The sequence below is a fragment of the Puma concolor genome, chromosome D2 (assembly GCF_028749965.1).
Source record: "Puma concolor isolate L17-30 chromosome D2, mPumCon1.1.hap2, whole genome shotgun sequence".
NCBI lineage: Eukaryota > Metazoa > Chordata > Mammalia > Carnivora > Felidae > Puma > Puma concolor.
The window spans coordinates 68417582-68690924 of NC_141677.1; the positions used below are offsets into that span (position 1 = coordinate 68417582).

General features: G+C 40.3%; 2 protein-coding genes and 1 pseudogene across 12 annotated transcripts; 2 read left to right on the forward strand and 1 right to left on the reverse strand.

The window, feature by feature from the left end:
• Positions 1 to 7786: 7786 nt before the first annotated feature.
• On the forward strand, positions 7787 to 130571 carry ADD3 (adducin 3). Of its 8 annotated transcripts, none has more exons than XM_086680826.1 (15): positions 7787 to 7988; positions 100416 to 100639; positions 111937 to 112075; positions 115785 to 115936; positions 116914 to 116994; positions 118063 to 118212; positions 118646 to 118789; positions 118904 to 119002; positions 120138 to 120320; positions 121175 to 121432; positions 122718 to 122837; positions 123528 to 123614; positions 125896 to 126019; positions 127608 to 127703; positions 128337 to 130571. In XM_086680826.1, exons 2-15 carry the CDS (start codon positions 100445 to 100447, stop codon positions 128627 to 128629), a joined length of 2121 nt encoding a protein of 706 aa, XP_086536952.1. In that variant the 5' UTR covers positions 7787 to 7988; positions 100416 to 100444; the 3' UTR covers positions 128630 to 130571. The 8 variants fall into 8 exon arrangements, with proteins under 8 accessions (XP_086536952.1, XP_086536958.1, XP_086536955.1 ...); XM_086680829.1 differs by lacking the exon at positions 7787 to 7988 and adding an exon at positions 9330 to 9562; XM_086680827.1 differs by lacking the exon at positions 7787 to 7988 and adding an exon at positions 9886 to 10192.
• On the reverse strand, positions 30241 to 30497 carry LOC147576155 (ATP synthase F(0) complex subunit f, mitochondrial pseudogene; annotated as a pseudogene).
• A 55342-nt stretch (positions 130572 to 185913) lies between the features above and the next one.
• On the forward strand, positions 185914 to 268209 carry MXI1 (MAX interactor 1, dimerization protein). Of its 4 annotated transcripts, none has more exons than XM_025918343.2 (6): positions 185914 to 186367; positions 204578 to 204710; positions 229300 to 229329; positions 260066 to 260180; positions 260796 to 260967; positions 265633 to 268209. In XM_025918343.2, the coding sequence occupies exons 1-6, from the start codon at positions 186106 to 186108 to the stop codon at positions 265794 to 265796; spliced, it is 876 nt and encodes a 291-aa protein (XP_025774128.1). In that variant the 5' UTR covers positions 185914 to 186105; the 3' UTR covers positions 265797 to 268209. The 4 variants fall into 4 exon arrangements, with proteins under 4 accessions (XP_025774128.1, XP_086536962.1, XP_086536961.1 ...); XM_086680836.1 differs by lacking the exon at positions 185914 to 186367 and adding an exon at positions 188434 to 188572; XM_086680835.1 differs by lacking the exon at positions 185914 to 186367 and adding an exon at positions 202919 to 203209.
• Positions 268210 to 273343: the final 5134 nt, after the last annotated feature.

The following is a 273343-nucleotide window of genomic DNA, read 5'->3' on the forward strand; positions in this document are numbered from 1 at the left end:
ACATCCTCAAAGAGGCCTTCTTCAGCCATCCTAACAGCACCCCACCTCCACCCTAGTCATTTTCTATTTTTGTTTGTTTGTTTATTTTTTTATTTATTTTTGAGAGAGACAGAGACAGTGCAAGTGGGGAAGGGGAAGAGAGAGAAGGAGAGAGAGAATCCTAGGCAGGCTCCGCATTGTCAGTGCAGAGCTCAATGCGCTGCTTGAACCCACGAACCATGAAATCATGACCTGAGCCGAAATCTAGAGCTAGACACTCAACCAACTGAGCCCCCCAAGCCCCCCACCCTAGTCATTTTCAATAGTCTATTTTATTTCCTTCATAGCCCTCACCATCTGAAAATAACCTTATTTATCAATTAGCATCTGTGTTTTCCCGGTGCAATAAAAGTTCGTGAGTGCAAGGATTTTTGTCTGTTTTATTCACTACACTATCGCTAGCACCCATCATGGCTAGCACATAGTAGGAGTTCAGTAAACACTATTGTCTCGATGAATGAAAATAAGTGGGCGAATTAATGGAAAGTAACTCAAGTGGGACTACTTAAACAGGCCGCCAGTAAACGAGTGCTGAGTTTTCAGGGTTATGGGTTTGGGGACTACATAGATTCTAACTTTGCCCTCCTCAAACTTCATTCCAGACAAACAGGTTTACTTGCTGTTCTATCAACACACCTCATACTTTCCTGTCCCTGTTTAGTGAAGAGACCTCGGTCACGCATTTACCGTGAGCAGAGCCCTGACTCAGAAAACTCACATACACACTTCTGCCCCTGCCACCTCTGTCACCAAAGGCTCTGCTCTTCCCCCCACGACAGTCCTGCTTTTCTTCCTACTCTGAGATGCCTTGCCTCCTCTCGCTGCAAAAAATGACCTCTCTCTTCCCTGATTCCTCTGGGACTCTTTGTATATACTATTTATCCTGAATCAAGGCCAAATGTGTGCCTTGGGCAAGTTATTTGACCTCTCTTGAGCCTTAGTTTCTTCATTTGAAAAATAAGATTAATAATACTGATTTAGCAATACTGATAAAATGGTCAAATATAACATCCATAAAATGCCTAGCACAATGCTTGGCATGTAATCACTCATTAAATGATAGCTCCAACAATTTTTATTTCTTCTAATTGACAATAAAACTGTAATTATGTCTTAATAATTATTAAAATGAAAGTAATATTATTGACAATAAGGCAGATATTTATTATTTACCGTGTGCTAGGAGTTTCACATTTATTACCTCATACCTCATATCTTCACATTTATTATCTCATATATCTTATATCCCAGATGATTTTGCAATCTAGTTGCTTCATACGTTTGCATTTTATTTCCCAACTACATGTTTAGGGCATAGGCTATGTCTTAAGGTTTTTGGTTTTTTTAAAAAATCTTCCCAGTGCCAGACTAGTGCACGGTTCATAGCATGTGCTCAAGAATTATTTGTTGTAAATGATATGATGATCTGTAGCTCTGAAGTTTAGTGACTTGCATTATGTCAGAACATAAGCTGATCTGGAAAATCAGACCAATTTAGCTTGCAATGTAAAACTTGGGTTTGGGGCGCCTGGGGTGGCTCAGTTTGTTGAGCGTCTGACTTCGGCTCAGGTCATGATCTCGCAGTTCATGACTTCTGGGCTCTGTGCTGACAGCTTTGGGCCAGGGGTCTGCTTCAGGTCTTCCTCTCTCTCTGCCCCTCCCCCGCTCATGCTCTGTCTCTGTCTCTCTCTCTCTCAAAAATAAAAAAACATACTTTTGTTTTTTAATTTAAAACTTGGGTTTAGATATGTCAGCTGCTTCAACAGTGTGCTGGTGAAAACTCTGCCTTCCATTCATTCAATAAATACTTTGAACACTTACCACGTGCCATAATCAGTTATAGGCAAAGACTTCTAAAATAAGGAAATGATGACATTTATCTGTGTTTCTGGCATGTTTATGAAGTCCGTTTTTTCAGTTGCTCATTCCTTCCAAGAGACTGGCTCATAAGCTTTATCGAAGCACTTAGAGAAGGTACAAAACATACAGCATAATGAATAGTTAGGCTTTGGAGTCAGAAAGCCTCGGTTTGCATGGCAGCACCACTGATGCTTTGCTTTGAGATCCGGGAAAGTTACTTATCCTTTTTAAGCCTTAGTTCTTTCATCTGTAAAATAAAAATAATAATAGTACCTACCCTTAGGGATTATTGTAGGTATGAAATAAAATAATGCACATGAAGCATTCAGGACGGGCATACTATAAGAACACAACATATTAGCTATTATTAAATAACTAATTAATTCATCTGCCTCTACCAAGCACACTAAGGACTGGACAAGAAGAACATACCTTTAAACTCATCTTTGAACAAGGAGACAGGGAATGAACATACACTTAAGTTCCGTTATGTCAGGTTTTAGAGTAGAAGCTCTCCATATGTTGTTTAATCCTCACAATAACACAGTCAAACACGTAATATCTTACAAATGAGGACGCTGGGACTCAGAAAGCTTAGTATCTTGCCCAAGTGATGCCATAGAAGGAGTGGATCCAGGGTCAGTGCTCCTCTGAATGCCTCTCACATAATGAAAAAGGACCCATCTGCATTTTACTCATTGTGACTCTGAGAGTCTACATACATTGCATTGTTCCTAAAGGATAGCAGTGCCCAAATTTTGGTACATGAGAATCCCTTGAACTGCTTTTTTTTTTTTTTTTTTAATTTTTTTTTCAACGTTTTTTTATTTATTTTTGGGACAGAGAGAGACAGAGCATGAACGGGGGAGGGGCAGAGAAAGAGGGAGACACAGAATCGGAAACAGGCTCCAGGCTCCGAGCCATCAGCCCAGAGCCTGACGCGGGGCTCGAACTCACGGACCGCGAGATCGTGACCTGGCTGAAGTCGGACGCTTAACTGACTGCGCCACCCAGGCGCCCCAGAATCCCTTGAACTGCTTTAAAAAACTCTCGACCCAGGGCTCACCCTAAAATATTCCAATTCACGGATAGAGCCCAAGAATCAGTATTGCAGGAAATAGCCCCAAGTATTTCTGTTGCTGATGGTTACTGATCACATTATAGAAATAGTGCCATAAGGATTAAAACACCTGTCCTTATTTGTTTTATTTTTTTTAAAGTTTATTTATTTTGAGAGCAAAAGAGAGAGAGAGTGCAGGAAGGGCAGAGAGAGGGGGAGAGAGAGAGAATCCCAAGCATGTTCTACACTGTCAATGTAGAGCCCGATGTGGGCCTTGACCATGACCTGAGCTGAAACCAAGAATTGATGCTTAACCGACTGAGCCACCCAGGTGCCCCTGAAACACCTGTTTTTGAAATCAGGAATTCGGACATATATCTTAAAGAGTAGCAGCTGAAATCTTAAGGCCTATGTCCTTAAGGCCTATGAAATGTAAAGATAAACTGATGTATTTTAGGTTCACACAGCACTTGCACATTTGTATTCATTTTACAGTTTCTCTACATAGATACTGATAACTTAAATTGATTTTGTATAAGTTTTTTTTTATTATTTTGTATGAGTTTTTATGTCCCACCTGCGAGGGCACTTCTCGCAGAGTATCTTATTCAGAGTATCTTATTCAGAGTATCTTATTTATAGTGGTTGTTTGGTTATTAGTTGCTTTTTTACTGGCAGCTATTTATTTAGCTATGATGATTTTAAAAGTCTCACCAGGGGCGCCTGGGTGGCTCGGTCGGTTAAGCGTCTGACTTCGGCTCAGGTCATGATCTCATGGTCCGTGAGTTCAAGCCCCGCATCGGGCTCTGTGCTGACAGCTCAGAGCCTGGAGCCTGTTTCAGATTCTGTGTCTCCCTCTCTCTCTGCCCCTCCCCTGTTCATGCTCAGTCTCTCTGTCTCAAAAATAAATAAACGTTAAAAAAGATTTTTTTTAAATGTCTCACCAAATAGTAAATGAATAAATGAGTATAAATACCTTTTTTAAAAAGAGGAGGAGACCACTAAGGATGATATTTCATTAATGTTACAGAAATTTATCAGCCCTGATTACTGAAACAGTTGTATAAGGACCTGTCAGGTATTTAGCTGAGATAATTCCTCTAAAATAAACCATATAGGTCACATAGTACTAATAAGATATGTTGATGAATCTTTGAGTATTGTCCAGATTACGTCTCCTTAGGTAATGAAGAACTCATTAGCATGAATTTCATGTCAGTTCTTCCTACTCTGTTCCCCAAGTACTTTCCAGATGGGCCTGGCATAAAAGGGTGTTCAAAATGTATATAGGATGACCAAGTTTCAAATAAATGGGTCACCTAACCCCTCCGATTAGGTACATGACAATACATAGTATGAAAAGCCTGTTGTGCTTCACTGAGTTTACTGTTTCTGAGAGTTTTTTTAAAAAGGTAAATTTGGGAGAAGGAATGGGGGAGCGGTCTCTATAATCAAGTCTTAGCGCTTCATATTCAACTGCAGATGCATATTCCCCGGGTAGGGGAAGAGCCTCAGAGCCTCAAAGCTGTTAAATTGGAAGCAGCAGGGTGAGTGCACACATGCACACACAGGGAGAGATAAACCTGTTTGCTTTCTGAAACAATAAGTAGTAAAACAGGTTGTTTAGGCTAAAGTCCCTTGAACTAGGTAATTGATTTTAAATACATCTGCCTATAATAATACCTTACAGTTACATAGTCCTTTGAAAACTTCAAAGCATTTTTACATTTATTATTTCATTTGAACTTCACAACAACCCTGGGAAGTAGGTATACCAGGTATAATCCACTGTCACCACCACCTAAAAGATGGCTAGACTGAGGCATAAGCATGTCAAGAAACTTCTCTGAGGTCACATAACCAGTTGGTGTCACAACTAGAACTGGAGCACTGGAATTTTGAAACTTAAGCCTGTGTTTTCTTGGCAGAAAGCGTCTTGGCTACGGCTCGATCTACCCAGAGTTCATGTGGAGATTTGCAGCTACAATTTAATTGGAGAATACAAATCAGGCATGCCTAAAGAGCTCTACAGAAAGGAGATTGTTTCTCTTAGATCATGACTGTGTTAGAAAAGGGAGGTAGAGAATAGAGTCAGTTGTTTCAGACAATGCAAATTACAAACAAACAGAAACACTTTGTAATCAGTTTCTGGATATTTTGGGGGCTATTCATTCATTAATTCGCGTATTCATTTTTTAAAGTATCTATTAAGTGCCTTTATATAAGAGACTGTACTCAGCACTTTGGGGATGATACAAAGAAATGTATTTAATGGGGGGGGGATGAATTATGAAGATAATTGCCATTTTATTCACTGCCTATTACCACCTGGTAGACGAAATGCCTTCCTTGCAGAAGAGCAAGATAAACCAAAACAGATGAAGAAATTGGGCAACTAATTTCTTTTAATTCTCTCCCTGTAGGAAGCATTATTTTTTTAAGTCAAGGTGATAAATTGTCCTGCCAGATACACATAACACCAAGTTTCCCATGTCATCTAATATAACACAGACTAATTATAATGACCCCTTGAAACTAGGGAGAGTAGGCTTAGGTTGGTGTCAGGTTCTTTACCAGGAACACCAGATCAGGATTTAAGGGAAAATGTTAGTATCTAGCACAAAAAATGACTTCCAAAAAGCATCTCTGAAGGCCAGAATTAAGTCTACAATACTTTCCCCTGCCTGGCTCCTTAACAAACTTTTCCTCTTGGCAGACATGCTTAAGGATGTAGACAAAAGGGAACAGAGGCACCAGTGGGCACGAGGAAAACAACCAACAGAATCGAAGGCCCTGTCATTTGAGTGGAAGATAAGCTAAGAGTTTGCTAATAAGTGTTTCCTTGGAAGTCACTTTATTTCTTTATTTATATGTTTATCTATTGTTGAGAGAGAGACAGAGACAGAGAGAGATCAGGGGAGGGGCAGAGAGAGACAAATCCCAAGCAGGCTCCAGGTTCTGAGCTGTCAGCACAGAGTCCGATGTGGGGCTTGAACTCACGAACCCTGAGATCATGACCTGAGCCAAAGTGGGAGGCCCAACTGTCTAACTGATTAGGCCATGCGGGTGCCCCGGAAGTCACTTTTTGAAAAAAGCATTTTCCTGGACAAATTCCTTCACTTTCTAGTGTAAATCCAAAGGCAAATTTTGTGCTAATATTACACACATTGTAAGTACTTGTTTGGTATTCCTTAGTTTATACTAAATGTACGTAAATAGTGTCACTGAATGAAACTACTGATTTTTGTTGTGCCGGGTCCAGCTCAGCCCTCTTTGTGGGTATGTGAAAGTGTGTGTATGTCCATATGTGCTGTTTATTTGCCTTGTGTGTATGTGAAGAGTGGAGACTCAGAGTAACTCCCAGCTCTGTCCCCATTTAGCTTCTCTGGGTTTCCATTTTTTCCATTTATACAATTTCAGGATTCGAGTCAGTGAGCTCTAAACTCTGTTCCAACTCTACCATCCAGTGATGCTTAGTTTTTAGATGTTTTCGTTATTATTAAACAAAAATTATGTACTCCATTCAATATACTTAGCAATACAGTAGGGTCCTGCTTCAGGAAAATTCGTCATAGTTAGATACAAAATCTTAAGTCAGATAAAATTAAGTTTATTCATTTTACAATAATGATTATTTGATTTGCAAAATAATTCCCCAAATGGCAATAAATAACAAACTCTGGTTATACGTTTAAAATAAAGATTTATTTTTAATCCAAGTTTTCATGAAGAGTAATTTAGAATGAGACACACTTGCATTAAATTAACAAAAAATATAAGCATATAAATGTCATAAAATCATTGTATTTTGGAATGCTAAGGGAAAATTTCAACCCAACTTCCTCATTTTACAAAATAGGGAATAAAGGATCAAATAAGATTACTTATTACCTCAAGATCACATATGCACCCAGCAAAGGCCCTGAAAAGAAAATCAATTGCAAAACATTTTCCATATTTTTCTCTATTCACATTATGAACCACACCTCTACATTTACTTATGAAGAAAATAATCACAGCTGTTCCATGCTTAAATCAAGGCATATTAATTACTGAATAAAATTTAAAGTCATAATGTAGACTATCAAGTTCATCCTGTATGGGCGCATCATATTTTAATAGTCTAAATAGTAGATTCACATGCATTTAAAGTAAGTTAATCTACCTATGAGTTTCTTAATTTTGCTGACTTTTGAATTGCCACTGTAATAACAGTGCTTTGCTATTATGGTCCAGAATTATTTTAGATATATTTTTCAGTATTTTTATAAATGATACTGTGATTTTTTTATAACATGAATACACACTGAAATCTGTCAATAATATGTTTTCTAATAAAACATTCACTGAAATTCCAGGTATCCTTATAAGTGTTAGAAGGCTTGACTCCATTGCTCCCAGTCACATAAACGAGTTTCATTTTATTATTCTTTTCGGCATACTTGTGTTAAATGCTAGTAACTTCCTTTTATTCAGTCATCATTTTAGCGCAATGATTGTAAATTAAATATTAGCACAAAATACTAACCAGTTTTCAGGCACACCACTTTATTTTTGCCATGGACCCCGATGTTTGAAGTTACTAGGGCTCTTTAAAACTAATGTATGCTTCCAGCAATTCATTGATTCATACTAAATCAGTCCAGTTAATTGTAACCTTGACCTCCCACAGCTGCACTGCTTTACTCAGTCCCAAAAAGTCCCTGCTTCTGCTTGTTATGAAGCAATAGTAGAGAGGAGAAACAAAACCCATTCCTTTAAGAAAGATTCCGCCTCCTCTTTTATAAGTAAGCGCCTAATGGTATCTGGGGAGTCTCTGCTAAGTCACACACTTTACTACTCAGCATTGGGAGAAGCTGCTGCTGCTGCTGCTGCTGCTGCTGCTGCCGCCGCCGCCGCCACTGCCGCTGCCGCTGCCGGTCTGTGGCTGCAGTGGGTTTCTGTGCAGCACTGCAGAATCCACACCTACAGAACAGAAGACACACACGTCTACTACCCTGGACGCAAGAAAGCCTTGCATCTTCAGCAGGTGAGCCGATCTTTCATCCGTTCTGTCCAGAAACTGTGGGAAAGGGAATGATCCTGGAAAAGATTGCTCATCAGACATGCTTGAAATGGATTATGTTAATTTGTCTTCCTTTGCGGGGGGAGGGGGGGTGTCTAGATTTGTGACTGGCAAATGCTGTATATACTGGAGACTATTGTCTGATAAGTGCTGTTAACATAGTTTTTTTTTTTTTTGCTGTTTATTAAAAGGCTAACCTTGATGCATGCAAAAGCTTTTCATTTTTTGCTTTATAAATGCGAGAAAACATCCAGCCACTCCCAATCTCTCTCTCAAATACTGCAGATATTTTTAAATGCCAAATAAAATGACAGGCTGAGCGTTTTCTAAATATTTTCTCCCCAAAGTTAGGAAGCCTTCCCCATGATCCTTTAGGGGTATTTAAAAATCATAAGGCATGGTTAGATTTTGAGCAGATGGGAGATGGTGGTAGACTGAAATTTCTATAGCCTTAGTCCAGTGGAGAGAGAAAATGAGGATAAATGAATCACAGTTTGTGCCAACACAAGCTTCATTTTCCACACTTCATATGTGGGAAGAGGAAACTACATTTTAATTAGCACATTTTTAGGGAAGAGGGAGGGGATGAAGATGAGGGGGATGGCATGAAGTATTTGAGGGGGAAGAGACGAGTCTGCAGAGGAGAAAGGAAATGAAATGGACTGTCGCCAGTGTCTTGGAAACCAAGGGAGATAAGGGTGGGGAATGAAGTTTGTTCTGCTTGGTAGGGTGGGGTTGACTCAAGGGACCATGAATAACCAGAATGGCGCTTGGAGGGGTGTGCTTGTGAGTGGATTCGTGCCCGTGGAGGACACGTGTGAGGGAGGGATGTGCCAGTCGTAGGTGGCAGAAAAAGATACACATTCCTGGGAGGTCTGTCTCGAGAATAGCTTAGGGTGAGAAACCTGTCTGGGCGATGGGGTTGGGGGGCTCAGTGTCACCTGTGGATGGATCCACATCCCTGCTACTGCACGTTGCAAAAGTTTACCCAGCCCCGAATTCATTTTCAAGGCTGGCGCTGCCTCCCTCGCGTTTCCCCTCCATGATGTCAGCTCTTATAAGGTCACAAGGCCAGGGGCCAGAGTAGGGGTGAAGACCCTCCACTGGTCCAAGTGGAGCGGGATTGAGAGAATCCCTGCCCTGCCCCTCTGTGGACGTGGGGGGGGGGTGGGGGTGGGCAGGAAGCGCCCAATAGGCAAGCATGCTGAGAAAATCTAGGCCCCTCCTATGGGGGGCGTGCGGAGGTCGAACCTCAGCAGTGGCCTCCCTCTCAACACCCAGCAGCCAGAGTAGGCGGCAGAGGTTGACAGAAAGCGGCGGTTCAGCCTTGGGACGGGGAGGGCTCGCTCAGGTTGGGGCGGGCAACATTTCTGAGGTGGCTCTCCTCCTCCTGGTACTCGGGTTTCCGTATCGGGGTCGTTTCCCCCTCCGACCCTCAGGGGACGCCACGGATCGGAACTGCATAAACCAAAGGAGGACGTTGAAGAGGTGCCAAGCAGCCGCCTAGCGCCAGGCCCTCCGAGAGGCCCAGCCGCCCGGTAGGTCCTGGCGGCGGCGGCTGCACAGATGTGGTGCTAGAGGGCGGGGAGGGGGCCGCAGCGGGCGGAGCCAAGGTTCGAGAGGGGCCGTAGGGGCCGCGAGGGGCGGGGCCCTAAGGAGGCGGGCCCCAGAACCTCCTGTGATTCCGAGGGGCGGGGCTAGGACGCTCGGGGGCCCAAGGGGCGGGACCAGGGGCTTTTGGGGGCTGCGGGGCGAGCCTTTGGGGGGCGGAGCCAAGGGCGCTTGGGGGCCTAAGGGCGGGGCTTAGGGGGCGTGGTCAGAGGACGTACCGGGGGCGCTTGGCCAGTCCCGCCAGAGCGCGAGCGGCCCGCCGGTAACGGTCGCCAGGGCGAGTGGCGGGAGGGGAAGGAAGGGGGTTTAAATTATTTTTTTGAAAACTGTGAGCGAGAGCCAAAGGCATCGCGACCCAGGTGTCGCCGCTTCCTGCTGCAGAGGGCTTGGCGCCCAGGTCCCTCCCTTCTCACGCCCCCTCCCCTTCTGCCCTCCCCTCTGGAGCCTCGCGGCGCTTAAGAGGCGGCGGCGGCGGATCGAGCGGCCGCTGCAGTCCCGGCGGCCGCGGAGAAGGAGGAAGGAAAGCACAAAGCCCGCTGCGCGAAGCGAGCTGCGAGGTAATCCTGAGAGAAGAGAAGGCGCCGTCGTTGAGCCCCTCCTCCAGGCGGGGACGGCGGGCGCCCGCGCGGGCTGGGCTGCGGGACCCTTCCAGGGGGTCTCGCGGGGGCTGGAGCGGCGCGGTTTGCCGGGCCGATGGGACTTCCTATTGGATGTTCCTGCGGCCTCAGGTGAATCTCTCTCTGCCCCCGCCCCGGGGCCGAAATGGGAGCCTTGGGCTGGTGCGAGGGGAATAGATTTGCGGGGGAGGGCCTTGGGGCGTCGCGGGGTGGGCCCGATTCTAGGGCGCCCTCTGGTTTCCCTGGAGAGGGTGAGGCGTTCTGAAAATTGTGAGCTAGTTGAAGCTTCAGTGATTTGAGAACCTTAGCCCTGAAGGTGCGCTCCCGGAGGGTGGGAGGTTGCTGCACTTGGAAAAGGTGGAGGGAGGTAAGGGAAGGAATGTTGGTTTGTTTTCCTCATTGAAAAAACTTCTGTTAAAGTTGAAAGTATTCAACTACCTTTCTCCTGTGATCCGCGCGTCCCCATCCTCCGGCGCGCACACACAGCCCTACAAACGCTCACACGTTAGGTTGTGCTTCCTGCCTGGGGTGACAAGCAGAGTTGGCAGTGGGTCCGCTTTGCTGGTGTTTGGGGCACGTCCAGCCTCTTTGGAAGTATCCTATAGCTGAGGCAAGACCACAGAGACAGGTAGAAGAAACTAGGCCTCCATGAAATTGGCAAGAATGGCCTCAGGTGAACTTTTTTGTTGCAGAGATTTAATTGCAAGTAGGTGCCCGCTTAAAATGGGAGCGTAGTAAAACCACTCATTTCTTTGGCACATGTGCTGTTGCAATCGACCACTGTAGTGGTAAGGAGAAAAATGGAATTTCACTTAGCCAGGAGGTTTTGAGTTGGGATTATATGAGCGAGTGGAGTTTGGTGAGCGAGTTGATAAGATTCTGGGGTTGGAACCAGCTACATAAACGTGTGTCCGTGTTTATGTTAAATTATACAACATGTTAGATTTAGCAGTGTGAAGTGGTTGCTTTTCTGGAATGAAGTGCCTCTGCATCATGCCTGGTGTATCCTAATTTGGACTTCAGAAGACTTCTAAAGAGGGTATTGTTAAAGAGACTAAGAGTGCAGTGTAATCTGTCGTTAAAATAAGATGTTTGTTAAAAATCTGTGTGATTAAGGTATGGTCCCCACACATTTATACGGTTAAGTTTAAACTTCGGGAGCATATGTGTAAAGTTTTTTTGTCTCTAAATCTTGATTGCATTGTAATTGCCTTCTAACTCCTTTTGCTTAAGTTGAGTAGATTAATTTTGGACAGGGAGGGCCAAAAAAAAAAAAAAGCCACTACATTTAATGCTTCAACTTTTCAAAGAGTTCACTGTTTTTTTTTTTTTTTTTTTAAGGTGTTTATTTTTGAGAGAGCTTGAGAGAGAGAGAGACAAAGAGACAGAGTGTGATCAGGGGAGGGGCAGAGAGAGAGGGAGATATGGAATCTGAAGCAGGCTCCAGGCTCTGAGCTGTCTGCACAGACCCGGACGTGAGGCTTGAAGTCAAGAACCATGAGATCATGACTTGAGCCAAAGTCAGATGCTTAGCCCACTGGGCTACCCAGGTTCCCCTGAAGAGTTCACTCTTAAAATCAACCTCAAATACTGGCATGTTGGTAATAGTTTTTAAAGAAAAAGTGGTGTATCAATTTTGAATGTTAAATGTAATTTTTTTAATGTTTATTTAGTTTTGAAACTTTTAAAAAATGTTTATTTTTGAGAGAGAGAGTGTGGTGGAAGGGCAGAGAGAGAGGGAGACCACAGAATCCAAAGCAGGCTCTAGGCTCTGAACTGTCAGCACAAAGCCCGACATGGGGCTTGAACCCACAGACGAGGAGATCATGAGCCAAAGTCAGACATTGAACCAACTGAGCTACCCAGACACCCCATAATGTTTGTTTATTTTTGAGAGAGAGAGCGCACATGCGTGGGAGCACACAAGCAGGGGAGGGGCAGACAGAGAGAGGGAGTTGGAGGACCAGAAGTAGGCTCTGTGCTGACAACAGAGAGCTTGATGTGGGGCCCAAACCCACAAACTGGGATTACGACCTCAGCCGAAGTCAGATGCTTAACCTACTGAGCTACCCAGGTGCCCTGAATGTTAAAGATTATTTAAGAATTCTTGAGATTGTTGTTTTTTGGGACATTCAATATGTTATAGCTTTTTACATGTATGATAACAGGAAATGTTGGTAAACATCTGACATGACAGGTGATCATAAAACACCTGGGAAATATTTATTTTCATGCTAGAAGGATTGTATTTTCTTTTTTTTTTTAATTTTTTTTTCTTTTTTTAACGTTTATTTATTTTGAGACAGAGAGAGACAGAGCATGAACGGGGGAGGGGTAGAGAGAGAGGGAGACACAGAATCAGAAACAGGCTCCAGGCTCTGAGCCATCAGCCCAGAGCCTGACGCGGGGCTCGAACTCACGGACCGCAAGATCGTGACCTGGCTGAAGTTGGATGCTTAACCGACTGCGCCACCCAGGCGCCCCAGGATTGTATTTTCAAGATAGGTTTTACATTCTAAAAATGAGTAAATTATATTGTAACTTTGCTATTTCTGGCCCCTTTTTTTCAATAATGCTGTACTGGGAATAACATGAGCTCCACTCAGTGATGTTTAAAGTGTGGATTTGGTCTTTGTAAAACCAGAATGTCTTTGAGACTAAGAGCACATAGCTTCAGCTCCCACACGCAATCCTAAAGTTTAGACTCAAGGTAAGACCCCACTTGTGCAGTTGTGAGGTTTCCTAAAGTAGGTGTATCACGTCTGTTTTGGTTACACCTGAGCCTATATAGGTTGTTAGCTGTTTAATCTGTTCTGTTGCAAAGCAGGTGGTTAGCAGTACTGGGCAGCACTTATGCGTGTCATCAGGGTGTAAGAACCATTTGTATTGAGGGAAGAAATCCTATAAAAAGCATAGAAACCCATCTGTGAACAAATTCAGTTTGCAGAGTGTTAAGGAATGATAATCAGAACCTTAACCGAGTGGTGTTATGTAAAGTGTTTAGAATATAGTATGGTTCTCAGTGCTTTATGTGTTTACCATCGTTAGTATAGAAAATGACTCTTTCCTGGTGGTTCTATTACGCTACCTAGCAAGTGAAGACTCAGCAAATACTTGTAGCTACTAATATTTATTTCCTCTACCTCTGCACCAGTTTTATATGTTTTACTTATTCCTCATGACAACCCAGTGACTAAAGAGACATAGAAAGTTTAAGTATTTTGTCCAAGGAGTATAGTTACTAGGCACTACAGGCTGGTTCTGAACCCAGAGTGTGACTCTGGAGTGAGCCTTGCTATTATACTTGCAATGGTAGTTACAAATCATTGAAAGGTCTTCGCGGTATTCCCAAGACTACAGCTGCGCCTGTGCTTGTTTAGCTACAACTTGCTGTGTTAATACCACCAGGTTTTTAAATATGAAGAGTGGTGATTAATCTGCATTGAGTAGAATCACCTCTTGACTTTGAAAGAGGATTCTTTTGATTCATACAGTGTATGTTTAGCTAGGATGCTGGGATTTGAGCTAGAGTATGTTATCTTTTTAATTACTAAAGATATTAAAGTGTCTCTCTGTCCTCTTTTTTTTTTTTTTTAAACTTACTAGGTGTTGTTGGGCCCCACCAGGCCCAAGAGGCACTAGTTCCCCTTGGAGAGATTCTGGTTCTAATCAGTATCTAAATCAGTAGGCCTGATCTTCTGACTATCAACAACATACCAACCTAAGATGGATTTTAACTTAAATTTGTTCTAAATATCCCCTCAGATGCCTTCTAAAATTAGCTGTAAGATATAACTTGTGGCTTATACTTTGTCACATTCCTCAAGGAATTGTGTGTTGCTGCTTCACCAGTGTAGTTGAGAGGTCAGGCACATAAACCGTAACCCAAATTAGGAGCTGTTTTAAGTAATGTTTAGAAGTATTAGTGTAGGGGCACCTGCGTGGCTCAGTCAGTTGAGTTTTGGACTCTTGATTTCAGGGTTGTGAGTTCAAGTACCACATTGGGCCCCATGCTGGGCTTGGAACCTACTTTAAAAAAAAAAGAATTACTGTAGAGAACTGAAAAGTCCTTTTTTTGATAGTTTAGTGAAACATAAAGTTAGGGAAAAAAATTTTTTTTAATGTTTATTTATTTTTGAGAGACGGAGACAGAGCATGAACAGGGAAGGGGCAGAGAGAGGGAAACACAGAATCTGAAGCAGGCCCCAGGCTCTGAGCTGTCAGCACAGAGCCCGATGGGGGGCTCACACTCACAAACTGTGAGATCATGACCTGAGCCAAAGTTGGACCCTCAACCAACTGAGCCATCCAGGTGCCCCAGGAAAAATTGTTTTAAAACAAGCATATGTTGAATTAAGGAAGCTCAGGCTGTATTGAAGATACAGGTTACTGTTTCTCATCTAAATAAGCACTACATTTTTTGGCTAGAATTAATGTTCAGGGTTGTTTCCAAATCCTTTGGAAATACTAAATATGTAGAGTTTGAATAGGAAAAAAGTCTTAAATGTCTAATTAGAGCCCTATTCTTTTAAACAGACACCTTATTTAAAATTGAGGAGTTGTAGACTGTCATATCGAGGCTCAAAATGAGTGCCCTAATACTTTCTTTCATGTCTTCTGTGTTAATGGTTTATCATTTGATCTTGGGGTCCATTCCAGTCCACTTATTTTTTAAGTGTATTTAGAACAGTGAGAGTGAGCTCACGCATGCATGGGGGAGGGGCAGAGAGAGAGTGCGAGAGAATCTCCAGCAACCTCCACACTGTCAGCTCTGAGCCCTTATGCAGGGCTCAAACCCATGAACTGTGAGATCATGACCTGAACCGAAATCGAGAGTTGGACGTTTCACCAACTGAGCTACCCAGGTGCCCCTCCAGCATATTTATAGATGAGATTATTATGAGGTCTTTCAGGTTCTGCAAGTGACTAAGCTCTCTTGGCCAAAAGCCAAGACAATCTGAAATTTTTACTGTAATGGGTTGTATGTATTGAGAATCCTCCATATCATACAGGTTAGAAGTCTTTCATTGACTTGAAAGAAAACATGTCGGTTATCCCTTGTATATAATAACTAGATGAGTTTATTTTTTTCGTCTGGCTGTCACTGGCTATTGACACACATGTGTGTAACCATCCTACTTGGGGGATATTCTTCCTTTCATGTAAAGGTAAAAAAATTATTCACCTGGAATTCATGCAATACATAATCTAAGTGTCAACAGTATGCATTGGACAATTTTAACTGAAAATTAATTTTGTGTTAATTAAAATTAAGTGTTGGAGGAAAAAAAGGTTTGTGAGCTCTTTGTGACCTCTTTATGTCACGTGTATTTTAATAATCTTTTATATCTGGACAAGTTTCAAAATGCAGTTCAAAATTGCACAGTTGAAAACCTATTTGGATGTTGAGGTGGTACTGTTTAACTTACTCTGAAGCCTTAGATGATAGTACAGATAACGAGAATCAGTCTCTTGTTTCCTTAAACTAATTTTTGTTGGATACCTTTGAAAAGCTGCATTAATAATCTCAGGTTTCTAGGACATTACTTACTACACTGAAAGAGCAATTTAATGAGTATCCTAGAAACCTTAAAGAATGAATGTGGCTTTCAGTGTTATCTAGCATAACCCAAAAAGTGGTACCATGATCACCATTTTATAAAATGAATGAAACCCATCTTCGACATTAAAAAGTTTACTGTAGATTTCCTTCTTAGGAAGATAGTATAGTCTGTTTTCTAACTATGCCAAAGCTGAACTGTTGTTGTAAAAGATGTCTAGGCTTTGACATATAGTTACATCTGCTAATGAGTTTAGATGTAAATTGAGCTTTTATCTGATGTAAAACCGAACCCCGTTGCCACCATATTCTTTATACTTACTTGTTTTTAAAAGTTGGCATTAGTTAAAGCTTAATTGTAACTCCCAGGTATAAGATGAACTTTGGAACCATTTGTTTCAAATTGTCCGAAACTGTGCCTGAGGATACTGGTGTATAGGCGGTACATTAGCTAGCATTTAAGATTGCTACCTCCTCAGACAAGGCTACAATTTGAACCTGGGATGATGAAACTCCCTTTTAATGCAGTACGCACACATGGTTTCCACAGGATAAAAATTTCTTACAACTAGCCAGCCAAGGGTAAAAACACTTTTTGGAAGCTTAAGGACAAATGACATAATGTTCTTAAAACCAATGTCTCAAGAAGTGCACTGTTCATATTAATAAAACTTCTGGTGGGGGCGCCTGGGTGGCTCAGTCGGTGAAGTGTCCGACTTTGGCCCAGGTCATGATCTCACAGTTCGTGAGTTCAAGCCCTGCGCCAGGCTCTGTGCTGACAGCTTGGAGCCTGGAGCCTGCTTGCGATTCTGTGTCTCCCTCTCTCTCTCTCTGCCCCTCCCCAGCTCATGCTCACACTCTGTCTCTGTCAAAAGTAAATAAACTTAAAAAAAAAATTAAAAAAAAAACTTCTGGTGCTCACAAGGTGCATTAAGGCAAGTAGACATTAAGGCAAGTGATTCATTAAACAAGATGGAACTCTAACTCCAGTTAACATACATGAAATTGTTACTTTGTTCTTTGTGCTATTTTTCATACTCCTTTAAATTTATTCTAATATATATATATATATATATATATATTTTTTTTTTTTTTTTTTTTTTTTTTTACTCCCTTATCCCCTTACCTCTTTGGAAAAGGAAACGTATGAATTCAGGAGTCTGTTTAATTAAGCTCCTGGCTGTTGTTGGTTGCCTCCTAGGGGAGCTGGAATTCCAACAATGTAGAAAAAGCAATCAGGTTGGAGAAGTGCTGAGTTTTTCAGTATCTTGGGAGTTGGTGTGTGCCTTTAATTTGTCACCATCAGCAATGTTTCTGTGACGTTCTTCCACAATGGCTCAGCTATCTTGTACAAGGATAGCATTTCCTTCTTCCTTTTACCATACAATATTCTCATGCTGTCATCTTTTGATCTGCTGGAATGACTAAATGCCATAGCAAAAAAAAAAGGGGGGGGGATTTACTCCGTATCCTCATGGAGAAGATAATTAGGCTTACTTGGAGTGTCTGAAGAAATGTATTTTGGGATCAAGTCCTTTCCAGGGACTCTTTAAGAACACTCTATTTTTAATCCTTCAGAAAGTAGAGCCAGCAACTGTCAGCTGCATTGTCACTTCTAATCTCATTTGTCTTATTAGTACATGAAAAGATTCTATCAGGGCAGTGTTTCTTACTATCTAAGGAAGTGGTTGGGGAAGGGTGATGGTCACAGCTCAAGTGGAGTTGTGAATGACCTTAAGTGCATAGGATGAGCAGCACAGATAAGAGTGGAAAGGGGAAAAGATTGGCAATGGAGTTGGTGTACTGGTCTTGTTGTTTGTCCCACTCCCGCAACTTTTTTTTTCTCACTTTAACTTTTAAACTGTGTTGTTGTTGTTGCTGTGTTGCTGTTTTGTTTTGTTTTACCTTGCCTTCCTCTGCCTTTTATTGCTGGGACTGAGTTTTACCTCTCCTAGAGAAAGGTGGAATTTTCAAGGTGATTCGTATCTGATCCCTTAAAAGCTTGGCTTACAGCTAGAGTGCGCTAACAGGAATTTCCTTCCATTGCTCTCCCCAACTGTCAGTTTTTTAAGTTTCAAAAAAAGATCTCAAACAGAAGTGTGAGAAACCTTGTCAGGTAATAGTTGGAAACCATTATGCATTAAAGTAAGATACATATTATTAATGAATCATAAACCCATACTGTTGAAACACCTTTTTGCAAAACTAAATCTACAGTAATTTTGTATTCGGCTATTTCTTTTTAAGTTGGTATCGAAAGTTATTTTTAACCAAAACGTTGAAAGTAATATGAAAGAAATACATCTTTTATTGGTCTTAGTGAATGTTGATAATGATAAAAATCATAGTTTTCTAAAATATTATTAAATACTCTAATAAAATCCTAGAGGGACAATGATTTGGTCACTAGCCACTGAAAGTCACCTCTAGAGTAGAAAGTAATCAGAAAGGAACATTTTATACCTGAATAAGAACGGTATATCTGCTTGATGTAGTGAAGGCTCTGAGAAGCTGATTACTTGGTAATCACTTGAGTTAGTTGATTTTATATTGTGTTTGATGTTATATAATCTGAATTTCTCTGGGCTCTTTAAAAGTGTCTAGTTGGACCACCAGCTTTTGATGAATGCATTTCTGGCGGGATTGTGACTATCATTAAGTGCTTTGAAGAGAGAAACCCTGTTTTGTATCACACCTGACTGTCACAAGACATGCTTCTTGGAGCTTGTTTAATTTGGGCTCAAAGGGAAGAGTGCCATCTACTGAATGGCCAGCATCACGTTAAGCAGCCCCAAGTTTTTCTTACAGAACTCTCCAGGCTACTGAAGAAACCAGACTGAGCTTCATTGAAGAATTCGACAGGATCTTAGTACTAAGTGGAATTGCTGCTTCCCTAATTTTTTTTTTTAAATTAAAAAAAAAATTTTTTTTTTTCAACGTTTATTTATTTTTGGGACAGAGAGAGACAGAGCATGAACGGGGGAGGGGCAGAGAGAGAGGGAGACACAGAATCGGAAACAGGCTCCAGGCTCTGAGCCATCAGCCCAGAGCCCGACGCGGGGCTCGAACTCACGGACCGCGAGATCGTGACCTGGCTGAAGTCGGGACGCTTAACCGACTGCGCCACCCAGGCGCCCCAACTGCTTCCCTAATTTTAATTATACTTTCCAGCAGGAGGCCTAAACCCATGATGAAGAACTAATTCACCATTTGTTGGATTGCGTGGGAACGGAGAAAGTTCAAAAAGTTGTTGAGACTTTATATTAAAAAATAGTCTAGCAATGATGAAATCATTATTAAATCAAAAGTGGTAAAGAATTATTTTAATGAGGCATATTTCATTAGTAGTTCTGCTTATTGATGGCTTCTGCAGACAACAATGATATTGTTTAAAATTTGGGCCTAAAATCAGAGAAATCACTTGTTTATCTGGAGGTAAGGGTTCTAAGAGTATTTGAATATTTCAATTATTTTTTTCTCTTGCCCTTTTGTCTTCGTTTCTTTTTAGTTTGTCTCCATTTCTAAGGCACTATTCCTGCTTAAGTGATTTCACTGTTTCAGAGTGGATTTTGTTTTCCTGTACTCAAGGAGCCTCCTGGATTGTTCTGTCCAGTTTGTCCTAACTTCCAGAGACTGTCAGTGATAGTAGTCATGGGTAGAGCTAGAGGTCACAAAACCAGTTATAGGATTATGATACCTGGAATAGGCCTGTCAAAGCCAGACAAGAAGGAACTTTGACAATATGAATTGAAAGGAAGCTTTGAAATTAAAATATCTTTGCTGTTATATATCCTATGTAATTAATCAGTAACCATTTTTCTCAGCCCTTAAAACCTGCCAAGGATTATATTAAGCACTTTACATAAATTATCTGGAATTTAGTTAAGTAACTTGCCCAAGTTCATACCGTTGATAAGTGGCAGAGTCCAGGGCTGACTGCTTTAAACAGGATGCTATACTGCTCATTTATTTAAGTTTGTTCTTGTTGGTGACTACACAAAGACTTGAACCAAGATCAGAATAGTATTTATGCCTCTGCTGGAAAATATTGGTAGTTTTTTGTTTGTTTTTTAAAAGGGTGATGAAATGGGTAAATAGGATTGAAATTTCAGAAAGATCAGGAAGTATGTAAGATAGACCTTCAAATATTTGCTATTTGGTTTATCTAAAATATTCATTTCTTTATTCCTTTCTCTATATTATTAACTTAAAACCACAAGAAAAATTTGAAACAGTGAATTGTTTCATGTTGCTTAAAATATGCTACTTCATGGGAGGAGGGGTTGGGCTACAGAAGGGTTTTATGCTGGGATTTTGGCGGGGGGGGGGCGTTGCTGTAGGGGAGGGGAGGGATGTGTTAATTGTCTTTCTGTATTTTGCTTCTAAATATTTTTAGGTAGTAATACTGTAGTAATACCCCATGTCCACAGCACAATAAAACTCAACCATGTGCCAATCAAGATCTTGGGGGAACAATTTGTTGTGCACACCAAGTGTGCTCTGAGTACCGTACCTCTAATATATGTACTAATAGTTTTGAATGCATTATTTTCTCAATTAAGAGAAATACCTACTCTTTGAATGTGGTTTTGGCTTTTAAAACCTATTTTGACCTTAAAATATCTTGATTACTTTAACGGGTTGGGAATCATTGTTTTAGTATAACCAAAAGCTTCTAAAATTGTAGTTCAGTGATGGTTGTGCTGTGTATTCTAAACCCAGTCACTCCTTTAAGACGACCTTCCCTTTCGTATGTAAGAGAATTATGCTTTGCCTTTCAGAAAACCCCATGGGAACATCAATTCCATAACTCCTTGGATTCTGACTCTGCATTCCAGTCAAATGTAGGAAAGGTCAGCAACAACTAAGATGACAGCACAAAAGATGTTACTTGCCTGTGTGTGATAAATACTGTATGACAGGTACAGATAACAAAGGCTATAGGTCATCTGGTCAAGAAAGGAGCCCCATAAATGGAGTGGTCAGAAAAAATCTCCAGCAAAGAGGACAAGGGTGGGTCATGAAAGACAGGATAGGACTTCATTAGGTGCAGGGTATGGAAAGCATTTTTGGCAAAAAATTACTGTCCATGAAAATATTTTTTTTTTCTCTAGTATGATGGGAGATCGTTTATAATAGTGGTTCGCAATGTCTTCCCACTGCAAGGCACATAAAGGCTACAGTATACTCTTATCAGAAATAGTGCCAAGGACACACATCCCTAGGAGGTATATTAGAGTATTGCAGGGATGAGAGGGAGAGAGTGGTGGTGAAAGTTAACCTGACGTGAAACCTGGTTCTTGTGAACCTGATGTGAAAATGACTGGTTCATAGAAACCTCCTAACACTGCTATTTTGAAGTAATGCTTAGGGAAATTGGTACTTGGAAGAAGACTTCTCATCATTTCAGGGTGCCTGGGTGGCTCAGTCGGTTAAGTGTCCGACTTCGGCTCAGGTGATGATCTTATGGTTTGTGAGTTTGAGCCCCTCATCAGGCTCTATACTGTCAGCACAGAGAAGGGGCCCAGAGGCTGCTTCAGATCCTCTGTCCCCCTCTCTCTGCCTTTCCCTGCACACATGCACGCTCTTTCTCTCTCTCAAAAATAAATAAACAATAAAATTTTTTTTTTAAATTCTCATCATTTAAAAATTTTTTTTTCTTTTTTAATGTTTGTTTATTTTCAAGAGAGAGTGAGACAGAGAGCAAGCAGGGGAGGGACAGAGAGAGGGACACACAGAATCTGAGCTATCAGGAGCTATCAGCACAGAGCCCGATGTGGGGCTCAAACCCATGAACCCTGAGACCATGACCTGAGCTGAAGTCGGATGCTTAAGTGACTGAGCCACCCAGGTGCCCCAAATTCTCATTTCTAACACTGAATAAGAAAAGCCTCTTTTGGGGAAGAGATGTGCCTTTTTAAAAAAAATCCGAATTTGTCCATTATGTACTTTGCCAAATACTAGAGTGTAATTCTGTTGATGGCTCTGTTGTATCTTTTAAATCTAATCTATGGATAGAGTTGTTCATATTATGAAATATAATTTCTACTTAGTTTTTGTTAAGAAAGTCTGGTTTTGAATTTTAGAGGATTTGTTCCAAGTGTTTGAATTCTCTTAAATTTTGTAATGCTTGTCACTTATTTTTTGAAAATTACTTAGTGTAAGTATTCAGGATATTTTGAGCAAGTCACTTTATTTCTTTTTCACTTTAGTTTTCTTAATTATAAAATATGTGAGGGGTTGGGATAGATCATCTTAAGATCCATTCCAGTTTGAAGATTCTGTGAGTTTATTTCCAAGGAAGGTAAAGTCACCAATTAGTGGTTTTACTTGGAAGGTGGCCAAGAAACCTATGATGGAACTGTGTGAAAGTCCTGGGCATAGGTCTAATGGAAGGCCAAAACCATGAAAGTCCTTGGCTCTGTGTATATGTGGCAGTTGAGAAAAGGACATTATCATTCCAGGTCCCCCAAAGTTTATTTTAGTTCCACAGAAACTAAAGGCCTTTGGCAATGGACAACGGATAGAACCTTGTCAAAAACAATGAAGTGAACAAGGATAGCATTTTTTTCCTAAAGCAAACTGCCGAAACATAATGGCATATTTTTCTAAAAATGGTGTTTTTCTATTCCCATTCCATCTTTACTATGTTTGGTATGTTGGTTCCTTATAAATATTTCCGACTTCTGTTCTTAGTTCTTCTTTTCTGAGCAGTTTTATGTTTCCTTTTATTCATTTATTCATCTAGCACATATTTATTGAGCACTTAATACATGCCAGGCCTTGCTCTAAGTTCTTGGGAATTCAGTAAGTAGAACAGAAGAACTCTCCTGTCCTAATGGAGTTTATATTCCTGAAGGTAAATAGAAACAAGTAACTTGTGTGCTGTGTTGGTTTAAATGTTATGGAGAGATACAGAACTGGGAATGAAAATAAAGGGATTGTTTGGGTGTATGGCAAATTTAAATAATGGCTAGGTGAAGCACTCATTGAGAAGGTGACATGTGAGCAAAGACTTGAAAAAGGTAAGGAGCATGTTTGTGATATAAAGGGGACGATTGTGTCAGGCAGAGGGAAAATGCCCTGAGGCCCAAGAGCATCTAGCATAGATGAAACCGAATGAGGGATGGGTTTGAGAAGCTGTTGGATGACTTCGAAGAGGTGGGACATGATCTGACACAGATTTTCCAAGGATTATTTTGGCTGTGTTTTGTTTGACACCAGACCATAGTGGTGCAATAATCTTGGTGAGAAATGATGTACCTGGTAAAGGTGGTGAGATGTGATTGGATTTTGGATATTTCTGGCTGATATAGCCAACGGGATTTGCCCACTGGGATGTGGGGTATATGTGAGTCAAACTTGAGACCAAGGTTTGGTGCCTAGGCAAAAGTTTGCAGGAGGAACAAATTTGGGAGGCAAAGGGAATAGGAGTCCAGTTTGAGACATAAGTTTGAAATGTCTATTCAACATCCACTTAGAGATACTGAGTAGGAAGTTGCTATGAGTGAAAATATAGTTATTGGCTTATTATATAAACTTGATGGTTGTCATTATTTTCCTCTTTCACTTTTAAATATTTCCATATTTAATCTCTTTGATGACTAGAATAAACTTTGTTGCAGTAAGGGTTTGATGTCTTGCTTTACATCTTTATGTTTTAAAGGGATTTAATATGTTGTGTAAAACCTTGAATTTATTTTAACTTCTAAAGACACTTGGTCCCAAAGGAAATCTTTTTCTCTAGGGATAGAACAGTTTGTGCTTTTTAAAAATTTATTTATTTCTTTTGAGATAGAGAGTGTGACTGGGGGAGGGGCAGAATGAGGAAGAGAGAGAGAATCCCAAGCAGGCTCCTCATTGTCAGCACAGAGCCAGATGTGGGGCTTGAACTCATGAACCATGAGATGACCTGAGTTGAAATCAAGAATGCTGACTACGGGTGCTTAACCAACTGAGCCATCCTGGTGCCCCTAGAACAATTGGTTTCAATCAGAATGTGAAACTGTTGTTACTATCCTTTGAAATGTGTGTGTGAATGTAAAATAGAACAGTTTGGCTATTCCTCAAAAAGTTAATACATTTTAATGGTTAAAAATAGTAACATATAGTTACCATTATGACACAGCAGTCCTACTCCTAGGTATATACTCAAGGGAAGTGAAAACATGTGTTCACACAAAAAACCTGTAGACTATTGTTCATAGCAGCAGCATTTGTAATAACCTAAAAGTGGAAACAGCTAAATGTCTATCAGCTGATTAATGGATAAATGTATATCCATGCAATGGAATTTTATTCAGTCATAGAAAGGAATGAAGTACTGATATATCCTACAACTTGGATGAACCCTGAAAGCATTATGCGAAATGAAAGCAGCCAGACATGAAAGGCTAAACATATCGTCTGGTTCCGTTCATGTGAAATGCACAGAGTAGGCATATCCAGCAAGCAGATTAGTGGTTGCCAGGGGCTGGGGGTGGGGGAAATAGGGAGTGACCTGCTTAATGGGTACTGGGTTTCCCTGTGGGATGATGAAAAAGTTCTAGAAGTAGACAGAGTTGATGGTTGCACGGCATTGTGAATGTACTAAAAGCCACAGAATTGTACAGTTAAAAGACTGAATTTTATGGTATGTGAATTACATCTCAATTTTTTAAAAAGATACAAGGAAAAAAAAGTGTGTGCACATGTGTACACAAAAACAACTAAAACAACGTATGTGGACCTTATTTCTAAAATGGAACTGCTTTCCCAGTCCAAAGATGATGAAGCGTGACTACCACACTAAACCTGGTTTAGCTTGCTTCGCCTAGAGAGTCAGAGTTAAGGTATTTAGATCTTTCAGGTAGACATCAGGAGGGAGTCTGAGATCCTATCCTTGGCAAGTCATAGATGAGTCTAATTTTTTTTTTTTCTTAAATAACCAATTTCATGGAGATGGCCTACATATGCAAAAGAAAGCTCTAAGGTTATCATTTCTGTGAGTTTCAGAAAATAGAAACCAGTATATAAATAAGTTTATTAGGTCTTAATTAAGATGGCTTCTTTCTCTGTACCTATAATTTAAAAATATCGAGAACTCAAGTCCCAATAATTTTCTTTTAGCCAAACCAAGATGATATTTACTTACTTTTTTTCTTTTTTTTTTTTTTTTTTGTTTTAGTGTTTATTTATTTATTGAGAGCACAAGTTGGGGAGAGGCATAGAGAGAGAAAGAGACAGAGAGGGAGACTGAGAATCTTGAAGCGAGCTCCAGGCTCTGAGCTGTCAGCCCAGAGCCCGATGTGGGGCTCAAACTCAGATACTGTGGGATCATAACCTGAGCTGAAGTCAGGTGCTTAACTGACTAAGCCACCAGGTGCCCCGATGATATTTACCTTCTTTTTTTTTTTTTTTTTAATTTTTTTTTTCAACGTTTTATTTATTTTTGGGACAGAGAGAGACAGAGCGTGAACGGGGGAGGGGCAGAGAGAGAGGGAGACACAGAATCTGAAACAGGCTCCAGGCTCTGAGCCATCAGCCCAGAGCCCGACGCGGGGCTCGAACTCACGGACCGCGAGATCGTGACCTGGCTGAAGTCGGACGCCCAACCGACTGCGCCACCCAGGCGCCCCAATATTTACCTTCTTAAAAACATTATTACCATCAAAGAATTGCCTGCTAAGGAAATACATGAAAGGATTATCTTTAACTTTCATATACCACTTACTACCCTAATGTTATTTTTTTTATTAAGATACAATTCACATACCATAAAATTTGCCCCCTAATTTTATTATGAAATATATATATATACACATTCTAATGTAGGAATTCTAATAAAGGAATACATAAATATATATACATATATATTTATAATATATGTATATATACTAATATATATATACATATGTATATATATTTATGTATTCCTTTATTAGAATACATATATACATATATATTTATAATATATGTATATATACTAATATATATATACATATGTATATATATATTTATGTATTCCTTTATTAGAATGAAAGCTTCTAGACAAAAGAGGTCCCTATTACTTGAATGGTTTGAGATGTTTTCAGCATTTTTTTTTTTTTAACGTTTATTTATTTTGAGAGAGAAAAAAAGCACATGAGTGGAGGAGGGACAGAGAGAGAGGGAGAGAGAAAATCCCAAGCAGGCTGCACTGTCAGCACAGAGCCCGATGCGGGGCTCAAACTCACAAACCATGAGATCGTGACCTGAGCTGAAGTCAAGAGCCAGATGCTTAACTGGTTGGAGCTACCCAGGCACCCCAGTTTTCAGCATTTTAAGGGCAACACATGAACTGGACAAGAAGTGTGGTGGGGAAGATGGGCACCTATGTAACTAACTCCAACACTAGCCTGAGAGCTGTGTTAAGGCAGCAATGTAAAGGAAGTCCAGGTGGGCAAAGGGAAGGGAAATGTTTATCCCACTGAAACAATTCATGAAGGAGGTTGACATTTTTTTTTTTTTTTTTAATATTCATCTTTGAGAGACAGAGCATGAGTGGGGAAGGGGCAGAGAGAGGAGACACAGAATCTGAAGCAGGTTCCAGGCTCTCTGAGCTGTCAGCACAGAGCCCAATGTGGGGCTCGAACTCACTGACTGTGAGATCATGACCTGAGCTGAAGTCGGATGCTTAACCGACTAAGCCACCCAGGTACCCCGAAGGAGGTTGACATTTGAGTTGAATTTTATAGGATCTTCCAAATGTTGGAGGAGGGTGAATTACAGAAGTTGATGGAAAGCATGTAGGTCTGTAGGATAAATGTGATGGGCGAGGAAACAGGAGAGGTAAGGTTGAGAGCATTAGATCATGAAGGCCTTGGGTACTATTTTAAGAAATTTAGATTTTATTCCAGGGCACTTATTTTAGCTGATGAGAGGCATAATCAGATGTGTCCGAGATTGGTGTGTGAAGAATGTTGTCATGGAGAAAGTGTTGGCAGAGAGACAAGTTAGGCATTTTGAGATGAGCAAATGAAGTAAGGCAGTGGCTTTGAGATTAGAAAGGGAGGAATGGGACATTTTGGAGGCAAAAAATCTGTACAACTTGCTAAATAATGTAGAGGTGGAAGGAACATTCCATCACCACGGGTAGAAATTTAAATGTTGCATTTTACTCCATTTCCAATTCTGATTTATGACAGAGGGAGATGGACTTGTACTACTAGAAATGAGGAAGATTTGTAAATGTATCTTTTTCTTACCATACATAAAAGACTTTAGAAACGTGACTACTTTTTAAAAAAAAATTTTTTTAACGTTTAGTTATTATTGAGAGACAGACAGAGCCTGAGCAGGGGAGGGACAGGGAGAGGGGGAGACACAGAATCCAAAGCAGGCTCCAGACTCTGAGCTGTCAGCACAGAGCCCTACGCGGGGCTCGAACTCCCGAACCCTGAGATCATGACCTGAGCCGAAGTCTGATGCTTAACCAGCTGAGCCACCCAGGCGCCCCAAAACCTGACTACTTTTTAATTTTCCTTAATTTTTACTGCTTGTCAGTTATTACCCAATTGTTCAGTCTTTGGATTTGTTTTCATTTGTGCCTTTGGAAATGGTTAAGTAATCCTCATTTTGATTTAATACTCTTTTTCTTTCCAAATGAAACTTCCTCCCTATGCTGTGCTTTGTATTTTAAACTTTTGTATAGTGGAATAATAAAAAAAGAATTGAAGGTATTGGGCATTTTAATATCGAGTATTGCATGCTGTCATTACAGGAAGTCATTATGCCATCTTGAGGTTTCCCCCTTGCTACCATTTAGTGGTTTGTCTTAGAACTTCAGAAGTAAACATGTGGTGGGGCACCTGGGTGGCTCAGTTGGTTAAGTGTCCAACTCCTATTGGCTTGGGTCATGATCTCACAATTGGTGAGTTCAAGCCTCACATTGGGCTCTACACTGTCAGCATGGAGCCTGCTTTGGATTCTCTCTCTCTCCACCCCCCCCTCAAAATAAATAAAACTTAAAAAAGCTTTCAAAAGTAAACATATATATGGTAAGTTCTTATAGGAAACAATTAGAAAATGTCAAAAGAAGCACATTCAAAATAAATTTTTTTTGGTGTAAATTTAGTAGAGAATCCAATCCAGTGAGAGTTTTTACATATTTCTATAATGAAACAAGTAATATAAGATATGTCTCCTCCTAATGTTTCCTGCTTATTAAAAGGCATGGCCAGGGGCGCCTGGGTGGCGCAGTCGGTTAAGCGTCCGACTTCAGCCAGGTCACGATCTCGCGGTCCGTGAGTTCGAGCCCCGCGTCAGGCTCTGGGCTGATGGCTCGGAGCCTGGAGCCTGTTTCCGATTCTGTGTCTCCCTCTCTCTCTGCCCCTCCCCCGTTCATGCTCTGTCTCTCTCTGTCCCCAAAAATAAATAAACGTTGAAAAAAAAAAAAAATTAAAAGGCATGGCTGGTAATTTTTGTTGGTTTATAGCTCCCTCTAATAAGACATGTAACAAAGAGGGTGATCTACTAGGATGTAGTTATTTTATAAATAGATGGAGGAAAATACCAGATTTAACAGAACTGACTTCTAACATATTACAGGATAAAACTTGCTTTTGTGCTTTAAAATTTTAAGTATTGGGGCGCCTGGGTGGCTCAGTCATTTAAGCATCCGACTTCAGCTCAGGTCACGATCTCGCGGTCCGTGAGTTCGAGCCCCGCATGGGGCTCTGGGCTGATGGCTCAGAGCCTGGAGCCTGCTTCCGATTCTGTGTCTCCCTCTCTCTCTGCCCTTCCCCCATTCATGCTCTGTCTCTCTCTGCCTCAAAAATAAATAAACGTTAAACAAAAAAATTTTTTTAAAAAAAATTTTAAGTATTAAAATAGCTTATTCAAAAGCAATTCTTAAAATTAAAAATACTTCATATAAATTTCTCTGAAAATTTGGGGCACCTGGGTGGCTCAGTTGGTTAAGGATCCGACTTTGGCTCAGGTTGTGATCTCATTGTTCATGAGTGTGAGCCCCACATCGGGCTCTGCACAGACAATGCAGAGCCTGCTTGGGATTCTCATTCTCTCTCTCTCTCTCTCTCTCCCTCCCTCTCTCTCCCTCCCCCCCTCTCCCCCTCCCCCACTTGCGCATGCTCTGTCTCTCTGTCTCAAAATAAACTTTTAAAAAATACTGTGAAAAGTTTGACAATCAAAAGCATAAAAAGCACTCACTGATTATTTAAAAGCAAGAATTTGTTAACTTCATTTCTAAGGTAAACTTAACTGCGAGTCATATTTTTATAAAATCATTTTCATTTTTAAATATTTGAAATTAACTTTGGAGTAAGAAACTTCAGCACATGGAACAAAATCCAAAAGTCACAAGAGTATACAATGAGAAGAAAGTTGTCACCCCACCCCAAACCATTCAGGTCTCTTTCTTTCTTGTATATTCTTCCAGAGATATTTTTCATTGTTTATTTTTAAATTCCTGAATCAAGACTTTGCCTGCCTACAACTGGATTAATTGCTGTGTAAGAAATAGAGCCTTCGGCTTAGAACAACCTGGAGAAAAGCTAGTGCTGTTCTCCTGGGTATAGTTTCCAGATCCATTCTCTTTTTTTATTTTATTTTATTTTATTTTTAACGTTTATTCATTTTTGAGACAGAGAGCATGAACGGGGGAGGGTCAGAGAGAGGAGACACAGAATCTGAAACAGGCTCCAGGCTCTGAGCTGTCAGCACAGAGCCGGACGCAGGGCTCGAACTCACAGACCGCGAGATCATGACCTGAGCTGAAGTCGGCCACTTAACTGACTGAGCCACCCAGGTGCCCCTCCATTCTCTTTTTTAAGAGTGCCCTTTCCTAGCTTTCTCTCCACTTACAGCAGAGGTATGGAAAGTGGGAGTTGGAAATTGTAATCATCTGTCACTCCTGTTTCACCTAAGCAATTACCAATAACTTTATGAAATGATACATGCTAACAGCACATTCTGTTTGAGAAGTGCTCCCATAGAAAAACATCCTTACTAGGGAGGGCAAAGAAGGGGTCAGGAATGGTCAGCCCTTACCATCTTTGCACATCTACCCCATGATGCCAGCTGTAACTGTATCTCTTCTAAAACTTTTAATTTTTACTAGTTGGCATTATTTTGTTGACTGCCTTTGGCCATCCATTAAGTCATAAGATTTTCTCCCAAGCCTTGCGATTGCCTGACTCTAAACTTACAGTTACTAGACTTGGTTTCTTTTTTTGTTTTGAATGCTGTTTAATAGAATGTCATTCCTATGCAGATACTATAACTTATAGTCTTATATTGGGGGGGTGGGGCAGTTCTTTTTAAAATTTCCAATATATTTAAATTTGTACCAGCCATCTTTTATTGGATATTCTCAATTGGGCTGTGAAAGGATTCAGCAATGATGGAATTCCTCCAGGTGTGCCAGGCCACCCTCCACACTGGGCCCTCTTCAGTGGTACTCACTTAGCCACTCTTGTTAGAGTTCCTTGTAAGAAAGGCAACAGTTGAACAGCACATAAGCTGCCAGCACCATAGAAAGCCCAGCAATTCTTTCTTCACATTGACTTACTTGTAATATTGGTAGTGAGCTCTTTGAAACCCTCCGGCAGTGCCTTTAGGGATGAAATTCTGCATCAGTATCCAGCTTGCCAGCTTTCCTATTTTAACATCCACGAGTTTCTTCTTCACTAGTACAGCTGATGCCATCTGGAGTCCTGGGTGTCTGGTGTCTTCCAGTATTTTTTAATGTGGTAAATACAACATAAAATTTACCATCTTAGCCACTTTTAAATGTGTAGTTTAACGGTAATCTTATATAACTGTCACCACTATCTCTAGAACGCTTCATCTTGTAACTTTGAAACTCTGTACCCATTAAACAATAATTCTCCATCCCTCCTCCATATTCTTAGATCAAAAAAATTGTTTGGGGGCACCTGGATGTCTCGGTTAGTTGGTTAAGCATCCAAGTCTTGCTTTCGGCTCAGGTCATGATTCACTGTAACATCCAGCCCTGTGTCAGGCTCTGCTTGGGATTCTATCTCTCCTTCTCTCTCTGCCCCCACACATGCACACTCTCTTGCTCTCAAAATAAATAAACATTTAAAATAAGCTATTTCAAGATCAATGTTTCAGGTGATACAAAATCTATTATTTTTATACCCAGTCGAAATTGTAATTTGAAACTCTATACAGATCTGTATTATGCAGCAAAGGTCATGATTGGCATTCAAGCCCCTGGAGTTGAGACAAGGGGCACATAACCTGTAGCCTTTGATTCATATTTTTAAAATGAAGAACCATAGCCTCATTATACCCCTCAGCTGTGCAAATTCTTTTTTTTATTTATTTTTAAATTTCATTTATTTATTTTGAGAGAGAGCAGCAGAGGGACAGGGAGAGAGAGGGAGATAGAAAATCCCAAGCAGGCTCTGCACTGACAGCAGGGCCAAACTCATGAACCATGAGATCATGACCTGAGTCCAAATCAAGAGTCAGACGCTCAACTGACTGAGCCACCCAGGTACCCCTGGGTGCAAGTTCTATGTTAGTGGGTTGGAGATAGTGTTTGATAATTATGGAATAGATGGAAATCTGCAGAGTGGTACTAGCTGACTTCTGCCTTCATGACCCAATAAAGAGAAAGTTTCCCCACTAATAGAAGTAGGAGTTCCCCAGGTTTGCAAGTCTCTTTGGATGCTAAAATTCTGCCTTTGTGTGAATCATTTAGACTTTCTATCATTTTAATGATTGGAAGTGGGAATTCTCTGTAAACTTTAAAGTTGGGGGGAGGAATTTGGGGTAAAGAGGGGGATGAAATCTAGACTCAAAATTGTGGAAACCCCTACCTTATTTTATGGGTGAAGGACCTGGTCTGGTTGAATGGAGTGACATGTTCAAGATAATGTTACTCGTGGCTGATCTAGACTTACAACTGTGTTTCTGACTCTCGGTCCAGTGTCTTTTCTACTTTATGACTTTACTAGCAATCTTAACCCATTCATGCAATTCTGGGGTAAGGGAGTTACCAGAATTTCACTTGATTTTCCCTAGAGCAGGGTTTGGACAGGATAAGAGACCTCACAGTCTCTTAGTGATTTGAAGCTGCTTTTTAAGAAATACTTGCTGCCTGTCTTTGTTTTTTAAATCTTTCATTGAATTAGGAAAATTTTTTTGGAGTTAAAAACTCTGGAATGTGTCATGCACTTTCTTGTTATTTTGAAAAAAAAACTATGCTGATCTTCTGTATATTGTTCCAGTTTTAGTTTGCTCACCCCTGAAGCCAGTCATGTGCATGGTAAATGGTTCTGACATGTTTAGGAACATTATATTGGAAATTCAAACTAGATGTATTCAGCGGCCTTGACATTTTTTTTTTTCTTTTGGAAAAGAACACATTTAAATGAGAAACCGTTCCATACTACAAAGAAAAGGGAAAGTTTTAGGTCATTTGTTTAAGTAAAATAGATTAGAGGATTTATGCCCCCAATTTTCCATTATTTTCAACTAAGTGGGCCATTACATGAGGCACAGAGTTTTGTTTGAGGCACATTATGCTCAGAGACTAACATGGTCTTTGCCAATAGTTTAACACAGGTTCCCTGCAGGAATTATAATTTATAATATTTTACAACCAATAACATACAGGACAGTGTCTCTTGATTAGCCAGTAAAGAAATAACATACTCCAAACCAATGATCGATCAATTACACTATTTCAGACCAAGGAGACACAAAAGATAGTCCAAATTTAGTTGAGGTGTACCTTTCTGTGTCCATTACATCATAGCCATTCTTCCATATGTTCTTATCCATAAGTCCCCAGCGGCACCCTCAATGGTTGAACTTATGGAGTGCTTATCAACAGCAACAGATATTGATGACAACATCCTGATGCAGATTCTTCAGTATAAACAAATTCACCCTTAGATCAAAACAGCTTCACTTAAGTCCTAAACAAAAGTGGATTTGAAATCCTAACCAATACATAACACAGTGAAGGAAGAAATCTGTCCTATTGGAAATGTTAGTGTTTTAGTCTAATTTTGTGATTAAACTCATTTATCAAAGTTTTTACTCTGTAAGAATGCATTTATCTATGTTACATCATACCAAGGACTTTGAATGGAATTTATCAGATTTGTTTTGATTTTCTTTTCCATGTTTTGCTCTGACATTTGGTTTCATGACAACAGTTTTAGAAGGTAATTTCCAAGATAGATTGGTCTATTCAAAATAAGGCCTTCAATAATACATCCTTCTGAGGAACTAAAAAGATTCATTATTATGGTTGGGGGTCTAAATAAAATATAATTGCTTTTGATTTTACCGTGGGTATAAAAGCTGTCCTTCAATCTATTTTTAAATCAATTTTAATAGGAATAGGTACAAAGTCAAGGAAGTTACTGGAGAATCTGGAATTCATTGTTTTAATAAGTTGATTTAAACTGCTTAGGTACTAGCTGTGTTTCATGGTGACAAAATTTGTGGGTTTTTGTTTGTTTTAAGATTCCACTTCCAAGTAGAATCATGATGGTTATTGAATTTCTCAGTCTGACTTATTTCACTTAGCATAATATCCCTTGGGTCCATCCATGTTGTCGCAAATAGTCAATGGTGCCAATATTTGTATTTAAAATCAGTTTTTATAAAAACCATGCAATATTTAAGTTAATGATAAATTTTTAAAAGCTTTCTATAGGTACTTCTCCTTGAGATTTTGGTCTGTAGAGAATAAAACATTGATTAATAGAAACTTCAATTACCTGAAATTCCTTGGGTCCTCTAATGAGAGAAGACCAAATGATTAAGAATACAAAAGGGTTGGGGTGCCTGGGTGGCTCAGTTGGCTAAATGTTCCACTTTTGCTCAGGTCATGATCTCACAGTTTGTGAGTTCAAGCCCCACATCAGGCTCTGTGCTGACAGCTCAGCCTGGAGCCTGCTTCAGATTGTGTGCCTTCCTCTCTCTCTGCCCCTCTCCCTCCCCCACTCACTCTCTGTCTCTCTCCAACTCTCTCAAAAAATAAACATCAAAAAAAATTTTTAAAGAATACAAATGTGTTATCTTTTGATAGCACACTATCTTGTAAGAGTTTTAATTGTAAGGGTTTGGGGTTTCTGTTCAGGGATGGAGTTTGTACAGGTGGGTGCCTTATGTACTACCTACCTGCATAGTCTGATTTGAAGTCTCATAGGAAGGCCCTAGAATACTGCTGTCCTCTCCCCCAAATACATATGTAATTTCAAATTTTCAGGTATCTATGTTATTTAAAAAAATGAATATATATGAAAATTTAAAAATTTATTTTTTTATTAAAATAGATTTTTATTAGGCCCAGTATATTTAAAGTATTATTTTTCAACATGTAATCCATATAAAAAGTTAATGAAATATTTTGCCCTTTTTTATACACCAGGTCTTTGAAATCTTTCTTAAAGTAAATTTATTTTGAGAGAGAAAGTGTGAGCAGGGGAGGAGAAGAGAGAGAGAGAGAGAGAGAGAGAGACTGAGAAAGAGAGAATCCCACGCAGGCTCCACACTGCCAGGACAGAGCCTGATATGGGCCTTGAACCCACAAACTAAGAGTATGACCTGAGCCAGAATCAAGAGTAGGATGCTTAACCGACCAAGCCACCCAAGTGCCCCAAAAGCCTTTGAAATCTTATATGTATTTTACACTATAGCACATTTCAATTCACATTAGCCACATTGCAAATACTCAGTAATTACATGTAATTGTGGCTACCAAATTGGACGGCACAGCACTAGAACATCTTTCTCTCTTGTCCCACGTTACTGTTGAGGATTTTTCCAGTAGAAGTTTATTTGGGGCAACTGAAGCTGTTGCTGTGTATACTCTTCTATAATTTAATGGAAAGTGGAACACTTCTGAGATATAAAATAAACCATTCTTGGTCCTTAGTGTTAGCCATTTTTCCCCTTCATAATGTGATAACCAAAAACTAGTACTGCTAAAGAAATGCAGATGTTATTGAATGAGAACTTTAGAGGGCAGGTGCAGTTGATTGAGCTTGAGTGAGGCAAGCTGGAACAGAAAGAGAGGAGTTGGCGTTGGGTAGTATAAGTAAAGACAAATCTGACTTAAAATCCTGCTGGCCTTGAGCAAGATACTTCTCTGAACCTTTTTACTTTATTCGTATATGGACTTGGGATAAAAATACCCATCTCTTGGGTTGCTTTGAGGATCAAATAAGATGACATGTAAAATAGGTCGTATGTATTCTGGTACATAGGCGCTCAGTAACTTTGTTTTGAATAAATGATTGTTGCTTACTGACATCCACCCCTCCCAAATCTCTATTTGTGAGAAAAGGAAGAGGAAGGAGGTGTGCCTAAAATGAATGTTGTAATAGGTTAAAACGTAGCCAGTTTACCAAATGGACCAAGATTCATTCAGTGTTTGTCCAGAAAAAACTAGTTTCTAAGCTGTTGTGGTTAATTGAGATTTTAATTCAAGACCATTACCTGAAAGTTTCAGGAAGTAATGTTGTGAAATAGTTCATCCTCTACATTTAAATACTAAGATGAATTTTGCCATTTATTTTGTTTCCATCTATTTACCCTACTAATCAGTAAACATAGCATCTATAAATGTTTCTAAGTTTCAGTCATTTAAGAGAAAAACCTCAATTATTAAAGATACTTCTTTTTATCTTTTCCTAGATATGATACAAATGCTGTCACACGGGTTATTGAAATTTTGGAATTTAAATGTGTTTTGCATCTGCTTTGGCAAGCTAGTCTACAGAGTCCTAGGTTAGAGAGGATTGTAAACTTTTTAGTAATTGGAACTAAGGAAAACTTTTCTAAATGGAAGAAAACTGCCATTTGGTGACTAAGATTTATATTACATTGTTCCTATTCAGGCACTAACATCAATTCGTATTTTTAGATAGAATGGGGACTTTTTATGACATTAGCTGTATGCTGTGTTCTGAGTGTTCAAGAGGAGGCAGCTTTTAAATCGTATATTTCTCATTTGCTCTGCATTTTGAGAAATTTACTTTATTTGAAGATCTGAAACATCACTGAAATGTGGGAAAGCATGGAGAGTTCTGAATAGATGATTCGATTAGATGTGAACTCTTCAAAGCTTTATACTCAGCCAGTGTGTAGGCCACATCTGTGGTGATGTTCTTGGAAATTGGTCACATTTGAATATCCAGTTCTTTGCCAACAGCATCTGGTTGCACTTTACATACTTTGAAAGTACTTTTTGAATTGCAGAAAGCAAACCATATGACACAGACTTTTCTTACCTGATTGAAAGTTGTTTACAGTTATAGTTGAACTTTAAACAAACTGAAGGCATAATTATCCAAATGCATGAATTATCCTGATACTTCAACAAGAAAGGATTCTTATAGTTAATCAGCATTTAAAAATTGTTCAGACTTTTACATTATTCTAGTGACCCCTTACAGAGGTCTTATTTACTAAAAGTTCTTTCAGGTTTCAGGAATTTTAAAGATGCTGACCTGATTAGAATACACTCCACTAATGGGCAATCAAGAAATGGTGTTGATTGATGTGCTTGGCATTCCTCTACCAATGTCTTATAGCTCCCACCAGCTGTTACTAGTTATAGACCTCGTATATGTTTGTCATAGCTGACTGTGAGCTTTTGATATCCAGGTATCTTATTATAGTAATCTAGGGTTTGACAACCTAGAGAGGATTTGTGAAATGATTTTAAGTGGCCTGGATTTAAGCTAACTTGTGAACTAAACAAAACATGTCTTTGGTTTCCTTAAGATTCCCTTCATGGCACCACCCCCCCCCCCCTTTTAGTTTTCCTTCTTCTTGACTTCCCAGGTGGCTAACTTGTGTCACATAATCCCTCTTGAAATGACCCCTGATTACTTCACTGTTTTCCCAGAGATGTTTACATCTCAAAAGTGAGATCTTCTAACAAGACTTTTAGGGTCTTTAGTAGGATAGTAGACCAACAAGTATTAGAGCAGATTCTTTGGACTGGGCCCAGACTTGATGTAAGGATTGTAGAGCCCCACTGTTAGTATGGTACCCACTAGCTGCATGTAGATGTTGACCGCTTGAAATTTAGCTCGATTTAATTGAGGTGTTAAGTGTACAATACATACTTAATTTCTCAGACTTAATACGAGGAAAAAAATGTAGGGGTGGCTGGGTGGCTCAGACACTTAAGCACCCGAATCTTAATTTCAGCTCAGGTCATGATCTCAGGGTTCATGGGATACAGCCCGCATCGGGCCCAGTACCGAGGGCATGGAGCCTGCTTGGAAATATCTCTCCCTCGTTCTCTGCCCCTCCCCCTGCATGCGTGCATGTTTGTGGGCTCTCACTCTCTCAAAATAAATAAGTAAACTTAAAAAAAAAAAAAAAAAAAACAAGGGAAAGAATGTAAAATAAGTCAATTTTTAAGGTTTATGTTGAAATGATGTTTTGATATATTGTGTTGAATGAAATATATTAAAATTTCACCTATTTACTGTTCAATATGGCTACTGTAAAATTTAAAAACAGCTATGGCTTACATTATATTTATACTGGAAAATACTGTTACAAAGATAAGAGAATTTATGGTGTATACTTGAGAGCTTGTAGAGGGTCAGGGAAGTGCTTCCTCAGAATGCCTTAGCTACAGCCATTCTGTCAGACTTGGCTGAGCCACTTTGTATTACAGTGCTGTTTTGAGAGCTATCGCCTACAAGAAGCCACTAATTCTCCTTTAACTCCCAATTTATAAGGTCTGTTCTTTTAAATGTTTATGTATTCTGAGAGAGAGCGTAAGCAAGAATGAGGGGCAGGGAGGGAGAGGGAGAGAGAGAGTGCTAGAATCCCAAGCAGGCTCCACGCTGTCAGTGCAGAGCCTGATGTGCGCTGAATCCCATGAACTCTGTGATCATGACCTGAGCTGAAATCAACAATCAGATGCTTAACAGACTGAGCCACCCAGGTGCCCCGAGATCTTTTTTTTTTTTTTTGAAGTTACTCTGCCTTCTACCCCTCGTGGTTGCTAACTCCTGACCAGCTGCTTCTTGAAGACAGGTGATTTAAAAATAATTTTTTTATAGCTACTGTTAATTGGGTACCTGCCATATACCAGATACTGTGCCAGGTACTTCACATAAAATCCTGAATCCTCACATCAGTTCTGCAAGATTGATAGTGTAAACTAAAGAAAGAGATTCAGATACATTGTGACTTTGCCCTGGGTCAGCTAGTAAGTGGCAGAATCAAGATTTCAACCTGTTCTGTCTGCTTCTAGATCCATTGTTATCTCTGCTATATTATGCTCTCATGTGTTTTCCATTAACTGTGTCCTTTAGCATGAAGCAGAGTGCTGTATATAAAGGAGTCTCTTGCCAAATGGTATTAGCTGATCCTTTTTCTCTTGGTGAACAATTTCAGTGCCCCCGTTCTGGCCAGGCCACCCTTTTTTTCCTGCTAATACCTAGTGAGTGGCCCAAACATTAATGAAGAGACTTAAGCTTATTGACGGCCTGTTGACCAGGATACATAATCTAAAAGCCTCATGTGAAAGAACATCTCCCACCTTGAAAATCAGTCAGCAAAGAATGTTTGAGATGCCTTCAAGAAGCGATACTGAAGAGTCTCCTCTAAATGCCAGGAATATCAAATCTTAGATTTAAATGACTGGCCATATAAGGAAAGGGCTTTTTATAGCCGGAGAAGGTTGAAGTAAAATAATGGGATAGAATAAGCGTATTGAGCTGGATAAGTCTTGAATAATCCTAGGTCATCTCTTAATGGCTATGTCCTTGACATTGTTGCATTAGGAATGAGAGCATGGGGAAATAGTCCACGTGTTGGCATGTTAGTGTGTAAATCAGAGTAGATGTAATCACAGTTCACTAGTGCTCTGGAGGGCTGGATGCTGCCTTTACTCACTGCTGCTTTCATTCAGGCTCAAGCAAGTGGTGGTGACTTTGGGAAGATACGGAGAGTGAAGGAACAACAAAAAGGTTCAAGGAGTAAAACTAGACTGGAGGTGCCCTGCAGGGAAGTTTGGACAAGTTCAGATTCAAAGCCTTTTTATACATATATATGCATATTATATATTTATAATATTAAAAGCTATGTAAGCTGTAAAATACTAGTATTTCAGGAAAGAAACTGAAATACTAGGAGGAAAATAAAATTTCTAACTACATAACATGGATTAAATTTTCCCAGCTCTACCATTACCATAACTGGATAACCTTAGGAAATTATAGGATGTGAGGTAGTCATTGTTCTACCTCTCTGGCTCTCCTTCATGATGTATTTACGATCATGATGAATTTGAAAACCTTTACTGTTTGCTCATATGCTCTATACATGTTGTTACTGTTTTCTGCTGTTATATATGTCATCTGAAGCATTGCTCACCTGTAACTTCGAGAGGAAAAAGTCTGTACCCAAGAACGCCCGCGTGATTAAGGGAAGTTAGAGTTAAATGGCCAATTTAAATAGGGCTAATTTGGCTCTCATCCCTAGGCTTTATCAAAGGGACAGTGGTAGCCTTGTGCGTGAATGGAACGTGGACCTAATTGCTTATTTAATTTAATCATTCATCCCTATAACCTCTTTTAAAACTTGACTTTTGTAGGTCGATTATATAATGTGTGAGTGTGCAAGCACACACAGAGTTTCTCTAAAGTGAAAAGCCCTATTGAATGACTATTTTTTTTTTTAATTTTTTTTTCAACGTTTATTTATTTTTGGGACAGAGAGAGACAGAGCATGAACGGGGGAGGGGCAGAGAGAGAGGGAGACACAGAATCGGAAACAGGCTCCAGGCTCTGAGCCATCAGCCCAGAGCCCGACGCGGGGCTCGAACTCACGGACCGCGAGATCGTGACCTGGCTGAAGTCGGACGCTTAACCAACTGCGCCACCCAGGCGCCCCTTGAATGACTATTAAAAAAAAAAAAAAAAGATTTTGATATATTCATAGTAATAAACCTGGTTTGCATTTCTTTGAGGCTCACGGTCTTCAACTTCCGATCAAGTTAGAAAAGGTTGCTATAACTACCACATAGCAGTCTTTCCTAATCCAGTGTTAGATGCCAACGACTAACACAGAATAAATGTAAGCAGAATTGAAGCACAGAATTTGAAGTATTATTTAAACTGCTCAGCTGGCAAATTTAGCATAAAGAGGGTAAGTTGAATATATTCATGTCACTATACAATTGTTTGGTTCTCAGGGAAATTCTAGAATGCGTTTTTAATTTACGTTCTATGTAAAATCCTGGGTACAGGGATGTTTTGCCAAATGCCAGCTTGAAATTTACTTGGGATCCATCCAGCTGGCAGATCAGTGGTACTAACCAGATGAGCCCATTTTTGGGGAATGGGATTTCATAGTAACACCAGTGTTCTTGAAGTATAGTTAAAAATAGGTTAATTTTTAAATTTAAAATTTGCATATGCTACATTAAAATGCATACGGTATAAACACTGTAACATATAATACAAAGGCTTCATACATTTTTATAAATAATAAAAAACAAGGACACTAACTTCATTGTATGGTACTAATTTGTTTTTTATTTCTGTTTTGAGTTCCTGGGATCATAACTTCCTCCTTCCTCTCTGTGAACAAGAAAGATCCTGAAGCACCAATGAGTAAAGCCTAATATCTTTAGGCAACTTTTCTGTATAGAATGAGCTCAAAACTAATACTCTGTTTAAGGTGAGCAGGTAGATAGGCTCAAAGACCACTTGGCACAGATGACAAGGTATTCAAACATCATAGGAGATTAGATCTGAAAAACTACTGTGGATTCTTTTTAACCTCAGAATTAACCCCATGTAAGTGTAATACATTTTCATATTAGAAATCTCATGCCCCAAAGTAACATTTCCCACACTATGTTCTGTCATTCTAAGAGATTACCCAGGAAAAATAGTTTCAAATATGTTTGGAAAACTACTTTCTTAACCCTCTCTCTTAAAGGTTCATCATACTGCACATTAACATAGCAAAGACTGAGAAATATTGCCGGGTACTGGTTTACCTTTAAAAAACAAAACAAAACAAAACCTCAGTATATCTCAAATTAAATGTCACACAGACCAGAGAAATTAATCACTCTATGTGGTAAAATGTGTTAATATCCTATGGAACTCTTGTTTCTTAAAACATAGCTGGGGAAGAGGTGCCTGGGTGGCTCAGTTGGTTAAGCATCTGACTTTGGTTCAGGTCACAATTTCGCGGTTCATGAGTTCTTGGAGCCCTGCTTCAGATTCTGTGTCTCCCTCTCTCTTCCCCTCCCCCTTCCCTCCCCCACCTCAAAAATAAATAAACATTAAAAAAAAAAACATAGGGACAACAAAATCCTTAAGTAATGCGCTGGCAGATTTCATAATTTATTTTTGTGATTACTATTTTTTTTTAACAAAAAATCACAGTTAAGTTTTATTTGGCAGTTAAAAATGTCTTGGGCTTGGGGATATAATGCTTGTGTTTATAAGTTGTTTTTTTTTTAATTCTTTTTTAAAATGTTTTTATTTATTTTTGAGACAGAGCATGAGCAGGGGACGAGCAGAGAGAGGGGGGAGACACAGAATCTGAAGCAGGCACTAGGCTCTGAGCTGTCAGCACAGACACGGGGCTCGAACTCCTGGACTGTGAGATCATGACCCAAGCCGAAGTCGGATGCTCAACCGACTGAGCCACCCAGGCCCCCCTATAAGTTTTGTTTTCATATCAATATTGTAAAGCAGTTTTACAGAGAAATGTTCATTTCCTTAGAATATGTCTTTAAATTCATATTGCCATTATCTTTTTGGGGCATTTTGATGCTTTAGTAAATGTAACTTTCCTTGTATTTAAAAATTTACATTTACTTTTGATTGGCCAGATAATTTCTCTGCAAGCTATTTTCTTTCTTTTTTTTTTTTTTTTTTTAAGTTTATTTATTTGAGAGAAACAGAGATGGTGCAAGTAGGGGAGGGGCAGAGAGAAAGAGGAAGAGAGAGAATCCCAAACAAGCTCTGCGCTGCCGGTGCAGAGCCCGACTCAGGGCTTGAACTCACGAAACCGTGAGATCATGACCTAAGCTGAAGCCAAGAGTTTGAATGCTTAACCTACTGAGCCATACAGACACTCCATCTGCAAGCTATTTTCTAATTTAAATTATATATATTTTTAAGAGTAAAATAAAATGTAGTTGTTTTAAGTTCAACTATCAGGTAAAGAGATGTTTTAGTAGCAATTAAGCTAGTCTGTTTTCATTTGAACTGGAAGGAAAACTAAAGATTTCAATAACCTAAGATACTGCCATGTAATTAACTCTGTGAAATGAGATTTTGAGACTGTCAACTAAGACACTGGCACTCTAAGGATAAACAAATTACCTATCTATACCAAAGTCTACTGGTTATGTTCTCTAACTTGAATATACATCAAGGATTTTCTTTGCTTTCCATGAATTCCTTAAAAATGATATCTAAATGTGTTTTTTAAAAAAAAATGTTACAGCTAAATGTGGATCTTGAATCATCCCTAGGTTGGAAAATTAGAAAGTTGTGTCATATTGTGAGTAATAGAGAATACTAAATATATTCACCCTTCTAATCGTAAGCCAGTGCATAAATTCAGTTAAACCAAAAAAAGCTTAGCCAGCCATATTTCAGGTTTTGGGGCATGTAATGTATAAATGTAGTCTCTTACCAGAAAAAGTTCTTTTACCATTAACTGCCAAACCAAACCATGAGATAATATTTTATTTTCAGTTGTATTTGGAAGACCGTGTATCTGTTAGCTTTGGCTTGCCATTTGCTGAATAACTAAAAATGGCATGTTTAATGCTAAGTAGTATTTACAACTAGACCATCAAACCCCAAATGGATTTTGAGGGAGGGATTCTTTCATACTGAAATGTAAAACATTTTTTTCTTTGTGTGTTATGTTAGTATAAGATCCTTACACTTACTCTCTTGGTAATTATCTCACCCAAAGGGTTTTCTTTCTTCAGTGAGACCATCCCCTCAGTGCCCCTTTGATGCTAATAACTCTTCTTGGTTGATACTCTCTTTCCACCTCCATCCCCAACCCCATCCTATCAGCATCCCTTGTTTTTTTTTTTTTTTTTTTTTCAACGTTTATTTATTTTTGAGACAGAGAGAGACAGAGCATGAACAGGGGAGGGGCAGAGAGAGAGGGAGACACAGAATCGGAAACAGGCTCCAGGCTCTGAGCCATCAGCCCAGAGCCTGACGCGGGGCTCGAACTCACAGACCGTGAGATCGTGACCTGGCTGAAGTCGGACGCTTAACCGACTGCGCCACCCAGGCGCCCCAGCATCCCTTGTTTTAAAGGAGTTACAGGTAGTAGGGAGTAGATTCATCTGAACAGTCTTTATTCTGAAGGATATTTGCTTGGTGGGGATGCCTGAAGATTAGAGTGGTAACTCTCCACAAAAAAAGGAGCTTCAGCAATGAAAGTGGGATCAAAAGCTTTCAAGCCAAGTGAGACCAGCTGAATAAACAGAAACTGTACTGGTGGAGCTGTCTACGCTCCCTGCAGTGGGACTGGTGCTCCTGTTACCAGTTGTAGCCTGAATCCCTTTAGACTAAGGGTTCTCAGACTTCAGCATGCTTCAGGAAGTACCTGGAGGGCTTGTTAAACCACTGATCATTGGGCCACACCCTATACTCTCTGAAGCAGTAGGTCTTGAGTAAGGCCCAATAATTGTAATTTCTAGCAAGTTTCCAAGGTGCTGCTGTAGCTGTAGGTTGCAGACCAATATTGATTACCAATATTCTTTTTTTTTAGACTATGAAATTTTTTTTGAATCTTCTCTTTTTCCTTCTGTCCCCATCAAAGCCTGCCATCTTCTGTTATGGACTGTCCCAAAAACCCTCTTTCCTTTTTTTTTTTTTACTTAAAAATTTTTTTCGGGGCGCCTGGGTGGCGCAGTCGGTTAAGCGTCCCGACTTCAGCCAGGTCACGATCTCGCGGTCCGTGAGTTCGAGCCCCGCGTCGGGCTCTGGGCTGATGGCTCAGAGCCTGGAGCCTGTTTCCGATTCTGTGTCTCCCTCTCTCTCTGCCCCTCCCCCGTTCATGCTCTGTCTCTCTCTGTCCCAAAAATAAATAAAAAACGTTGAAAAAAAAATTTTTTTTAAAAAAAATTTTTTTTCTATAAACATTTTTTTAATGTTTATTTTTGAGAGTGAGAGTGTGAGCAGGGGAGGGGCAGAGAGGGAGACGGAATCTGAAGCAGGCTCCAATCTCTGAGCTGTCAGCACAAAGCCCTGTGCAGGGCTGGAACTCACAAACTGCAAGGTCATGATCTGAGTCAAAGTCGGACACTTAACCAACTGACCCACCCAAAGGCCCCCAGAAGTCTTTTCTTATTAGCTCTTCCTACATGATGTAAAACTTTGCCAAGATTGAGAGGTGATTAATGGGCCAGTTTACCTGAAACATGACTGAACAAATTGCACTGGCAGGATTACACAGCACATATCCAATTAATATACGTACCAATTAAAATATATGTATACTTGTACAGTAGTTTGTAAATGGTTATCCATAATTAGTAGTTAACTGCAAATTTAAGTACTCATTCCATTGTGGTATAAAGCAGATATTGGCTTTATAGCAAAGATTATATCATGGAGACATTTACATACCATGTTAAAGAATTTAGACTTTATTCTTTGGTAATGGGGAACCACTGACGGATTTATAGAGGTGGAGTGATGTGGTCAGATTTGTTTTAAAACTCATTCTGGCAGCAGTATTGAAAGTAGATGGAGAGGAGTTGAAGGCAAAAGGATCATTCTAGTATTCCATGAGAGAGAGAACAAGTGCCTAAAGTAAATCAGTCTCTTAGGGATGGAGAGGAAGAGACTTCAACTTGTGGTTGGAGAGGAAGGTCATAGTGAAGAAACTCCGAGGTTTTTGGCATTGAGAAAGAAAACTGGGACGAAGATTTCTTCCTTCTCCCTCCCCCTCGAGTGTGTGGGCAAAAGAAGTTTGATTTTTTTCAACAGGTAAACGTGGAGAGGCTTGCATAGCCGTAAAGCAGTAAGAAATATAAAGTGAGAAGTTGGACATACAGATCTGGAGCACAACCAAGAAGTTTGGGCTAGAAATGCAGATTTATGAATTATGAGCTGAGAAATGATAGTTGAACTTGTGGGAGGTAGATGAGGTTGTGCAAGGTGAATGTACAGAGTGAGAGAGGTATTCCAAGGATGGAACTTTATCAAATACCATTCTAATCCCAGCACTGCTTGAGGTTACATTGATTAAAGTTCTAGGACTCCTGTGTGACTCAACAAATCACTTAATCTCTGAACCTAAGTTTTCTTCATCTGTAAATGAGGGGGTGGTTCAAATCAGCAATTCTCAAATTTTTTTTTCTGTTTCATGTAACCTAGGGAGTTCACATACACAATACATTTCCATGGATGTGCTCTGAATTATGAGCAGTTCCATTGCTCTGTCTCTGTCATGCGAGAAATGCAAGTAAATGGGAGTTATGTTAATATAAAGGTAACTTTGGGTCTATTCCATTATATATTTCAAAAAGCAAGCATTTCACAAACATGGGTACTTAATCTACCAAATTACTTGTTATAGATCCCTCACAGCTAATAGGCATGTACCTATGAAACCAGACTTAAAGCCTCCAATCTGGTTAGATCACTTCCTAAACTTTTTGGAATCACAGGCCACTTTGAGAATCTGATGAAAGCTATGGACTTTCCCCCAAAAAGTGCACATTTAAGTTTTTGTTTTTGTTTTTTTTTAATTTTTTTTTCAACGTTTCATTTATTTTTGGGACAGAGAGAGACAGAGCATGAACGGGGGAGGGGCAGAGAGAGAGGGAGACACAGAATCGGAAACAGGCTCCAGGCTCTGAGCCATCAGCCCAGAGCCTGACGCGGGGCTCGAACTCACGGACCGCGAGATCGTGACCTGGCTGAAGTCGGATGCTTAACCGACTGCGCCACCCAGGCGCCCCTTAAGTTTTTGTTTTTATTTGAGAGAGCCTAAATTAACTTTTCTGAAGTTTATCCTTGTAATTTCTTGGGATTCACAGACCCTGTGTTGAATTCCTGATCTAAAAAAAAAAATCTCCTTGAAGATTTTATGACTTTATGTGTTTACAGAAAGAGGCCTCATTCTTTGGAAATCTATTTTGTGAGTAGATAATTGTAGGTGAGGAATTCTATAGTGGTTTATAAGTGGTGTTGTTTTGTTAAGGCCTTACTATTTATTTATATCAGAGCTTGCCATAATTAGGAAACAGTTTCCCATTCTGTGGGCAGACACACTAACAAGAAAAATAAGTTGACTTAAAACACAGCTATATTAAATAATAGTCATTTTATTTATTTATTTTTTAACATTTATTTATTTTTGAGACAGAGAGAGACAGAGCATGAACAGGGTAGGGTCAGAGAGAGAGGGAGACACAGAGTCTGAAACAAGCTCCAGGCTCTGAGCTGTCAGCACGGAGCCCGACGCGGGGCTCGAACTCATGGACCGCGATATCATGACCTGAGCTGAAGTCGGACGCCAAACCGACTGAGCCACCCAGGCACCCCAATAATAGTCATTTTAAACTAACATTCTATATTCTTGGGAAGGAGGCAGAGAGGGCAGTGGTGGTAAGGCAAGCCAGAAGGTGACAAAGAGCACAGACATTCAGGAGGTATGACGAGTGCAAAAGTGTTTTTGTTTGTTCATCGCAGTGTGTTTGTGAAAGTCTGTCTTGCCCAAGTGACTTGGAAGTGTTGAGTGAAGTTAGGTGAGCTGAGAAATAATCCTATAAACCTTTTTACAAAAAAACTTCATGCTTTAGAAAGAGAAAAAATAGAGGTGCCTGGGTGGCTCAGTCAGTTGAGCATCCGACTTCGGCTCAGGTCATGATCTCACGGTTCATGAAGTTTGAGCCCCACGTTAGGCTCTGTGCTGACAGCTCAGAGCCTGGAGCCCGCTTCAGATTCTGTGTCTCTCTCTCTCTCTCTGCTCCTCCCCAGCTTGCACTCTCTCTCTCTCTGTCTTTCTCAAAAAATAAATAAATTTTTAAAAAAAGAGAAAAAATAATTCCTTTCAATTAAAATAATTGTATTTTTAAAATCAGGAAATACTCTAGAATAACATGAAATGTGGATTGTAATTTAGAATTAGGACACTAATATATTAATAATAATCTGATAACTGAATTTGTTCTGGTATTTTTTTCCATCAATTTTTTTCACTTCTTAGACGCAAAGCCAAATCTAATTCTCCTGATAATTACCAATAAGTACTACTACAACACTTTCCCTCATCCAATTATTTCATAAGAAAGCTTCCACTAATGATGAAATAATTTGATTTTGTTCTTTGCCTAAAATTAAATGCACGCTAGAAATTTTAAATTAATGTTCTGAACTAGTTAAAATTTGGAGAAAAAAGTAGAACGCATATTATACTTCAGGGATTCAATTGGTCGCCTTTTTATTTTATTTTTCATGAATTGTCATGTATTTCAGCTTTTTCGCAAATTGCACCCTTTGGGCCAGTAATGATTAATCTTGGTTCAGTGGTCAAGAATGTTGATTTACAAACTTGTTTCCAGGCTGTGGAATAGCCTGGGGGAAGACTTAGTAATTTTGTTTGCCTTTGAATTGTGTGCTGGAGACTTTAGTCTGTATGGTTGTTGGGCCAGCCCACTTTTCTTTGCTTGGACTGCTTGCTCTCTACAGGTAGATTTCTCTTCCTGCTCTTCTCCCTTTTCTGTCTTGTAGTACTTGTAACTTTACTTGGGGTAGTCTTAGCCTTTAAATCCAGATGAGCTGTTTCTGAAATAATTTTAAGCATTGAAAAATAGGATAAATATATCCTCAAACTTTTTTGTTACTTTAAAATCATGTAATAGGAACTTTCAAATTTGCACATGTATATTTTTGAGAAAATGAGTATTTATTTTTAGCTATATGTAAGTTAGTTTTTAGAGAAAGTTGTAACATTATTATGTAGAGAAATTGATCCCTCCCAGTTTTTTGTAACAACCCTATTTATTTTTTGAGTATAGCTAGTCTTTTCGTGTGACTTTACTGTGTTGTTGCGTTTGAATGTTTCTGGATATTTCACTCGCCCATTTGCTGTTATTCCACTTTATGGTTAAATTGCCCACTCTTTTTTATTTTTATATTGCATCTGAGGCTGAATAGCTCAGGGAGAATGATATGGTAAAAAGAACATCTCTTTCTTTGAGGGGGCCATAGTTTTTCACCAAATAAGTTCTCCCAAGAGTTGATTGGGAAGTTTAAAAAGCTACATTAATCCTTTGAATCTAAGATGCTATTTTCAAATTATTATATAGGAATTCTAAATTCTTCGTTCAATAAATATTTTAATTCTTGCTGGTACTAAACAGGATAGAATATACAAAGATAAATCAGAAATAGATCCTTTCCTCAAGGAATGTTGAGTCACTCGGGGGAAGATACGCTGTGTACTTAAATAACTGCAGTATAAAGTACTAAGTGGTAAGAAGGCACAGTTCAGGGGCTGTGGTAGCTTAAAGGAAGGACTGATTATTTTTGGTTTGGGGAGAATGAGAGAATTAGGGAATTTATTCTTATAAGTCTTTTATGATAACATCTGCTAAACACTTAGAAGGAAAAGGAACCTTTTTTTTTTTTTTTTTTTTAATTTCTTTATTTTTGAGAGAGAATCCCAAGCAGGTTCTGCCCTGTCAGCGCAGAGTCCAGTGCAGGATTCAAACTCACTAACCACGAGATCATGACCTGAGCCGAAACCAAGAATCAGATGCTTAACTGACTGAGCCACCCAGGCGCCCCAGAAAAGGAAACTTATGGCTATATAAATTAATTTTATAGTTTGTGTATATCCTATGGTAAACCTTATGTGAGACTTTATGGTTTTGTGTTCTTATATCTTCTGGCCTATTAGCCCATTGGCTCCTTGACAGTAAGAGTCGTATATTTTGTCTATGTTTTTACAAAACTTCATACTTGATTGATGTTTATTACATGATATTTGAGAGAAAGAGCCAGTAAGGAACACAGAAATTTCCACACTGAATCAGACAAGTATTTCATACAGTTTTGTGCTCTAGTCCAACAAAGATGCTGCCCTCTGTAACATGAGCTTCAAAACATTAAATATATTCATAGAGCATCCCTAACTGATAAGTAACACCAGTGAAATTTTTATTTCAGAGATAGTGATACCATGGAGAGGGGAACAAATACACTCCTTCACAATAAAATTGTAAACTACAGAAGTAATAATACAAAAGAACAGTTAAGCAGTGAAGTCTTCAGATTTTTTCCATGAAATTAAAAAATAATGCCCTCTTAATTAAAACTGGAAAACTATTGTGATTTATACTTTGGAACTGGATAACCTTACTTATCAAATGCTATTTCTAAAAACGCTTTACTTATAGTATTCAGTGTGTGTGTGTGTGTGTGTGTGTGTGTGTGTGTGTGTAGTAGATATGCATAGTCATGCCTCAAAATAGATTGCTATGTGCATTTGGCAAGGATTGGATGTTGACTGCAGCCTTACTAGTGGAAGCTTACTATAAAGCACTCTCTGGCCTTATGAAGAGCACAGGGAGATAGCTGATTGCTTTCCTTGAGTACTTTTTCCCACACACAGAGTTTGAAATACTGTGCTGATGCTGATACTTCCACCAGGACTTTGTTCCTGGTGAAAGTATAGATTGTTACAGTGTCCTTTATTGCTACTTAGCATTTTTGAGTTATTGCTTATATCAATAATTTGTAAAAGTTTTATCTATATAATTCTACGGGGGGATCAAAAGCTTTGAAGAACATGAACTCCCATCTAAAGTGAAGATTTTATGTATAGGTTAATTGGAAAGCAGTGGTCATGAGTATGGGATTCATATTCAGCTATTTACTGTTGTGACTTTGGGGAAGTTGCTAAACCTTTCTAGGCTTTGTTTCCCTCATCTACAAGATGGAGATAAGTTACCCCTTTAAGTTTGTGGTGAACATTAAATAAAATATATATGTAAATCATTTAGCATGGTGCCTTGAACATAATAAGAGCTTCAAAAATATTAAGCATTATAAAATATTGGTTTGAAAATATTTGGTTTGAAATTGAAAAAGAGTAAAACCTGAAATACTGTCATAATCCACGATAATTTGTCTCTTTTTTGGTTTCTTTTATGGAGTTTATATTTAAGCAGTGCTGAGATCTAGTGTGATTCTGAAGTAATGTGATTCTGAAGTAATGTCTAATATAAACCATGAGATTTGACTGTAGGTCACAGATATTAACTGTTGAGATGAAGAATTTGTTATCCTAAAGACACTGGAATGGAATTTTCACCAGATTACTTGGTGATATATGTTTTAAGGTCATGCTTTCCTAGTGTGACAGAATAATAAGGATAGCTAGTTCAAATTAGCTAAATATGTTATTCATTATTCTTTAATATTAACTTTTAGGGCAGTTTTAAGAGTCTTCCTATGGATAGATTGTTTATATGTTTAAAACTCACATGGATAATTTACAATCTACTTACAAAGTAGATTTGCCAAATTAACACTTAGCAGCCTTGTGCGTAATATTGGGCTTAGACAGTTTTGTGTAATATAGTTGAAGGACTTGGATTCTATTACATGACCTTGGGCAACTCACTTGGCTAACATAGCCTCAAGTTTGTCATCTATAAATGCACACTGTAACACAGAATTACTACTTACAGTTGTCGTGTCCAGTGATTTCTAGTGGTTCTTAAGCAGAGAGATAGGTTAGAATTGGAGTACATTTTACAAGTTTGTGTATCTGGGTCTTATTCCAGGTCTTCTAAATCAGAATCTCTCTAGGTTGAGCCTAGACAATTTTTATGTGGGCCAATGGTTAAGAACCATTTTATAAATGAAAATTTTTACAAACCCTATCTTATAATATTTATTCTTCTTTGAATCTTAAATTGGTATCTTGGGGTCAATGGAGAGAAACCCTTGTTACACGACTTATTGTTGATCTTTGGGGGAAAATAAGAAAATACAACCATAGGAAAAAGACTCAGTTGCAGAGCAAAAAGTGAGTGAGATAGTTTCTTAGAAACCGGGGTGAAAAAACAATCTAAATTCTGGTGACTTATCATCACCGAAAAAATAGTTTTGTGTGCATCCTCAAAGAACATTTTGTGAGTATCTTGGGTGGTAAAGTAAAATTGAGTATGTTGTAAAATTATATATAAGGGGTGCCTGGGTGGATCAGTCAGTTGAGTGTATATATGTATACGGCTCAGGTCATGATCACGCAGTTCATGGATTCCAGCCTCGTGTTGGGCTCTGGGCTGGCAGCTCAGAGCCTGGAGCCTGCCTTGGATTCTGTGTCTCTCCGTCTCTCTGCCCCTCCCCTGCTCATGTTCTGTCTCTCTCAAAAATAAACATTGAAAAAAATTTTTTAAAGGGGCACCTGGGTGGCTCAGTCACTTAAGCATTTAACTTTGGCTCAGGTCATGATCTCATGGTTTGTGGGTTTGAGCCCTGCTTTGGGCTCTGTGCTGACAGCTCAGAGCCTGGAGTCTGCTTCAGATTCTGTGTCTCCGTCTCTCTGCCCCTCCCCTGCTGTGCACACGTGCTCGCTCTCGCTCTCTCTCTCTCTCTCTCTCTCTGTCTCAAATAAATATTGAAAAAAATTTTTTTTAATTTTTAAATAAAGTTATAGTTAATAAACGAGAACCACCACCCATTTGAAACTAACATTTTACAAAAAGATTTACCTAAGTATGATATTTTTTTTTAATTTTTTTTTTTAAACGTTTATTTATTTTTGAGACAGAGAGAGAGCATGAATGGGGGAGGGGCAGAGAGAGAGGGAGACACAGAATGTGAAACAGGCTCCAGGCTCTGAGCAGTCAGCCCAGAGCCCGACGCAGGGCTCGAACTCACGGACCGCGAGATCGTGACCTGAGCCGAAGTCGGATGCTCAACCGACTGAGCCACCCAGGCGCCCCTAAGTATGATATTTATAAACTTATTAAAATACGTACTTAAGAATGATACGAAATATATGCTCTCAAGCTGTATTTTATTGCTTGCAAAAATATCTCTGGATGGCATGGAAAATGAGCCCTTTCCTAGATCAACAGGAGTGTAAGTTGGTATATCCACTTTGGATAGCAATTTGGCACTATCAAAATGAATATTGCCACAGAGGTTAACCCTTGCACATATGGTCTGCTTTTGACAGGGGTGCCGATACCATTTTATGAGGAAAGGACAGTCTTTTTCAACAAATGGTACTAGGAAAACTGGATATCCGCAAGCAGAAGAGTGAAGTAAACCCTTATACCATACAGTACCCCAACCCCCACCCCTTATTTGCAGTTTTGCTTTCTGCAGTTTTAGTGACCTGCAGTCAACCATAGTCCAGAAGCAAATGGTTCTCCCAGCGTGTGGTCAGAAGGTCAGCGGTAGTGCAACACTGTGTCTCATTGCCTACGTCGTTCACTTCATTTCCTCATATCACGTAGGCATTTTATCATCTCACATCATCATGAGAAGAGTAAGTATAGTACAAGAACATACTTTTGAAAGAGAGACCACATTCACGTAACGTTTATTGCAGTATATTATAATTGTTCCCTTTTATAGTAAATTGTTACTCTTGCTGTGCCTAATTTAAAATTAAACTTTATCATATGTATACGAAAAAGCGTAGTATATATAAGGTTCAGCACTATCTGAAGTTTCAGGCATCCACTGGAATATTTCCCCCCCACAGATAAGGGGGACTACTGTATACAAAAATAACTCAAAATGAACCAAAGACCTAAACTGAGAGCTAAAACTGTAACACTCCTCAAAGAAGACATAGGAGGAAATCTTCATGATAGTGGATTTGGCATTGATTTCTTGGAGATGACACCAAAATCACAGGCAACAGGAGACAAAATAGATACATTGGACTTTATAAGAATTAAGAATTTTTGTACATCACGGAACACTTTATCAAGAGTGAAACATTTGCAGAATGGGAGAAAATATTTGCAAGTTGTATATCTGATAAGTAATTATTATCCGGAACATATGAAGAACAACTCAACAAGACAACCCAATTCAAAAACGGATAAAAAAGGAACTTGAGTAGACATCCGCAGATGGCCAATAAACACATGAAAAAATCCTCAACATCACTAATTATTAGGGAAATGCACCTCAAAACCATGAGATACCACTTCATGCCCATGAAGATGGCTGTTATCAAAAATGATAAAGAACAGTTGTTGGCGAGGATGTGGAAAAATTGGAAATTGCTGGTGAGAGTGTAAAATGGCAGTATTGTCAAAAACAGTTTGTCAGTTCCTCAGAAACTTAAACTAGAATTAGCATATGTGGAGAACAAACAGAGGGTTGCTGGAGGGGTTGTGGGAGGGGGGTGGGCTAAACGGGTAAGGGGCATTAAGGAATCCACTCCTGAAATCATTGGTGCACTTACATGCTAACTAATTTGGATGTAAATTTTAAAAAAAATTAAGAAAAGAATTACCATATGATCCAGCAATTCTACTTCTAGGTATATACCCTAAAGAATTGAAAGCAGGGATGCAAACATATACTTGTACACCAGTATCCATAGCAGCATTATTTCTAGTGGCCAAAGGATGGAAGCAACTCGATGTGTGTTGACAGGTAAATGGGTAAACAAAACGGGATGTATACATACAATGGAATATAACCCATCCTTTAAAAGGAATGAAATTCCTGGGTGCCTGGGGGGCTCAATTGGTTGAGCGTACAAATCTTAATTTCAGCTCAGGTCATGATCTCATGGTTCATGGGATCAAGCCCCACATTGAGCTCTGTGCTGAAAGCACAGAGCCTGCTTGGGATTCTTTTTCTCCTTCTCTCTTTGCCCCTCCCCTGCTTGTGCGTGCACGCATGTGCACTCTCTCTTAAAATGCTTAAAAGGAATGGAATTTTAATACATGCTACAACATGGATAAACCTTGAAAACAATAATGCTTAGAGAAGCCAGATACAAAAGGGAAAATATTATATGATTCTACTATATAAAGTATCTAGAATAGGCAAGTTCATAATGGCAGAGTATAATAGAAATTTCCAGGGTCTGGGGGAAGCAGGGAAGGGAGTTATTAATGGGCATAGTTTCTGTTTAGGATGATGAAAAGTTTCTGGAAATGGGTAGTAATGGTTGCACGTGGTTGTGCATTCAGCATTGTGAATATGTAATGCCACTGAGTTAAACAGTGAATTGGTTAAAAGGGTAAATTTTATGCATATTTTATCACACTAAAAAACTATTTTGTGTAATCTTTCACCTAGCAATCCCACTTCTGGAGATTTATCTTAGAGCCAGAGTAACAAATATGTACAAAGAAGTATTTTTAAGGATAATCAATGCAGCATTAGGAAAGAAAAAAGTAGGTAAAATAGGAAAACCTATTATGCTGGAATTTTAAAATGCTATCCATAAAATGGAATACTGTGCAACCATTTAAAAATAGGTAGATCTCTACATTCTGAAACAGAATGGACTCTACAATATGCCATAAAGTGGAACAAAGCAAGATGTAGAGAGCATGCGTTCTATAATTGTTATAAAAACGGGTAAGAGGAGATCAATGGAAAGAATCACAGGAAAGTGACAAAAGTAGTTTCTTCTAGAAAGGGGCTCAAGGTTGGAAGGATAACTAACTGCAGTGTGTAGACTCCATTATACAATTTGACTTTTTTGGTACCTTAAAATATTTCTCCACATGCAGGTATTACTTATGAGTAAATTGAAAAAAAAAAGTTTGAAATACACTAACAGTGAGTTTTTATACAGATATTTTACATGACCTCTCTATCAGCCTGGAGAAGGAGTAAGAGCTAAGGCCATCTCCCTCTTAAGAAAAACATGAAAGAATCACTGCTCATAGAATATCTGCTTCATTCGAATCGTCCGTGGTACCAAATGTGTAGAGTAAAACATTAGTTCCCTTGCGCAGGTTAAAGTGCAGGCTCCTTCTCTACATAAGTATACCACAGCTATTTTGACAATAGCTTATATTAAAAATCAATGAATAGTTTTCTTTTTTAGCTTAAAAACATTTCAGAGGTTATATGTGTATTTGATAATAAAGAACGTGACAATGATTCAAATGAAAGGAACCATATTAGGGTCCTCCAGAGAAAGAACCAAAAGGATTATTTATCTACCAAAAGAGACTTTGGCTCATGTGTGATTATGGAGGCTGGGAAGTCCCAGGATCTTTCGTCAGCAAGCCAGAGACTCAGGAAAGCTGGTGGTATAATTCAGTCCAAGTCTGAAGTCACCGAGAACCAGGGGAGCCAATGATGTAAAACCCAGACCAAGGGCAGGTGATGATGAAATGTTCCAGCTCAAAGAGGCAGAAAAAAATGAATTCCTTCTTCCTCTACCTTTTGTTCTGTGCAGGCCTTCAGAAGATTGGATGATGCTCATCCACACTGGAGAGGGCAGTCTACTAAACCCACCAGCTCAAGTGCTGATCTCCTTCGGAGACATCTTCACAGACACACCCAGAAGTAACGTTTAATCTGGGCATTCTGTGGCCAGTCAAGTTGATACATAAAATTAGTAGAGGCCCTATAGGGCCCTTTAAAGAGCTACGGTTGCTGGAGAAGTGGGAGTAGGAAAGAGGAATTTCCTTAGAGCTTCAAGAAATCATTGTTCAAATACAACACAGCGACAGCTGTATTGTAAGAAAGTATAGCATATTCTTTTCAGTTAACAAATAATAATGAGAGCAATTTTCTGAGGTGGGCAAAATACTTGTTTTAGAAAATGAAAAAAGCACGTAGGGAATAACTGCAAGCATAATAGGAAAGATAGAGCTTTTGACTTTTGCTAGTGAGCAGCTATAACATCCCAGCAGTACAGTGAATACAACCCATATGGCTGAGAGAATAAGATGATAACAGAAGGGGGAAGAATCAACTCAACAATTTACCATACCATGGTGATCGTTCTACATTTTCACGTTTAGTTCAGTGATAATAAAAAGGATGCTCTTAGATTTACTTTTAAGTAGGTGAATTTAAATAATGCCATTTTCTGCTTGAGTTTAATACAACTTCTTTTTAGTGGAAAATGATAATGGGATATGATACAACTTTTCACTTTTTAATAAGTATTTCCTAATCATCAGTTGTCCATGTGGATTCTTCTTTTTTTAAGTTTACTTATTTTGAGAGAGCGGGGTGGGGGGGGTGGGGTAGAGAGAGAGAATATCCCAAGCAGGCTTCATGCTGTCAGCACAGAGCCCAACACAGGGCTTGAACTCATGAACCATGATATCGTGACCTGAGCTGAAATCAAGAGTTGGACGTCTAATCAAGCCACCCTGATGCCTATTCCTTGTGGATTCTTTAAGGTCACTCAAACAAACAAAAAAAACCACTCAGTAATTAAATTAGTCTAATCTTGCTATGAAGTTAATAGAACCCCTGATTCCTTTTCCTTGAGCTTTAATGTTTTCACTGAGTATAGAAATAAGAGTGGATGAGATTCCCCTGGAATAGAAATTGTAAATGAAGCATTAATTCTCATTTATACACTGGTAAGGAGACTGTTAAGTTTAAATTTCATTGAAGGCAACTTGTCAATATAAGAGACTAAATGTGCTTACCCCTGACCCATCAATTACATTTCTAGGAATTTACCTTACATTTTACTTCCAAAGAGTAATGTGCATATGTATGTGCATATGTATATGGATAAGTCATATGAATAAGGATATCCATTATTGAAGAATGGGTTATGATTTTAAAAACTGAAAATGGGGGATGACTGTGGCATAATCATACACTGCAACCATTGAAGAATGACATCATTCTGTGTATTACAGACTTAGAATAAAATGTCCACCATATAATTAGTTTAAAAACTAAGGTGTAGGACAGAAAATGTAATACAAGGAGTTATTTTTAACTGTGAACAAGAATGTTTGTTTATAGATGCCAAGAAAATGTATGAAAGAATGCCCGATAAGCTGATTTAATATTTACTTCTGGAGAGTGATGTGTAAATATGAATGTTTATTACCTCTATAATTTTCAGAAATTAAGAATGTAGCATAAAGATTAAAAGCTGTAACTCTCAGCCACAAAATATTTTAGTACTGTATTGTCAGATAATGCTAATATTTGTGTGTAGTGGAAGCAGCACTGGGTTTAGAGTTAGAAGTAATAGATGCGTATTCCAGAACTACCACCCAACTAACTCAAGACCTTGGAAGAAACCTAATCTTTGAGGGCCCAGTTTCCTTGTTCTTAAATCCACATAAAGTATTTAGCATCTAGTGAGTACCCAATAATATTAACTGTTGTTACAGTGCTGCTGAAATCTTCCTTGACTGACATAAACTGGAAAAAAAAATGCTGCAAGGACAAAAACCAGGAATAGGCTATGGTGATAAAACAGCCAAGGAGATGTAATAACAATATTTGACTAAACTGCTGAACTTCTTGCCCATGTGTTCAGAATTGTTTTGGCATGACGTGGATATAGAAAAGAGTGGTAAATCCATTCTTTTCATAGACCACTCTGCTGCTTATCACTATTATCCTTAATTGTAGAAATACTACATGTGTTACTTCTTGAACATTAATTTAAAATATGCATATTTGGGGCTAAGTGCTGAGTACAGTGTTCTGTATTTGGCAGAGACATCAGAAATCTGGGTTGCCACTAAGAGTCCATTGACAGATGAATGGAGAGGCAAACTGTGGTGTATACATAGAATGGAATATTCATCAGCCTTAAAAAGGAAGGAAATTCTGACATCTACTACAACAAAAATGAAACTTGGGAACATGCTTGGTGAAATAAACCAGTCACAAAAAGACAAATACTATATGATTTCACATAATACGATATACTCCAAGTAGTCAGAATTGTAGAGACAGAAAGTAGAATGGTGGTTGCCAGAGGCTGGGGCAGGGAAAATGAGAAGTTGACAGTTTAACAGGTGTCGAGTTTCAGTTTTACAAGATGAAAAGAGCTGTGGAGATGGGTGGTGGTGATGGTTGCACAGCATTATGGATGTGTTTAATACCAGTGAACTGTACATGTAAAATTGGTTAAGATGGTAAATTTTATGTTGCACGCACTTAGAATAAAAACTGAAAAAAGGGGTTGCCAAATTTCACAATATAAGTTACTGGACAGATAGTATTATCTAAGGTCCCAAGTCTTTATAAATATTTACAATATTAAGAATTTACTGTTTTTTCCATGACTTTTCAATTGTAAGCCTAAGGAAAGCCACAATTAAGAAAACCAAGAAGCTTGGGGTGCCTGGGTGGTTCAGCTGGTTAAGTGTCTGACTTCAATCCCGGCTCAGGTCATGATCTTGCAGTTTGTGAGTTCGAGCCCCGCATCAGGCTCTGCACTGATGACACAGAGCCTGCTTGGGATTCTGTCTCTCCTCTTTGCCCCTCCCTCACTTGTGCTCGCTCTCTCAAAATAAACTTGAAAAGAAAAACCAAGAAGCTAAAAGTTTAAGTATGGCAACTCACCTGCCTAAGAATAAAGAGGCAGATGTCAGAAGACTTGGATTCCAGTGAGATTAACTTTGTAGAGTGCTTAATTTGCTTTGCTCAAGAGTTAACAAAGGGAAATGGAAATGTTTGAATCAGATTTTTTTGTCTCGTCAACACTGAATAGACTCACAGAAATACCAAATGTGAAACCACTGCCATAAATGTAATCCAAGGTCTTTATCCCCCACCTCTACCAAGTGAAACTTGATGAAGTTACTTTTTATAATGTGAGGGCCTTCCTCAGAAATGCCCTCACCATGCATCTAGAGCAAATGGAGCACCTTTCTTTTGATTGGTGGTCTTCAGCCTCCAAAGGGACTATTTGGACAGTGACTAACCTAGTGGGAAGATGGAATATAATCAGATTATTTTTGGTTCTTTCCAGACCCATGTCTTTATTAGAAAGTTGTTTGGATTCCTGTAGTCAGTGTTACAAGGAAACACTAGGTTATTAACAGTTTCCAATGATTTCCTCAAGAGTTCCTTTGGTTGTAAAGTCTTTTGATGCCTTTTGTTGATAAGAGAGGTGGGTGCGGTTAGTGACAGTGACACAGATTCTTAAGAAATTTGTGATACTTTTCTTCCCTCACACCCCCAATTCTCCCCTTCCCGACCCCATTCCACCTCACCCTTCTTAAATTGGATATTATGTGACAACTGACTTTTCTCCATGTTGAATATATTATACTGTTGCTGTGTATCAAAAATAATTGCCAGTAATTTCCCCAGATAATTGTTCTGGAAAATTCCCCTTCCTTTGAAAAGATGCAGGAAAGCATTTTTACTTAACCAAGAGGTATTTTTGTTTTTCACCACTAAATCTTTTATCATGGTATTCATAGATTAGAGACATGTCTTAAACTTGGAAGGTATTTTTTGTAACGTGTTGAACTATATATGTCGACATTACATGTTAAAAGACATTAAATATATTGTTTGCTAACAAGCAGCACACTATAATGAATGGTTCTACCTTCTTAGAAATGGGGATTTTGTGTTTTCTGTTTGTGTATATTGTTAGCTTTTACATTATGCTATTTTCTAACATACTTTTACCATGCATATTCTTGGGATGTACTGATGGGCCATGCTTAAAGCCTTTAGAATATTCACATAGAAAAGAGGTATGCTAAAAACTGAGTATCATGGATAATACAATACATACTGTAAATATTGAGAAATGCTGTGATTCATCTGTGAGATGAAAACAACCGGGAAGGGAGGGATCAGTGACATACCTGTGCTGGTCCAGAATGGGAACTCTGTAGAGTTTTGAACATTAACTCTTAATCTTTAATGATGTATTTAAGTGCAGGGAATGACCTTTTGTGGGGAAAAATTTAATTCCATTTGTTTTTTGCTAGTTGATTTAAGTTGCTTTTTAAATAAACTTATGTAGCAATATGGAATTTAAAAGGACTGTATTTTGCCCTCTGCAGGATTATGTTTTGACTAGGGCAAGGGATGGGGGAGGTGCTAGTGTAGATAGCAAGTACACCCCTCCCACTGAGTAAATTTCCTGTATCCCCAGTGAACCTACTGACTTTTTGTTGGTATGATTGGGAGAAGATAGAGGAACCCATTTCTAGGGATTCTTTATTTTTATTCTCCATTCCTTTAAAGACCCAAAGTTGAGAACCAATGCTCTAGTTCGTTAGTACTCCAGTAAACCATTTTTTGGAGTCATCTAGGAAGATTTAAAAAAAATACTGCTATCTGAATCTCACCCTAAGAATCTAGAATGCAGCCTGGGTATTGGGATTTTTTTTTTTTTTAAGCTCCTCATGTGATTTTGATTTGCTATAAAAGCTGTATAAAGTTCAAAATCCACTGCTGTAGCCAGTAAAGCAAAAGTAGGCAAACGGACTTTTAAAATCTATCCTTCACAAGTGTGAATAACATAAGCTCCCTTGAGGACAGGAAACATATTCTTCACTGAGTCTCTATCGTGTAAACTGGTGTCTAGCACTTAGTGGGCACTCCAAGAACACTTTTTGTGGAATGAAGGAATATGGTTGTTAAGAATCAATATATTTTAAGGGCGCCTGGGTGGCTTAGTCGGTTAAGTGTCTGACTTCAGCTCAGGTCATCTCACTGTTCGTGAGTTTGAGCCCTGCATTGGGCTCCCTGCTGTCAGTGCAGAGCCTGCTTCAGGTCCTCTGTCCCCTTCTCACTGTCCCCCCACCCCCACTTTTTTTTTTAAATTTTTTTTTTAACATTTATTTATTTATCTTAGAGAGACAAAGCACAAGTGGGGCAGGGGCAGAGAGAGAATGAGACCCCGAATCCAAAGCAGGCTCCCGGCTACGAGCCATCGGCACAGAGCCCGACGTGGGGCTCGAACTCACAAATCGTGAGATCATGACCAGAGCCAAAGTCGTTCGCCCAACCAACTGAGCCACCCAGGCGCCCCTGCCCCACCCCCCCACTCTTGCATGCTCTTTCTCAAAACTAAACATTTTAAAAATCAATATATTTTATTTAAAGAATAAACCATTCAAACATTAATTCTTTGAAACTATGAATTATATGAACTAGAGATAAGTTAGTGATGAAACCTATTCTTTTTGTGTGTATGTGGAAGAAAAGCTGAAACTAGGTATTTATTTTTAAAATGGAGATAAGAATCCCTGCATGAATAAGTGCAAATACGTTTTTATCATTCCCCTTAAGTGTATTTGCACTTGAGATAACCCACTGGGACAAAGTGATTATATCCCACCGAGGCTAACTCCTACCATGAACATTTCCTTGATGTAGTTTTTATCCTTTATCTCTTGAAAAAGATTTTTTCTACTTGCTGTATGCATGTGTTTTGTTTTTCGTGTGTGTGTGTGTGTGTGTGTGTGTGTGTGTGTGTGTGTGTGAAATAAAGGCAATACTCTGTCTCCTTCCTTCAGGAAACACCTTTTTTTCTCTGTGCAATACACAGTTTTTGTCATTTCCACTTTAATGTGAACTAAGAAGTCCTCCTTTTCCTGTGCAAAGGAAATTTCCCAGCTGCTCATAAATTGTGGAGCCTGCTGTGAGAGAAGGCAAGATCTCAGAGTTCCTTCTGTCTGTCCATGTGTTCTCTTACTGCTTTTTCCATCCAGCTTCTCTTTTCATTTCTAATATGTACCATCTACTTGACAAGATGGTGACTTTCTGGTAACTTCCCAAGGTGCTTTGAGAGTTAGCCCTGTTTTTGTGTGTCACGCGTGGTGCTGGTACTTTGTGAGAACTTGGCGACACTGCTTTGCTCTCCTCCGATTGATTGAAAAGGTAAGCTGGGAAAATTGAAAGGTTGAAAGGGTATTATTTTGAAAGAGATTTTCTAGTGTTTTCTTGGTTAAAATGCTCACCACTTCTTCTCTTCTGTAAATATACCCATTTGAGCATATCTCAAGTTTCCTGTGTTTTGAGCCTCTCATATATGTATGTAGAACTACCATTTGGAATATGATCTCCTGTTGATTCACCAGAGGGCCTCTAATAAACCTCTAAGTGTCCAGCTAACTGACTCTTCAAGGTCACAAACTCATTCTAAAGTGGAGCTGTGGGAAGGATTTGCCATATGGTTAAATGATCATCAGGCCCAAATATACTGTTGTTTTTGCTCATGCTGCTCCTAGTGTCTAGAACATTCTCTTGCTGCTTCTTTGGCTTTTATCTTTTTAAATTATAATTTACAAATCACATGTATATAATTTATAAAAAGTTAGATCCATTATGAAATTCTCCCTTTCCACCTCTGTCGTCTTGAGCCTGGGTTAGGTGCCCGATGTTTGGGAGTTTACAGTGTATCCTGCAAAGGATATAAAAGGAAATTCTGGGTTTTTCTAGTTCTATTTTGGTGCCATGGAAACCACTTTCAGGAATGGGAAACTAAGGATCATACATAGAAGTATGAACTTAAGAGCCAGGGCAGGTATTGTCATTTTTGTTACAATCTGTTTCTTCACAAGGTTTTTTATTTGGGGACATCATGATTAAAGGTTATTCTGTGGATTCTCAAAATACTTGTCATCCATTGATTCACTGACACGTCATCAAGGCTGTTTGGATGGGTGTACTGCACAGGTCTGGTCGAAGGGTGAGTACATGCTGGAAATGAGAAGTGAAGGGAATAGAATTGGGGCTTGGGAACATTTATATGTTTTTAGATGATTGCTACTTCCTGTTCAGCTAAGCAGAATCCTGTAACTTTGCTCTTAGTTAAGGAGATAGTCCTGTAAGCTTGACAGATCACAGCTGTATCCTGTACTTTGTGTGAAAATGCATTTGCTTTCTCTCCTATTTATTTGATTTTTCTAATTTCCTAATATGTTAAAGATTATTCCAGTGTTTCATGGAGGGAGAGGTTGGATATGTGCCCAGATGAGAATGTGAACAATGGTTAAATACTAGGTTATAGGCAGAGAGTGAATTAAACATGGGGTATGTGTGCTGCAAAAACTGAATGACAAGGAGAAACCTCCTCTGAATAAATTTCTAAAAGAGGGTCCCAAGAGCATTTGAATGTTTTAGACTAAGCCACACAGTTCCTTTATAGCGAATTAAGTACTTGCTCTGTATTTTTTTATTTTATTTTATTTATTTATTTGGGGGTTGGCAGAGAGAGGGAGAGCGAGCAAGCACAGGAAAGGGGCAGCGGGGGAGAGAGAGGATCCCAAGCAGACTCCGTCCCATCAGCACAGGGCCTCACATGGGGCTTGAACCCACAGACCATGACATCATGACCTGAGCTGAAATCAGAAGTCAGACGCTCAACCAACTGAGCCACCCAGGCATCCTATACTTGCTCTATATTCTAACTATTCCACCATTTTATTTTCAAAGTTTTAGAACAACCTCAGGATGTTATTTCTTTTATCTAACCATCCTAAACGTCTTTGATTGCCACTGGAATACTATTAATTAACCCAGAGCTCCTTCCTTCCTTGGAATTTTATACTCTGATGTTTAAGGTTAAGTTTAATACACTGGTAGGTTGTGCACATTAGCACAAATTCATTTTGACATTGTTCAGATATGTTTGAGATGTTTTTTGATATCTCAGTTGACATGGAGTGTTTCATTGATGATACAGAGGAATGACAACATGTCCATAGGAGAGAGAATTCCAATTTGAGCGTTCTTTCCTAAGCAGCAACTGTAACTTTGGTGAGGTGAAACAGTACTGGTCTGAAGTCTGGAGATAAGTACTTTGAATGACCTTAGGTGACGACCTTAGGTACCTGTGAATTCTCACAAGTTACAAAGGGAGGGGAGGGTCTGGGGGGGAGAGGGAGAATCCCAAGCAGACTCTGCACCATCAGCACAGAGCCTGACATGGGACTCGAACCCACAGACTATGACATCATGACCTTTAAGGTCTTTCTGGCTATTTGCTGTTCGTGAAGCCTGAGCTCTGCTAGCACAAAATGCAGTTGTGTCTTTCATTCTATTAGTGTCTATTACTCTCAAAGACTCACTATATAATATGAAAGATAAAAAAGAAGATGAAAACCCACAGTGTTCAGATGGTGGGGCTCATCAAGCCAAACCAAATACTATAGCCCAGGTAGATGCAGGTGACACCGACAGCTTCCTGACAGTATAGGGTAATGGACAGGGGCTTATGGGTGAACTTATTCAGTGACACCAACTTTTGTTGGTGTAGTACAGTCTAGAAAAGGATTGTATTTTTTTTTTCTCTTACTGCTGATTGGTCTTGGAGAAGTCTAAGTGAGAGGATTGACTAAAGTCAAGCCTTTCTTTGGTAACTTAAAATGAAAGCATCTTCAAGAAGAACTTTTGTAAGGAAGGAAGCAAATTGGTACTATAAGTTCTTTCGGTAATGCACATAAAAACTGAAATACACAGATGGTGTACAAGTGCTTGTAGGGGAAAATGAAATATCCACTTACATGAAGACCTTCCATAACAAATGGGCTGGCTAATGAAGGATTAACTATTCGTTTTTTCTTTTGTATTACCGTGTTTATCTAGGTAGTATAGTCATCCATGTAAATTTCTAGTCTGAGATCCATTCCTTCAGTAAATTCATCATGAAATGTTTCATTGTATGAAATCTTTAAGACAATCTAATTCAGTCCTTTCATTTGTAGTTGAGGAAACTGAGGCCCAGAAAGAATGAGTAACTTGGCCAAAATCATGCAGTTAAATAGAATCAGAACTGGAACTAGAACCTAGTTCTGCTTACTCGTAAATGTTTATTATTGAGAATATATACCTATTCTTTATATATTTTAAAATGTGAAGTATACCCACAAAAATTTGCAAAAGAGCATGCAGTTTTAGTAAGCTACTGAATGAGACTAAATCTTCACCTTTTTTTTTTTCTATGAATCCTCACCATGAGGCTTTGCTCTTCAATAACATCTGAAAGTAGTGTTCTGCCAACAGATACATTTTCATGTCACATTCTCTTAGGTTCTTGGACCATGAGGTAAGATAGCGTTAAGCAAAAGTAAGATAACATAAATATAAAATTTTCCACAGTAAGAATCCAGAAAATTCTCTCATGACAGGGCAAGAATGGATAACACTGAAATGTGTTGGTTTTCAATAGGGATTTCAGATTCCTAACCCAGCAGAGAGAATGTGATAAAAGAGAAAAAAAGAATCCCAATTATTTGCTATGCATTAGTGATTATGCAGTTTTTTGCTTTTATTTTGCATAATTGCTTAGTTTTGAACATCCTCATTATTTAATGACTATGAGGCCTATTTTATATTTAAATGTTTTGTGAATATATTGGGAATATTTCTACTCACTGAAAAAATGGTAGCAGGTTCTGAAGATGGGAGAAGCTGTTGAATAGCTCAGATAATGGAATGTGTTAATACTTAATGTTGCTATTGGTCAGTGTTTGAACATTGTGATCATTTCAGCTGTACTGTACATTTCAGTCCGTTCACTGTATTGTTAATGTGAAGAAGCAGAGTATTTAGCATACTGATTGGAGACCCAAATTCTGTTTGAGAATCTCTCAGTTTTTTCCTCCGTCCTGAAGACTCACAAGTGATTACTTAATTTGTTCTTGTTTTTATGGGAAATATACGGTTTAACAGGTGAGAGAGTTTGGATTACTTCTTAAAAGAGTTTAGATTAGGAAAATGCTTTGGTTTTGTAAAAGAGGATCTAACAGTGTTTCTGGAGAGCAGAACTAGCCAGCAGGAAACATGGCATCGAGTTATATGCTTTTCCTACAGGAAAAAAGGGAGGCTTTTGTCTCTTATAGCTTATCTTAATTTTTTTTAGGTAAACCATTAAATGTAAGTTTAATACAGCTACAGAAAAGCGCACAAGTCAAAAGATACAGCTTGACAAATATGTTCAAAGTGAACACACTGTATAGTATCACCCAGATCAAGAAATGGAACAGCAGAAACCATTACCTCCTCCTTGCAAGGTAGCCATAATCCCGGCACGTCGTAGGTTAGCGTTGCCTGCTTCTGAGTTTTATATAAATGGAATCATTCAGTATCTGCTCTTTTGTGTCTGGCTTCTTTTCAACATTTTTTACTGTGAAATTCATCCATGTTGTTGCATGTAACAATAGTTTTTCTGATTATTGTGTGTATTCCTTTTTATGGATGTACAATAATCCTTTTTGTGAATGGGCATTCAGATTGTTTCTAGTTTGGGGCTATTAAAAATAATTCTGCCATGAATATTTTTGTGTATGTTTTTAGTGTTCATATATATATGCATTTGTTAGGTGTACTCCAGGGAGAGGCATAGCTAGATGACAGAGCATGTGTGATTCCAGCCTCTGTAGATAATGCCAAAAGATTTTCCAAAATACTTGTACTAATTGACATAAGGATTTGTACTGTTTCAGAGTTCCAGATGCTCCACATCCTGGCCAATACTTTGTAGTAACAGCTTTTTTGTTTTTATTTTAACTATACTGATAGGTACATAGCATATCTCAGTGTGGTTTTAATTTGTATTTCCCTGATGATTAATGTGATGGGCATTTCATGCATTTATTGGTCATTTAGATGTTCTCTTTGGGGAAGTACCTGTTTAAACCTTTTACTAATAAGCAGATTAGATCCTTTTTTTTTTTTTAAGGGATTTTTAAAATATATTCTGGATAATCTTTTATCACATTAAAGTTTTATCACTCTACAGTCAACAGCTCACTCTTCCCTTCCGAACAATACAAGGATCTTAAAAACACTTAAACTCTCATTCTGCATTTCCATCTTATGTGATATAATTGATCAGGATTTCAATTCCACCTTGTTTTTAAACTTCTACATTTGTTATTGCTTATTATTTTTTTGTATAGTATTTTAAAAATTATTTGTTTACAGGGCGCCTGGGTGGGTCAGTTGGTTCAGCGGCTGACTTCGGCTCGGGTCATGATCTCATGGCTCCTGAATTCGAGCCCTGCGTCGGGCTCTGTGCTGACAGCTTGGAGCCTGGAGCCTGCTTCAGATTCTGTGTCTCCCTCTCTTTCTGCCCCTAACCCACTTACATTCTCTGTCTCTCTCAAAAATAAATATAAACATTAAAAAAAACTTGTTTACCATTTTCTTTCCTCTTTCTTCCATCTCTGTTCTTCCTTCTAGTTTTAATTTTTCTTAAATTCATCTTTTAAAGTTACTTTAATGAGTTTATAGAACTCTTTAGGAGACAGTGTTTTATTTTAATAGTTTTGTTTGATGTACAATTCTAGGCTGACTGTTCTTTCACCACTATTATTTCTGTCTTATGACATTTTTTTCTTTTGAAGTCTACTGCAAATCTAATTATCAGTCCTTTATGGGTGATTTGTCTCTGAAAAATTTTAGCCACAACCTTCTCAAATATGACCTCTCCCCCATTCTATTTCTACTCTAAAAACTCCAGTATGTTAGATCTCTTTTCTCTCAATGTCTCTTAGTCTCTTGTTACACATTCCATTTCTTTGTCTCTCTGTGCTTCATTCTGCCTGGTTTTTTCAGATTTGGATTCCAGTTTATTCTTTCAAGTTGGGTCTAGTCTACTGTTTATTCACTATGTTTTTTTTTTCTTTCCAAGATTTTCAGTTCAAGTTAATTAACATCATGGTGTAGTGTTGGTTTCAGGAATAGATTTTAGTGTTGTATCACTTACATATAACACCCACTGCTCATCACAGGTGCCCCTCCTTAATGCCCATCACCCACTCCCACTGCCTCTCCAGCACCTCTCAGTTTGTTCTCTATCATTAAGTCTCTTATGGTTTGCCTCCCTTTCCGTTTTTATCTTATTTTTCCTCTCCTTCCCCTATGTTCGTCTGTTTTCTTTCTTAAATTCCACATGTGGGTGAAATCATGGTATTTGTCTTTCTCTGACTTATTTTGCATAGCATTGTACTCTCTAATTCCATCCATGGTCGCCAAGTTTTTTAAATTATTCAGTAGTTTTTCAGTTCTACTGGTCTTACTTTATAACATCTTGTTTCTCATGCTTCCAATTCTGTCTTGAAGGATTTTGTAATACAATTTTATATTCTGTGTCTCGTTATTCCACTGTCTGCAGTTCTTGGGGAGAGGTATTAAATTCTACTCTGTTGTTTCTGCTGACTTTTATTTAATGTGGTTTGTTTACTCATGTGGTTTGTAATTCTGAATTTTTAATTTGGCAGGATTTTATCTGTGGGGATCCTTAGGCAGCCTATTTTGAGAGCACCTTTCTCCAGATGGAACTTATATTTCCTTTTTGTAGGGTGTCAACCCTAAGACCAACCTAAGACCACTCACTGTTCTCTTGGCTTAAGATATTTTTGGACCCTGCTGGTGGGTGTGTGTGTGTGTGTGTGTGTGCGTGCGTGCGCGCGCTGCGCGCACGCATGCATGTGTGTGTCTGCGAGCACGGGCGTGCAAGTACCAAATTCTCGTAAGAGTGGGCCTATTGTTACAGATTCTCAGGGGAGACTTTTTCTTCTTCCAGTCAGCACTCTGGAAAAGACAGATTTAAGTTTTTTTGGTGTGTGTGCACACTCACATTTTTAATTCTGTTAGTGGACACATTTTTTTGTCTCCCTTTTAACCAAAGGTATTACCTTTTAGGATTCTGGATTTATGTGTCTATGTGTCGTGGGGGTAGAAAGAACTCTACCCCCATAACTTCTGATGTGAAGAAAACCTGGTTTCTAATTTAGCAATTTTTTCTTCACAGCATTGAACTCACAGCATTTTCAGAGGACCAAGCAACTTTTATTTTTCACTTCTGATCTTACTCATCCAAATAAATCGACCATGGCTATGATTAGGAACTCTTTCATAAGTTTTAAGCACTTATAATTTGTTTATATTGTTTTGTGATACAATTCAATTGTCTAGTTATTTTGGAAATTACTGAAATAAGAGTATTTCTGCGACTATTTCCCAATAATGGTATGATCTATATAACAGCTTTATATTGAAAACGATTTGAATGATTAGATTCCTCTTTTGAGCCCTAACTACAAATTTTTGTTTTTAAACCAGTGAGCCAAAACACTAAAGCTATGGCTGGTTGCTCTGTTCTGATTGTACTAAAAACATTGGCGCACTGCTTGCTTACTGGTTTATCAGGTACATCTTGACCTTTGTGTCAGAGCAAAGGCAAACACTTGTTGAGAATGCCCATTGTCCTTTTTTCCAATTCCTGTAGGAAGATATTAATTAATGCTAATAAGAATGAATAGATTTGATGGACGTAGTAAATCATCTGCACAAAGCTTGAAATAACGTCTTTTTTTTTTTTCCAGCTTTCATTTCTGGGGGTGTAGCAAAGGTAATAACTGTTTAAACTTGAAATCAAAGAAAGTAATTTGCTTTTGGCAGAAGTCCTTTCCAAAACCCTTATTGTAGCTTCCAGGCACATGATTGAAAAATATAGTAATAAATATATATTATCTTATTGCTTCCAGTTTTTTTTTTTTTTTTAAACTGAAAAGCAACTCCAAAGGTACTAGTGTGGGCCTTCTTTCTTTCCTCTCCCTCCCCCCGCCTTTTTTTTTAAAAAAAAACACCGTATCATTTATTATATTGGGCCAGCAGGAATCCGTTTAAAGGGGTTGAGAGCTGTTTTAGATTAATGACTTGGCAACTTGGAAATAGCCCACAGGAGTCACAGTCCTGCTTATCTTGGAGTAAGTTTTAAAAACTCAGCCATTAAGAATTGTTTCCATAAGCTGCCTAATTGAAAGTTGGAGTGAAGAAAAACCTTCCACTGATTCACATATTCTAGCATTCTTGTCAGTGTGCTCTATGGGGATCTTGTTGTTTGAAGGATGGCATAGTTCACAGGATAAAAATCTTTGTGGTGACAATCGATTAACATTGCAGCTCTGGGTTTACAGAGACTTTACATTGCTTTTCCTCAAAGTTCTAAATTTTTCAGTTTCATATTTTATAAGGTATTCTCTTTGGTGTAAGTGATAGCCATTTATTACATCCTAACTTTCTATATTGGAAAAACACTCCCTTTTTCCCATTTGTAGGATTGCACAACCTTTCAGTTAAGCAAAATCAAAATTGTTCACTTGTTGAGTGAGTGTTCCACTCCCTTGAAATAAGCCACAAAGCTCCCTGTGGGTGTGGCTGGCCTCATGCCACTGTCTCAGTTACTCCTTATCTCTTGTCACTCTTGGCCCCTTTAAGATGTCTCTTCACCTGCTTTCTTACTCTTCCTTTGCTCTCTTCCCCCCAGTTTGTGTCCTGCTCTAGTTACCGCCCTTCTAAAAGGCTCAGGAGCGGTTCTCATGAGGTTTTTTTCCCCTTTTTTTCTGAATATTCTGAGGAAGTTACTTATACACTGTCCGCAGTTATGTGTTTCACTGAGAAATTCCTACTCCAGGGTCAAACCTCTCCGTTTGAACATTTTGCGAGAGGTTTTTCTTTTTCTTTGTCAGAGCTTCGGTATTCTAGGTGTGAATTCACAAACGTAAAGTACAGATGGCTTTTGCATCCCAGTATCCTCGGTTAAACACAGGAATTACTTTCAAAAGAACCTGACAAAGAATCTTTAAAGAATTCATATAATAAAAACTCACTGTGTTACATTATCATAAAAATAAAGAAAGAAAGAAAGAAAGAATTCACATAATATAAACAATCCTACCTTAATTTCCCTGTTTTAGGTGTTTGTCACTTAGGTTGTCACAGAGTGTATGCTGTAAGTAACCTTCATACTGTCCTTCATAAAAATGGGAGGTGTTATTTATGTGAATGTACTTTCATGTGGAACCCTATCTTAAACGTTAACCTTATGCCGTTTTTACATCAAGAGTAACCTGATCAAAATGGATGAGCTGTTCTCAGCAATTTAATGTGGCATCCCTTTTACTTTTGTCAGATTAGCCCAGTCTTGCAGCCTACAAGAGTAACCTTTTCTCATGTGGCAACATCTTTCTGAGCCTTGAATTTGAAAATTTAGGCAATTTACAAGCGCAATGCTTGTGATTATTTGTGTTTTTCTTTTTTCTTCCCAGCTCTTCCCACTAAATCTACCATCCTCATACTTGAAACCTTTAAGGATTTGAGTCCAGGGCACCTGGGTGGGTCAGTCGTTTAAGCATTGACTCTTGATTTCAACTCGGGTCTTGATCTCCCTACCTTGAGATAGAGCCCTGCTTCTGGCTCCACGCTGAATGGAGCGCTCGCTGGCTCCCAAAATAAATAAATAAACGTTAAAAAAAAAAAAAAAAGGATTTGAGCCCACAGGGTATGGGGTACCTGTGCCAGGTTAACCATGTCTTTGTTTACTGACCTTGGTATTAACCTAGAACATTCTTGTTCCTCCTTCCACGATGATGTGGTACCAGATCACAGTTTGACTGGCTTCAAGATAATTGGTCTTAATTATTTCTAAGTCATTGGTTAGTGCAGTGTAGGAACAAACATTGTTCCAAGAAAGGATATAAATGGCTTTTGAACTTCTTTTCCTAGCGTGCAAGTCAGAAGACTAGGGTGAAAGAAAAAGCTCATGACACAAAACTGTATGGTTGGCTAGTAGATTGTAGGGTTCCTATAGCTTAAATTGTACAAACCACTGTGAGTTGTTAACTCGTGACAATTTTTATTTCCCTTTGGTATTGGGTGCATTTTGTGATACTTTTATGTAAAGTAAAGCCATGCGTTAAAGTACAAGGTTATTAAGTATGTTGTCTTTTCATATCTTTTCTGCCAGAGTTGTACAGCACCTCCCCCGGCCCCCCTCCCCAGTCTTTTAAGACCAAGCTCAAGTAACTTCTCGGGAACCTTTCAAGCTGGCTCTTTTCTCTGAATCTGTAATTTGTCGATTATAACCCAATAATGCCGTGGGCTAATATAATTGTTAAACAAGTTGTCTCTCCCTTCTTCCTCCCCCAGCCCACTAAGTTGCTAGTGTTTTAGGATCATGGATAATGGCTCATTGATTTCTTGCATTCTCCACCACATTGCCCCTTCAGTTGTAGCACATTATAGGTGTTGAAGGAATTGTTGTTAAAAGAATAAATGAATTTAACCAGAAAGTAGAGAGATTTATAAATAGGTTGACTTATCAACTTAGAATTTAAAAATAAGTTTTTAAAGTCTAAAACCAGAGTAAATTAAAATCAGTGCAGCTATAGATTTGGCACGAAACAAGTTGATATTCTCCACCTTCAGTAATATTTGGGGGCAGAAAGCATAATGCGCTGAACTGAAGTGCCTCTATAATGCTAAGAAGAGATGTGTTTACAGGCTAGTTTTGTTTTTGTGTTTGTTTGTTTGTTTTTTTATTTTGAGAGAGAGAGAGCATGCACACGAGCAAGGGAAGGGCAGAGAAAGAGGGAGAGAGAGAATCCCAAGCAGGCTCCGAGCTGTCAGCAAGAGTCAGACACTTAACCAGCTAAGCCACCCAGGCACCACTGTTCATTTTTGTTTCAGTTAAACCTCTTCTCATACTACTAGTTTGCCTAAGGAAATAGAAAGCTGGCCACCTAGTATCCAGATACTTTCACTGAGACCAGTGGAACTGGAGTGAGGAATGGGCATGAAAAAGGAGAGAACATTTCTAAACCTGTTTCTTGCATTGTCTTACGATAGTATTTGGGGATTTGGAACTTTTCATTCTAGACTACAGGATGTGGTTCTTGCAGTGAACAGGTAGCAAGTGTTCTAGAACTTGATGGGGGAGAAGTAAGATGGTTGGTGCTTTAAGTCATGTGAATTGTCAGCTTGGTCACCTACCTATCTTATTAGCAGTGTTTAAGCAAAGTACTTGAATTTTTTTAGATGAGAATACTTAAGTTTCCCAAGATTAAAAAAAAATAGTTTTTATTGGATAAATTATTTGAAATGTGAGACATACTCTTCCAACTAGATTTTGTCTCATATTTAGAAAAACAATTAAAAAATGCCTACGTTAGTCCCATACTCTTGGATGGAGCAGATCAAAGCAACAGTAATATTTTTAACAAGAAATTGCATGTGTCATGAATGTTTCCTGTGTCATGTGGCCATATTACATTTGTTTGCTGTTCTGTATTTTGAACTTTTCCCCCAAAGCAGAAATTACTTGTGAATGCAGGTTTTTTAATAGCACATATATATTTACTCTTCACTTTTGAATTTTTTTTTATGTAGTCTTTGTCTTCCTCTAAGAGATTGTTAATAAAATGCATTATTTTTGGAAGTATTATGCCATTGGAGAGTCAAAGCCACATATTGTTTTTCTTACTTCCAAGTTTGACAACCTTCAGATATAATACAGGCTGACTAGTTTGGGCATGATCCCCATTTAAAACAAAAATTAACCATTTTCAAACGTAATGATTTTCTGAATTTCTGCTTCAACTTCAGTAAGCTTAACTCGCCAATCATTGTAGGTTATGTTGTTGACATTTTTTTAGCCAGCAAAAAAAAAACCCAGTTTTGAACATTAACCCATATTTCACTTATTCCCAACCTTGCCTTTTCTGTAACTGCGTCATCCTTAAATCCTGGATTACCCCTTTTAACCATCTATTAGATATTAAATAGATTTTAACCATCTATTAGATATTAAACAGGCAAAGGGTATTATTCATTTACCGTCCATAATATTTGAACTTGCCCTATGCTAGGTGCTGAGGGGCCCAGCCTGCCAGTTGCTTGCAGCACGTGTGAGAGCTATACCAGAAAACAGACAATTGTGAGGGCTTATATAGTGCTTACTGTAAAATTCTTTCAAATTTGCTATAAATTTGAAATTTTGAATAAAATCAGTATTATTTTTAAGATATTATTACAATAAATTGTTGGGGTGAGGAAATTGCTTTTAAAATGAGTTGACAATTTCATATTAACAGACCCTTCACTTGAAGAGTCTTTTTTAACACCACCTCCGGCTCTAGTTGGAGTGTCATGAATTTGACCTGATTTAAACAGCTTAGAGAAACCTTTTCTTTCCTTAGCCAGTCTTGTAGATGGGAAGGTTCCTTCTCTTAGACATTTCAAGTTAGTCTGAACGTTCCACAGAACTGAAGCTTGCCAAGCAAAGCTCATATCTGTGGCTCTTTGAGTCACTAATGGTTCTACCATATTTCTAGAATTAACGTCCCCATCAGCCAGAGATTAAACTTTTGTCTCTTCTCCCTCCCACCCCAGATACATCCTTGTTAAGGGAAAAGCACTTTTGTTTTGATTTTATGGTTTGTTTTCAGTCTACCACAAGTTTGAGATGCCTTATGTTTCTTTAAAAAAAATGACACTTCATGCTTTCCCAGCACTTGAGTTGGAGACAACTTCTCATTGTGCTGGTTTGAGTTCTGGCACTTGAGAGTATCTTCATTCTGAAGCCTGTGGAATGTCCCCCTCATATTTGAAACAGAGAGCTTATCTTCTGTTCATTGGTTAAGCCCTAGCCCTTGATGGTGCCCCGAATTAGTGTCTCATCCAAGTTGTGTTTGAGAATGTATGAGCATTATTAGGAGGGCGTGAACTCTTTTACAGCAAAAGCAGAGGGGGGGAGTCCTTAGAACAATGAGTTCAGTCATGGGCATACCTAATTCCATATAAAAATCAATGAGATAGCTAAAATATGTTTTGACTTACTTTCTTCTAAAAATGTCATCTCTTTTCCTAACTTTCATAACAGTTGGTTACAAGTCATTTTACATATTAAAAATACACATTATTTTCCAATACTGTGTGTTTGAAAATATGTAACAAAATGGCATTTTTACAAGATTTACATGAAACAAATATTTGAAATAAAATTGGAGTTGGAGGGCAGTGGGAGGGGTTTTAGGATATTTTGAGTCTCACAGGAGTTCATACTATAGTTGTTAAGCCTTTGGCACTCTGTAGAGAGTGTTTTTATTTAAAATCCACAAAACTGGTAGGGAGAGGGAAGGAGAAATTTGATTGCTTGAGAGTTACCCTAGAAGATTGGATCTGTAAATTTACATGAATCTCTGAACCAGGCAAGTGTATATGAGTGCCAAATAATGTCTGAACTAACCAAGAAAAACTTTTCTGTATGACTGTAGTGAAAGCGTTGGTTCCCAACAACTTTCACGTTTATAAGGATTTTTTTTAAGGGACTAACTACACATTGGGCAAGCAACTGTGTCGTCCAAAAAGTATTGGCTGAATTTAACGTACTGGGGGCATGTGGATTCCTAAGAATGTCACACCTTGTCTATGCCAATAAATCAGAGTGTCTATTCTTGATACTAAATCTGATGTCATTGGCAAATTTTCCTCCTTATTGGAAGGATAATATTCAGAAGGGAGAATATTTTTTCATGTATTTTGCTCTGTGATTGGGGTGTTTTTAGGAATTTTTTTTAAATTTTTTTAACTATGAAATAATACTGGTAAGTCCCATGATAACTAGATCTGGATTTCATTTTGTCTTTTCAACTCTGTGTGATCTTGTGCGCATTCCTGACATGTTACAAACAGCTTGTGTCTCTGAATGTGCAGTATTAATTTTCAGTGGTGAAAGCCCCAAAAGGAAACAGACTGATTCTTCCATGCACAAACAGCTGGGCAGTTGTGGATGGAATTAATTGCTGATATACATTGGCTGTGTTTTTCTTCTCTTGTCATTTCCTTTGCAGCTGTGAAAGTGAAGTTTGACTTGAAAACAGACATTTCCAGCAGTGCAAATCCAAAAAATATCAAAATGGGATTCTTTAAATATAATATCTGCTACCTGGGAGTTCAGTTTGAGGGTGAGATGGAAAAGAGCAAAGGATGGCAGGCCGTTCATAAATAGATACATGGTTGAAAAATAGCTCAATCACATGGACTATGAGAAGTATTTTTGAATGGATTTATTTATTTTATGGCAAGAGCAACCTCATAATCCAACAAAAAGCTAGATCAGTCAGCAAGCACCCCCTTCCTAGGATCCTGAAAGAGAGTGTTCTAGGCCATCTCTGAAAACATCGGGGGGAAAAAAAGAAAATATCCAAATGTTCAGTACTCCAGACTGGTTTATTGTTCCACTGTGAAAAAGTAGCAATTGGCAAGGGTAATGTGACAACATGTGTCATTAAAAATAATATTTTCCTGGTCTTATCCAAAAGCCTTTTCATTGTTTTAAATTCAGTGTAAATGATTATATAGCTTATTTTTTTGCATATATGAAAATTTTACTGAAAAAGAAAAAAAATTTTTTTTATTCCATGAGTTACAGGAGTTCAATTAAAAGTTACTGTTGGTTGTATGTCTGAAAGTACACATATAGGAGTAGTATTGATTAAAATCACTTTGAACTATAAGGAGATGTTTGGTAACAGTTTCAAGAACTGATAAATTATTTTCAACACTAAGTTTCTAGGCAGTATGTGTACATCTTACAGGATATCTTATTTGGCAATCAGAAAAAATCAAAACTCTTATGAAATTATTTGCAGAAGTAGGTGATGACAAAATATATATGTTTGGTATGCAAATTCGTGATTTTCACCAAAATAATTCTTCCTTTTATGTATTTTAATATTCTACCAAAGCAAGTTTATAAATCGAATCCCTTATTTTTTAAGGCAACTCTTGCTAGTTAGTGGATAAGAAAATGCTTTTATTGTTTCTGCATTGCCAGGAGAACTAGACCCTTGACAGAGAAGGGTGGGTCATGCTTTTATGTTCACGATGGGGCCCCCTGTTTGGGCCAACTAGGCCAAAAGTAAAGTTCTAGAGTGAGCTGTGTTGCCAACACCTTGAGATATGCAGAAGCTTCTATTGCTAAACTTAGAAGCTGGCATAGTTGGACTTCCTCTGTAGTAGTCAGTTCCCTTCCTCCTCGCATTCTGCTGGCTGAGCTGTGCGATCTACCTTGCATTTTATCTTCACTTTCTTCCCCAAGAAGAAATGAGCCCCTATTTTATTTCATGGCAGGAAGGCTGATCTACAACATGAACTTTTCCCCCATTTCTTGGAGGATCATCAGCCAATTAGTTTTGATTCTGAGGCCCTGAAAAATGGGGTAGCAGTAGGAATGTGCAACGTGCTGTCACTGAAGTCTGCTTGGGTGTGTTGTTTCCCCCAGAGTGGGCTCCACCCTTGCCCTAACCGCACCTGAGTGTGGATATCTCACTGTTTAAAAAACAAGGTTCATTTTTAGGGCAGCATTGCTTCAGAATTGCCACACAAAAACCAGCTTAAGAAATGTACAGCAACTTCAAATTGTTTTGTAAGTAATGGGTTGTCTATTTGTAAAACTGATAGTGCATAGCTTAGGGGGAAGCACCGATAAGATAGATGGTTAGTTTTGTGTTAGCTGCTGGTAATATGCCATGCTCTCCTTGGGAAGGAGCCTGCGGCTTTATCACTCAACTAAATTTTTTTCCTATTAGTTCACTTGTTTGCTTTTTTTTTTTTTTTCTTTTTTTTCTAAACAATTTACTGAACTGTTGTTGTTTTTGCTTAGGGGATCACAGTGATTGTTTAAATTAAGGAAAATACTGGTAGTTTCCCAAATGTGCTAATTATTTAACATAAAAATGCTTGAAGGTAGTGTTTTGCACTGAATTTATTGGACCCACTAACAGCATAATCTAGTGGTACTGTATTTCGAGACATCGTGACATGAACTTTGTGTGTAAGAGTGGGTTCATTGAATTAAAAAAAGGCAGCATCTAAAGAGCCTTTATTTCTGTCATAATGATGCTTTGTCCTGCTGCTGTTGGGTATTTGTCAGAAGAGTTGGGGAAGGCTGCAGCCCAAAGTTCTGTTCCCTGCCTTGTCTGTGCCTCTGTTCTTTCTAGACTTTGTGACGTGAACAGTAAGTTGAACTATAGGAGAGAATTGCTGTTATTCAATGAGGTCCACATTTCAGCAATTTTTTCTTTGCAAATGGATCTGATCCCCCCCCTTAGATATTGGGGTTCCATCTGTAGCTAGGTTTTCATGCCTGTGGAGTGTTTAATTATGCACTGACCAAAGTAGGCACATTGAGAGAGAGACTGCTTCGTGATCTCTTCTGCACTGACTGTTGTCTTCCTCTCATGCGTGTTCATCGCGTACCCTTGTGGGATAGACACACCCATTCAGTACAAGCAAGACGAACAACTTGCTTCAGTTGAAATCAAAGCTGAATGTTGAAAATGTCAGATTTTCGTAAAGCTTGCTGGGTGACATTGTGTCATCCTTTTTGGATTTACACTTGTGAAGTGTACACTTTCCTTGCTTTAGCTTCCTCTTTGAAAATTAGTAGTAATTGTGTTTAGCTATTTTCTAACATCACAAAGATGTAAGAAGCTTGGTATCAGAAAAAAAACACTAGCCTGGTAATCAAAAGGCTATTTCTTTTGGACACTGGTTTCTTCACTTTTTTAAAAAAAATTTTTGGATGTTTATTCATTTTTTGAGAGAGTGCACGTGCGAATGGGGGAGGGGCAGAGGAAAACGGAGACACAGAATCTGAAGCAGGCTCCAGGCTCCAAGCTGTCAGCCCAGAGCCCAAAGCAGGGCTCAAACCCACAAACCATGAGATCATGACCTGAGCCAAAGTCGGAAGCTTAACTGACTGAGCCACCCAGGCGCCCCACTAGTTTCTTCAGGGAAACTTGGGAATTTGGGTTAGCTCTCTAAGATCTTTTCCAGCTGAGAATACCTACCCCACTTCTCTTTGTAAAGACACATGCCTTTTCCAGCAATACTAAAGGGGATGTATTAGATTAGAATTGAGAGAAAAAAATGTTTAGATGTTAACCCAGAATCATTCTTATAAATGACATGAAAACTAAAGCTTTACTTTAAATAAACTGTGTATATTAGAAATTTTGGAAGTTTATATTTTGATTCTATTTCTGAGCAGAATTGGCTAATAAGTCATCACCTCAACAAGAAAAAATATTTCAAATTGTGTTTTGCATCCTGAACCAATACACAAATCACATACACACCACTTAATTTCTGAAATAAGTTTCCCTATGGCACGGAAAACACTGCTATTTTTTTATGTTTCATTTTTAAAATGTTGGTTTCAGTTCACTGAACTAGATGATCTCTACTGTCCCCTTGAACTCTAGGAGAATACATTTACTCTTAGAATTTTTTATAGTTGCTCCAGAGCAAAGTTTGCCAACCAGTTGTTGTTAAATATCGAAATAGGGAGATTTTCTAAGTAGATTTTATTTGGAACTTATAAAATTTGGAATTTAGGAGTTAATATCTCCAGTAATACTTCATCTTATTTTTTTTCTTGTAATAATTATGTAATTATTTTTATAATTATAAAAATTATCTATTTTCACATTCTCTCATGATTATTCCAGTATTCTATACAAATCTTATTCATACATACTATATTAGTGAAAACTAATACACATACCATAACATGAAACGGGTTGGGAAGTCTTTTCTAGAGAATTGGATATAATGTGTCATGTGGAATAGATGTAGAGTATCGGGTTACTATTGATAGACCCTCATCTCTATCTCTCTCACCAGAGGTTTCCCAGGACTCTACAGAAGTTCCCTTCTCTGCTTTAACATACTTTTAAAAAGTGTTAATTTTATAACTTAAAAAATACATACAGTAAAAAGATGAAACCATATAAGAGGCATATGACAAAATGTCTCTTTGCAACCCTAATCCCTCAGCCCTACTCCTTAGGGGGGAAACTTCTTTCTTTTTCCAGATGATTTCTATGGATGAGTGCCCTTTAAAAAAAAAAAAAAACACAAAATTATACAACACATACCATTATGTGTCTCATTCTTTTTAATGGCTGTATAGTACTTCAGTGTATGGATGGATGTACTATAATTCAGTCGTCCTTTGATAGATATCTGGATTGTTTCCAAGTTGTTCCCTTTCTCCCCTGTCAGATACACTTATGGTATCAGTCCTCTCTCCTATCTCCATTTCAGGGCAGAACCCAGGTGCTATAGGAAAGGGGTGATAGTGCTGTGCAAAAATAGAGAATCCCCTCATCAAATTCTCCTCTGGCTAGAGCACCAAGGGTACGCCCCTCTGTCCCCGCCATTTATGAGTGGGTAAGAACTGTCCTGGGAGTAATTTTTCCGCAGATTAATGAAATAACATTGGGCTCAAAGTCTGGTAACTTGAGTGTAAGATTGTGGGCAGGTTACTTAATCTCCTTGAACCCTCAGTTTTGCCATCTATAAAATGAGAGATTGGAATAGATGAGTTTTAATGCCCTTTCCAACTATAGTATTTATGTACATTTTTGTTAGGGTATTGATTTAAGCTATATAACCCAATTTATATTAAGTTTCTGGTCTTTAAATCGAAAACATCTTTTGTGTATATTGTGTGATGTGTAATTTATTTGACCTACCATATGGACTAAGCTATTTTAAAGTTTAAGAATGTGAAAAAGAAGTTGAATATTATATTTTATATAAACTCTCTTTTTCTAAAAAGCCCATTTCAAAAGTATAAAACCCATTCCAGGAAAAAGCAGATCTTTTTATCAAACTTGAATACTTGAGGAGAAGATTCTGAGTGAGGTGATGTTTGTTTTTAAAATGGATCCTTGTAATTTTCAGTGAATCTAACCATTCAAGGCTAATCCTCAGGGCTTTGAAACTTGGCATTAGCCCCCTTGCTTAAATTGTTTTCATATTCTAGTCCTCTAATCCATGTCTTGTTTCAGTGAATGCTAAAACTAGTAGTGCTCAACACAGCTAAAGTTTTCTGATTTGGTGCTGAGGAAGCAGCCTAGAGGTGACCTGCACGCTATCATCCTGCCAGCAAAGTTACCAAGTTACACAGCAAAGTTAAAAAGTAACAGAAGCAGGAATTTTTGCTGCATCACACATAAGATGTTTAGGATTGCCTGTTGCACCATTTTATTCTTGTAATTCTGTCAAGTGACAGCTGTCCTGAAAGCAGAATGGCAAAGAACTTCATTGTTTGATTTGTTTAATAACAACAAGAAGATAAAAGGCATTTTCTCAGCCCAGAGGTCGGGGGAGTCTGTGTGTGTTTGTATGCTGGTTTAGCCTAGGTATAGCCTTCCTATACCTTGAATAAGTATCCTTCTCTAAAACCAGAGATGTTATTTATTATGTAAGCAGTGCTACATAAATCCTATTGGTATTCTGTGGTCATTTTCATAGCAGTTGTTTGACATATGGTTCAGTTCAGCAAAATGTATCGAGGGCCGCCTACAAATACGCACTGTAGTAAGTGGTGAAAGTACCGAAATGACAGAGACAGCCTCGCTGGAATCTATTAAAATGACAACCTTCTTATTTTTTCCATTGTTAGAATTTTCTAGTATCCACTGGTTAAGTATAACTGGGACAGAGGAAGTTCTTCAAAGTTTGACTGTGAAAATAGATGAAAACAAGGGGGGCTTTAATGTCTTGTTTGGACAGTGTCATCTACCGTGGAGGGCACACTCTTCTGTGTGTGGATCTGCTAGTGACGTCGGTTTCTCACTAATCAGACTCTAAACAAAAGACAGCAACGGTGGTTGGACTAATTTAGCCTCAGTGTTTGCCTAGCCAAATGTATCCGATCTACAAAAACCTGTTGTAATTATTGTACCTCATATATTATGATTTCATCTAGTGCTTGTATGACACTAACCTTGAAAATGGTCACACCGTCTTGATGACACATCCTGATACCTTCTTTGTCAAGTTACCCCATCCATTGTGGCATTTACGACTAAGGAAATTCTCTATAGTTGGAAATATACAGGATACTGCTGTCTACAGGATGTTGAACAGCTTTGTCTAAAACATTCACAATCATTTTAGAAAAACAATCCTATGATAGCACAGTCAGTCAAATAGATAATAGTTTGAGCTGAAGCAGAAAACCATTTTAAGTGTGTGTGTGTGTGTGTAAAAGAGAGAGGAGAAAAAAATCTAATCATTACTCTGGTCATTATGCAATCCAAGAAGGGACTGCTGTTTCTTCTTCGGAGCCCAGCTTTTGGCTGGGGTCCTGTGACACACAGTGGGAATTCACTTCCTATCAGGAAACGCTGTTTTTCAATGTATTATCTTGTTGAGACAACCACAGTGAACAATAGGCTATTAATGTATTAGAACAACAAGTGTCATAACTAAGCCAATATTTGCTTTGTTTTGCATGTCACCCTAAAAAAAAAAAAAAACAAAAAACTTTTGGCCGGGCTTCAGAATGCATTTGACCATCAGTAACCGCCGGGCGTAAAAGCCATGACAGTTAAAAAGAACAAAGAAGAGAAAAATGTGTTAATAACGGTGACGAGCTTCCTGCAGGTTTACTCAGTTCCTGCCCCAAAAAAACGAGAATAAATTAAATAGTTTCATATACATCTTTCAGGTATGAAAAATGTCCACTTAAAGGCCCATTTTGAGTTTTGGAAGCCACACCAAGAAGCTGGTATAAAGAAAAAGCCTCAAACTCATTTCTCTCATGAAATGTCAAGCCCTCTTACGAGATATATCTCATTCAATTTTGGATACTTGTATCCAAATTATACAATTTGGATAATTGTAAAAATACAATTTTAAATTGTATTTAAAATAATTTTATAACCACCTCACTTTATACGTGAAGAAAATCAGACCTTACCTTTCATTTCAATCTTCCTTTACTGTCTTAACCCAAAATTCTGTTTAACAGCAATTCTTAACAACTCTTGGATATTTTATATTTTTCTTTTGACAGTTGTCATAAACTGGTTTCTACTCTCCGTTATCTTACCATGTAGTCATGTTTTAGTTCTTTCTATGATTAAGCTGAAAAGTCCTTAAAGGCAGGACCTAGACCTGTGCCTCATATTTCCTTGTAGACTTTACCTAACAGCTGAGTTAGTGTTTGCTGATGGATTGGATCAGTAGTTTTTTTTATTTTAAGATGACATTTTTGTACCATCACTTGTACCTAGTCTCAAAATCCAGGAGAAAATGCAGATTTGTTTAAATTGTTCTTTTTATATCGTCATTCTTTTTTTATTACTTTTCAGTCAGCTTAAGACATTTCATATTCAGGTCACAGTATTCATTACCTCAACCATCTTGGATAGCTGGCCATTCTGAACAAACCATGATTAGCCCAGTTTTCTAGGGTTGCTCTAAATTCTCTGCCCTAGTTTATTCTAAAAGAAGTAGAGAATGGGATATTATGATTCAATAGTCCTACTCCCCTCACTCAGTTTAATAAACCTTTATTGTATAACTGTAAGCAGACAGTAAAGAAAGGAAAAAGATGTTGGCCCAGTTACTGGGCTAGACAGACCTACTCAAATAAAGGCAACACAGACTCTGAAAAATTGTTTTGGGAGCAGTACTGGGGTGGGAGCTGAGGAAGGCTAATTCTTAATTCTGATGGAAGAGATTGGGAAAGCCATCATGGAAGGCGTTGACTTTTGAGTAAGACCTCAAAGTATGGATTAAGAGTTGAATGGATGGTGGCACTTGGTGCCTCAGTCGGTTAAGTGTCCAATTTCAGCTCAGGTGTGATCTTGCGGTTTGTGAGTTTGAACCCCGCATCGGGTTATCTTCTCTCAACATAGAACCCACTTTGGATCCTGTGTCCCCCTCTCTTTCTGCTTTTCTCTGTCTTTCTCTCTCTCTTTCTCAAAGATAAACATTTAAAAAAAAAAAGTTGGATGGATGGAGACTAGAGGGGAAAACAGTCCTAGCATATAAGAAATAATGTGAGCAAGGCATCAGTCAGGGAAAAGGCTTCTGTTTGGGTAAGTCCTCATTTTCCTCTAAGTCTGTGAGGGATAAACTTGGAAATCTTTTCCATCCTCTTTTCAGAGCCTGAATTTTAGAATTCCCCCCACCCCCCAGGCTGATTCCTAAGTATTTTTTAAAGATAGGAATCCAAGGTGGATTTTTTTTTTTCCCTTGAAGGAGGGACTAAGAAACTTGCAGAGTTTTTTAAGTTAATTTTTTAATGTTTATTTATTTTTAAGAGAGAGAGAGCTAGCTAGCAGGGGAGTGGCTGAGAGGGAGACACAGAATCCGAAGCAGGCTCCAGGCTCCGAGCTATTAGCACAAAGCTGGACACAAGGCTCAAACCCACATACCATGAGATCATGACCTGAACCGAAGTCAGATGCTTAACTGACTGAGCCACCCAGGCACCCCCGAAAATTGTGTTTTTGGAAAATTACAGTAGGTAGCTTTGTGTTTCTCAGTTGTAACCATGAACCCTAAGGGTTATAGTGTCCATACTACCTTTTAGATGTTTAAAATAGACTCTTAAAAACTGAGAACAAACTGAGGGTTGATGGGGGGTGGGAGGGTGGGGTGGGTGGGTCATGGGCATTGAGGAGGGCACCTGTTGGGATGAGCACTGGGTGTTGTATGGAAACCAATTTGACAATAAATTTCATATTAAAAAAAAACAAAACAAACACTTTCTGGCACTTTACAACTCTACAGAACCCTTCCTTGACAATAGAGATCAAAAGTAGAAACAAAATATTTAACAAACTCTGGAGAGCTACTTAAGTTACTAAGCTCCATGAAGATTGCTTTTTATTTGACAATAAAGTACTTGATTGATGTCGGCTTTAAGTCCAGCTAAATAGGCACTATAGAACTAAGCTGAGTCTAGTCTTTGTGAGCCTCAGGAAAACAAGAATCCTACTCCAAGCCTGAATTTAAAATATAACAAGCAACTTAAGTGGACCCTTCAGGCATGTGTGAATACGCACAAAAAACTGAGTCATAAAGTTTATTCTCTCTAGTGAATTACGAGGAAAACTTGAAAAAGCAGCATTCTCATTATTTTAAAAAATGGTATAAATGGTTCTAAATTCTTATGAAAGTAACACCAAAAATCTGTTTTGTGTGTTGTTAACCCTGAATGCTTACCTACAAACTACTTAAAATCAAGAAATGGGAGCTTTGAGGCATCAGGTGACTTTTCTTTTTCATAAAAGTTAACATTTAATGCATAGTAGCTTCTTTTTTAATGTTTGTTTATTATGACAGAACATGCACATGTGAGCAGGGGAGGGGCAGAGAGAGAGAGGGAGAGAGAGAATCCCAAGCAGGCTCCACACAGCGCAGAGCTGGACACGGGGCTCAATCTCAAGAGCCACGAGATCTTGACCTGAGCCGAAATCAATAGGACGCTTAACCGACTGAGCCACCCAGGTGCTCCAATGCATAGTAGCTTCTGAAATTAGTTTATTGCCAAACCTTTAAAGGGATGTTTTAATGCAGTTTGTATTTTAAATCTTGTCTTAGGTCATATGATCTTTATATGTATACGTTTTATGTATCTGAGAACAGATAAGGTGGGTCTAGGTAATGTGAACAAAGTCTCAGGTGAAATAAATTGAGGGACACATTGAGAAGTCACATTCTTTTGGGGACCTCTTTCATCATATGGAGAATTGAGGGGGTGGAATTAGATGTAATAATATTTTATGTCCTATTAAGCTCTAACACCTTTAAGTTTTAAAGATGCTATTTATTTTGGTTCTAATTAGGTAATATTAAGGAAGGGCAATATTTATTTCTGGGACAGTTGTTACTCAGGTTTATAAATGTTTTGTTTCTCTGCTATCCTTACAAAGGTATTTTGCATCCTTTAAAAATCTGCATGTCTGTTCTCTGTGTCAAATTTTCCTCCATAAATTAAATGATGGATTCATTTAATGCTTTCTCTTTTTTCCTGAATTTGACATTAGACTTTTTAAGTCTTCTTTCAAATGTTCTTAGTTTTTATTAAGATGGAAGGTTTCAGCTGTGGGTTAGAGACTTAATCATTTTTCTCTTCCCATTGTCTCAATGTCAGAAAAGAATCTCCATCTCTTTTCTCATATATGAATTAGTTGTCATAAAATATCAAAAGGTATACATATATTTTCAAGGTTCTTATTCCTATTAACTAAGCCTACCTTTCTAAAGTTTTATTTAAGTAGTCTCTACACCCGACATGGGGCTTGAGCTCATGACCCTGAGATCAAGAGCCACACACTCCTTCATCTGTGCCAGCTGGGTGCCCTTGACTTTTCAAGGCTAAATCTTACATTATACTTGGTCAGAACCTAGACCTCTTTAAATGATAATAAATGTCCAAACAGTTCTAGATGAAATAATGGGGCATATATAATCTAGGTATTGGGATCCAGAGGACTCACCCACAACTACCTTTTCTTCCTAAAGCTCACAATTATAGTTGTGGTTGGTGAAAGATTAAACTTGGTGAATGACCAGGAATTTTGCTTATTTATTATTGACTTAATAATCTAATTCCTCGGTGTCAGGTCCTGTACCACCTGCTTTCATGTGCAGGTAAACTTTGTGGTAGGAAAAATTTATGAAAATATATATTTTGCCAAAGAATTCATACTAGAGGTAGGGACCTAGATATGGTGTTCATATAGGTGGTTTGCTTAGAGGTGGGGCCTGGGGTAAGAGAGGAGTTGGAAACATTTACCAAAGGATCTTAATGGGTATAAATTTGAAATGACTAAAAATTGTAAAACATCATTGGGGATTAAGGGGAGGGATGGAATCGTGAAAGGTCGAGACACAATACAGCACAGTAAGGGGTGCCTGGGTGGCTCAGTCGGTTAAGCATCCGACTTCAACTCAGGTTATGATCTCACAGTTTGTGGGTTCGAGTCCCACGTCCAGCTCTGTGCTGACAGCTCAGAGCCTGAAGCCTGCTCTTGATTTTGTGTCTCCCTCCCTCTCTCTGTCCCTCCCCTGCTAGCACTCTGTCTCTTTCTCAAAAATGCATAAAAACGTTAAAAACTTTTAAAAAAACAAATAGCACAGTGGTTAAGAACAGGTTCTGGAGCCAGTCTCCTTGAATTCATATCTCCGTATCTCCACTGACACATACTCTTGTGTGACCTTGGATAAGTAACTTCTCTCTGCTCTTAGTCTGTGAAATGAATATGGGAATAGCACCTACCTTTCTAGGGTTATTATGGGGATTAAAAGAGTTAAAACATGCTACATTCTTTTTTTTTCTTTAATTTCTTTTAGTGTTTGTTTATTTTTGAGAGAGAGGGCGAGTGAGGGAGGGGCAGAGAGAGGGGGAGACACAGAATCCGAAGCAGGCTCCAGGCTCCGAGTTGTCAACACAGAGCCCGCTGTGGGGCTTGAACCTGTGAACAGTGAGATCATGACCGAAGCAATGTTGGACACTTAACCGACTGAGCCACCCAGACGCCCCAAAAGAAGCTACGTTCTTAAAGCAAATTAGACATTAGATGGTCAAGAAATGTTGACTACTAGCCCTTACCCCTCTCTTTGCGTAAAAACGTTTTCATCAAAAATGGCGTTTTTGAAAATTCTGATGTAATTTGCTTAATGAAAATACACACAAGCTAAGTTACTAAAAAGGATAGTGTGAGGGATGGAGTTGGAGTGGCCGAACATGCCTGACAAGGATTTGGAATCTAGGCGGATCCTTGAGAACAGGGCAGAACCCTAGCAACAGACAGTGGGAAAGAACCCAAGTGTGTGGACTGTCGATTCAACAGTAGATGCCAAACCCTGGCACGTAGGCAGAGCATAGGGGCAGGGTGTTTTGATAATTGAGAGAAGGCTAGCCGGGGAATCAATCAGTGACCTCTGCATGGCATCAGAAATCCCCTATGAGCCAAGATGCGAGCTACCAGGTGACCTCAGGGAACAAGAGAAAACAGAGGGTCTAAGACGGAGACCTGGGGTAGCAACTTTAGGTCCAATTTTGAAAATATTTGGAGTTACCTGACAGAAACGAGAAAGAGTTATAGGCTGCCTTTTATAGTGAGTAGAGGGCTGAGAGAGTTTGAAAAGTATTGCTCAAGTGAAAGTCAAACAACAGAGCGGAAGCAGCAGCAGTAAGATTATACTTGATGAGCTGCTTAAGTAGTTTCTTACGGATTTTCGTAATCCTAGGGATCCAGAGCCTATGGCACGATGCCGAATCTGCAGGTTAGGGGTCAGTGGTCCCTCATGTGGGGAGATGGGCAGAAGTACAGCATGTATGTAGGCATGGCAAGAAACCTGCTAATCTGAACAAGTGGCTTTTTAAGTCCATCTTTGGTTAAATGAAAAAAAAAATTCCATCAAACTGTAATCTTTTATAGTTTGATAACTGTGTTAATACTGTTTCGTATTACGCATTCATTGTGAATCTTCTTTTTTTTTTTTTTTTTTACAAAGAAATTTCTGTTCAGCTTCTGAGGTGACAAAAACATTCATACGTTCTTGGCTTCAGGTTTTCTTGGAAACATTGTTTCTCAGTCTGAAATTGCAGTTTGCAGAAGTCATGCCGCTGTGAAGATAACTGTGTTGCCTCGCCCTTAACTTATATCGAATGTCATTCGTGTTGCTGTTTTGATTTCTGTTATTTCTAAGGAGATAACTTTGATTCTGCAAACGTGTCTGGCTATCTGTCCGCATTGTTGCGATGGTCAATTGTCTCCTTAAAATCGGTATTATCATCAAGATGGAAATTCCATTGGAACAGCATGTGTATTTGTTTTCTAGAACTACCATAACAAAGTACCACAAAGTGAGTGGCTGAAAACAACAAAAATGTATTCTCTTACAGTTCTTGAGTCCAGAAGTCCAAACTCAGTGTGTCAGCAAGGTTGGTTTCTTCTGGGGGCTCTGAGGGAAAACCTGTCATGTGCTTCTCCTATCTTTTGGTGCTGGCAGGTGTCTCAAGCTTGTACAGCATACTTTAACCTCTGCCTCCACCATCTAGCTTTTTTCCCTGTGTCTTCTCTGTCTCCTCTATGTCTGTGTCCACATCTCTCTCACTTTTGTAAAGACGTTAGTCCTTGGGTTTAGGGCCTCCCCTAATCCAGTATGACTTCATCTTAATTTGATTACAAATTAAGGCCCTATTTTCAAGTCAAGTCACATTCTGAAGTAATGATGTGAATTTGGGGGGCACCTTCAACCCAGTACAGTATGTAAAGTTGATCTTTAGATCTAAAGGATGGTTCATTTGAAAAAAGTTAGTTTCGAGACACCTGGGTGACTTGGTTGGTTGAGTGTCCAACTTCAGCTCATGTCATGATCTTGTGGTTCGTGAGTCTGGGCCCCACATTGGGCTCACTGCTGTCAGTGCAGATCCCACTTGGAATCCTCTGTCCCCCTCTCTCTGCCTATCCCCTGCTTGTGTGCGCACACGCTCTCTCTCAGAGGGGGGAAAAATCTTTAAAAAGAAGAAAAGAAAAATCTAGTTTCACAAAATAGATTTTTTTCTTTTTTTACAAAAGCAGTTTCTGACACTGATGAACATCTCTTTTCATGGACTGTCATAACAATTATCCGATTTCTAAAATGGCAGGTTATGACCAAATATTTTTGAAAGTGATTTTCAAGTACTATTACCTATGCTTAATAAATTTCATTTTCGTGGCTCACTATTAGACTTTCCGTAGAAGGAAAACAGATGGAGTTGTGATGATCTTGAAATCCTCCTTACTAGCCAAAATCTGAAGGTGGGAACTCCTTCAAATCAGACTTCCTTGCAGTGACAATGTATTGAGTTACCTACAGCTTTTGGATTGACTTTTGCAGCTGTATTTTATATGTTATAATCATAAAAGCCAAAATTCTTTAGTTGGGATGCCTGAAATAGTAGATCAGGATGAACTCTTGGGACTTATGCATACCCTGTATTCTTTAACTTTTTATATATATTTTTTGCCTTCAGTTTTTAAAATAAAGAACTTTGCCTTTTGTGTGTGTGCCTTCCAGGCCCCCTCCTATTTCTCACTGGTCACTGTGGCTCCATTAGGAATGGACCATTAGAAGTATTGTCCACAGTAAAAATCAGTTTTCTAGACTAGACTTTTGGGTGATTGTTTTGCAAACTCAACTCATTTTTTTCTTAATTTTTAAAAAATGTTTATTTACTTTTGAGAGAAAGAGACAGAGGCATGAGAAGGGAGACACAGAATCTGAAGCAGGCTTCAGGCTCTGAGCTGTCAGCACAGAAGCCGACGCAGGGCTCAAACCCACGTACCGTGAGATCATGACCTGAGCCAAAGTCGGACACTTAACCGACTGAGCCACCCAGGCACCCCAAACTCAACTCATTTTTAATAATGAGTTTTGTAGGATTGTTTGCATTTCTTCAGAATGAAGAACTAGAATTTCTTGAGTTCAGAATCCTTGAGAAATAAGTAGATGTAAGATTGGAATTTGAGGGAGTTAAGTTTTCCATATTACTTGTATTCTGATATTCACTTTGGAAAGTTTCCTGAGGTTTCTAGATAGATGTACAGTATTAGGTAAGAGTAAATTTGACTTCAGACATTGTCTCAAGAAAATGTCAAAAGCAAGGGCTTTAAATTTTTCGAGCTCAGTGCTGCACAAATAAATACACTTCAGTTTATAAAGTATGTGAGAGTTGATGTTTCTTTAAAAAAAAAAAAAAAAGAAAGAAAGAAAAGAAACTTGCCCAGAAGGACTACCATATAGTAAGAGCCAAACATTTAAGGTATCTCCAGAAATTGAGAGCAATGAATCTTTTTTTAAAAAAAAATCACAATCTTCAGTGATTCCACTTTTTAAAACCTCTCATTTATCATGAGCTGTCAAGTTCTGGATGGTTTCCTAGATCTCAGTTTTAAGAATTTCACTGATACCAGGGGACTCAATAACAGAAACTTAAATGTCTGAGAGGTACATTCGAGTAATCAATCCACTAGTCTCTGTCAACTTTCTCTTAGGAGAAGAAAAAAATCTTTTTGTTTTTTTCCCCCAATCATTTCCAAAAGCTCCATGTTAAAGACAAACGATGACTGAGGGAATATATACAGAACATTCATCAAGTTTTGTAGAAAAGAGAGTAAAGGCACTAAGGCCATGTGTTTTTGGATTTTGCAAAATATTTGAGGGATCACCTCTCTGTGATTGATTGTTTTACTTACCATTTTATAAGGCTATATATTTATTTATTTAAAAATCAGTTTCGGGTGCCTGGGTGGCTCAGTCAGTTCAGCGACTGACTCTTCATTTCAGCTCAGGTCATGATCTCACGGTTGTGAGATCAAGCCCCACATCGGGGCTCCATGCTAGGCATGGAGCCTGCTTAAGATGCTCTCGCTCTCCCCCCGCCTCCCTCCCTCCCTCCCTCCCTCCCTCCCTCTCTCTCTCTCTCTTTCTCTCAAAAATTTGTTTCAATAAAAATTTTAAAAAGTCAGTTTCATATTTGCTTTTCCAAATAATTGATGTTGGGTACAATCTGAACTAAATCTAGATAATGGTTGAGTTTAGACTTCAAGACAATACACTTCGTCTGAACTTTTCATATATATTTTCACATCTGTAACCCTGCCTCTTACATGGCCGTTATATTTGGCAAATTTGATCTATTTATAATGAAAGATTTTTTTTTTTCTCACCCTGCCAATGTCTAAGCAAGTAACTGCCCCTCTTTTCCCCAATCCCAGCCTTTCAATATGGGAGCCTGGTTCACTGTTCCTTGCAACAGGTAATATTGATCAATAAAATATTCTTCATCAAGTATTGGTACTTTAGTGAGAAAAAGGTTAGATTCATCCTTTGCTTTGTCCAGTGGTTGAATACTTTTAGTCTTTGGCTCACCCTGCTGAATTTTGACCTAGCAACCTGCTTAGAATTTTCACATTTACTGCTCTTCACCTAGATGTTGTCAAAGTGTACATTTAAAACGTTAACTACTGTGTTCCAGTTGTACCAGCGCAGGATGTATTTTTCATGTTTGCTAAAATAATTTATCTTAATTAGTATATTATTTTTCTTTATAAAACAAAGTTTGAAACCATAACATTCTCAAAACTGTGCCCTCCAATTGATAGTTTTCTTTTATCTGTGTGTGTGGGGGGGGGGGGGTTGTTTTTTTGTCAAACACTGAGCCAGCTATCAAATTCCATTAAGGACACTTAGCAACATGAGGGGTTGTTGTTGACCATTACCAGTTTATTTTGTTGTTTGTTGTTTTCATTGACTTTTTAAGTTTTGATTTTAACTAAGGCTTAGATTAATAGTATTTTTTACTAATCAGTTGTCGATTCATTGTTTTCTGACTTATATTAAAGTTTAGAATTTATGGTTGTATTTTAAAGTATACTCAACAGAAGTCATTTGAAAAGATTCTGGCAATAGGCCAGAGAGAGTTAAGTTTCTACATTTATACCAATTTGATAGTCATACGAGACTTTACTACTTTCAGAGCATTTATCATTTCTGTTTTGGTGGTAAATATTGTGATCCTATAATGTATTTTCAGGCACCACAGTAAGGAAAGGCTGTAATCAAGGTTGTAATAGCTGTATATACTTCTAGGAAATGACAGTATTTTGAGTCATTCCATCTTTTTTTTTTTTTTTTGTCAACTCTTTCATACCTACTAAGATCTGTAACCATAGATAATTACATACTTGGTAAAGAACAATTGGTAATCTGAGGCAAATTATTAAACCTCAGAGTTCTTATCTGTAAAGTGGGTATATTGCCAGCATAATCTGTTTTTGAAAGTTAATTTATTTCATTATAAATAGTCAAAGGCCCTCAACTCTTTCAAAATTGATGCTGAATTAATTAACTGTAGGGGTAAAAGTGTAAACTTGAACAACATTTATTGTTAGTTACCCAGGGCACAATCAGTGTCATTTTGATAACCTCCAAGTAAGACATAGTATTCATCTGTTAGGTTAACAGTTAGAAGTTCCAAAATATTGATCAATGCCCATGTGGCAGTGTGTCTTCATATGAATTTGAGCCAGTTTAAGGGCCTTTCCTCTGCATTTTGTTCCTTTTAGTTTGGAACTCAAAATTGTGTTGAATGTTCCATGATATTTTATGGTACCATTCATCTTTGCCTATCTCATGAAGATACTTGATCAGCATAGCTTCTGATACTCCTTGTCTTTATGCATCTTATGTATCTGGCTTCCAAAATACTGATAGAGAGGACCAAGATACAGGGTGACAAATTATGAGGAAGCAATATTGTATCGTGGAAAGAGCTCTGGACTAGGAGAACGTAGATCACCCTGGTGATGCTTAGTGTATGCTCTTGGGCACATCTCTTTATGAAGACTTCTTTCATTAGTTATCTAATCTCGAAAACAAGAGATTTGGACCAGATATCCTTTTAATTTTGGCTTCAAAACCTTCAAAGAATTACGTGAAAGGCACTTCTTTGACTTATTGGTGTAATATATTGGTGGATACATCTTAATCTTTAAAAGTCTAGTTACTTATAAAAAATGTGTTCCTCGTGTATTTAGGTTAAGCAGATTACCACTAAACAACTGGACAGTTTGTACATCTGCTTTTCTGCGCATGCTAGATGGACATCATACAATTCAGTCTGTTCACAAGCACTAAAATTTTTAGCCCTTACTTATAGCCTGTTCCTCACAGTCAATGGTATTTATAAAATGCCTGCATAAAATGTATGGGATAGGCCTGTTTTTCTCCATACATTTCACTGAAAGAGTAGATTTTGACCATGAACAATCTGTGAATGGCTTGGTAGTGCTAATATATATCATTATTATGATTTTATAGTAATATCTAATACTTGAGCATTGTAGCTTTAGAAAAATCACTCAACACTTCTGACTATAGTTTCCTCGCATCTGTAAAATGTGATCCTTGAATCTCATCTGAAATATTCCAAGAGAACTCTCATAGAGTCAATAGCCATTATAGCAATAAGACCCTAGTGCTTTGTGGGATAATTAAATCTTCCATTGGGGCACTTAGAAAATGTCATCTGTATTACTTGGTGCTATTCAGTGCCCATTGTTGTTTTTTTTTTTTTTTTTTTTTTTCTTTTTTTCTTGACTTTTATCTATGTGTAGTTTGGTTTTTCCAAGTCTGTTGATTTTCATGTCAGTTGTATGTAAAATCTTGGCTAGCAGTTGAAAGTAAGTAGTTCATGCCTTTTAGAATTTAAAATGAAGAAAACTTCACTGGTCAATCTGAGGATGTGGCTTGTTATAGTTTGTGCAGGGTCCAAGTTGTTTTCTAAAACTGTAAACACCTTCACAATTTTACAGTAAATTTCATTAAGAAAAACTCTAACTCCATAAACCAGTGTGTGTTATTGTTGCTGCTGTTGTTTTAACCAAATATGCTGCCTTGAAATCTTGGCATATCTTTGATTTTTGTTTTAAATATGGAACAATAGGCCTGGTACTTGAAAGTACAGCCATCTTTTTTGCTTATGTTCTAGAGAAAGCTGTTAAAACTGCCAAGAATTAAGTTTGGAAAGACTTTTTATAATAATTTTTCATAAGATTGTTTTGACCATTCCCAGCCTAGAACTAATACAAACCAGATTGCTTTGGGAGGAGTTGTGATACAGTAAAATAATTCAAGTCAGCCACCACTTATGGAGTCCCCTGCCATTGTGAGGACTACAAACGTAAGCAAAGAGATCTGGAAAATTGAACTACAAGTAGCTAAGAGTCAAGAAAAAGTGAAAAACAAATGGACATTGAGTAATATAGATGGCATTTTCTAAGTGCCCAAATGGAGGACAATTTAATTATCACCCAAATCACTAGGATCTTACTGCCATTTTTTTTAATATCAAAGAATCATTTCCGACTCCCTCCTATCTCTAGCGTATATTCATTTCCTCCCTCCCCGTCTCAAGTACATACATGCACTTCTTTTCCTTGTGTTTCCCATTTGACCATAACTTTTAGAGTTTCTGGAGTAGTGTTTTTCAAATGGTGGGTCATAACCCATTAGTAGAACAAGAATCTATTTGACCAATTTTTTTAATGAAAAAGATTAAAATAGACAATACCAGAATGTACTACATAGAGAAAGTATCACAAATTTATTTCAGCTAAATATCTCATGTATTTGTATGTGATTACAATATAAAATGTATTTTTTATTGTGGATTGCCATTTTTAGAGTTTGAAATCCATCATTCTAGAGTATTTCATCTATTTGTGCCTTAAACCTAAATTTCTTTAAATATACATGTTGGGTGGTTACTGCATAAATATTTAGATAAGATTTTTTTTAACTGGAATTTTTGTTTATGCCTGATATCTTGTTTCTAATCTGCACAGCCAGAGGAAAACCCATAGTGTTGACAATGTTTTATGATGTTACTTTTTAAAAAAATCTGTTTTTCTGCATCATTTTGAATTAAAAGAATCCTCTTAGAAGACCAATATTTTTCCCCTAATAGAGTTCGTACTGGTTTATATTGCTCCCAAGTACTAGAAAGCATGCCTGTGTATGTGCAACATTAAAAATAGGATTGATTTAGGGATGCCTAGGTGGGTCAGTTGGTTGAATGTCCAACTTTGGCTCAGGTCATGACCTCACGATTCATGGGTTTGGGCCCCACGTTGGGCTTGCTGTTGTCAGCATAGAGCCTGCTTCGGATCCTCTGTCCCTCCCCTCTCTCTCTCTGCCCCTCCTGCGTGGTCTCTCTCTCTCTCTCTCTCTCTCTCAAAAATAAATAAATATAAGTAAATAAAGGATTGGTTGATTAAAACCACAGTTAGATGTCACTTTACACCTGTCAGAATGACTAAAGTCAAACAAACCCACAAAAAATAACAAGTGTTAGTGAGGAAGGGGGGAAAATTGTGCATTGTTGTCTCATGCATTGTGTCTCGTGCATTGTTGGTAGAATGCAAACTGATGCAGCCAGTGTGGAAAACAGTATGGAAGTTCCTCAAAAAATTAAAAATAGAATATAGGGAGAGATTCTAATTTTTCTTAATCCTGAACAACTAAACTAAGCATAAATATTTCTACTTCTAGGGGATATGGGAAACAATTCAGTTCCAGGGCTCTTTCTCTTTAAAATTAACCAACCCTATTTTTTTTTTTTTAAGTCAAGTGTAGTTAACATACAATGTTATATTAGTTTCAAGTGTACAATATGATTCAACAGTTCTATACATTTGTTCGTCAAGATAACTGTACTCTTTGGGGTGCCTGGGTGGCTCAGTCTGTTAAGCGTCTGACTCTTGATTTCGGCTCAGGTGATAATCTCATGGTTTGTGAGTTCAGGCCCCGCGTTGGGCTCTGCTCTGACAGCGTGGAGCCTGTTGGGATTCTCTCTCTCCCTCTCTCTGCCTCTCCCTTGTTGGTACTCTCTCTCCCTCTCTAAATAAATAAACATTAAAAAAAATTTGTTTAAAGAGAAGTAAATAATGTATGTAAAGTTCAGTGGCTAGCACATAGTAAGAGCTCAGTAACTGATAGTGGTGGGTTTTTTTTTAATTTCTTGAGTGTAGTTGACACAATGTTACATTAGTTTCAGGTGTACCGTATAATAATTGAACTCTATATATGGCTTAGTATTCCTAACAGCTAGAGATTTTCTAACAATTACAAGGTGTTTCTTTAGTAATGGGTCATCATAGGATTTAAAAGAAGCTATCAGCTTCTCTCTAATGATTAACAATAGCTATTCTAAGGTCATACAACAGTTGATGGAAATGCAAAGACTTGAAACCTGGTCTCTATCCTCAGTCCAGTACTCTGCACCATTCTGCTTTTTGCTTGAAAGAATTACATAGAAATTTTTAGAATGTAATTAAAAGTTTTTTAGTCTAATAACCAGCTAAAGTTCTAGAATATTTTAACCATATTCAGGTGAAAATACTTCATAGAGAGCAATCATATTTAAACCGATCTGACCACAACACAATTTTTTTAAAGTTCCATAACAAAGCCAACAGTTGAAATATTTCATTTGTTGTGTCTTCTGGCTTACAAAGACTAGTGCTGCTGAAATCTGAACACTATCCATTAACTACTTTTTTACAGTATTTTGTCTGTCGGGGCTTCATTTTCTAACTGTTCTTTTTACTTGAGTAAACTGTTACGTAACTAGATTTTAAGTACTCCTTAAAATTCCTTTGTGTTAGCAATAAACTGTTTTAAGGAGCTCAGATGGACCTATTATAAATAGCTTCTAAGAGTACGAGGTTCCAGAGATTGGTTACACTTCTGGACTACTGATAAAAAACCCATTGGATATGAAAAAAGAAGTTTCTTAGAGTTGGTGCTCTGTTGCACCACATTTTTGGGTAATAGCAAGGTGATGAAAAATACTATGTTTGTAAGCCAAGCTAATAACAGTACCGCAAAACCTAATTTCTGAAGAATATCACATGACCAGAGTCATTCTATTAATAGTGGATGTTGTAACAAAACAAAAAAAACCTAGCCCCTTTATCCTGTGAAGGGTCCATTTATTTGATCATCACGTATTCATTGTTCATTGCATGTTTTCTCTCAATTTTTAAATTATTTAGGATCTGGAAGACTCGCTTATATAAAAGCTCATTTTTACATTTTCTTTCCTGATTAGTTGCTTTCTAGTCACAAAATCAGATTTTCACTAAAGTGATATGACATAAAGTGACTTAATCCTATTTCATGAATTTTTTGTGTAGTACACGAAAGTAATTCAAACTTCTAGAATGTTGTAGAGTGATGTTGTCAAATAGAAGCTAACAAAGTTTTAACATGTTTTACAAAAATTATTTTTAACAAATTAGTTTACATTTTTTTAACTTTGTAATTTAACTTTATTTTTTTATTTTTTAAAATTTACATCCAGATTAGTATATAGTAGTTTACATTTCTAAGACCAGAATTAATACAAGATTTTTTCACTTTATTTATTTATTAAATTTTAATTCCGGTAGAGTTAACATATAGTCAACAGTTCTATATTAGTACTCATCAAGATAAGTGTACTCTCATCCTTTTCACCTATTTCACCCATCCCCCAACCAACCTCCCTTCTGGTAACCATCTGTTCTCTATATTTAAGAGTCTCTTTTTTGGTTTGTCTCTCTCTCTCTCTCTTTTTTTTTTTTCCTTTGTTCATTTGTTTTCTTCAATTCCACATATGAGTGAAATCATATGGTATTTGTCTTTCTCTCACCGGCTTATTTCATTTAGCATTATACTCTCTAGTTGCATTCATGTTGTTGCAGGTGTGTGTGTGTGTGTGTGTGTGTGTGTGTGACATCTTTACCCATTCATCTTTTGATGAACAACACTTAAGCTGCTTCTATAATTTGGCTATCGTAAATAATGCTGCAATAAACATAGGGGTACACATATTCCTTCAAATTGATGTTTTCACATTCTTAGAGTAAATACCCAGTAGTAGTGTAATTACTGGATCAATGGGTAGTTCTGTTTTCAATTTTTTGAGGAACCTCCATACTGTCTTCCACAGTGGCTGCACCAGTTTGCATTCCCACCAACACTGCACAAGGGTTCCTTTTTCTCCACATCCTCGCCAACGCTTGTCTTTTGAGTTTTTTATTTTAGCCATTCTGACAGGTGTGATGTGATATCTCATTGTAGTTTCTATTTGCATTTCCCTGATGATGAGTGATGTTGAGCATCTTTTCATGTGTCTGTTGGCCATCTGGATGTTTTCTTTGAAGAAATGTCTGTTCAGCATGTCTTCTGCCTATTTTTACTTGGGTTATTGGGGTTTGGGGATGTTGAGATCTGTAAGTTATTCATTTATTTTGGATACTAACACTTTATCAAATATGTCATTTGCAAATATCTTCTCCCATTCAGTAGGTTGTCTTTTATTTTTTGTAGGTTTTTTGCTGTGCAGAAACTCTTTATTTTGATGTAATTCCAATAGTTTATTTTTGCTTTTGTTTCTCTTGCCTCAGGAGACATATTTAGAAAGATGTTGTTACAGCTGATGTCAGAAAAATTACTGCCTGTGCCCTCTTCTGGATTTTTATGGTTTTAGGTCTGACATTTAGGTCCTCTATGCATTTGAGTTTATTTTTGTGTATGGTGTAAGAAAATGGTCCAGTTTCATTCTTGTGCATGTCGCTACACAGTTTTCCCAATACCATTTGTTGAAGAAACTCTTTCTAGTTGCATATTATTGCCTCCTTTGTTAAAGATTAATTGACCTGACCATTAAATTGCAAGTTTATTTCTGGGCTTTCTGCTCTTTTCCATTGATCTATGTGTTTATTTTTGTGTCAGTACCATACTGTTTTTATTACTACAGCTTTATGTTATCACTTGAAGTCTGGGAATTGTGATGCCTTGTTTTGTTTAACTTGTCAGAATTGCTTTGACTATTTGGAGTCTTTTGTGGTTCCATACAAATTTTAAGATTGTTTGTTCTAGTTCTGTGGAGAATGCAGTTGGTGTTTTGATAGAGATTGCACTAAACCTATAGATTACCCTAGATCATATGGTTATTTTAACAATATGTGTTCTTCCAATCTATGAGCATGGGATGTCTTTCCATTGCTTTGTGTCGTTTTCAATTTCTTTCATTAGTATTTTATAGTTTTCAGAGGTTTCTCACCTTTTTGGTTAAGTTTATTCCGAGGCATCTTATTATTTTTCGTACAGTTGTGAAGGTAGTTGTTTTCTTAATGTTCTGCTGCTTCATTATTAGTGTATAGAAATGCAACAGATTTCTGTACATTGACTTTGTATCCTGTGACCTTACTCAATTCTTTTTATCAGTTCTAGTAGTTTTTTTGGTGGAGTCTTTAGGGTTTTCTTTATATAGTGTCATGTCATCTGGTGCAAGAATTTTTAATGTCTTATAATTAGTTTGCTTGGTCTAAGTTGCACCAAGGTAACTTTAGAGATGAATTCTATCAGAGAAGACAATTATTAGAGACAAATATAGTAATCTCTCTGGTTGTTACTGTGTTTTAAAGGTGAGACCAGGTATCTCTGGTCTTTATCAGAGATATAGATCCCTAAGAGGAAAGTGGCCTTTACTTTCTCCCTCCTGGATCTATCTAGAAAAGTGTGATTATCCTAATAATTAAGTGAATCAGTTATTCTTACGGTTTCTGAATAACTTTTTGCTGTTTCTTACTTGGATTTGTAGCACTATGTGCTGAAGTTATTTAGTCTGGCAACCTGAATAATTCTTACATTTCCTCTAGGAAGTTGAATCATTTGAAAAACTTACAGCGGGGGCGCCTGGGTGGCGCAGTCGGTTAAGCGTCCGACTTCAGCCAGGTCACGATCTCGCGGTCCTTGAGTTCGAGCCCCGCGTCAGGCTCTGGGCTGATGGCTCAGAGCCTGGAGCCTGTTTCCGATTCTGTGTCTCCCTCTCTCTCTGCCCCTCCCCCGTTCATGCTCTGTCTCTCTCTGTCCCAAAAATAAATAAACGTTGAAAAAAAAATTAAAAAAAAAATGAAAAACTTACAGCTGTGTTTCTCTCATGTTAATAAATTACATTCACTATAAAATGTAGTGGTCATTAAGTATGGCCAAAGTTTGGTCTAAAATAAAAAAAAAAATGTGTGAATAAGACAAAAGAGAAGCTCTAGTGACAGTACTCACTAATTGTGGAAATTTTGCCATTATAGATGTGATTTTTTTTTTTTAATTTTTTTTTTCAACGTTTATTTATTTTTGGGACAGAGAGAGACAGAGCATGAACGGGGGAGGGGCAGAGAGAGAGGGAGACACAGAATCGGAAACACGCTCCAGGCTCTGAGCCATCAGCCCAGAGCCTGACGCGGGGCTCGAACTCACGGACCGCGAGATCGTGACCTGGCTGAAGTCGGACGCTTAACCGACTGCGCCACCCAGGCGCCCCGAGAAGCTACTTTTTAAAGAAAGCTGCCACTGTTAGCCTCTGGGGGAAAAAAAAAAAGTTCTGTTTGACCTCCATAAAATCTGAATTTAATAATGAACTTATCATGAATGTCTTCCTTTGTGTTTATTAATGCAGGTAACAAAGGGAGTCCTTCGACTTGAAGCATGAGTTCAGATGCCAGCCAAGGTGTGGTCACTACTCCTCCTCCCCCCAGCATGCCTCACAAAGAGAGATATTTTGACCGCATCAATGAGAATGACCCAGAATACATTCGGGAGAGGAACATGTCTCCTGATCTACGGCAAGACTTCAACATGATGGAGCAGAGGAAACGAGTTACTCAGATCTTGCAAAGTCCTGTGAGTTGAAATAATCAGAAGGCTATACTTTTTCTTCTCTCTGGAGACCTTGATACAGGGAGGTAGGAGGTACCTTAAAGTACGCTCACAATAGAAGGGTGAAGGCAGAATGACTCCTAGTTGCCCCCAGGCTTTCAGAGGTAAAATGAACACCTCATTTACAGATTTAATTTGCAAAGCTTTAATAACAAACTAGTGTTGTCTTGGTGGTGTAAGTTTTCTTTGTGTGATTTCTGAGTGTAACGCTTCATTAAAGGAGGACAAAAGATGGGGCCGAGCTAGGATCCCCAATTCAGAGTGAGTATCTGTGTAAAAAAGAAAGGCATGACTGAATTGTCAAGAGCCAAGAAACATATTTTCTTTCTTTGTGCACCCTGACACTCAGAGCAGCGGAGGAAGACTTCAAGCTTCTGCGGTGATGTGTGATCCGGCAGCCTAATGTGACATACACCTAATGCAGGCACATAGATGCACACGTACCAAACTAACTACACTAAAAGTGGATTATAAACTGAAGCTGAAAATTTTGTCTGCACAGTAATATTCAGACTTTGTAAATCACATTAAAATGATTTGTTAGTTTTCTTACAAGCCCTTAGTGGAATTGCAACGGTCACATATCAGTGATGGAAAATGAGAGAGAATACCTTGATTTAACATGCAAAATGAATTAGTAACTTTATGCATAATGAAGATCACAGACCCCTTAAGGTAGAGTTCAACAAACATAGACACATGAGGCCCGTGTTAGGGTTAATTAGGCTTCCAACTTAGGTACTAAGATAAGCACTAAGGCATAGAACTGCCTAAGGTGGCCCTGGTAAATCATTTTTGTTGTGCCCTTGTGAATTTAATCACAGAGGTTGAGCCCGAAGCCAAAGGGGAATTCTACTCTAAGTAACTCTGCTACACCAGTGGCCTAGATAAAAGCAAGTACAAGTTATAAAAGCAATGCAAACTTTGAGGAATTTAAGTATAGCTTAACTTTAAACCTATCCTTTAAATAAATCCATAAAGAAATCTTTTCCCAATGGAAAGGAGATTAACCAGAGGATTCATCATGAGGGAGTAAATGTTCAGTGCCTTCTTTAATGCAAATCTAAACTCTGTGTTTATAAATACTTGAAGGGCACATTAATTATTTGGATCAAAATAGATATATTTCCTCTTCTAAAGAAACTCACTCCACTTTTGAGGGCTAACTTATTAACCAAATGATTATAGTAACAGATAGTATAAAGTAACAGAGAATGAGATGAAGTTCAGGTTTTGTTCAGAGTTGTTAAATATTGAGATTTCTCTGGGAAGTGCTCCAAAGAGGACCAGTTTTAACTGTAAAGTTTAAAAGTAAAAAGTACTGAGCTGCATTTCTATGCCAGGGTTTTCGTTTTAATTTCCCCATTAAATAAAGACAGCATAACTTCGAGTAGATCTAATTTTTTTTATACCTAAAAAAATTTCCATTTGTAAATTGGCTGGAATTACCAATTGTATTTATGCCTTAGGGAACTTAATGAAATAATGGGAAAAGCAAGACATATAGATTGTCATTTCTGTATTCACATAGCAAGAATGGTAATTTTCAGCCCAGAGAGGAACAAAGAAGATTTAAAAGAATTGTGGTTTGACCATTTTTTTCCCTAGATCTTTGCTAGTGAATTTAAAATCTCATTTGTGAAAGACTTAGAAAAGACATAAATTTTGTCTTCCTGCCATGTTTTGGGGCAGTGGTTTTCAAATTTCTTTTAATACAACAAACCTTTTAACAAAGAAATGATCCCTGGCGACCTGCATTAGTATCTATTGCAAAATAACAAACTACCCCAAAATTTAGCAACTTAAAACAGCAAGCTTTTATTACCTCATTGTTTCTATGGGTGAGGAATTCAGGAGCAGCTTAGTTAAGTGTTTCTGGCTCAAGGTCTCTCACAAAGTTGCAGTCAAGACATCATCCATGGCTACTGTCACCTGAAGACCTGACTGGCCTGGAGATTTCTGCCCTTGAGATGGGTCACCATCTTTTCCCAATGGAAAAGCCACATGGCTGTTGGCCAAGGACCACAGTTCCTTGCCATGTGGACCTTTACCTGAGACTGTTTGAATGTTCTCCTCCAGAGCAAGTATCTGGGAGAGAACCAAGAGGAGTCTGCAGTGCATTTTATGACCTAATCTCAGGCCTTAAACACCCATCACTTCCACCATATCTATAGTTAGAAGTGAGTCACTAAGTTCAGCTCATACAGGAGCTAAAGAAGGAGAGAGGAATTAAGATCCACCTTTTGAAGGGAGACTTGTCCCCTCTTTGACCACAGTTTAGTTGAAAAGCATTGAAGTCTACCACAATTTATTTACCTTGCTCCCACATGCAAAATGCACTCACTGTCTCCTAACTCTCCTGCAAAAGCTTCAGCTCATTATAATATTTGCTTGAATCCAGAATCTCATCATCTAACTCTGGTCCAGCTACAGATGGTGCCCCTCAGGTGTGATTCCTTAAGTACAGGTCCTCTCAATCTGTACACCTGAGAACTAAAGAACTAAATCTGCCCCCCCCCCCCACACACACACAGCCAATGGTGGGGCAAGCAAAGATAACTGCTACTGAACATTCCTGTTCTAAAAGGGGGGAGTTAGGGGTACAGAGGAATAACTGGTTCATAGCAGGTGTGAAATCCATCTGGGCAAATGTTTAGAAGTTCCCTTAATGAAGACGTAGTCCTACTTTCCAGGGGTGACTCTCGCTAGTGGCTCTGCCTTCTGGGCTTTTGGTTCCACCCTCTGAGTCTTCTTTCCTTTTCCTTGAAATTTAGCCTGTGTTTGTTCTTTTCTCAGCCTTCTTCCTTCTTGTAGAGGTTTTGAGGTTCAAAGACCTCTTCTTTTGGAACTACCTTTGTTCCTTCAGGCCCAAGCTTGCAGTGTTTCTGCAAATATAATTCTCTTAAAACCTGTGTGGGTCTCCTGTGAATATTGGAGTTCACTCTTTTCAACAAAACCCATAACTACTAATGATCAAATCAAAGATATGACTAATTTCTTGTTTGTAAGAAACAAGTTTGTAAGCCTTCTATTTAAAATGCTGAGTTTATTTGGGAAGAAAGGAAAATAGGGAAACTAATAAAAGCAAAGTATAATACTGGTTTTTATTAAGCCCCTTATTAGCACCTATTATGGGCACTATTATGTATCAAATCCTATTTAATCCTCAGAACAACTCAAACAGAAAAGTATTAATATCCCTAGTTTACAGATGAATAAACTGAAAGTTAGAGGTGTTAAATAACTTGCTAAAGTTTTTACAAGTTTAGTTAAATTGTGGGCTCTGAATGTAAACTCCAAAACTCAGACTTAACCAGTAGGTTGTACCACTTAAAGCATTCAATAACAATGAAAAAATTCCACCCATATATTGTTTTATTCATCTTCGAATTCTGTTGTTCAGGTTCATTTAACCCAACATAGGAAGAGTTTCCAATCACAAGACATTTTGGTGTCTGTAAATTTGTTTGACAAACACAGTACCTTATTGCCTTGAGCTGAGATAATAAGAAAAAAGAATGTTTCATCTTGACTCCCAAGTATTGCTTCTAGGAATTTCATGATCTTTCGTAATGTGTGTGTGTGTGTGTGTGTGTGTGTGTGTGTGTGTATACTACTATATATATCTATATGTAGATATATATATAGACATATACACACACATACACATATATATATATTTTTTTTTAGTATATTGTAATGTGTATGTATATTTAAACCTAATAAAGTGTTTGTCTTAGAAATCAAGTGCTGGTTGCTGGTGAGTAAACAAGGTTTAGCTAGAGATCTTGTTAATGCAGCAGGGAGAATCTACAAGTTTTCTTTAACCAGTACACCACTCATATATATGCCTATGGAAACCCTAGATTATCATTAACCCCCTTATCTCAGAATGAGGTGTCTAAGGCAAACTGTTGGAATTAAGTGATGTTTCATCAAAGTTAAAGATGCATATAAGTTGAAAAATTAACAGTACATTGTGCATAGTAGATATTTAGTAAAATTCTATATACATCAATGGACGGATACATGAATAGCTGGGTGGGCTTTGAGTCATTAAACTCTTGAAGGTTGTCCATCAAGCTCCTGTTGAACTTAACAGCTTAATGTGGAAAACAGTTGGTGGGTTTCAGAAAAAGAATGAATGTTCTCAAACCTCACCACTATGGAAAGCTGTTTAATCTGGTTGACAGAAATGTGCAATGCTACTCTGAAAGATAGAACAACAGGAACTTATAGGTAGTGATAGCTCAGGCATGTGACACACTAACATTTCTTAATTACAGGGCAATATGTAATGCTACAAGCTACTTCAAATATAGGAGAAACTTCAAAGCCATATATATTTCAGAATATCACTATAAGGCCTAAAATGTTAACAGCGCACCTAGTTGGTCAGAATCACCGTCATTTATCTGGTCACGTTAGAAGCTTAAGATAAAGGTATTCTTTATTAACTTTGTTTGCATTTTTATTACATACTAGCTTCAAGAAAAGAGAGTATTCTAACCTTTAGCTTCATATTAATTAAGACTTAGGTAGAGGATAAAGACCATCCAGAAGAAAATTTGGTTTATTTCTTTTTTCTCCTTTCAACAGGACCAGTGGTAATCTATTTCCAAATGAATACATTTCTTAATGAAGAAATTCTAAGTAAGTTTGTTATGCTCCTAATCCCACTTTGGGAGAGATCTAATAACATAATTGTAGAGTGCCTTGGGAGCAGTAAGTCTGTAATCTTTTTTTTTTTTCTTTTTTCTCCAATTTTTCTCTCTAGTAATTATTATGAGGTAGAACATCCAGCTGTGAATATTTAAAATCAATCTCTGGTATTTATCAGTATTCCATTACATAATGTCCATAAGTTAAACATTACTTATAAATCAACCTATGTAATTTTCTTTTTCTTTTTGTTTTTGTTTTTTTTTTTTCCCCTAGCCTTAACTGAAATAATTCAATCAGGTTATTTTCTTTTATCAAATTGGCCCTCTTTTCTGTGATTTACAATACCTTCCATCCAATATCACTTTCTCCTGAAAGCTCTGATTTTAGATACAGAAACTAGGATCTAATACTTCAAGGTAATTCTGCCTTTGGTTTTTAGTATACATGAATATGTGTGTACTTAAAGTATAATCTTACCTACATGAATCTCAGGTCTCCAATTCTTTCTTGTTTTTATAATCACGTTTATTTTTATCCATACTTTATGAATTCAGAATTTATAGAATTGCTGTGTCAGTATTGACAGACAATGCATAAAATAAAAGGGTATGAGATTCAGATAAGGCTTTTAAGGCATGCTTTTTCTAATTCAAACATTTTGATTTTCATCTAGTGATTTTTTACTTTTTTTTTTTTTTTTTATCATACTCTTTTGGATGTGTGTTAATGAGAGAGCTGTCCAAAATATAATACTCTGGGGACCAAACAAGTTTTCAAGTAGGATTTTGTTGGAGTTGAAGAATTAAATGACTTTCCAAAACTTTATAACGTTCAGTGAAGATTCATTTCTTATTTTTAAAAAATAGATGAATTTCTCCCATTCTATGATGGACAGACCTAATTACACAAGAGGAATTTCTCATTTAAATAATGGACTTTTTTTTTTTAAATGTTTACTGACTTTGAGGAAGGGGGGAGGGGCAGAGAGAGAGGTAGAGAGAGAATCCCAAGCAGGCTCTGGGGCTGTCAGCACAGAGCCCGATGCAGGGCTCTGTCCCACGAACTTTGAGATCATGATCTGAGCTGAAATCAAGAGTCAGATGCTTAACCAATTGAGTTACCTAGGCGCCCCTCAAGTAACAAACTTTCAACACTTTTTTAGATCTTCAGATTCTAATGCTAAAAACCTGTGAAATGGATTTTACTATCATTAACTCAATTAAGATTAAGATCAGATTCTTTACTTTCTTATATTCTAGGAAAGGAAAACACTCTCACTATTTTATTAATTGAGCACTGAACTAGACACTCGGGGAGACTCCAGGAATGTGAAAGACAACAGCTTCAACCATCAGATATCATAGTGTGGTAGAGGGAAAAGTAAACCACAGTCCTATGATAGGTATCCTAAGAGTAGTAAAGGTAAATGTTGAAAGAATTAGAGTTGGGTGGGAAGAGAAGAAAGTGGAGATCCCACCTAATTGGGGTGATTAAAGGAGAGACTTCAGGAAGATCACATTTAAGACAAGTGTTAGATAAAGGGTAAGCACTGATTAGGTAGAGGAACAGCAGAAGCCAGCATTTCCCTTTGATGAAATAGAGTGCACAGGGATAGAAAAGTACGGTGTGATCATAGAGTGATGCGCAAACCTCATAGGCTAAATCAGAGCACAAGGTAGTAACAGTAGGTACATCCAAAAAGTTGCATGATGAATTATAGAGATCCTGGAGTACCAGACTGCTTGACCTATAAGGAGTCAGCCTATTTTCTCATCATTTCCAGTTCTAATCTGTTTATAACAAATGTTTTGATATGTACATATATATGCACACAGTGCTTGCTTTGGATCTGGGTTCACCACCGCCTATTAGCTGCGTGGCCTAGGAAACTCACTTAACTTGAGCTTCAGTTTCCTTGTTGGTAAAATGGACCTCATGGAGTTGTTGTGACAATTAAATGAAATAACATAAAAGCAAGTTGTGCGGAGCCTAGCCCATAGTAGGCAAGTATTTTTGTGAAAATTGTATACATGACTTATATACAGTATTGCTGATTTAAAGCACTTTATGGCAACACTTTGAAGATTATATAATTATAATTCCTTAGACCGTATTTTGGGTTTTAAAGGCCTCAGAGAATCTGTCCTCCTGATGGCAGTCAGGTTTATTATGTTCATGGACTCATGCGTTCAAGGTGCAACAACTCCCGCTACTTCCTCTTCTCTGCTCTTCTGTCTCTAAGATGGAAGACATGGTTTATGCTGTGGTTTGTGTATGTGTTGTTTGTCTTTTACCCTGACTCTTCTCCAGTGGACGCTCTAGGGAATTGTTGGTTTAATCTGACTTCAGAAGCCAAGCATGTGACCTTGCTGCCCTGTGTATAAGTTAGTTTTTCATTCTGCTTTGATGGAAAAATTTCCAGCTGTAAGAGGGCAAGTATTTTGGTACTTGAGGACCATCATAATCTGCTGCTATGTAATTTTTTTGCTATTTCAGTACAACCTAATGCCCTAATCTAGCCTAAGAGGTTTACTCTGTATTTCTGATCACAACATGCCTGCTGCCTTATTAGTTGTATTTGGTTTCAGTGATACAACCCATCTCCCATAAAATTACAGAAAGATCCTGTGCCCAGCTGAGGGTTACAGATTTCAACCTTTACTCCATTTACTTGTTAGCTGTGCAGCCTTGAGCAAATCACTGCCTATCTCAGGACTTTGTTGTGAGATTCAAATGAATAACTATAAAGGGTTATTTTATTAACATTGGATTTCAGAATATGGTTAACTGTCATCATAAAGATAAATAAAATTTTTATTCTTTGAATACAGTATTTTAAAGCTTAACATGTTTATAGATAAATTTTTAAAAGCAGCTGAAATTTTATCATTAATTTTTATACTGTCTTACGACTGAGGTAATTATCTGAATAATACTCCAATATATATGAAACATTAAAAATGAGTTATAAATGTTCATGACCAAAAACATTAAATCTTTTGTAATAGAAGATTTCTTATCCGCTGAAGCACTTTCAACTATATAAAAACGTTAGGGCAATTTCACTTACTTTGAAAATTATTTTCCTGCACTTTGTGGAAACTAAATTCATATTTTTCTCTGAATTGATTTTAGAAGGGCTTACACATCCCCTTATGATACCATGGATCATCCCAAAGCTTTAGGATTGTGCCCACTGTATTGTGGGATGTATGGAAGTGGTAAAAGCATTTTCACTAGTGAAAATAGCATTTGACCTGAGTTCTTGCCTTTAACATTTACTGCCTTGGACAAATTTTTCAACCTTTCTTATTTAGCTTTTTCATCCCACTCAGCAGAAACGTCTCATCAGCTCATAAATGGTTGTGATTCTCTTGAGCAACTGGTTGGTTTTTAATCTTAAAGCCATTATAAATCATACTGAGCAGATTATCTTAATTAATTCATGTTGGCTTATGCCAACTGTAGCAAATGCCTACAGTTTTATAACATGCACTTTGTATCTTAATCTCATTGCTGGCTCTAACTAACCTCCTTATACTAATTTCTTCTCTTTAGCTTAATTTATCTAACCTGTATTTATTTTTTTAATAATTTTGATCTCTAGAATCTGCCTTAAATTCTTGCTGGAGCCACATGAGGAGGGGCATTCAATAAAGTATTCCCATTTCTCAGTAAGTTATTGCAATGTAAATAATGAGTGATACACATAGTAGGTATCATCGGGTTTTTTGTTTGTTTTTTGGCTTTTTTACTGAATGAATATTGGTTATAGCTGCTTTCAGCTGAAGAAAGTTTAAATAGAATTTGGTTTTGAAGGAGAGATAAAGTTTCAAAAGAGCAGATTGGCCCTTTGCCAGGTGTCCAGAAGTTTTCTATAGTTTATAAAAGATAAATGAGTGTATCTGAAAGATTCTTTCTCATCCAGCCTTAAATATGGTAAAATACTCATGTTACTCATCTGTATGAAAGTGTCCATCCATCTTATATATAGCTCACAACCATTTTATGTTCACTAAGTCGTAGAAATGTATTAATGGAGTTTTCTGATCAATGTAATGTGTCTTTGTAGAGGATATTTTACAGGATAGTGTCTCTGGTTTAAGTCATATTTTTAAATTTTTTTTTTTCAACGTTTATTTATTTTGGGGACAGAGAGAGACAGAGCATGAACGGGGGAGGGGCAGAGAGAAAGGGAGACACAGAATCGGAAACAGGCTCCAGGCTCTGAGCCATCAGCCCAGAGCCTGACGCGGGGCTCGAACTCACGGACCGCGAGATCGTGACCTGGCTGAAGTCGGACGCTTAACCGACTGCGCCACCCAGGCGCCCCTAAGTCATATTTTTAAATGAGCGAGGTACAGTCATTGGATTTAGATGTTTAGAATTTTTTTAATGTTTGTTTATTTTTTGAGAGTGCACAAGCAGGGGAAGGGCAGAGAGAGGGGGACAGATGATCTGAAGTGAGCTCTGCACTGACAGCGGCAAGTCCAACGTGGGACTCGAACTCAACCCTGAGATCATGACCTGGGCCGAAGTTGGGCACTCAAACCAACTGAGCCTCCCAGGCACCCCAGATGTTTAGAATTTTTATAATTGTGCTAACGATTTACATTTAACAGCCCTCAAATTTGTAAAAGAAAAGCCATGTTTAACTGGTATAAACTGCTCCATGAACGCAGAATTCAAATATGGTCACTACTCGTTTTTAAATTAGTCTCTTAAACATTCACCTGCTGTATTAGCAGAAAGTACAGTATCTTCCTCTTGGAATTTCTGTTCTCCTCTAAGTTGTCCCAAGAACCTCAGTGGCTTACACAGTGCAAAAGGGTTCACCAGTGACTTCTATATCCAAGATGTGGCGTGTACGTATGTCTTCATGTGCACATGTGAGTCATGCTAAAGTCTCTTCAGTCCACCTCGGCCACTGTGCCTTCCTGCCCACATGGTAGTGGTGTTGAAAACGAGTCTTACCCTGTCCAACAGGAGATGCAGGTTCACTGTTGACACAGATGTCTGCACAGGCCACTCTGGGGCATCAGGGAAAGGTGACCTCCCTCCCCCTCTTCCTGTGCTAAGCTCACTTAGGGTGTTCCATGGTGCCCCATGATTGAACTCCCAAGATTATAGTTTTTCGCACTCAGCTCTTTCAATTCAGATCATGGATGCCTCTCAACTGTTTCTCTAAAAGCAACACAAGCATTGAGTCGGGACTGGTCCTAATATTTACTACCTCATAGCCTCAAACCACATTTCTCCTTCCATCATGGGCTCCTATGCCTTTTTTTTTTTTTTTTTTTAAGAAGTCCTTTCTGAAAATCTGAATCATTCGGTCATCCACGATGCAAGTCTACATCTAAGCAGGGACTCCAGGAGATCTTATTCTCAGCCTTATAAGGAAGGCTACTGTTGGTGACTGAAAGGAAATTCACCCTTCTGAAAAAGATTTCTCCAGTGATCTCCAAGGTGTTTGTATGGACTCCTCTTGGAGGTTGTGATTCCGGAGCAGTTTTCTGCCTTCTCCCTCTTAGGTGAAGTGGTTAAAAATTGAACTTAATTTCTGGCAGGGATTCTGTTTCATGTGTAACCAAAAGCAAGGTTTAGAGGACTTACATTGCAAGAGCTTTTGTATTTAAAATGAATGGGAAAAGGTTTGAGCAAGAAAACAAATGAATTTAATAAAATAAGTATTGGTTAGGTGTTATGGAAATAAAAAATGAGCTATTTCAAGTAATGTAAAGGATTGAGAGAGGTTTCAAATGATGAATCATATTAGCAACTTAAGGGTTATTCGAATAGAAAATTTCTCTTAACGTTCAGAATTTTTACTGATATGAACACTGTTTCTGACACATACACATATGCCCCCAAGAAATATAGCGGAATTCCAGAACAGGAACATATAGTACCCAAAGTTGGGGGAAAATGTCCTTTCTTTAGCACAGTGTTGCAGAAGGGGAGTGAACAGTTCTCAGCTCTTATCAGTTTGCTTTCAGTCTTCATAGAGTTAAGGGAATTGCCACGGAATTCTTAAAATGGAAGCCGTGATGTATGTAGTATGTCTTAGTGAAGATTTCTGTGAGTCAGTCTGTAGTCAGAGTCTTGCCCCATCCAAATAGGGACTCTAGCCCAACCTAGGTAATGAGGCCACTGGGCGAGGAATGGCTCTCTTTTTGCATCAGTCTGTACTTGGTACTCTAGTTCCATATTGTTAACAGAGTTGCTTTATATCTTGTTTATATATTTATATATTGTTATATATATTGTTTATATATTTGTTGATATTGATATATATATATTGATATATATATATCTTGTTTATATATTTATATATTGTTAACAGAGTTGTAGATGATAGCTCGTTTTTTTGAGAGTAAGACTTTCTAATGATTTTTTTCCTCCCCTGAAGGCAAGCTTCTTGCCTCCTTCTTCCACTGTTTTATTATTTTATGTTTTATATTTGTTTCAAAATTGTGTAGATGAAACCGTATTCAAAAGAGGGATGGGAAAAAGATTGATTATAGAGAAAGTTATGTTTGGTTTGTTCTGCTCCAAATGAGATGTATGAGCTCAGTGGTCATTTTTGTGTGTTACAGGCCTTTCGGGAAGATCTGGAATGCCTTATCCAAGAACAGATGAAGAAAGGCCACAACCCAACTGGATTGCTGGCATTACAGCAGATCGCAGATTACATCACGACCAATTCTTTCTCGGGCTTTACTTCACCTCCTCTCAGTACGTCAGTTTTGAAAAGTTTAAAAAATTATAATTTTATCTCTACTTTGAACACGGCACATCTCTAGCAGCATATTCTACTCTGGTTCAGTCCTTAAGTTTATAACATCTAATACTTAGAGTAATATAGTGTTAAACTCTCTTACCTTTTGTTATCAACCGGGCATTTACTAGACTTTGTGAGATTGTAAAATAGTTACAAGACATGGGCCCTGTCCTACATAAATGCGTAATTTTGGTTGAGGAGACCTACCATGAATGCAAAAAAAAAATTAAAACTGAAAGATAACTGTAAAACATTACAAAGCAGTTCGTAAGAAATTGTCTAATGGCCTTTTATAAGTCATCATACTATGAACTGAGAGTTGAGATTGATTATTGGTTGAAGTGGACTGAGAAAACTCTGAAAAAAGAGAGGCCTGAGCTAACCAGGCTTTACAAGATGGAGTGGTTAGAATTTGGTGTAAAAGAGGGGTTAAGGTATTTTTACATTTAACAACTCTTTAGTAAGAGCACCAGTTTGGTGAGCTGAACACTAAGCACTTTATACACATCAGCAAGATATGTCCGGAACTCCCCGCAATACCAGGACAGGTGCAGAGTGCCAGAAGGTAATGTCAGGGACTGCTTCGGGTCCGAGTCAAGGGATGAGACGTCATATCAGCATCAAGGGATTTTCTTTTCCTCTTTTTTCTTTTGTTTTCCTTCTCTTCCTTCATTTCTGCCTTTCTTTGGTTTTGGTTTTGGTCTGGTTTGGTTTGGTTATAGATTTATAAGCAAGAGTCAGTAAATGCAAGTACTTTCCAAATAGAGGAATGGCATAACAATTGAGACCTGATGTTGAAAACATGCTGGGTTAAGGTATGTTTGTAGAACTCAAAGTGGACCAGTGTGTCGGCACACATATATACCGGTTAAAGAATCTTTGAAAGGGTCCCAATGTGAGGTATACATGCTTGAACTAAAATAGTAGTGTGAGTACAAAAAGGAAGAGATATGAGAAAGGCATAACTAAGGAAGAATAGAGATGACTTAGTAACAGTTTGATGTGAGGAGATGGTGTAGATAGTGGGGGAGAAGAACTATGAGTTACAAAATCACTCCTCTATCTTGGAAGAAACATTCTATTAGAAGAAACCTAAAAATTCAAAGGTTGAGCTTGTTTGTTTGTTTGTTTTGCTTTTTCTATAATATTGAGTATCTATTATGTTCTAAGCACCCTGTTAGAGATAGGAGATACACTGATAAACCAGAGACAAGATTCCTGTCCTTGTGGAGACGGAAAATGGTCAGTTAATAAGTGCTATGCAGATAATTAATAGATGGTGATTTGATAGGAGGAGCTAGGTGACTAGATTAGGTGATCAGAGAGAATCTCTCTGAGGAGGGGACATTGAAACTGAAATCTGAATGACAAGGAGGAGCAAACCATACCAAGATTGAGAGAAAACAGTCCAAGTAGAAGGGACAAGTACAAGTGTCAGATGGAAATAAGAGGACAATGAATTTGGTGGTCTCTTCAAGGAACAAAAATTAAAGGTTATGGTCTGGAACATGGTTTTGGGGGAAACCAGTAGAACAAAGTGAGATCAGAAACAGGCAGAGAGGCTGAATTATGTAGGGCTTTGCAGCCAGGGTTGGAAGTTTGGATTCTATTCTAATTTTGAAAAGCCATTTAAGCAGAAGGGTGATGTAGAAAGACATGTATAGTTTCTGTGTGAAGAATTAACTGAGAATTTCATAGTATTATTAGTAGACAGAAATAGGAATGTCCAGAGTTGGGGATCTCTTTGGCTTGGGAAATGGAAGAAGTTCAACTTCAGGCATGCCAGGGTTGCCCAGAGTTGCCAAGACCTTGTAGCAGTTGGAAAAACACTCCTAGAGCCTAAGAGAGTGACTTGGCAGATGGACATGGGGAAGTATTCATCAGGGCCGTGTGTGTAGATTAAATCATACAAGAGGGTATAGGCAGAGAAGAAAAGGTTCTAAAGAGAAAATTTCGAAAGTTAGAAGAGGAAGACTGGTCCAGGAAGACCAAAATAATAAGAGGAGCTATCCTGTGTGTGTCCTAGATACCCCAGCAGGAAGGGGGAGCCGCTGAGGTTGCTGGCTGCAATGTACAAAGGCATGGCAGCGGGAAAGCTCAGAGGTCAGGGAGTACAAATCAGCCAGTTTGGCTGGAAAATTTATGTTGTCGAAAGTGGAAGTTAAAGTTGGCGGGGAAAGCGGGAGATCGATTAAATGGCTGACTCTGAAATTTTGTTAGAAATTATGTTGTTTCATAATGGCTTACATATTGAAACTATTTCTTTGAATTAGTTCACAACATTTCACAAGTAGAAGATCTCACATTACAGTATTGACTTGGGGCCCAAGTTTAAAGTTGAAACTTTCTGATAGCCCTGAACTCAGATTCTCACACGGTAGCAGCTGATTGTGGAGTTATAGCTGCCCCTTTATCCCAGGCCTGTGTTATCTCTAGCGGCCTACGGGCTGCACCAGGCCTGGTTTATGCACTTACATGAATATCTTGTAGGCCTTCAGGTCTGGGGCTTCTGCAAAACTTTGAGCAGGGGAGTAGTGAGGCTAACCGTGTTCCTTTACAAACTCAATCTGATGACTTTATGTGGAATGGATTTATAAAGAGAGGGGCCAAAGGCGAGGACAGGAATGAGAAGGCTTACATGTGAGATGAGGCCTGAACTCAAGGATGGAGAATGAGGGAACTCATAAAGAAGAAAGTGGTGGAACGTGGTGATGAAATACGTTTGGTCGCCCAGGACAGGTTACATTGATCCTGTGGGAATTGTAGTACCATCAGTATCAGAAGACTGAGGAGAAGTGAGAAGGTAGGAAAAAGCAGGGAGATAAAAATCACTTTTCTACTCTTTTAACTTGTCTGTTACTGTGTCAAGCAGTTAGAAGCAGCAGGCTGAAGGGTGGGCAGGAGGGCCTGCTCACAGGTAAAGACCAGGGTGTCTGAGTCTGTAGCGTTTTCATGGGGAAAAGGAACATGAGAGAGGAGTGTAGGGGACGGTTGAGCTTCAGGAAGGAGCCACAGACGGGAGAAAGGGAAGAGAACTTGTCGAAGGAGAAAGAAGCAGCAGGTGAAAGGGGAACAAGAGATCCAGATGATACCACACAGGCCTGTAGAAGAATTCTAGGGAAGACGTGGTAAATGGTGTCAAGGAGAACAAAGACTAAGAAAAAGTGGAACTTGATCACATCTGAAGTTAGCAATTGGGTCATTAAAACCCAAGCAAAACTAGGTTTTGTTGCTTAGTCATGGCAGAAGGCACAGTGTGGTTTGAATGCATTCTTTTCCATTTTAAATAATTTTTGTTTGACTAAAAGTCAAAAGGGCTATTAGAAAAGTAGCTTTCCGTTGGGATCTTTTCATCATAAAGTTAGCAGTAACCTCAGGATTAAGAACACTTTCACCTTTGGAATCACGTGACCATTTTCCTCCAGTGGTGTGAACCTGACTCCCTACCAAGTCCCTCCCCCACAAGTACAGTACTAGACGAAACAGCAGAGAAGATTGCTGATGCGCCTTTCTCCAAAGGAAGATAAGCTAATGAAACATTGTGCGGGCTGATAAGTTTCACATCCGAATTTACAAGGCTGGGACACTCCCAGACTCCGGCTGCTTCCAGGTGCAGCAGTACTTGACTTGACCGCAGTCTCTATCCACACCTCCTCCTTTTAGGTCTCGGCATGGTCACACCTATCAATGACCTCCCTGGGGCAGATACATCCTCCTACGTGAAGGGAGAGAAACTTACTCGCTGTAAGCTTGCCAGCCTGTATAGACTCGTGGACTTGTTTGGATGGGCACACCTGGCAAATACCTATATCTCCGTGAGTTCTTTGGCTTTCAATTCCTTTTTGAAAAAATCCCAACTAGAAGGCAACTGTATTCTTCTCCCCTTGACTCCTAAGTCTGATCAGTCTTCATTTTCTGAACCTAGCATGCTGGGTTACAACCTAATCCTGATTTAAACCTCTCCAAAAGAGAGGCTGTGGTTAATCTCACTTTCTCTTTCATTTACCGTCTGTGTTGTCCTTTTCGTTCAAACCAGTTGCAAAAACCATCTGAAAAGAAATCCTTCTGGCACAGTTTTCTCTGTGTTAATTCTGTCTGAGCATGAGGGTCACTGAAAAGCACTTGGGGCAGGCAAAGTAGAGGAGGCCTGGGACGTTTCCTCTCTGGTCTTTATTCTCTTTAAGTGTATTTTTTCCGTTCATTATCATCTGTGTTTTCATGTTGTCACACTTGGAAACCAGACAACATTTGGAAGAAAAAAGTATGAAAAGACTGTAATGGAAGTGGTGCCAGTGCTAGGTGCTGTCTTCCCAGAGTTCTTCCCCACCCCACTCCCCACCCCCTGCAGCCTCTCCTGTGTTTCCCCTTCCGTCTCCACTTCCTTCCTGCCCTCCAGGAAGACTTCTCTTTCCTTTGCCCCTTTCCCCTTCATTTCCATGTTGTAAATCAAGATTATAGTCATTACCACATTCACTTAATATTTTCTCATGAATGTAGCTGACCCTAAGCAACCTTAGAGCTCCCGGGATAAAGCTTTAGGGAAGTCCAGTAAATGAGAAACTAATGGCAGAAATTTTTAGCAAGTGCTTGAGTATTGAGGGAAGAAAACTTTTCAAGGAAAGTTTCCCATTGCATACCTTTAATTTCTACTTTGTTGCTTTCCCCACCCTCCCAGATAGATCTCTTACAGTTATTCACTACAAATATATTTCTAGTCGTGTTTACACTGCAAAATATGAACGACCTCATAGTAATTGCCTATTGTTTGTTTGTTTGTTTTTCTTTCTCCCAGGTAAGAATAAGTAAGGAGCAAGACCACATAATAATAATTCCTAGAGGCCTGTCTTTTTCTGAAGCCACAGCCTCCAATTTGGTATGATTTTCATTCTTATGTTACTTTTTCTGTGCTTCTTTGTGCTTTTCTAACAGTTTTCAGCTTTTAGTACAGGACAGAACAAGAAAAGGTATGGATGGAAAAAACATTTGCTTAGTGAACAGGAAAAAGTTTGGAAAGTTATGTTGATTTTTAAAAAAAATAATTTTTTTAGCCTTTATTTGTTTTTGAAAGAGAGACAGAGCCCGAGCGGGGGAGCAGCAGAGAGGAAGGGAGACACAGAATCCGAAGCAGGCTCCAGGCTCTGAGCTGTCAGCACAGAGCCCAAAGTGGGGCTCGAATTTATGAACCGTGAGATCATGACTTGAGCTGAAGTCGGACGCTTAACTGAGCCAGCCACCCAGGCACCCCAACTTATGTTGATTTTTAAGAAAAGCTTTCAGGGTCAAGAAAAACAAGGTGGTTGAAGAGACTCATAAATAAGTTGGTCTTATCAGTGAACTATCCATGTTTTGGAGGGAATCCTTGGACTTTTTTTCCACCCTGTACACTCTGGAACTTTTAAAAAACACAAAGTCTATGTGTATTTTATAAATAGATTTCAATAAAGTTCAGTTGGTGTGAGCAGAGGGGCTGGCTGACTGTGTGGCATTTTATTTTTCCATGATAGTACTCATAGGCACAGTCATTGGCCTCTGGGATGACAGGAACTCCATTGGTTCTGGGTGCTACAGTGTCAGCAAATGGAAATTTTCCAGCCAATTCAGTAAACACTGGACTTGTTCAGACCTTTAGTGAAGAGTTTAAGTTACTTGGTTTTTTGGAAACTGCTTCTTACTAAATTCGAAATTTTGTTTCAGACTGCCTGTTTTTATAAATAAAGTTTTATGGGAACAAAGCCACACCCATTCTTCTACAGTTCTGAGTGGTTCTACATAAAGTGGCAGAGTTGAGTAGTTGCATCAGAGGCCCACAAAGTCTAAAATTTTGACTATTTGGCCTTTGACAAAAAAAAAGTTGGCCCCCTCCCCTGGTTTGGTTTGTGGATCACAGGCAAACTTTGATACATGTGTACCAATTAAATATGTCTCTCTGATTTTTTTCCAGGTGAAAGTCAATATCATAGGAGAAGTGGTTGATCAGGGAAGTACTAACTTGAAAATTGACCACACAGGCTTCAGTCCCCATGCTGCGATCTATTCAACACGTCCTGATGTTAAGTGTGTGATACACATCCATACCCTGGCAACAGCAGCTGTAAGTTGCTGAAGGCTAAAACCAGCAATGACTCTGGGAAGTGTAGTATACTGAAAATATTAATCCTCTGCATACCCAGAAAGCAAAATTTCCTTTGGACCAAATGCTGACATTGTAGGAAACAACTAGAGAGATAGCATTTGCATTTTTCACTAATCAGCTAATAATTGGGTGCTGAGCTCTTTGGAGTAAAGTTTCTTTCATAATATTTGGCACAACGTTTAAATTGAGTTCTATCCCCTAAGTCCTTTTTTTTTTTTTTTTTCTTCTTTTTTCTTTCTGGAAGAAGTGAAGAGCTAAAGTGAGAGAGGGGTTGGAATGGTGGACTCAGTGAATTAGGCCAGTGCTTCCTGAGCTGACTAAAGAATCCGGTTCTTAGGAGAGTGTAACTAGTAACTAAATATGTTCTTTTAACATGGGCCCAATCAAATAGGTATCCTCCATGAAGTGTGGGATCCTTCCAATTTCTCAAGAGTCCCTCTTCCTGGGAGATGTCGCCTATTATGACTACCAAGGGTCACTTGATGAACAGGAGGAGAGAATTCAACTACAGAAAGTTCTGGGGCCAAGTTGTAAGGTACGCAGTAGGGTTCCTATCGAAGGAGCTATTTTTGTTGCCGTTGCTGTTGATGAAAAACAGTGTGAGCTATGCCAGTTATTTTAAAGTGATTGCTTTGTGATTCTATTTTAGGTGCTGGTACTCAGAAATCATGGTGTGGTAGCCCTTGGAGAAACGATTGAGGAGGCTTTTCATTATATATTTAATGTGCAGAGAGCCTGTGAGATTCAGGTAGGAAAAATTATCCCCCCACACACTTGTTTTTTATTTTTTGCAATTTGCTTGTTGTATTGGGTTTTGTATTACTTATTTTCAAAGTCCTATTGGTTGGTGGCTTTTTGTTTTGTCTTTTAAGAGATCTGCTTTACTTGAATAAAAAGGGTCAACTCAGTTATCTCTTGAATTGAAAAGAGGAAAAAATTAAAATTCACATACAGACGCACACACACAAATCTGAGAGCCTCATAAACATCGTTTTCCCCATAATCCTGCTTAATTGTAATTGTCTCTGTTTTTACCCTGTAGTGGTTGTGGTCACACTAATTAGAAACAGAGGCAACTGTCCGTCATCAAAGATCAGATGTAGCCACTTTTATAAAAAGCGCAAGGAGCAGGGCCAGAAGTTTTATGAGCTCCTGCAGTTTCCAACAATTTCACAGCCTCAACCTTATTATAATAGGTATTATAATAGGTTGGCTATTTATTAACTACTTTTTTCCTCAGAGAAGCTGAATGTATTTTTAACAGACCTAATTTCCCTCTTCAAGAAGATTCTCTTGAAGCAAATGGTAATAATCTTAATTTATTAGAGGGCCACAATAAAGGGGAAAAATCTTTTCTGTCAGTTTTAATGTCTAACAACCAACTTTTTTGTTGTTGTTGCTCTAGCAGTCCCTTCTTAAACGAAGCTGTGAAAAGCTTGATGAAATTAAGATAATGAGCTGCTTCTGCCTAAATATCCTTAACTTCACAGTGTAGTGTCTATATTTCTTTAAAATTATAACTTTCAGCAAAAAAAAAAAAAAAAAAAAAAAAAAAAAAAAAAAAAAGGATAGCCAAGGGAAAACTGCAAGATAACTTTAAAATTTGGCAAGAGAATTCAGTTTCTTGAAATATGTTAAAAGGAATGGCTCTAAATGTGTTTTCCATCAGGGAGGATCAGAATCCTGGAAGGTATCTTTTTCAGATCAATGGAAAAGATACTTCAGCTGCCCATTTTTACAAGTGTATTGCCTTATTCCTGTTGTTAGGAGCCTGGACAAGTTAAATAGGTATTTGCTGAAGTGAAATCCTGCCTTTTTAAAGGTAAAATATTCATTATAATCTTTTACAGTCTTGTGCCTCTATATTTTGCCATCGATTACAGGTGCAGGCATTAGCAGGGGCAGGTGGAGTAGACAATCTGCTTGTGCTGGATCTTCAGAAGTATAAATCTTTCACTCATGCTATAGCAACAGATGGAGGAGGAGGAGTGAATATGGGCTCCCATCAAAAATGGAAGGTTGGCGAGATTGAGTTTGAAGGGCTGATGAGGACTCTGGATAATTTGGTAGGTGAAAAATTGAACGTAAACTTGGATTTCATGTCTGCAGATTCAAGAGCAAACGCTTCCATCTCCCTTTGGTCTGGGAACATGCTTATACCTCTGGGAGCTGAGTTTGACTCTAGGGAGGCATTCCAGTGTAATTTTACCACATTTTTAAGAATCAAACAGTGAAACATGCAAGTGTCATCTTTATTTATTTTATTTTTTACATTTATTTATTTTTGATAGAGCAAGACAGGGCACAAGTGGGGGAGGGGCAGAGGGAGAGGGAGACACAGAATCCGAAGCAGGCTCCGGGCTCCGAGCTGTCAGCACAGAGCCTGATGCAGGGCTCGAACTCACGAGCTGTGAGATCATGACCTGAGCTGAAGTCGGACGCTTAACCGACTGAGCCTCCCAGGCGCCCCTTTTTTTTTCTTTCTTTCTTTTTTGGTTTACATTTATTTATTTAAGTGTCATCTTACTTTAGATTTTACCCTCTTCCACTAAGGGTCAGAAGAAGATTGCCTTGAGACTGAGGAACAAAGGTTTAAATGAGCACTGAGATTTGGCTTCCAGAAAGCTGGAAAATAGCTAGGAAAATTTTCTGGTCAGCAGTTTTGAAATTACCTTTGTCAGGAACAGTTGTGTGAGTGGAAATCACATTGTCAGCTGGAATCTGTTTTCACCAGATCTTGAAATTTGCTTAATTCAACCCTAGTGTTATAAATGGAGGTTACATGAGGTTTGACAGATATTTTCGTCTTTGTTTTTCAACAAAGGAGTCTTTCTGATCACTTGTTTAAAGAATTAAGAGTCCAAATGCTGTGTTTGGTGCATGTTTGATCATTTCAAATGTGGTTTTTTTGCTCCCTTAGGGGTATAGAACAGGCTATGCTTATAGGCATCCTCTCATTCGAGAGAAGCCTAGGCACAAGAGTGACGTGGAAATCCCAGCAACTGTGACCGCTTTTTCCTTTGAGGATGACACAGTGCCACTCTCTCCTCTCAAATACATGGCACAGAGACAGCAGCGTGAAAAAACAAGATGGCTGAACTCACCAAATACTTACATGAAAGTGAATGTGCCTGAGGAGTCTCGGAATGGGGAAACCAGTCCCAGGACCAAAATCACAGTATGTTGCTATTTTATGTGGTTTGCCTCTACTAAATATTTTGCCTAGTTACTTATATGAATTGAATGTTCTATGTTAAAAATGTTGGGAAAGCTGAATATAATACTACTAACCTGTCATTTATCAGGTATAAACTTTGTACAAGATACTTTGTTTTCTGTGACTTAAATGAATTATCTCATTTAATACTCTTAACATGGAGAGGATGTGGTTTTTCTCCCGTTTCATAGATGTGAAAACTGAGGCACAGAGGGATTAACTAATCATTTATGAATAGTAAAGGCAAGATTTGAATGCATACAGTGACTCTGGAGCCCAGTTCTTAATCCACTACTTGGTACTGCTTTGCAGTTTATATTGTACCAGTGAATCAGAACCATAAAGGTTATCGACACATGATGGTTCCAGAGTTTCATGAATTACTGCACAGTTATGCTTAGGCAAAATCTTGAAGAGTGAGAAATGGATTGTCTTATATTTTTCAACATTTTGCTTCAGATTTGGTTTAGTTTTAGAGTGCTGATCACCAAATATTCTGTAGATACTCAAAATCGGTTCATCCTCTCATATAAATCAGTAACATTCACTGTGGAAGTGCCTAGACATCAAAGTGTTTTTCCCTGCTTATAAGATTTCTTATCTCCTAGTAAAAGAACAGAATTAATCTCCTAAGTTTCCCAGAATTGATTTTATTGGTGGAGACTGATGGCCAGCCATTGTTTATCTTGATGAATATTCGTCTTCTTTAAAGGATATAATAAAGGATAAAGGAGAAAAATTATATAAGGCTTTTCCATCCCTGTAGTTCTATTATGGATTACTACCAGATTACCCTCTGTGTAAAATGCTGGTCAGGGGATTGGCCTTTCCTGGCAGCCAAAAATAGAAAAATGAAGTCTGGAAAACTAAATCTGAAGAGATTCCTTGAGTCCTTTTTGGTGACTTAGCCATCATCAGCTGATAAAACTTCAGTGCAGGCCACAGCTCTAAACGTGAGTTAATAAGAGATCAGACTCTGATTAAGAGATTAAGAAAACTTAAATAGCCATCTAGGCGAGTATTCATGCAAATAGTAATCACATCTTTTGAGTGCTGATCATGAGCCTTTTTCTAACTAGTATGAGACATACAGTAATTGACCACTAAATACTGCTTAGTGAAATTCTTTAAAATATTGGCAGTGTGTGCTCCCTCTCCTTGAGTCAATAAACAATAAACAGTTACCAAAAACCTACCATATTTCCTTAACACAAAGCCTCATTCTAGAAAATTTTTTATTTTTTAGTGGTTGAGAGCAGAGGACTCTTCTAAAGTTAGTAGTGGAACACCTATCAAAATTGAAGATCCAAATCAATTTGTTCCTTTAAACACAAACCCGAATGAGGTACTAGAAAAGAGAAATAAGGTAAGATGTAGTCATCTGTGGCCAAGGGAGTCATTTTTATACTGTTTTATGTGATTAAATCTGATTAATACCAAGCTCAGGGGGTATGAATACAGAAGAATTTGAAATGCAGTATAATTTTTTTTATGAGTGCATTTATTTTGAGAGAGAGAGGGAAAACGTGCATGTGCAAGTGAGGGAGAGGCAAAGAGGGGGGAGATAGAGAATCCCAAGCAGGCACCACACTGTCATCACAGAGCTCAACGTGGGGCTCAGTCTCACAAACCGCAAGATCATGACCTGCGCTGAAATTAAGAGTCAGACGCTCAACCAGCTGAGCCACCAGACGCCCTGAAACTCAGTATAATGTTAGCCTGTATTGAACACCTCCAGCTCTGTGCTAGTCACTGGCAAGCGGGCTCCGTGGGGAAGAGGTAGTACACATACTGCTGCTATATCAGTGAAAGTGAGCCCTAGTGTTCGTGGAAAAGGTAATTCTCCAACCACGTAAGACAATAGGAAATCCTACATTAGGAAGAGTGGAGGAGATGAATGTGAGTTGTTGGGATGGTAGGAGAGGGCTTTGTGGAGGCAGGAAGAAAGAGGCTCTGGGTGGTCAAAGAGCAAGCCCGTGGGAAAAGAGAGTAAAAGAGGAAAAATCATCTGTCTGCATAGTTGCCCCCAAGAACTCGTTACTGTGTTTTGATTCAGATTCGAGAACAAAACCGGTATGACTTGAAAACAGCTGGACCACAGTCGCAGTTGCTTGCTGGAATTGTTGTGGACAAGCCCCCTTCTGTAAGTCCATGAAGCCACATGCTCTTGGGTTTTCATCTACCACACTAATTTCTTTGCTTTTTAAATATGAGTATTTATTTTTACTAATGTTAATATAAGCACAAGTTAAAGAGTCAAGTAATTGCAACGCTTAAAATGTCACGTCAGCTCCCAATTTCCAGGGGCAAGGACTTTCTTCTAGCATTTACCTTCATGTTTCTAAAGAGCTTCTTTGTTCTGCTTTTTCTTCGCCTATCAATTTTAGACCTCAACTGACTTTGAGTCTATGTCATCAACTCCAAGAAGTACCATTATTTTGTAGATCCCTAAAAGAGAAAAAACCCTGACCATTATAATTGTAGGAAGCCATCAATTATTGGATGAGTTCAGATTTCAGAGATGAGAAAATGTTGGGGAAAGATTGTATTACAATTTCTTTGTTAAATCAGCTTTCGGTGTTTATATTATTAAATGTTTACTGCTTAGCCAGGTAGTATCCCATGATTACATTTCCTTTCTTATACCACTTTTCTCCCCCTAGAGTTAATAATTGCCTCCGTTTTTCATTGGCTTAGTGTTTTGGGTACATTGGCTTAAAAGTTTGGGAAGAACTATAAAGTCCTTCTTAATATTACTTTACAAAGATTCAAGGGTAACAGCTAATCTCTCATTGCTCTGTCATTCCAGCCCAGATCTGGACTGGTGGCTTTCAGGCCAGTTGCACAGGCTCATCCTGGGGATTCCTCTGCCTCTTGCCTCTGTACTGTCTCCTGTTTCCTGCCTTGAGTCTTCCAGTTTCTTGATTTCCCCCTCTATCATTGAGCATATCCTCTAATAGCTTTCTGAGAAAGGACACATAGGACGTAACTGCCTGAAATCCTGTATTCTACCTTGAAATGTTTAAATAATAGACATAGAATTCTAGTTTAGAAATCATTTACCTCACAAATATGGAAAACATCACTCTGTTGTCCCCTGTTACTGATGAGAAGGAAGAGAGCACTGTGATTCATGTAACTTTGTATAGGGCTCTTTTTTACTCTTTTACACCTTTTCTGCATTCCTGCTGTTCTGAAATTTTATAATGCTGTGCTTTGTAGTAGGTTTCTTTTTTTTTTTAATTTTTTAAATTTTTTATTTATTTTTTGAGAGAGAGAGAGACAGAGTGTAAGCAGGTGAGGGGCAGAGATAGAGGGAGACACAAAATCTGAAGCAGGCTCCAGGCTCTGCAGCACAGGGCTCGAACTCACGAACCGTGAGATCATGACTTGGACTGAAGTCGGGCACTTAACCGACTGAGCCACCCAGGAGCCCCTGTAGTAGGTTTCTTTTAGTCTTTCTTTGTATTTCTCTGCATTTAGTAACCCTTTGCAATCTGCCAAGTCCTATTCTTCAGTTCTGGGCATTTTTTTTTTTAATTTATTCATTCGTTCACTCATTCATTCATTTATTTTAGAGAGACAGAGGGAGCAGGGGAGGGGCAGAGAGAGAATCCCAAGCAAGCTTCTCATTGTCAGCCCCGACTGGGGCTTGAACTCACAGACCATGAGATCATGACCTGAGCTGAAACCAAGAGTCAGACGCTTAACCGACTGAGCCACCCACATGCCCCTCTGGGCATTTTTTAAATGTATTTTTTCAATAATTTTTTTCCCTCCCAATTTCTTTTTCTGTCAGGGTATGCTGTTTCTCACTTTCCATTTCTTTGTCTTTTTATCCTACTTTCTGGGAGATTTGTTTGACTTTATTTTCTAATGCTTCTATTTAATTTTCTATTTTGATATATTTTTAAAAATTGTTTAAGACTCCTTATTCCCTGAATGTTTGTTTTTTAAATAACATCCTAGTCTTTCATGGATACAGTATTTTCTCTTATTGCTCTGAGGGAATCGATTTTAAATTTTCTTCAGCTGCTTTTATTGTCCTTGTTTCTTCTGAGTTCTCTCTTGTTCTGGTCTCTCACTTCCATGGCAGAAGCTTTCCTCAGGTAATACCTGGTAATACCTGGTAGTCTGTTTATATTTAAGAATGGGACACTGAAAAGCCAGTCCGATGCTCCGGGTGTGGGCAGAGCTTGGCAATCGGTGAGCTTCACTGTAGGCTGATGGGTCGTCTCTCTGCGGAGTCCCCAGATGTCAATATCTGTAGTTCTTTTATCTGAGGCCGTTTAATTTATCTGGAGAATTCTTCAGTCTCCAGCCTGTCTCCCGCTATCATCCTGGGAGCCCTCAGCTCTGTTTTGTGCCCTCTTAACCAGTTCTGAAGAATAAGCTTCCGATCTGTCGATGTTTTTCTTTGCAAGACCATGCAATTTGAAGATGACGATCAGGCCCCACCAGCTCCTCCCAACCCCTTCAGTCATCTCACAGAAGGCGAGCTTGAAGAGTATAAGAAGACAATCGAGCGTAAACAGCAAGGCCTGGAAGGTTCGTTCATTTTTAGATTAAGCCTGATAACCATGCTACCAACAGCAGAACACCTTGAGTTGGATGATAGAAGGCAGTCAGTGTTGTTGTTTTTTTAAAATGTTCCTTTGACAATCGATTGTTCCCTGTCATCTCTCCCAGACCTTACTGAGTGTAGGTGGAGCTAAAATGCGAAGAGCCACTGTAGTTCACGTATGTCAACATGTAGAGAAAAGTTTTTCTCAGAAAGCAATCTGATCACTAGCAAAAAGTCTTCCATAGTAAAATGAAATCCACAGATAAGTAAAGTATTACTTTACTAAAATAAATACAGATACAGTAATAGATTTAAACATGACAGAGTATGTATATTATGTGGCTTTTATACTTTTTGGGTGCCACAGGGTGCCAGTATATAATCTTGAAATCAAAATATAAAGAAAACTGCCAGAATTTTGATGTGACTTTCTTTAATTAAGTACATGGGCACTCTAGTGAGGTTGAGTTTTTCTGACTTCAGAACCCTAAGTAAGGATTCCGTTTAAAAATTGTTAATGAAACCCCAGCTAATTAAATACTAACTCCCTTTTTCTCAAGAATAAGAAATTCTTTATAGCAGGGGTTCTTGATTTTGCATCTTTGGATAAGCTCCAAACAGTTCATGAACCATCTGAAAAATGAGTGCTTAATTTTGTATGATATACATTTGGGGAAAGAGGGCATTCAGGGTAAGGGACAAGAAATCTGTGACCCCACAAGAGGGCAAGAGCCTCTGCTTTAGAGCATCTACAACATACAGTGGAAATTTTTTCCCAAAGCAGAACAGAACCAATGGTTAAAAATGTTTGTCCACATTAGCTATCATGTGGAAAGAATTGACATCTGGATCATCCCGGGAACAGTTTTTATCAGTGTGTTAGTGCCTTTGTCACAAAAGGGAGTCATCCTGACGACATTAAATATTCTAAGTGATATTATTGGATTTGTTTATTCTAACCTAAGGTTAGAGACTTTCTCTATTTTTCTATTTTGTAAAATGTCCCTCTTTAATCTGTTATTTTTTGAAAGCCTAAAGATGCCAGGTAACAAATATTGCACTCTAGAACCATCAGCTTCTATTTTTTTTTTTTTTTTTTTTTATAAATAGTTTCTTCCACATTCATTATGGCTTTCTGAATTAGCTCACTAATACTGCTCTGACAGAAATCACTAATTGGATATTGTTTGAAAATTTGGAGGCATTCTGCCTCATGAACGCAGCATCATTGGTGAGGTGTCCTAATTCTTTTCACCCGGCTGCTCAATATATTTTGGTTTTCTAACACTCTAGCAAAAGCTAAATGCTTACGTATTATTTGCCTGGGCTGCCCGTAGCCATGCTTCCTTACTAAGCACGTATGTAAAGTTACTGTTAGCAGAGTCAGAAGTGTTCGCACATTCACCTCCTCTTAATGCGCAGTTATCGATCCATGGGGTAGCCGTTAGTATACTTAGCTCACTGCTGAAGAGTTTATCATGTGTCTGCAGGCGTTTGACGTATGCACTAACCTTCCCGAAACCTTATGCTTCTTTGTTTTGCATGGCTTTTAACTAAACTCTCGTCCAACAGATGCTGAGCAGGAATTACTCTCAGATGACGCTTCATCTGTTTCACAAATTCAGTCTCAAACTCAGTCACCGCAAAATATCCCTGAAAAATTAGAAGGTATTCACTGTAACTTCCCATAGCGTTCACTGAGTTAGTCTTAAGAGTTTGTCCTCTGTCGTTTGTCTTCACGTAAGGAAATTGAACACCCGATTGCAATGAGTTTGCCATGGATTTTACCTAAAGCTCCCAATAATTTTATATATTTTTTCACCAAGTGGTGTGCTGGTGTTGTTCAGTGTTTATGTTGACTTACCTTATTCTGGATTTTGGCAACTGGTAATTCTTAAGAATTTGTGAAATTAAAAGTGGTTTGTCCTACATATTCCAATCAGGAGCATGAAATCTTTCCAGTTTTGATTGCCAAATTCAAGAAAAATACATGTTGTCTTCCTTGTTTATACTGACTTGATTTACAATGCAACTGTCAGATCATCAAACCAGACTTATCTAGCCTTCATGCTTTGGTCTAACAACTTTGACCCCTTCCCCTTTATACTATTTAAGAAAAATCTAGCTTCATGCTAATAGATCCATAGCATGTTAAGGTAATGATTTGTCTTTACTGAAACTTAAGTAATGCCTTAGTACGTTGCTACATAAATCAGTTCAGTTTTGTAAAATAAAGCCAAGATGTTAACTATGTAAAATAACCAAAAAAAACAACAACAACCCAACCCTCCCCTTTTGTAGAAAACCATGAGCTATTTTCCAAGAGCTTCATCTCCATGGAGGTGCCCGTCATGGTGGTGAATGGCAAGGATGATACGCATGATGTTGAAGATGAGCTTGCGAAGCGAGTGAGTAGATTAACCACAAGCACGACCATAGAGAACATCGAGATTACCATTAAGTCTCCAGAAAAAATTGAAGAAGTCCTGTCACCTGAAGGCTCCCCTTCAAAATCGCCATCCAAGAAAAAGAAGAAATTCCGTACTCCTTCTTTTCTGAAAAAGAACAAAAAAAAGGAGAAAGTTGAAGCCTAACTTAACTCTTTTTATAATTATTATTATTACAATGTGACATTGCACATTTAAATACCACACTTAAGTTGATAATTAATATGCAGTGGTAGAGAAGACTGGGGGTATGTAGCAAACTGGACTTTAAGAACTGGAAAGGGATTTTACTAAAAGAAAAACATATTATGAAAAGAACTTCAAATTCATCTCTCATTTTGTATCTCCAAAAAAGGTTTTGAATTTTTGAATAATTGCTAGTTTTAGTTAGCTCTGCCCTCATGAAGTATTACTATAATTCACCACAAACAGATATCTGTCTGAATTACTTCAGGCCTTCTCCATAATATCTGTTGGAAACGAAATACCAGTGCACAAGCGAGAGAATTTTTATTTCTCAACACCTGCTTCACTGGGTAATCAGATTATAATTTTTTACCGCGATTATTGACTGTACCTTTTGGGTTCCCATTGTTTCAGTGGGCATTAACAGAACGCTTTAAAAGCTTCTAAGAATCTATAGCATTAGTATACACTGGCACAGAATTTTTTTAAAAAAAAATTTAAGAAAAGATTCATCTGGAATTTTATTCATAGTATAAAACTTCCTCACCTGAAGTAACTTTCTTTGCCAAAAAAAAAAATCATTTTAGTAAACTATAATTTTTGAAAACTTCCTTTTTTATTAGTTGAGAAAGCCCCTTATTTTTCAACAAAGGGGATTTTGTACACGTACATGGGTTATTTAGTTTAACTCTGGCAAAAACGATTTTTGTATGTTGAGATGTTTGTATACCATTCAGTATAAAAGCATCATAAGCATATTAGCCAATCATATAACAGTAGAGCATATTTGAAGCTGCTTCGTACTAAGTATGCTTAAATCTAATTCAAGAATCCAGGCACTTGGTATCTAAAGGAGATTAAAGCATTTCAAGGTATAACTAGATTCACATTTGAACCTTATAATGTATTTTTCTCTTAGTATTGCTAATGAATGAAGATGGTCTCATGAGGGAAACAAATGAAAAGGAAGAGAGAAAGTGAAAAATGAAGGGAACAAAAGCGGTGTCATGCCAAGAATTCTAGTTTGATGAAGACCCACAGTCACGATAGGATTTGAAGCATAGGTTTATTTGGAACATGTCCCAGATTTCTAAAATTCTGCTTCTCTGCCAAAATCATCGTGTTTCTTGGTTTCCTTTTAACTTCTGTATCTTTAGAAGCAGCACTAGAAGAAATCAGTGGGTCTGATCCTCCAACGAGAAAACCTACCACTTCTTGATTTTTACAAAATTTTCTCACCTTATTTCAGTTAACTTTCTTTCTAATGTAAATACAAATTTAAACCTAGACTTAATATAGTTTTCTCCCCTTCACCGAAGTGATGTCACAAATCAATGTAAAATCGATGATCCGAAATGGTCAGTGGGTGAAAATAATCCAAAGTGTTTCTGGAGGATGAGTTGGCGTGTCAAAATCACATTACACATGACAGTGCGTTCTGGAGCAGCTGGTTCTGTTTGGCCGTATGTGTACGATGATGCAAAGCTGAAACGGAGCCTGGAAATTTCATTCTGGATCTCACTAACTACTGGAATCGGTGTTTTAATCTCTTAGCAGAAACTTTCAGTTGCTTACTTCTGTATTTGAGGATTTTTTTTTTATGTTCTACATCATTTATGTTGTATTACAACGTATGTAGAAACAGTAACCTGTGAACTATGCTTTTCCATAACTTTTTAAATATATATATATCTTAAATGAATGCAACGTGCATAAATATTTTTTAAACGCAACAGTGAACTATTTGCACCTTTTGCTAATGCCTCTATTTACTTGCTTTGGCATAAAGAATGAGCCAATGAACCTCTGTGTCCTGTGGAAAATGTATAAATGTTATCTGATATTGCTCTTAGATGTAATGCTAATTAATGTTAAATCACAAATAAACAGTATTTTAAATAGATGGATTTGGCATCATGACCTTTCAATTCAGGGGTGGTTGCTTAGCCTGAATTCCTTTGTGGAATGTGGAATTTTTTTTTTTTACTATGGTGAGATTTTGAGTAGGACTGTTGCTTCTGAATAAGTGATGCCTGGTAAATTTATTTTCAAATTAGTTTAAAATTCACTATCTAAAAATGCTTCTTATGTCAGCTCTCATGGTAGAAGAAATGTTCCCCAAGTGACCTATATTTTGTCTCAATACTGTAAGGTGACCTTAACTGTGTCTCTGGGATTTAAAGACCTTTGAAGGACTTAGGTCTGATTCTGTCTCAGTTCTCCTGTTCAGATTCGTGGACATAGAATAGAAAATGTTGCAGAACATATGCTGAGTTTATACATTACCCTTCTCTTTGCCTTTTATTTATGCAACAATGTGACAGTAAAAAAAAAAAAAAAAAAAAAAAAAAAAACAGAAAATAGGTTATAATTCCAGCACATTAACGTTAAAAATAAAATAAAGCTATTCCCTTCCAGCTCTTGATGATCTATAGATAGATGGGTCTCCTATATATTGGTTATCACAGTGTGAATGTGGGTTTTTTCCTACTTAGTATAATTCATCCTAGAAGATTTTCAAACCCAGTCCTTCACATGAACGACTTCTTGTGATTTTTTTTCCACTTTGTCCTAAAAATAGAATGCAAGAAGGGAAATCATGTTAATTGAGGGTTCTGGTTAATTGAAGTTTTTACTATAATTACCCATTATAAAAATGAAGGGTTTGGGCAGAGAAGAATAGATTCATAGTCTTGGGCATATTTAATTATTACCTTGGCTTGTAAATAACCCTGTGGTGAAAAATTGCTGCTTTAGAAAGGTACACATTTCAAAATTCCCTTCCATAAAGCAACAAAGACGATTAACTCTAGTTACATTTGAGAATTGATTTAGGATGAGAGGTGTGCTGCCTGTGCCTTGTCCTCTAGTGCTTAGTATTTTCATTCAGCATAGAGTAAATGCAAAGGTAAAAAGCGCATAAAGGCAAGCTGGTTATTTTTTAAACTCAAAGGTGATACATACGCATCCAGTTGCTATCTTGACCAAACCAAGATTTTTAAAAGAACAATCTTCTTTTTGGCCACTAGAGGGTGTAATAGACCTAACAATCCACTATGTTTCTAGTCCTTTGAGTTTTAACTTCCCTCGCTTTAGTCTGTAGGCACCATGTTTGTTGTGAAATACCCAGAACTTAGAAGAGGAGACGTTTCCTTTGTTGCTTATCATTCTCCTCACTAGACTATTCTCAACGTTTTGTCATAGCAAGACCCATTTCACCAATAAAAACACCACCAGCAAGGACTCTAATGCCTGTGGTGAACACGATGAAACAATTTTTGAAGTGATGTCTCAGAAACCATGGTAAAAATTACTCTTCATGCCCGTGAGTGGAGATAAAATGCTTCCTTCAATAATTGGCATGTTTTGACTGGGGAGGTAATTGATAACATCTCTCTTTTTTAATGCCTTCTGTTATCAAAAATTATGCTAAGTGCTTTTTGTGTACTAATTTGGCTTTCCCAACATCCCAACCAAGTAGATGTTATTTTCATTTTGTAGATAATGAGACTAAAGCTTACAGAAAATGAAAAGGAGGTGCTAGCATTTATTTCACCCATAAAAATTCAGATTTCTAAAATTAGTGACAGATGTGTGCCAGACCCAATGTGGCTCCAGGGTACATTTTTTGTGAGGTTTTTTTAGTTGGGATTGTAAGTCCATCCATTGTGAATTCATGTTTTGATAGAAGATGGGGTATAGATTTGGGATAAAATGTTAACTTTTGATTTGGGAGACTTTTCTTTTTTTTCAACAAATCACCCCAAGAATGAAGAAATTGATGAATACCAGCAAAGCAGGAATGGCCTATGGTGATATTATCCTTTAGGTTAAGAACCAGCCCTTAAACCTTCGCCATGACTCCTGGAAGACAAGGTATCTCTATATCTTTGATTAAGATACAAGAGGCTTTATTTTCCTTTTTGATTTTCAGCGTTGGGGACAAGGAGAGACATTCCAAGGAAAATGTCATTTTAAAAACTTTCAGACTGCTTAATCTAGTTACGGAAGTAGTTTTATTAAAAAAAAAAAAACTTTATTTAAAAATAAATTTTTTTTAATTTATTCATTTTTTTTAATTTTTTTTAACGTTTATTTATTTTTGAGACAGAGAGAGACAGAGCATGAACGGGGGAGGGTCAAAGAGAGAGGGAGACACAGAATCTGAAACAGGCTCCAGGCTCCAAGCTGTCAGCACAGAGCCCGATGCGGGACTCGAACTCACGGACCGTGAGATCATGACCTGAGCCGAAGTCGGACGCTTAACCGACTGAGCCACCCAGGCACCCCAACATTTACTCATTTTTGAGAGACAGAGCACAAGCAGGAGAGAGGCAGAGAGAGAGAGACACACACATAGAATTTGAAGCAGGCTTCAGGCTCTGAGCTGTCAGCACAGAGCCTGACACAGGACTCAAACTCACAAACCATGAGATACTGACCTGAGCCGAAGTTGGACACACAACCGACTGAGCCACCCAGGCACCCCTAATTTATTTTTTAAGTAAGCTCTAGGCCCAGTGTGGGGCTTGAACTCTCAACCCTGAGATCAAGAGTCACGTGCTCCATCAACTGAGCCAGCCAGGCACCCCTAGTTCTAGAAGTAGCTTCAAAGTCTACATTAATTTACCTACAACTTTATTTAAATGAATATATTTGAAGACGATCTTCTGTGGAGAAAAATCTAGTGTACATGCTAGCGATCAGAACAAGGATAAGCCTTTTGGGGAAGTTCTGATAGAAAAAACTTGCAAATTCATTGGTTTTCAAAGGGATTTCATTTCTAAGAGATGACCATCAGAGGGCAATCCTGGGTCTAAATTTAGTTTTAATTCGTTGCGGGAACTTTTCTTCAAAATATCTTTGAACCTCCATTGGGGACTTGATTCTGATTATGGATTGCTGGGTGCCGTTTAAGGCTGAGGAAGATTTATAGATACCAGATTACTCCATTCATTCCTTCAGCCTGGTTTTCTTGCTCTGACTTAAGAAGAATCCGTCCTCAGAGAAGCTGTGCTCGCCTAACATAAAGCTCAGAGGCTGCTAAGCCAGGATTTAAGCAAAGGGCTTCAAGTCTGTATCTCCTGCTCTTCTGCTGTACCATAATTTCCCTTAGAAGCTCATCAGATCATAACCTGGGAACACATACACATTCTAGAGTGCCCTGCAAATTCATGCTTAAAATGTTACTATGGAAATCAATGAGAGAAATATATTGCAGGACTGAGCCTGTATATTATGTAATCAATAATTGTTTTCCTTAAAGTTTCAAGTCTGTAAGATGTCTATGAGAGTTTTGTGCATTTTCTCAAGTTAATCAAAATGCTGATTTTACTGCTGCAACCTGAAATATTATAAATGTCATTTATACCTTACGTGACAAACTGGTACCTTTTGATGTTACTTCATAGCAAAAAAGTTATGTATTTTATCCAGCAAGATGATAAATGGATACATAGCCAACCCATAGTTATTTTTAAGACCTGTATCATTTCTGTTGGGTAAGTCTTGATACTGAAGCAATGGTGAACGTTCTTGATTAAGCTAGCTTTTGTTTTATTCCTACACAAACAGCTTTAGGATCTGTCATCCTCCAGGGCCAGCTTTGACCTTGCTTACAATAGTAAAAACAAACACACACCAAAAAACCCTCATTTTCAGTCCCAGGTAACTCCCATCACTCACCAGAATACTAGTTCTTTGCTAAACTCCATACCTGAGAATCAATAGCATTGATTGTATTAATCTAATTTGGTAAAAGGCAAAAGAGGAAGCAGAGTGGTCGTATTAATCTAGCGTGGAGGTGCACTGATAAATACGAAGTTTCTACAGAAGGATTCCAAAGCTTTTTAGCTCTGCTTTCAAAATGACAACCAGTATGCGGTACAAAATCTTGTCTAAAATCTTGTAGACAGGATTGTGTCCTCACTGTCTGTCTACTTGTAGAACAGACTGCCCCTCAAAAAGCCGGGAAATTTAAGAGCCCTGGGGAAAGACCAATTTGGAGTATCATTTAGTTGGACTTCTCAGACCAGTGTCCCCTTCAGGTTGATATTTAGCCTGGAGGTTTTTCAAGAAAAGCTTGGATCTCCCACAGCAGTCATATTCTCACGGATGGGTTGGAAACGAGAAAGTGGTATGGTTATAAAATTCAGGAGTTGAGAGGTAGACAGTTTTGTGGAGTTCCCTCTGGTACACTTGGCCTCAAGTACCTTTCCTGGGTTTAAAAAAGGTTGGCAGTGACTGTCCCAGCCCATGCCTGGGGCTGCAGTGCTGCTAGACCCTCTTCAAGGATTTGCCAGTCTGGTGTCTGTCCTTGATGTAAGAGCATTTTCTCTCACAGGCAGGATCTAAACTAATCGGTTTTCCCAAAAGCAATAGGTTCTGAGCGGGAGCTGTGGAGGAAGTCGTTGTTGCGTTCTATAACTCACCCTTTCCTGTTGAGTAATGCTCCAGGGGCTGGATTTCAGTGGTGGCCGGCTTCATAGACTTTGACTTCGGAATAGGTGACCGCTCGGTTTGAGGAGCGAGCCGGCAGATACGGCCAGCTTAATGGCGGGCACAGGCCTACTCTTCCGGGGGTGTTTACTAGGCTCACTGGTTAAGGTTAACGATTACCTCCTACCCAATTTCTAGTTTAGAAGTGTTGGCTGCAATCATTTCCACTTAAATGAAGGTAATCTGGGGCTATTAAGACCACCAAAAACGTTTTCCAAAATGTTAGCTGCTGGCCCACGGGGGCGAGGGGAGGCTTCCACGGCCCTCGATGTTTGGCCCCGTTTGGCCTTTTAAAATACTTTGTTGTGTGGTAATTGAGACTCTTCGTTTTTAAAATATCTTTTATAGGAAATGATTTTGTATCGGTATGGTCTCATATCTCCGCTTTGACCTTTAGGTTAATGTTGGGCAAGACTACATGCTCGTGCACTCGCTAAAGTCAGGCTGAGCATGGCTCAATTAACTGCCCAGGGCAGGCTGGGTGGGGCGAGCTCTGGAATCCTACCCCACTCACCGAGCAAAGTCAGGCGTGGGGAGAACGGCTCGGGCCGAGGCCCAGGAAGTCCAGGCCAGCAGGTGAAACACGGACCCCGGGCGACATGGCAGTCGACCAAAAAGCACGGTCCGGTAAAGCGGTCTTCGTCGGGGAAGTGTACGTCCCAGTCAGGAATCCGGAGCAGGAAAGCGGGACTGCAAGTCTCCTAGCATGCTGCCGGAGCCCCAGCCACAGGCTGCAAGAGCAGCGCTTCCTCTGCTTCCTGTGGGGCAATGGCAGGATCTCCAGCTTAAGGGGCCCGGGGATAGTTCCTCAGGACAGGAACTCAGATGGAAGGAGAATGACAGATGGAGATCCTGTTGTCAGACCCGAGGCACACGATACCACTCAGAATTCCAGGAGCAAGGCTGTGCTGGAGCCTTGACACAAGGTCATGACTGGCCCAGAGACAGGCGTGGCTTAATGCTGAGTGAGTCCCCAGAGCCCCGGAGCTAGAGCCGCCTTAGTTCCTCCTGCCTCATCGGGACTGGTCCTGGAGGCCACAGCCAGGGGAGGGGGGCCAGGGGCTCCAGCCGCGGAGGGAGAGCTGTGCTGCAGAGACCGGAAGGGGCCTGGCCGGACTGTCCCAGCGGAGGCAGCCCTCTGTGACAGCAGACAGCCATGTAAGAGTGCTGCAGGGCAGGGGGAGCGTCTTGTTACTATTTCACACCAGAACCTACCTGGGAGGGCTAGCAACGGCCAACGAGCTACCAAAACGCTAGCTGTGAATCCGGCCCGATGTTCCTCGTGAACTCACTTGCCTTATCTGAAGGTACGGTGTCACCACAAAAATTAGCTCTGGCGACGACTCTGGCCCCCTACCGGGAATCACCACAAGATGCTCCCCACGAGTACCAACTGACTGGGTTGAAGAGAATGAGTGGTGCCTCCCTCCTCCTGGAATACGTGAGGCTGTGAGTTTAGCCAAACAGCTTCGATTCCACCAGGTACATCCTCCATGAGGCTGGCGGTGGTCATCGCCTTTTGCCGTGACTCGGAAGGCGTCTCTGATTCCTCTTGCCGCGCTTGCCCAAATAATGACCTCTCCGTTCACTCCTCCAGCCTGCTGCTAGAGAGAGAATGGCTTCCTTGGGCCCTCACCCGTAGGAGCTCAGACCTGTCATCAGTGTCTGCTTGAATCACTCAGCCCTCTAAGCCAGCAGTGGTCCACAGAATCCCCGCTCCTCCTCCCCGGTAAGCAGACCCTCTCTCCACCCCTCTTCCTAACCCACACACCTGGCAGAGGGCTGGCACCCTCTCAGGTCCCCTCCTGGCTCTCCAGGCATCCTCCGCCACCTGACGGAGGAGGTTTCTTTCATCAGAACGACTTTCTTCCTTTACGAACTCCAGTAGTACTTTGGGATCACACTTCTCCCAGCCTGTCTTAAATTAACATTATCGATTATGTATCTGTCTCCTCTAGCAGCTCGGGCGCTCTGGGAGCACAGAGACTGTACCTTGCCCATCCTTTTGTCCTCTGCCGTGCCCGGCCAAAAATAGAATCTGCATTTCTGTGGCTCACAATAGACAGCACGGTTCACGTTGATGACACGGTGAATGATACGTGTTTAGCAAAAAGATGCTCTCATATATACGAAATCGTGAAAGTCGGGAAGTGGCTTAGGATAAAAGTCCTGGTTGACGTGATTAGTCTGACCTGTAAGGCAAATCATTGCCACGGTTTATCAAGCGCCTACCCTGTGTAGGCATTGTATTACGTGTTTGAATTACATTATCTCCTTTCATCCACCGATCTGCACCGTAGGGTTAATGCCACTGAAGGGAACCCAAGGTGTAGACAGCAGCGGAGTAACTTCTCTTACATGGGCACCCAGGAAGTGGCAGATCTGGGATTCAGACTCCAAGTCTGTTTCTTACTGTCATGCCAGGTTATTCACCAAATGCAGCCTTCTTCTCAGCTAGTAGGAAAATCAAGTGTTAGAGCTTGTAGCAATGTCAGAGAAGCCTTCCCCAACCTGTGTCTCTCAGGGTAAAGTGGCCTCCAGGTGAGGCAGAGTTTGCCCCCCTGGCAAATTGCCTGAGCAGCCCGGCAGGCGTTCACTAATCCAGGGTGGGGAGGGGCTTCCTGTGCAAGTGTACAATGAGGTTTTGGTTAGGAACCCAAGGACAACTTGGGGGATCCACAAAGAGTGTTGATTGGTCTTTGTATTAGCAAACTACTACAGATATGTTTTTAAATGGACAGTGATATCACACCACATCCTGAACCCCAGTGTGGTTTTCCAAGTGGTGTATTGCCGATAATTATTTATTTAACTGAAGGCTGCTGTCATTGATAGATATCATTGACACATTCTAACTCTGTGGGTTAAATGTAATAGCCAGAATTTACTAAACACCAAGTGCTTAAGATGGATGCATTAATTTATTTTTTTAACATTTTTATTTATTTTTGAGAGAGACAGAGCGTGAGCGGGGGAGAGGTGGAGAGAGAGGGAGACACAGAATCTGAAGCAGGCTCCAGGCTCTGAGCTATCAGCACAGAGCCTGACACGGGGCCCGAACCCACGAACCATGAGACCATGACCCGCGCCGAAGTCGGATGTTTAACCTACTGAGCCACCCAGTCACCCCTGGATGCATTAATTTAATATAACAAACCTCTGAGGTAGATGCTATTATCCCATTTTGCCAATAAGAAAACTAAAGTTTAAAGTAGCTGCCTGACGTCACACAATTAGTGGCAAACCTTGGGTTCCTAACCGACATAATCAAACTTGAGAGCTTATACTTCTATGGTCTTTAATTCCAAAAGATAACTGCTGTCCTGTCATCTTAATTTACGTGAATCTCTGGGGACAGCAGACATCAATTAAATAAACTGACATTGCCCTAGGCTCACGTTTTCTTTCCCTCTCAAGTCATTTTGGTGCTAGAATATGGCATATGACCTGTCACATTGTCTTATTAAACAATTAATACCAATAATACCCTGCAACTTCCACATCCGACATTGTTGTAGCATTCTTTTTCTTTGTCCAACAACAAAGCATGATAGTTTCAAAACTAAGAGTTTATGCCCTGGAGTCCTAGAGATCTGACTTTCATTCCTAGCTCTTCACTTTTCTATCAAACGGGCGGTTTGGGGCAGTTCTAAAAATTCTTCTTTGGGCGGTTATAAAAATTAAGCAAGATTATAATATACACAAAACTTACCCCAGTATCAGTAAGCCCTGAATTAATGTTAGCTTTGTTGGTGTTACCGCTTTCCCCGCCCCCTCATCTCCTTTATCTGCTGGAAGAAAATGCATATTAGGAAAAAGATTAAACTCTGGCTAGCTTATCCCTTTCACTGTTATCCATTTGAAATGTTGTCATTCTTATACTTTCCAGAATTCTTTGTACAACTGTGACCAGACTTCCAATCTTTGAAAAAGGACCGAAGATGACGAGGAATGAGCAGATAGCCCTGGGTAACTTGCCCTTTTCCAGTAAGAAATGGCATTGGGAGGTGTGGTTTGTGCCCTGGAAGGTGATGGATGAGACAATTGTCATGATCGTTCCTCCCAGGCAAGGAAGCTCCAGAGGGGCAACTTCCTTCGAGATCAAGGGGAGCGCCTGGACCTAGGGCAGCTTTCTGGAGAATCCCACAGGACTGGACAGATCACTGTGATACCAAGTCGTGTTCAGGGGAGCAACGGACTTTGGGGCCCTTGTTAACAAGGCCGACCTTTCCTAGCTCTCTCTGCCCCTTGACAGCTGAGTGCCATCACACAGGGTGTGGGCCATCTGCGAGCTTTGTGGCCCTAACTGTCTCATCTTGGCAATCTAGAAAGGTCCTTTATGAAGGCCGCCTGGGTGGCTCAGTGGGTTAAGCATCCGACTTCGGCTCAGGTCATGATCTCACAGTTCGTGAGTTCGAGCCCCACGTCGGGCTCTGTGCTGACAGCTCAGAGCCTGGAGCCTGCTTCGGATTCTGTGTCTCCTTCTCTCTCTGCCCCACCCCTGCTAGCTCGCTCTCTCTCTCTCTCCCTCTCTCTCTCAATAATAAACCTTAAAAATTAAAAAAGAAAGAAAGAAAAACCTGAATATACTCACAATATAATGGTTAGTAGTAACGGAGAGGGAATGGGAGTATGTACAAGTAAATGGGAGGGAAACTCCAGCATGTGAAATTCTTCCCATGGTTTGAAAAATTAAAAATACTACATATTTCATCTTCGTAGGGGAAAGACCAGAAAGAACACACCCAAACAGCCACAGTGGTGGCTTCTCGATGCTGGGATTACAAGTGCTTTTTATCCTCTTGACTCTTTTTTATATTTCCAAAGTTTGAATCATAAACTACTAAAAACTCAGAAAGCCAAACACTATGGTAAATTAAGGGAAATGTGATCTTTAAATCCGATATCAGTATTGAATAATAAAAGGCACAGTACTGAACCACACCTGTAGTGTGCTACTGTTTGTGTAATAAAGGGAGCAAACAGTATATATTATTTCTGGTAAAATATCTCTGGAAAAATAAACCAGAAACCAATCACAGGGGGCTGACCATGGGAAAAGGAACTAGCCTGTGGGGGACAGGGGTGGGACGGAGACTTTTCCTATAAACCTTTTTATACTTTAGTACCTATATAAAAAGCTTGCAAAATACAGTGTACATTTTTTCCAGTCTTTGAGATGCCAAGAGTTTCTGAAAATGGTCAGAAAGCGTCTCAATGTAAGCGAACTGTGTGTTCCCCTTTTGAAACCTGCTCAGTATGATCTACAGTAAGTAGAGCATCTGTAAGATACCAAGTATCACCATCCATCATACTGTGGTGCTATTTAGCTAAAGGCCCACATGTCAAATGCATATCCTTATTCTGAGCCAAAAGAAAAGAAAAACCAGTTTTAATAGCCCATTAGGTTTCCCTTTTCACCTTGGCTTGTAAGAAGACTTAACGCTTTATTTTGTCTTTAACCAGATTTTCTAAGCGAAGGAAATAGACTCTTCCCTATACCCACCCCATTTATTCACTCCCATCTTTCAAATCTTGTTCTGATCGTTTTCCACGTACTTAGAGTTGGCCTCTACCTCTCTGCAGTTTCAGAACCTCTTTGGAAGTGAATGGATATGTATTAATCCGTTGCTGTGTAACAAGTCCTTCCAAAATGCAGAGGCTTGAAACAGCAGTTTGCCTTTATTGTATCTCTTGGTTCCTTTGGGTCAGAAATGCAGGAGCATCCTGGCTTGGGGACCTTTCCAGAGGTTGCAGTTAAGATGCCAGCCAGAGCTGCGGTCATCTGAGGGCTTGACTGGGGCTGGAGGGTCTACTGCCAGATATTGGCAAGCTGGCATTTGCTGTTGGCGGGACACCTTCCGTCCTCCCTCCGTGCGCTGCTTGCTTGTCCTCGTGACAGGGTGGCCCAAAGAGAGACAACCCAAAAGAGGACAAGGCGGAAACTGCAATGCCTTTTATGACCTGGCCTCGGAAGTCACACACCTTCACTTCGGCTTTGCCCTCTTCGTCAAAAGCAAGTCACTGGGTCCAGCCAGTCTTTGAGGGGAGGGATGTTAGTTGCCACTTTCTGAAGGAGGGAGCATCAAAGAATTTGCAGTCATATTTAAAAACAAACACGGTGCGGCGCCTGGGTGGCTCAGTCGTTGAGCACGTGACTCTTGATTTCGGCTCAGGCGGTGGGATCCAGCTCCACAGCGGGTTCTGCGCTGACAGTGCGGAGCCTGCTTGGGATTCTCTCTCTCCCTCTCTCTCTCTCTCTGCCCCTCCCCTGCTTGCACTCCCTCTCTTAAAATAAATGCACAGATTTGAAAAACAAACACATGGAATAATAATCAGAATTAGGGCACCTGGGTGGCTCAGCCAGTTGAGCATGTGACTCTTGATTTTGGCTCAGGGCTTGAACTCACCATGAACTCATGGTCATGATCTCACGGTTGGTGAGTTCAAGCCCCATGTCGGGGGAATCCCGCTTGAGATTCTCTGTCTCCCTGTCTCTGTCTCTGTCAAAAAATAAATAAATAAACATTAAAAAAAGAATCAACTAATATCAAATTAGTCAAATGAGAAGGTAAAGACCATGAGAAATAAAAGAAAGGAGGTTTTTGGACGGAGGGAACACCCACGGAGCACACCTACTGTCCTACGCTCTGTACTCTGGACTTAGCATACATTATTGTGTTTAATTTCAACACTTTTGCTAATGTTAATTTTTGAGAGAGAGTGCACAAGCAGGGGAGAGGCGAGGAGAGGTGGGGAGAGGCAGAGAGAGGGAGAGGGACAGAGGATCTGAAGCGGGCTCCGTGCAGACAGCAGAGAGCCGGATGTGGGGCCCAGACTCACTAACCGTGAGATCATGACCTGAGCCAAAGCCGGACGCTCACCCAACTGAGCCACCCAGGCGCCCTTTGTGTTTCATTTCATAAAAACATATTCTCAGTTTTACAGGTGAGGAAAGTGAGAACTCTAAGGCCTCTAACTTGTCCAAGGTCACATAGTGTCAGAGGAGCACGTGAAGCACCTGTCAGCCTGAGATCACACCTGTGCCATCATTCTACCTCAGTGGGAAAAGGAACGCTTTCTTGATTATTTGCCCTCTTGACTTACCTAAACCGTGACCATTTTGCCACCGGGGAGAAATATGAGCAATACTCCCGGTTGAATGAATTCTGACAGAGATGTTTAACTCATTTCTAAAGCCTCTGGAATCAAACAGGTGTCAACTCTCCTTCAGAAGCCCCTCCCCTGCCTTTTGCCATTGCCAGTGTTTGCCCAGTGCAGGTAGCGCCATGCCTCTGCTCACCCCTGACTTTGAAAGCCATCCAACTTCTCTTCCCATTATAGCTGGCTGTGACACAGACGCCAGTGAGGTCAATGGAGTAGCGTGACACCGAGCACAGGGTGTGTGAGGACGAGGCCCGCCCTCTCATGGGACGGAGCCAAGTCCAATAGGGTGGAGATTGGACAGCCCATCTGCCCTGGTGCCATGCTGGACTGCACGGGCTTGATAAGGCCAGGGAACCACCCGCCCAACTTAGCGCCCTCTTCCAAATATAGATTTCTCCCAGCACTGCCCTCCCAGCCGTTGACCGTCACATGGGTACCTTCCTCCGAAGGTAGCTGCTGGTCTCTGCCACTGTGAGATGGGACCCGATCCAGGGCAGGACCAGCTCTTTGGGGTGCCAGGTTTTCGGGCCATGGCTGTGGAGAAAGCACTGTGACTTCTTACCTCCCCTGCCCACACTTCCCTTCTCAGCAATGGCCTCTCCATCCCTCTTAGGAAACAAACGTCTCTGATGGATTCTCTGGGCAACACTGTCCTCTCTTCTGGGAACTTATGCGTGGAGAATCACTGGGGCTCTGTGCCATTGCTACTCTCGGCTCCCAAGGCACATTTCCCCGTGCAGAGAATTTTCCTTGAGTTGGAAGTTTGAGGAACCAGCACTGTTTGTCACAACCAGAGCATTCTTGTCTTACTCCAGAGCTGGAGTAAGAAGTAGGCCAACTGGGCATTAACCAGGACTCTGGTCTATAGAGGCACTAACAACCATCCTGATAAGATAAAACATCGACTCCCTGGACTTTCTCTTAGCAGGTATGTTTCAACCATCTGAGATTGAAAAAACACCTGATGAGGTATTTTGGGGTGAGGGAAGTCATCGAGAACTCTTGTATCAATGTGTCTCCAGAGGGGAAGATCTGGTTAACATCAGGGCTTCTTTTTCTGGGTGTGATCTGTGCATTCAAAGACCATTGGTGCTCCCACCTCGCCCTGCTTGGTCCTCCACCCTTCTGTCTGTGCTCAGCCTCCTCTTTAAGAAAAGGAGTAAAAATATTGAGAGTTTATCACCTGGAACACCACCAAGGGCTTAGCTGGCACAGGCCCCGGGGCTTGTGTGCCCTGGTGGGAGCAGGGTGTGTATGGGGCAAGCTGTCCCCTGAGCTGGCCTCCGGGTGGACCAGATTTGCCACTCACTGGGACAGCAGAGGGAGACCTTGGGAGGGACTGGACCCATAGGCCACCTTCCCCTCAGATCTCCTTCTGGCTGAATGGTCTGTAATTGAGTTTTCCCTTTCCTCCTAGCTGGAGCTGATCCCTCACTCGAAAGCCCCTGACAACCGACATTGAACAAAGCAGGGGGAGCTCACAGTCCTGCCAGATGGGCAGCCGTGAGCCAGGACCAGTCGTGTTATGTGCAGGTGAGTGAAGGTCTTGTGGAGTGGCCTTGTGCCCTGACCGTCAGCAGTGTTTCCCTGAGACCCCCAGTGTGGGGCCTGGGAGAGGTCAGCCTTGAGGTAGAAGGTTCAGGAATGATAAATTCCGCTATTAGGCACTGTGCCTCTGCCGCGTCGATGGCAGTGAGCTGAGTGCTTTCCCTGGAAGATGGACTTTTGGACAACACCCCCCGCCCCACCCAGCGGCTGGGGGGACAGGCTCCAATATTATTTACCCTGTCTTAGGAGCGAGGAACCTCAGTCCCGTAGAGGCGAAACAACTTGCCCAAGATGATCAGTGACTGAGGATCAGGAATCAAAGGCTGGTGTCTCTGAGCCACTGTGTCTCTCCCGAGAGAGAAGTAGCTTCTTTCGTGCTTGGGACTCTCAATTCTTGCCTCTCCTGTGCCTCTGCCTGTTCTCCCCTCCTCCAAGGATGGAGGCTTCATCCTGGGAAGCTGGTGGGCAGCTCGAGTGATCCTTGCTTTGAGACAGGCTTTTCCAGAACAGATCTCAGACCTGAGACGTAGGGGCATGTGTCCCTCCAGAAGGCAGAGCCCCTTTGGTGAGAGGACACAGAGCTGTGCTTGGGGCCCACGGACTCTACTCCAGGACGAGAGAATGAGGCGAGGCAGACGCTGAGCGGCCGAGGAGAAGAAAGCAAACATGTGAACTTTGGAGCCAGAAGCTCTGTCACAGAGCAGCTGAGAGACCTTGGGCACATTTCTCCTCTGAGCTCAGTTTTCTCAGCTGCTAAGTGGAGGTAAGCCTACTTGCCTCGTAGAGGTGAGGTTGGGGATGGAACAAGTGTGAGTCGGGTGCCTGGCACCGGAGCTGGCCCACCCCAGGCGTCCAGACGCTGTCACTGAAGGCACATGAGGCCCCTCCTGGGACTTCCCCCAGCCCTACCCCTGCTGCCCCTCACTGTTCCTGTCTCTTTCTGCTTCTCCCACCTTCTTTCTCTCCCATTTCCTCCTCAGTGGCTGGAGGCCTCCCGGAGGGGCCACTGGACATACGCTTTGGTGGCCTAGGACGCTTCCGATGGGAAAGGTGGATAGCCAGGCCCGAATCGGTCCTGTGACAGCCACACCCCATGCCCCTGACCTACCCGCCCACCTCACTCACAGCCACCTTCCCTCCTCACCCCTGCCTCCCACACCAGGAGCTCCGACTCCGCTCTGGGAGAGACAACTGACTGCAAAGAGACCATGGCCACAGTCACTCTTAATTGGAGGGGAGACTGCAGACTGCCTTTCTTCCTCCCCGCCCCCGACTCCTCCAAGCCAGAGGAAAGAAGAAGCACGGGGAGGGAGCCCAGGGATCGACACGCTTGGCTGCCTGGCTTTCTGCACGCAGGGGATTGAGGCCGCCTAACTGACAAATAGTAAACACGGGTAAAGACTCCAGGGCAGAGAAGAAGGGGTAGTTGGGCTGAGGCGGCCACGGCACTGGGGACGGGGAGGTTCGAGGGTCTTGGGAGAAGGCCAGATGGCTCCCTGCCACGTCCCCATCTGGGCCTCTGCCAACTTGAAGCCCAGTGAGCAGGGCCTTTCGCACAAAGGCCGACGTGCACAGGAAGGGGGCCGTGGGAGTATGGCATGGGGGGACGTGGAAACGAGGGGTTCCCCTTCCGTGTGGGGCCTGGCAGCTTAGGACTCCCCTCTTGGCGCCCCTTCCCCACGCTCCTACTCAGGGGATCTCGCGCCATCTCCACACTGCCCCCTCGGCTCACCTGCTCCTGGGAGGCAGGCCTGGGACAGGCCCCCACGCCGTGAGTGTGGATTTTTCCAACAAGGGGTTGGCGTCTCTCGGCCCTGCTGAAGGGAGTGCTCAGGGAAAGGCCCGAGGCTGCTTGGGAGATCCAGTCTCAGCCACCAGCCCCTGACACCCCCCTTCCCCAGGTTGGCCCCAAATCCGGAGGATCTAGGCTTCTGGCCAAGGATGGGGTTCTGAATGAGGCAAGAGCTGCCTGCTCTCCGCCCGGGGCCCGTGTGCCACCCTCACTCCAAACAGGGCCGGCTGGCTGGGTTATGGTCTCCATCCAACACACTTCTGTTTCCAAGGCTTCACGTTGTGCCCAACCCCCTGAGGAAGAGAGGGGATCAGAGACATCCCAGCTCCTGTGGGGCAAATTCTCCTGTTTCACCGTCTGCCTTGCTCTTCAGAGAGGCCTTGCAGCCCCCGGCCTGACCCACCTGAGCTCTGGGCTGCCCGCCAAGCCCAGTGAACCCCTCCCTGAGGACTTGTGCCCCCCTACTCGCCCCCTCCTCCTCCTTCCCGGCCTTGACAACGCAGCCACGTCCTTCCCAGAGTGGCCAAAACAAAGAGAGCAGGCGGAGCTGGGTTCAAATTGTATCCCTCTGTTACGACTTTGGGCAAATCTCTTAACTCTCTTTGAGCCTAGGTGCCAAGTCCAGACCTGGAAAGCAGGTCTGTCCTGCAGAGTTGTGAGAATTTACAAAGGTGAGATCTCTAGGGCAGCCTGCCGGCAGAGGGACCACGGGGCTGTCACATCCCATTGACGCCCCCTCCTAAATCTCTCTCCCTTTGGGTCCCTCTTGCTGTTCCCAGTGTCCAGGTGCTAGTCTAGACTCCTCATTTTTCGCCTGGGTTCATTTCAGCAGCCCCCTTGCTCAGCCCTCCTGTCGGAGCCCCTCAGTGCAGCTCACCTGCTGAAAAGGGAGACCTTTAACACGCAAACTGTGGTCCTGTCCCCTCCCCGCCTAGAGTCTGTGCCGTGGAGGAAAGGTGAAACTCCCTTTGCACACGGGAGCCCCTTGGGGACCTGGCCCCGTTGACTCTTGGCTTTATTTCCATGCTGCGCCTTCTGACCTCACCGCAGCCGCGTGCTGTCATGCCTGTGTCCTTGCATATCCCTTCCTTGAGGGGCATGTCCTTCCCCAGCTCATCCGGGAGCCGACATTTCGTCCCCCTGAGGAGAAGGGGAAAAGGACCCACTGTGTGTCTGGAAACTGTGGCGAGTAGTTTACTTGTGTTATTTCGTGAGGTGGGTTACTGTCCTCAGTCTTTGCTTCGTGGGTGATTGCACCAAAGTCTCAAGGGGTTGGTGGTACCCCCAAAGCCACTCTCTGCCTTTACAACTGTCTCCCAGCCCAAACGCTCCCCCCCCCCCCCCACAAAGCCTTCCCCCACTCCAAGTACAAAGGCTGGATCTGCCTTGGTGTTTGGGGAATGAATTGTGTAAATGAGTTTCAGAGAAGCAAAAAGTTTCTGTTTGGGGCAAGTGCATGATCAATCCAGCAAATGTGGATTCAGCCGGTCCTATATCCAAGGGACAGGTCTTGTGTTAAAAACCACTTGGTGGACAAAAATAAGTGATGGCCAGGAGGTGGACAAATTGGAGTATCCATTCTTTGCTAATGGAAATGTAAAATGGTCCAACCACTTTGGAAAACAGTTTGGCAAATCTTCAAAGAAGTTAAACTTGAAGTTACCCTATCATCCACCGATTCCACTCCTAGGTATATGCCCTCCAAGTTGAAAACATATGGTCACATAAAACCTTACAAATGTTCACACCAGCATTATTCATAATAGCCGAAAAGTGGAAACAACTCAAGTGTCCATCAACTGACGGATGTATAAACAAACTGTGGTATTAGCCATACGGTGAAATGTCATTCAGCAGCAGATAAGAAGTGGTGATATGTGACATTATAAGTGAATAAAGCCACATATCGTACAATTCCATTTATATGAAATCTCATGGATAGTAAAATCCATACAGAGTATAGATTAGGTTTCTGGGAGCTGGGAATATGGTGACTGCTGACGGCCGTGAGCTTTCTTTTGGGGGAGATGAGAATTTTCTAAAATTAGACAGTGATAATGATTGCAGAACTCTGTAAACATACTAAAAATCCCTGAATCATTCACTTCACATGATGAATGTATGGTATGTAAATTATATCTTAATAAATCTATTTATAATGTTTATTTCTTTCTTTTGAGAGAGAGAGAGAGAGAGAGTGGGGGAGGGACAGAAAGAGAGAGAGGGACAGAGAATCCCAAGAAGGCTCCATGCTGTCAGTGCAGAGCCCCGATGCAGGACTCAAACTCATGACTTGTGAGATAATGACCTGAGCTGAAACCAAGAGTCTGACACTCAACCGAATGAACCACCGAGGAGCCCCCAAGCTGTTTTCTAAAAAAAGAATTACACACAACCTAAAGGCCCAACAATAGGATACTGGTAGAAAAAAAAAAAAAAAAAAAACAACCGTGATACAACTGTCCGATAGGACACTCTGCGGTGATTTCCAATGAAATAAAATGTTGATATGAAAATATCTTAAGATTATTAAACAGGCATAAAAGGAGTTAGAGAATCCAAAATAGAACAGATTCTACTCTAAGTGAATGTTGTGTGTGTGAGTGTGTGTGTCTGCATAGGAGAATGGAAAGATCACCAAAATGCTACAAGTCCCAGCTGGGGCATCATGGATAAATTTTATCCTTTTTTTTTTTTTTTTTTTTTTGCGGGGGAGGGCTCTCGGAATTTTCTATTTCCAAACAGCAAACATATGTTAGTTGTACAATTTCTAAAAGAGAGTAATAAAGGACTCCTGGGTGGCTCAGTCAGTTAAGCATCTGACTCTGGATTTCGGCTCAGGTCATGATCTCATGGTTCCTGAGATCAAGCCCTACGTCGGGCTCTGTGCTGACAGCGTGGAGTCTGCTTGAGATTCTCTCTCTCCCTCTCTCTCTGCCCCTCCTCTGCTCATGCTGTTTCCCTCTCAAAATAAATAAACTTAAAAAAAAAAAAACTTTAAAGAGTGATTCAGTGGTCATCCATACCCCTCCAAGAGCTCACAATCTAGCAAAGAAGATGTACAATAATATAGCAAAGGGAGGCTAAGAGATTGGATGAGGGTAGAGTTAAGTTTCACTGCAGGGCTCCAGGGAGATCTCTTGGAGGGGTTGGAGTTCCAAATATGGCTGGAAGAAGGATTTGGGGGATAAACGAGAAAAATGGGCCAATGACATTTGGTTTTCCCTGGGACAGAGGCAGAGAGGGAAAGGGCATTTATCATTAACTGTCCCCAAGGATCCTATGTCCTGTGATCCAGTCCTCTACTGGTTGCGTAGGTCCAGAGAGCAATGATGCCTTCCATATCCCTACAACCATTGGTGAGTCTGTAGTTACAGTTGTCAAAACCAATAGCCAAGATTCGTCCAGGATTATCCCTGGCAGTGTTTGATAGCATCTGGACCAGAGTTCCCTGGGACTGCCACACTAGAGGGTGGGAAGAGAGTCCCCCACCTTTCCAGCAAAATGGAAGAAGAGAGGCGGGACATTGACCCTTAGTACCCTGCTCTTTCCCACCTTCCATCTTCTCTTGGTCCTTTTTCAATGCTGTTTCCTCTCAAGCTGGCGGGGGGGGGGGGGGTGTCCGTGGGCTGTCAACAGAAGTCAGAGGCTGTGAAATAAAGCCACCTTTAAGATCAACAGGAAGCAGGGAGATAAACCACGAGAAGAATGACTTGGGGAGGGCACGTATTGGGTTTGGTCTTATTGTTAGTGGTCTCAGTGGTGATGGTGGCGGGGAATTGAGGCCAGAAGCAGGAAGCCGGGTTTCCCAGCCTCAGCTTTTGATGGTTTCCGGGTCTGCTTGGCCCTGCAACGAAGGGACCGGCTCTGTGATGAACCAGCTCTTTTAAGTTGCCTTTGTCTTCCAGGGGGTGTTAATAGGTTCTTGTGAAACAGCTGCTCCTGTGAGGGGTCCCTCACAGTTCAAGAAATGCAGAGCAAGTTAACCAAGGTCTGGGCATCACCCTAAATCATAGGATTGGGAATGAACCCCAGTGCACACACACAGAAAGTTCATGCACAGCCGGGGGAAAATTCCCAAAGGGACCCACAGTCTGCCTCAAGTTAGGAATCACTACTATGAGGGGCACCTGAGTATCTCAGTTGGTTGAGTATCTGACTCTTGATTCCGGGTCGGGTCATGATCTCACAATTGGTGAAATTGAGCCCCACATCTTGCTCTGTGCTGACAGCATGGAGCCTGCCTGAATTCTCTCACTCTCTCTCTCTCTCTCTCTCAACACCTCCCCCACTTGCTCTCTTTCTTTCTAAATATAAAAAAAAGAACCACTACTATAGAAAAAAGAGCACTGGACTAGGAGTCAAAAACAAAGTTTGAGTCTCAGCCTTGCAACTTACATGCCTTGTGATTTTAGGCAAGTTATTTAATGTCTCTGGGCCTTAGTTTTCTCATCTGGAAATGATATGTAAATGAGCTATAGCACCTGAAAGCATCTACTCCTGATTCTTAGGTGGCCAGAAATATTTGCTGTATGTGAGCGTCTCTGGAGAGGGTGGGAGGGCATTCGGGTCAAACAAGGAACCCGTGCAATGCAGCAGGAAGTAATTGGGGCTTATAAACTGTGCAAAGACACTGCCACAAAGAACCACTTTCTTTTTCCTCTATTTGTCCCTCTCCTGCCTCCGCCTTCCCCTCACCGGTATTTCACCCAGAACCATTCCATACACCCCACCAAGTGTCTTGCTCCTTTCTTATTGGTCTTTCTAGCTACCGCGTGTCCTGACTCCTCCAGAATTCTGTGAGCTCCCCCAGGGTAGAGAAATGGCAGCATGGGGTCAAACAGACCTCGCCTGTTTCTACTGAGACTGTTTCTACTGAGTAGAGAGATCTTGGATGACTCCATCCCTCTGAGCCTCGATGTTGTCATTGATAAGGAAGGAATAATTCAGAGTACCTTAGTTATTTCTGCTGACAGTGCTGCTCCAGATGCTGGAGTACAGAGGTGACGGAGACCCACTAAATCCCAGTCCACGTGGAGATCCTATTTTTGTGGAAGGAGATAACAGAGGCGAGCCACATGGCTCAGTTGGCCTCTCCCAAAGAACAAGGCCAAAGACCAGGTGCTAAACGAGAAGTGTCTCCAGAATGGAGGGAAGACGAGGGAGTAAGAAGAGGTTAGTGCCGCCCTTCCCCACCCCTGCAAAACTCACCGAGAACATATATCAGATTCATAAAGAGTAAGAAGCGGGTGGGTCCCCACAGCTTGTACTCCAACACCCTGATTTTACAAAGGCAGGGACACATCCGGGTTAGATATGTATCTTACCTAGGGTCACAGAGCTGGTTTAAGACAGGGCAGAACCACACCCCATGTTTCCTGAGTCCAGTGTCGATGCGTGAAGCTGGCTGGACAAACCTTCCGATGGGAAAGGGAAACCCCACATGTCTCCCTGGGATCCCCCCACCAGAGTAGAGCCACTAGATAGCCCCTAACACCACCTAGAGCCGTGTCTGTGCCTTGACTATGCCAGCAGCTCCTCATCTAGGATTCTAGCCTACACGCACGTGCTCAGGCGTGCACGATTAGCCCCCGAAGCATCATTTAAAAAAAAAAATGCAGGTCAAGCCCTGCATTGGGCTCTGTGCTGACACCATGGTGCCTGCTTGGGATTCTCCCTCTCTCCCTCTCTCTCTCTCTCTCAAAAAAATAAATAAATAAATAAATAATAAAATTATTTTAATTATTTTAATAATAAAATAAAAAAGAAGAAATTTCTTCATTTTTTAGGAAAAAAAAATGTTATTATATATCTCTGCGTTTCTTTTGTATCTAGAGAAACAAATGACATTTTCCAAGATAAGTAACAAAAGAAACCAGCAGAGCTGTTTCACAAATCTGAACACGGGGTCCTCAGCCAAGGTTGATCTGAGTTCGGGGAGTAGGTGGCTGTTCTGTCCGCACAATGACTGGCGAGGTGCTTAACCCCTGTTCAGGAGTGGAGGGAAGGAGGTGACAAGGCTCCCATCTCCTTCCTGCCTTCAGGGAGATTAAAGAGCTAAAGGGACTTCAGGCTAAGCTTTGAACTCCTGGGACACTCAGCACCCTTCCACTGTCCCTGCATACATGTCAGGACAGAGGGATTTTCTCTGCCCTTCCAGAAAGTAGCCCTTCAGAAGCATAGGACTGTCTGAGGGCTCCCCCATCTGACTGAGAGTAAGAAGGCCTGGGTCTGGCCCTGCTCTGGCCCCCCTTCCATGTGGGGAAGCAAACAAGTAGGTGAACTGTCTTTTCCATCAGCATTCCCCTAACACCTGCCTCTCTGGCCTCACAGGGATAGGGTAAGGCTCACAAAGGAAAATATGAAGCAGCCAGGCCCTGACTGGTTTCTGGGGAGCACCAGTGTTCCCATAAGGGAATCAGTGGCTCTGTGGCCAAAATAGTCCGGAAAAGGCTGGATAGAGTTAGACTGGTTCCTTCACAGCAGACCTTCTCAGAGCCTTGAACATCTAGATGCATTGTGACGTGTCAGGTGTGGCTATGGTATTTATCATTTCCCAAACTTGTCTGACCATAGGACCACTTTGGAGAAAAACATCTACTAAAAATCTGGAATAAAGGTGATCCATGGAACAACGGTTTGAGAAACACGCCAACTGGATGAATGTGGGGTAAACACAAAACATCATTCAAAGGCACAATGGTAGAGATAGTGATTGCAGCGTAAATTCCGTCATTAACACCTCCTGCTCGGTTTCCCTGGCCCTTCTCACCAGGCTGGAGGTTTTTTAAACTGCAGATCATAAACCATTAGCGGTTAGTGAAATCAATTCAGCTGGTCACGACCAGCTTTAAAACGAATTTGGCTAGAATGAAAAACAAGAGTGCACTGCATTCAGTACAGGTAGGTATTGTTTTCTGAAACACATATACACGCGAGTCTGTGCTGGGTCGTGACAGAAAATGTATTTCTTACCGAGGGTTGTAGTCAGAAAGTTTGGAAAACGCTGCTGTGAGCCCTCCTTCCAGAAAGAAGGGCCACTACCGAGGGAAGGTTACCCTCGTCTTCCGACTGAGCCTGTGTGAGGGCTTGGGGGACAGGGGCCTCTCCCTGGCCGGGTGGTTGCGGGATAGATTTTAGGATTAGCAGTGTCACCTTGCCGGACCCAGAGAATGACAGAGGCCCCCTTTGTTATTCACCGTGTTCCAGAAATGCAACTGATCTTTCATTCTTTTTTCAAATGCTACTTTTCCTCTCCAACCAGAAAGCACCTTTCCACCTGGGAAAACAGGCTTGCGGAGGCTCTAGCTTCTTGGTTCACCTTAGACATTCAGGATGCAACTTAAAACACTAAGATTCATTTTGACCCCCTCTGCTGGATTTGTCTTTTTTTTTTTTTAACGTTGTGCCTTGACTTAAGTCATTTCCTCATTTCTGGGTCTACATTCTGTGACAGGTGAGCGTTGTTTAAAACGTTGGGGTGTTTCACATCAACCAATTAGAGAAAATATTCCGTGGATCTTTATTTATTCCTCAGTTAAGGGGCAGATGATCTGCTCCCTCTGTGCCTCTGTCTTCTCATCCGTCCAATGGGAGTAATGAAATCTGCCTCGGAGGGAAGTTACGGGGAATAAATAAGACCGTCTCTCTTAGACACTTGACCACAGTCCTGTCGCACAGGAAGAGCTCAGTTAAGAAGGAATTTGGTTGCCATTCCTCCTACGGCATCATAGAGTGTAATTCATCTGTTTACTTGAAACTTGAGGTGATCTGGTCCAGCCCTCTGTCTTTCAATGGACCTTGCAAGGTTTGTGAAAGAGGCCGGAGTATTCAGAAGTGGGTCCCAAACCTCCAGACTCCCCAGGTATCTTTCACCTCCTGTCTGCTGGAGAGAGAGTCTGGTGTCTTGAAGGATTCTTCTGTGCCTCGGGGAAGCTCTCAGGTCCTTCCGAAGATGACCTCAACCTGCCCTCCCTGTAGGGTCTGCCCAGGACTTTCACTGAAAGTGAAACCCCCCCATCCCTGGCAAACTGGTGGGTTAGTCACCCTACCTGGCAGGTTCCCCGCCACCGTGGCCTCTCACTCGGAACCACCTCCCTCCCCCACACCCTCTTTCCTGCCCCCTGGGCTGTGCTCTGTGCTCCCACAGTCCCCTGGTTTCAATGTCCCAGGTTCATTGACATTTCTCGCTTGGCTTGTCCACCTTCTCAACTAGACTCTGGGTCCCCTGAGGCCAGGAACTATGTCTTGCCCTATCAAATTCAGTCTTGCATTCCCCAGCAGCTCGCAAAGCTCAGAGCAGAGACTCAGGAGAGGCTGGGTGAAGGCCGGTAAGTGGAGGCAGGGGAGAGGGGAAGGACAGGCCACTGCTCAGAATCAGGGAGGAGCAGGTGTAAAGAAGTTCCAGGGACTCCCTCTCCTTTCGTCCTGCTCAGGATCCAAGCCCAGGAGCCCCTGCCCTGTCCCTCTGGGATTCCACACCTGTGCCACTGCCCCAGGCATGCATAGAATTCACCAAGAGTCCTTCTCTTGATTACAACTGGGGGCTGGGCAGATAATGTGGACTCTGACCTTGGTCAGCCTTTGTCAATGGGCCTTTATTAAACTCCTGAGGCCTAAAAAGAATGAAATCTTGCCATTTGCAACAACGTGGATGGAACTAGAGGGTATTACGCTAAGTGAAATAAGTCAGTCCGAGAAAGACAAGTATCATATGATTTCACTCATATGTGGAATTTAAGAAACAAAACAGATGAACATAAGGAAAGGAAAAGAAAAATGAGATAAAAACAGAGAGGCAGGCAAACCATAAGAGACTCTTAAATACAGAGAACAAATGGAGGGTTGCTGGAGGGGTGTTGGGTGGCTAGGCTAAATGGGGGAGGGGTATTAAGGAGAATACTTACCGTGATGAGCACTGGGTGTTCTATATAAGTGATGAATCACTAAATTCTCCTGAAACACTTATTATTACACTATGTTAACTAATTTGAATTTAAATAAAATTAAAAAAAAAGAAAATTAAAAAAAACCCACCTCAGACACATTTAATCAGAATCCTTGGAAGTGGGTCCCAGCGATCGGCTCTTGAACGGGTGGTTGTGATGTAAACAAAAATTGCAGACACCTGTGATCTAGTTGCAGTATTTCCCCCACCTGCTGCACTCCCAGATACCCCCCACCCCCACCCCACCCTGGACCGGACCCCTGGATCACATCTTACCAGAAAGGCAAATACAAGCCCAGTAACTTCAGGGCAAGGGACCAGGGAGGAGACGGAGCTGCCCAATGGCATGGTCATTCAGAAAGCGAAGCATAGCAGGACGTGACCTCTCCCCAGCCTTGGGGGAGACCCCAGAATCTAGAGTCGGCAAAGGGGCAAAGGCAAGCTTCAGAGCAGCCTGGCCAAAGGCCCTAGGCCTTCACTCCCGTCTTCCAGTACATGGTCTTCCTGGAAGCATAAAGCCAATCGTTGAGTTTTGATTTTTTTTCAAGTGTTTTGGTTTTTTTGAGAGAGAGACTGAGCATGAGGGAGGGAGGGGCAGAGAGAGAGAGGGAGACACAGAATCCAAAGCAGGCTCCAGGCTCCAAGCTGTCAGCACAGAGCCCCACGTGGGGCTCGAAATTACGAACAGTGAGATCATGACCTGAGCCAAAGTCAGACACTTAACCGACGGAGCCACCCAGGCGCCCAAGTTTTGATTTTTTTTTAAATTGATCCTTGGGTATTGTTAACCAAGAGCCAGACCCCAAAAGAGGATTTCAGGAGAGCCCCAAATTCCCTGTGTAGAGGGTTGGGGGCGGGCAAAGTCCGTACTTCTCTGGAATAAGGCAGTGTAGAATAATGGTTAATAGTGTAAACTTCAGAGTCAAACACTGAGATTGAAACTTGGTTATACCAGTTTACAGCCTTTGGCACAAGTTACTCAACCTTTTCAAGGCTCTGTTTTCTCATCTGCTAAATGGGGATAATGATAATACCCTGTAGGGTTGTTGCCTGGACTAAATGGATCAGTACATGTAAAGCACGCAGAGCAGGATTAGGTAAATAATGAATATCATTGATCATTAGCTGTTAGGACAAAATAATAGCTTTGGGCACATTGTCAACAAAAGTCAATAATACAAAATGAAGTTAAGAATCACTAGGGGTACCTGGGTGGCTCAGTCGGTTGAGTGTCTGACTCTTGATTTTGGCTCAGGTCATGATCCCAGGGTCGTGGGATCAAGCCCCATAAGGGGCTCCGTGTCGGGCTCTGCACAGAGCATAGAGTCTGCTTGAGATTCATTGTCTCTCTCTCTCTCTCTCTCTCTCTCCCCCCCCCCCGCCCCCTCTGCTCTTCTCCCCCTCTCTCTCCCTCTCAAAAGAAAAAAATAAATACACACTGAAGTCCTCTGGGAGGTGGCTGGAGTGTGGCCTCACCATTGAGGAGATCTGAAGGCTCTGCTAGTGAATGTGGGGCTGGAGACAAGCAACCTCACTCCCTAATTGACTCCCTTATTAACTCTTCTGGCAAATGGCAGCAGTGGCCGTGCTCCTGGGACTCTCGTGAGGATGGCTTGAGAGGTCGCATGCAGGGACTCAGCACAGTGCCCGACACGGAAGAAGCATGGGCACTCCTGAAGGCTCCACAACCACTCCCACCGTTTGGGACCAGTGGGGGTTCCCTACAGCATCTCCTCTACCCTTTCCCCAAAAGCCACTTTCCATCCCCCCAAAGCAGTGGGGGAAATGGCCCATGGAAACCTCCTTCTGTCCGTCCACACTCTCTGATAAGGGATAACTTTTCTGCGAGGAAGGGCGGTAACAAAGACCAGCCTCCCAGCTGTTGGCCTCCGGGTGGAGAGGATCAGCCATTGCCCCTCAGAAATGAAAGGCTTTCTTCGCTTCATTTAGTCCCCTCCCATTCAGCGAATGTGGCTTCCCTCTACTGCCTCCTGCCCCCCCCCCCCCCCCCATCCCCCGGGCTCTTCCCAGCCCTGCTCCACACACATATCTCTGGAGCATCAGGGCAGCTCTGAAGACAGCTCAGGTGCCCTGGAGCCATCAGAAGGTGCCAGAAAGTCTGACACATCGATTCAGGAAAGACCTGCCCTAAAAATAGAGTCACAGAATCTCAGGCCACACAGAAGTTGGGAACCCTGAGAGGACATCTGGTCCAGCCTCCTTTCAGGGAAGGACTCCCGTAAAGCCAGCTTCCACGTTCCCAAACACAGGCTCTGGGGCCCTCCCCAGAGATTCGGCTGTGGTTCTGGGGTGAGGTCTGGGCCGCTGGAGGTTGAGGAGCATCTCGGGTGACTCCTGTGATCAGGCAAGTGACAGCATCCCTTGCATACCTCTGGGAATGGGGAGCTCACCAATCCTTCTCAAGGGTGGGGGAGAGGATGCACTTAATGGTTAAGAGTGTGGACTCTGCAGCCAGATGTGGGCAGGAACCTCAGCTCTCCCACATGCTAACTCAGCCGCATTCAACCAGTTACTTAACTCTGCTGAGCCTAATTTCTCATCTGTGGTGTCGGGACACTAATTAACTGCAGGCATCTACTCCCCAGGTGGTCAGGAGGTTTACTTTAGCCCATGGACAGGAGAGCGCGTGGCATCATGCTTGACCCCATCCTCGGGAAACCCCTGTGAGAAAATTAATAACAGCAACAACAAGAAAACAGTCTTCCGTGCTTTCCTAGCTTAGGCGGACGTGCGCCTGCCGGGGGAGTGTATCCAGGCCCTCTCCCTGCCGTCCCCAGTCCCACTCTCTAATCTCTTGTTTGGGATAGCTCTCCAGGCAGATGCCACTTTTTTTCCTTCCGGCTTTATTGAGATACGATTGACAAACGTGAACTGTAGATATCGCAGGGGTACAGCTCGATGTTTTGATACACATGCGCACTGTGAAATGACAACCACAATCAAGCCAATTAACGTATCCATCACCTCACACGCTTCTCTCTGTGTGGGGGTGTGGTGGGACCTCCTGAGCTCTGCTCTCTTAGCACATTTCAAATACAGGATTTGGAATTATCAACTCTAATCGCCACGCTGTACGTTAGGTCTCCAGAACATATCCATTTTAAAGCTGAAAGTCTGTACCTTTTGACTAACCTCCCCCGTCTCCTGTGCCTGCTCCAGCCCTGGTAACCACCAGCCTACTCTCTGTTACTAGGGGTTGGGCTTTTTTTTAAGATTCCACATGTCAGTGAGACCATGGACTCTTTGTCTTTCTCTGTCTGGCTTATTTCAGTTTAGCATAATGTCCTCCAGATTCATCCATGTTGTCTCAAAAAGCAGGATTTCCTTCTTTTTGAAGGCTGAATAATATTCCATTCTGTATGTGTGTGTGTGTGCTTATATACAAATAATATATATAATAACTATGTATATATAATATACATATGTATATATACATATATGCATTATATCTGTATAGATACATATATACATTGTATACATTATATATACATATATATACATTGTATACATTGTATATGTGTATCTATACATATATTGTATACCTTATATATGTATAGATACATATATACATTGTAGACATTATATATATGTATCTATACATATATACATTATATATGTGTATATATACACATTATATATATAAACTATATATACACACATATGTATATATATACATTATATATATATAAACTATATATATGTGTATATATACACATATATAATGTATATATGTGTGTGTGTGTATATATATATAATACATGCACACACAAAATACAACACATTTTCTTTATCTACTCTGTCTACGACTCTTGGGTTGTTTCCATATCTTGGCCACACCCCACAAGGTTTTTTTCTGCCCCTTGAATATGAGGATCCCCAGGCTGGGTGGCAACCTGCAGGGTTCAGTCTGAGATCTTCCCTCAGACCTCCTGTGGTGCCACAAATCCCCAACACTTCACATCTTTACTTCTAAAAGGCCCCGTGAAAATGTTTGTGACTGAAAGGAGGAAACAGGGGACTTAGGGGCAGCCAACAGTCCAGTAGAACACTTAGCTCAGAATAAGTTGCAGGAGGAGAGCAAGTTGCCAAGGGAAAGGCCCGGGACCTACGCTCTGAGTGGGATCAGCATCCAGGGGTCTACAGAGGCTGCCAAGCCAAGGTGGCTGGATCCCAAGTGGCCTCCTGGTGCTAAACATGTGTTCTCCCCTCCCCCACCCAGTCCAGCTCTCCCTGCCCCCCCCTATTAACATGTGCCCCGTGATTTCTGGAGTAACAGCTTCCTCTTTTCCCAAGAGGGAGAGGACCCCTGAACACTTCGCACCGGCTGGTCATCTTAGGATGGAAGGTGTGATGGATTTTTCCTAACTCTGGGAGGAGCCCAGGATCTGCCCCTCGGTGGGTGGTCCAGAGCCCAGGCTCAGGAGCCAAATGGCCTTGGTGCTGATCGTGCTTCGCCGCTTACTACGCTAAGCCTCAGTTTGTTCATCTGTAAAAAAGGAATAATAACGGGTATCCACCACACCGGGTTACTTTAAGAAATAAATAAGACCACTCATATAAAAGTGTCTAGCAAGCCTTTGCTCCTGTTACTAATAGAAGCCAAAGCTCTCCTGACCTGTATGGAGAATCGGACGAATGTGCTTTGCTTTGCATCTCGTGGTTTGAGAATAGGCAGAGCTGGTCTGCCTATTTCCACAGGTGGGAAATATTTGGTCTAAAACACTTGGTCATTCTGGGTGTCAAAGCATCACACAGTGTCCCCTAGAGCTGGCAGGCTGGCTGGGAAGACTGGACAAATAACTATGGACCAAAGGCTAGGGCTCGGCCACCAGTGTCCCCCCCCTCCCCCCCCCCCCCACTCCACGCAGAGCTCATGTGCAGCACCCAAGCGGTAACACCTCTATTACTGGAGGTTAACTGTTACTGGGGCTGTTGCTAGAGTGGCCCCCTGGAGCCCTTTGTGACCCTGGGCTCTGTCCATGGCTGCCGCCCCAGGAAGGGGATGATCAGTCTCCACGTCCTTTGCTCTGTGCTTGTGGTAGGACACTCTGGGGGCCCATGTGCAGCCCTGTTCCTGGGGTGGGATTTGGGCACGGCTTTGCGGCAGGAGAGGATTTCTGGTGACCTGTTAGCTTCCAGGGACATGAGGGGGTGTCTTTTCTCTTCCCAACAGCCTTGAGCCAGGGATTTGACACCACCCAGGGATGATTTTCCTTGTGTTTGCATTTACGCTATGGGAGGTTAAGCCTGATGTGTGGTCCTCCCGGGGCTTCCCCGAGAGGACCCCTGCCTTGCTGTCTTCCTCCCGGCCCATTTATTTTGTGACCACCCTGGGCTGCTGGGGCCACCAGTGGCCAAAAAGAAGATCTTTTAACTGCTAATAAAGAAGACATCCTGTATCCCACACTGCACTGAGGAGCAGTAAATTTTCTAACAGAGATGGGAGATCAGGAGTCAAAGCATGAAATCACAAAGAGAAATACCCTGTTTCCCTGGGACTCGCTGAAGTATTCCCAACTTTGGAATGGCCATGCTCGCCTCCTGTTGAGGTCTGAGAGTCGTAGCTCAAAAGCCTGGCGGGGCATAGGGGGTATCCTGTCTCGTGATGACAGGTCCTGGGAAGGCAAAGGCCCCTCCCAGAATGCAGGATCCTCCTTTCTTTCAGGAAGGTGATTCTGCACATGAGATCTTTGTTGGCCCCTCCCTGCTCTGGGCTGGGGAGGAGATCTGTACCACACAGGGGGCCCAACCCTGCTTTCACGGGTGAGGAACCTGAGGGGAAGTGACTCACCCAAGATTACAGCCAAATGAATCCTAGGGGGAAATCACACCTCGTATTTCAGAGTTGGACAGAGTTGCGTCCAAGTTGTGCTGTCCGATCCTGGATATACAACCGATCTTCCTGAGATCCACATTCATCCATATAAAAAGAATACCTCCTTTTGCAACACTGTTGTGAAGATGAAATTACTGTTTACCATGCTGGTCTGTGGTAGGTCATCAACTATCATCCTGCGAGCCCTCCCCTCCCCCTCCCCCCACACAGAGTTATTAGTCATTCATTCCCTTCTCTGTCTGGTTCCCACAATACTCGTATTACTCCTTTTGGGGCACTTTCCATTATTTTATTATAATAATTTGTAATATTAGATGAAGATGTCTCTTCATCTCTGTGAGTACCTTTAGGGTTAGATCAAAGAGGATCAAACCCCCATTCCATTTCTTTTCTCATCCCAGCCTGAGTCCCTAAACTCACACACAAGTGCCCATGCACACACACCCCCAATCCATTCTTAATAAGATGGCCGACATTGTACATCATTGGCCAATGGTGGCAGAGGTGGCATCAGTAAAGTTGGGTACAAAGCCCTTGGCCTTCTGGTGTTGACTTCTCCACTGGGGGAGGGGGACCTGCCCCCTCTTCCTCAGCATCCTGTGTTCTTCTGTTCTCTCTCCTCCCTCTCATTTCCCCACTAAAATAGGAAAATGGCCCATAAGCCTTCAAGGAGCCAAACAGGGTGGTAAGGGCTGGGTTCGGTTTTAAACTTTTAAATAAATTGAAGTGTTCGAGCTGAGTGCTTCTCAAAGTATGGTCCTGGGACCACACTCATTAGCATCACATAACAGGCTTGCTGGCACACAGTTTGTGGTCTGAGTCAGAATCAGGTAGTGGGAACCTGGAATCTGCATATTTATGAATCCAAAGTACATCTCAGACTGAAGTTTGAGAACAGATGGATTGAGTCTCAGGCTCTACATTTTGGGGGACTAACCACAGGCTACAGAAAGAGTTAAGAGGGGATAGACGCACTGGCCTCCCTTTAATCCTCAGAAATGCCCCACAATGAACACACTGATAATGAACTTGGCTTCTTTGAAGCAAATGGGATGTCCAGCTCACCTTTGTTCTTCCTCATCGTTGTGTAGTGTTTGCTGTTTATATTTAAACACAAAACAAAACAAAAAACTTGAATGTAGCTTGAGGACCAGCCTTCTACATGATGCAGGTAAGTCACTGATGTGAACTCAAGGGCACCAAAGAGACCTCCCTGCCCTCCCAAACTCTCCCCCAACATGCTGGCCCCGCGTCTGAAATTCCATCATAGGTACTGCTAATGTTCTTTGAGTATGGCTTCGTGTTTTGGGGGTCCCCAGAAATGTTCCTAGGAGTGCCGGCTCAGCTGTGATCCATTGTTAAGCTACACATAATGACGCCCACAGCTTTTCCTAACTCCCCCACTGCTGTGTACTGTTGGTGTTCTGCATAGTGTTCTGAAAGCCAGATGACGTGCCTGTCCCTCTCAGGCTACTTTCTAGATTCTTCATTGTATAGTAAGCTAACATGACCAGAAAATTACAATCATGCCCATCTACCTTAAAACAACCATTTTTATTCTGTAATGCTTTTCTACAGTCACTATCACTGTGCACCTAAGACTTTACACACATGTCACCAAGGCCTGCAAGCTGTTTCTAGGTTCTTCCTTTACCTGATACTATTTCCTCTGCACATCTCTCCACGCATCCACTTAGACTTCACTATTATCCTTGTTGATGGTGAAGTAATGTCTCATTAGTTTGACAAAGCAAACTTTGCTTAACTGACCCTGTTTGGTTGGGCATGTGGGCAATTTCCAGATTTTCATCATTCTGAATCACACTGCTATAAATATCTTTATACAAATGGCTTTTTAACTTTTGACCAATTTCCTGGAGACAGCTTCCCCAGAAGGGCATTTCCCAGGACCCTATTGGATTTTGAGCTCCTGGAAATCAAGAACTACACTTACTGTTTCCCTGACATTTTGTATCTCCTATGCCTACTTTTCAACCCCCTATCTCACCCAGGACAGAAATGTGTCCATCTGCATCTGCTGAGGAGGTTTCTGCATCTGCTGTCTGAAATTGCGGGGAAGAAAGAGAGTAGCCCTATCTTTCCTACTGTCCTTCTAGAAAGGAACTGATCATCTTTATTCAAGAAATACATGAATCCTTGAAGGACTCAATGGCTGGGACATTGTCCGATGGTGGTTGGGAGGCCACTTCCAGCAACTGCTGAAGGAAGGACCCTCAGTGCACTAGGCTGGCTGCCCACGTGTCAGCTTCAGAGTTTAACTTGGTTAGTTTTCCTTGAGAACCGTTGTGGGTCCTTTTATTTCCTAGAAGTAAGTGATGAGGACAAGGAGAGGTTTTTCACCCCAGAAAAAAAAGGCTCCTGGACTGAAAGAGCCCAAGACCCCAGCGTTGAGCAAAGGTGAGGTCTGAGTTATTTCTAGGAGATCAGGAACATTTCATTTTAAGCTATATGCATTCAATAAACAGATTATCAGGAATTAATTTCCCGTTAGTGGGACTCCTCATGGGTCATAAGTGCTGTAACAGCTCTCATACTGGGGACAACATGGGCCCTTGGAGTCCCAGCCTTGCCACTCACCCACTGTGTATCAAAAGATAAATCACTGACCTCAACAATTTCCTTGGAAGCTGTGCAGTGGGAACAGTGCTGGTCCTCAGGGGTTCTACAGAGTCACTGTGAGGTTCAACCATGTATGCATGAAAGTGCTTCATAAACACTAAGCAAATGGCATGGATTTCTGTTGTTTATTAGTATTTGGATTACTGTCTTCGGCTAATTGGAGAATACTTCTCTTGTGCTTTTGAATGGGGCTATGACCTGTGTCTTTGCTTAGAGCATCAGGTAATTGAGTTTAACAGCTCAACCTAGTCAAGAAAAGTATTATTTCAATCATCATGTATTGAATGTTACTTTATGCATAAGACACTGAACTTCCTCAGGAAAGAGGAGAGTCTGGGTACCAGACTCTTCCCCATCCATTACTTTATCCATATTACATCCTGTATGATAGAAAGTATTATTCCCAAGTAATGGAACAGAAATGACTTGCAAAATGTCCTATCTCTATACATGCCAGGGCTGAGATTTGAACTTTGTTTGTCTCTCTCCAGGGCCTATCCCCTTGCCCCAATATCTTGCTCTCTACCTGTCCATGGGGTCTTTAGTCTAGATAATAATGGATCAAGGCATATAGATAGTAAGTATGGGAGGAAGGAGAAAGTACAATAATAGTTTGCTACATGCATCGGTTAGTTGTTGCTGCATAACAAACGACCCCAAAATTTAGTGGCTTAAAATAATAAGCATGTATTTAGCTCTTAAGTCTGTGGGTTGGCTAAGTGGTTCTTCTGGTCTATGATGGCCTCACTCATGCTCCTGTGGTTAGTTGTGGGTTGCCTGTGGGTTGACTCATTGATCATGGTTGGGCTTTCTCACATGTCTGGGGCCTCAGCTAGAACAATAGGGCTAACTCAGCTCTGCTTCATTTAGTCTCTTATCCAGTAGGCAAGCCTGGGCTTGTTCTAATGGCAGAGGCAGGATTCCAACAGGACAGAAGTAAGACTACTTGGGGCGTAGGCTCAAAAGTGGCCCACTGTCATTTCTGCTGGCCAAACAAAGAAAGAAGCTGGCTCTGTTTCAAGGAGTGGGAGAGTAGATTCTTATTCCTGATGGGAGCCCCTACAAAGCCACATTGCAAAGGGCTAGATGCAGAGAGGACGTTAACTGAGGCCGTCAATGCAATAAGTCTACAGTCCAATAGTTCTGTTCTACATATCTTATCTACATTTGGGTATGTAATCCTCATAACACCTGTATGAAATGGGAACTTTTGGTAGCCTTACTTTACAGGTGGGGACATTGAGATACAAACGAATTCAGCAAATTTACCCAGAGTGGTACAGCTGCTAAGCGACAGAGGCAAGATGAGAACCCAGAACCCACTCTCTTAGCCATTCATGTCTCATAGTCAGGTGTGTTCACGGCACAGTCCTTCCCTGGGGAGGGACAGAAACCAAAGCCATCAAGGGAGACTGGACAGGTTACACATCCCTCAATGCCTGATTGTGCAGCTCTAGCAGGTGGTCAGGTTGGCCAACTTACGTAACCAGGTTCTCCTGAGGAGGCGCTGAGGGAAGAGAGGTAAGCAGTCCTGGAGGGATAGCACAGCTCAGCCTGGAGCATCGACCCCCAGATCACTGAAAGTGCTTGTTTTGTTGCATTTAACTTTTTAGAAAGGTCCCCTGCCTGGGACTTCCCGTGTCTGGCTCCGTCTGCGAGCTGTTTGTCTGGGAAGAGCTGGGAAGCCCTTGGACCTCAGAGGCCCGGACTGCCACGTCAGCTCAGTATTGTCACAAAAATAGCCCTTCTCAGGGAAGGCAGGTACTTCCTCTGGCTGTGTTTCCACCCCCCACCCCCACCCCCCCCACCCCGCCCCCTGCAGCCCCGCCTGGCCCTCAGAAGAAAAGAGACAAGAAGCACAAGCAATGGGGCCGGGGGTGAGGGGGCTTTATGGGGACTCAGCAGTAACAAAAGGAGGAAATGAATATGCAGTATTAGTAATTACACTGTACACATCCCAATTTGTATTTCAATATGTCATTTCCATAATAAAACTGCCAAAGCAGTAGCTAATGACACGGACTCATGTCAGGGAGTTGGCAGAGGAAGGGAGGACAGGGGCTTTCTTTTCCCTAATAACAAAATTGCCTTCAGTGAGAAACTCTTTCATGGCAGACGGCTGTTTCCAAGGTAGATGTATTCCAGGAGAAGAGGCTGCAACCCAAGCCTTCTATGGAAAAGGAGCCACGGTTGGCTGGCCAGCTGTTGGGAGCTCCCGGAGTGCCATAACCGTATGGAGTTGTATTCCAGGGAACAGAGGCAGTCTGTGGGACCCTCAGGCCAGAGAAGAACAAACTGAGATGGGCTTTGGGCTTTGGAAAGCCCATAAGATAAAAGTATGAGCTCGCAACAGCCTTGCGAATCTGACCATGTGGTCCAACCCTCCCCAACCCACCCTATGGCTGAAAACCTCTGCACCATTGCACCTGCTGTTTCTTCCACGTGAAGTGCCCTTTCCCCTTTGCCTACCTGCTTGTTTGTTTGAATTCAGTGTATGGTCACCTCCCTAAAAGCCAGCCCCGACCACCAGTCCTTAGCGTCAGATTCTTGTTCTGGAGGGATCTGCTCTCCCTCTCCCAGATTCAGACATCTGCAGCACTTGCCCAATCCATGCAATTGTCACTTCTCTTTCCCCCCTGTCCCCCTGGACTGTAAGCCCCTGGGGGGCAGAGAGCCCCGGTGGCGGGGGGGGGGGGGGTTGAAGCAGGAGTTGCAGGGCCCTTCTGAGAAAGGAGTTGGGGAGCAATTGCCACAACTTTCTTTCTCCACCTCCCCTGATGGCCAGGTGAGACTTACCTGGCTTTGTCCCAAACTCATTTCCTCACTTAGAGATGGGATAGAGTGTGATATTCAGGAAAAATAACAGAATAAGTGTCTGGGCATGAAAAAATTAATAGTGCCCATAATTGTATGGTGCTTTCCCAATTACAGAGCTCTTTGTGGACGATTTCAACGGATTCTCTCATAACAACACTGTGAGGTAAGCAGGCATGTATTATAATTATTCTTGTTTCACAGAGAGGAAGCCAAGGCTACAAGAATAAGTGATCTATCCAAGGTCACAAAGGTGTGTGTGTGGAGCTAAGACCTGAGCCTGGGTCTTCAATTCCAATTCCAGAGCTCTTCCCACCAATATGAAATGTGTCTGAGGTGGTTTCATAAAGTAAACTGGTCATCCAGCTCTGATGTTATCATAGCATTGGAACCAGAGGGCTCCAGTTACCGTTAGCTCATATTTTTTTGAAGAAACCAATACAAAAAGATTTGAAATAATATCTATAGGAAGAACTTGCTTTTTCTCAACTCGATATTGGGTGAATGCTCTTTAGAAATACCCTCTCCTGAATTTGTTATCTTAGAGCCAGAAGTTTTGGCCAGAATAAAAGAAAACAAAGGATGTTCTCTAGCTGAGAGTCTCCTCAAACACTAGCTTTTTAAGTGAAAGAATTACATAATCTTCGTTCAATCTTTAATCCCTCAAGATCTCCCTTTTCATCCATCGTCTTGTCCCCTCCAAGCAAAATCACACCGAAGCCCTTTATTTTATTATAAAAGATAAAGCAAAATCAACCAATAAGCAAATAAGAAACATGTCCCTTCCACTCCATTTTCCTTTTCTGTTCTGCCCTAGACTTCTAGAAAGGTCTTTCTCCAGGTCTCCACATCTTTCTCAAGTCCACTTGTCTGCTCCATCTGCAAAACCACCTGCTTCATTTGAACCTCTTCTTCTCCATCCTGGACTATCAGCCTCTGGAGGGGTTTCCCATCTTTAGGCTCTCTCTGATGCTCACAAGATAAGACACCCCCAGCCCCCATGTTACAAACAGTCCCTACCCATGACTCAGCCAGGTCCAAGTTTCTTTTTTTTTTTTTTTTTTTTTTTTTTTTTTTCAACGTTTATTTATTTTTGGGACAGAGAGAGACAGAGCATGAACGGGGGAGGAGCAGAGAGAGAGGGAGACACAGAATCGGAAACAGGCTCCAGGCTCTGAGCCATCAGCCCAGAGCCTGATGCGGGGCTCGAACTCACGGACCGCGAGATCGTGACCTGGCTGAAGTCGGACGCTTAACCGACTGCGCCACCCAGGCGCCCCAGCCAGGTCCAAGTTTCTAACGTGGTTTAATTAACAGGCCTGCAGTGCGCAGAAAAAGGGCTACGTCCTAAGATGTCTGTCCCCTAATCCTTGGGACCTGTGAATAAATTACCTCTACATCTACTTTGCAGATGTGATTAAGCTAGGGATCTTGAGCTAGGGGGATTACCCTGGATTATCTAAGTGGGCCCAATATAACCTCAAGGGTCCTTATAAGTGAAAAGGGGAGGCAAGAGAGAGAAAGATAGGTTTGAAGACAGTACATTGCTGGCTTTGAAGATGGAGAAAAGGGACTACAGATAGGCCAAGAAATGCAGACAGCCTCTAGAAGCTGGAAGAGGCAAGAAAAAGGATTTTTCCCTAAAGTCTCTAGAAGGAACATAGCCCTTTGGGTACCTTGGTTTTAGCCTGGTAAGGTCATTTCTGACCTCCATAAATAGAAGATGACAATTTTCATTGTTTTAAGCACTAAGTTTGTAGTAATTTGTTACAACTGCAATAGGAAACTAATACAAGGCCTTTCATCATTTTTCCCTGACTTACCCTTGCCAACCTCGTCTCCTGCCAACCTCGTCAGCCTCTCAGCCCTTCAGTCACTCAGACTGCCCTTAAGTACACCATTCTCTTTCACACCTTTGTGCCTTTGCAAAGGCTGTTCCCTCTGACTCAATGCTCTTCCCCTTTTGGCTGCCTCTGAATTCCTCTTGGTTCTTCAAGACTGATCTCAAGGGTCATTTCTATGGGAAGCTGTTTCTGCCCCTTTAGCTGATCTAGCTGTCTCAGCCACTATGTGTCTCTCTTTATTTGAGCCCCTGAGATAGACTCTATGCATTTTTTTTGTCCATTTTTTTTATTGATGAATCCTTTATGCCTATTGTAGACACTCAACAAATATATGTTGAATGGCTGTGTCTTTCTTTCCTAATCGAATAGAGGATCCTGGCACCTAAACTTTTCCTACTTTGTGTATTAAGCATCTAGCCCAATGCCTGGCCCCTGGTAACTCCTCAAATATATTCTTGATTGATTGATAGCAGTAAACCATGGCTTGGAAATAGATTGCTCTGAAGTCTCATCGGGTTTCAGAAAAGTAAAACTTAGATTTCTGCCCTACTTCCTGGGAAAACTGGCCTCCCCCAGGCCGGGGCAGTACTCAGAGCAGCTTGCTCAACACCCCATCACCTGTTCCAACTGATGGTGCACTTACCACGTGTCTGTTGCTTCCACACACGTTGCCCCATAGTTTCTGCAGAATGACCCTGAGTGGTGCACGTGATTACCACCACCCACCTGCCCTTTGCCTATAAGGCAACTAGAAAGTCAGCCTTAGAGGCGGGAATCCAATCCACGTATCCTTATGCCAAAGCCAGGATTCTTTCTACCCAGTCTTACTGCTTTGGGGCTGATCGGCACTCGCAGGGACAGTTATCTCTCTCCCTCAAAGTTTTGCCCCCTGACAATTTACATGGGTACAGGAGAGGGAGGGAAGAAGATGGTGAGAGGCTGTATTTAAGTCACAGACCATATTGAAAGATATGCTTGCCTGTGCCCAGAATATATCCAGAAGGATACACAGGAAAACAGGGTGGTGGTTGTCCAGGAGTGGGAAAGAGATACCCTTTGTTTATTGGGTCACTATGTGTCGGGCACTGTTTAAGGCACTGGGGATACACCAGTGGATGAAACAGGCACAATATATACCCCTTTGTGCTGTTTGGCACTTTCAGTGTATATATTCTCCTTAAAAAAAAAAAATTCTAATAAATAGACGGGGGGGGGGGGCGGGGGGGAAATCACATTCATACTATGAATACTATTTCCTTATTCAAAAGAATACCCCGGTATATTGCTGCGTGGAAAAGAGTCACAATTTATACCATATTATTTTTTGTGCATAAACAGGTATACATCTACAAAATTCCATATGTTTATGTTTGCAAAGACGAATGCAAATATATGAGGAAAAACCTGGTAAGATTGTGGTGAGTGATCTGAGGAGGTGTGGTAAGATGAACGAGAACTGTACTTTTTACACCACTTATTTCTGTATCATTTCAAACGTGTTTGTGTGTAAACACATATAACTTTCAGGTTAAAAAAAGACTCCGAGACCCTGAGGCCATAGCTGGTCTACAACACAAATCCTGGTGAAAAAGCTCCATCCACCCTTGAAGGCTGCTTCAGCTCCAGGTTTGGACTGGCCATCGCAAATCAAGTCAGGGCTGAAAAGCTCTCCCCCCTCTTTTCTGGAAATAAAGAAAGCCGGCTGGCTTTGAAAACTGATAATGCTGTACCTGAAGATAAGGCCAGAGCCCTCAGGAAGCCTGGAGGGGGTGGGAGGGCCCTGGGCGCTGCAAGAACCACATTGTTGATGGTGTCACCCAGGCCCCTGCTCCAGGAAACAACAATGAAAAGATATTGGCAACTTTGACATAGAGGAAATTGCTTTCTTTGGTAGAAAAGAAGAGTTCTGTTTTGAGGACAAAAAGCCACTTGCCCTGACAAAATGCTTAATTAGGAGATAAGCCAGGGAGCAGTGGGAGGGGTGTTGTTTGCCAGGGGTCCTGGGGAGTGAGAACACAGATGCTGTCCTGGCGCCCCACTGTCACCGCTGATCAGGGCTTTGCTGGCCGCTGGAGAAGCGGTGTGTGAGCAATTATGGTCAAGGTTCCCCTGGCCCTGGGACAAGCCATCAAATCTGTTTCAGGACCTCAGTTTACTCATCTGTAAACTAGTGACTGTGATCAGCAAGAGTGCCTTCCAGTGAAGACACCGAGTTTATCTGCTCAGTGGCTTGTGGCTCAGGCCACTGGGATTATTGCACAGGCAGTTCCACTCAGTGCCTAGAGCTTGGGCTCTGGAGCCCTGAGGCTCTGGGGGCAGACCACCTACGTCAGACTCCTGTGTCTTACCAGCTGTTCCCACACTTACCAGCTGTGGGCACTTGGGTGATCTCTCGACCTCTACGTGCCTCAGTTTACTTACCAGTAAGTTGAGGGTAAGGCTGGGACTTAAACCTCATAGAATTGTTGCTAAGACTCAATGAGCTAATACCTGTTCAGCAATCTGTGCCTGGCCCGTGGTGGGCAGCGTGTGGTGCATATTAGGGGCCATTAACGGTGCAACGGTAATAAACACAAGGTAAGTGTATCCTGAGGGCTCAAAGTCCCTTTCTCACCATTCTCTGGTTGTCCAATCCTGTGAGCTTGGAAGACATATGGAACAGGACACCTCTTCTTCCTGCCGCCCAGTGAGATGAAACAGAGCGGGGGCGGGGCGGGGGGGGGGGGGGCTTGGCCTCCACATCCCCGGCTGCCCTGCTGGAGAGGGAGACCCAAGACCTCTGTTTCCCTGGTTTCAGGATCAATGTTTTCTCTAGATGTGGCTCTAAGGCGGCCCAGCCAAGGAGGCAGTGATGTGGGATGTGTGCCCACTTGCTGTGCTGCCTTGAAAAGTCCTCAAGAGAGTGAAGATGGCAAGTGTGGGGACTCCTGCGTGGGACTGAAAACCGGAGATGACCTAGAATCGGGTGCTATGGCCGACTGAAGTTGGCGAAACTGGACGTCTGAGAAGGGATATGTGTCCGTTCTCGTGGGTGGGTGCCTTGAGGGACTTGGGCTTGGCTGTTTTTCATGGAATCACTCCTTCCCAAAAGGGGTAGGGAGAGGGGTGTTCCTGGCAAGCCACCCTCCAGCGTGGTGAGCAGTAGTTGGGGACACCCCAAAATACCTCCTCTGATCTCTGATTGCCAGCTGCAGATGTTACAAAGGTGTGGCCCATTATAGAGGGCACACTACCCACACCACCCTCCTCAGACACCACGTTTAGAGTATAAATTGCCACAGGAAGGGTCCAAACATGTGTCATCAGCCTAAACTCCTTTTGCATCACTTAAGAGCTAATGACGAATTAGGTGGCAGCTTCTTGAAAATTAGAATGGCACCCAAGTGATGGGGACACTGCGTGTGTTAGAGAGAGGGGGCAGGACGTCTTTAGACACAGCTAGCTAGTGGGAGCAAACTAAGTGCAGGACAATTTGACAAAACCTTTTTATAACCTTAAAAATGTGCAAACGTATACCCAGCTATTCCCTTCCAGGAATGTATCCTAAGGAAATAATTAAGGACTTGGAGCAAAGATTTTGCTACCGGATGTTTATTGTAACATTGTTTACAGCAGCAAAAAATATTTGGAAACAATTTAAATGTCTACCATTGGGAGGCTGGTTAAATAAATGATGGTACAGTCATACAATAGAATACTGTGCAGTCATTAAAATATTGTAAGAGCATATTTATTGACCTGGAAAGATGTTCATGATTCATTATTGAGTGAAAAAAAAAAAAAGAGGTTACAAAACAGCCTGTACAGAATGACCTCATTTTTTGGTTAAAAAATACATATAAATATAAATATATAAAAATATATTCATATATATAATATAGCTAGGGAGAACTTTTTTTTTCTTTCTTTTTTTTAGGGAAGACTGCTAAAGGCACATGTAATACAGGGCCTTATACAGAATGTTTCTGGATTATGGTAATAAAGCTCTTCACTTAACATTTTTGACTTTACCCTGGAGGGGAAGGTGGTACAAATTAGGGGCCTGAAGTGGGAAAAGTAGGTGTGTTTGTGTGTATATATCCACCAAAATGTTATCAGTAGCAGCTGGGACTTGGGTAAATTTTTATTATCCTATTTTTTCTTCTCTGTATTTCTGTGATGATTATTTACTTATTTTTTTAAAAAAATTAAGCTATTAAAAAAAAAGACTAAAGGAAATCCAAGCTAGATGGCTGGAGGACCAGGAGAGCTGGGGGTGGAGGGGAGGGAGCTGAGAGAACAAAAAGGCAATCTCCATTTGCTTCAGCCTCTCATCCAGTCTTTCAGGGACAACGTCCATGACCTTACCTGGGACACGTGTCACCACACCAGGCCCTGTTTTCTGCAGCCATATCTCCTTAGACACAATCCTGTGGACTCATGCTAGATTACACATCGGGGCAGACTCTGGGTCTCCTTGGCCTGACTCTGCCATGTGGCTACCTCAGGCTTGGAAAGGAGAAAAAATGAAACCAAAACTGCTGGGTGCAGGCGAGCTCTCCCAGGACACATGACACAGAGAATTCCAACCCAAGGACCAGGATAACATTCAGAAAAGGGAGCTTCCTGCCTGGTAATATCTTGCAAGCACACATGTGTTTATATATGCATACAGTGAGTCTTTTGTCCCAGCTTTTCTGAGGTATAATTGATCTGTAACATTGTACAGATTTAAGGTATACAGTGTGATGATTTGATATACATGTATATCGTGAAGTCGACATCAGAAGAAAGTTAACACACCATCACGTCACAGTTGCCTTTGTGTGTGTGATGTGAGTACTTCTAAGACCTATTCTTTTGGCAACTTTCAAGTACACGACACAGTATCGTTAACTGTAGCCACTCTCCTCTACGTGAGATCCCCAGAACTTCGTACCTGGAGATTTGTACTCTTTGACCACCTTCACCCATCTCTCCCACCACCCAACCCCCACCCCGGCAACCACCCATCTACTCTTTCTTTCTATGGGTTCACTTTTCCATTGTTGTTGTTGTTGTTGTCTGGATCCCCCATATAAGTGAAGATAATAGAATATTTATCTTTCTCTGTCTCACTGATGTCACTTAACATAATACCCTCGAGTTAAGTTTCATCCATGTTGGTAGTTTCAGCCACAGATGGCAGGACTTCTTTCCTTTTAATGGCTAAATACTATTCTATTATCTACATGGATATATACCATGCTTTCTTGATCCACTCATCTGTGGATGGACACTTAGGCTGTTTCCGTGTGTTGGCTATTGTAAATAATGCTGCAGCGAGCATGGAGGTGCAGATATCCTTGAGCTAGTGCTGTCATTTCCTCATCGTGGTTTTTGACTTGCATTTCTCCTATGGTTGGTGATGTTGAGCATCTTTACGTGTACCTGTTGGCTGTCTGCATATCTTCTTTGCAAAAATGTCTATTTACGTTCTTTCTCCATTTTTAATTGGATTATTTGAGGGGGGGTTGCTATTAATTTGTCTGAGTTCCTCATATTTAAAAAAAATTTTAATGTTTTTATTTATTTTTGAGAGAGAGAGAGAGAGAGAGAGAGACAGAAAGCATGAGCTGGGGAGGGGAAGAGGGAGACAGAGACACAGAATCCGAAACAGGCTCCAGGCTCTGAGCTGTCAGCACAGAGCCCGATGCGGGGCTTGAGCCCACAAAACCTCGAGATCATGACCTGAGCCAAAGTCAGACGCTCAACTGACTGAGCCACCCAGGTGCCCCCTCATATATTTTAGATATTAGCCCCTTATCATATATATGACCTGCAAATATCTTCTCCCATTTCATGGATTGCTTTCTCATTTTGTTGATTTTTTTTTTCCCTTTGCTGAGCAGAAGCTTTTTAATTTGACAAGTTCTACTTGTTTACTGTTGCTTTTGTTGCCTGTGCTATCAGTGTCATGTGCAAAAGACCATTGCCAAGACAAGAGTCAACGAGCTTTCTCCTTACGTTTTTTCTAAGAGTTTTACAGTTTCAGCTCTTACACTTAAGTCTTTAATCTATTTCAAGTTAATTTTTGTGAGTGGTGTGAGATTGGGTTTATACAAAGTCTTGAAATCAAGCAGATTGAGCCCTTTCACTTTATTCTTCTTTTCCAAAATTGTTTTAGCTATTTTAATTCATTTTCTTTTCCACATAAACTTTAGAACAATCTTGTTTATATCTGCCTTTTCCCCTGCTTTCAAGATTTCTTTGTCTTTAATTTTTAGACATTGTATTACAATGTGTCTTGTCATAGATTTGTTTGGATTTATCTTGTCTGGTATTCCCTCGCCTTCTTAAAACTATAGTTTACAGGTGCCCAGGTGGCTCAGTCAGTTGAGCATCTGGCTCTTGATTTTGGCTCAGGTCATGATCCCAGGGTCATGGGATCAAGCTCCGTGTTGGGCTTTGCACTGACTGCACAGAGCCTGCTTGGGATCCCTGCACTCATTCTCTCTCTCTCTTTCTCCCTCTCTCTCTGTCAAAAACAAAAACAAACAAAAACAAAACAGGGTTTTTTTGTAGTTATGTCTCAGCAAATTTCAGAAGTTCTCAATCATTATTTTTTCAAGTATTTTTTCAGTCTTTTTTCCCTCTCCTTCTGGGACTCCGGTGAGATGAACATTAGATTTATTGCTATAGTCCTATGTGTTCTTGAGGAGCTGTTTTTGGTTTTTCAGTCTTTTTTTCTCTCAATTGTTCAGACTGGGTAATTTCTATTGTTCTGTCTTCAGTCAATGTATTATTTCTTCTGTCCCCTCCATTCTGCTGTAAAGCCCATCCACTAAGTTTTTTATTTTGATTATTGTACTTTTCAGTTCTAAATCTTCCATTTGGTTTTTCTTTAGATCTTTCATTTCTTTGCTGAGACTTTCTGTTTTTTCATTTGTTTCAGACACGTTTGTAATTGTTGACGGAAACATATTTCCATCATATCTAGGTGTTGGCATTCATTGCCTTTTTTCATTTGATTTGAGATCTTCCTGTTTCTCGAAATGATTTTCTACTGAAACCTGGACACTTCCATATTACATTATAAGACTCTGCACCTTATTTAAACCATCTGTTTCATGTGGCTTCCAGTGACTATGGCAGGAGAAGAGAGGTGCTGCCTTGTTACTGGTAGGTAGAGATAGAGTCCAGGTATCCCTCTTAGCCTCCACTGGCGCCTGAGGAGAAGGGCACATTGTTAAGCTGTGCAAGGGTGAGAGTTCCCTATGTGGTCTGCACTAAGACTGCAGGGCCTTCATTAACGCCCGTCGGGATGACGTCCCTAGCTCCATACTCTGCCTTCTCTGACATCACTCTGGAAGTGGGTATCGGGGAGCCTTGTTACAACATGGCTGGAGTAAAAGTTTATTCTCCCCATTTGGCCTTTACTTGTGTGGGTGTGGGTGGGTTACAGTTTTACTGTGGTATTTGGCTGAAACAGAGTGGTTATTACTTAAAAGTTTTTTGTCTTGCCAGGATGCCCTTTTCCTGGTCCTTTGGTTCCAGAGAACAGACTTTTGTTTGGCCTTTTTCTGTGTGCACCTGGTGTTCCAGGTTGCTGCCTTCTTTAGCTCCAAGACTAAGGTAAATAAAGTAAAACTAAAGCCCAGAGAGCTCACCACAGTGTTGTTCCTTGAATCCTGAGATGCCTAGCCATTGTGCCTTTCTCTCTCCTCCTCTAAGAGTTGTCTTATGTTTGTTTTATATATAATGTTCAAGGTTCTTTGTTGTGCTTAGTAGAAAGAATAAAGTATGTCTACCCCATCTTCCTAGAAGTGGAAGTTCTGTCCCCCACCCCAAGTTTTTACTTGTACCTCCTAACCAAAGCAAAAACCCATTGAAATTTCAGTATCATGCTAACTTTTGGCTTAACTCACCAGCATTTTTAGGTGATCAGAGTCCTTTGCTAGTGGAATACCTCCATGACATATTTTGGGCCCATCTTTCCAGAGAGATAATTGTGCCTAAACCATGTAAGGATCCTCTCTAGGTAAATCTGTCATCACAGTAATATTAACCCCATCAAAGGGTGTTAAATCTTGATAGTTCAAAGAGGGGGGAAGTGGAGATAGTTTTACATCCAAGATGGATGTCCTAAAACCCCCAACATGACTAGCTGTTGGGTCTTGCTTTACCATGCAAAAACTCTGGTGGCTGACAATGTGCCCCCCTCCAAATTAATTACCTGCAACCTCCTTCCCCCAACATTTTGGGTTTGATTTCTGAGAGATATTGACCAAATTTCCATTTTCTTTCTTTCTTTCTGCACAGCAAGTTACCAAACCAAATTAGGAACAAATCTCTGAATATTATTAATAAAGGAGGAGTTTCCTTTGAACTAGAGTCTTTTTAACTGTGTTTCCCAGAGATTTCCTGTGCAGCTTCAAAAGGAGTTCGTGACCACTTTGATTAGGACTTTATTTCAAGCCCTAATGGAAAGGGGCACATTCTCAGAATATCCATCAGTATGAGTGTTACCCAGTTATGTCCCCTTGTAAAAAAACAGCACAGCCCCTTCTTGGGATCCACACTAATAAAATGATTTTCTTCACTGGAGGTGACAGTCAGCTCTTTCTCCAGCGCTGAGCCCTAAGTGTGGCGGGAAAACTTCTGAAAACCAAAGAAGATTTTCCTATTGCTACTTGATTTGCTCTTAGGTCCACCCTCATATTGAACACACATGGACAAAATGCTGTCTGTTGCAACTAGATTCTTTTATTGCACTGTTATTTCAGTCATTTAGGGGTTTGGAGGAAGATGGGGGGCACAATATGGCTAATGGAGACAGATGGTCAATGCAATTATCACTTGAAAAACAGGTTTGTCCTTCAAAAATGGCAACAGCGGTGGACTCTCAATGGCAGGTGAAATTTGGAAAAGGATTAAGAAAGGATTACCTTAGAGAAAAAGAACAGGTGTATCCAGGGTGTTCCAGTTTGGGGGTGGGAACCTTCAGCTTTTGAATGACACCCTCAAAATGGCCCCTTCACATTTCAATTGCATTTGCACCCAGGGATTATGGCAATGGTCAGTGTTGGTTACCTTCAATAAGGAGAAAAGATAAGGTGAAAGCAAAAGTTTCCTTCCATTCTTTGAAGGGAAAACATAACTTAAAGGGGAGGGTATGTTGCACTTCTTAGCAAAACAGAAGAGTATACTTACCTGAAGGGAAGAGAGGAAACCCAAAAGTCTCAAAGCTCTCCACCCTGCATGAACACTGATGTTCCACTTTATAGCCCTGGGAATAGGTGGAAAAAGAATCAATTCTCTGGGGAGAGCGTCTGTGGCGTCAAGGCCAGAATTTCTACAAGTGAGCTGATCACAGAGTATTATGAATAGAAGTGACCGTCTGCCCTATATCCATTTTATAGGTAAAGAAATTTAGCCCAGAGAAGTGCAATGACCTGCCTAAGATCATGACCGGTTAGTGACAGAGTCACAACTGGAATTTAGTCCATTTCCTTTGTACTATGAGTCATCCTACTTTAAAAGACTTGGTCAAGGGCTCAAAGACAGAAAGGTGAGAACAAGGAGGTCTGAACCCACGTTCTGTCCAACGGAGGGACTCTTCGGGGCGGGGGGGTCTCCAGGTTGTATTGCTGACCCACCCATGTTGTCTATTTTACTGCCAAGCCTTGGGAGAGGAAGATCTGCAGGGGGGATCTGGGAAAGGTAGCAGCGATGAAATAATAATAACAGCTACTTATTGAATGTGTCGTCCATGCTAGGCACCGTGCTAAGCTCTTTACAGGCATTAATCCATTGGATCCTCGTAATAACCTTGTGAAGTGAGTATTCCAGAGATTCTAATTTAATCGCACTTCATCTCCCAAACTAAAGTTGCCAGGTAAATACAGGATGATCATTTAAATTTGAATATCAGATGAACAACAAAAAAATTTTAGCCTAAGTACGTCCCAAATATTACAAGGGTCATACTTATACTAAAACATTATTCCTTGTTTACCTGAAATTCAAATTTAACTGGGCGTCTTGCATTTTCATTTGATAAATCTGGCGATCCCATCCCTAAGGGCACAGGCTGAGACCCTCTGTCGTATGTGACCAACAGTCTTTCCAAATGCACTACATGTTGTTCCCAGCTTCACAACCTTTGGCCAAGGCAGCAGATACATGTGGTTTCTCAGCACCTTCTGTGTGTCCTCTACCTCAGCCGTGGAGTTAATTGTGTAAAAGGAAGGACAGATCATGAGAGGCACTTGGTGTCACGGTAGATTGGTGATGTCTGATAAATGACACGGAAGGTACTTTTCTATTTTCTGAGTTGGTCCCGCGTGCTGAGCTCCAGTTTTCAAACAATGTCTACTGAACAGGTTTTCTGGGCATGGCATTTGTTAGGCCCTGCTGGAGACACCACGGAGGCTCTGGAAGAACTCACAGCCTGGGAAGGGAGGACCCAAGTTTCCTCTATTGGAGAAATTTTCAGTCTATAATCGAATAAGGAATTGGAACAAGCACCCTTGTAATGCACGGAAACCCAATTAGCAAGACCGCATAAACTCATACCCGCCAAACGTGCGGCTGGACCGAACTGAATGAAGGTAAGCGGGTTATGAACAGGAGGAAGGGATGTTCCGCTGTGCCAGGCTGGAGGCCTTGGAGTGCCCAGCTCTGCCACTTGCTAGCTGCGCCATCTGGGGCAAGGCACTTATTTTTCCCCAGTCTCCATGTCTTCACCTGTCACATGGGGGTGAGAATAATAGCTCGTGGAATGACTGCGAAGCTGAAATAAAATTGTGGTTGGAGAATGGGGCCTGGAATGTTACAAGCATTCTATGAATACTAGCTCTTGTGCCTACCGTGTCTCTAAGATACTCTGGGACGACATCACACGTTTTATAATAAACTCAAAAGCCCTCATGCCCAAAGGATGTAAAATTAAAACTAATGGGATGAGAAAACATTTCCCTTAACATCAATTCAGCCTAAGAATTGATAGAGCCCAGTTCTTCCAAGCCTTTAAAAAGTGCACAGGAAATGCCTGGGTGGCTCGGTCAGTGAAACGTCCGACTTCACCTCAGGTCATGATCTCCCGTGTCGTGGGTTTGAGCCCCGCGTCAGGCTCTGTGCTGACGGCTGGAAGCCCTTCTTCAGATTTTGTGTCTCCCTCGCTCTCTGCCCCTCCCCCACTCATGTTCTGTCTCTCTCTCCCTCTCTCAAAAATAAAATAAATATTAAAAAAAAATTTTTAAGGACACAGGAAATGCAGACCAATTTCCCAATTCCAGTGTTTCTGCTGGGGATATTCTACTCAATTCAACTTTAACAATGATGCAATTAAGTATCAAAAGTCTAAGATTCTGGCAACTGTATACCAACATGTCATTCTCCTGTGCTGGCCTGTCTGGGATGGGTGTTTTTAGGGTGTAGTTATATGGAAATAGCCTCTGATTACATTTCTGACTTTTCCAGGTAGGTTATAATTTTAGACAGCTGTTTTGACGTGACTCTTTGGCAGGCCACACATATGTGCGAGAGCTTCAGAACTCTGAAATAGGATGACATAAAATTTAAAAAAAAATTAACTCTTCTGAGACATAATGCAGTATTCTTACTATGTGGAAACATGCAAAGGTCCATTTGTATGCAAACAAAAATGAATGTCCAACGTAAGCAAGAAGCTAGAGAAAGGGAGAGATGAAGGTAAACCCGTCCTCACTCTTGTTTACGACTGTTTCTTTGATGTGTAAGAGGATGTAATAGTCTCTCGGTATGAATCCCATATTCTGGCTCCACCTTAAGGTTTACATTTCATTTTCTGAAAGACACAGGAGTAAAGAGGCCTGTCTCTGTGTGCATGTGTGTGACTATATGTATATCTGTATATGTACGACTGGTCCTATGTCTTCTATATTTATACCTGGGGTAAGAGATGAGTCCCGTGTGGGTAGAGGTTTGCCCTTTCCTCACTGCTGAGTCCCTATAACCAGAACAAGCCTGACATATGGAAGACTATGTCTTCTGATGGAATGAATTAATCTGCATGTTAAGTATGTGCTCATATATCCATTATCCCTGATAAATGTACCCACTCCTTTGCTCATCAGCCTTTTCACCCATGAGAACTGAGTTCTGGAGCAGGAAAGAGAGAGGGCAACTTGCAAGCCTCAGATAGGAGAGATGGAAAAGGGAGAAAGAGAAAATAAGCTTCAGAAGGAAAGAAGGGGTGAGTAGTGGGCAGGTATCCGGGCAGAAGTTCAGAAACTAAAAGCAGCACCATTCTGGGCTGCTTCCTTCTGTAGATCTTGTATCTTCTTCAGTGTGGGGGTGGGGGGGGGGCTGCCTCCCTGGTTACTGAGTCCAGTGTTTTCACAGACCAGGGTCCTGGGCCTTCAGACCTCATTGAAGACAGAAAGGGGCTCCTCTTTTTGTTGATTTGTTTTCAAAACAAAAAACAAAGCAAACAAAAAAACAAGAAACAAAAAACAGTGGGAAGCAGGCTTTTCTCAGAGATAAGGCGGATTGGGATATCCAAGATTCCAGTTTCTTTGCTTTGGGCTAGAATTTTACTAGCTTAGTGTGGTCATACTTGTTCTCCCCTGCTGACCCAAACAGGCAGTAGCATCCCAGTAGATCCCAGTAGGATCCCAGTAGCATCCCAGCATTAATGAACCTGGGGGAGATGAATTAATGATGCTTCTTGGAATGGGGAAGAGCGGAAGACGGTGCCACAGAACTCACCCTTCAGAGGAGAGGACACAGATGCTGCAAATGATGGGATTTTTATCCAAAATTACCTGGTCATGCAGCGGAAGAGCTGGCCCAAAACCCTGGGCTTGTATCTCTTTCTCCCATCTTTTTGTCACTGGTTTTGTTTTCCCTGAAAATCTTCCAGGACCCTTGAGACTAATACTATGCTGACATGTGCACAGCACCTAACAGTTTCCAAAGTCCCTTTATATATATCCCATCAGCAAGGTAAACATTGTTCTTCCTATTGAGCACGTGAAAATACTGAGGTTCTAAAAGGTTAAGCAAATTACACAAGTTCAACCAGCTAATAATCAGAAGGAAGATCCTTTTTGGTACCTTAATGTATGTGAATTTCGAATCTTTGCTGAATGCATTTTTTATTTTTTATTTTATTTTATTTTTTTTAACGTTTATTTATTTTTGGGACAGAGAGAGACAGAGCATGAACGGGGGAGGGGCAGAGAGAGAGGGAGACCCAGAACGGGAAGCAGGCTCCAGGCTCTGAGCCATCAGCCCAGAGCCCCACACGGGACTCGAACTCATGGACCGCGAGATCGTGACCTGAGCTGAAGTCGGACGCTTAACCAACTGAGCCACCCTGGTGCCCCTGAATGCATTTTTTAAAATATGGGGATGTTGAAGAAAATAGGGGCCGGAAGGACTGCTCTCAGCTAGTAGAAACCCTACAATGAGAATACAATGAAAAAAAAAAAAAAAGCTCCATATGACTCCCACTTTGGTCTCAGTCCATTGCTTTCATCATCTGGTAATGCTTCCATCAGAAGCATCTTATTACAGAGAAGACCCATCTTGTCACAAGAGATATAGAGCAGTAAGGACAGGGGAAAGGGTGATTGAACCTCTGCACTTTTGGGGAAGGGAACCTCAACCATCTGGCTCAATGGGTTCCTGGCTTCTTGACAGACAGTATTTTGATATTTAAACTTTAATACGAGTGACTCAGGAATAGTTTTGCAGACAGTGTCAAATGCGTCTTCTTGCCATGCTGGAGCAAGGAAGCCATGAAGGGCCAGCACCAAGGTTCCAGCCGGGCAGGAAGGAGCATTCATGACTTTGACCCTCATGCCTTAAGTCCCTGTCATGTGCCGTGTATGTGCTGTGCTAGGTGCCACGGGCTGGGGATGCCAGGGGGAGCAAGGCACGCTCCGTGCCCTTAATGAGCTCATAATCTAATGAACCCTGTAAGTACTGGGCGTTGCATAGGAGAAGCCCAGGAGTTGGTTGAGACAGGAAGAGCCTGGCAGCTTGGAGGTCCAGGAGAAGGGAGGGCAGAGTCCAGAAGAGCAGAGATAATGCCCCAGGAGCAGGTGACACCCGGGTGAGCTCCAATGTAGGGTGGAGGCTATTTATCCTCTGTCCTTGTCTACACCCACTGGTGAATGTGTGGGTGGGGGTGGGGGTATGGGAAGTGGTTGATGGAGGCCTGGTCAGCACTTTTAAGGCTGTTCCAGGAGCCAGTGGGAGAGGTAGTCGCACAGTTCTCCTTGTTCCTGTCATTCTGCTTGCATCTAACCAGTCCGTAAACCTCTACTCCTGGGCTTTCCTTGAAGCCAGTTCTCCCTCCTAGTAGATGAAGCTCCTCCCTTCATCTCCCTTCATCACCTCCTAGTAGGTGAGGGCTCCCAAGGAAAGAAGAAGTCAACTCCTCAGGTCTTTGCTGGACAATCCCTTTCCAAAGGGAAAGGTGCTCAGGAAAAACTTGGCTAGGAAAGCTCTGGGGAATTAGGACTCGAGTGACAATATTGGGGACAGGAGATCTCTTGATGGTGTTTACCAAGCCTAAGTACAAAGACCACAGGTCAAAGAACAGGGAAGAAGCTGATCTGGCCATGCTGGCAAGGTCCAAGGGAAAGCTAGATGGTGGAGGAGTGGACTTAGGCAGAAAGGTCTAGGGAGGGAAGGATGGATAAAGAAGAAGAGCAGGGCTAAGGAACCTAGGAGAACCAAAATGGCCCAGGACAGGAAAGGACATCCCATCCACATGTAGAATGGGGAGCTGGGGGGGGGGGGCACTTTCCTTGGGTCTTAGTAATTAACCGGCCTCTGTGTACCTGAAGACATAATTAACAAGCAAAACAAACTCCTTTGATGTGAGAATAGAATGTCTGGCGGGGGGGGGGGGGGGGGGGGAAGGGGGCAAATACATGAGAGAGTGATCTGGCTTCAAAATGCAAACAAGGTTGACAGAAAAATATTACCAACAGGCAAATAGGCCAAACAAAGAAACAGAAATTTGGGGAAACAAGACCCTGACTGAATAGGCATCCAAGGTATCTTGGGCCTTTGGGAACATCTTGGCTGGCCTCACTGGGCACTGCAAAAAGTCACTACTTTTCTTTCAAAGGGTTCACATGTTTTTATCAGGCCAGCTGCCTTCTCATCCACTACCTGTTCTCTGCAAAAATTGCCAGCAAGTTTCCAAAGAAGCCGTTTATTTATGGAGTCAAAGCCCCGGAGAAAGTGAGGTGCAAAGGGCTTGAATAGCTCCTCCTGGGAAGCAAAGCTAATCGGGAATGGAGCTGAGCTTGTAACCCAGCATCCTGGATGCCTGTCCTGTGATATAACCCCTGAAACACCACTCTTTCTGTGGGGGCCAATGTTATTAGAGGAGTCTGTGAATTGGGGGATAGTGTGGGAGGAGAGAGAGAGCAGTATGATGCTCTCAATTTAACACTTGATGGGCTCGGGGGAAAAAATAAGGAAGGGGCTTGGAGCTTTAGGTTGGCACATTCATCATTCCACACACATGTTACCAAAATGCACACATGCAACTGTACTATATGTGGACTAGAGTCTGGGGCACAATAGCACAGACTTTGCGAAACAAAAAGGCATTTCTCCTGCCTCCACTGTGTCTCTTGTGGTGCCATTGTCTGATGCTAAGAACTCACATAATAACAAAAAACAATGCCCCTATGAAGGGGGGGAAACTTGATTTGGCACCAGCAGTGGTGTTTTCCATGGGAATGATGGTGGGGGCTGTGGCGGACTGTGGGAATAGTGCAAATCAGCACTTTTTTGTAGATTTTCTTCAAGCCATTGTTTATTTTGGCTTTGGTCAGATCCGTGGCCCAGCTTGAAGATTCCCACTGGGCTTTCTGAAGCTCGCAGACCTATGAGAGATGAAACAGGGATAAATAAATAATTACAAAACACCCTACCCCCGCCCAGGCACTCATGTGTGGGGTGTGCCTACCTCGGTGGGTGTGGGTAGACAGACATGTAGGTCACAGCACTGCATATGTACGCATTTGGCATCCACTGGGGAATTAGAGACTGAGGTTTTCTTGGGGCTTAGCTGGTTCATTGTCTCACTATCATCTTTCAACTGGGGCAAGGGAGATCGGGGCTGTCTTACACACATGCCAGGTTTTGCAAAATGGCATTAGATAAAAGCTGTTTGAAAATATACCTTCCTAAAGTCCTCAGACACTTAGGGACTTTTAAACATGAGCGACTCAGGTTGTGGTCCCAGCAGGAACAAAAAGTCAGTAGTCAGTCTGATCATGGAAGGTGAACTTTTATTTCACAGCTCCTAGGAGCTTCTACTCTCCCCTAGCTAAAGGATGCAAAGACCAATCATGCAAAATTTGTCACAGGATGAAAAATGAACGGACAGTATGTGTAGTATGATTGTATCCAAATGTGAATTGGAAATGTGAATACATTTGCTTTAAAATGCCAATTACCGGGGCGCCTGGGTGGCTCGGTCAGTTAAACGTCCCACTTCAGCTCAAGTCATAATCTGCGGTTTGTGGGTTCGAGCGCCCGTCAGGGTCTGTGCTGACAGCTCAGAGCCTGGAGCCTGCTTCAGATCCTGTGTCTCCCTCTCTCTCCATGCCCCTCCCCCACTCGTGCTCTGTCTCTCTCAAAAATGAATCAACGTTAGAAAAAATTAAAATGCCACTGATTGGTGCCGTCATCTCAGCAGCAGGTTATTATATTCTAAAAGTACACAAGACTTTAGTGAATGTTTTACAAAGAAATGTACTTTCCTTTTTTAAAAAAAGTTTCCATTTCCAGTAAGAGTCTTCTGGACAAATGTGTGTGAGGCCACTCTGAGTTTTAGGGTGGCTGGGTTGCTCAACTGCAGGGGGCAGTATTCCATGTGTCTTCTGCCTAAGTGGTTCCCTGGCAGCGGGTGGGGGGACTGGAGGGGGGGGGATTTCCAGTTGGCTTTGCAAGGTGACAATATTTGGATGGGTTTGTTGCAGAGATGTTTTCCAACAAAGTGCAGAACAGTCTTGTTTCCTGTAGCTTGTTCCCTCCACCCCTTAGATACAAGTAGGGGACCCAGGTTCTCATCTGGGTCTGGATTAAAAGAAAAAGATCTTACTAGGGGCCAGGTAGTGTGCTAAGTGCAGATATGATTTAATCAGCACAAGAATCTTATTGGAGTTTCATGGATGGGGAACAGGCCAAGAGAGGTTGGGGGACTTGCCCAAACTCACACAGTCTACGTGCTTCAGAGCTGGACTTGAACTCTTCTCTGTGACACTCCCCAATGGCCTTCAACTATCCCTCTGACTCCCACTGTACCTCCCAGGCCTGGAAAGCATCCATGGTTCCGGCAGACCCTGAGTGGGTGGGTGACAGCAGCAGCAGCAGCAGCAGCAAAGACAACATCTTCGACTTCGACTTCAGTCTTCAGAGCCAAAAGGTGGAGTTCAGCTGGGGTGGGGTGGGGGTCGGTCCTGGGCTGCCATTTTTCTGCGGCTCTGTCAAATAAAAGGGCGCCAGGTGTGGAGGCACCCTAGTGTGAGCTTTGCACAGCTGGACCAAGGCCGGGAAGAGGAGTGTGGAGAGAGGTGCTTACATCTCCTCCCCTTCCTGGAAAATAGCTTTGCATTTGAAGGGAGAAAGAACGAGTTGAGTAAATTTGTAACTGGGATTTGGTGGCTTGGGGATTTCATTTGACCCCGTGAAGGCACATGCCTATGCCTGTCTGTGTGTAGGGGTGTGTGAACTGGGGGGAGGAAACTCCAGGCTACATATGATGGGTTTTTTGGATTGGGCTTTTATTTTTTAAAAAAGTCATACCAGCTGCCATTTATTGGGGATCCACTCACTATGTGCGAGGCATTGTCCTGGACCCTTTACCAGGTATTATTTTTATGTGAAGAAAAAAAATAGCTCACTAGTTTGTTTTCCTGCAGGTGCACTCGGAGGCATCGAGTATTTTTTCCATTTGTGTTAAAATACAGTGCTCTGCTCTGAGGTAAGATTTGGGGAGAGGCGGGGAGGGGTGCAGGGACGGGCAGAGGGCGTCCCTGTCTCGCTTTTCTCCACCTTTTATTTTGACCGGTCCGATGGTGACAGGCTCGCACTAGGACCCAGGCGCCAGAGCGCCTCCGTCTGTCCTGTAGGTTCATTCAATCTCCCATACACACAGACCCACTGCGAGACAGACACACACTCACACACACTCACACACACAACTGCACGCAGCGAGGCTCGGGAAGTCAGGTCGCCTCCTCGCCTCGGCGCCTCCTCCGCTCCGGCCAGCCGGGTCTTCTCCAGGGACCGGAGCTCGGCGGGGCCGCGCAGCCCCAAAAGAGGACGAGCTCGGCGGACCCCGGTTCCTCCATGGGCAAACGCGGGCGGCCGCGCAAGGAAGCGCGCTGTGAGGGCGCGGGGCTGGCCCCCGCCGCGCCCCCGGCGGTGGCCGCGCCCCAGCCCCCGGCCCAGCCCGAGGAGCCCGCGGGGGCCAAGCTCAGGTGCCCCTTCTCGGACATTTTCAACACCAGCGAGAACTCGATGGAGAAGCACATCAACACTTTTCTGCAGAACGTGCAGATTCTGCTCGAGGCCGCCAGCTACCTGGAGCAGATCGAGAAAGAAAACAAAAGTAAGTTTAGGGGCCCCCGCTCCTCCTCGGCGCCCGGCTCTTTCTTCCTCAACCACTTGGGCGACCCCTGTCGCCTGCTCGGCCCGCGCCCCCCTTCCCCCAACACACATCCAGCCCTCGGCAGTAAAGCCGATGACACCGGAGAAAGGACACGCACGCACAAAGCTGCTAAAGATGTAACAAAGACGAGCGGGGGCGGGGGGTGGATGGCGAGGGGGGCCTGTCGGTGCGTCCGTCTGTCCGTCTCCGGGAGGCTGGGAGGACCGCCGGATGGACAAGCGGGGGAGTGTTGTTTGCTGACAACTGAGCCGAGAGCTCATCTCTTCGAGGTCGCCTTTCTTCCTTTTTCTACCCCCCCCCCCCCCAACCCCGGAGCCTTCTCGGGCAGACAAGTGTTGTTTTTCTGTCGCTCGTTCCTGGGTGGGGTGGGGATTAGAAGCCGAAAGTTGGAAATCGTAGGCAGAGCTCAGCGGCTGGAGAAAAAAACACACGCAGACACACACGACAACAATAACAACAACAACCAACAGCCCTCCACGGCATGGGCTTGGTCTGGCTGGCTCGGCTCTGCTTCTCCCTTCTGTCTACTGTGCTTCTTCCTCCCCTCTCGTAGCAGGGCTCAGGCCATCGCGTCCACGGATACAGTCCCCCAGTACCTCTGTTGCCCTGGGGTGCCACCCCCCCCTCCCTCCACCAAACAGGCCGGCTGGGCCGGGCAGCGCCAGCAGCTTGCCCCGGACCCGCCGTCCTGCGCCCGGGAAACTTGGCGAGGGGGACACAGCTAAAAGGAAACTTTGGGATCTCGCAGGAAACAATAGTTGGGGAAGAAGGTGTGGGCTGTTGTGTGAGGTTTCTTTATTTTCCGGGAGACGACTTACGAGTGAGCGCGCCTGGCTGGGAAGGCAAACGCCTGCCTTGTCGATTTCTACTGTCGTCCTCCTCTTCCCCCCCCCCCCCCCCCGGCCGATTCAGGTGGAGAGCAGTGCTGGGGAGAGGGGTGCTGGGAGCCCCACCCCGGCCTGGCCTCCTTTTTGTATTTGTTTGTTTCATTTTTGCCTCTGCCTGCTGGGTCCCCCAGTCCTCCCAGGCAGTCGACTCAGCGTCCTAACGGGGGCACGCGTGTGCGGTGTCTCCAGCACAGTCCTCACAAATAATAGCTGCGAGAAGGGGGAAAGGGCCAAGGCAGAAAAACCGATAGACTAGGGAAAACCAGGCTGTTTAATCTGTCCGAACAAGTAGGAAGATCAATGAGACGAGAGAGCGGGGGGAAAAAAAAAATGGTCCGATTGCAACGTGTCAGATCTTGCAACCTCCTCCCCCCAAAACACAACAACAACAGTCCTCAAACACAAAAACACCTTAGCTGACCAACACCCCAGGCCTCCGTGGTGAAAGTAACCGTGTGTTGCCAGCGCAATTGTGCAGTGGCTGAAGGCAAAAACAAGGATTTGTGTTGGGAGGACGGTTGTGTGCGTTCTTTTCTTTCTCTTCTCTCCTGTTTTCTCGGAGTGCCTGGGTTGCGAGAAAGGCGCATCGCTGGCTGTGTAGCCGAAGCAGTTTGCGATTATTCATCCGGGCGGGAGTGGGGGGGGCGAGGTGCATTTGTCAGGAGGGTAGTTTCTGAAAAGCTAGAGCTGGTAGGGAGCTGGGTGAAGACGTGGTTTTGTTTGGTGTGTTTGCTTTTGTTGGAGGGGGGAGGGGCGCGATTTCTTTAGCTACCCCCCACCCCTGTCCGGGGTTCTCTGGAGTCTGTCCCGTGGTACCGACTCTGGTGGGGTGCACTAAAAGAGGGCACCTTGGCAGTGTGTGGCAAACCTGGGACCCCCACCCCCAGCACGGTGTACGAAGAAGGCGTTTGTAGCTTCCACCACGTCCCGCCCCCCCCCCACCCGCAGACAATCGGAGACCTCCGCCCCCCCCTTGCCCCCTCCCCCACCCTCCCCCGCCGCCCTGGCCGCCGCCACCTCCTAGTTTACCCCGTGCCGGGGCTCCGGCGTGGCCACCAGTCACGTAAGCAGAGGGCCGGGCGCGCCGGGCCGGGCTACCCCTCACGGGGCGGGCCAGCTGCAGCCGACTGGGGCTCCTGTGGCGGAGGAAGCCAGGGGGCTTCCTCCTGGTCCCTCTCCCGAGCGTCCGCGCTGCAAGCCCAGCAGCCCCCGAAGAGGGGTTCAGGAACCTCAGCGCCCCAGTCAAAGTCAACTTCGTGTGCGTAATCAGCCCCTCGGCCCCACTGCCCCCCCTCCGGCCGGCTCCCCGCGGGAGTATTTTTAGCTCTGTTGCCTCTATTTGCTGCCGCTGTTTGGCTCTGCATGACGTGATGCCAACGGCCCCCAGATTTCCCCGAGAGCGTGGGGGCGCTGCGCCTTGCCCAGCTTGGCTGCGGGGACCCTGCTCCAGGCCCTCGTCCCCTCCCCAACAGCTCACGCAGGCGAGGGTGACCTCCAGCAAACTAAGGGCTACCATCGCCAGGCCCTTTATTATGCCCCCTGCAAACAGGAGCGGCCCACGGGGGTTGCTTTATCCTCCCCACTTTCGACTCCCCCTCCAACCTCCCACCGGAGCTGGGTTTCCCAGTACGGAAAACGGCGGGCCCTACATCTGCCTCAATTTATTGGGGGCGCTTCTTCGCGCTGGCGGCGCTCGCCGTTGTTTTCTGTTCGCTGCACACAATGCCCGCGCGTCACGGCGGTCCGCGTGTGCACAGCAATAACGCGAGTTGGGGGGCGGGTCGTGCGTGCGCCGGGCTCGGGCACTGCGGGTCGTTCCGCGCGCGCGGGGCTTGTTTTGCTTCAGAGCCCCGCTTTCCGAAACGCTTACATCATTCAGTCGTTGGGGGAGGGAGGAGGATCTGGGCGTTCCGATAGGACTCCAGCATTTCTCAGGTCCCTGGTTTTTGGAAGGAAGCAGGGATCCTAGCTGTTTATGATGTTCATTATGATAGGAGGGGGCTCAAGTTTTGTTTGTTGGGCAAGTTTTGGGTGTTTTTTTTTTTTTTTTTCCTCTTTTTAGGTCACTACTGCAAAGGGCACTGCTGGCCGGCTCAGGTGCACAACCTCCCCGCCTTCATTTCAGCCAGTTCCCCTGTAATCACTTGATCTCAGTTTCTCCGCCTCCTCCTCCTCCCCCTCCCAGCTAGAGACACATGGTTTCCACATGGAGACAAACTTCTTTCCTCTGACTGGACTTGACCTAGCTGCGTTGTTCAGCCTATCGGCAGCTTCAGCTTTCTCTGACATCACGCGTTGCTGAGGCCTGAAACTGGTGGGTGGAGCCAGGAGGCAAGCCAGGAAATCTCTGGGAGCTGTAGTGTGGCCAGCTGCTACAATCCCTTCTTAAAGGGACGCTCTTCTCCCCTGAGACGGGTGTCAGCTTTGATTCTTCATTTCGGGTTCGGTGAGACCTTCCCGAAATGCTCCAGTAGACCCTGGTCACGAGTTCACACGTTTCGTTTTTACTGTTGTTTGCAAAGTACTTACTTGGCAGCCGCTTGCCTTATTTTCCATTGTTGCCAGAACTGCTTTTCATTGCCTCTTTGAGGTTTCCGTAGTAGGAGGAGTGCTCACCAAGTTGTGGCCACAATGTTGAATTATTCCCAGTAGGTATGGTGAGCCTCCTCAGGAGGAAGGGGTTCAAACTAAGTCACCCAGTATTGACTGTTCTGTGCAAGGCAAGGATTCCCAAGGATATGTGGGTACATTCTCCTGAAGTTCCAACTGATGCGAATCCTTAAGGATCTCAAATTAAAGGTCTCCAGAAATATTAATCATGGAGACTGTGACCCGTTATCACAAAATCAGAAGTTATATATAAATCATCTCTGGCATCACCTATATCCATGTGGGGTACAGTGAAGGGGTGGCAATTTAGGACCGACTGATAATTAGAAAAATATTTACTTCCTGTTTTGGAAAAGGTTAAACTGAAAGGGAGGAAGAATGAGATTCACAAAGCAGTGTTATGTGCAGAAAAGCTGTTCCGTGGTCAAGTAAAAGCTACTGTAGTGTAACGTCTAGAGGGTTAGAAATGGGCTTCCCAGTGTCTGGGGAGGGTCACTTGGGGAGCAGTGCTTAAGATAGAGAAGAATGATTACATGGGAGTAGAAGCCAGAGATCGCCCTCTGGAGTGGATTATCTGGGTTTAGAGTGAGGTGCTTTCCTGGACCAGGCATGGACAGGCCAAGGGGCAGCCTCTTCTTCCTGATGGAGAAAAGCTGCTGCTGTGTGCTTTCATGGGGCCCCACCCTGCCTTCCCCATGTAATCGCCTCTGCTCCCATCCAGCAGGTCCACCAGCAAGCAGGCTTCGCAGTCATGCCTCTGTGCTTGACTCAGACTCTTCCTTCTGTCTAGAATGGCCTCATTCTCTTACTCCACTGGGGTTATCTGTTTCTTACTCACCCTTCAAGACCTAGGTAAGTTCCTACCTCCTCTAGGAAGCCTCCTCTGGCTATTTCTTAATTCAGGGTAGTTGAGAGAATGAAAACCTTACAGTTACCCAGAGTAGGGCCCAAATTCCTCCGTCGCTGCTTACTGGCTTTGTGACTGTATGTGCAAGTTACCTAACCTCTGAGGTTCCATTTCTTTTTTGTAAAATGAGGATAACAATAACACCAGCCTCACATCATTGCTGAACAACTAAATGAGGTACTCCATTTAAACATTTAAAGTACCTGGAATATAGTAGGTGCTCAATAAATAGTCTCTGAGCCTTGATAATCAGTACTATGCAATTTTCCACTTGCTTCCTGTGTATTAGCTTTATCCTCACAGGGAGATGATTAGCATCCTAAGGGAAAAAGATCACCAATAATATTTCAGTATATGTCACCATTGCATATAGCATATCACTGGGCATATAGAAGACATTTAATGTACATTCTTTGATTGGTTGGATTTGTCATTTACTGGCTATGGCACAGTGATCAGGTTTGAAGGCCAGGGGACACAGAATAGACTTTCTGGAGACTTGGAGAAGAATTAGAAATACTGATCTCTTCCAAGGAGAGGGGAAGTTTCATGTAATCAACATAGAGTGCCCTTGGGCTACAAAGACCAGGGGCTGCGAAGAAATGGTAGTTCAGGCCTGTAGAGCTGAAAGTGCCCACTGTCATCAACTGTGACCCTGAAAATGAATGTTACTGGCTTAGAGAGCAGGAGACTAGGGCAAGTTATGCTAAAATTAAGGGGTTTGATGGCAACTAATGTTCAAGCAGGTCACATTTCTGCATAGCGGGCATCTTACAATTCATTCATTCATTCCGCAAATATGTATTGAACATGTACTATGTGCACTTGCTTTTTTCCTGAAAATTCTGTGGGTTCATTTATGGTGGGAGTGGAATGGGACATTTGGTTTTTGGGGAATTGTGTAAAGAACACTTTTTTAATGTTTATTTATTTATTGTTGGCGGGGCAGAGAGAGAGAGAATCCTGAGCAGGCTTCGTGCTGTCAGCGCAGAGCCCAACATGGGCTCTCGAACTCACAAACTGTGAGATCCTGACCTGAGCTGAAATGAAGAGTCGGACACTTAACCAACTGAGCCACCCAGGCGCCCTGTGTAAAGAACATTCGTAAATCGAGTTTTTGTTTTTGCTGTATCCTAAATTATGTTTCTCAGATTCAGCTTTTTTCTTCCAGTTTTAAATATGATCTCTGCCCACTGGTAAATGCCAGAAGTCGACTTTGAGGATAGTTGTGGCTTTCAGAGTCCCAGAGCTCCCAGGGACTAGGCACCCTACAGAGGATGCCCAGGGAAAGGGAACAGAGCCTTCGAATTTCGGAGAAGTTGAATTGAACCATTCCTGGTTTGTGGGGGGAAAGGAAGCTGATGAAAATGCTGTACCATTGACATACCCAGAAATGGGAATTTTCATCTGAGGATGGCTGGGCAAAAGTTTGGAGGCAAAACTGAGGGAAATGAAGAAGATTCTAGCATGTTGCAGCAGCAACTAATTGCATTACATACTGTGAATACTGGTTACCATTTTTTGAGCACTGACTATATACCAAGTATGGGGCTAAACATGCATTATCTCCTCCAGTCTTCACAACAACGCCATGATGTATGCAATTTTATTGCCCCATTTTATAGAAGGGGTAACCAAGGTGCAGGGATGTTGAGTAACTTGCCCAAAGGTCATATGGTTTAGTAAGTGGCAAAGCTAATTTTTGGAACCTAGGCCTCTGATTCCCGAATGAGCCTGCTGTCTTAACCATATATGCATGTACACGTTTTCCAGTCAAGGAATGAAGTCCAGAGAGGTAAAATGACTTGCCCAAGGTCACCCAGCAACCTAAAGCAGAGCTGGTATTTGAAACACTCTGTTGATTGTTCAAGGTCTTCCTGTACACACCCTGCTTAGAAAAGGCTTAGAAGTAAGGCCGAGGACAGAATAGCCAACCAGAGAGGGTTTTTTGTTTTGTTTTGTTTTTGTTTTTCAGACTTGTTCAACTCTCCTGGCCCTAACTCAAGTTTAGGCTCCTAGGAAACACCACCCCCTCCTGCTGCCTTTCCGAAGTCCGTCCTCTGGGCATATCAGAGGACTTGGGCTGTTGCTATGGTACTGGGGCCAACAGCAGGTTCATCAAAAGCCGGGTCTTTTGCCTTTAAAAAAAGCCTGGCCCTGCAGAAACGAATTGGCCACAAAGATTTGCATCAGTCATTGTGGCTTGTTCTGTTTTAGATCCCCCCTGCCTCCCTACCCCACCCCCTCCTCCCTACCACCACCACTTTCTATAAATACAGTTGGATAAATATTGATTTAAACCGGGTTTCTGGAGGAGAAGCACATGGCTGCCCTGGCCTGGTCTTCACTTAGATACCACCAGCATGCCAGGCCTGACACACCTAACCCCCGACAGCTCTGGCTTCCAAATGACCCGTTTTGGGGAGGTAAGTTGTGGTTTTGTGGCTTTGATTAAAAGAGAGAGAGAGAGAGAGAGAGAGAGAGAGAGAGAGAGAAGGAGTGAAAAAGCAACAACCCAGCAAGAAATGGGAATCTTCTTGCAGAATGAAGAAAGCAATTCTCAGCAGGCAGAAATGGGGAGCGGGAGGCCGTATTGCAGACTGGCCTTCTGAACCATTCTCTTGCCTTTCCCATTCTTCCTTCCACTCCATTTTGGGTTTTGTTTTTAAAGGAGGCAGGTGGTAAGGCAGAGTGTCAGGGCCAGAAGGAGCCCCAGAGGTCACAGAGCATCCATCATCCTATTACAGATGGGGAAGCTGAAGCCCAGAGAGGGACAGTGGCTTGCCCAAGATGACACAGCAGAAGCAGAACCAGATTCTTCTGGGCCTCTTGCCTGGTGTGAGAATGGGTTACAAGCAGAGCCCCAAACTGGGCTTTTGTTTTACAGGTCAGGTGCTTATAAAGTCAGCAATTCTCAAACCTGGTTTACTGATCCTAGGGTGTGGCCGGTTGGTTATTGCAAAGGCCATTGCAACATTCACAGTAGTCTTTCAAAATGAAGCTAATTTGAATTTGCCATTTAGAAAAAATACATTTTCTTTTACACTGGGGCTGGGGGAAGTAGGAGGAGTCCAAAGGCAGTGACAGTGACAGGATGGCTACCCAAGCCTTATCTGAGGAGGAGAAATATAAGTCTTCCCAGAGGGGCCTCCTCTGGGGGCGGTGGGTGGAGCTCTGGGCTCACACTGAAGAGTGGCTTCAATTCCACAGGGACAGACACCTGCTCTCTGGCTCTTCTGCTACTAAAGGGAAGTAATTGTCTCTGATATCATTGTCCCTGAGTGGCCTGGCTGGAGGTGTTAAAGCTGTCAACAGCTGACTTGATCTCTCTGGCCAAAAATAATGGGAATTTGCCACCATCCCCTCCAGAACTTGAGCCTCCTTCTCTGCTTCCTCATCTTTGCAGAGTTGCGCTAGGCCCCTTGCTTGTGAAACATTTTGAAAGTTCAGGTGACCCTTGTTTTGAGCAATAAATCTCCAGGAAATATATGTAAATAAGATCTCTTTTTTTAAAACAAATTTAAATTAGAGAAACTCTCTTTAAAAGGCCCTCGTGGCAAATACTTTTATTTGGAATTATGTTTCTTGCCAGGAGTTCTCCCTAAATTTGTTCCCTGAATGTCTTCCTTCCTTCCTTCCTTCCTTCCCTCAGACTGATGTTTAAGGAGCACATACTGTTTTATGTCAGGCACTGTGCTAGGTCCTGGAGATAACAGTCCCTGCCCTCATGGAGTGTATACTCTCTTCCAGTGCCAGTTTTTAGAAATTCGTTTGCCTTAAACCCCAACAATGTAGAATTACACCTGACTTGGCTTTTGTGTCTTCAGTTCTAGACATCATTACAGACAGAGCAAAATTTATCCTCCTCTCCCTGCACCCCCTACCCCCACCTCCATGTTTAAAGTTTTTTGTGTTTGTCCTTGTAATTTTTCCAGATCTGACTTGTTGTTGTTGTTGTTGTTGTTGTTGTTGTTGTTGTTGTTGTTGTTTTACTACCTGAGCTTAGGAACTAAGTACCCCGTGAGCAGCCTTGTAAATAAACACATTCCACTCTCAGTTCTTTCCAGAACGGGGCATTCTGTACTTGGAGGACTGTCCATACCAGTGTTCCTATCAAGCTCACCCTCCTATATAACATGCCCTTGGCCACATATCTCTAGTACCCAACTCCAGCATCTGCTAAGGAAATTTAAACACAGCAAAATTAGAAAGATAAACATAGTGTCCTGAGGGAGATTAGGAAATTCAAACTAAAGCCAATAAAAAGGGATTTGGATTACCTCCTATTTGAGATATTTTACTCTTGTGTGTTTAGGGCCATTAGCAAGAATACTTGAATAAAGATGATTTGGGACAGTTTTAATACTGTTGTATTAAAATGGAGGGCATGCCCAGGGCTGCTTTGTTTGTGGCCATGGGTGGCGAAGTGTGAGCTGGGATGGCCTTTGTTTTTCTTTCTACGGTGGCCCAGACTGCCTTATGGCATCCCTGTGTTATCTCCCTCTTACCTCCACCACACCTGACCTCCCATACCATATTTCTTGACTCTTTTAAGGCCCTGAGTGCCTTGCATATGACCCTCTTTCATTCTTTTCACCAGCTGTAAAATGTAGCTTAATTCAACAGATAATTTCTAAGACCTGCCAGGAGCCAAGCACTGTGCCTGGTCCTTTCAAAGTGCAGGAGGTGTGGAACTGGAGAGTTCCAGCTCAGATTCCAGTGCAAATGATAGACAAATAAAGACCAATAAAGAATTCTTGTCTGTCTCCTAGGAGTCTGATAACCTGTCCCCAAGGGGACTGCTGACAGGTGCAATGTTTTCTCTATTTTCCAGAGGAATAGTGATCATGACTCCCTTTACTGAGCAGTTACTATGTACGAGCACAACGCTAAGTGCTTTGTATTAAATCCTCACAACCATTGAATAGGAGGGTGCTAGGATTATCCTCATTATAAGGGAGGAAAGCCTTAGCCTTAGCAGGGCTAGCTAACTTTCCTAAAGTCACATGTTAACACAGAGCGGAGCTGAGACTCAAACCTAGGTTTTTCTTTCTTCCTAGGAGAACTTAGGCCTCAGGGGGCAAGAGGCAAGAGATGGAATCTGGACTGTTTGAATTCCGAGCTGAGGGTCCCCTTGGGGATGCCTCCCTGGAGTGACTTCCTTTACTTCCCACTCATCCTGGGACAGAGAGAGGGCAGCCAAAACCTTCCAGGGCTCTCTGGGTATTGACAGTAAAGTCTGACTAGGGCCCTTTTCCCGAAGGGCAATGGTCTAGGGTGTTGCTACTTGCATGTGCAGCACCACCTTGCCCAGCACCCCCTGGGGAACTCACCCAACCAGTAGAGCTCCTGTGGTTCTGCACACTAGGGTGGCAAGGGTGTGAATCCATACACTATGAGGCTATGCTAGGTTTCCTGAAGGTGTTCGAGCTTGTAGGGGAACTGGTCTGGCCATGCGTGGAGCCAAGGGCTTCTGCCACAGAAGCCAGAGGGGCGAGAGGCACGTGTGAGCTGCGGAGATGAGCTATAGACCCTGACTGCCACCGTGACAGTGTGGGCAGGCTGGTTTTGGTCAGTCGGCATAGGTCCAACCTCTTCTCAGTGGAGATTGAGGAAGCAAGAGTGATCTTAAATATAACTGGGTTCATGTCACTTGTTTAAGCCTTTCAATAGTTTATCTCGCCCTGACTATGTAGAGTGAGTGTGGTCCAAGGATGGACAGCCTTGGCATCTGTTGCAACTTTGTCAGAAATGGGACTCCCAGGCTCCACCCCAGACCTGCTGGATCTGAATCTGTATTTTGCCACAATTTCCAGGTGATTGTTTTGCTCATTTAAGTTTGAGAAGCCAGCCTAGACAGCCCTTGTGACTGCCCTGATGCTTCTACCCACCTAAAGCAACCCCCCATTTATCACTTATCCTTTATCCTATTTATCACAATTTGCAATGATTTTACTTGTTTATCATCAGTCTCTCCGGCTAGAATACAAGCACCTGGAGCACAGGGACCATTAAGTAGTTTCGTTAATTATTCTATCTTCAGCATCTAGCTTAGTGCCCAACACATAATAGGTGCTTAAGGAATATCTGTTGAATGAATGATGAGTTCTCTGTCTTTAATATTCTGACCTAGTGCTTCTCAACAAGGGAGCTACTGGTGAGGTAGTTCTTCTTGTGAAGATTAGTGTAGAATAATGCAGGTTGTAACATCCTTGGTTCCCACTCAGTAAATGCCAACAGGACCCTCTAGTCATTGTGACACTCAAGAAAGCCACTCCTACTTATTTCCAAAGCCTCCTGGGGGTTGGTATTACCCCTGGCTGAGACCATTGCCCTAACCAATTTTGTCTGTTTTGTCTGATTGAACATACCTTGATGAATGCTGTGGGGTCCCAGAATTAGAAAATCTAAGTTTGAATCCAGTCACTACCTAGGTGACATTGAGCAAATCCCTTAAGCTTTCTGGGCCTCATCTGTGAAACAGGGAATCTCAGAGGTGTGCTGAGAATTACATGAACTGACTGTATGAGCAGCACAGTCATGTACACAGTTGGTTCTCATTTCATGCAAGCTGGTATGCAAATGGAGGCATAGTGTTCTAGGGTCTCTGGGGAATCCCAGAATCCCAGAATCAGAATGCTGGGGCTGGGAGAGATGGCGAGATCACTGATGTCCTTGGGCAAGCAAGGGCCTGGTGTTTTTATTCTAAATGGGCACCTGAGGCTGAGAACTCAGCCCCAAGAAAGCAGGCTAGGTGTGTGATTTAATTAATAGTGTCCAGGGCCTAACTGGGCCTAAGAGTGACCTCTACAAGTTTCTGCTGCCTGGAAGGGAGTGGTGATGCCAATGGGTGGGGGCAGGGCAGCTCTAGCCAGACTCCTGGCAGAGGAGGGAGGGTTACCCAGGACTGTGGCAAGAATGTGGGGCATCCTCTTAGCAGCAAGGAAGGCCTCCGGCGATCTTTTTTTTTTTAAGGCTTTAAAATCAAGTTGCATCTATGTTTGAAAGAACTGCTCATTGCATCCAAGACCTGATGCATGCAACAAAAAAATAGTATATTCTTGCTTTTGAATACAGACACAAACATTCTAAAGAAAATATTAACTCATGGAATGAGAGCTGTGTCAAAAGAATAACATACCGTGGCTGACCAGGCTATATGCCAGGGATGGCTGAAACTCACAACATCTACCAGTATAGATGATTACAACCACAAACTAAAGGAGAATAATAGGTGACTGAAACAACAAATGATGAAATGTCATTTGAAAAAAGTATTTGGGAGGCATTCCTGATGAAGAAAACTACTTCCATACAATAAAGATTATTTACCTGTGGTGGTCTTTTAATTATAGCGGTGTAATGAGGTTAGGCCCACGGCTCTGTGGTCATCACCAGCAAAGGAGTTGATTGTGAGGCCACCGCTTTCCTTAGAGAACAATGAACCTTAAACAGAAAACAAAAGCAGGCTGTGGATCCCTTTGGAATGTAACTTGATATTTAAAGGTTTGGGGCTCCACAAATTTAAAAGATCACAATACTTATATATTTATTTATTGTTAAGAACACGAATCAACCAAAAAAAAAAAAAAAAAAACCAAAACCAAAAAAGAATATAAAGATGAGTTGAGAGCACAGGATGAGAGCCTGTAGGTCTGAATCCTAATCCTTGCTCCATCGGATTGGATAGATAGCTCTGTGGCCTTGGGTAAGTTACTCTACCTCTCTGACCCCTCAGTGTTTTCATCTGAAAAATGGAAAATGGAGACTGGATTGAGGAATAAGCTTACTGATATAAACTTCTATGAAATAAACCATGAAATGATATTTGGGGGGGACATTAATGTGGCATGTCCCTGGCAAGATCCTGTTCCAAAATCCAGAATACTTGATCAGTTACACCCCAAGTGGGATGCTCCAGGGTCAGCAAGTGGCTTAGATGTGCATATTAACTGAGTCCTGCAATGCAGATTTCTTCTTGGATCCAAGTTAATGCAAAAAAGAAGAAAAAGCACATTCAAGAAATTAACGCATCCATTATAATCACCGAAATAGGCTGCTGTAATAAGGGCCATTTAATAAAATTGTAAAAAGCCCTTTTCTAAGGGGGAAGAGATAGGCCAGGATGGAAGTCAAGTGCAGCTGTTTGAGCCTCTGCCAGTGGCCTGATCTCACCAGAAAACTGAAGTTAAAAAACAACAAACTTCCAGATTCAGCGATCTCAGATGAGCACTGCCTCCCCCTACCGTTTCCTCCCACCCCCATGTCCTTTCTTTCCCTGTCTCCCCAGTTCAGGCACCTGGGTGGCTTGGTGCTTTTCCGTGTGGTTGGGATGTCAGCCGGCAGCCCTGGCGACTGGAGCCCTGGGAGGCGGCAGCTACCTCTCGGGTTTAGCATTACGTCATCCCTTCTAGACCCAAATTTATCTCGGCTGCACACAGACCCGCAGTTCTGAGCTGCCGCTGACTTGAGGAGAGCTTACGCATGAAGTTAGGCAAGGCTGACTCACTGGGCAGAAGGAAAGGTTTTCTGCTGCTCTTCACGTTTTTGGGCCCTGAGGGGAGAGGTAGGAAGGAGGCTGCGGTTGCCATTTCGGGGTGGAGGATGGAAAGATGTATAGCTATTACGGTTTTCATTTAAGAGCTCAGGACTCACCCTTCCTCCATCTTCAACCTTCATTATTTGAAAACCCCCCATCCTTAAAGATAATTTCAGAAAACAGTGCCCTTCACAGTAAGCATGTTGCACTTTCAGGGAAGTACTCTTATTAAGTGCCAGGCGTCAGCAACACAGTGACTTTGGACTTGTAGCTTAACCTCATGGTCCCTTCCCTTCTTTCTATCTCTCCTGTCTGCAGAAAAGATATAATACAGACCAGCCTCCTCCATTGTTCATGAATCTGCAATAAGTCATTTGGAAATTTGCATTGAGTAAACTGTGACGGAAAGGATCCCAAAGAATGGAGAGCTTTGCCTGTTTACTCTGAAGGGCAGATTTTCCCCATCTGGGCTGTGTTTGTTACAGGTCTGGGGGATTCAGGGGGACTTTTTCCATCTTCAAATGAGGCTTCCCTTAGAGAGATATTTTAGGGACAGGACAGAACCAGAGACTGTGGTTCTTTTGTCAGAAGGCAAAAGCCTTCTGGAAGCCTTGCTTTTCCTCAGTTTCCACATTTGCATTTGTAGTGCAAACTGGATTCATCTGAGCAAAAGAAAGGCCATGGCTGCCTTTGGGTTCCTCCAGGCTGGGACTGGTGCTGAGGGATGGTTTGTGGGGAGCATTACTCTCCTGAGGCTAGAGCCCCAAGCTTTGTGCTGTGGGAGGCCCTTGTGGCCAGTGTCAAAGCAAGACCTTAGGGAGCCTGAGCAGGGAGAAGGAAATGGCACCTTCAATTGCTATTAGAAAAGACTGAATATTCCTGCACATAAATCCATCCTTAACACTGCCCCACTGCCCACCATCACCATCACCTCTACTATTCTTTAACATACGCAGGTGGCCTTTTTGGTGACTCTTGCCCTACTTTCCATTTCCTCATCTCCCTCTTGGCCATGGCTCTAAAAGAAGGGCTGGTTAGTTCATCTGGAGGTCAACTGTGAAAGGTCAGGCACGTGCACCAAGTATCTTGCTTTCCCTTAATAACCTGCTAGGGCTTATGATCTATGGATTTAATCCCAAGTGCATTTTCAGTTGGTACTTTTTTTTCTTGACTGCATGTCACATGGTTTACCTCCCATTGGGGAGACTTTTATTGGTCATAAATTTACCTCTTTTAAATCCTGGAGTTGGGGCGCCTGGGTGGCGCAGTCGGTTAAGCGTCCGACTTCAGCCAGGTCACGATCTCGCGGTCCGTGGGTTCGAGCCCCGCGTCAGGCTCTGGGCTGATGGCTCAGAGCCTGGAGCCTGTTTCCGATTCTGTGTCTCCCTCTCTCTCTGCCCCTCCCCCGTTCATGGTCTGTCTCTCTCTGTCCCAAAAATAAATAAACGTTGAAAAAAAATTTTTTTAAATAAATAAATAAATAAATAAATAAATCCTGGAGTAGCCCTTAGCAATTTGGGATCTAAAGATTAAGAGTCTACAAGTGGTAGAAACTAACTTTCAACCAATAATTTTTGCCCTCAACCAACAGGTCTTCTTGTTGAATAGCTATTTTCTTTTAAATAATTCCATTCTTCCCCTTACCCAATGTATCCCTTGTTGAGAGTTATTGATATCCGGTGGGAAAGCCCGTATCTGAAGTGACCTAACCAACAGCAGAAGAAGCAAAGTCCCTGTTTCAAAGTCTTTGCAAAATTAACTCTCCTGTGGCTTGTGAACACCTTCATTTTGGGTCTCCCTGCATTTGATGGAACACCTATTTGGTTCTTAAATGTGGTGCCAAATGTAATATTTAAAAGGGCCGACATAATTTTGCAGCTTTTGACCTCATTGGGAATCTTGTTCACTTTGAAAAAAAAGAGTGGAAGAGAGAGGGCATTAAAATGCAGCATGAATCTCATAACATTTTTGAGAGTAAGATTTTCATTCTGAGATGATATTTTCTGCAGTAGCCACTGGAATGACCACAGGGAAGGGGAAATTCTCCCCTCACCAAGAGCTTCCTGTTATTTTGGATGTCCACAAGCAGGTTAAAATAATCAGGGTGGGAAAAAGTTATGGATGTTTACACAATTCCCAGCTTGCTCCTAGAGCATTCAACAGTTTTGACCCTCTTGCCCTTCCTCTCCCTAGACCAATGGTTCTCAACTGGAAGTGATTTTGGGCCCCGACAGACATTTGGCAATGTCTGGAGACCTTTTTGGTTGGTAGTGTGCTACTGGCATCTAGTGGGTAGAGGCCAGGAATGCTGCTGAACATCCTACAAAGCACAAGTCCACCCCCGCCCCAACCCTCCTGAATTATTTGTCCAAAATGTGAATAATGCAGAGGTTGAGAAACTCTGGTCTAGACTTCGAGGGCTTGTTAGACTGAGGACTTGGAAAGAGAATGACAGTGAGGGTAGCCATTGGCAGTCCTTTATTATGGTACCTGCTCTCCTTAGCCACTGCTTTCAGTTCCCTCTCTATGGAGGAGAACAAGAGTGGAAACAGTCATCACAGCTTCCATTAATTGAGTATTATGTACTAAGTGCTGTAATTTTTTCATTGAATCTTCACAATAAGCCCTACTGGTTATAGACTCCTTGAGAGTAGGATCCATGTCTGTTTCTCTCCTTACACATTATGTCTAGTACAGTGCCTGGCACATGACAGGCCCTCAATGTTTGGATAAATGGAGTAACCGTATCCATTTTATACATGAGTAAATGAGGCCTTAAGGGTCCAGGCAGCTAGTGTAAGTAGCAGAGTCAGGATCTGAACTGAGCCCTGTGTGACTTCAGCACCAAATCACTTACCCACTGAATTATATCCTTCACTTGCAGCACCAGAGAGGCTTTCGACCCTCTAAAGTCACTAGTGAGGGGCTTGAGGAGAAAGAAGTTTTTAAAAATAAGAGTTAAAAAACCCATGAAAAACAAAACTACTGTGTGGAAACTAAGGGGGGAAGAAGGGCCTTATGGAAGCCCTCTCTGGCTCTGACGGGATCAGATCCCTTGTTTCTGAACAGTGATCTTGGTTTTTCAAATGCTTCTGTATGTGCTGGCCGAACAGCACATTTTGCGATGGGTAAACTGAGGCATGGAAGTTACTGGAAAAAGTAGTACTAGACAGAGGGCTGGAACATGGCACTTCAGATAAAGAATGCTTTAGCTTCTGGGCACCCGCTGGGAGTCGCTAAGAAAGAAGCTTCCTGGGACCTCGCTCAAATTCTTACTTCCCAGAAGTAAAGCCCCGATAACTTCTTAGTCCTTACACCCTGAAGACAGAGGCTAAGCGGGACTACATCTCCCAGCGGCCATTGCGGAATTCGGCAGGGCGCAGGCGCACTGAAGTGGTCGGCATACTACCACTCCCGGCGTGCAGTAAGAGGGGCGGGACTACATTTCCCAGGAGGCAGAGGAAGGGGCGGGACGGGGCGGGCCTCGATGCTGCGCCCGCCCCTCCCCCGTGCTCGCGCGGAGAGGTAAACAAACCGCGCGCGGGCTGCCGGCGGCGGCGGGCGAGCGGGCGAGGCGGGCGAGGCGGGCGAGGCGGGCGCGGCGGGGGCGGCAAGGGCGGCGGAGAGCGCGCCGAGCCGCGGCCGGGCTGGCCCGCCCGCCCGCCGCACATGTCCCGGGGCGGCACCGGCCTGTAGCCGCCCGCGGCGCCTCCTGTCGGCCGGGGAAGGGAACGCGGAGAGGCCCCGGTCGCCACCAGCGGTGCCCATGGAGCGGGTGCGGATGATCAACGTGCAGCGCCTGCTTGAGGCGGCCGAGTTTTTGGAGCGCCGGGACCGAGGTAACGGCTGGGCGCCGCCGCCGCCGCCGCCTCCGCTACCACCTGAGCCCGCGCTCTCCTCCGAGTGCGCTGCGGCGTGTGAGGGGAGGGAGGGTGCGTGTGTGAGGACCGGAGTCCGTGCGTGAGGAGTGGAGTGAGTGTGAGGGGAGAGGTGCGTGTGTGAGCAGGGATGTGTGAGGGGAGGAAGGGGTGCGTGTGTAAGGACGGGTGTGTGAGGAGGGGTGCGCGTGTGAGGGGAGGCGGGGGTGGGTGCGTGAGGGGTGCGTGTGAGGGGAGGCAGGGATGCGTGCGTGAGGGGAGACGGGTTAGAGTGAGGAGGGGTGCGTGCGTGCGTGAGGGGAGGGCGAGGTGCGTGTGAGGGGAAGCAGGGGTGCGCGTGAGGAGGGGAGTGCCTGTGAGAGGAGGCAGGAGTGCATGTGAGGGGAGACGGGGTTGCGTGTGAGGGGAGGCGAGGCAGGGGTGCAATGTGAGCAGGGGTGCGAGGGGAGGGTGCGGTGATGGTAGGCACCTGGAGCCCGTGAGGGGGCGGTGCGGGAGGGGCCGCGCGTGCGTGTGTGTGAGGGTGGCACGTGTGCGAGGGGAGGGTGAGGCGAGGCGGGTGAGGGGGATCTGGGGGCGGGGGGGGGGCGGGAGCAGCGGGAGGGTGTGTGCTGAGAGTGGGCGTGAACCCGAGGACTTGGGGAGGAGAGAGGGCAGGACGCACCGCAGGGAGGGGGTGGCAGCAGCGCGGGCAGGGGTAGGGGAGACCCGGCCCCGGGCGTCGCAAGGGAGGCCAACTGGAGAGCGAGTGGGGAGGAGGCTGGCCACCCGTGGGGGAGGGGCCCCTGAGAAGCTGGGGTTTGAGGAGATGGGACCCCATGAGGGACAGGTGTCAGGACACGGGGGAGCGAAGAGCAGGACCTCTGAAACTGGTGGCAGGAGAGGAAATGTCCTCTGAGACAAGGCGATCGAATTGTTTGAAGTACGTGAAAATGTGGCGCTTGGGGAGGAGACACCTAGAATGGGGAGAGTTAAAGGGGGATTTTGAGGCCAGCGAGATAACTGAAGTGAATGGTAACTAGTCTCCCAAAGCAGCGTGTTTGAGTCAAGAATTCTTGGCGAAGAGGATTTTGGAGAGGATGGAGAATTTACTTGGTTGAGGAGGTGGTATCTGTACACCTTTCAGGTGACGGGCTGGGTCTGTAGATAATGCCACAGGTTTGGTGTCCTGGCAAGGACTGAGAATTTTATCTTCCAAAAAGTGGAAAAATTTTTACCTCTTTTCCTGCAGCTGCTTTCAGCAGTGTGTGACTGCAGGCACTTCCGATCTGTGGGTCCATGGATTTGGGTATGTTCCTGTTACATCTTTTTTTCTTGCTGTCTCTTTAGAGTGTGAACATGGCTATGCCTCAACGTTCCCCTCCATGCCGAGCCCGCGGCTGCAGCATTCAAAGCCCCCGAGGAGATTGACCCGGGCACAGAAACACAGCAACGGGAGCAGCAACACCAGCACTGCCAACAGGTAGCAAGCTGTGGGAGGAGGTTTAGAAAGGGTTGCTGGTGGGAGGGAGCACACGCTCAGGCAAAAATGCAGGCCCTGGTGACCTCAGTTCTCTAATACAAGTCTAGAGCAGCACTGAATAATAGCCAAATGAGTTCCTTCGCGACCGTCCTTGGAGATTTGGCCCTTTTAAAATAATAAACTCTGGATATCCTAACCTGACTTTGTGTGGAAGGGAAGAAGTGGAATCCGAAAGACCACTAAAGAGTTCTTGCTGGGATTAAGCCAGGAGGTCTGTGACGGATGGAGAGGGACAATAAGTTGAGGGACTTCACAGCATGTGTCCATGCATGCAACCGAGTGCTAAAAGTAATCTTGGGCCAGCCTTAAACTTGGATGATCCAAGAATTTGTAAAACCCAGAAATAGCTCAGGCAGGATATAAAGCAGAATCAAGGGTTTTGTTAAAGGAATAAAAATATTTAGAGAAGGAAGTTAGTGGGCATGGTCTATTTGTTGTTTATGGATGAAAGGGAAGACCATGCTATGAAAGTGTTGTCTCTTATTGGGTAAGATTGAATTGGTAAGGGAGATTTTAAATTAAAAACAACAAATGACACAAAGAATATGCTTATTTTTCGGTCCAAAGAGGTCCCTAGAAAATGCTTGTCTGGGTGTATTCAGACACAGTTGACTTCCATTTTTTGAAAACTTTTGGTAGTGTCTGGCTGTCTCTTCAGTGTTTTGTCCCAGAGGGCCAGCAAATTCTAAGGATTCATCTCATAGGAAGTTTTCTTTTTAATATTTTTTTTTCAACGTTTATTTATTTTTGGGACAGAGACAGAGCATGAACGGGGGAGGGGCAGAGAGAGAGGGAGACACAGAATCGGAAACAGGCTCCAGGCTCTGAGCGGTCAGTTCAGAGCCCGATGCGGGGCTCGAACTCACGGACCGCGAGATCGTGACCTGGCTGAAGTCGGACGCTCAACCGACTGCGCCACCCAGGCGCCCCTCATAGGAAGTTTTCAAAAGGCCATCTTAAAATCAACAGATGTTGTCTTTCCATCAGTAAGAGGAATTAAATGAGACCTTTTTTCCTGATTCCCAAAGACAATACAAGCATTTTTTTTTGGAGAGGTACAGAGCAATCTCTCAGTTACTAAGTTTGCTTGAGGAGTTTGGAGAACTCCGGACAAGTAGTTGGGTAGTCACTTGAAGAAGCAGGTTGGAAAGAGAGCAGGAGTAGGGGCTCTTACTAATTGATGCAGGAAACCTGAGGCTCCTATAGATAATAATTAAGCTTAAAAGGTTGGATCTTCCCACTCTGTATTTTTGACACTGCTGAGGCAAAACTAGGATTCACTCTTCTCCCTTTGACTAATCGTTAAAGCTGTGTTTTCTTTTTTGGCTTCATCATTAAGACTATTTTGTATCTTTTTTTTTTTTTTTTTTAATTTTTTTTTTTTTAACGTTTATTATTTTTGGGACAGAGAGAGACAGAGCATGAACGGGGGAGGGGCAGAGAGAGAGGGAGACACAGAATCGGAAACAGGCTCCAGGCTCCAAGCCATCAGCCCAGAGCCTGACGCGGGGCTCGAACTCACGGAGCGCGAGATCGTGACCTGGCTGAAGTCGGACGCTTAACCGACTGCGCCACCCAGGCGCCCCTATTTTGTATCTTTTAAACTTAATTTTTAAAATTGTAAAACTAATTACCCATGAACTTGATACGTTATATTTTTATGTGTGGGCCTAGAGGGTTTGCTATAGTATGATGGGTTTCGGATGAAAATATGTAACATGATATACAGTATTAAAACAATAAATACAAATTTTCTTCACAGTTTCTCTGGTTAATGTCTCAGCAATTAGGATCTATATTCAAGAATTCATGGGTTTTTCAACCCACGTGTAGGTTAAAAAAAATTTTTTTTTTTTTAATTTAGAGATGTGCAGAGAGTATCAGATAGGAAACCAGGCCTGGGTTTTGTTATGCTACAAGTATTTATTGAGTTTTTCCTATCTTATAGAAATCAGGTAAATGATATCGTTACATTTTCTCTTCATCTCTGTTCTCATCTGTAAAATGAACGGATGGTCTACATACTCACCAAGGTCCCTACCTCCCCTGAAGTTCTATGACACTGATTTATTGATACTTTTAGAGATCAGTTACTATATTAGTTATTCAATATACCACTTCCATCATTGCAGATGTGACATTTTTACTAACAATTCAAGGATTATAGAGGCATTAATTAGACATTCATTTCTAGATTTTACCAGTTATGTTGCAGGTCATGAATAAGTCTTTGTCATCTGTTGACTTAACACTTTGCTCAGCTTGGAGTTTTGACTCAGTGCTGTTTCTCTTTTGTGGTAGTGTTCCTTTTAGGATTCTGTGATTGTGTGTAGGACCACAGTGCTAATTACCATATGTTTTAACATAGCATATCAGAAAAATTTTAAAACTACAGGCATGCCATGTTGTCCTTACAGTACCCATGGGAAAATAATTGTGTATATACTGGACCACCCAAGGCTAAGGAAGATAATTTTTCATGGAAATGTAAGTAATAAGAAGGAAAGAGAAAGAAATAGAGTTCAGAATGTATTAAGGCCCACCCATGGGTAGGGTTTAGGCCGGGGCCTATAGATGAGAACTAGTATGTTAAGTGGAACATTAGAAATTATTTTTCCTTACATTCGTTTAAAATTTCTGCTTCATGGACTAGAGGAGCCAAGGATCAATTTCCAGTGCCAGGGTATGTGGAAATGGGGTTGTTAGTCCATTTGAAGGAGACCTTATAGACTTCTGTTAACCTTAAGCCTATTACTGGACTTAAAAGAAATTTTATTATATTGGTTACATAGAGCATATATACATAAATGTATATATACATATATATACGTATATATACATATATACATAGAGAAAGAATACTTGTAAAAATTTCCACTTGTAGTCATCTTAAACAAGGAAAGGAATAGAGTTAGGAGTATATTTGTTTTATTTTCAGGAACAAAAAGCACTTGTGTCGAAGTTGTTACTGTTATGCATCTTGGATGTTGGGTATGTTGTATGTCATACAATGACATTCATTTCTCTGACATTGTAGGATCTTTTAGATATAATGTTGGTTGATTTTTCCCCCCTAATATTGTCAGGTATAATATGGTCTTCCTGATATAAAATGTTATTTTATAAATTTATGGGTGAATGTTAACTCCTAATATTGTAAGTCTTGAAATCTTATTTTCACACAAGTACAAAGGAGAGAAAATAAGTGATGTAATGTGATATTACAAGCATGTACCTTGAAAATCTCAGTAATTTCATCTTTTGGTATCCTTCTAACTGACAATTCAGAAGTGGGATCTATAATATGTAATTATTTTTTAAATACCTGGTTGACTTTACTGTAGTCTTGGTCATGGCCTTCTGGCACATTTCCTGAAATTACCCTTCCTGAGATGTTACTGGTATTAGAAAACCTGGCTGCAATTGCTATCTGGCTCATTGAGGAGCATCAGATAAGCTTAAATTCCCAGCGTTTTAACTCTTTGGTCTCACAACTGAAAAATTTCAAGATCTGTCAGCTTTAGAACTCTACTAACACTAGTCTGCCTGGCTTCACTGTAATGCTGATTTTCTCCTAAATACTTCATGAATTTACCTTCTTTTCTCTTATCTTCATTATGACCCTCCTGATGAGATACCATCCATCTCTCAACCTGGAGAACCATCATAACCTCCTAACTTGTATCTGTGCAACCACTCCTGCCCCATATACAATTCTGATTAATTATATTGGCTAGCTGCCTTTCAGTTCCTTCAGTACACCATGTTTCCTCCTGCTTCACCGTCTTTGCACATATTCTGTTCTTTCCCCTTTTGCCAAATTGTGTCTGTCTAATAACACTCATTTCCATTCAGTCATAACTTCTGGGAAGCTTTTCTTCATCTGCCAAAGTAGATAAGGTAGTCACGTACCTGATGGCACGTTTGTGAATATACAGTTTGTAGATACATACAGTTCTCTGACTGAAGAATTCATGTCTCATTCATTGGACTAGAAGCTATATGAAAGCAGAAATTGAATCTCTACTGCTTAAGGATTTATCCCCAGTAACTATTACAGTGCTTTGTACATCGTAGGTGTTTCTTAAAGAATGGAAGGTTTTCAAACTCCAGGTAGCCTGCCTTCTTTAGGAATTGAGTTTCTCTTTTGTGCTGAGTATCATATTCAACTCTGGAAGGAAAAATTATGCAATTCCTGCTTTGGCAAACTCTGAATACTTTTTTTTTTGTTTAAGTTATTTATTTATTTATTTTGAGAGAGATAGAAACAGCACAAGTAGGGGAGGGGGGAGAAAGAGAGAGAGAGGGAGGGAGGGAGGGAGGGAGAAATCGAATCCCAAGCAGGCTCCATGCTGCCAGCACAGAGCCCAATGCAGGGCTTGAACTCCCAAAGCCACAAAATCATGACCTGTTCTGAAACCAAGAGTCAGATGCTTAACCGACTGAGCCACCCAGGCACCCCTGATTACTTTGTATCCTAAAGGACGTTAGCAATAATACATCTGGAAGGGAAAATAATATGTAGTATTTGAAGAGTAAAGAACTCAAACTACTATAATATACTAAGTGTATATTATAGTATACTATAATATAGTCTGTAAGTATATTATAGTAGACTGTAGAATGTTGCACTTAATTTTTTTTTTTTTTTTTTTTTTCAACGTTTATTTATTTTTGGGACAGAGAGAGACAGAGCATGAACGGGGGAGGGGCAGAGAGAGAGGGAGACACAGAATCGGAAACAGGCTCCAGGCTCCGAGCCATCAGCCCAGAGCCTGACGCGGGGCTCGAACTCACGGACCGCGAGATCGTGACCTGGCTGAAGTCGGACGCTCAACCGACTGCGCCACCCAGGCGCCCCTGTTGCACTTAATTTTAAAGAACATTCATTGTCATCTTGTCACGAAAAATATTAAAACTTGTATATGTAAGAACCATAAGTCTATCAAATATTGGCAGTAAATGTTGGTATGAGCTTATGACACATAGCAATTGCATTGTTTTAAGATGATGTTGGAAGTGGTAGTAAGTACCAATTTATGCTTGAATTTTAAGTTGAGAAAAATTTATTCTATTTGGTATTTTTTGGATATTAAGGAATCTCACAATAACAGCTATATTTCAGTTCTACCTGCTTAGGATTGAGGACATTAAAAAAACAAAACAACTTTCCTTTTGCTTGTAAGGCTTTAGTTTAACTTTTCTTAAAACTACAGAATAATTAAATATGTTAGTCTTAGAGGGAATGATTGTAATGTTATGTTTTCAGGTTTGTAGCCTTTTGAGCTGGCTTTGTGCATTATTAGTTTTTGGGGGGAATAGTGGTGAATTCTTTTTTTAGGATAGTTGTAGAGGATTTTTTCCAGTAGAAGTAATTTGAAATTTGTTATATCTTCTGTTTTTATTTTTAAACATGTACCTATTTGTTCACTAAATAGTTGAATGAAACCATATAGTTATTGTGAAATTTCTTTTTACTATTCTGTGCTTTTCAAATGTTCTGTATCAAGAAATAGTTTCTGGGGCACCTGGGTGGCTCAGTCGGTTGAGCGTCCGACTTCAGCTCAGGTCACGATCTCGCGGTCCGTGAGTTCGAGCCCCGCGTCGGGCTCTGGGCTGATGGCTCAGAGCCTGGAGCCTGCTTCCGATTCTGTGTCTCCCTCTCTCTCTGCCCCTCCCCCGTTCATGCTCTGTCTCTCTCTCTGTCTCAAAATAAATAAATGTTAAAAAAAATTAAAAAAAAAAGATAGAAAAAAAAATTAAAAAAAAAAAAAAAGAAAGAAATAGTTTCTGAGTCTCTGTCGAGTAGAAAATTCCCAAAGTTTCAGGACAAAAGTAGAGATTAGTAGCAGTTAAATTCTTTGTGATATTAGTATTGTTCTTCAGTATTTTCCAAACGTTGAGTGATTAACACAGCCTATGTAATGTTTAATGCCTTCCCACCAATATTTTTCAACTTTTGTAATTTGCTTCCTTTTTCACTATAGCTACTGAGACTGCTTTCTTAAAGGTAATTAGTAACCAAATGTATTGAACTGACACTATATATATATATATAACTGTTGCTATACATGCTTCCCTACAATAGAGTTTATGGTATGTTTGGAAATATATGTATATAATAAAATGGTAAATAATACAAGTCAGTAAGATGTCATAAACATGGCTGTTTTTATTTATCAGATGACAGTATACAGATTAAATTATTTAGATTTATAGAAAAGATTACAATAGGTTCTTGTAGAAATGCTGTAGACTCCTAGTATATACTTATTCATTGATTAACTTTAACATACATTCAGGGAGATATAGGGATTCCATAACTTAATGTAAGTGAAATTCCTTGCATTTTATCTAAGTAACTAATTTCTTTTTTTTTTTTTAATTTTTTTAATGTTTATTTATTTTTGAGACAGAGAAAGACAGAGCATGAATGGGGGAGGGTCAGAGAGAGAGGGAGACACAGAATCTGAAACAGGCTCCAGGCTCTGAGCTGTCAGCACAGAGCCTGACGCGGGGCCTGAACTCATGAACCGCGAGATCATGACCTGAGCCGAAGTCGGATGCTTAACCGACTGAGCCACCCAGGTGCCCCCTAAGTAACTAATTTCTTAGAAAATATTTGGTTTGATAGATAATTTTGTTATTAACATTGTTTCATACATTTCAGGGAAAAGTATTGTGGATTTTCTTTTTATTTAGTTTTATGACATTGGATAAAAGGGTTTCTGTGCGGTATTTATTTCCTTATGTTTGTTTATCATGGGAAATATTTTTGATAGTCTTTTGAGAACACTATGTAAACACCATTTGTGGAGGCCACATGATGAGAGCTTTGAAGCCATTTGAAATGGGCATTTTTAAATTATAGAAGAATATAATTTTAAATACAGAAGAACATAATTTTTAATATAGAACATAATTTTAATTATAGAAGAATATAATTTTAAATATAGAAGAACATAAATTTGTCACATATTTTGACAAAACAACTGATTTTCCTTTATTCTTATTTTGATTAATTAGACATGGACAATTTAGGATTCTCTTTGAGGAACTGTAAAGAACCTTTCTTTTTATGTAATGAGAGACTAGCGGGTAAAAGGTAAGTTTGTTTTGGTATTAGAGGAAATGTAAATTTTGAGGTTTTAAGTTTTGATTACCATAGACTTGTGTGATAGTATATGTCTTCTATATGAATACCAGGAAAAAGTGATTTTCAGACTCCACAAAACTCTGGGCGATATATTGTTTTTAATACGGAACGTGTTAGGATTGGTTTCTGTAGTCTTTGTTGGTAACAGTCTGCAGAAGTTACAATTTAAAATTTAAAACTAGTCGTGTTCTAAAACCATTTGATGTTCTTAACATTATCATTTTAACATGTTATCCAGTCCATTGTCCTTTGGAAGGCAGGTTACATTCCTGGAAATAGTACAGTATGCCAAAAAGAAGTATTTGAATCTCATTTTTCTATAGAATCATGGTTTTTTAGGGAGGTTACCAAAAACCCAAAGTCTAATATTTTTATGGAATTTATCACAAACACCACATTTCATCCATTTAAAGAAACAAAACAATTTATCTACATAAAAGTTAAACATCTTCAAGTATATATAAATTAATTAAATAGAATTACATGGTGGTTACTTAACTATTGTAAGGATTTAATGCCAAAGTCATAGTGTATGTTATATAGTTGTAATTTTTTTAATGACTTTTGCCTTATTTATTTATTTGCAAAAAGTGGATGATGGAACGTGAGTTATACGAGGGCAGAGACTTTGTAATTTTACAGTATTTATATTCCTAGTGTAGGTGCTACTCATTAAATACTAAATGAATAGCTGAATACTTTGAGCATGATCATGTAGATCTGAAGGTATTTTTGAATGAAATGTTCACATATTTTTGACAAGACTTTTAGAGAGACTTAGGCACAATTGATTGCTTTGTATGAAATATAGGGGTGTTTAATGTCATTATTCTCATTGTAATTTTGTGACAGGTATCCTTATTGCAGACAAAGTTATGTTTGTGTTTTTAACATTGAAGTTGGAGCCCATATTGTCAGAATTGCTGACTAACATTTCTTTTATTCTTTAAACAAACATTTAAGTATTAGTAGGAATTTAATATTAACTTACTAAGTACCAGTAAGTGTTTCATACTGTTGGCCTTTTTCATAGATGTGGTAAATAACTTGGATGTTAATGATAGAGTGTAACAAGTTTGAAACACTGTCCTATGAGATGAAGGTCTCCTATTCTACACGTCCACAGGAATACTTGAGTGTGAATGGTCATAGCATTATTCATAATCACCAAAAACTGGAAACAAAATATCCATAAGCTGGTGAATGAATGGACAAACAAAATGCAGTATATTCATACAATGGAAATACTTTGAGCAATAAAAATAAACTACTCATATGTATAACAAAGTGGATGAACCTCAAAAACATTAAATGAAGTCAGATACTTAATAGTACATATTTCACATGATTCCATCATGTGAAATTTATAAAAAAGGGAAAACTATAGAAATTAGAAAGCAGGGGCGCCTGGGTGGCTCAGTCGGTTAAGCGTCCGACTTCAGCCAGGTCACGATCTCGCGGTCCGCGAGTTCGAGCCCCGCGTCGGGCTCTGGGCTGACGGCTCAGAGCCTGGAGCCTGTTTCCGATTCTGTGTCTCCCTCTCTCTCTGCCCCTCCCCCGTTCATGCTCTGTCTCTCTCTGTCCCAAAAATAAATAAACGTTGAAAAAAAAAAATTAAAAAAAAAAAAAAGAAATTAGAAAGCAGATCAGTGGTGGTCTAGGAAATGGGAGTGGAAATTGGCTGCGAATGGGCATGAGGAAACTTTTGGGGGTGATAGAAGTGTCCTAAAACTAGGTTGTGATAAAGGTTATGCAACTGTATAAACTTACTGAATCTCACTGAACTGTATACTTAAAATGGGTGAATTTTATAGTATGCATATTATACCTCAGTAGAAGTGTAAAAGAAAAAGAAAATTGCCCATTCCTGTTTATTGCACTAAGATGAGTCTTGAACATGTGACAGATGCTAAAAGAAGTAAAGGTGTAGTGAATGAATGAATGAATGAATGCATAAATATTAAGCAATGAAGCCTTCAAAACTTGAAATAAACCAATAAGAGGTTAGAAATAGGGAGTGTAGCCAGTTGGAAAAAGGTACCTCCATTCTCCTACAGCTACCAAAGCAAGGAGATTCAGCTGTCCTGCCAGCCTCTCTTCTACTACTCTCTTTGAGAATCACTGTTCTGTGTGATGTACTTCTCTTAGTAAGATTCTTTGAAATAGATGCATAACATCTAGTACTATAAAGAAGAATGTAATATATTAACAATAAAACTTAGGATCAATTTCAAAAAAAAATGGGTTTATATTATAAGTAATGCTGTTAATTATGGTTCCATTCATTTCTTTTCCCACCAAAGTACTGAATGTCTATTTCATGCCCAACTCTATCCTAAAATATCAAATTACAATTTTGAAGTCAAGGGATTTAGGAAATCACCTATATTTTCTCCATTTTTTTTTAATTTTTTTTTTTTTTTTTTTACATTTATTTTTGAGAAACAGAGTGAGACAAAGCGTGAACGGGGGAGGGGCAGAGAGAGTAGGAGACACAGAATCTGAAGCAGGCTTCAGGCTCTGAGCAAGCGGTCAGCACAGAGCCTGATGCGGGGCTCGAACCCACAAACTGTGAGATCATGACCTGAGCCGAAGTCGGACGCTCAACCGACTGAGCCACCCAGGTGCCCCTATTTTCTCCGTTTTTTAAATGTTTGTTTATTTTTGAGAAAGAGCACAAGCAGGGGAGGGGCAGAGAGAGAGGGAGACACAGAATCCGAAGCAGACTCTAGGCTCTGAGCTGTCAGCACGGAGCCTGATGCGGGGCTTGAACTCCAGGACCATGAGATCATGACACAAGCCAAAGTCAGATGCTTAACCGACAGAGCTACCCAAGCCCCCTGATATTTTCTCCATTTTTAAAAATTTTTAGAATGTTGCTCTGTAATAGAATGTGTTATCACACATTAAATATCCTGTTTTAACTTTTGGAAGTATGCTTAAGAGCAGTAATTTTAATTTCAAAATTCCCTGTGGTTCTTTTAAAAATTAAAAAAAAATTTTTTAATTTTATTTTTGAGAGAAACAGATCAGAGTGTGGGCGGAGGAGGGGCAGAGAGAGAGACACACACAGAATCTGAAGCAGGATCCAGGCTCTGAGCATCAGCATGGAGCCTGAAGCAGGGTTTGAACCCATGAACTGTGAGATCATGATCTGAGCCCAAGTTGGACGCTTAGCCGACTAAGCCATCCAGGCGCTTCTATCTGTAGTTTTTAATATTGCTCTCTCACCTAAGAAGTGATTAGTTCATAAATAATGTGTAACTTTAGTATGTATTAGATACTTCTTAATTTCTGGCACTGCTAAGAATAGAAAGTGAGGTAGTTATCTTTTATTTTAAATTCATAACATGTTTAAAAAGTAATAGTTGTATATAGTAGCAAGAGTCCATTAATACCAAGTGGCTTATAAAGAAGAATAACATTTCCCTGCCTTATCTTTCCCCTTCCATTTTCTACTTCCTAGACGCTACCACTTCCAATGATGTAACAATTTCTTCGGCTGTTTGCTTTCTTATTTATTTATTTTTTTTTAAGCTTTCATTTATTAAGTAATCTCTACTCCCAGTGTGGGGCTTGAACTAATAATCCTACAATCAAGAGTTCCATGCTCTTCCAACCAAGCCAGCCAGGTGCCCCTGCTTTTTTATTTCTAAATAAGAAGCAGAGAGCCTAGGTGGTTTAGTCAGTTAAGTATCTGACTCTTGACTTCGGGCTTAGGTCATGATCTCAGGGTTCATGAGATCAAACCCCCTTTTGGTTTCTGGGCTCTATGCTGACAGGGGCAGAGCTGGCTTGGGATTCTCTCTCTCCCTCTGTCTGCCACTCCCCTGTGCTATCTCTCAAAAATAAATAAATATTTAAATAAATAAACGAGAAGCTTGTCCTGCTTATTATCTATTGATTTCCTGTTACAGAAGATGAAGACTTGACTGTCTATACTCTTAACTAACAGCAGATTAATTGTATGCCAGAAATGAAAATTTTTTTAAGTGGACATAAATATAGATATTTCCCAAAGGAATGATGTTTTTAAATTATGTACTTTCTAGTAATTTATATTATTAGTCTCCCACAATAAGGAATTAATATTTTTTTTTTTTTTAAATTTTTTTTTTTTTTTCAACGTTTATTTATTTTTGGGACAGAGAGAGACAGAGCATGAACGGGGGAGGGGCAGAGAGAGAGGAAGACACAGAATCGGAAACAGGCTCCAGGCTCTGAGCCATCAGCCCAGAGCCTGACGCGGGGCTCGAACTCACAGACCGCGAGATCGTGACCTGGCTGAAGTCGGACGCTTAACCGACTGCGCCACCCAGGCGCCCCATTTTTATTTTTATTTTTGGGACAGAGAGAGACAGAGCATGAACGGGGGAGGGGCAGAGAGAGAGGGAGACACAGAATCGGAAACAGGCTCCAGGCTCCGAGCCATCAGCCCAGAGCCTGACGCGGGGCTCGAACTCACGGACCGCGAGATCGTGACCTGGCTGAAGTCGGACGCTTAACCGACTGCGCCACCCAGGCGCCCCAGGAATTAATATTTTACTCTCATTTTTTAGTACTTTGTGGTACATTAGATTATTGCCTCAATTTCTGGATGAGGCTTACTACTTTTTTAAAAAATAAGTTTTGTTTGGATATAATTTCTATACAATAAAAACCCCCAGTTTTTAGTATATAATTCAGTGTCTTGACATATGTATACAATCCTACAATCTCCAGCAAAATTATGATATAGAACATTTTCATCACCTCAAAATATTACCTCATGCTTCTTGACAGTTTCCTATCTGTACCTCTTGTTCCTGGCAACTTCTGAACTGTTCTGTCTCTGCAGTTTTGCCATTTTTACAGTTTTATATAAATAAAATCATATACATACTCTTTTGTGTCATATTTCTTTCACTTAGCATAGGGTTTTGGGTTTTTTTTTTAATGTTTATTTTTGAGAGAGAGGAAGAGCACAACAAGTAGGGAAGAGGCAGAGAGAGAGGGAGACACAGAATTCAAAGCAGGCTCCAGGCTCTGAGTTGTCAGCGCAGAGTTCAAAGTGGGGCTCGAACCCATGAACCATGAGGTCATGACCTGAGCTGAAGTCGGACACTTAACTGACTGAGCCACTCAGGCGCGCTTAGCATAGTGTTCTTTGAGATTCATTCATGGTGTTCTGTATTTCAACAGTTCAGTTCTCTATATTGCTGAGTAATAGTCCATTGTATGAATCTACCACAATTTGTTTATCCATTCACCAGTTGATAGACATTTAGGTTGCATATAGTTTTTAGCTATTATACGTAAAGATGCCATGTACTTTCACGAACAGCTCTTTGTGTATATATGTACCTAGGAGTGACATTACTGAGTCATGGAGTAAGTGTATATTTAACTTTAAAAAGAAATTGCCAAACCATTCTCCAAAGTGTCTGTACCCATTTTACATTCTGACTAGCAGCGTAAGAGACTTTCAGTAGCTCCACAACCTGGATGGCCCTTGGTACTGTCAGTCTTTGTAAATTTTAGCCATTCTAGCGGGTGGGTCATGATAGCTTCTGGTTTACTTTGCATTTTCCTTATAACTGATAATCATGGGCATCTTTATATATGCTTGAGAGACAGGGTGCCAGCAGGGAAGGGGCAGAGAGATGGAGACACAGAATCTGAAGCAGGCTCTAGGCTCTGAGCTGTCAGCACAGAGCCCAGTTCAGGGCACGAACTCATAGTGAGATCATGACCTGAGTCAAAGTTGGACACTTAACCGACTAAGCCACCCAGGCGCCCCAGCCTTTATCATTTTCTTAACAGTGTCTTTTGAAGAACCAAAGTTGCATATTTTGATGAAGTCCAGTTGATATTTGTCATTTATTGTTCATGCTCCTTATGTCCTAAGAAATCTTTTCATAATCCAAGATCATGAGTATTTTCTCTTGTTTTCTTCTAGCAGTCTTACAGTTTTAGGTTTTACATTTAGATCTAAGCTTTATTTAGAGTTAATTTTTGTAGAAGGTGTGAGGCAAGGGCTAAATACCATTTTTTGGCAAATAGACATCTGGTTGTTCTAGTACTATTTTTTGAAAAGACTATATTTTCTACATTGAATTACCTTAGCATCTTTGTAAAAAAATCATTTGACCATATATGTGCAAATCTATGATTGGTCCATTGATCAAAATATTTATTTTATTTCAAAACCATAGTGTCTTCATTACTATAGTTTTTTTTTTTTTTTAATAAGTCATGGAATCAGGTAGTGTAAGTCTTCCAATGTGCTCCTTTTTTCAAAAGTTCCTTTGACTATTTTAGGTCTTTTGCAATTTAAGATACATTATAAAATCTGCTTGTCAGTTTCTATAATAAAGCCTACTAGAATTTTGATGGGAATTGCATTGACTCTATAGGTTAATTTGGGGAGACCTGACACATGTGAACGATATTGTATCTTTTTATTAATGAATATGGTATGTCTCTTCATTTTGTCAATTATTTAGATGTTTTTTATGTTTTATTTTTTAAATGTTTATTTATTTTTGAGAGAGAGAGCACAAGTGAGAGAGGGGCAGAGAGACAGGGGGAGACACAGAATCCAAAGCAGGCTCCAAGCTCTGAGCTGTCGGCACAGAGCCTGATGCAAGGCTCAAACTCACGAACCATAGATCGTGACCTGAGCCGAAGTCAGGTGCCCCTAGATGTTTTTAAAGTTCAGCAATATTTTGTAGTTTTTCAGAATGTGAGTAATGTATGTATTTGTTAAATTTATCCTTAAGTATTTATTATTCTTTGATGCTGTTATTGTAAATGACAATTGAATTTGGTATATTTTAATAATTTGTATATTCCTTAGGGTTTTCTAAATAGATGATAAATGATGTTTACAGTAAAGATATTTTTACTTCTTCCTTTCCATTCTATATATTTCTTTTTCCTGCCTTATTTTACTGGTGAGGACCTCTAATACAGTGCTACATAGAAGTAGTGAGAGTGAACATCCTTACCTTGTTCCTCATCTTGAGAAAACATGCATCCTTTCACCATGGAGTATGATAATTTTTTGTAGATGCCTTTTCACAGGTTCAGGAAATTCTTAATTTATGAGGGGTGTGTGTGTGTGTGTGTGTGTTTTAAATCTTTAATAGATGCTGAATTTTGTCAAATGCTTTTTCTTCACTTATTGAGATTATACTATACTGTATTTTTTTATTCTGTTAATGTGGTCAGTTACAGTGATTGATATTTTTGTTGAATCTTAAATCAGTCTTGCATTCCTGGAGTAAACTCTACTTGGTCATGGTGTAGTTTGCAATACTGATGCCAACACCCTGCAGTTAACACAGCGTCCACAAGTCTGAGGTGCAGTCCTCAACATGACTGCCCTCACTACAGATGCCAGCTGTAAGTTCAGGAGTCTCTAGGCCACCTACCCTTCTGACTATCTGGCTACCAATTTGGGGGTTCTCACAATCCCCTCAAGTTTGTTAATTCACTAGAACTACTCACAGAACTCAGGAGAGCACTATACTTATTACAGATTTTATTATAAATGATACAAATCAAGACTAGCCAAATGAAGAGATATATAGGGCAAAGTTTGGGAGAGTTGGGAACATGGAGCTTTTGTGTTTTTTCTCTGTAGAATCAAGATGCATTGCCTTCCTGGCACATGGATGTATTTACCAACCAAGAAGCTCACCTGAGCCTCAGATTTCAGAGTTTTTATTTCATTATGTAGTCATAATTGATTGAATCATTGGCCACATGATTGAACTCAATCTCTAGTGACCATTCTCTCCCTGGAGGTTAGGAGGTCAGGTGATATCAGTGTCTTACAGCCTCAACCCTCTAATCACACAGTTCATCTTTCTGGCAAGACCAGCCCCCGATTTAAGTCATCTCTTCAGCATAAATTCAAGCGTGGTCCAAGGCTCCACCATGAATAATGTAGACACTCCTATAACTTGAAAATTCCAAGGTTTCAGGAAGTCAGAACAAAGGCCACATTTTTTTTATTGTAAAACTCATACTTTCTATTTGCTGTTGGATTCAGTTCACTAAGAATTTTTGTGTCTATGTTCATAAAGGATAGTAATCTGGTTTTTAGGTTTTTCCCCCAGTGTAATTTCTTTGTCAGAGTTTGCTATCAGGATAATACTGGCCTCAAAATGAGTTGGAAAGTGTTTCTTCTTCCTTTATTTTTTGAAAGATTTTATGCTTAGTAACATTTGCCAATGAAAACTTCTGGGCCTAGACTTTTCTTTGTGGGAAGGTTTTTGATTATGGATTCAGTTTCTTTAATAGATGCAAGAATATTCAGGGTTTCTAATTATTCTTGAGTCAGTTTTGATAATTTTTATCTTTCAAGAAATTTATCCATTTTATCTAAGTTGTTTGAATATATTGGCATAACGTTGTTCATCATATTCTCTTACCATTCTTGTAATGTGTGTCATCCATAGTGATGTGTGCTCTTTCATCCTGGTGGCTTTTTGTTTTGTTTTTTTTTATTGGTGGTTTCTGTCTCTTTCATCAGTCTTAGAAGTTTATCAGTTTTGCTGACCTTTTTAAAGTCAGCTTTTAGTTTTGTTTTGTTTTTTTTCCCCCCTAAGTTTATTTATGTTGAGAGAGAGAGCAAGAATCCCAAGCAGGCTCTGCACTGTCAGTGCAGAGTCTAATGTGAGATTTGAACTCACCAGTCGTGAGATAATGAAATCCAGAGTTTGGGCCACCCAGGTGCCCCAGTCAGCTTTTGGTTTTATGGCTATTCTCCGTTGTTTCCTGTTTCTTATTTTGGTCATTCTTGTTCTTGTCTTTATTTTTCTCCTGTACTTCATAGTTTATCAGCCTCAGCACTTGACAATTTGGGCCAGATAATTCTGTTTTGAGCATCATAAGATGTTTAGCAGCATCCCTGACCTCTCCTTACAAAATGCCAGTGGATCTCCCTAGTTGTAATAACAGAATGTCTCCAGACATTGCCAAATATCTTCTGGTAAGCAAAATAGCTCACACTTGACAACCATTGCCCAACTTCTTTCAGTTTAGTGTGCTTCTTTTTCTAGCTTCTAAATGTGGAATCTCAGATCATTGATTTTGGACTCCACCCCCAACAAAAATATTTAAAGCTAAACATTTGTCTCAAAGCACTGCTTTAGCTGTATTGAGCAAATTTTGATTATGTTTCATTTTCTTTATTATCCAGTTGAAGGTGTGTGTGTATGTGTATGTGTGTGTGTGACACACACACACACACATACACACACACACACACACACACACATATATATTTTTTAAAGATTTTATTTTTTTAAGTAACGTGGGACTCAAACTTACAGCCCTGAGATCAAGTGTTGCATGCTCTACCAACTGAGCCAGCTAGGCACCCTTATTTTCTAATTTCTTTGTGATTTGTTCTTTAACCTGTAACTTATTTCCTTCCTCTATTTCTTTGAGTTTAATTTGCTCTTCTTTTCATAGCTTCTTAAGGTAAAAGAATTTACTCTGTATAATTTTAGTAGTGAAAATTATACTTTACAAAGTGTATAACTTAGGGATATTTATGTAGTGAGCCAGAAGATTTATCGGAGGCTTAAATTAGGGTGTTTGCTATATTTGAAATAAGAATTGCTTTTTACTGAATTCATTTCATATGTAATTAAAATTTTCCCCTGTTTATTGAAAGTGAACATGCAGAAAAACAAATCCTAAGTGTACAGTTTGATGAATTTTCACAAAGGTAAAGAAATAAAATATTACAGACTCTCTTCGAAGCCCTTCCCTTTGACTCTTTCCAGTGAGTGTCACCCTCTCCCTGAGGCAACCACTATTCTAACTTTTGATACTTTAAATTAATTTGGCCAGGTTTGAGCTTGTATGGGTGGAGTTATACAGTATATGTTTTTGTGTCTGCCTTTTTTCATTCAACATTATGTTGAAATTAGAAGATTCATCCATGTTATTGAATAAAAGGTGTTCATTTTCAATGCTCTGTAGTATTACATTGTATGAGTATTTCACAATTTGTTTATTCTACTATTGATGGACATTTGTTTCTAATTTTTGGCTAGTATGAAAAGAATAAGCATTGCTTTGTATGTTCTTTGATGAACATATATATTATTTTGGTATATGCCTATGTGTGGAGATGCTGAGTCCATGTAAGGATTGCATATATTCAGCTTTCATATGTAAGTTTTAAGGGAAATTTAATTGATTGTAGTTATTGTTTCACATCCTTTTTAGACACTTGCTTTTTTTGTGACCTTAGTTATTATGGTAGTTATGCTTTTGTCATTGTTAAGGAAGAAGCAATATGTTTCTTACAAGGCATTTTTCCTAAAAGCCTGCAATATTCAAGTTTTAGTGTTTTTATGGTTTTTAAAATGTAACTTTGATAGGAACAAATATACAAAATTACCTTCTTGAAAGAATTACTTTAATCAATAAGTCCTGGAGGTAAAAAGTATGACGTAGGGAATATAGTCCATAAAATTGTACTAACATTGTTTGGTGACAGATGGTGACTACACTTACTAAGTGAGCACTGAGTAATGTATGGAATTGTTGAATCATTATGTTGTGTACCTGAAACTAGTTTAATACTGTATGTTAATTATACTTCAATAAAATTTAATTTAAAAAAGGAATAATTACTGTATTGCCAGTTAGCATGGTTTTCTTCTTTTACAGTGTTTTTCAAACTATCTCAGCACTAATGTGGCTGAAGTTTTCTGTTTTTCTTCTCCCTTAAATATATGTATATGAAATTACAAACTTTAAGATACAATTAGTAGATATTTGTTTAGCTTCAGAGAATGTGTTCTTTTCATTGTGTGGAGGGTAACATCCATAAGACATTTTAGGATTACAAAGCAAAGAAAACAAAAATGTTAACAAATTTGGGGTTGGCTCATCAGTTCAACAAAGGTGGTGAGATCTTTCCTTTTGCTAAAAGAGAATATTAATTCTGGGAATGGCTGCTTTTATGTTTTTCCACGGTGGCACTACTCGAGCCAAACTGTTTTGTTCAGTTTCAGTCCTGTGCTTCACTTCATTGACTGCCACCAAACTACAATCGAAAGAATTAAAAGTTTATGTATTAGAGCTCTGTTGTAGTCAATGAAAAGTCACAGATCTGGTTGAGATAATGATTCCCATTCAGACAGGGAATTCATTAGCATGTCTCTCTTAAAGGGATATTATTTGTGAAAAAGATTACCTGTGATTCAATGATAGAATGATAGAAATGTCTTTTCTCTGTCCTTGAAAGTTAAGCATTCAGAGTAAGGGTATCTGAAAGGCATACAATTCATTAGTGTTTGCTTTCAGAGGTGCATTTTATTTGGAGAAGAGAAGTGGGCTAACCCGATGGATTATTAGAACATCTCAGTTTTATAGAGAATTTATCATAATTGAGTATTTCAGTGGCACATTATTGGTAGGGTTTGTTTGGACACATAGGCTCAGAGAAGCAAAAAGAGGTTGTTCCTAGTATGTGATACTCATTTCTTGCCAACAGTATTTAGATCATTATTTTTTCTGTGTACACATAATTAGTCATCTTTCTCTCTGTCATAACCTAAACCTTGTACTATCTTCACAGCTGACTAAATGACCAAAATACTTACGTTTTCTTTCAGTTTCTTTTTTCATCATTATGGTTGTTTATTTCCAGGCTCATTCTGAGTATACTGAGAACTTATTGATTTATTGTCCCATGTAGTATACTCAGTTGTTTTAGGTAGTATATTCTTAGTTTTGTTAAAAATAATGAGTAGTTGCAATGGCTGACATTTACTGAATATTTATTATGGTTACATGCTTTTACATATTTTTCTCTAATTCTCACAGTAACCCAGCCAAGCCACGTGTTATTATTTCCAGTTTTACAAATGAGGAAACTTAATCAGAGAGGTTAAATAATTTGTTTAAAGTTACACAGCTAGTGTGAGTGATCGAGTTAATAGACTCAGGACTTTTGTCCTGTAACACCACAGGTCTTTATTAGTTGCTGTTCTCTGGTTTTGCTTTCGACATTACAGCTCTGCTTATTTTATTATTTTATTTTTATTTTTGTTTTTATTTTTATTTTTTCTTCCAAGTTCTTATTTAAATTCCAGTTAACATACAGTGTAATACTAGTTTCTGGTGTAGGATTTAGTGATTTATCACTTACATACAACACCCAGTGCTCATCACAAGTGCCCTCTTTAATGCCCATCACCCATTTAACCCTCCCCCTGCCATCTTCCCTCCAGCAACCCTCAGTTCTCTATGGTTACGAATCTGTTTTATGGTTTGTGTGTCTGTCTTCACACCGCCCCATACTCATTGTTTTGTTTTTTCCAGTTCCACATATGAGTGAAATCATACAGTATTTGTCTTTCTCTGGCTTATTTCACTTAGCGTAATACTCTCTAGCTCCATCCATGTCACTGCAAATGGCAAGATTTCATTCTTTTTTTATTGCTGAGTAATGGTCCATTATATTACATACGACAACTTCTTTATCCATTCATCAGTGGATGGACATTTGGACTCTTTCCATACTTTAGCTATTGTTGGTGAGGCTGCTATAAACATCGGGGTGCATGTATCTCTTCAAATTAGTATTTTTGTATCCTTTGGGTAAGTACCTAGTAGTATAAATTGCTGGATCATAGAATAGTTCTATTTTTAACTTTTTGAGAAACCTCCATACTGTTTTCCAGAGTGGCTGCACCAGTTTGCATTCCTATCAGCAGTATAAGAGGGTTCCTCTTTCTTTCTCCACATCCTTGCCAACATCTATTGTTTCCTGTGTTGTTAATTTTAGCCATTCTGACAGGTGTGAGGTGATACCTCATTGTAGTTTTGATTTGTATTTCCCTGATGATGAGTGATGTTGAGCATCTTTTCATGTATGTGTTAGCCATCTGTATGTCTTTTTTGGAAAAAATGTTTATTCATTGCTTCTTGGCCTTTTGGCTAAGATCAGGTGTGGAAAAATGTTTATTTATGTCTTCTGCCCATTTTTAACTGGATTATTTGGGGGTTTTTTGGGTGTTGAGTTTTATAAGTTCCTTATATATTTTAAGTTACTAACGCTTTATCAGATATGTCATTTACAAATATCTTCTCCCATTCTGAAGGTTGCCTTTTAGTTTTATTGATTGTTGCCTTGCTCTGCAGAAGCTTTTTATCTTGATGAAGTCCCAATAGTTTATTTTTGCTTTTGTTTCCCTTGCCTCAGGAGACGTAAGAAGTTGCTACGGCCAATGCCGGAGAGGTTTTCCTCTAGGATTATGATGGTTTCCTATCTCACATTTATTTTGAATTTTGAATCCATTTTGAATTTATTTTTGTGTGTGGTATAAAACAGTGGTCTAGTTTCATTCTTTTGCATGTTGCTGTCCAGTTTTCCCAACACCATTTCTTGAAGAAACTCTTTCCTTGGATATTCTTTCCTGCTTTGTTGAAGATTAGTTGGCCATATAGTTGTGGGACAGCTCTGCTTGTTTACTTATGCTCCTTTCCACTTGGTATGTCCTCTCCCTATCAGGTCCAGCCTCTACTAGTAGCAAATAGTCCATCATTTAAGATCCATACCAAATGCCACCTTTTTCTGAAGTTTACCCTGATAGCCATATTTGGGAAGTAAATTCTGCCTTGTTTGTTTGTGTTTGTTTATTTTGGTGGGGGAGGGTCAGAAGGAGAGGGAGAATCTCAAGCAGACTCCATGCCCAGCACAGGCTGACACAGGACTCCATCTCACAATCATGAGATCATAACCTGAGCCAAAATCAAGAATCAGATGTTTAACCGACAGAGCCACCCAGGCGCCTCAAATCTGCCTACTTTAAACTCCCATAACACTTTGTACCTTTCTTTATGTATTTATTTCGCCTTGAGTTATAATTATTAGTATACATGTCTTAAATTTACCAGAGACGGTCTTTGATTCCCTGTAGTCTAAGACAGTCTTAAAGATACACATTATTTGTTTACTTGATATTACAGGCAAAAAAGCCGTGAAAACAGAAGTACTACTGATAGATTTTTTTAAAAAGTGTAAGAACATGACAATATGGTAAAGATTAGTACACACACAATCATTTTTGTTTCTTGATATTTGGAAATATTGTTAAATGCTACTAGGGGTATAACTAGTATGATGTGCATTTCTTGGTTTGATGAAAAAGTTCATATTCTTAGCTGTCATTTTATATTTTTTTTAGAAACAAGACAAATAAAAGTCTGAGAGAGGTGGGAAGAACCTGCTGTTTTAATTTTGTTCACAGCAGTGGGTCAGATTATGTTCTTTTGGTGCTAGCTTTGATAATAGGTTCAATACAATATTGGAATTCAACAATTGGTTATCTTTGGGTATATATTATTTTGCATTTATGGCCATATGTGGGATCTCTAGACTGTTTAGATTAAGTTTATGGTAAGTAATCTACTTCTGTCTAAATAGGTTGTTTCCATTTATTATTTACTTTACTTTTTTTTTTTTAATTTTTTTTTTTTTTTCAACGTTTATTTATTTTTTGGGACAGAGAGAGACAGAGCATGAACGGGGGAGGGGCAGAGAGAGGGAGACACAGAATCGGAAACAGGCTCCAGGCTCTGAGCCATCAGCCCAGAGCCTGACGCGGGGCTCGAACTTACGGACCGTGAGATCGTGACCTGGCTGAAGTCGGACGCTTAACCGACTGCGCCACCCAGGCGCCCCTATTATTTACTTTACTATTTCATTGTTTTTATTTTACTTGTTCTAGGTTTTCTTCTCAGATAAAGGCAGTTAAACCAAAACTTACTACAAGGGGGTGGGGAATTTCATTATTGATTACCCATTCAAATTTTGAACAAATTTTTTGTTTTAAATCTCTCTAAAATATGTCTTATTCCTCTTTTGACTTACTGATTCACTTTGACAAAAAAGAACTTAAAACTTTTTGTAAATACTTATTATAGTGATAGAGATTTGGCTGTAATTTACTTGTTGGGTTTTGAACTCTTAAGTCTGTTAAACGAAAGGTTCTATGTTTTTATAATTTCTTCCATCTGAATTGTACGTATCCTTGCTGTTAATTTGACTGAACTCTTGAAGCATCTTAAGATTTTTTTTTTAACCTCTTTTGAAGGAGAAGTCCTTTTATTAATATAATCTTTTGAAAATGAACATTAGTCTTTTTTATCCTGTGTCACTTGGACCTTGTGATACTGCTAAGAAAACAGAGGGTGGACAGGAGACAGTAACTCAAAAAAGCCTTTGGCTCTTGAACTAAGACAGTGAGTAAAATTTCTACAAATTGAGATTGACGACAACACTCCTATTGTTTATTTGTTTTATTATTTAGTTAAAAAATTTTTTAACATTTATTCATTTTTGAGAGACAGCATGAGCAGGGGAGGAACAGAGGGAGAGGAAGACAGAGAATCCCAAGCAGGCTCCGTGCTATCCTGTCAGCGCAGAGCCTGATGTGGAGCTTGAACCCATGAACCATGAGATCACGACCCAAGCTGAAATCAAGAGTTGGACGCTTAACCGACTGAGCTAGCCAGATGCCCCTAAAGTTTAGAAATGTAATTGTTAAATATCCATTGGAATGACAAATCAGATTAAGGTAATCAGTAATATTCTGAAAACAGTTGACATTAACCAGAATATATTAAATGATTAAAGTATTAGTTTCTGTGACAGGAACTTGAACTCTACTTTATAAAATTCTTGTTATTGCTAATGTTAAATTATTGTAAAAGTAATATATATTCATTCAAGAGAACTAATATAACATAATTCTAATAATAGCTAACTTTAGAGTTTGTTATATTTCGCTATTCAGTGTAAACTATTTATTCCTCCTAACAATCACATGAGGCAAGTACTGTTACTTTTCCTATTTCATAGATGAGGAAACTGAGCACAGAGAAATGAAGACTTTAACTAAACCAAACAGTACTTGAACCCAGGAGATCTGGCCTAGAGTCTGGCCCTTAACCTCTCTTTCCAGGTAGTTAAGAACTTGAGTTTTGGGATAAGAAAGACCTGGGCTTAAATCCTGGTTACTACTTATACTCTTGGGACAAGAGCGTGTCTCTTGACCTGAGGTTCAGTATTCTTGTTTATAAAACAAGGGTATTTGGGGGAGAAAATGAAATAATATATGGACTGCTTAGCACACTGTTTAGCAGACACTGTACTTGTTCAGTAGATGGTAAGTATTATAACAAATATTGGTAAGCAAAATGAAAAAAAAGGCCCAAAAAGAAAACAACCATTGTTAGCATTTTGGGGTATATCCTCCCAGTCTTTTAAAAGTGTGTTTCTTGGGGCACCTAGTGGCTCAGCTGGTTAAGCATCTTACTTTGGCTCAGGTCATGATCTCAGGGTTTGTGAGTTCAAGCCCCTCATCATACTCACTGCTGTCTGCCCAGAGCCTGCTTCACATCCTCTGTCCCCCTCTCTCTGCCCCTCCCCACTCCCTCAAAAATGAATAAACTCTTGAAAAAATAAAATCACTTAGCAGTAAGGCAAACCTTATTCAGCTTCTGTGCTAGCCAAAACATTTTTTCTCTCTGTGTTTAGGAGTGACTAAGTGGAGATGGAAGAGGACATAGAAATACATTTTTCTTTTTAAACAAAAATGGATTATATGTGAATTAAAAATCTACAGATCAGGGCTCCTAGGTGGCTTAGTTAAGTGTCTGTCTCTTGATTTTGGCTCAGGTCATCATCTCAGGGTTCGAGGACCCTGTGTCAGCTGTGCTGTCAGCCTTGAGTCTGCTTGGGATTCTCTCTTTACCCCCCTCTTTCTGCCCCTCCCCCTGACTCATGCACATGCACATTCTCTCTGTCTCAAATAAATAAACTTAAAAAAAATTTTTTTTTAATCTACAAATCAACAAAATGTAGGATAGGGGTAGGCAAGAAAACATGTGCTAGCATTAATTTTATTAAGATAACAGTGAGGGGTGCCTGGGTAGCTCAGTCAGTTAAGCATTTGATTTAGGCTGAGGTCATAATCTCATGTTCTAGAATTTGAGCCCCACATGGGGCTCACTGCTGTCAGTGCATAGCCCACTTTGGAGTCTCTGTATCCCTCTCTCTCTGCTCCTTCCCTGCTCACACTCTCTCTCCTCTCTCAAAAATAAATGAACATTAAAAAAAAGTAACAGTGAAACACCAGTTTCAGAATATTTAGTTGTTAACTGAAGACACTATATCTGAATGAATAATTCTAACGAACGTAGGCTATTTCTTCTTGATGAGTGTGATTGTAGAAGTCTGACTATATTTTGCATTGTTAAAGAAATTCTCTGGGTGTGGTACAGCAGTAACTAATCCCCCTTTCCATAACCTTAGCAACAAATGGCTAATGGTCTTTTTTGTTTTCCTTTTAGGTCTACACACAATGAGCTGGAAAAGAACCGGTGAGTCAGTGATGAGCGCAGCTTTCATTTTTGTTAAAAAGCAAACTCAGTGTTTTATCTGTGAAAATAATGTAATAGTACATATGTAGTTATAATTTTAAACTGTATAGCATATCATGAATCTGATATGTATGTATTCTTTCCAAAAAAAATGACCTTAAGTAGTAAATTTATACCATCTAAACTGGAGGACCTCAGTAAATATTTAAGCTCATTTGAATTTTGAGTTTATGGTGTAGCCTTCTTTCTTTCTGTTTCTAAAAACAGGTTAATTGTAATAGGCTATGGCTTAAATATGGTCATGCTATAGGATTAGGTTTCTGTAGTGTAGCTAACAAATATTATGACAAATTGTAGGCCATTGAATTTCTCTTTTTTTGCAGTTTGTTTATTCATTTATTCATGCATTCAGCAATCTTTATCAAGCATGAACTATATGTCAGTGCCAGGCAGGCATAATGCTTTAGATAGAAAATATAAGAATGTGTGAGATAGTTTTTGTCTTTAAAGAACTTACAGCTTTCTGAGGGAAACAGGTAATTAAAATACTGTATAGTGTGGTAAGTATAGTAATGGAGTAGAGCATACTGAAAAATCACTTTGGAAAGTCATCTGATTTTCTTTTGAGGGAGTCTTAGAAGGCTCTAGAGACGATGGTGAGTGAGTACTTTGTGTTGAAGAAACTATAAGAGGTTCAGTATGAGTACTGTATAAAAGATTATAGCAAGAGGCAAGCCAGGCTAGTTACTGACACCTATGCTAAAGAGTTTGGGTGTCTTCTGAGAGCAGTAGGGAGCAGTTGGATGATTTTAAGGTGAGTTGTCATGTGATCAGATTTGTGTTTTGGAAAATCACTTTGGCCATAGTGTGAAGAACTGGTTGATTGGAAGAAGGGATCTCAGACAAGAAAACTCTTTTGGAAGCTGTTGGAAGCTTCCAATGTAGGAGATAGAAGTAGCCAGAGTAAAGAGACTGTATGGAGTAGAATCAGTAGAAATTGGTGGTTTGTTGACTATGGAAGTATTACTATTTACCAAGAAAAAGAAAGCAGGACGAGGAATTGTTTGGGAGAGAAGATGAGATTGTATGAGCAAAATATTGTTTTTGATACAGAGACTAGATTAATAACAACAAACTGGAATAATCTGCATCAGCCATTTCTGACAAATAAGATTTCCATGACCTTCAACTTTTTGTCCTTTTTTTTTTTGTAAATTTTTAAAAATGTTTTTATTTATATTTGACAGAGAGAAAGAGAGACAGAGCATGAGTGGGGGTGGGGAGCAGAGAGAGGGAGACAGAATCCGAAGCAGGCTCCAGGCTCTGAGCTGTCAGCACAGAGCTCGATGCAGGACTAGAACTCATGAACCATGAGATCATGACCGGAGCTGAAGTCTGATGCTTTACCAACTGAACCACCCAGGCACCCCTTGGTCCTTTTTTTTTAAATAGAAGGGGCTTTATAGATTGACTAACCTAACTGCCTCATTGTAGATGAATTTAAATGTCAAATCCTCTTGAACAGGCTTAGCATAGTCCTCCAGGCTGACTTAGTGGCTTTTACCACTTTGCACAATGCTCTGTTCGTATCTCCTATTGTAAAACTTAATCAGGTAGTATTGTAATTACCTGTTCATGTCTCTTTCTGCCAAATGACTACAACTGCCTCAAAGGCAGGGATTCTGTTTTGTTCAATTTTGTAACCTCAGTACTGAGTATTTGATGCATTTATAGTAAGTGATGGCTTTAATATTGATGGATAAAACTGGAGCAAAGTTCAGTGGTCTAGTCCAAAACTGCTTTGTGGGAAAGATTTATGGCTAGATTAAACATGACAAAAACACCAAGAAATGACAGCTCTGAGGATTCTAAAATTAAAAACTTACATTGTACTTTAAATTAGAGCATCAAGACTGTATTTTGGATCACATTTTAAAATACTGGTAAACACCTAGGGACATCTCGGTGGCTCAGTCGGTTAAGTGTCCAACTCTTGATCTCGGCTCAGGTCATGATCTCAGGGTTTGTGAGTTCGAGCCCCGCATTGGGCTCTGCACTGCTCAGAGCCTGCTTGGGATTCTCTTTCTTTCTCTCTCTCTCTCTTTTTCCCCCACTTGTACTCTCTCTCAAAATAAATAAACTTAACAAAATTAAAAAATAGAATAGTGTAAGCATCCAAATGTAGTCCTTGGGAGACCTTCATTGGAAACCTGGTAAAAGCCTTTAACACTGAAGTGAAGAGACTCTTTAGTAAACTATTTGAAATGGAGCTTTTTAAACCTTTGAGTAAATTTTGTTTAATGCATTTCATGTACCAATTCTGACTTATTGATAACTTTATCACCCATATTATTACTTTGATTTGTCCTAAAGTTGTTTAATCTAGTATCTGTCTGTGGCACTGGTGTAACATGTGTAGCTTTTGATTACCTGGTCCTTATGTGATCTCCAGTATCTCCAGTGAAGGTTTTTGTTTTCATTTTATTTACTTAGGCCTAAGACTCTCTAGCTGATTTTCTACCCTACCTCACTTAAGACATGATTCCCTCATCCTCTATTGTCTTCTTCTTTCTCCCTTCTCTCCTTCTTTTCTTTCTCCTTTCCTCTCTTCCCTGAGGCTTAATTGAAAGGTAATATAAACTTAACCTTTCCAAGATGTATTTGTTCTTTTTTTTTTTAATTTTTTAAATTTTATTTATTTTTGGGGCGCCTGGGTGGCGCAGTCGGTTGAGCGTCCGACTTCAGCCAGGTCACGATCTCGCGGTCCGTGAGTTCGAGCCCCGCGTCAGGCTCTGGGCTGATGGCTCAGAGCCTGGAGCCTGTTTCCGATTCTGTGTCTCCCTCTCTCTCTGCCCCTCCCCCGTTCATGCTCTGTCTCTCTCTGTCCCAAAAATAAATAAATGTTGAAAAAAAAAAAAATTTAAATTTTATTTATTTTTGAGAGAGAGATGAGCATGAGCAGGGGAGGGGCAGAGAGAGAGAGAGAGAGAGAGAGAGAGAGAGAGGGAATCTGAAGCAGGCTCCAGGCTCTGAGCTGTCAGCACAGAGCCTGACGCGGGGCTCGAACCCACAAACCGTGAGATCATGACCTGAGCCAAAGTCAGACACTTAACTGACTGAGCCACCCAGGCGCCCCTGTATTTGGTTTTTTAAAAAATATTTATTTTTTGGGGCGCCTGGGTGGCGCAGTCGGTTAAGCGTCCGACTTCAGCCAGGTCACAATCTCGCGGTCCGTGAGTTCGAGCCCCGCATCAGGCTCTGGGCTGATGGCTCGGAGCCTGGAGCCTGTTTCCGATTCTGTGTCTCCCTCTCTCTCTGCCCCTCCCCCGTTCATGCTCTGTCTCTCTCTGTCCCAAAAATAAATAAACGTTAAAAAAAAAAAATATTTATTTTTGAGAGAGAAAGAGAGCTGGCAAGCAAAGGAGGGGCAGAGAGAGAGGGAGACAGAGGATCTGAAACAGGCTCCGTGCTGTCAGTGCAGAGCCCAACACAGGGCTTGAACCCATGAAGCATGAGATCATGACCTGAGCTGAAGTCAGATGCCCAACTGACTGAGCAACCCAGGCACCCCAAGATGTATTTGTTTTTAAAAGGGGTAGTTATCAGGGGCGCCTGGGTGGCGCAGTCGGTTAAGCATCCGACTTCAGCCAGGTCACGATCTCGCGGTCCGTGAGTTAGAGCCCTGCGTCAGGCTCTGGGCTGATGGCTCGGAGCCTGGAGCCTGCTTCCGATTCTGTGTCTCCCTCTCTCTCTGCCCCTCCCCCGTTCATGCTCTGTCTCTCTCTGTCCCAAAAATAAAAAATAAAAAAAAAAAAACGTTGAAAAAAAAAAGGGGGTAGTTATCAATATAAATAAATCTCAAATTTAATGGAATGTGTCAGAGGGTGAGTAACAAAGAAGAATCCGTTTTAATAATCAATCCATTTTAATAATCTATACTCCATTTACGAAAAGTTAGAGGCTTGTGATCTAGTGAAAACCAAAAATATTGGTAAGCACAGGATAATTTAAAGGGAGAGAGGTATTTTAGTCAAATAGCAACAAGGCAACACAAGAATATTTTTAAAATCTAAGCCTGTTTTGTTACTAAGTTTTTAAGCCCTTGCTCATTTTATTTAACAGCTCTTTCTTTTCCCCAAGGCACCATTTTTATTTGATACATTAAAGAAAAAAAGTTAACCTAGCTTTGGCTTCCTTTAAAATAAATAGAATTTTGACTTTGCCTTTCATTTGCTTTTGAGTGTGATTTTACATGAGGAAAGTAATTCACTATCAAAAGGGTAATTTGATTTTGTCTTCATTCTGAGAAGATGTTCCTAAAGTAATTCATATTCTTGAAATTTTTCCACTTTACATGTGATATATTTATGTCTTTATTTATACTTTACATGTGATATATTTATGTCAGGAATTTTTTTTTTTTTAACGTGGTTTAAAATCTTGCATATAAAGCTGCTCTGAGTTAGTCCTTTTTTTTTTTTTTTTACTGGGGCAAAGCAGTGAGAATTAACGTAGATGATTTTGAAGTGTTAGCGAATAACAGAGGAATTCCAGATGGCTATCTTGAAGCCCTAAGATTGTTGAAGCTCTGGGTCTGGCCTTGAGGAGACAGTAGCCAGCAAATGTTGAGTTTCATACTCCCATATCTCAGAGGAAAGCCTAATGGTTGACATTTGGAGTCTGGCAGGCCCTGTGTAGTTTGCTCTGACCTGCAGTTACCCCAATATACGGAGCTTGAAGTAGTTTCAAGACTGATAAAGGGATTCAGGTTTTCTGGATAGGTCCTAGGGGCTTATTTCTGCCTAAAACCTGATGGTTACACTGAGCCTACTCTAGACGGTTCAGAGCATTTATTACTTGTATCCTTACCTTGTCCCCCTAGACCTATACATTTATTATTTGTATCCTTACCTTATCCCCCTAGACCTATAATAACTTGTAACTGGCTCCAGAGGTGGAAGTAAAAGGGAAGCAAAGTACCTTTAGATGTAGATGTTCTACATTCTTCAGGAATCTATGTGAATCCTCTCATGGTAAAATTAATGAATCTTTGAGATTTAAGAATTAAGAAGTTCACGTCGTCCATTGGCTTATCTTATGAGTTGTAGCCTTAGCAGAGAAAAAAACCCCATCCCGTGCAGATGTTAGATCACTTCATTGCTTTTTCATTTTCTTAATTCAGATTATTGATGATGTTTTTGAAAGCATCATGGGACGCTTGGGTGGCTCAGTCGATTGAGCATCTGGCTTTGGCTCAGGTCATGATCTTGCAGTTTGTGGGTTCGAGCCCCGCATCAGGCTCTGTGCTGACAGCTCAGAGCCTGGAGCCTGTTTCTGATTCCATGTCTCCTCCTCTCTCTACCCGCCCCCCGCCCCTGCCCCCCCCATGCTCATGCTCTGTCTCTGTCTCTCAATAATAAATAAATGTTAAAAAAAAATTTTAAAAAAAGTGTCAACAACTTTAACAGGACTTTAATGGTCAAGAACCTTAGAAGAGGCCATTCAACCCTGATAGCTGTTATTCCTTTGAAACAAAAGGCTTCTCTTTATTGCAATTTTGGCAAATCCTAGTAGGGCCAAATGAGGATACTGGCAGAGCAGAAGTGCCTGAGTATTTGGGATAAAAGAGAAGCAGGTCCAATGAATGGTAATAGGTGTCTTCCATATAGAGACTTCCTCATATTTCTGAGGGAAAGATAAAAATGACATTTATGGAGTACTTACTGTATTCCCCCACTATGCAAGACTGTTATGTAATCTTGTATGGTAGGAAGGCAGAAAGTGTAGGTCAAATTGTTATTGAAAACTAGCCATTTTGACCATCATAACTACAATTTGAAACAAGATGACAGAAACACAAAAACAGTCCTAACCATGATTCTATCTGATCATAAATATGTTAGCTGTATTTAATATCAATCTTCAGTAATGATTAATATTCTTTGTGGCATTGTGGTGGATAAAATGAAGTGTAAGATCGTGACTCTATCCTATCTTTAAGATTTAGGTCATTATAGTTTGGTAATTATGGGTTTCATCTTTCAGTACCAGGATCTAGTTTAGTTATCAGTGAATGTCTAGAAAGGTGCATTAAAGGTGTTTTTGAAGTTGAAGGTTGAAACCCCCTAGTAGTCTTATGCAATCATTTAGTGAGTCATTTTGAAAAAGAAATAGAAAAGACTAGAAAATACCAAAGTGCGTTGCTTGAAGTAAAGTTAAATGTAGAATTATGAGACTTGTGTATACTGGGTTATGATATAAAATATTGTGGTCATAGTCAAAAAGCCACTGCTCTGGATAGTGAAGGAGAATGTATGCTGACACATGAAGAAAGACATAGAATTTGAATCTATGGAAAAAAATAGGGAAAGAGGACAGTGTAAGTAGAGCCATGGAAGCCATGGAAGGTGACATCATAAAGGAAAGACTGAGTAGACCATATTGAATGGAAGAGCAGAGTCTATCCAAATGGGAAATGAAGCTAGAAAGGTGTTTTAGTATTCAATTGTGGAATGTTATTGAATGTTACAGAATTTGGATTTTATTTTGTTGGTAGTAGTGAGTTTTTGAGGCTTTTGAAGCAAAATGATAGGTATGATCAAAGTGTTTAAAAAAAAAAAAAAGTACAGACTAGTTTGGATGCTTTTGAAGGACCTCATCTAGTAGTAGGATATAGGAACCAGCACTCAGGTAATGGAATTGGGAACAGAAAGGAAGACAGAGGACTAAGCAACACCATAAAGAAAGAATATTATTTTCTGTTAACTGCTACCATTCATTTTTCCTTATATTTCATTATTTGCATAGCAACAGTGATGTTCCTAAAGGGCATATCAAATCATGTCATTTCTGCTTGAGTCCTCCACAGCTTCCTTTTGCAATTAGGTAAAATCTATGACCTACAAAGTCCTACTACCCTATCTCTTGTCTCCTATGGTCCAGCTGACACTGCTTTCTTTCTTTTCCACATGATAATTTTCATCTTACGGCTTTTGCACTTCTTTCCTCTGCTTGGAAAACCCTTGCTCTACTAGCTCTTGTTATTATTTAGTTGTCAGGTCATCTCCTTAGAGAACAGTAATTGCTCCCCAGTCACTCTCTATCCTATTGCCTTTTCTGTCATCTTAACATTCAATCTGTCTGAATTATTTGTGTTTGAGTTATGGGACTTCTTTTATAAGTTTCAGAAAGGCAGGGACTTTGCTTTATTTACCCTTAGCACATAGCAGTCATTCAGTAAATATTCATTGAATGAAAAAATGATTATATGTGTTATTGAGTATACCCATCACAAACAATATATGCACTTGAATTATAATGGCTTCAGTGAAAAATGACAATTACAAAATACTCGAGTTCAGACATATTATCATAATAAAATAATTTTATAGGATATATATGGAAAACTTAATTCTTAAAACATAAATAAATTATATGAAAAAGCTTCATAATTGGGAACATCTTAAAAGGTTTTTACCATGAAGGACATTATCTTGCTTATAAGAAGAGAATCAGTAACTAATTGATTCTTTCAGTTCATTAGGATATCATATAGTGCACTAAGACAAAGGTAATTTTGTAGAGAAATAGTTTATCTGATGGAATTCATGCTCCACTTGTGAGATCTTCATTTCTTTTTCATTCTATGAGTTGAAAATGGCAAGCATTTTTACAAGGTAAAGATTTATATATACTTGGAGACTAGAATATCATAGTTTCAACTTTTTTGTGTTAGAATTTTTGATGTATTAGTTATCTTTATCCCAATGATTTTTACATGATAAAGAATACAATATTTTTTTCTAGACTATCAACATAGCCAGTCTCCATTTGACATGGACATTTTGACAGAGTGATTATTTTGGTCTACTTTATCTTAGAACAAAACAGAAGACTAAATCTTTGTGACCATGGGTTAAGGCAGTGGTATCTTAGTATATTACCTGACTATTTAGGATTCCTTGGAAGGAGGAGCATATCTTGACTGGTTTTAGCTGCCTGTTTTGGGTGCTTGTATAACATTTGTTTAAAAAGAATATGCACTTTTTAAAAAATAGTTTATTTTTTAAGTAATATGTACACCCAAAATGGGGCTTGAACTCACAACTCTGAGATCAAGGGTTGCATGCTCCACTGACTGAGCCAGCCAGGCGCCCCAAGAACATGCATTTTTTTTTAATGTTTCAGGTTTATTTATTTACTTTGAGAGAGACAGAGACAGCAGGCACCCCAAGAATGTACATTTTTATATATAGTGTGCACATTTTAGAAAAAATGTATATTTGTTAGGAGGAAAAAATAAATTACAAGATTGGTTTGGCAGAACTTTCACTGAAACTTTTACCTCAACTAATAGCACTCAAAAGATGCTTGCATTAAAGACAAGTTATGGGATTAGTGAAACTAAACTTTTATTGTAGGTTTGAAATATATGACTGTAGCTGGATCAGAAGTCCACAGTTTGGGATTGGTTCAATAATTTTGGGAAGTTTAATCAAAAGCTCTTCCTAGCCTTGGTTCATTACTAAGATGTAAATCTCAGTATGAAAATACCTTATAGTAACTTCCTTAGCCTGATAAAGGGCATTTCTGAAAAATCCACAATTAACATCATACTTAATGGTGAAAGACTAAATGCTTTCCCCTAAAATCAAGGATAAGACAAGGATGTCTGTTCTTATGGCTTCTATTCAAACATTGTTCTAGAGGCTCTAGCCAGGGAAATTAGGTGAGAGAAAAATAAAAGGCATCAAGATTGGAAGGCAAGAGGAACCATTTTTACTTGCAGATATTATAGTCTTATGTATAGAAAATCCTTACGAATCCACATATACAAAAAAAAACCTATTAGAGCTTGTAAACAAATTAGCAAATTTGCAGAGTTAAAGATTGACACACAAAAACTAGTTGTATTTCTGTGCACTAGTCTGAAAATGAATTTATGACAATAATTCCACTTCTATTGGCATCCAAAAGAATAAAATACCAGGAATAAATTTAACCAAGGAGGCAAAATATTTGAATATTGGAAAGTACTACTTAACATTGTTCAAGTGATAGTACTCTCTATATTGATGTACAGATTCAATGCAAGGCCTGTTAAAATCCCAGCTTCTTTTTTAACAGGAATTGACAACTGATTTTAAAGTTCATATGGAAATGCAAGGTACCCAGATAAGCAAAACAATCTTGAAAAAAAAAAAATTGAAAGACTCTTACTTCCTAATTTCACAACTTACTACCAAGCTACATAATCAAGGTAATGTGGTATTGGCCAAAGAATAGACTTACAGATTAATAGAATGAAGTCCAGAGATAATCACTCACATTTGTGTTGTGCCAAAGACATTTTTTCAACAAAGATATCAAGACAGTTCAGTGTCTTTTCAACAAGTGGTAGCTGATACAACTGGATATCTACAATGAAAAATAATGAAGTTAGATTGTTACCTCACACCACATATAATAATTATCTTAAATGGATCATAGACCTGAATTTAAAAGGAAAACTATAAAATTCTTAGAACATTAGAGTAAATCTTTATGAATTTGTGCTAGGCAATCGTTTCTTACCATATGACACCAAAAGTACAAGCAACAAAATAAAAAATTAGATACATTGAACTTTATCAAAATTAAAAACATTTGTGCTTCACAGGATACCATTAAGAAAATGAAGACAAATTACAGAATGGGAGAAAATACTTGTAACATGTATCCACTAATAGCCCTGTATTCAGAATATAGAAAGAACTCTTAGAACTAAACAATAAAAAGACAACCCAATATAAAAACAGGCAAAAGATTTGAATATCTATTTCTCCAAAGAAAATATACAAATAGCACATGAAAAGATGTTCAACGTCAGTGGTCATTAGGGAAATGCAAATCAAAACTATGTGATACTACTTCACACTCACTAATGGCTAACTTAAAAAAACTCACCAACTTTTGTGGTCATCCATTCATTGTATCAGTCACTATTGATTGGTAGAAAGGTCCTAAAAAGTTGACTGACTCATAGTTTGGCACTTAAAAAGTAGTGATGTCATCATCATCTGATGGCACTACTCAAATGACTCAACACTTTATAGTTACTTAAGACCTGTAATTAAACACAGATAAGTTTCCAATATAATATATAGTGCTACTACCTAATATGGCCTGAGTACTTGATAATGAGTAAAGTTTGAGCTCCGTCGCATATAAGAAGGGTATATTTAAGGGTCTTTAATAACCTCTAATTAACAGTGAAATCTAACAGAAGTAAGACCATAATGCATAATACATTGAAAGGTTGTACGAATTGTGCAAGTTTCTCTTAAGGTGTAATAAAATACAGCCTGATTGTATTTGTTAGGCCTTGAACAACAAAGTTTAAAAGTGTAGTTGTGGAGGGAAGGAGAAATATCATTGTCCAGAGACCAGGAAAGAACCCCCAATCTAATTTTCTGGTTCGGCAAATAAAATGAAGCTACTTCCCTTTTTTAGTCTGAAGATGGAGAACTGACACCTTTATTTTTAATTCATGTAAAAGTCCTGAATAAGATAATTTTATTCTTTGTACTTCTTTAGTTAATAGGAGTCCAGTTACAGTACTGAGTTACTGAGAGTAACTATAGACAACAAAAAAGTATTTATGCATTGGAAAGTAGAGGATACTTATTTAACAGAGTTTTTCTATTTATAAAGCTATAGACCCAGATAAATGTAGATGCTAACATTATCAAACAGTATGTAGAGTACCATGTTGTTTGTCATGGAGACACATATCTGATACATTTATTCTTGTATGCAAGAAAATGAATATTTTAACTGTATTTTTATAAAGGGATAGGAATGCTGAAAACTGCAGACAAACTAAAAATAACTGTCAGAGTGCAGAGATGGGCACCTGTTAGAATTAAATGTTATATGAGATAGAGATGAAGTAATTGGTGGGTTTTGAAGATAAAATTTATGGTTAATAAAGGAAGCATAGCCAAGATAAAATTACACATCTAAAATGCAGTCTATGCAGTGAAGTCATTGCATTGCTATTTAGATAGATTCACAGTTTCTGAATTGACCTTTGTCAGAAATAGCTCATTAAGGTTAAGCTTTCTACTCCCAGACCCAGGCTGCAAGGTGACAGAGGCAGACTTAGACAAGAATTACATGCTAGAAATCAAGTGTTCTCAGAACTATAGCTGTACAGTTCCTAAAGTTGAAATCACTTCTACAACCAATAAGATGGGAGGAGAGGAGATCAGTAGGTCTTAAAAATAGCCCAGAAATGTTAAAACTTGAAACTCTAAAATTTTGTCTAGAAAAAAATAATTGTTAGACTTTAAATAATTGACATGGTGAATATCTTAACATGGTGAAGGTGTAGTATCTTTTTATCCAAGTGATTGCAGAGTGTGTATCTCTGTGCAGCTATAACTTGGTTAAGAAAACACTTCCTCTCAAACTGTGAATTTGTAATTTTAAAAAGGGAATAGTTTAATTACTAGACTTTTCTGATACATTTTAGATGATACAGATGATACTGTATCACTTTTTACTTTACATGCATCTTTGAGGAATATGTTTGATCCATAAAACTAGCCATACTTTTTATACTGATGCTCATAGTAATTATATAGCAGCAGGATTCTAGACTTTTTTAAAAATGTTTATTTATTTTGAGAGAGAGAGAGAGAGAGCGCGCACGCGCGCGCGCGAGAGAGAGAGAGAGAGAGAGCACATGCAGGGGCAGGGCAGAGAGAGAGGGAGAGAGAGAGAGAATCCCAAGCAGGATCCATGCTCCTAGCACAGAATCTGAGGCAGGGCTCGAACTCATGAACCACACTGTGAGATCAAGACCTAAGCATAAATCAAGAGCCAGACACTGAACCAACTGAGCCAAGCTGGCACCCAGAATTCTAGACTTTAAGGGCAATATGCTATTTTGCTAAATTCCTTTGCCACATATAGTACTTAGTATAGTGGAAATGCTCTGATAAATATTGGTTTAATAATAATAACTGCAATTCAAGTACTTTTTCTTAAGCACCTTCTTCATTTAAAGAAATTTCTATTTTGGTAGAAATTTTGGCAATTAAAGCATGCATGCCAAGAGGTACATCAGTAAGAAATCTTTCTATTACATGAAGAGATTTCTTTGGTATCCTGCATTTTTTAACCTTTAAAAATGAAGAAATTCAGATATGTTTGATATATTTTAGCTTTTGCTAAATAAAGAGAAGTTCTTTTGTACTTCTATTTTTCTATGTATTCTAGTGAATAATGCCAATTGAAAGTCCCGTGGGTGTTACTAGTGGAAAAACCACAGATCTAAAGGAGAACTCAGTAATGAGAATAGAATTTTCTAATATAGTTACTTGCTAACCAGTTCTTGAAGACAAATTTGCTTAGAAAATAATTAACAGCCCTGGGATAAACACATGACATGTTGCTTATACTCATATTTTCAAACTCAAGAAAAGTTGAAACTTAATAAGCTCATAAGTATATGATTTCCTTGTTTTGTTACTTTGGGGAAAGCTAATGGAGAAAGGTAGACTTTAATACTAAACATGGCTTGAGGGCTAAGTTGTTGAAAAGGATACCTGGAATCCAACACAGCTTCTTTGTGGATTTGTAATCTGTTAATGTGAGAATTGTACCAGAAGTCAGAAGATATTTTCTTTTCATCTCTACTACTGGTAGGCTGTGGATGTTATATAAATTATCTGGTTTCTTTGAGTCTTGCTTTTCCTTGGCAGTAAAAGGAAGAGACCTAGATGATTTCTGAATTCCCTTCCTACATGAAGTTTTAGAGTTCTGTGAATTTTAAGTTCAGTAATCATAGGCATATTAGAAACTTTATTCTTTTTAGAAACTTTATTATTCTGTTGTCTGCAAAGCATTTTCCTAATATAAATACATGTGCAACATACGTATTTACAAATACATACATAAATGCAAATGCATGCAACCCCTCCTCCCAACACACACACAAAATGAAAAAAACAGCTGGAAAAATGAGTTTAGAATCTCTCATCCTTTAAACTTTGGGACTTTGTAAAATATCTAAAGATTATTGTAATACATGGTGCCATAGTTACAATAATAAAAGCCTATTTTGTAAGTAGTTATTTTATAATGATAAAAAAGTACTTATTTTAACATGATAATATTTTATAATTCTATAAAACTAGAATTTACCTTGGGAAGCATATGTGTCTGTGTGTATATAAATAATATAAACACATTCCTCAAAGCTGTATACACGCGCGCGCACACACACACACACACACAGGTAGATATGAATTCTGAAATTTAAATACTACTGAGTATTTAGGACCTTGTACCTTTTGGAAAAATACTTACCACTGACTTCTAAGGAAATGTAACAAGTTAATCTGTAAACATTACTGTGCTAAATCCTAGTCACTTTTTTTTTTTTTTTAATTCTCTAACTAGTTTATATTTTCTCAGGCTCCAGAAATTCTGTTTTGTGATTGTAACTGTATTGCTGTATCAAATCAGTCATTTTAATAGGCCCCTGTGATCACTAGATGAGGTATGTCATACCAGGAGGGAAAAGCACGTTGCTGTTACACAGAACTTTAAGGAAGGATGGTTTAGCTTGCTTAAAACATTTTATCTATAAACAATCTGAAGAGAAAGTAGCTGTAGGTCAATGTATTAGAATCTTTCTTCCTTACCATTTGAAGAATCAAAGTAGCTTTTCTTTTTTTTTTTTTTTTTTTTTTCAATGTTTTTATTTATTTTTGGGACAGAGAGAGACAGAGCATGAACGGGGGAGGGGCAGAGAGAGAGGGAGACACAGAATCGGAAACAGGCTCCAGGCTCCGAGCCATCAGCCCAGAGCCTGACGCGGGGCTCGAACTCACGGACCGTGAGATCGTGACCTGGCTGAAGTCGGACGCTTAACCGACTGCGCCACCCAGGCGCCCCCAAAGTAGCTTTTCAATAATGTCCTCATTACTTTGATAGTCTGCCAAGCCCTAATTTTGGGACATCTCCACTGTCCCTTACCCCCACCCCATTTAGAGTTCTTAAGGGTTCTTGGAAACCAGAGTTGTGCTAAGTCCACTAGAATTTACACTGTCTTTAACTGAAACCTCCTTAGGAGTCAGTCATTCCCACTTATTGTCTCCCTATAGCATTTAGCATTCAGCACAATGACTGTTCAACTTTTTTTTTTAATCCCCCCCAGAGAGTGTGAGGCAAAATCACATTCTAGTTTACGGATACGGCTTCACTTTCTCTAAAATTAAGTATAGAATTGAATGATCCTCAAGATCTCTTCTAGTCCAGAAAATTCTGAGATTTCAAGTACCCAATCCCACTTTTTACTCTCAGATGCAGTTTTTGGACCAAGGGCTAGGACCCATTATCTCCTAACTCTTAAAGGCATTTCTAGTATATTATTATGACTTCCACTTCCTCATTTGCTGAAACTGTGGACACCAGGTTCAAACTTCATCTTCTCTATTTTCTGCTTTTATACTTTTGGCTCAAATTCTTTGACTCTCCCCACCCCAGCTTCTCTTTGAACATCTAATGCACAGGATGGCATGAACAAGAATAACAAAAGTTTTTACAATAACCAAAATGAAGAAGTAACCTGAATTTCCACTGATAGGGGAATGGTGTAATATAGTCATAACTTGCAGCACGTAAAAAGAATGATACAGACTTCCATGTGTGTTTATGGAGAGATTTCCAGGCACATTAAGTAGAAAAGCAAATAGAAAAATAGTATTTTCAATATGACCTCATTATGTTAAAAAGTACCACAGTCATCTGTGTAAATACATTAGAAAATTTCTGGAAAGATAAATGTCAGATTGATACACTTGTTACCTCCAGGAAAGGGAGTGGGAGTCAAATAGAAACTATTATGTTGATTTTATTGTTAGAGTTTTTGTAATAAAAGTGTATATTGTGAATATTATATATATTGTGTATATTAAAAAGGTAATACATATCCTATTAATACATTTCCATAGATAATAAAGCTGGGAGGGGCCTTAGAAAATCATCTAGTCTGGTATCCTTATTTTATGGATAAGGAAACCTAAGCCCATCTAAGTTATATTCTCCACCAAGTTGATTAATGACAAAGTCAAGATAAGAATCTAGATTTTCTGATACCCAAAACCAGAACTTTTTCCACACTGCCTTCTAGGTACAGCTAAAATAAATGTTTTTCATGAAGTGTTTCCTGATTGTACAAAGGGATATCTTCTCTAAATTCCTATCTGTACATTGCTTGTATCACTTACATGAATTTCACCTACACTACCTTATAATACAACGTCCTTCCCTTCTGGATCATATATATCACGTGAGGGAAAAAACTTTAACTTGCTCGTTTTTATATCTGACACACATTTTTTGGATAACAGGTGCTCAGTGAATTAATAATTAATATTTTTGTTTGATTTTTGTGGCAAGCTGTGCACCTCATGTTAGATTAAGATTAAGAGGGGAAAGTTAAATGCCAAACCAAATAAACAGCTGTGGGGATTTTTTTGTTTTTGTTTTTTGCTATTCTGTGAAGCCAGCAACTTCAAGATAGAAAGTATTTTAGGAAGGCACATAGTGAGATATTTACTACCCTGCAAATATCTTCCCTTTCCAAGGAAAATACTTTGTTCTCCACTCGTGCTTCAGAGAGAACAGTTTGTCCCCATAGGATATTCTAGGTAATATGACCCACTTAGGAAATATGTGGTGATTGTGCTTCATAATGGGACCTCTGCTAAAGTTGTTGTACCATGGGAAAATGCCTCTTGAGTGTGATGGTTTTACAGATGAAAGTACATTTTTCTCCGTATTTGAATTGGTACAGCAGACCAAGAAACTCAATTATGGCTTAAAGTTTTACTATAAATAGCATAGAAGATGTGATAGATCTTTTTGTTGTTGTGAAAACATTTCCTCAAAATGTTTTGGAGTTTATATAAGCATATTGCCCTTGATGTATTGTCACCCTGTTCTAAATAGCTCTATAACTTGATATTAGCATCTTACTAAATTTCAGCTTGCTTTTTGAGATATAGTCGTCTTCTATGATTTTTACCTGCAGTTGTTTTGTTTTTGATTTTTTGGTAACTTGGTTTATTCTGTTAGCTGTTTAATTTGACATCATTAAAAGCCTGCAGAATTTTTTAAACAGATTCTTTCATTAAAGTTCCCATTATCAGCTAGAACATTGTGCTTGGGAAGATTCTTAGGAAGACTTTTTGTGTTTTTTTTTTTTTTTGAAAGGCTAATGTTTCTCTTAGTTTAGAATTAATAACCTTAGGACAAAATCACAGAACGCTGAGTATCTCCATAAATGCTTTTAGCCAAAGAGATTGTTATTGAAAGGGCCAATTGGTGCTCATAGGTTTTCATCTAGTCATACTTGCTATACCAGAATTCAAGTGTATGTGTGTGTGTGCACACGTGTGCCTGTAGTTTTATTTTAAAGTGCAGTTATGAGTTTGGCTCATTTGAAAACTGTGAAGTAATTAAAATAGAGATAAGACTTTACTAAATAGTTACTAAATCTGTAACTAGTGAATTTCAAATATGGTATATTGAAACTTGTTCTTGCTTTGTTGAGCATTTTATTAGAAATTTTAAAAATTATGTTTAGCACATTTTGATCTGCTATGCTTGGAAGAAAAGATTTTAGAGGTTAGTTTTTCACTGTTCTTGTTCATAGATTTTTTTTAACTTTCATAGAAATAAAGATTGTAGATTAATTTACTCATAAAATTAATAGGCCTTTGTCATTTTCTAAATTTTTAATTGGCTGTAGAATTTGCTATAAGAAAATTCCTTTTATTTTAAAATTGTAGTCAACAGTGCTTAGTTTAGTAATATTTGAATGGAATGGAAAAAATGATTTTTGTTTTTTAATTCAAGTATAATATATAGTGTTATATTAGTTTCAGGTGTACAATATAATGATTCAGCAATTATATATATTACTGTTTTTCATGACATATATACTCTTAACCCTTCACCTGTCTCGCCCATTCTCTCCCCACCCCCCTCTAGCAGCCACTAGTTTGTTCTCTATATTTAAACATCTGTTTTGAAAAAACAGATTTTTAAACATTAGCTTGAGGGCATTTTCTGGTTAGTGCTTTAATTTAAAAACAGTTTTTTTTCAAATGGTAGTTCTTTTTTTTTTTTTTTTTTTATTTATATATGAAATTTATTGTCAAATTGGTTTCCATACAACACCCAGTGCTCATCCCAAAAGGTGCCCTCCTCAATACCCATCACCCACCCTCTCCTCCCTCCCACCCCCCATCAACCCTCAGTTTGCTCTCAGTTCTCAACAGTCTCTTATGCTTTGGCTCTCTCCCACTCTAACCTCTTTTTTTTTCCTTCCCCTCCCCCATGGGTTCCTGTCAAGTTTCTCAGGATCCACATAAGAGTGAAACCATATGGTATCTGTCTTTCTCTGTATGGCTTATTTCACTTAGCATCACACTCTCCAGTTCCATCCACGTTGCTACAAAAGGCCATATTTCATTTTTTCTCATTGCCACGTAGTATTCCATAGTGTATATAAACCACAATTTCTTTATCCATTCATCAGTTGATGGACATTTAGGCTCTTTCCATAATTTGGCTATTGTTGAGAGTGCTGCTATGAACATTGGGGTACAAGTGCCCCTATGCATCAGTACTCCTGTGTCCCTTGGATAAATTCCTAGCAGTGCTATTGCTGGGTCATAGGGTAGGTCTATTTTTAATTTTCTGAGGAACCTCCACACTGCTTTCCAGAGCGGCTGCACCAATTTGCATTCCCACCAACAGTGCAAGAGGGTTCCCGTTTCTCCACATCCTCGCCAGCATCTATAGTCTCCTGATTTGTTCATTTTGGCCACTCTGACTGGCGTGAGGTGATACCTGAGTGTGGTTTTGTCAAATGGTAGTTCTTTATGGAGAAACATTTTTAGAAATGATATAAAGAACTGTATTCTATCTGTGATTTCATAGTTTAGGCATAGCAAAGCTGAAGCTCAAACAGGTGTTTGAACTTGGCAGCTTTAATTTGCAAAGTGGCTCTACCTCTCTTGGTAAATGAAGGTTAATTAGAGGTTTCTCAACCTATTTGATCGAGCTTTGAGTACTGTAGTACAGAGGGGTTGTATGCTAGTACAGGTCCAACAGACAGAGGTTAGAAATAAACAATTGTTAAGAATCATTCATCTTTTAGCTTTAGTTTTACTTTTTCCACCAAAGTACAATTTGACCTCTTTCTCTCTACCCCCTTCCCACCCTTTGTAGTTTTACGTGAGATAACTAGGAAATATGTTGGAAGTTTTGTTTTAGGAATTGTTTCAAATTTCCTTGATCCTTAAAATTTAGCATTTGTTTTGAACACCGATCTAAGATGACTTGAGTATCAGTCTAAGATGACTTCCGCCTGATGGTTAGATGTCTATGCTAATGTCTCTTTAAGAGTCTTATACACCATTAACCCCAACATCATGTTTTCTAATTTAAAATCTTTGGTGGAAATGAGAGTTCATTTGAAGTGGCTTCATTTCTGGCACTGACAAAGGACCCCTAAAGAGAATTACAAACAACTGATAAGCACTTACTTACTAGGTATTGACTGTGTGCTAGGTACTGGGGATAGGATAAAAGGAGAAGTCCTGGATTCTGCTTTTGAGGATTTATAGTCTAACTAGATAGAAGACAAAATATATATTATAAAGCCCCCATAAGCAATATAATAATTAAGTGCTGACTTGTGTGTATTCCAGATGGGAGTTGAGTTAACCTCATAGTAGCAGGTTATCATAGGCTAAAACTAACATAAGCAACGTAGTTACAAGTGCTTATTCTTGTGACTTGTGTGCTTCTGTCTAGGCATTTGCCAAAATTGGTTTTATCATATTTTCAATATGTTTGAAAGGGCTTTCAGGAAAAATGCTGCATCTGAAGCTTTTTTGCTCTTTTAATCATTAAAATATAGTTTTTCACTTATTCTGGAGTGAAAGTGAACTTTCAGCTATTCAGCATGTATAAGATTCATATAGACCTGGGACTACATTTAAAGACTGTGATAAAGTCTTCTTAATCTATAGTTGCTTTCCTGATATGCTGTGACATATCATGTCACAGCTAAAATACAGAAGTCATTTTTAGTGGCTGTTTTTCTTACTGAGGGGTGTCTGCTATGGTTTTCTCTCTTTTGTAGTTGCAGTGTTGGTGAATACCCAAGTGTCTTGTGGAAAAAGCTTTAACTGGGACATGGGACAGTTAAATCTGCTATAGCTCTGGGTAAATAAGGAAAACTGAAAGCCCATTTCCTTAGCTCTCCAGAATCTCTTCTATGTCATTTTGGTTTGGAGTACTATTGAAGATGTTCCTTTTATTTTAGTAAGCCCTGTATGATGAAGTCTTAGAAACTTCTGTGATTATGTTTTTCCCTTTGTGACTTACGTTTCTTCTGAGTGCTTCACAATTTATCCTTTAATAGATAACCCCAAACAAGATGTTTCTGTGGGAAATATTGTGCTTCTGTAAACTTTTTTCTAGTACATCAACTTTAGATTACTGATTTCTAAAAATTTCAACATACAGCCTATCTCTTAAGTTTGCATAAAAACTGATACTGGAGGTTTATATGGCATTTTATGCCATTACAAAAAAATCTATTTTTCATAATATGCTTTATTTTCTAATATTTTTACCCAAAAGTAGTTAGAACAATATTAACGCTTTAAACTACTGTAAAATTAAACGAGAAAATTTGGGTTTTCTAATTTGGAAAGAAGGGAGAAATCTGGAAATGAAGAAAGGATACACCAAGATTTTTTTCACCAAAATCATAATGACTAGAATTAGGAAGTATAGTCCCTTGAAGCTTAAAAGAGGGATTTTTGAATTTAAAAAAGAAAATGGATAGTCCTGCTTTACACAGTGAAATTCTTACAGGGATTTAATACACTATAAAAAATGGAAATAAAATCAAACCACTTTAGATCAGTTCTTTAATAAAACATTGCTACTGTTTATATATATATATAAAACATATATATATATGGTCATGGAAGACAACCATCATAGTTTTCCTGAGCCATCTGTTGGTGTCACTGACAAATATGTACTCTTTGGTATTTGGATCATTGGTGTGACCAATTACGGCATTTTTCTCTAGGGTTGTAATGTCTGTATGGTTTTTCTATCTTGATTCACTTTATTCCAGTCTGATTCGCAATTATTCCTTTACAGAACAGCTTGTATTTGGCATAGCTGTAAAAAAAAAAAAAAAAAAATCCAGTCTTTTCTAAATAAGGTTCTTTTTCAATCGGAAATTCCGTCTTTGTAGTTAAAACATTTGTAAACATAACACAATTTAGATAGAGCTGAATGACTTTGCAAGACTGCTATTTTTGTAATGCAGGAGGCTTTTCCTAAAGAGCAATTTGGTGATACTGGGCTCCTAGAACTCCCTTGAAAGCAGTTGGAATTTACTGCTGTATGTATTGGGTCAGATGAAGGAGGAAACATGCATTTTCTGGCTTGCAATGTTCAGGAAATATTGGTATGTTTAGAAGAAATTACTGAATACATTTTGGGTGTTATTTTTCATCATTTCAAAGGATCCTTCACATATCTTTTGTCCCCTGAGATTAGAGATGTTGGTGATCCCAAAGATATTTCAGGACTTTCATCCTGTTATATCTCTAGTATCTGAAAGGAAATACAGCCAAGTTGGGCAAACTTATTCTCCAAATTCTGTCACCTTCTTTGGTTGGAGCAACAATTTTTATATTCTCATTGGAATATACTTAGGCAAGCCATACAAACTGCCCTGCAGAACAGCCAGGATTTTGATTGGCAGTGGTAACAAAATGGAACATGTTCCCTCAGACCGGCTTCTTCTTCTTTTCATATTCATAGAACAGTCTAGATTTGTTCTATAATCAAAGTGTAATGGCACTTGTGCAGCATTCTTGGACAGAAGGCTATGTTGGTATTGAGTTAAGGCTGGAATCATACAAAATAAGTATTAGATTTCTGATTTTTCTCTCATTGAATTTTTTTCCTGGGCTTATCCAGAGGAGAGTCAAACTAAGATTTAGACAGATACAAATAGAAACAAGTCACAGTTTTTTACTGATAAAATTTGTCTTTTAGGAGACATTGTAATTGTTTTTACTCTGCTGAATACTTTTTCCTTTTCAGAAGGGTTTTAAGAAGTAAAGTAGTTCTTATGACATGTTCATATTTTACCTGCTAAAAATGCTCAGTGCCCTAATATAACACTGAAAATATTTCTGTTTATCAGAAGAGAGCATGCCCAGAATTGCAGCCAGGTGTTTTGTGAAGCTGCCTCCAAAAGAAACTTTCAAAAACTACACTTCAGTTGGGCCCTTTGTGATCAGAAAAAAATATGATACAGTATAATAAAAGAGAAAGATGGGAAGGGTTATGTAACTTTGAAATAAAGATAAACCAAAACATTAATTCTCTGTCATTGTCAGGACTGTGGCATATTTAACATTCTGTGTATCTTATTTTTTTAGGGATTTTCAATGCCCAATAAATACCTCAGGATTATTATTATTTTTTTAATCATACATTAGTCAACAGTTGCTCTTTGTTATTACCCTTTTCCTGCCCTAAATTTCACTCTCCCAAACAAAACAAAACAAAAAACAGCCCCACATTTCAATTTCAGGGAAATTTTTCTAAAATGGGACTTTAAAAATAATCCCTGGCTAACTTGACTGAATTGGCAGATATTCCGCAATGCCAGACCCATTTGCCCTCTGCCAGTAGTAAGCATGGTCGCTATTTTTAATCATTTAGCTTCGTATTTCAGGTTACTTATATTCAGTACAAATTATGGATATTCATCTTCCAGGGATGTGTTCCTTCTTAGGCCAGAGTATTTCTTTTCCATTTAAATAAAATGTGTCTTTCTTCTAAGTGAGTACACTTTCTTAAAATGAACTATTATACTAATCACATCTTGTTATAAAAGCATTGTGCTATTTTCATTTTATAATTCTAAATGAACATTTGTATTCCAAAGCATTCTTCAAGCATGTTGTTTGTGCTGTGTAGAATCATCATTTTATTAAAGATAAGTAACAGTATTTCTTCATTTCCCTCTACAACCCTGGACTATAATTTGGTATAATAAAATAGTTGCACTGGGCTTGTGGGTAGGAGTGGGGCTGTGAGTGTTAGAATTACACTCTTATAGAAGAGTAGACTAATGCTTGCTGTGTGCATTTTGTGTGTAAAACTAGGGCAGTATCTTACAGAACGTTATCACGGTGTCTCAAATCTGACTTGCCAGCACGTAGGAAGTTTGTTTTGGTTTCAAAATGTACTTTACCCCATGGTGGCTGGCAGGGTACAATACTATTGACATCACTGTGTTTCAAATAGAAAATTAACAAGTAGCTACTGTTGTGATTGCAGATTGCCTTCCCAGTCCCTGTGAGAGAATGCTTTTTCTTTGGACAGCAACACTTCTCAGCCCCTTGGTACCATTAAATCAGCCAATGGGGGCTGCCAGAATAGGGATGAACACCAACAAAAAGCTGAAGAATAGAAAAACTGTTAATAATGCAAAAATCTTTAATCAGTTTCCAAATTGATGTGAAAGATAAATAATTGTTAAAAATTTCTCTCCCACCCACAGCTAAGTTTTGACAGTAGGCCAGGTTCAGAGCCTGATCTCTCCAGAGAGGAGAATCCTTTCCCTCCACCCAAACCCCTGGAGAGTTGCCAAAGGAAAATAAGCTATTTTGTATTTAGAACAAATTGCCACTGTTTTCTCCAGTGATGTAGCCCTATTTCCCAGACTTTGAAACTTGGAATACAGAAAGTTCTTGTGTGACCAAAGAAGAAATATGGTGAATGAATGATCAAGTTTTTTGTTTTTTTTTTTTTAACCAAATACTCATAAGCAGATAAGGGGGCGGGGGGGATGAGATGTATACATGGAAGCTAAATTTAGTGCAGAATGGATGTCAAATGAACAATTTTTGTTAAATCACTTTGGAGATTTGGTTCCTTGTGGGGGTTTTCAGTGAAGAACATATGCCTCTACAACCAGATTTTAATTATTTTTTTTTTCAAATGAGGCTGTCAAAAATCAAGTTTTCCTTATAGATGAATGCAGGACAGTTTTAAAAATTGTTTATGTGTTCTGTACTATAGGCTTTAACTGATCAGCAGTCCTGTGATTTTGTAAAACTGCAGTTGCTAGTTTCTCATGTTATCAGATGGGATAAAACTGTTCATTTAATTTTTTTTCTCTCTTGCATTGTAGAGTATTTCTTTTTAGACTTTTCCCTCTCTTACCTCGGTTTTCTTAGCTTTATGTCTTTTCTGTTTTTTTTCTTAGTAATTGCCTTCCTGCCATTATACTTGTTGTTGTTACTATTTCTTGAACAACAGCTGGAACAAAGGCCAAACTTAAATTGAATTTTCTGTTTGCTAGGAGGCTTATTAATAAGGTTAGAAAGTTGAAATTGGTGACCAAAAAACTGGATTAAAAAACAATGATCTGTGGGGGCTCCTGGGTAGCTCAGTCGGTTGAGTGTCCCACTCTTGATATCAGCTTAGGTCTTGATCTCAGGGTTGTGAGTTCAAGCCCCATATTGGGCTCCACACTGTGCAGGGAACCTACAAAGAAAAAAAAATCTGTGAAGTTCATTTTACATTGTCTTAGTCCCCCATCCCTGTAAATGCATCGATAAATCAGTCTAATGGCTGTAATTCTTAATCCTGTTTCACTATTAAAAGAGATGCTGACCCTAGAGTTAGATTGGAGATTGTCAGGAACTCTACAAGTAGTCATCTTTGGTGGTAACTTCGGTGGCACACGAATTTCTAGTGTACAGTTCTGGCATCCATAAGCAGATCTTTCACGAATGTCGACCCGGCATCTGAATATACTGTTTGGAGGCCCCAGTATTGTTACCTCAACTTTGTGAGTTAGAGAGTCCCAGAAATATCCACTAGAAATTATGTTACATTCCTCCTTCCCACTGTGTGCCAGTTATTCTGTTTGTTATTGGAAAAACTGAAATGACTAAAAATATGGACTCAGTCTTATCTAGAAAGTAACAAAAATATAGTATGATTAGTATGAAAACCAACTATTAATGTTCTGAGGAAGGATGTAGCAAGGAAGGTGTCATAGAAGAAATAGTAGTTTGGCTGTGGTCTGATAAATGAGTTAGATACGAACTAGGTAGATAGTAAAGAGAAGGACATTCCAGGTAGAGAAATGGGTAAGTATAAAAGCACATTTGGTTTGTGGAAGAGGTTTGCAAGGATATGGGCAATAGAAAGTGTGGCTAGAAAAGTGGTAGGCAGAAGTCCAAATTATAGCATCTTCAAACAGATAAAAATTACTACTGGCATCACAGCATCTTGTTTCAGCGTCATAATAAGGTGCCACTGATTGTTTACTGATAATCATTGTTATTGACTGAATGGCACTTCGTCCTCTTCATATCTGAGATGTAAAGACTAAATAAAACTCAACCCATATGGAATCTGTGCAGTTTGAGAAAGAATGTATCACTATTTTGTCCTCATTAATTTATTGAGTACTCACGTCTCCCCGTCTCTTCTCCCCAACTCCATTCTCCCTCACTCTCTAAATGTTTGAAAAACATAATCCTAGCTATGATTCCGAAGTGATATTCTGAATTCTAAAGTTCTGATACTGATCTGTAGCAATTTGCTCTAGTAGTTTGAACATAGATTCCTGGAGGTCTTGAGATACAGTGTAAAATAGTGCAAGATTTATTTGAAGTTTTCTTTTGTCTTAAAAGTGTACTTTGCATTTGTGTTTATTTTCCTATAAAATGGTGTTTTCTTCCAAATCTTTGAGGAAAAGTAGGACTTCAGAAGACATATTACTGTATGTTTAACCTTCTGCCTTTAAATATTCTAGCTTTCTACCCTAAGAACTACTTAGATTTTATTTGGAGAAAGTGATTTTAAAAAGTCTTCCAAGAGTGAATAACATGTATCTCAGCCTTAACTGATTTTATTCAGTTGTATAGAGATGAGCCCTTCAGTACTAAGATGGACAGTGTGACTGTGGAATAATTTATATTAATATAATATTATATAGTATATATAATTTACAGTTTCATTATAACACTTGTTGATATTTCTATCTGGTTATTTGATATCAATTGAATTACGATGAGTATTAAAGCAGCTTTTTTTTTTTTTTAATAGAGTCCCAGCTATTCAACTAAGTTTTTATTTTGTTGTAATTAAGCCTCACAACACCACCATCAGTTCTGATGCTAGGGAAATGCCATTTACCAAGTTACTACCTGGGAGCACTTAATAGTCTGTTTATTTTTTGTGAGGCAGATAATAAGTAAGTTGTAAGTGAAAACATATAATTAGCACATGCCATTTTATGAGAATAGCTTGTCTAAGTTTTCTTATTTCACAAACAGAATAAGCTGAACAGAATATGATCATATTTGTTTTTGTAAATAAGATCCATGACTTTATATCTGGATCCATTTTTAATGTCATTTTTCATAAGAAAAAGAGGTAGGCAGATTTTTTTTTGTAACTTGAGATTTTTGAAGCTTTTCAACACTAAATTTTAGAGAAACATTGAAATAAAAATGTATAGGATAAGCAGCTAGTTGCTGTCATGTGCAGAAGTGTTGTGTAGGGAGTTGGGAAACCTGGCCACAAGCCACTGCAGTTTTGAAGAATGTGGCTCAAGGGAGGACTCTCAGCCCGTTGCGTAACTTTCAGCAGAGAGGAAAGTACAAAAACTGTCCCTATCACTTGACTTGTTTTCCATTTTGATTTAGTTACTTGGCACAGTCTTGGTATCCTGTAGTGGGGGAATGAAAGACAAGCAAGTTCCAATGAAGGACCGTGCCTCCGAGGGCATCAGCCAATGGATGGTTTGTGAGACCTGGCAGGTGTTAAATTTCATATTGTTTTTGGGCAGAAGGATTAGAGTTTCTAGAGACGGCTTGAAAAAACATCATCCTATAGTACTTGCAATTTTTTTTTTTCTAAAAGAGAATTCTTTCCTCTCTCTTCCCTCAACACTGTGTGCTTCTTGTGGTGTATATACCTCTGCTTTAAAATATCACAGCTACTAGGTAAGAGGGGCCATTTTATAGCAAAATCATTTCTCCTCATGTTCTGTGATATTTCAGTTTGGCAGTAGAGTTTACAAGGTTTGAAATCAAAAGCAGTGTTGGTTCCTTCAGGGAAAAATGATCCCAATCTACCAAAATAAAAGCCAAACAGACTCTAATTGTTCCTTTTCCCGCTGGGGGCTTGTCCTTTTTGAAGGTATGGGTTAGTTTGATAGGACCTTCTCTCTAACAAGGTTAGTCACTGGGAATTGCCTCTTTCCCTGGATAAAACCCACTTTTAAATCTATTTTAAAACAGACCTCAAAGAGTATTTGAAAATAAAAGTACTTTGGTATCTCTCCATTCTCTTGCCCCCTCCCTCAGCAAGGAGTCTCCAGTTTTCTTACAGGGCACCCTTGCTGCAGTGTCTAATCCTCATGCTAAATTAGGAAGGATTTATGTTTTCATAGTTTTTATTGAACTATCCATGTGTTGTGAAAACTTAAGTAAATGCTAACCAGGGGGCTAAATTTTTTTCTCATTTTCTGTCAAGGCTAGTTCCATAAATTTTACAATGTCAGGCTTTTTCCGTTGGTTGCTAGTCTGGTGTTCATCAGAATATTCAGAGCAGCAGCCTTAACTTTCCCCAGCCTTCTTAACCTGCTTTGACTAAAGGTGCAGTATATGCCTTTCATGAATCCTATGTCAGCTCTTCCACAACTTGGAGACTTGAAAAATACCATTTTATGTTACTGGCAAATTTTTTTCTCAGTGCATAAGGATTTTCAAATCAAACCAAGGGTTTTTTTTTTTTTTTTTTTTTTCCTTCTGTCTCTTGTCCTCTTTCTTCCTCCAGTGTCTTGCAGCCCATGATTTGGCAACCCCTTACAGGAGGCTCCTGAGCCACCAGTCACATGAGAATGAAGGCAAGAAAAGAAAGGACCAGATGGCATCAAAAGATATGCCTTTCTAGGTCGTTGGTGGTTAAGCTTGCAATCTGGTTACCAGCAGGGAGACCATGGGGGAAAGGGTGAGAACAGCACAGCACCACTGTAAGGGAAGAAGAATTTTGCCGTACGGTTTGTTTCAATAATTTGCTGGAGAAAAAAAATTTATACATGAAGGTGAATGAATTTTCTGATTTAACTTTCCAGTTTACAGTCACAGGGTATCACATGGCTCTTGGAAGGGTGAATTTACCTAAAACTGGCATATAACAAGCATGTGGAAAACTGTGTGCAGTATTTGGATGGCATCTTTGAAAAGTGTGGCTCCCACTTGGTCAGTTGCTGTCCTTCAACTGCCATTAACCTTTTGTTACTTTATTCTCTATAAATTCCTGACTCACAAGTATAAAAACTGAAGGAAATGACATTTGGCTCTCACAGATAGACCTTTCCCCACAGGAGAGCAGAGGACATCATTTACCACTCCTTCATACTCGTATCTGTTTTGGAGATTGTATTTACAAGACATGGAAAATGGCATCACTGGCCTTTGTGAGACATGATAACTCAGAGTATCTTTTCTTAAGCTGTAACTTGGAGCACATTTATAATTATTTGACTGAAGAAATGTTCGATAGTGGCTAATAAAAAGTATTTTAGAGGGCAGTCTGACCTCCCTGTTCATCAGCCATCTTACACATTGACTCCCTTGGCCTGGGCAAATTCTGATTTGATAGTGCTATTGCAGCAGACCAGACTGCTGAACTTGGCTGATATTTCCTTACAAAATTCCAACTTAGTTGTTTTCCCCTGAAAGAAAAAAGTTAAGATATTTTTAATTTTAGGTTCAAACTTGATTTCAATATATGAACTTGAGTCCTGTAGTCTTTTAATTACCTTGAGAAGTGTTGCTTTCTCATAGATGAATTCAATATCTCTCAAGTCCAAAGTCAAATTTCAGCTTCTCTTGTAAGTCTTCTTTCTCCAATTACAATCTCTCCTTTTATTCAGATTCTGTTGCCCTTGATTTCTGTATGACTCATTTCATTATGAACCAAATGAGCAAAACAATATGTTTCATTCTGTAGTTTAGATTATAAACTCTTAAAGTTTCTGTTTCTACTTCTGCCATTCAAGCAAGTGTGTGGAATATTGCTGAATAAACAAAAGGTAGTAAAAAAAATCCCTCGATAATAAGAAGAAAGAAAAAACATAGATATTTTAATATTATGTTAGTTGATTTCTGCCTAGATTTTAATGTGACTGTAGATCTCACGAAACAGAAAACTGACCCACCCATTATTTTTTCCTTGATGTAAAAGTAAGGAGTCATTCTGAAGTCCCTTAAACTCCGTAAAAGATACTTCCTATGTAGTTCTGGGGTTAAGTAATTTAAACAAAATTGACAAGTTATTCTTGTCATTTATGTTAACTTTACTAGTTGCTCTATTAACTTTTTTAGATGACTGAATTCAGAGCCCCCCTTGACAGCCTCTAATTAGCTAGACAACCACCAGTCTTTCTCTCTACCCTCCAGTAATATCATGAGTACAGTTGTTAAGCATACACTGTAATAATCCTAATGAAGAGGTTAAAGGATTTTTTAGTATGGATTTTTTTGGTGGTTTTTGTTTTTGTTTTTTGCTTGCTTTGGTTTTTTGATGTTTTAGTCTACTCAGCAAGAGCGCTTTGTGATCATGTGAATCCTCCCTTAAGAGGTTTCCTAGTTAAAAATGAGAATTTTGCTAAAGGTTCTGTGATTTGGGGTAGCACAGCAGGGGAGCAGAGTGACTTTAAAATTGTTAAATTTGATGGGGCGCCTGGGTGGCTCAGTCGGTTAAGCGGCCGACTTCAGCCAGGTCACGATCTCGCGGTCCGTGAGTTCGAGCCCCGCGTCAGGCTCTGGGCTGATGGCTCAGAGCCTGGAGCCTGTTTCCGATTCTGTGTCTCCCTCTCTCTCTGCCCCTCCCCCGTTCATGCTCTGTCTCTCTCTGTCCCAAAAAAAATAAATAAACGTTAAAAAAAAAAAATTGTTAAATTTGAAATTGAGGTTGGAGTACCTGGGTGGCTCAGTCCGTTAAGCAACCAGGTCATGATCTTGCAGGTCGTGGGTTTGAGCCCTTTATCAGGCTTTATGCTAATAGCTTGGAGCCTGTAGCTTCCTTCAGATTTTTTCTCCCTGTCTTTCTACTCCTCCTCCCTCTTCACACTCTATTTCTCAAAAATAAATAATCATTAAACATTTTTTTAAAAATTGTTAAATCTCTTTAAGGGAAATCCATTGATATACTTTTAATTTAGGGAAATTTTTAAAATTCCTTTATCTACATCAGGTATGACAGATTTCATCTTGGAGCCAACTATTAGATTTGAGTTAATGGGCTCAGTAAAGAGATTTGGAATGGAAATACTAATGGACCTCTAACTATAGCCGGGATAGTGGGTACTGTAAGAATCTTGACAGTTCATCACCAAACCTCTGATCTCATTCCCCTGAATCATCTTGCTTATCTGTGACATAATTGGTTGCTTATTGCCTTCTCCTACCTCTCTTTCAAATTGCTAGCATTTGAGAATTTCACTTGTCATTATATCTTGTGTATTAAGACAGAAGCATAGTTTGGTGGGTGAACTAGTAAAACCATTTTGGCCCTCCTTGAGAAGATGATGTGTTTTGTTCCTGGTGCAACTGAGACAGTTGCTATAAATATTCAGTTATAGCTCTTTAAGGAATAAGGATGAACTGTAAATACATACTTGGATTTTCTTTTCAGATATACTTTTAATTGCTGAATTATATTATGCCTATGAAGCACAGAACCAGAGATTGTTTTAGGGTACAATTATGTACCTAGAACCCTCATCATGGGTCATCATGATCATAGTATCTTAAGGATATGGGGAAGGTAAATCTGTGAGACTCTGTGCTAGCATTTTCAGGAGAAAATTTTCCTAACTTGCCCAAAGGATGGGTGGATTAAATAAATGCAATGACTTTTAGTAAAGAATTTTGTCACCTAGCTTTTTGCCATGTGTAGAAAATTGGAGGTGGGGTAATGAGAGAGAGAGGAGAGGGAGAAAGAAAGAAAAATTAAAAACTAATGAGCTGGTACATTTAGATATTAGGAAGTAGGTTGTTGTTTCAGTGGCTGAAACAACCTGTCCCTGTGGGGACAGGTATGTGTGTGGGTGTGTGCAAAAGATGGGAGGGAGGAAATGGAAATTTGTGAGCCTTTTCTACCCCCTGGGGGTACTCCAGCTGAAGACTGCTAGGTCTCTAGCCTGTGGTTCTAGGCATTCGAAATGAAATACAATTAATTGCCCTGTATGCTTTCCTACTTACACATTAATACAGCTGGAGACAGTTGGGGAGGGTTAAAAATTAAATCATCTCTGACAGATTACCATTGGGGATAATAATCTGAAGTGACCATGTCTACAGAGTACAACAGAAATGGCAGAGACTGAAAACCAGTAGTCATGCCTATACTTGCAGATACTTAGAAACTGAAGAATTAGGGGTGTAACATGAGTATAGACTAAATAATGTGTGAATTATTATTTGTCTTAAAATAGATTTTAGGATGTTTCTAGTAGAATATTCAATCTGTGCTGATTTGATTTTCTTTCTTTTTTTTTTTTTTTTTTTTTTTTGGTCTTTCTTAGACGAGCTCATCTGCGCCTGTGTTTAGAACGCTTAAAAGTTCTGATTCCACTAGGACCAGACTGTACCAGGCACACAACACTTGGTTTGCTCAACAAAGCCAAAGCACACATCAAGGTGAGAATTTCTGCTTTCATATTTGTACATGTCTCGGCCCTTGTTTCATTATAAGCAGTGATTCCTATTCATAAACATCAGCTAGCCCCCTGTGCCCTCCTTAATCACTGACCTCAAGAGAAATCTTTCTGAAAACTTACCAACTAATCTGATGGGAGCAACATAAACTGATTAAACTAAACTGTTTTGACAGCATGGCCATTTGAGGAACTGGAAATACTAGGAAAAAACAATTACTCTGCTGATCCCTAGAAGGAAGGCAGTTGTGCCCTCTGGTGGAGATGAGTTTATTTGGCTCCGTGTCTCAGTATTTTTCCATCAAACTACAGTGCAGAGCAAGTTTCTCTTTCATGGAGATAACTTTACAGACTTTGAGAATTCCATACTGTTCTTGTAATGTAGCATTCATTACACACACAAAAAGGAAAAAAGAAGTATTCTTGATGTTTAAAAGTATGTATTTATGTATGTTTTTATACACACACACACACATATATACTTGTATTTTCATATTTTCTCTGCCAAAGAAGAAATGTTTTAAGATATTAGGTAGAAATCAGTTTTATTGTTTGTACTGGACTGTGCACAAACTAAAATATCATTTTATCATTTTAGAAACTTGAAGAAGCTGAAAGGAAGAGCCAGCACCAGCTAGAGAACTTGGAACGAGAACAGAGATTTTTAAAGCGGCGACTGGAACAGCTGCAGGGTCCTCAGGAGATGGAACGAATACGAATGGACAGCATTGGATCAACTATTTCTTCAGATCGTTCTGATTCAGAGCGAGGTAGGCAGTGTACTTCTTCCCTAATGAAATACTAAGCATCCTTGTATCTAAATTTAGGCAGGGTAAGTTGGAAAGCACTCTATTTTCTTCTATTTGCTTTCTTCTTTCTTCAGCTAATACTGTAACGTTCTAGATTTTTGTGCAATCACAACATTGTCTAGCAACCCCTATATGAACTATAGAACTTTTTTCCTTGATTATATACATAATGTATTAACTTTCCACTTTGAAACAATTTTAGACTGACATAAAAGTGTTTTCTATAGAAAATTGTAGAGTTCTCATATGCTCTTCCCCCAGGTTTCCTTAATGTTAACATCTTATGTAGCCATAATATAGTTATTATAACCAGAAAATTAATATTCATGTAATGCTTTTAATTAATCTGTAGACCTTATTCAAATTTCATCAGTTTTCCCACTAATGTCCTTTGTCTGATCTAGGATCCTGTGCAGGATCCAACATTGCATTAGATAGTTCCTCAGTCTTTCGTAATCATGACACTTCTTTTTTTTTTTAATTTTTTTTTAAGTTTATTCATTTTTTTGAGAGAGCATGAGTGGGGGAGGAACAGAGAGAAAGAGACACAGAATCTGAAGCAGGCTCCAGGCTCTAAGCTGTCAGCACAGAGCCTGACTCAGGGCTTGAACCATGAACCACAAGATCATGACCTGAGCCAAATTCAGCCACTTAACTGGCTGAACCATTCAGGCGCCCCCCAACCATGACACTTCTGAAGAGTATTGGTTAGTTATTTTAGACAGGGTCTCTCTAGTGTCTTATGTTCTCCCATTATTAAATTGAGGTTATGCATTTGGGGGGAAGAGATATCACAGAAGTGATGTGCCCTTCTCAATTCATTCTATCAGGAAGATATGTGATGTTGATATGTTTTGTTACTGGTGATACAAATTTTTATGTCTGTATTTTAAAGCACCACACCCTTCATTTCTCTCTTCCCATCTGTCCCATAACATTTGTCTTTGGCAGAATGAAAGAACAAGAATTAATCAAAAATTTGTTTGAATTTTACTGATCTCTTTATAACTCCCACCACATCAGGCCTATAGCACTTAAAAGATCCCAGAGGTTGGGGCGCCTGGGTTGCTCAGTCGGTTAAGCGGCTGACTTTGGCTCAGGTCATGATCTCGCGGTCTGTGAGTTCGAGCCCTGCGTCGGGCTCTGTGCTGACAGCTCAGAGCCTGGAGCCTGTTTCGGATTCTGTGTCTCCCCCTCTCTCTGACCCTCCCCCGTTCATGCTCTGTCTCTCTCTGTCTCCAAAATAAATAAACGTTAAAAAAAAAATTAAAAAAAAAAAAAAAATCCCAGAGGTGAACTTCACCCTCATGATTTTAAGCTTTACATTTGGGAAAACAGCTCATGAGGATTCTAAAACAAAAAAGGAAATGTTTGTAAAATACCTTTTGACTTTTTATTATGGAAATTTTCAAACATACACAAAAGTAAAATTGAATATTGTCATGTACCCATCATCCAATTTGAACAGCTATCAACATTCTGCCATTCTTGTTTCATCTGTTATCTATCCCCTCATCCTCACCATTTTTTCTGGAATATTTTAAATCAAATCCCAGATAACATTAATAATTTTGTCCCTAAATAGTTCAGTATGTATCTTTAATAAATGGCACTTAAAAAAATCATAATGCTATTATAGCCCACAAAATCAATGAAATCAGATAATCTTATTTAATGTCTGATAATCCAATTTCTGATAGATTTTCTCAAAGATAGCATTTTACCTTTCATTAGAGCCCCAAATCCATATTGCATTTGTTTTTGCCTTTTAAGGTACTTTTAATCTATAATAGTTTTCCCTTCCCCATTTCTTTGTTGTAGAAACTGAGTCATTTTTCTTATAGAATTCCCACATTTTAGATTTGGCTGATGGAATCCTCATGATGTCATTTAACATGTTCTTCTGTCCTTATTTCCTGTAAACTGGTTGGTGGATCTAGTGACTTGATTAAATTCAGGTTCTTTTTTGAGGCAAGAATGCTTCATAGGTGATACTGATACATTTATGCAAATGCTCAACCTTTCACTTAATAGTTTTAGTAATCATCAGTGATTGCCCCAATTTATTATTTCTTTAGATATTACAAATAGTACTTCCTAATTCTACCATTCTTCTTGCATTTATTAAATTTTTTATAAAGAAGAAATTTTGGGGGGTGCCTGAGTGGCTCGGTTTGTTAAGTGTCTGACTTCGGCTCAGGTCATGATCTTGAGGTTCATGAGTTTGAGCCCCATGTCAGGCTCTCTGCTGTCAGCACAGAGCCTCCTTCACATCCTCTGTTTCCCTCTCTCTCTGCCCCTCCCTACCCCCTTTTCGCTCTCAAAATAAATAAAAACATTGAAAAAAAAAAAACGTTTCTTCATCAACTTTTTTGGTTACCCTGAAATAAAGTCCATATAGGGAAAATGGGATAGATTCTTTTTTTAAACTTAGGTGTTTTTGGTTTTTTAGTCAATTTTCTGAATAATGAATCATCAGTGTCTTAGCAACCTCCAGAGGTAACAGGGTTTTTTGTTTTGCCTTTTGTTTTTTATTATCTTATGAATTCCTCATAGGTTTTCATGTATTGAATATGTTCTAATCCATGAAGTCATTCTTTTTGTCCTTTTTTAATTTTTTTATTTTAGAAAGAATACGAGCAGGGGGAGAGGGGCAGAGATAGTGAGAGACTCTTAAGCAGACTCCACACTCAGTGCAGAGTCCAACACGGGGCTCAATTCCACAACCCCAGGATCATAACCTAAGCCAAAATCAAGAGTCAGACACTCAACCAGCTGAGCCACCCAGGCGAACCTTTATTCTTTTTAATAATCAAATTTCCCACATTCCATAGAAGCATTTCAAATTGATTTTTGATCCCTTTTAACACAACCCTGGTAGTCCTGGGTTTATTGTTTTTGTTGTCGTTTTGCTGTGTAAGTTTATTTTTACATGGCACTCAGTTTCAGAGAACAAAAGTTTACCAGAGACAACAGCAAGAACCTCAAGGACATGCCACATTTATGAATGACACTGAGGTGTAGCAGAAATAACCCTGAATTAGGAGGCAGACCTTGATGCTAGTCTTTTTTCTACTGGTTACTAGCTGTGTGACTTTGTCAGGTGTTCAGCTTTAGCTGCCCTTCCTGATGTTAACTCCTCTTTGTACCCATCCCAACCTCCAAATTTGACTAATGGTATATCTTCATTATAGTGTTCATTTTTTTTAGTAGTGCTAGTGTAGTACCTCTTTTCCCTATTCTTATCTGGAAGCCCTGTTTCCCAGTATTACAGGGGACTTTTAGTAATATCTCTAGTCCATTTGACTAGAGCAGTCTCTCATTTTACTTTGTTATGATTGAGTGCAGCATGGTCTGTTGGATAGGGTGTCTTGATTTTATTTTCCAGTTATAGGTTGGATGAGTATTCTGTGATACCGGGAAACACTAAATAGCCTGTGAAGCATTGTGGATGTAAAACAAATAGTTATGAATTCATAGGATTGTTTGGACAGCTTATTTGGATAGATGCCTGCATTTTAGAAACAGATTTCTAAAACTTTTTGAGGCAACAAGTCCTTTTGAAAATTATACTCTTTGAAATAACTTACTCTGTCTTCTTGGGCTCAGCAAGAATCCACTTTTCCTAAAGCAATTGTGATCAGTGTGAACCCTTAGAATCAGTGCCAAATATAAAACATTAGGCTTTGAGTTTAAAAGAATTGAATAATCCTGAGTTCATTCTAGCTGTTATGGGAGAGAACAATTTTTCAAGTGCTTTTTTTTTTTAAATGTATGTTGCATTTTATGTATTATTGGTGATTGTATATGTAATGTTTAACAAACTACCTGTTGATAGCTGGTCGTATATGTATTTAGGGATTTTTTTTTAAATCATGTTTGATGTTTGAAGTAAACTTAAATATCACCATTGAAATATCTTTACTATAATCTTTACTGTAGATCTCCCTATAATCCAGAGACTTTTCAGGCTCATACCCTCATTTCAAGCTATGTTTGATGCAAGAAAATTAAATTGAAGGCAAATCCCTCAGAGTTCACTTTGTAATGACTGGCTTAGTTTGGCTATTGAATACACAGAGGTCTTTATGATGAATCCTAGAAGTCTGTAGATCTGTCTGTAGGATGATATTACCAAAGGCAAGAATTAATGGATAAATTTTCTCGTTCACCTATACTAAGTTTATGCTTTTTTTCCTCTTTAAGGCAACTCTGATTAATAAACAGCACTGAGAATTAGTTTCTAGTTTAATGCAAAACAGATGTTGTTAAACCAGTTGGGGTTGGGATCTTTTAATATTAAGCACTAATTCCCAAATAGGCCAAGTGCTTTTGGTGGGAGGTCCAGACGGACTGGCGTCAAAGGCTTTAGAAAACTTGCTGCCTAAATTGAGACCACCGCTGGATACCAGACATTCCCCTTTGCAAAAATATATCCGTGTCTCTTCACCTTTGATTACTTCTGTCCTCCAGGGTTCACCGATAATAAGCTCGTATAACAATTATTTAAGAAAAATTATTTCATACTACCCAAAGTAATCACTTTTCTTATGCCCTTTCCTCATTAATTTTTGAAAGTGCATGTATACTAGATTACTGATGCTCTTCCTTTTTTCTCTTTGGCAGAGGAGATTGAAGTGGATGTTGAAAGCACAGAGTTCTCCCATGGAGAAGTGGACAATATCAGTACCACCAGCATCAGTGACATTGATGACCACAGCAGCCTGCAGAGTATTGGGAGTGACGAGGGTTACTCCAGTGCCAGTGTCAAACTTTCATTCACTTCCTAGAACCCAGCATGACATAACAGTGCAGGGCAAAATATTCACTGGGCCAATTCAATCCAAACAATCTCTTAAATTGGGTTCATGATGCAGTCTCCTCTTTAAAACTAAACAAAACTATACTTGAACAAAAGGGTCAAAAGACCTCTATTTAAGCAAATACTTAGCAAAAAGTGGGGCAGAGCCTCCCCAGCAGAACAAATACTCATTCGTATTTGAAAATCACAGCTTCTAATGGCAGCAGAAAACTTCTGTGAAATTTTCTTGATTTAGTTTATTTGAAAGAGGACATTGGAGATTCTGTCCTCTATCTTCTCTAGTTTGCTCATACTACAATGAGTAGACACATTTAAGGATGGGGTTATGAACCCTTCCCGAGTTTTAATGGTCGTAAAAAACAAAATCAAACCTATACTAATGAGAAGACAAGATAATCAGGCATTAATCTTGGATAGCTAAAGAGCTATTAAAACTCAGCCTGGGACAGCTTATCATGAAGCCTGTGGATGATCAATTCTTGAAAAAACAAACAAAAAAACAAAAAAAAAGCAAGCTCATTTCATGCTCTGCAAAAGGAGAGACTCCCATGAAGCCTTTTGAAAGGGATCATCATGCAGCTCAGCTTTCTGTTGGATTCCATGCTAAGCAAGCTAACCTTATCCTGCATTGTTAGCAGTAGGGCACCCAACCGCCAGCTCAACAGTCAGCCGCCCTTAGGCCCTTGGGCAGCATGGGGGCAGTCTGTGTATGACAGCCTCTACCACACAGGGCCTATAATTCGGATTGAGGGGCCAGAAGGAAAAAGCTCTCCATGCCTCTGTGTCTGCGTAGGCCAGAAGAGTTGTGCAACGCAGATTAGCAGGTCAAGGTCTGAGCCACGGCAGCATTTTTATTTCAGATTTTGATAACTGTTTGTATGTGTTGAAAACCAAAATGACATCTTTTTAAAGCTTGTCCATAAAAAACATAGATGTCTTTTATAGTGGAAAAACACATGGGAAAAAAATCATCTATTTTGATGCAGCATTTGATAATGATAAAACACCTCACACCTCACTCTTTATAGTGCACAAAACGAATGAGGTCTGGGCTAGGTAGAAAAAGGTCAGTGCTGTTTTTGTTTTCTTTTAGAATCATTACCTTTACCAGCTTTTAACCATCTGATATCTATAGTAGACACATTATAATACTTAACATAGTTAAGTTTGGCACTTGTCTCATTTTATTGTAAAGGTTTGCTTCCATTTTCTTACAGGCAGTCTCTCTCCTTCCTCACAGTCCCACTGTGCAGGTGCTATTGTTGCTCTTCTCAATATTTTCAGAAATGTTTTCTTTTAAGTGAAATTTCTTTTCTAACCTGCACTTTGATGTCATGTGTTCCCTTTGTCTTTCAAAATCCAAGGTTCCCCCTGGCCCTCTCCTTTATCCCAGGAAGCCTTCTTGGACACCTTATCCCTGGCTCTTTGGACTTTGTATACTTTAAATAATTTAACTACCCTTAATTACTTAAAAAAAAAAAAAGCTTTATGATTTTCATAACTTATTGCTGATTTTAATGGGTTGTTAATTTCAGTCCTGTAGTTTTATTTTGTTTAGATAGGGCTGGGCAAGGAAAAAGAAAATAAAGACAACCATATTTAGCAGTGCAGTTGAGTTGTGTGTGTAATGTTAGACTATCCTTTGTAAGTAGCACTTTAACAGCTTTCACTGCTTCTCTGTATGAAGTGTACCATCTTGGCCATACACAAGGCCTCAGCATATACTTACTTGTTTTTTGTGCTTTTCCTGTGCCTCCCAAAATATTTTATCCTTGATTGTGCTATGTTTGAGTGGAAGAAATTCTTTGAAGTAGATGTGTGAAAAACTGCATGCCTTTAGAAGCCCATTATTAGAACTTGCTAATAACTTCAGGTGCTGGGGACTTAATGAAAAACATGGCAAATTCATTTCTCTGGCCCAGGTAAATTACTTCTGGTTTTACTTATAATTACTCCTGGCTGGGTCAAAATGTTGCTCTATATATTTGCTTTCTTTTGACTTTCCCAAGGGAGACAGTTTAAAGACTCTGCTAACTACCATGGAAAGAAAATGGAAGCCAGTGATTCAGCTTCCATTTTGTTACTCCCATGGCATTCACTTACATCACTTGCCTAGGGCTGGAATTTCGGTCTTCATTCAGGAGAACTTGAGGTGCTGCCACTTTGTTGTATATGTACAAGTTGGTGGGCTGGGAAGCCTTTGTCACGAATCTATAATACCTATTTCAACTGCCCCCTAAATTACTCCTTCCCCGGGTTTGTTTTCCTTGCGGGAGGGGAATGGATTGTATGATGAGCGAAAAGTATTAATTTTTTAAAAGACAAATCGACTTTGAAGATATAAAAGTTAATTGCAAGAAATAAAAATTGTGAATGAAGAACACCCGAGTGCTTTTTGTACACCCTTCTCTATGAAGGAAAAAATATGAATGAGCATCCACACCTTGAAAAGCAACTATCTCCTAAGCTGATACTACTTCAGTAGTCCAGAATTAATGGCAATTTGAATCATTGCCATTTCCTGTTCTGTAATTTAAACAGGTGCCTTCTTGACTGATGTGATAACTCCATGTAACCTAACTGCAGATGGTTTAATGTACCCGATAATCTTAACTGCTTCAGGTAGGACACAAAGCCATTTGTTATTATCCGTTCTTAACAACTTTTTAGAGGAATCACTTTGTACTGTCATTTAAATTGAAAATAAGTCTGGAAGTTATTTAGTCCCCACCCACTAACCTGAGTTAAAGTACCCTTTGTGTAAAATGCCTAAGTAATATATTAATAGATAGAGGTAAAGTCCTGTTTCAGTGCATATTTGTTACCAAAGAAGATTCTGATGAAGTCAAACTAGTTTCTGATTAGAATAAGTATGAGAATTCTGGTAGAAATGCCTTTTCCAGTCCCCATGACAGTGATAGCTTTTAGCATTATGAAGGGATTTCAAAAGGCAGGATTATTGAGGCAAATCTTCTAACCTAAGGCCACACTACTTCCTGGGTCATTTCTCATGAGAAAATTGTTTAACCTCTTAGGTAAGTTTCTTTGCGAAGTTTGTTTTCTTCCACTTGAAGCAACTAGCTGCCTTTTCCCTTTCTTCTTTCATTATCCTTCCACCTCAAAAATTCCATACTTCCTACCAACAACAGCATAATGTGGGAAGAATAGGGTTTTTTGGGTCACATTTAAATCTCAGTTCTAATATTTGCTAAGGACTCTGGGCAAGTTACTTAATTTCTTCATGGAGCCTGTTTCCTCCTGAAAAGTTGTTGTAAATACTACCTCTATCTTGAAAGATTGTAAGACTCAGTCTAGGAGTTTGTAGCACCAAAAGGAAAGTAAGAGGTATGTACTTCTCAGCTTTCTCTGATTAATGCAACCTTCTAATTTTTTCATCTTTAATCTTGAATTTTAGTTATTCTGACTCTGGGTCTTACAGAAAAAGACTATTTCTATTAAATAAAATGGTTCATTTTCACAAAATTCCATGACAGGCTATACTTTGTAAGAAGTCAATTTTGATGTCCTATAGAATTTTTTAAATAAAGACTTTATAAGATTGATGTATCAGCGGTTTTAGTGATTACCTGGTCTTTCTAAAAAAAGACTAACCTGAGCTTGAGTATGTTAAACACTAATAGTAACCATTGCATAATGCCGTAGTTAATATTTAGTGTTGGCCTTGCCAAGAAAAAAATCTTGGCTCATGTACTAGATCTAATAGGAAACTGGTTTTCTTGTGGAATACATCTGAGTCTTTTAAATAATAAGTGTAGCTCAAGATACATGTACTGGCTGACAACCTCACTTCTTGGTTCTGTTTTACCTTTCTATACAGTCATAAATTGTTAGGGGAAATGGCTTAGATGAAGCTCTTTTAAAGTATTGCCAACTAACTTCCTATAATTTTGAAATTTTTTCCATTTCCTCAAGCTCTTAACTCTTTGTTATGGAGGGAATGCTTCAAGTCTTTACTGGTAGGGCAATAACTGCCATATTTATCTTAGATTTTCACATCAGGGCATCAGACAGCATTGTAGAATGTAAAAGCCATAAAATATCTCTAAAATATGTCAAAAATACAGATTTAAGAGGCCAGTTGCTTCTAAATTAGCACTATCACACTCTGAAAGCTATGTCAACTAAACCTGACAGTGCTTTTTTGGAAGGAAAAACTTGGCAAAAGAACCAAAGGGATATTTACTCCTTCCTGCATACTTCTGAGCAATGAATGAACAATTGGGCAATTACCATCTATTAAAGACTAGCCTAGCTGCAGGTCTCAGGCTTCAACTCTAGTTTTCCCAGGATATAGAATCAAGTGTTTCCTCCAAGCCTGAATTCTTTCTTTGGTTAGAAATGCATCGCATCTTGCTAAAGTCAGTTCAGGGCTTGAAAGGGGAAAAAATAAAAGCACATCCAGTTTCACCAAGAAAAGGAAATCATGAGCCAGCAAAATAATAAATAACGACTTTGGGCCTCAGGTTGACACAGTAGCTCTTCAAACAAAAAGCAACCTTTTCTCCTAATGCGTGTTAACTACGGCTTCTTTAGCTGTGATCTTAAATAACTGGGAAAACAAATTACATTGTAATTGCAGTAGCTGGAGTCTGTACTGGTTTTGTAAAAATGAATTGGTGAAATGCTTGGTGTAAGTAAATTGTCAATTTTTATTTCCTAAGAACTAGAAGATTATCCAGAATTCGGTATTTTTAGCTAGTTCAGCTGTCAACTACCAAAGGCCCAGTATTATTTTCAGATCTTCTTTACTCCCTCAAGTCCACAGAAGAACCACTTTTATATATACATAAGCTGAAAGGCAGAAAAGGCAATTGAAGAACCTCACAGAACTCTTAACACCTTCATCTTGTTTTCTTTTACTACTTTCTTTTGGCTAGTCCAAAACAAATTCTTAGAATGTCAATATTGGTCTCTGTGCCTCTTAAGGTATTTTTTTAAGAACATGTCTGTACACACACAGTATTAGGGGATTCAATTACTTGGGTTTGTGTTTAAACTGTGGTATTACCTGTTACATTGTCTGCTATGCTCTTCCTCTCCACTATAGTAAAAATTCAGTTTAACTTGCAACTCAAAAATCCTAGATATAAAGCATGTTTACATTTACTGTTGAACAGGTAAATTACCATTTATAGTAACTGGTTGCTTCATAGTAAAATACAAATATTACGATCTAGCAGATATTTATTGAACTCTTTAAAGATTTTAACAAATATAAAAACTAGTTTTAAGATTTTTTTTTTCCCTCTTCATCTTTCAGTTAATATCCAAGTTGAGGCAAAAAGCCAAACCAGAGCTTTAAAAATATTTTTTGGTTAAACTTGCAGAAGTGAGGTTTTTCACCTTTTGTAATTACAACCTACAGACACATGATTTATAAAACTATGATTTTTGTTGGTTAACCTGACGGTTTTCCCTTACTTTTTTTTAAAGTTCATTTATTTTGAGAGGGTGAGAGTGAGCACACATGAGTGTGGGGGGTGGAGGTGGGGGAGGGGGACAGATCTCAAGCCGGCTCTGTTCTGTCAGCGCAGATACCTTACAAGGGACCCAAACCCAGGAACCATGAGATCATGACCTGAGCCAAAACCAAGTCTGGACACTTAATAGACTGAGCCAGCCAGGCACCATCCCCCTTGCTATTTTAAAGGCAGATTCACTCAGCATTAAAACTGCATTGTAATGGAAACACACCCTGTGCACATACACACATGCACACCCTTCATTGTGACAGAGCATTTAAAATAAGGAGTTATAATAAATGAACGCACTTCATTTTGGTTTGATGCCTAATCTTCAGAAAATTGCCAGTTACTAATGTAACTTTTCCTTCATTTCAAAAATCAAACTTTACATTTAACGTAAAACGTGGTTATAGGCCAGGGATGCACACCAGAATCACCTGTGGTGTTTGTCTCGAAACAGATATACTTTGGCCTAAATAGCTCTGGAATAGGACCCAGATCCAGGAATTCCTCTAATTTTAAGCAAGCATTAGAGGTAACTATTATAAACTTGTAACCTCTTCCCCTTACAGATTTGTGCTAAAATATTCTAACACAAAAACTTCTATAGCATGTACTTAATATAGAACTTTGGTAATTTGATAGCACTTCAGTAATACATTTGTAACTCAAGGCTTCAAATTATAAGTAATGGGCATTATAATCCATTATAATGTGAATTTTTTTTTAAATATTTATTATTTAGAGGGTGGGGAGGGGCAGAGAGGGAGAGAGAATCCCAAGCAGACTTAAGCTGTGAGCGTGGAGCCTGACTGCAGAGCTTGAACCATGAGATCACGACCGAAGCTGAAATCAAGACTCGGATGCTTAACCGAGCCAACCAGGTGCCCCTGAATTGTCATTGTTAAGGTTAGAAAAAACGATCTTCACCATTACTGCTTGCACAGTAATAGCAAACACTTCTACAGTGTTTACCATATGTCAGGTATTCTAAGCACTTTACACATATTAACTCACTCATCCTTACAACCTAATGAAACACACTCTCATTCTACAGCTGAGAAAACTAAGGCAAAGAAGAGTTATGCACACAGGTTACAAATGGGCCAGGATTCAATCAGCAGTCTGGCTCCTGAGTCCTCTATGGCCTTTCTACATGTTAATTAAAAAAGCATTTGTTATCTGTGACATTAAAATTTTAAATGTAATTATTTGGGTTTTTTGGGGGGGAGGGGGTTGGGACTGTTCTTTCCTTGAAATAGTCAATAACAAAGTCAAATGTCAAGTTTTGAGAAGATCCATGACAGCTACTTGGGGGCTGTACATGACAAATGGTTTATTCAGTTTCATCAGAGCTTCAAGACTCCTTTCTTGACAGAGGGGAAATTACATTTTATAACAGAGCTCCATAAGACAGTGTCATATTTGATTTTAAGAGTATTGAACTTAGCCACCTTCATTTGTAAAATACCACTGGTATCATGCTTCTCATTAAAACCTCACACTAGGAGACAGGTACTCCATGTCCCTAGGGATCCTTTTAGTTTAGTCCAGAAACACTGTTATCATCTTGACACCAGGACTTTTCAAAGGGCCATATCTAGGTCTTTGACACAAAGACTCCTGTGCTATACACTTTTTTTTTTTTTTTAATGTTTTATATAGTATGGTCACCTTTATTCCTTTTCTCTCCTGCCAAGCCCCTCCAGAATTAAATGTGCAGAAATTAAATGTGACTCTTTGGGTCAAAGGAGATACAAGTCTCAACACAAGAGTCTTGCCTACACAAACACCAGGTGAAATTACTATTCCAACAAACATGCCAAGGTAATGTCACCAAAATCCATTTTGTGTTGGTGACACAATTATACCAAATTTCCTTCCAAGTGCTTTTTAGAGTTTCCTTGCAATCCTTCAAAGATACCATTATTAGTTCTTAAGATGCTTGTTACACCGGTTACAAGAACAGTGTATTTTTAGGAGTTCTTCAGGCTAAGTAGCCCCTTTCTGTTGTAATTTGTGCCATGTA

Excerpts from the sequence above, each read along its gene's own strand:
- MXI1 (XM_025918343.2), top strand. The coding sequence starts at position 186,106 with ATGGGCAAACGCGGGCGGCCGCGCAAGGAAGCGCGCTGTGAGGGCGCG. Across the intron at positions 229,330-260,065 it reads AATGAGCTGGAAAAGAACCG|ACGAGCTCATCTGCGCCTGT; the intron begins GTGAGTCAGTGA and ends GGTCTTTCTTAG. Across the intron at positions 260,181-260,795 it reads AAGCCAAAGCACACATCAAG|AAACTTGAAGAAGCTGAAAG; the intron begins GTGAGAATTTCT and ends TTATCATTTTAG.
- ADD3 (XM_086680826.1), top strand. The coding sequence starts at position 100,445 with ATGAGTTCAGATGCCAGCCAAGGTGTGGTCACTACTCCTCCTCCCCCC. Across the intron at positions 115,937-116,913 it reads TGGCAAATACCTATATCTCC|GTAAGAATAAGTAAGGAGCA; the intron begins GTGAGTTCTTTG and ends TCTTTCTCCCAG. Across the intron at positions 121,433-122,717 it reads GTCCCAGGACCAAAATCACA|TGGTTGAGAGCAGAGGACTC; the intron begins GTATGTTGCTAT and ends TTTATTTTTTAG.